This window comes from Drosophila busckii, chromosome 2L (assembly GCF_011750605.1).
Source record: "Drosophila busckii strain San Diego stock center, stock number 13000-0081.31 chromosome 2L, ASM1175060v1, whole genome shotgun sequence".
In the NCBI taxonomy this organism is placed as follows: domain Eukaryota; kingdom Metazoa; phylum Arthropoda; class Insecta; order Diptera; family Drosophilidae; genus Drosophila; species Drosophila busckii.
This window is the reverse complement of record NC_046604.1, coordinates 1,747,418-2,035,775: the sequence shown is the minus strand read 5'-3', so window position 1 is coordinate 2,035,775 and position 288,358 is coordinate 1,747,418. Positions and strand designations below refer to the sequence as shown.

General features: G+C 38.1%; 19 protein-coding genes and 1 non-coding gene across 30 annotated transcripts; 9 read left to right on the top strand and 11 right to left on the bottom strand.

The window, feature by feature from the left end:
• Positions 1–6,351: 6,351 nt before the first annotated feature.
• Positions 6,352–7,979, bottom strand: LOC108601784. Of its 2 annotated transcripts, none has more exons than XM_017989724.2 (2): positions 7,563–7,979; positions 6,352–7,503 (listed from the first exon to the last, which is right to left on the bottom strand). In XM_017989724.2, exons 1-2 carry the CDS (start codon positions 7,876–7,878, stop codon positions 6,449–6,451), a joined length of 1,371 nt encoding a protein of 456 aa, XP_017845213.2. In that variant the 5' UTR covers positions 7,879–7,979; the 3' UTR covers positions 6,352–6,448. The 2 variants fall into 2 exon arrangements, with proteins under 2 accessions (XP_017845213.2, XP_017845204.2); XM_017989715.2 differs by having other exon boundaries at positions 6,353–7,509; positions 7,563–7,978.
• Positions 7,980–64,576: 56,597 nt separating this feature from the next.
• Positions 64,577–65,415, bottom strand: LOC108596127 (RING-box protein 1). Of its 2 annotated transcripts, none has more exons than XM_017981603.2 (2): positions 65,149–65,415; positions 64,577–65,089 (listed from the first exon to the last, which is right to left on the bottom strand). In XM_017981603.2, the coding sequence occupies exons 1-2, from the start codon at positions 65,339–65,341 to the stop codon at positions 64,848–64,850; spliced, it is 435 nt and encodes a 144-aa protein (XP_017837092.2). In that variant the 5' UTR covers positions 65,342–65,415; the 3' UTR covers positions 64,577–64,847. The 2 variants fall into 2 exon arrangements, with proteins under 2 accessions (XP_017837092.2, XP_017837084.1); XM_017981595.2 differs by having other exon boundaries at positions 64,581–65,068; positions 65,149–65,410.
• Positions 65,416–73,603: 8,188 nt separating this feature from the next.
• Positions 73,604–76,471, bottom strand: LOC108607723 (CG31784). Its single transcript, XM_017998744.2, is given in 3 exon segments — positions 73,604–74,090; positions 74,144–74,240; positions 74,584–76,471. Coding segments are annotated over 3 exon segments (2,346 nt in total). The 5' UTR covers positions 76,378–76,471; the 3' UTR covers positions 73,604–73,635.
• Positions 76,472–83,386: 6,915 nt separating this feature from the next.
• LOC108607726 (maker581) lies at positions 83,387–115,109 on the top strand. Of its 3 annotated transcripts, none has more exons than XM_033294887.1 (5): positions 83,387–83,490; positions 105,286–105,421; positions 114,197–114,465; positions 114,516–114,639; positions 114,698–115,109. In XM_033294887.1, the coding sequence occupies exons 2-5, from the start codon at positions 105,409–105,411 to the stop codon at positions 114,799–114,801; spliced, it is 510 nt and encodes a 169-aa protein (XP_033150778.1). In that variant the 5' UTR covers positions 83,387–83,490; positions 105,286–105,408; the 3' UTR covers positions 114,802–115,109. The 3 variants fall into 3 exon arrangements, with proteins under 3 accessions (XP_033150778.1, XP_033150777.1, XP_033150776.1); XM_033294886.1 differs by lacking the exon at positions 83,387–83,490 and adding an exon at positions 101,945–102,123 and having other exon boundaries at positions 114,197–114,459; XM_033294885.1 differs by lacking the exon at positions 83,387–83,490 and adding an exon at positions 101,945–102,123.
• A 4,147-nt stretch (positions 115,110–119,256) lies between these two features.
• On the top strand, positions 119,257–120,829 carry LOC108595294 (cytochrome P450 307a1). The gene is made up of 2 exons (XM_033293867.1): positions 119,257–119,776; positions 119,838–120,829. Exons 1-2 carry the CDS (start codon positions 119,257–119,259, stop codon positions 120,827–120,829), a joined length of 1,512 nt encoding a protein of 503 aa, XP_033149758.1.
• A 7,106-nt stretch (positions 120,830–127,935) lies between these two features.
• Positions 127,936–154,882, top strand: LOC108597744 (trissin receptor). Of its 2 annotated transcripts, XM_033293295.1 has the most exons (9): positions 127,936–128,311; positions 141,856–142,561; positions 145,780–145,924; positions 147,953–148,112; positions 149,857–150,057; positions 150,242–150,601; positions 151,881–152,143; positions 154,480–154,699; positions 154,772–154,882. In XM_033293295.1, the coding sequence occupies exons 2-9, from the start codon at positions 141,877–141,879 to the stop codon at positions 154,820–154,822; spliced, it is 2,085 nt and encodes a 694-aa protein (XP_033149186.1). In that variant the 5' UTR covers positions 127,936–128,311; positions 141,856–141,876; the 3' UTR covers positions 154,823–154,882. The 2 variants fall into 2 exon arrangements, with proteins under 2 accessions (XP_033149186.1, XP_017839949.2); XM_017984460.2 differs by lacking the exons at positions 127,936–128,311; positions 141,856–142,561 and adding an exon at positions 145,402–145,481.
• A 5,020-nt stretch (positions 154,883–159,902) lies between these two features.
• Positions 159,903–180,539, bottom strand: LOC108597049. Its single transcript, XM_017983368.2, has 4 exons — positions 180,002–180,539; positions 161,441–161,623; positions 161,268–161,377; positions 159,903–161,205 (listed from the first exon to the last, which is right to left on the bottom strand). The coding sequence occupies exons 2-4, from the start codon at positions 161,621–161,623 to the stop codon at positions 160,173–160,175; spliced, it is 1,326 nt and encodes a 441-aa protein (XP_017838857.2). The 5' UTR covers positions 180,002–180,539; the 3' UTR covers positions 159,903–160,172.
• Positions 162,114–162,185, bottom strand: Trnac-gca. Its single transcript has one exon. It is a non-coding gene; the product is annotated as a tRNA-Cys (tRNA).
• Positions 180,540–184,904: 4,365 nt separating the features above from the next.
• Positions 184,905–186,884, top strand: LOC108601655. The gene is made up of 3 exons (XM_017989558.2): positions 184,905–184,951; positions 185,005–185,426; positions 185,492–186,884. The coding sequence occupies exons 1-3, from the start codon at positions 184,915–184,917 to the stop codon at positions 186,863–186,865; spliced, it is 1,833 nt and encodes a 610-aa protein (XP_017845047.1). The 5' UTR covers positions 184,905–184,914; the 3' UTR covers positions 186,866–186,884.
• A 723-nt stretch (positions 186,885–187,607) lies between these two features.
• Positions 187,608–188,725, top strand: LOC108597951 (vegetative cell wall protein gp1). The gene is made up of 2 exons (XM_017984601.2): positions 187,608–187,703; positions 187,765–188,725. The coding sequence occupies exons 1-2, from the start codon at positions 187,667–187,669 to the stop codon at positions 188,643–188,645; spliced, it is 918 nt and encodes a 305-aa protein (XP_017840090.2). The 5' UTR covers positions 187,608–187,666; the 3' UTR covers positions 188,646–188,725.
• Positions 188,726–189,827: 1,102 nt separating this feature from the next.
• Positions 189,828–190,297, top strand: LOC108605696 (maker407). The gene is made up of 2 exons (XM_017995491.2): positions 189,828–189,862; positions 189,915–190,297. Exons 1-2 carry the CDS (start codon positions 189,829–189,831, stop codon positions 190,193–190,195), a joined length of 315 nt encoding a protein of 104 aa, XP_017850980.1. The 5' UTR covers position 189,828; the 3' UTR covers positions 190,196–190,297.
• Positions 190,298–190,639: 342 nt separating this feature from the next.
• On the top strand, positions 190,640–191,197 carry LOC108605130 (protein TsetseEP). The gene is made up of 2 exons (XM_017994697.1): positions 190,640–190,697; positions 190,764–191,197. Exons 1-2 carry the CDS (start codon positions 190,664–190,666, stop codon positions 191,096–191,098), a joined length of 369 nt encoding a protein of 122 aa, XP_017850186.1. The 5' UTR covers positions 190,640–190,663; the 3' UTR covers positions 191,099–191,197.
• A 17,922-nt stretch (positions 191,198–209,119) lies between these two features.
• Positions 209,120–209,977, bottom strand: LOC108603544. Its single transcript, XM_017992460.2, has one exon. The coding sequence runs from the start codon at positions 209,971–209,973 to the stop codon at positions 209,146–209,148; it is 828 nt and encodes a 275-aa protein (XP_017847949.1). The 5' UTR covers positions 209,974–209,977; the 3' UTR covers positions 209,120–209,145.
• A 2,960-nt stretch (positions 209,978–212,937) lies between these two features.
• On the top strand, positions 212,938–214,862 carry LOC108597019 (telomerase Cajal body protein 1 homolog). Its single transcript, XM_017983303.2, has 4 exons — positions 212,938–213,005; positions 213,061–213,802; positions 213,865–214,053; positions 214,107–214,862. The coding sequence occupies exons 1-4, from the start codon at positions 212,996–212,998 to the stop codon at positions 214,780–214,782; spliced, it is 1,617 nt and encodes a 538-aa protein (XP_017838792.2). The 5' UTR covers positions 212,938–212,995; the 3' UTR covers positions 214,783–214,862.
• Positions 214,863–216,345: 1,483 nt separating this feature from the next.
• On the bottom strand, positions 216,346–267,321 carry LOC108607872 (stathmin). 6 transcript variants are annotated; one of them, XM_017998969.1, is made up of 7 exons: positions 243,867–244,310; positions 236,642–236,728; positions 217,612–217,781; positions 217,370–217,555; positions 217,165–217,311; positions 216,858–217,013; positions 216,346–216,679 (listed from the first exon to the last, which is right to left on the bottom strand). In XM_017998969.1, exons 1-7 carry the CDS (start codon positions 243,943–243,945, stop codon positions 216,593–216,595), a joined length of 912 nt encoding a protein of 303 aa, XP_017854458.1. In that variant the 5' UTR covers positions 243,946–244,310; the 3' UTR covers positions 216,346–216,592. The 6 variants fall into 6 exon arrangements, with proteins under 6 accessions (XP_017854458.1, XP_017854459.1, XP_017854461.1 ...); XM_017998970.1 differs by lacking the exons at positions 236,642–236,728; positions 243,867–244,310 and adding an exon at positions 267,273–267,321; XM_017998972.1 differs by lacking the exon at positions 216,858–217,013.
• LOC108607874 (E3 ubiquitin-protein ligase KCMF1) lies at positions 220,396–222,440 on the bottom strand. Its single transcript, XM_017998974.2, has 2 exons — positions 222,151–222,440; positions 220,396–222,091 (listed from the first exon to the last, which is right to left on the bottom strand). The coding sequence occupies exon 2, from the start codon at positions 222,087–222,089 to the stop codon at positions 220,851–220,853; it is 1,239 nt and encodes a 412-aa protein (XP_017854463.2). The 5' UTR covers positions 222,090–222,091; positions 222,151–222,440; the 3' UTR covers positions 220,396–220,850.
• Positions 267,322–269,752: 2,431 nt separating the features above from the next.
• LOC108599532 lies at positions 269,753–272,510 on the bottom strand. Its single transcript, XM_017986420.2, has 5 exons — positions 272,201–272,510; positions 271,795–271,956; positions 270,918–271,736; positions 270,194–270,864; positions 269,753–270,141 (listed from the first exon to the last, which is right to left on the bottom strand). The coding sequence occupies exons 3-5, from the start codon at positions 270,923–270,925 to the stop codon at positions 269,846–269,848; spliced, it is 975 nt and encodes a 324-aa protein (XP_017841909.2). The 5' UTR covers positions 270,926–271,736; positions 271,795–271,956; positions 272,201–272,510; the 3' UTR covers positions 269,753–269,845.
• A 5,698-nt stretch (positions 272,511–278,208) lies between these two features.
• Positions 278,209–280,038, top strand: LOC108599002 (prolactin regulatory element-binding protein). The gene is made up of 4 exons (XM_017987101.2): positions 278,209–278,295; positions 278,354–279,292; positions 279,351–279,513; positions 279,573–280,038. Exons 1-4 carry the CDS (start codon positions 278,224–278,226, stop codon positions 279,656–279,658), a joined length of 1,260 nt encoding a protein of 419 aa, XP_017842590.2. The 5' UTR covers positions 278,209–278,223; the 3' UTR covers positions 279,659–280,038.
• Positions 280,039–280,613: 575 nt separating this feature from the next.
• Positions 280,614–285,165, bottom strand: LOC108608067 (Krueppel homolog 1). Its single transcript, XM_017999258.2, is given in 5 exon segments — positions 280,614–281,417; positions 281,483–281,925; positions 281,927–282,763; positions 283,221–283,972; positions 284,905–285,165. Coding segments are annotated over 5 exon segments (2,481 nt in total). The 5' UTR covers positions 285,047–285,165; the 3' UTR covers positions 280,614–281,110.
• Positions 285,166–285,195: 30 nt separating this feature from the next.
• LOC117134843 lies at positions 285,196–285,896 on the bottom strand. Its single transcript, XM_033293966.1, has one exon. It carries the CDS (start codon positions 285,460–285,462, stop codon positions 285,196–285,198), a length of 267 nt encoding a protein of 88 aa, XP_033149857.1. The 5' UTR covers positions 285,463–285,896.
• Between the last annotated feature and the right edge of the window lie 2,462 nt (positions 285,897–288,358).

The window sequence follows — 288,358 nt, the reverse complement described above, 5'->3', positions numbered from 1 at the left end:
AATTAAGTGAACTGACGCTGGCATCGAGAAATGCACATAAATATGCTTGGAAGGTAGGAAAATCTTTTGATTTGTGTGCATAGCATTGCCAAATTGCTTAATCCCAACACGCATATGCCACTTGACCCAATTTTTAATCACTTTACAAGCACACATGCTAATGCACACATACATGTGTGTGTGTGTGTTTGGCATAAATCTGTGCTGTAAAACTTAGCAGCAGGGCAAAAGTTTCAGCTACACACGTTTTAAAAGCCAAGGGCCGAAACTGCTGCTGCTGCTGTTGCTGCTGTTGCTGTTGCTGCAGCCACAAACAAGCTTAAAAAGCTGCAACTGTAACAATGCAGCGACACAAAGGTAAACATTATAGTTTTAATTTGTTAGAGATGTGCACTGGAGAGTTGGCGGCAAGTGTACCCCAGAGCTTAAGCAGCTGCAATTCAATTAACAAATGTACTAAATATTTATTTGCATAGCCAAATAAAAATGCGGTATTTTAGTATTTGTCGCTTTTGGCCATCGCTAGTTGCAGCTGCCTTTGCCTAATGCTAATTTTGTGCTACAAAATTTTGCTAAAAATTCATATCTTGTTGTTATTGTTTATATATATGCTGCTGTTGTTGTTGTTGTTGTTGTTGCTGTTGTGGGCGTTAAAAGTTTAACAATAATAAGCCAATGCCCAAAAGCCACAAACTTTTCGTAAAGCGTTGTGGGTGGGTGGTGCGGGGTGTTTTGCCGTAAGGTTATGTAGCTTGTTGCAAATGCGATTAAATATGGCAAAAGTTGTGCGTACGTTGTACACACGTCGACCATTTCATTTAGATTGCGCAACACAACACAAAAGCCAAGCACAACAAAAATATATTCGAGCTGGTGTCGAGCGGGCCTTGTTCTCTTACTCAGTCCTTTTAACAAGGACAAACACATGTTTCTGTGTGGTCAAAAGCACAGCAAAATTCTGTTAACAATTTTATTATTAAAATGCTGCTGTCACTCGTTGCTCCCTCTCGCTCTCGCTCAGTCTCTTGCTATTTCTATTTCAATTTCTGTCTATCTGTGTGTTTTGGCCACAAAATGCATTAGTGGCTTAGAATTGTGTACAAATGTCGCTTTTTGCATAAATTGCTGCAATTTATAAAGCTTAGAAATATATATACATATGCATATGTATATAAATTAGCTGAGTAATTATCATCTGTATGGAGTCGGTTAACCGAGATGCCTATAGATATTTTAATTTTGTTTAAACAATTTTGGTATGCAACTAAATAGCAGTCAACACTAAAAGCTTGTGTACACTGCGCGAAAAAGTTGAAATTAAATCGATTTTAAATATTAAATATTAAGTTATAAATGAAGCTGATAACTTGTATATATTGAAAGTCAATGTTGTTAGCTTTTTTTTGTTTTATTTTGCTCTTGTCTGTAAACCAAATAAATGTTTCAAGTGTAGCAATATAAATATATGATCTTTTAAATTTATACAATTATTTCAGCCACTTAGTTAGCGATTAAAGCGTCTGCCTGTTATAGAGAATATTTTATTGATATATTTAAAGAATAGATTTAAAAACATGCAATGCTTTAAAATGAAGCTTACAAGTTAATAAATTAAAATGCAATATAAAGGACCTTGCCGAGGATTATCTCATCGCCAATGCAGTTACTTTGAATGAGTCTGTGTGTGTGTGTATGCGTGTGTGTGTACTTTGCACACAATTTGACTCTTAAGCTGCATTGTCCTCGTACTGAGCGCATGACATGTAATTATTGCTTATTAAGCCGCGCACTTCAAAAGCGCCAATCAACAACTGCAACAAAGAGCAGGCAACACAGCGAGATAAAGAGAGAGAGAGAGTGAGGAGAGGGGCAGATAAAGTGCACATACACTTTAGAGCGTGTGGGGGGGGGCTGGGCTGGAGGGTGGTGAAGCTCGATGGATGGCATTTTAAAATGCTACTTAAATGCATTTAAATGTGGCTCTCCATTAAGCATGACAGGGTTATGCAGATATTGCTGCATTGTATGTGTGTGTGTGTGTGTGTGTATGTGTGAGTCATGCATTTATGTATATTTATAATTATGAAACTGAAAATTGCTCAGAGCCACGAAGTTAACATCGTTGGTCAGCCGTGGCGGCATAACAAAAAGTCAAAATGAGTTGCATATAACAATGAATTTTAATTGCAATGCCTGCACAACAACAACAACAATTAAAAACAATAACAAATGCAAAGTGTATGCACTACAAAATGGTGTTGAATATAACGCAAGCGCGTGGGCAAATTATGTTTAATAAATGCAACACAATAGCAGCAACATTTTGTCATTAACTTATGCCACAATAGTTAGCACACGCACACATAATGAGTGCATGTGTGTGTGTGTGTGTGTGTGCAATAAAAAGATCAACGGCTGTCGCGCTGCTGTGACAGTGAAATGCGCATAAAAATTATTTTAATAAATGCAAACATAAATTATGTTAAGCTGTAAGACTCAATTGTTAAATTGCAAGCGAGTATAGCAGCTGAGCGAGCAAGTGAGTGAGTATGAGTGAGTGGGTGTGGCAGTGGGCGTTAAAGTGAGTGTCATGCAGACTTCATAACGTTTGACAGCCTAAAAGCTCGCAGCCACTTGCTGCCATTACGAGCTACACTTTGACTGGACGACAGCCAAGTACAAAACACACACACACACACAGACACATGCGGACACACGCATGTAGCGCACGTATGCACTTAGCACGCACACACAGACACAGCCAGCAAAACATTAAGCGCCAAATGGCTTGATGTTGTGTACGAAAAAAAAAAAAACACAGAAAATGGCAAACATTTCAACATTTATGTTGCTGTTGCTAATTTGAGTCGAAAAATCAGCGCAGCAACTACAGCTGATCCATCAGTTTTGTCGCTTGTCAGTTGTCAGCTCAATGCTTTGCACTCTTACCTGGCTGGCTGCTTGCCAAGCGGCTGACAAACAAAAAAAACAGTGTCCAGTGCAGTCTTTTGGCAAAAGGGTCACTTACAAAACAAGCTCATAATGTGCGCTAATGTGCATAATGTTGGCGTCACGCACACTTGCACACAAGCAACAGCAGCCAAGCAACAGCAGCAAGAAACGACTAAGCCAAAATAGACAAAATTTGTCGAAAATCCTGTGAACAAGCAAACAAAACACGAAACAGGCAATTTAACAAGCCATCAACGTTGATGGCGTCGACAATGATGTTGATGATGGCAGCAGCAGCAGCAGCTACAGCAACTCACAGCCTATTGCTAAACTAGTTAAGATTTCATAAACTCGCACACTTTAAACCTGCGCAATGACTGTGCATATTTATTTTGCTGCATATTGCTATTTATTTATTACACATGGCGTATGCGTAATAAATTTATTTGACAGCTGCCCATCACAAAAGCATTGGCAAGTCTGCAGATCACGTCTGCGTTTACGTTTCGCTGTCTTGCTCTCACGTAGCCAGGGCAGCATGCAAAACTTTGAGCATATACAATATTTATTACGTATACGCAGCAGCTCTCTAAATTGTTAAAGTGAGCTTAATTAGTGTGCGCAAAGTGCTTTGGCAATTGAGCCTCAACATTTTAAGCGAATTATTTTACAAAACCTATGCAACTTAAGCAGCTTATACACACACACATACTTTGCTAGTGTGTGTGTGTGTGCTTAAGCCGCTTTGGCAGTTGGCAGCTCTTTGAGGCGGCCACCTTTTGCCACAAAGTGGCTGCACATAGTTTTACTTGCCTGCCCGCCTGGGCACGCCTTTGTTGTTGTTAATTTTTATAAAAATGTTTGTAGTTGACGCTCAGCCCTGTGCGCCTTTGATTCGTGAAGCGAATCTGGCTTAGTTACGCTAGAGCGCAATGTTAAGTTTAACTTTATGCATAAACTTTAAATAATTTTTAATATTTTGTTGCTGCCGCTGCCGCTGCCGCTGCTGCCACACACAAAAGGCAAGGAAATTGAATAAAATTGCCATGTTATGATTATAAAAAGGAAGCGTGCAAGAGTCAGCAGCCAATGGAATTACAGCAGCAGCAGCAGCAACAAGCGCACAAAGCAAACAGCTCAGCACACACAGCGTGCAAATTGAAAGTTTCTCGTTAGCTCAGCGCTTGTGGCTGCCACACGCTGCTGTCTCTGCCTGCCTCAACTCCAACTAACTGTGCAGCTTTTTACAGTCAACTGATAATGAGCCAGTTGACAGTTACACTTTGACTTTATAACAAAAAAAAAAAAGAAGCGTGCGCACAAAATTAAAATAAATAAATATGCAATGCAAGCCAGTGAAACTCCAAGCTGTATATTTTATGATTAATGTGGCAGATCAACGACAGCAACGCGGCAATATTAAATTTATATTTTAATTTTATTAAACAACAGCCCACACACTTTACACATCAATAACACCAGCGACTACCCCACAAGCAACTTTGTGCTGCTTTTTCCCTTGTGCGCGTTAAAATATTGACATGTGGCTATATATATATAATATATATATATCTGCCAAGCGGTAGGTGTTGCTGAGGGCCTGACTAACGTATCACATGACCATTGCCGTTGATGCCAGCGCAAATAAAGCGTCAAATTGCATCCACGCTACATTTTTTTTTTTTTTTGTATTTTGCATTTTGTTGTTTTTGTTTGCACGCATGTATTTTAAATGGAGAATGCAAACAATCAAATGCCTTTCACTGAAAATGTGTGTGCGTGTGTGTGTGTGTGTGTGATTAAATGACCTTTGGGCTTTATTGTCGGCAAAGCCAACGTCTACCCTGTAGTTGTTGGCAAGCGGTTGCTTCAAGCTGCAGCCAAATTATTGTTAAAATTTCTTTATGTCTGTCTAAGTAAGAAATATTTTTATCACACCCATCGATAGAAAATATTATAATAATTAACGACTTTCTCAAGAAAGCCAAACTAGAAAGAGTAGTATGAAAAATTAAACAGAAACAAATGAAACATATATGTGTAAGCAAACGAATCAAAATGTAAATATGTTAAAATGTAAATATGTAAACATGTAAAGTAGAATGAGTCACGCAAAAAAAAAAAATAACTATAAGCAAAACACCCTCACATCCCTAGCCGAAAGCCCCAGAAGCTAAGGCTGCCTCCCCTGAAGCTTAAGTTTACACTTTAAGCCTACAGTTATATAAATAAATAAAATAAATAAACAAATATTTTTATTTAGAGCATTTTTATTTAGTTATGCTTAACATTAATATAAGATGCCTAACACTCTCTGCGTTACTTTCAGTTAACCACTTAGAGAGTTTTTACTTTGATTTGCCGCATAGCTTGACACTAGGCGATCAGTGATATTATATATAACATAATATCTAAAAGCAATTTATTCTATTCTTATTTATGTACCACTTATTAAATAATTCACTTATTAAATAATTCAAACATTTGCTACGAATTTCAAATGGAGCTGCAGTATCTAAACTTATTTCGTTTTCATCGCACTAGCAATTTATGTAGGATGGGATGACTTTGTGCGTAAGAAACAGCTGTGATCAGTGAGGAAAGAGACAAGGGAAGTGTTCAGTCAGTACAGTCGTAGAAGAGAGCGCCAAGAGGGCAGACGTGAAACAGCCAACAAGCACTAAAGTTACTTTAATCTAATATAATATAATATCACTTAATATCACTTAACATAATCAATATCCGTTAAATAAAGATATACATTTGTAGTACATTAAACCCTACATTTATTTATTTTGTATGGACTGAGCCTAGATTTTTCGATTGCTAATAAAGCCATGCACTTGTCTTCTTGATATTTATATATGAATGTTATGTATTTATTATTCAGTTGCTGAGAATGAGAATCAGACAATTGTAACCAGCTGAATCATCATCATTGAAGTAGTAAATTGCACTTACTATGAATTTAAATTCAATGAAAAATCTATAATCAGACAATTCTTATATCTGTTATTTATATGTCATAATAATAAACTAAAGTTGAATTGATGTAATATAAGCAAATAATGTTTTTTCTTTATAAGCTGCTCTATTAAGCTAAAAGAGATAGAGAAATGGCTGCTCTTTAATAGAAATAAATATATATAAACTAATTACAACGCTTATTATTTGCAACAAATATTTAATGAAGCAATTCTAAAGTATTTTGCAGCACAGCAGACAATTTACAACTCGCATTGGTCGTCAGTAGCTGCAGCAATATATCATTATATATTTTTTTTTTGCTGCTGCAGCCTCAAGCTGTTGCATTAATTGCACATTTAAATTTATGCTGTTAATTGTGGAGGGCTTAAAGAGCAGTCAGCGCAATATATAAAAGTCAACTTGAGCTTAAATTAGTTAATATAATTCATAATAAATTCATAGTGATGAGCAACAAAATCGAAACAATAAACAGAGATGTGAATGCAACAAAATTTTGGTTGGGACGCAGTTAATCAAAGAGAAAGTTGAGCTTAAGCAGCGAATGCTCAATTTGTGGCTTTTGCAGTTGCTGCGGCTGTGGCTCCAACTTGAGCAGCTGCTCAATGCTGTAGCGCTTGATGGACTTGGAGCACTCATAAGCGACGTCGTCGTCCTCGTCGTCGTCGTCGTCTGGCTGGCCATGCGGGCTGGGCGTGGGCAGCAGGCCGCACATGGGAAAGGCGCGCGAAATGTTGCGCGCATGTGTAAGATTGCCACGTCGCCGCTCCGAGCTGGCCAGCGAGGGAGCACGTGGCCAAAAGCGTGGCACAAACAGCTCGCGAGACTTTGCGTTGAGTTGCTGTGCAGGCTGCGGTGGCAAATTCTGACGCAAACTGGAGGCGAGCATAGCACGAGCTGGTTGCTCGCTTGACTCCTCAGCTGCTGCTCTGGGCTGATGTTGCTGCTGCTTCTCGTTTTCTTTATTGGCAGCTGCTTTGCTGGCTTTGGCTTTGCAGCGCTCATCCCATTGCTTAACTGTGGGTATATAACGTTTGGGTGGCGCCGCCGCCGCCTCCGCTGCTGCTGCTGCTGCTGGCTTCAGCACAGGCTCAGTTGCTGCCTCTGTCTCTGACGCTGGCTGCTGCTTCAGCGCACGCTGCAGCGCTACATAGCGATTGCTTATGGGTTGTTGTTGTTGCTGCTGCTGCTTCGCTTCAAGCTCATCGCGCATTTCACGCAGCACGCGCTCGATATGCTCACGTTTAATCAAACGCAAGCGATCGACGCGCACGCGCTCCTCAGGCGTAAAGCGCACTGGGGAGCGCGACAAATGCACCAGCGGCTTTGGCTTTGGCTCCTCCGTCTCGCGGCTGCGTCGCTGCTCTACAAGCTTGAGCGCCTCCAGCGCTATTTTGCGCTCATGCTCGCGTCGCTTTTCCTCCGCCAGCTTCTTCTCAGCAGTAGTTTTGAGCTTGTCCGTTGCTTTGCAGTCTGGCTCTTTGTTTGTATGCGCTGGCGGCTTCTTTTGCTTGCAGGCAACATGCGCTGCCTTCGCCTTGGGCTGCTGCTGCTTCGCAGTTGCGCCTGCAGCTGCATAAACTTAGCTTAAGTCTCGTTTAGCGACTGCTTAGTGTTTTACTTACGCGCTTTGTTTAGTCGCTCGGGACGCAGCGGCTTGGGAAATCCTTTCCAGGGCAGCAGCAGCTTCGGCTGCGTTGCTTTGCATTGATCCAGCGCTTCGAACTGACGCTGCAGCTCATTTAGATTCAACCGCTGCTCAGTCGTCTTCGGCTCACTCTCGCTCTCGCTTAGCGTGGCACGTGGCACAAACTCAAACGCATTTGCATTCAGCTCAGTTGTTGTCTCAGTTGTCGCTCTCTTGTCGTTGCTTTCTAGCTGCTCGGGCATGGGGCTCTTTAGTATCTCGTATAGTGCTGGACTCTTTATCAAGTTGTGCATTTTATATATTTATATATTTTATTACACTTTTTGATGTTGTAGCTTTAAACAAATAGAACGAGTCAGACAGCTGTGAGCTCTGTTGACTGGATGCGTACACACACACACACATAAGCCGACTGAGTTTTCAGCCCTGGCCTGCTTATTAATCATATAATGTGTAATATCTTAGCGACAGACTCATTTGCGACTGCTGCTTTTACTGCCGCCAAAGGCCTACTAGGGAGTCAATAAGTCAATAAGCCTGCTAAATGCTTTAATATTTAAAATAAATACACTCTTAGTTATTCTGCTTAATGCCAATACTTTAAACATTTTTCATTTACAATCAATTTCGTATTTCTAACAATTTTGGTAACATTAAGTCTATAAAATTCAGTCAAATGCCATTTAATTTGGCTCAAATCTTGTATGCAAATTAAATTAGTCACTCGCTTAAATTTAAATCCAAGCTACTACTGCAAGTTGCTCTTTAAATAAATGTAATTATATAATGCGCATTGTTATTATTTAAATGTAAGCACTTACCTAAGCTAAGCTTTAAATTGTTTGCAAGCATTTTTCTTTGCACATTGACATTTATTTGCTGCAATAAACGGTGAACGAAGCGAAACAAAGGCAGCGACTTGGTCAAGTGCATGGGGCATGTAGCAGCAAGACAAGTTAAGGGTAACGGCATTCAATAAAACGTTTTGTATTATTGCACACACACACACACAGGCACATAAGCAGAGAGCAATTCATATACGTAGAGACGTTTATATATAAGTAAGTAGTTGGGCGTTCTCTGAGTCTAGAGCTTGGCAAAAATAAAATGCAAGGCAATGTGCAATGAAATGAAATGAAAGAAGCGCAAGCGAAATATGCAATTTCACCTCAATCACAGTTGTAAAAACAAACAAACAATGGGCCAAGTGCTGTGCTGCACCCAAAGAGCGAGAGAGAGAGAGCAAGAGCAGCAGCTTTGCTGTCGTTCCAAATGGCAGCCACATGCTGTTTGCAGTTCAAAATAATTCTAAAAAAAAGTCTTTGACATTAATTGTGGTTGACTGCGAGAAAATAATTAAATAAATCCTCAGTTTAATGCCATATCAATGTTAAACATTTGTCTGTCAGTTTATAGTGCAATCAAAGCCTCAAATACTGTCACAAATCTAGCGCAGTTTATTGCTCATTAAATTGACTTTAAGCCACTTATGTTTTGGTTATATAGTTATTTGCTTTTGTTGCCATTTTTTTTTTTTTGTTGCTGCTGCGCATTAATCCGCTTGTTCAACTTTCATTACATTTGCGCTTATCTGCATAATTGAAATGAATGTTTAACAATATTTGTAATTTAAAATGTAGCAAAAAAATATATATAGCATACTTTTATGCGAAACCAAATAAATGCGCAGTGACATGAAAAAAAATGCGGGGAAAAAAAAAACAAAAAATGTCATTAATTTTAAATAACCAAATTAAACAATTAATTGGCAAAGACAAGCATGCAGTGGTGTTGAAAAAAAAAAATGCGCGCGTTAATCATTGACAAGCGCTACAAATTTAATTTCGCATTTGAATGCACAATTTAAAATGCATTCATTCATTGGCGGGCGCTATTCAAATACTTTGCGTACTCATAAGTAATTAAAAATTAAATAACTGCGACTATCACTTGAGAGCGCGTGTAAACTGTGTAAATTGCGCTACAGCAAAAGTGAAAATCAAATGCAAATACAAATAAAACCAAAGCCGAAACGAGTTGACAGCGCAGACAAATAAATGAAATTCATTAACATCGCCCTTCTAATAACAACAACAGACAATGACAATGAAAGTGATGCCTGTAATAGCTTTTGTATATGTGTGTGTGTGTGTGTGTGTGTGTGTGCACTTTGCATACAAATTGCCAAATTAATGAGCACAACAGAACCGCAAACAAATGAATGGCAAATAAATTTTTAAATACACAACAAAACGGCAGCGAAAAAGAAATTACAAATTTACAGCGCCGTACGCGTGTACGCTACAAATAATTTATTATATAAATATATAGCATATCTTGGCTGGCGTCTAATTGAAGACTGTGTAAATATTTGGCTTGTGTTAAATGCTTGCTGCATAATTAGCCAACAGCTCAAAAATAATTTAATATTGGCTTAAAGTGTGGACGCAACTTAAAAACTGTTTAAGGCGCTGGCAGTTTTTGCTAATAGAGAAGTCGGTTAGCTGCATTTTGTGGGCTCAGTTGCTCTCGCTCTTTAGCTTTGGTGAATGTATTTTTTGGGGTTTGCAGACCGCAGCAACTGTTTTTCGGGTTTGAGCCACTGACAAGGTTAATCCTGTGCCAAAGGACGCTCACTTCAGTCCAGTCTAGTCCAGTTCAGTTTAGTTCAGCTCAGCTCAGTGTTGGGGGCTGGCAAGTCAATGCAGCTTGCGAGTGGTCGAGTGTGCGCCTCGTTTGTGGGCCATATGCGGCGTATACGTAACCTGACAGCACCTGCTCCTGCTGCTGCTGTTGTTGTTCATGTTGCTGGCAGTGAAACGCAAACAAAGCCAACAAACAGACCAAAAATCTAGTTCACTTAAAATTTCTCATTTCCTTCCGCCACACACACACACACACACACACACACAGACATATGAACAGAAACTCGTTACAGGAAGCCCACAACTTGGCGCAGCATATGAATAAGAGCGTCGAAGCGTGCGACTGCAACGTTCATTTGTGTGTGTGTTTGTGTGTGTGTGTGTGTGGGCCAGTGGGTCTCTCAAAACTTTATATATGTGGCTGGCTGGCTGACTGGCTGGCAAAAAGCTTAAGTTTACAACTTATGGCCCGTTAGATGTTGTCGACGCTCTAAGCTCTCGCTCTGGCCGCTGCCGCTGCCGTTGCCGCTGCCTTGGGAGCAAAACTCTCTCATTGTCGCCGAAAACGCATTTAGGAAGGAAATTAGTACGTAAATGTCATAATTTGCAAAAGGACTTTGCACGAAGGATTATTTAAACATTATACACACTCATAATCACACACTCAAGCGCACACACACAGACAGACACACACACGCAGGCATATTTAACAGACAGACTTAGTTTGGCAGCTCGTAAATGCAAATGAGTGAGTAAGAGCGTCAGCCCCTCGGGGCTGTCTTAGTCGCATTTATTGGCCAGACTCTAACTGCGAGCTTATCAAAATGCAAATTTCAATTTGCCAGCAGCTGCAGTCAAAAAGACAAAGCATCAAGCCTAATAGAAAAGAATGTTAGCCCCACTGACTTTTTTACCTGCCGCAAAAATCATGCAAAGCAAAAAGCAAGACAGCGCCCAAAAAAAAGTAAAAAAGCAACTCACAGCATTGCAAATTGAGGGCCAGGGCCTGCTCCCATGGGCGTAGCGCAGACTTATCTCAAGGGTGCGCACATTCTTGCAAAATTACAAAAGTAAAGAAGCAAGTCAGTGACAAGTTTTCAATTAATATTAACTATATATAGAAGCAATGAGAGCGAGCAAAAAAATAATTATTGTTAAATAAAGCAAATTAAAATAAAATATAGGTAATAAAAAATAACAACAAATAATAACAAATTAATCAAGCAAAAGTCAATTTTTTGAGTAGCACTAACATTTTAATTTTATACTACGACTGAGTGAATATTCGTAACTCTGCAAAATGGCGTCCAATTTTAGAGTTTCATGTTTTTTTAAGCTCATGAGATGCCTCAGAAATAAACTGCATACAAATTTGGTAGTTTTGAATTAATTAATATTTATTTTTCATTATATTTTTGGTTAGAATTCTAAATAATAAATATGCATGATACAATTTTGTTGTTAGCATTAAACAAAAATCGAATGCCTTTTTACCAAGTTATGAATAAAAAGCGTTGCGAATTATATATAAATATAAAATATACTTTTCTTAGGTTGCTGCTAGATCTTTCAACAATTGCTCATGCCATTGCTCTTGCTACCCCCTCTTGACTACGCTCATGCAATGTTCTGCTACACTTCCGCAGTGGCCGCTTTGTTGCCCTCAGCAAATTACTTGTATCCTTTCTGCCTACATTTTTGTTTTTTTTATTTTTGCTCGCTTTATTATATGCATTAAAGGTTTGTCTGTCTGTCTGTTGCCCACAACTTTTTTGATAACGTCAACGGCAACAAACATGGCCGCAAGTCAAGCAAATCAACAAGAAGCTGCAGAAGCAGCAGCAGCAGCCGCAGCTGAACAGCAAATTCTTTGTTATTGGCATACAATTTTCATTTGCTCTAGATATATTTATAACTGTACTTTTGCTTGTTATTGTGTGTGCGTGTGTGTTGTGGGGCAGCAATCCTGCAGTCAAGTCGAGTGAAGCATTCAGCATATGCCAAGCATAAACATAAGCAGGAAATTCATTTTTCATTTGTTTGCTCAAAGTTGTTGCGCTGCTGCTGCTGCTGCTGCTGCTGCTGCCGCTGCTTCAGCTTCAGCTTGAGCCTGACACATGTCCAATGCTCCTCTTTTTTGTTTTTTGTTGTCATTGCTTTTATTTTCTTTACGCCCCACGGCCATTTTAATCTCGGACCCACTGCTGCTTGTCAAATGCTGACAATGCCTGATTGGTCTCTCTCTCTCTCTCTCTCTCTCTCGCTTTCTTGTCACGCTTGTCGTTTCGCTTATGCGCATTGCATATTGCTCTTAATTGAGTGATGGGCATAATCAAATTGAAATCGATACTCACATAAGCCAAAAGCTTCAGTTTAAACAGCTCCTGTTGCTGCTGCTGCAGCTTTGAGTCCTGTCTAACAAGCTGATTAGCATTTGTTACTTTCTTGGCTAGTTTTACAGTCAAGCCGTCAAAGCTGTCACCATAACCAACAAGTCTATCAGTCAAGCATCAAACGTGTGCCTGGAGCTGCTTGTGTGACTGCTTTGCATACAAAACTTTCCAACCTGACACACACACACACATGCACATTTAACACGACGCAGTGAAGTGTGTCTAAGTAAAGAAGTATTTAAAGATTGCTCGGCTGATAACGAAGTGCAAATGCGCTACTGATTGCCGATTGGGGGGGCACAAGCTGAAGCTCAAAGTGCTAATTGAATTTAATTTGTGTAAATTCAGGCTTTGGATTTTTTTTATTAGACTTAAGTTATATTAAAACAGCTTGGAATTAAATTGATTGAGCTACAATTTAATTGAAATTATAAAGCTGAAGCTAAGAAATTTAATTTGGAGATTGCAATTTACTTAGCCTGTTGCTGTATATTGTGGAAAGAAATAAATTCAAAAATGTTTTAGTTTGAATTTAAACATTTTTGAATTAGCATTAATCGATTCTTTAATAATTTACATACTTACATTTTATCGCTGCAATTCCTGCTATTTAAACCGATTTTTGCTAAATTATTATAAGCCTCTATTATTTATTTTAATTGCTTTAGCTACAAATTTGTTTGCAAATTGCCAATTGGTTTAGTTTTTTAATTAACTGCCTAATGCAAAATGCAAATAATATATTTGCTATAAAAATTAACTAGCAATAAATGTTCATTTATTTAATTAAACAATGCCAATGCATAAATTTAGCCAACAGCTTAACAGAGCATACATTGGCTTAGGCAAAGCTTTTAAATATATTTATTTAATTCTTTTTTGCTAACTAGCATAAAGTTGTTGCTGTTGTTGTTGTTGCTGTTGATTGTGCATTTCGCTTTTTGCTTGGCTGCGGTTGAACGCGCTCCATTCACCTTTTTACTTTAACACGAGCGTCGTCGTCGTCGTCGTCGCCGTTGCCTTTGCGCGTTTTCATCATCAACAATTTTGGAACGAAAACTTTGCCAAAAACTTTTACACATGCGAAAGGGTTTCGCATGCGTGTGTGTGCAGGTGTGTGTGTGTGTGAGTTTAGCTCAAGTTTTAGCATACAGCCAAGGCGCAAAAACTTTTACAAAAGACCAGCAGTCAGACAGAAGGCGTTCAACGCTTCGTTGCCGCTGCTGCGTGCCAGGCACACCTAGAGCTGAATATTTACCCCCCACCACCCCCCACACTCTTCGAGTGTGTGTTGCCACAAGTAGACATTGGTTAAAAACTTTTCAACTAACCACACACACACACACACACACATACACACACGCGTGCGTTTAGTTTGAAAAATTATTATAACGCGCCACGTTGGCAACCTTTTCATATGCCAAAAACTTAGACGCTGCCAAGCCAGTAAGACTTGCATAGATAGAAAATTATGCGCGTTTATTCGTAAATTAAGTGCTGGCTGCTGCTTCACGGTCCACAACCAACTCTTGCCTTGCTGCGGTGGCGCCTCGACTCACTCAAAGGGATTTGCGTTCGAGTGCATTTTCGGTTAGCCCAGCTACGCGTCCAATGAATTGTTGCCCGGCATTAGCAGCAGACGCATCAGATCTCGGCATTATAAATGCATAAGGCCTAAGTGCTTGGCTGTCGTTCGTACGTCTACTAACAAAAGTAGAGATTTCCAAACTCATTTCATTCAGACTGCGGCACTTAAAGCTGCAAAGTTTCCATTTTTTTAAATTATAGCAGTATAAATAGCATTCATTTTAGTTTAAAATTAAGTGCTGCATGGAAAATATTTATATATTTATATTTTAGCAAAAGCTTGTTGGAAGCCAAATAATTAAAATACAAATATGTATATTAATAATATAAAAAATGACTAAGCATTCGAACTCAATAAATTGAGTAGGCGACAGCAACTGACGCACTGCTCTTTATATAAATATGATAATAATAAGCAATTAAAATATTCAGCTTCAGCTTTTAACTAAACATTAATGTAGTTAAGTCAGCTTATTATGCTTAAGCTCCAAAAAGTTCTTAGTACAGCTTAAAATATTAAATTAGCTACTTTTATAAATTAGCTGTTACTTCAACTCTTTAGTTCTTACTACTCAACAGTAAACTGTCTGCTTAGCATACTAAATTTACATATATATAGATATATTTTTATATATATATATGCACTTGCCTGACCTAGATCAAACTGAATGCAGCCAGTTGCAAAAAGAGAAGCAATGATGCAGTTAGCGCCACGCTCGTCTCGCTCTCGCACTTCGTTGCCACTGCACATTGTCAGCTCAGCTCAGCGCAGTGTGTGTGTGTGTGTCTGTCTGTGTGTGTGTGTGTGTGTATTGGCAACGCTTTGAAGCGCGCTAAAATTTTGCAGATTTTCAGAACATAACATTTTACGGTTTCACGGTTCATTGCCACATGCAGCAAAAGTGAAAGATACAACATCGTCGTCATCGTTGCTATACCTGCAATAAGTCGCTGTATGTGTGTGTGCGTTTGTGTGTGTGCGATACACTCGTTTGCTCGTTTTTTGGAAAATCGCTTGAAAATCGTTTGATGCGCCCGCCAGCGGCCAGCGCTTGACGCTAACGTCGCAGCTGCTGCGCTGCCTGTGTAGTCAGCTTAACTTTTGGGCTCTGTTCATTTTCCTTTTTTTTTCGTTGCTAAGCTTCAACAAAATATTTTAAGCAGTTTAGCAGTTTGTATGTGGGTTAGCGCGAGTGTTCAGCTCATATATCAGTGGAAATTTGTCGTCTCACACACACACACAAACACACACACAAACATTTTGTTGTACACTTGATACTGGTTGCAAGTTTTATTTAGCGAGTGTGGGGCGTACAGTAGTGAGTGGAGCCTCTGATGTTTGCACATGACATGGAAACCTTTTGATTTTTGCCATAAGCATTTTGCCTGCTGAGCAGTGCTTAATGCTTAATTCGTTTAAAAATGTGTGTGCAACGCTTTGGGGTTTTGTTAACGAGATGTTCTACCCAGCAAAGTGTTAAAGAGCTAACAATTTAATTTGATTTCAATTGCATTTAGTTTACAAGTTGAATATATTAATATTTCAAATTCTTAACTTACATTTTTGTAGCAAACTGCCAACGCCCATGGCTGTCACATTTGTTGCGCATTTTTCCAAGCACACACAATTTATTTTATTTTGTTGCATGCAGCAGCAAAAATTCTGTAATAAATAACAAACGAGCTGCTTTTTAATATAATTTTGTATAATTATTTTCCAGTACAGCTAAATATATGAGCACACTTTTGTTGCTGTTCAAATTCAGTGACAAAATATATTTGCAACAAAATATTTTTCAATTTTTATCAACACAAACTTTAAATTTGTCATAAGCAGCTTAATATCGAATTTAAATTTCTTTTAAATGCTTTTCGAATTGAAAAGCTGAAGTCTCGCTATTTGGCATAAATATTTTTAAATTAAGCTAGAATTTTTTTTATTTTTTATTTGTTTATTGGGCCGCTTAATAAATATGTGCTAATGGATTTTGGATCTGAAGTAAGTACAATATAAAAATTAATTTAATTTAACATCAAAGCGGCAGACAAAAAAGTCAAACAAACTATTTATTAAAATATAATGTTGTAATTTTAAACTGTAATATTTTGTCAAGCTCAATGCTTTTCTAAATATTTAAAGATGCAGTTAAAGTTGAAGTAGCGAAACTTTAATGGCTGTAAGAAGTTTGCTTTAAGTCTGGGCATTCTTGTTTGGCGTTGTCGTAGTCGAAAAAAAAAGACTGAGGAGAACAATAAAGTGGCCACTTGGCAGCCACAAAGCGTCTGGCTTGTCACCCGCTGCTCTTGGTCAAAGCATTTGCCACACGCCAAGTGGCACTTGAAGCAGTTAAGCAGCGATGCCGATGCCGATGCTGTGGCTGCGGCTGTTGCAGCAGCAGCAGCAGCCTGTGTTGCAGCCATAACTGTTGCAAAAGCCTTGCCACATAGTGTGCTTAAGCTGACTGGCTGGTGTGGCAAAGTGGCAAACTGGTAAACGCTGCGCAACAATTTGGCTGGGAATGGGGCACAGACAATTTCAGCGCAATTTAAGTTGTGCCTTTTGTTTAAGCAACACTTCAATTAGTGTTGACAACGCCAAGTGTGTCAACTGCGTCAACTTGGCTCAATTTTTGTTGGCAGCAGCAAGCCAAAGGTGATTAAACTCATTTGAACCAAAAATTGCAGCGTCTCAGCTTCAAGCGCAGTTGTAATAAATTTGCTACACCAAATAGTTTACACACATATGCATGTGTGTGTGTGTGTACACAGGTGCGCTTTATGTGCTGCCTTCAACTTGAAGCGAGCGCTATCATGAAATTGCCTTTGGCTACAGCAGCAAAGCGAACAACAACAACAATGCAAAGAAAATTCTTTTGATTTATTATTTTCAATGTGCTTCGGTTGCTGCGGTAACAGCTTAAGCCTTTTGCTCTACTTTGTCACATATTTATTAACTGATTGATTGCCAAGCCAAACAGAAAAAAAAACTCAATGCTGAGTGTTGAATATAAAAAGTCAGGCAAGCAACTTTGTTGTTAAATAAATATATATAAATTAATATAGAGCATTGACTAGCTGTTGTCGTTGCTTGTTTTGGCGCCACTCAGACCCACACACACACACAAGTTGCTCTAGCCTCTGCCCATTAAACATTTAATGTGGCCAGCCAATAAAAAACTTTTGCGCTTAGTTCGGCTTATGCTTGTGGTTTTGCTCTACTGTTGGCATGTGTGCGCATACAAACAGCACAGACTGTATATGTATGTATGTGTGTATTTATAATTAATTACTGTTCGAAAACTTGGACACATTTAATTATTATTTTATTAGTTTGACCATTAGCTGGGGCGTCTGTATCTAATGCGTGACTCTATCAGTCAGTCTGCCCAGACTATAGATTTTTCACTATGTATATGGCTAATTGCTCAGTTTGCAGCACTTTGGCTTAACACACACACACACACACACAGAGTCAGTTGCTTGTTTGTATTAAGTTGAGTTTAGGGGATTCTCAATTCATTTAGTTGCAACCCAAAGTTTTTTGTCGAAATCGATGCCAAAGACTTGGCTCTAAGTCCTTAAGCCTGGCTACGTCAGCTATCGCAGCAGCAGCAGCAGCAACTGCAACAATTTAAAGAACTTTTGCCACAGACATGAAATTGAGCTCTCTGGCAACAAAAATAACAACAAGAGCTTAGCTAGATATTTGCTTTAAGTTGTATAGCAAGCACAAATATTATTGTTAAACATACAATTTATTGCTTATTGCTTGCCAAAGTTTAAATATATATATATAGATAGATAGATAGAAATTGCTTGGGGTGCAGTGTCTGGCATTCAATTTATTCGCAAAAGTTTTGAATTTTGCTTGCAAAATCGATTAATACAAAGTTGCGCTTTGTGGCGCTTTCAATTTACTTGCCACTTGCAGCTGCCACCACCGCTGCCACCGCCGCAGCTGTGGCTTATGCAAGCGCATTAACAAACAGCCGACGCGCCCGTTGGGATCTGCATTTTTAACAGCATATTTTAATGGCTGATTTTTAACGTCAGGCTCGGCACACTGTGCACTTATTGACAGCTGCGACAGGCATATGACACGACCACCCCCCACACACCCACTGGCTGCTACCTACGCCCATGTGCTTGCTCTCGACTCGCTTGGCAACCGCTTTGATGCATATGTCATGCGATATACGCGACGATACAAAATTTATTTGCATCGCCGCCTGTCAGCTTTTGCCTGCTACTCAGCCCCAGAGCTCGTAATCGAAGCCCCATGCGTGTGTGTTTGTTGGTGTGTGTGCTGCAGGCAGCGGCGACGGCATAAAAAATGTTTAATTTAATTTTTGCCTGGCTAAAAAAATGCGCGGTGGCAACTGCTGTGCAAACATAAAATGCTTAAACCATTTTTATAGCTAAATATTTATGCTCACACACACGTGGGTGTGTGAACAGACGTTCATGTGTGTGTGTGTGTGTGTGCACCGCTGGGACACAAAAGTTAAACCGACTGCGCTGCTAATCGAGCAACGTCAACTTTGATTGAAATTTAACATGAAATAAAAGCCAGTGATTGATAAACGTAGCACCCACGGGAGCTGCCGAGGCAGCGTGCTGAGCGCCAGAGCGACTTTTGCATAGTCAATCAAATTGACAATTAAGCAAATGACAAAAAACTTCATAAATATTATAAACTAGGTTAAGCGTAAATCAGAGCGAGAGCAATAATTAAAAATTAGTCAACAACAGCAGCTGAAGCTAACACATCAGCTAAGATGTATGCTACAGTTTTTTTCTTGTGTTGAGTGCATCAAGTAAATCAAACAAGTTGACAATTAAATAATGACAAAAATCAGCATAAATAGCATAAACTAGGTTAAGCATAAATCAGCACATAAATTTTTAGTAAATTTGCATTTTATGCGAATGTGCTTGGTAATTAAGTGACAAAGAAGTGCCTAAGCAACAACTGTTTTTAATTGCACACACACGGACACACACATTCGCACACTAAGCCACTAAATAAACAAATATGCTGGCAATGGTGCTTTAATTTATACAATAAACACACAAATTACAACAAATAATGTGCCAGAGTGAGAGAGACAAACAATGCTCATTATTGAACTACACATATGGCATACACGCACACACACATGCGTCAACTACGTGACCTTACCGTAGTGTGCGTGTGTGAGTTTTGTTTGCGCTGCGGCCAAATCAATTAAAAATTACGCATACGCACTGTAAATATTTGGCACACAACGCTCAACAAAATATTTGCTAATTTTTCGTAGCATTTTGCAATAATTAAAGCGAACACACACACACACACAGACACGCACATTAGCTGTATAGCATATAAATCAATTGTGTGCTTGCCAACAATGAAAATTGACGCATAAATTTTGCGGCTTCGACCACATTGATGAGCCATAAATTAACAGAGTCATAGTCTATGACTGGGAATCTAAAATTGATTTAATGTTAATTAAAGGGAAATTGCAACGTTTTTCTTTCTGCTGCCAGGCTATGTGACAAGTGTAATGAATCTGTATGCTTGGAAAAACTTTTCTTTCTGGCAGCTAAAGTAAACACAGAGGCAACTGCAGCAAGTTGCAAAAAGTTTGTCTCTCTCTCTCTGCCGTTGCATCAACAAAACACTCTAGGTGCGTGTGTGTTTGTTTGTTTGTCACAACTTTCTAGCAGCTCTTTGTCTGTCTGTCTGTCTGTCTGCATAACTATCTAACTGTCTGTCTGTCTGACTGTCCGTCTGTCTGTCTCGTGTGTCGCTTGGCAAAAGTTTAAGGCAAATATGCAGCGCGCTCGCTGCTTGGGAAAAAGCTTGTGGCATGCAGCAAACATCAGCAGCATTTTTCTAGTTTAGTGACTCACAAGACTAACAACAGCTTCAGAGGCAACGTCTTGCTTTAACTTTATTAAAATATTGCCTATGCAGACTAGCGCATGCTCTAAAGTTTATATAAAAAAAAAAAAAAAAACAATTTTAGTTTCACTCACTTTATTTATAATTTTCTTATTATTTTTTATAATGTGTAAACAAGTTAGTAATTATTTTATTATTTATTTTTATCATATGATTATATTAAAGGCGTTTGAAGTTGCGCCTATACATAGATTTTTAATTTATATTTATCTTATTTATTTGCATTTATTAATATTTATATATTTTGCACGCTGCACGTTGCCTATTGATTTTTATTTATTATATTCTCATGTAGTGTGTGCATTTGTTAGTCTATTTGATTAAATGTCTGCGCTCTCTCAAGAGCTTCAGCTCTAGCTCCCTGATCGCATTAGCTAATCAGCCCCACTTGGCTGCAAACATTGCAAGCTGCCAACTTGAAAATGAACTTGTGCATTTATCTTGACGCCGACGCAGCCAAGTTTGGCTGATTGCAAGCAACCCAAAGAGCGGAGAGACACGCTTGGCAATATTTTCAGTGACATTTATATCTGCACTACCACCCCTAACCCTCATGGCTGGCATTTAAAAATTTATGCAATAAAGTTTGCCTGCATGTGTGTTGGTGTGTGTGTGTGTGTGTGACTTTTTGGAACAGATTGTTCAGCTCGGTAAGCAACGCATACGTAAGCATAAGTTTTATTTTGCTTGAAGGTCAAGTTGACGCCTTGTGCGTTTTCTTTTTAATTACAAAGCAAAGCTTTTATGTGGGAGCGGCCCCATGGCTACTAGTGCTAGCAAATAAATCAGCAAAACACTTGACAGTACGCACTGAAGTTACTAATTTCATTTGCATTTTTAATTTATTTATATTTTGTATGCTGTACGTTTCATTTTTTTTTTTTTGGTTGTGCTGAATTTCACATTTTGTGTGCGCTCGCCCGTCAAGTGAATAAGTAATGAATTTACAACTTCTCAAGAATTTCAAATTAAAAACAATAACACAAATGCGTTGGGCGGCCAACGCGCGAACGCTGCTCGCAGCTTGTGCAAATTAGAAGAAAATAGCAAACATGAAGCAGGTGCGTTTTGCATATTCAGTTTACGCTTTCGTTTTGCAGCAGCAACAGCGCAAATGACTAATTAAAAATTGTAGTGGGCGTGGCAGCTAGTCAGCAACATAAAACAGCAGCAGCAGCAGCAGCAGCTAAAGCAGTGGGCAGCCTTAAAGTTATACTTTAAAATCTCAGCTAAAATGTATGCTACACTTTTTTCTTCTTGTGCGCAATCATAGCAAGTCGCTCTTTCTCTCTTTCTTACACTATCTAGCTCGCTTGCACTCGCTCGCCTGCTGTCATTTGCACCTCTTACATTTGCAAAAATGTCGGCCACAGTCTCATGCATATGCAAATTGCATTTACGCTGCCGCTGCCGTTGCCGTTGCACCTGTCCCCGCTCCTTACATTGAGATCAAGGCACATCGGGGACAGAGTCTGTGCTGCTGCTGCTGCTGCTGCTTGACCAAGGCGTTGCACTCGAGCAGTTTCACTCGCATATTTGTGTGAGTGTGTGTGCGTGCCAAAAGTCACACCGAATGACAAATCAGTTACCAGTTACCAGTTACAGTCTCTGCGATTCTCTCAGTGGAATACACAGCTTGTTTACTGGGAATTCTGATGCAATTGATTAAATTGTTTTGCCTAAACGCAAGCATAAACGCTAATAAGCTTAAGAGTCTTGTCAGACGCTGATTAAAATCAATGACATGTGGCTTATATACTTGAAGCTCAGCAGCAAAGAAATGCAGCGCTAAGGATTCTAAGTAAATAAGTGCATATCATTGAGTAAATTTGAAGTGACTTACTTTAAATAAATCGTAGCTTATAAGCAGTAGCAGCTTAGCTTAGAGTAATAATATTTGAAATAGTTTAGTAAAGAGTTTAGAGTAGAAACTATACATTAAATATAATCTTCTAATATATCGCTTCTCTCTAAAATTCTTAGCTCAAAGTTTACTAGAAGTTGGTTTGGCTTTGAATTCAAATAGTTTTATTTAATTAAAATGAACAACATATATACAGCTTAATTTTACTATTTAATTATAGCTGCATAGTAAGCTATTTGCAACAACAATAACTTATTTATAGCATACATTTGATTTATAATTATTTTGTATTATTTACGCTCTTTTAATTTTTAATTGTTAATTAAGCTCACGTAGATTTTCGCTCGTTTTATTTCAAATCACACAGGCCAATGGTCGCATAACCTTGGACACTCGATTTGTTGTTGTCAAATGTTAAGTGTCAATAATTGCGTATACGCGCCGTATACGCGGCACGCTAACTTTAGTCACTTGAGTGGCTCACTTGACCTTCGCCGAGTATAATTAAAGAGCTTTCTGCCGTTTGACGGGCCTAAAAAAACAAAAACCCTTAAGACTTGTAAAGCAACAACAACAAAATCGGAAACTGCAGAGACTAAAAAAAGCGTAGAAATTAACTTTGTTAAAAAGTACGCACTTTTGTGAGTTTCGCTGTTTTTTTGGATTTGCTGCTTCAATGTCCATTGAGTACAAAAAAAGGCAAAAGCTAAAAAGTTACAAAAAATTTGTACGCAAAATGAAAATTAAACGATGCTTAAAATTACTTTTTTCGTCAAACTCTTTATGCGCTCACCTTGCAAACAAAAAAATAAAAAGAGAAAGCAACAAATTGTTTGCGCTTTGCTTTGCTTTGTTGATTTGTTATTGCAGTTTGAGCAGCTTTTGTTTAAGCTTAAACGACTTTAAGCGCGATTACAGCTGTGTGTGTGTATTTTATTTTATATGATTTAATTGCATTTTTTATGCATACAATTAAATGTGGAGAGAGGGCAGAGCCTTCCATTTTATAGCGTAGAGCAGCGCATTAAAATGTTAATGAAGCCGCATTAACATATGACGCGCATAATAAGGTATTAGCTAAGTTACACACACACACACACACAGACACACATACAGACGTATGAGTGAGCTTAAGCTTAGTCAAACAAGCCAGAACTCAACTGCGGACTCAACTGTAAGCTACCTGAACTGACCGCATGGTCGCTGTAGTCGCTTTTGCCGCATTATCCCCACTGAGACACACACACACACAGACAGTTGTATATGTGTGTTTATAAGCAGTAAGCAGTAAGCAGCTCTGTTGTTTAACAATGACACAAATTAGATGCTGGCTATGTAAACAGTTAGTTACAAACTATAATATTTATTTATATTTGCTTTAGCTCAAGTTATTATTTAATTGCCATAGCCCACAATTGATTTTATTAAGCAATTATATCGCATATAAACATAAATTTTGCATGCATAGAAAATAGTGCAAAGCAAGCCGCGTTGCTAATAATTTGCCATGCTTAAACAATGAGACTTTCCGCATTTGTTAAAGTATTACTTTAAAATCGCAGCTAAAATGTATGCTACACTTTTTTCTTGTTGTGCGCAATCATAGCAAATCGTTTACTCTCTCTCTCTCTCTCTCTTTCTTACACTATCTAGCTCACTGTCACTCGCTCACCTGCTGTCATTTGCACCTATACTATTTATCTATCTATAATATTTATTTAGATTTGCTTTCGCTCATGTTATTATTTAATTGCCATAGCCAACAATTGATTTAATTAAGCAATTATAAAAATAAATTCTACAATGCATAGAAAATAGTGCAAAGCAAGCCGCGTTGCTAATAATTTGCCTTGGCTAAACAATGAGACTTTCCACAGTTGTTGCCACATGCCCCAGCCGCATTCTGCGGCACACATTTCACGCATTTTGATATGCAAACAAATGCACTGCCAGCCAACTTGCACAAAAGGCATAACAATACACACACACACACACAGCATACACACTGCAAAAAAAAAAAGAATTTGCTTTATTTGTGAGCGAGCGTACGAAGCTAAAATAATGCCAAAAATTTGCACGTTAAAAACAAAGAAGCAATTTAACAAAAAGCAAATGGCAAACAGTCCGCACTCAGTGCTGCTGCTGCCAGTGTTGGTAAATGCAAACAGGTGCAGGCATTCATATGAATATAGTCTACATGCATATTTCAGTTGGTTTGTTTATTAAAAAAAAACACACACACACATACACATACAGCAACAAAGGCAGTCTACAAAGTAGCTGGCAAAAAAGACTTCAGAGCTTCCAGTTTGCCTGCATTTTTTTCATAATTTATGCATCTAAGAAATACAAGCATAAATTTATTTTTAGTTGATGGATAAATAAACAAAATGTATAATAAATCAAACAGCAGTGTGTGTGTGTGCTGCCTGCCTGAGCAAGAAAGCTATGAATACAAAATTTACAAATGGAATGCTTATGTTTTAAATTTTAAGTAGCAGCAGCAGCAACTAAAAATATTAGGCACGGACTATAGAAGATAAGATGAGCATACATATGCCTATTTATTCATTTATTTAGTGTAACTGTATATTTTTTATTTATAGAGCAATAGAAATAGAAGTAGATAAATAACTATAAGTAGAATAATGAACTACTCCCACGAATATTGTAAATACATAATAAATAAAAATACATAATGCTAATATTTAAAATACATAATAAATAAAAAAAAGCTTTATAAAATTATATTATTTATGCTTGGTTTTCAGCTGTGTTTTTTTAAGCTCATACCAATATATTTATCAAAGCTTATTATAATTGGCTACAGTAACTTAAAAAAGTAAAATTGTTTATAAACAATGCAAGCTCTGCATTTGACATTTCGTATATTAAATAAGCTGCAATTATTAAAATAATCCCGCATTATTGTTCAACCGTTTTGTAAACGTCATGATTAGTAATTGAAACTTTATTACGATTCTCTATACATAAATAGCTCAATTTATTAGTCGTGCTAATTGAAATTTAACAGCTTTGCTTTAATTAAACAATCTTTGCATTAGCTAGATTACTTTAAATAAATTATTAGCACTATATATTAGATATGCTGTAATCAACGGACTTTAATTAATCTACTTGTACAGCAAAGCAACAAAATAAATTTGTCTAAACTTTTCTAAGCAAATAAAATTTAGTTTACTTTAATTTATATGCAGCTGGCAATAGCAAACATACTTGAACTTTGTCAAGCAGCATTAGTCAAAGTCAAGTGGGTGGGTGGGTCAAATACGTGGCTTATGTCAAAAGCGAGTTGGCAAAGTCAAATTGTGCAACGTGCAGCCAAAAAAAATAATAATAATAAACAACTTTTTGCTGAAAGTGAAAAAAATTGTTGTTGTTTTTTTCTAGCCGAACAACAACAGTCAGTGGCATGCCCCACTATAATACTTTTCCACACAGTTTGATGCACGTAGCCCAGGTGGAGACTGGACACTTGAGTGCTTTTTGATCAGCTGAAGCAGCAGCAGCAGCCCGAGAGCGAGAGCTCACCTGTTGGCCATAAAGCTGTTTAAGCAGCCAGCTCACGTCCCAAGTGTGGGGCGAATGGGCCAATGTCAATCTCATTAGCCGAACGTAGCAGCGTCGAATTCATTAGAAACAAAAAACACAAAACAACAAAAAAAGCAAAGAAATAGCAAACACAGCAGGCAGTCAAATAAAAAAGTCAAAGCGACAGACAGGCGACGGCAGCAACAAATTAAAAGCCATAAAAGGCATCAAATTATGTGCGGCACTTGGGTGTTGCGCTTAAATGGCAGCCAGACTAACCAACCACCCAGAACCACCCACCCCGACGCTAGTCAAGTGAGTCAGTCAGGCCTATTTGTTAACCCCAGCGTGCCGGCAAACAAAGTTTTTCAATTTCTGTCGCATAATAAGCGTAGCACAAAGACATTGGTACCACCCACCCAGCCAGTCAGCCAGCCAGCCAGTCAGCCACCCAACCACCCAGCTGTCTGTTGCTGCTCATCAAGGGACCCACGGGCTCGTCACTAGGGGAAAATGAAATTATGAATGTGCGTTGCCAGCTCCAACCGCACCCCAGAGCCAAGCGCCACATTCACCTGGCACCACTTTTACATTTGCTTATGTACAAACTCATTTCTTTTTTTTTCGCCGCTTGTTTTGGCTGCGAAGGTGTCATAAATGACGCGACTGCTGCGTTGGCGTGTAAGTAAAATAAATGAGGCTCGGCATAATGCCACAGCGACTGTCAAGGCCCAAACAAAAGCCAAACGAATGACACAAGCCGCAAAAGCAGCAGCTACAACCAACAAAAAAAAAATGTTATTAATATATAAATAGCAAGCAAACGAAGTAGCAATACACTAACTTGCAAAACAGCGAAACGTTGTAGTTATTAAAAATTTGTATAAAACTAAAAATGTTAGTTATATTGCTTTCGTATTTTATTTTTTGCTAAACAAAGTGTAACATTTGTTTTTGAGTTTGAGCCGCTGTCATTTTGTTTATGACATTATTTGCATTATTTATTTTGCGCTGGCAAGTAAATTTAATTAAAGAGATTTACTTTTTGGCATGCTCAAGTGCGTGACCTGACAATGTCATAAAAATTTAACAAACACACACACACATACATACAGCCCTTTGAATTCTGCGAAATTTCGCTTACAGTCAAGTCAACTCAGTCAAGCTGTGAAAATATTTCAATGGCTTTCACTTGTCTCTTTTGCCAGCAGAGAGCCATTGACATTGGACTATTTTAACTGACAATTTCAACTAATTTGCTTCACAGACGCCCAATAAATCTCCGTGCGCAAATCAACTGAGCCACGCCCCCTCTATACTCCCTCGCAACTACAATAGCCCGCTTCACTGGCAAAGAAATGTAATTTGATGTAATTGAAACCATTTTCGTGTTAATTAAACTCTTTTCTTTCTGTTTTTTCCCCCAGTTCAACCCTCAGTTTGTGCGTTCTCTACTTAGTTTTCATTCTATTTTTTTTTTTAGTTGTCTGCTTTGGCTGTTGGTGCGGGCTTAAAGCATTTTACACTTGCCATTAACGTTTCGTGCGGCCAAAGTGACAGCCGCAATGAAAACAAAGACGCTGGGCCAAGCGCACAAGTCATCGCTTCACCCAAGTCCAGCACAAGCGTCACTTGAGCGTTTGCGTTGTCCCCACTACCAAGTGCAGTCATTAAATTGGATTTCTTTTTAAGAGAGAGCGAGTCGAGTAAATGAGTATTTTGAATAACAAGCAGCGCATAAAGTTCTTCGTCTTGGGTTCTTCTAAGTTCAGTTTAGATGGACACGCCCAGTCCAGCTGACCAGTTATGTGACTTTCGCAAAATAAATGACACTGAAAATATTTTTATTCCAAGTTTAATTAAAATAAAGTTTCCTCATACTTTTGGCACAAATTCCACAGTCAGACATATAAATCTACAGGGGGGTTGGTGGCAATTGGTGAGTTTGTTGGTGAACTCTACAACGAGAATGTTGTAGAATTTAAACATTTAAATTGCAGTTTATTGGAATCAAAATTAGTTATTATGTTGGTGAACTCAACAATGAAAAGCATGCAGTTCACCAACTATGAACTATAGATAATATTCAAATATTTAAATTTAAATTTATGGTTTTGATAATAAGCAACTAAGCAGCCAATTGGTGATTTTGTTGGTGAACTCAACAATAAAAAGCATGCAGTTCACCAAAGTTTTGTATTGCTCAAATTCAAGCATTTAAAATCCAATTTATATTTATAGAATAAGAAACAAAACAGGTAATGTTGGTAAACTCAACAATGAAAAGCAAGCAGTGATTTCAAGTGCAGTTATTGAGTGAATTCAAGAGCGTATATTGTTGAATTTGTTTAGTAACTAACTCCAATATTGGAGTGCAACTAAAAATAGAATCTTTAAGCATACTTGCAGCATTTAAATGCAGCTGAGCGTTTGTTGTTTTTCCTGCTCGTTGCCATTATTGACACATTAATCAAACAATGGACAAGTGCTTTCAATTTATTTTTGCTGCGACATAGCTGCATTCATTTTTTAAGCGTCGCTTTCACAGAAAACACAAGGCAACAGACAAAACGTAGACAGAGCCAGACAACTGACCACACTCAAAGAAACACACACACACATATAGATAGATTGCAGCTTTGACCTGCGGCAATGCCATTCATGGTCCCCTGATGGCTGCAGAGTCCCAAAACAAGCCGTAGCCAGAGCTCGGAGTTCGCTACTGTTCTGTCTGTGTTTGTCCAGGGCCTCGGCCAAGGACTGTGGGGTGGGGCTAACGGTAGTCGCGCAGTCGCTCATTAGCTTTCATTATAAATATTGACTGCTGGCTGGCTGGCTGAACAAAAGTGTTTGACGACTGACAGAGAGCGAGACCGAGAGAGTGCCGCTGACGCTTGCATATGACAAATTAGGTTGATTGCTTTGGGAGCATCGCTGCTTGGCATATGCAATCGCCAATTGTAATCACACACACACACACAGAGACAGAGACAGCGACTCGCATCAGCAGTTTCAATTAGCCGCTGTCTTAATGCATTTTTCATCTAATTTGATTTGTTCATATTGATAGTTCAACTGCTTGTAAAAGTTGCTAAGCTGCACTTTTGTTTATATTTATTAGTAGCTGCCAGTGGCTTAAATGGCTGCATAGTCATAAATTTGCTTTTGGCTTTGGCTTCTTTGACTGCTCGACCTCATTTCGTAACCAGAAATTGTTTCGCTTTTAGCTTTTTGCTGCGCGCTTTATCGCCACATTCTGTTTACATTCACATTTGCATATGCATTGCACACACTGCACAACAAATTCGAGTTTACTCTTGATGAGCAATTTTATAGAGCAGCCCATATTAAGCTTTAAAAATGTTGTTAAATAGCTTTAATTCAATAAAGTTTTAGATTTTAGGGAAATGCATTAAAATTGAGCTAGACTCTTTTAAGATTTGTATTTAACTTCAACTTTAAGTGACTGCTGGTGAAGTTAAGTTAAGTTGATTTTAAAAAATAAATAAATTGTAGCGAAAGAGTTTGCTTTAAGCATATTTGTTAAGGAATGATAATATGCTAATTAAGCAAAGTTGATCAAGCCACCTTTGCTTAGCTTAGCCTTTTTGTTAGTATCCAGCCACGTGCATTCTCTCACTTTATCGCATTCGCAGCAGCACTGCTTATGCGCTAAGGCAGCGGGAGAGCGCTTCGGATCACGCCACCTTCGCTTAGAGCGCCCACGTGCATTCTCACTTTACCCCATTCTTAGCGGCGCTGCTTATGCGCTAAGGTAGCGTGGAGAGAGCGCTTCGGATCACGCCACTTTTTTAGACCGCCCACGTGCATTCTCACTTTACCCCATTCTCAACAGCGCTCTAAGGCAGCGTTGAGAGAGCGCCATCTTGGTAAGCAGCAGCGACGCACACGACTCAAATTGTTGAGAGAGCGCTTTGGTACAGTAGCTCTCTGTCTCTCTCTCGTATAAGAACACTCTCAAGAAGTTAAAAAGAAAGAACGAAAGGTCGCTTTGACTGCTGTTTGCCTATTGCTCCAATTAATTTTGTATTTGCAGAAATTAATTATTTTACAGCGTGCAGCTGAACTTTGTTAAATCATTTGAGTATAAAAATAGTTAAGATATTAAGCAGCGCTCTTAGTATATGAACTGAATTTAATTCTAGTTTAACAAAAGCAAAATATAAGCTGCGATTAAGCTTAAGCAAAATAAAAATATGTAAAATGAAAATAACGGACTTACCTTGAAAGAGAGAAAGAGCGTAGGCAGTGGCACAACATTAGCTAAAGTGTCGGCGTTGATTTAGCACAAAGCACACACAATAAAAAAAAAGACGAAAAGAAAAAACACTTGAAGAGATCAGCACACATACAAGTGCAAATTTCCGGAACACATACACTTACACACACGCGCATCAACTAGCGGCTTTTTATTTATAACTTGGAATAATTAAGAATATGCTGGCATATTTAAAATTATTAGTTTAAATGTAAATCTTAATCAGCTATTGGCAATTGCGAAGAGAATATAGATAATTTAAAATAAAACATTTGTTAATGTGCGCCATTTTAAATAATTTTTACAGACGCTGGGAAAAATCGGCAGATACCCGATCATCAATATGCAAACAGCTTCAGCTCTGTTTGTCAAATGAACTCACCCACGCAAAGTGCTCGCCTAGCTAAGACCGAAGCCTTAGCGCATAAGCAGCGCTGCTGAGAGTAGGAAAAAGTGAGCGAAGCTTATATGTGTGCGTCGCTGCTTTTAAGGCCGGGGGGGGCGGAAAAGGGGGGGATAAAAGGGCAGGGGCGGGGGGAAAGGGGGGGGGGCTCGCTTTTTTTTTTTTACGGTTAGGCCGATTATTGCTGCTGTTCCGAAGCGCTCTCTCAACGATTTTCACCGATTGCGTCGCTGCCTTAGCGCATGAGAGAGGCAGCTGCGCTGCGCAAGCGTAGAATAATATAAGATAACGGATTCAGCTATTGGATTCCTTATGTTTCTTCTTCCTTTTTGCTGCTTGCTCGCTCTCGCTTTTTTCGTTTTGTATACTGTGTGAGCGAGAGCGAGTACCCGAAACTTCGCTGCATTCGTATGTGCAAAGCTTCGGCCTTAGCTAGGCGAGCACTTAGCGTGGGTGAGGTCAGTTGACTAACAGAGCCCGAACTGTTCGCATATCACTGATCGCTTGACTGTCGAATTTTTTCAGCGTCTGCTGCCTATTATAAATGTTTATTATATTTTAACTGATTTTCATTCATGTCACAATTACACATTTTGATTTGACTTAATGCTAATAAGTATAAATATGCCAATTTTATATTCCAAGCCGTAATCTTTTACATATGTTTTAACCATCAATTGTCGCAATTTGAATATCCGTATATCCAGATCGCCAGCACTTGTAATATTAACTAATTTATAATATCAAATAAAATTAATTCATAATACGCTTAAGATATTTTATAATCTCATATATTCATAATTTTTCCATTAACTCTTAAAGCTTTTGCTTAAGAAATAAAAGCACAATAAATTATAATTTAGTACAACAACTAATTAGTGTGAAGTAGCTGATAATTAAACATTGCTTTATTATCGGCGCCACCACAACAAACGCTCTAAATAGACAAGTGGGTGAAAGTGAGAAAGTGAGAGAGAAATAGATAAATATAGCTCACAGGTTGTGAGTGTGAGGAGTGAGGGGAAGTGACCTACAGTTTAGTTAACGCACCCGTGAGAAATTCCGTTTGGGCCGCTTTGTCTTCTTTGCATTCTCGAGGGCATTTAAATTTTTGAACAACCCATAAATTATGCGCTTTATCAGCGATAAAAAGTAAATACAGTTGTAGCTACAAACGCCTACTAGGCCAGCCCCAGCCCCAGCTCCAGCCCCCAAGTCCGCCTGCTGAGCTGCTACAGCTCCTCAACGCATGGCGAGCTGTCCCATGGCTCGTCGGGCAATATAAAAAAGAGCACAACAACAACAGAGCAAAAGAGAGAGAGCGAGCGACGTGTAAATGAATAATTCAAAGTGTCCTGCAACAGTGTGTGCTGTATGTGTATGTGTGTGTGGGTAATGCGTAAAGCACGCAAAAGCTTACACATACCAATGCCAGACCATACGCATGTTAAACCTCCACCTTATCTCTCTCACTCTTTATATGTGTGTGTAGTTAACGCTTTATCTGAGGGCCAGCGACTGCAACAATGCCTGACAAATATTTAACATTGGCATATTTTTAACACACACAAACACACACACACAGGCAGGCAGGCAAATGTTAAGGCTTTGGTTTTGTGTCTGTGTATGTGTGTGTGTGTGTGTGTGTGTGCCACGCCTCTCTTTGACCATTTTCCAACAGGCTGTGGGCTTATGCATGTTTTATCTTGCCCACGTGGAATTTGCGTGCGTTTAAACGTTTTCGATAAGGTTTCGCTTTTAACCCACAGACATTCAACTCACACACAAACACTTGTTAAAGTGTATATGTATGCGTGTGTGTGTGTAAGTCTGGCATATTTGTGTATGCGTGTTAAGACCTTTGGCTGATAAAAAGCATACCGCTGTAGCTTGAACAATGCACAAGCGACGTTTGAGCTACGCAAATTTAAACAAATTTTACACAAACCAAAAGCAGCGGCTCTAACTAGGCTGAGTGCCACTCTCCCCCAACCCCTTACGTGCTCATAAGTTGTTTAAAGCTATCGAAATTGGCCAGCCAGGCAGCCCCGCCCCCCCTCGTTTCATGTTATTAAACACGGATTAAGTGGCAGACTCCGTGGCTTGCATGTGCATAAATTATAATGCATACCTCTTACTGAAACTGCCACGCCCCCTGCCTCCTTGTTGTTGTTTTTGGAAGGGCCTTGCATATATTTTATAACAGCCACTGCTGCTGCTATTTTTCCTGCATGTTCTCTCGCTTGTTTGGCACAACATTTTATGCTTAATATGCCGGAGCAGTCACATGTGCTGCTGCTGCTGCCACCTCAAGCTGCCACATTGCCTGGCCCTGTTGCCACATGCAATATTTAAATTGCTCTACGCCTTTGGCCTAAGCGTAGCGTATCGTCCATTGACATGGCCAACGGGCTTTATGTGGCCAATTGCTAGCGGCCCTGGCATTGATCAGAATAATGCAAAGCAGCAAGCGCATAAATTTGGCTCAAAATTTTTACAAATATGCATACTAACTAACGAAATAATCGATAAAGTTTGTTAGACTAAGCGCTTTAATTTGCAGACCACAAATAATATTCAGCCAGCAGTTAATATTTGCTTATACTAAAGATCACAGTACTGCCAAATTGTAAGCAAGTTAATTTTCATTAAGTTTATATATGCTAAGTTTAATTTATTATTTATTGGCAACTGCTCAAAGCTTAATAACTTAGAATTTTTAGGCTTGCATTATGCCAATTTTATTTATAGTAATTTTTTTGTTTGCAATCTGCACAAATTATGGCTTAAAAATTAATACAGCAGCTAAATAAATGCACCAAAACATTTTAAAAACAATAAACAGTCACAATTAATTAATATAATGTTTTTGGCAAGGAAAAGAAAATAAATGAAGCAATTATAAAATTATTTTTATTTCGTTGTAAGTATTTACAATATTATTGCTGCTACAAGAAAATGTTCCCAAATTTATTTACAATTTTTGAAGCACAGTAGAAATGAAAAATAAAAGCTGCGCTAAATTTCGATTGTAACAAATTGCATAAAATTAATTCTACAACAATATGCAAAACTTAGACTTGCATTGCATAAAATAATATTATTTAAATCTTTAAATTCAATGTAGCAAAAGTAAAGCGATATCAAATTCGTAGTAATAAATATTTGAATTTATTGTAAATTCATAAATGAAAACAATTTTAAAGGAAATAAATTAACTAGCTAAGCCAATTAATGCATAGCAACTATTTTATTTATATGCATACAAGTTGAACTCAAGTTTATCTCGAGCTTAAGAATAGTGCAAAGCTAATTTCGTAATGCATAAATAAACAATTGAGCCAAATGTGAAAACAATTTGCCATTTTACAATTACGTACTTGAGTTCTCTAGCTGCAACTCCAACACATTTGAAGAGGCAGCTTTCACTCATATGCACACTTAACACATGTAATCTATTGCACACACACACACAGACACACACATACAAGCAAATAGTTGGCATTGCAATTGCATAAATTTGAGCATAGAAAGCGAGAGAGAGAGATCTGCAGCAACGTTGCATGCCACAAACGCTGAAACAACATGCACTTAGTAAACACACACACACACAGCAGCAGCAAAAAATACTCGAGACCAGCCCCCCCCACCCCACGCTGTTGCAGTCTATTGACCAGCAGGCAGCGCTGCCTCTGACCGAGAACAAACTAATGGCGCTTTTGTATTTGGTAGTTGTCGATGCTAAGCAAATAAACAAAATGTTTGTTGATATTTTGTGGCAGCCAATGAAGCAAACAGCTGTACAACATTCCATCCGTTGCTGCCTCAACAACAATAACAGCAACAGCAACAACAACAATATACACTTTTTTCTCTGTAGGAAAATTTGGCCAAATTTGATCAACATTTTACGCTATTCTGACAACGCTAAAAGTTACACTCTGCTGCGCTATCTCTTTCGCACTGTCTATACATCTACAGCAGCAAAACAAAGCTGCTTTCAACTGCCGCATAATTGCAAACAAAAACTGCATATAGACTCTTATGCATGCCAATGCTATCGGCTAGTTGCGCCCCTTGCCACAGAGCTCTATTACAACTGCTGCTGCAGCTACTGCTTGCAACTTTAAAAGCTACAAAACCGACTTTAAGTTGCGCCTAAAAAGTCCAGCTCGATGAGCCCCAGTATGACTTTAAGCTAAGCAAAAAATCTGCAAAAATTATAATGAGTGTAAACTCTGTGGCCTCCCCCTTCTCTACGCCCTACCCAACACCCAATGCTCATCTAACACAGCCATCAACTCTAAGCTAGACTAATGCCTATACGAGTATTAGATTACAAATTTCTATTCCATATAATATGAAACACATTTGACTAGTTACAGCAAAGCATTGGGTGAAGTCTTAATGTGCAAGTTAATTTTATATTGAACATAATTTGTCTTTAAAGTTAGTAGCGACAACTGAAAATTGAATTGATTTCATTTGTTTCTCAGAATAGAAACCATAGATAAACAAATTGAAATCAATTCACAGGAAGAAGGAAGCAAGAAGATTAAGTCGTAGGACGTTCATCCAACTCATGGACACACAACGAAATAAGAAGAAAAAATTCAAGAACTTTAAGTGTGAAAATAATTGCAGACCAAAAATAGAAAATAAAACTTAATAATAAAAAACTTTATATTTGATTGCACATTAAATAAAAAAGATTAGTAAAAAAAAATATACTTAAAAATTAATTAGAAACAAAAAATATAAAAAAAAACTTTGTAATAAATAACTAATAAAAAAAACAATTAGTAAAAGAAATAAAAAACATGGAAAAAATATTCTAAAGTATGATTCTATTTTTAATTATTAAATAATAAGGGTTAGCCTAGTGAATGAAATGAAATAAAAAGCTGTAACAAAATATTTTGAAAACAAACAACTTACTTAACTTGGTGAGTAATTGATAAATAAAAATTAGTAAGCAATTTTTCAATTTGTAATCGTAACTCTTTTTAATTGATAATAATAAATTTTATATAATTTTAATTATTATTAATACTTAGCTCACATTTAAAATATAAGTTTATTAAGCAATGCTAAATGTTCAGGCCTTAGCTGCAAGTTAATTTTGTTTAAAGATCGAATTGCTTATTATATAACTGAGAATTGCTGAGATAAATTTCCAAGCAGGCAATTATTTGTGGCTAATCTAAGATGCTCAGCCTGCTGCTCAAGCTGGTGCAGATCGAATTTAAAGCTGAGCTCAAACAGTTACCGAACATTTGTTCTTGGAACGAGAACTTATTGCTACCTGGCTTGGTTTGCTAACTTTAAGCTGTGTGCAGTGCGTTATGGAGTTTCATCAAATCCAATAGAGAGGTTAGGCAAAGCGGAGCGATTGAGTGGTGGTGGGTGGTGGGTGGAGAGCTGAGCTATTTGGTTTTTCGATACTTTGAGCAATTTTTTTCGTTAACTCGCTGCTGCGCAACAAACAAAGCAACGCTTATGGAACAATGCATGGACAGACAGCCGAGTAGGTGGGGGGTGACCGCACACACACACATACACACACACACACATATAAATAAACAAGCGTGTGCGTGTGTCGTGGGACAGAAGCCCGCACGCACTTTGTCGTCGAGTGAAACGAGAACCAAAACTGTCGAAACTGTCAGAATGTCAAATAAGCGACAGTCGAGAGAGCTGCAAGTCGCAAGCAAAAGCAACAACAACAACAAGAGTTACAACGGTATAGCTATAGCTACTGCTATAGTGTGTAGTGATCGGCAAACAACATGGCTGGCTGGCTGGCTGGCCTGGCTATGGCCTGGCCTAGGCCACCCTAGGCATATTTATTGGAAATCTGAAACAGCTCGAATGTCCCCATGTAAGCTACAGCTATAGCTATGTGTGTGTGTGTGTCCAGCAGCAAAGAATTTGTTACATGAAATTGTTAACGGGCTACAGCTTGTGTTGTTGTTGTTGCTGCGTTTGATGCCTTGCTGATATATGGGCAACCTTTGACATCCTTTAAACGAGCAACATGATGCTCTAGATTATGCTTTCACGGCTGCCATGCTGTAGTCCTTGCTGCTGCTGCTGCTGCTTCGGCGATACGTCAATGTGACAGTTTGATAATTTATTTTCTACAAATTTGTTGTTGCCTTCGGGCATCAGTTAAATAAGTTATCAAGCAGCAGCGCACGTAAATGAATGAAATTATTTTGCAACAAATTAAGGCAAATTTATGCGTCAAGACGACGTCGCAACATAATCCGCAACTTTAGCGAAATCTGAGCGTAAAGCTTTGGCAATGGGATCACAGCTCAAACTAAACTCAAATGTTCAAACGGTTGGCGTTTGGGGTTGGCAGTAAGGAAGTCGCTGCTCTTGTTGTCGGACATCCTGTTGGTTAACATTTTCATTTTTTTGTTGTTGCTGTTGTTGCTGCTGCTGCATCAAATGTCAATAGCGAGTACATTTCATTCAGTTCGGCAGCAAAACCCACAAAAGCAACAAAAAAAAATAAACACCTTACCCACACAACTCCCAGCCCCTTGCTCTTACTTTTTATTTTATTTTTTTCTTACGCCCCCTTTGCCTTGCCACGCCTCGCATTGTTGGCTGTCACATTGTTTGTTTGCGGATTCGTTGCTGCTTTTTTCTTTTGCTTCTGCTTTTTTGCTCCCTCTCAAGCTTTGACAACACATTTAGTCTCGCTGGCATCTTTTATGATAGCAGCGCCCAACATATATAGTGAAGCATTTGAGCGAAATGGGAGATTTCAGCGTTAAATCCGAGCATAAATATTAGATTGTGATGTCTTAGGGAATTAATGTTTTATGTTCAAAATAAAATTTTGCACATAAACTATTTACTAGCAATTTTAGTTTGCAGCTCAATTGCATGTAAATTGTTGGTGAATCTTTTTAATATATTAAAAGTTGCTATTGCAGCTGCTGCAAAAAATGCAAAAATTATACATCATTAAAATTTAAATCAATTTGTTTAAAGTACATTTTAAAAATATAAGCCCCGCGCTTTATAAACTCTTACTGCGGCCAGTTTAATTAACTTATTCGTTTATTTATCATCAAGCTGGTTGTCCAATCAATTCAATGGCTTAGCGCTTTACAACTTAAGCTTGAGCTTGAGCCTGCACTTAAGGCATGAGCCTCGAAATTTGAGCGCATTTCATATTCGTCAATAATTTAACAGACTGCTGCACGTCTTGGCCGCCTTTTTATTTAAGCCCAAATGCTGCTGCTGGTGCTGGCGCTGGCGCTGGCTTCTTTTTTATTTGCACGGAAATGTATAATTTTTGCTCTGGCAAGTCAAATGTAAATACTTTTAGCGTATTTTTGTGGGTTTCATTGGTTCCCATTGCTGTCGTTTTCGAGCTGAGCAGTGAATGTTTGGGGGGGGGGGGGGGGGGCGGAGGCGTGGCACATGCAAATGACACGCCTGATGCTGCGTAAATAATTTTAGCATTTTGCCAAGCGGCCAAAAAATAAAATGCAAAATAAACATTTTATTTCTATGTTGGCGCTGCCGCTTTGCGGAAAAGCAAAAGCACGAAGAAAAATCTACGAATTTGGGTCAAGTGGTTGAGGCTGAGGCAAGCTTACGCAATGGCAACGCCTAGCACACACACACACACACACACGATACATACATATAAAGAGCTTGCAACAAGCAGCAGCAGCAGCAGCATTGGCGTTTAATTATTTATAAAAAGCGAGTCGTGAGTTGCGCGAGTTTGTTGCGAATTGTCGCCAAAAGCCACAAAGCAGTCAAAATGCAGTCACGGGCCAGCTGAGCAGCTTTCATAGCTTCACTTGCAGCACTTTTGAGTGGGCGTGGCAGTGCGCGAGAGAGTCTGCGGTTATCAAATGTCACGTTTTGCTGGCTAAATTGGGCTTAGAGTGCCGCCCGCTTTGCCTCGCAGGCGCTTCAATCCAATTAAACTAACGCAAAAATGAAACCAAAATAAAACGCGCTGACAGTTTATGCCTGCTGTTTGGTTTCTCTATCATTTGATATATATTTTGCATACGCTATGCCAATGATTTCACATAAATAAAACGCCCGTGTGACAGAAATTAAATGAGGGTCTGGCCTGCGCACATAAATATGCAACACTTTTTCGAATTTCTACGAATCTGCTGACAAGTTTGGCTAACAAATTTTTATTGTTGTTGTTGTTGTTGTTGTTGTTGGGCAGGTTAAGCTGCCTCGGATAAGCATTTGGCTTTGTTGGCCAAGTCGCAGACGGCTACGACTTGAAGCTGCCAAAAAGGCTTTAAGCCAAATCAACAAATCTAACTGCGGCTCAATCTAAATAAATAATGTATTTAGCCGTTAAGACGGCATGTCATTTATAATTTATGCCTATATTTTACATAATTTGCAGTTGCCAAACGAGCATTTCACGCGACTAAGGCTTTAGCTTACAGTTCTGGCCATCAATTCATTATACGCACTTATTGTATGCTCAGCAGCAGTGTTGACATTTCCGCTACCAGCAGGCGAGTCCTTATAAAAACGTTGTGTCATGCATATCATGCTGATGGACTCACACACACATACACACATATGCATACATGTGTGCAGACTTATTGAAGCTAAAGCAAAAGGCGATAATGTTAAGCTTCAGCTGCTTGCAACAATTTCAACACATTGCCAGCAATTCACACACACACACACGCATACACAAGCAGTATGAGGAGTGGCTAAGCAATAATAGTCAACCCGTTATGAGCATAGACGTGGCCATTATAGTGTTGTCAGCATATCAAAGTTAAGTCAACGACTGTAGCTAGAAATAGCAAAAGCCAATAGAAAAAAAGCTGCTAAGCCAACTTGCTATGTTTGTAACAATTTCAAAACTGTTGAAAATAACTAAATCATACATAAAATTATGCCAGAAATATACAAAGAAAGTTCAAACTAAATTTGCAGGCTCTTTAATTTAACAATTTTAGTTATTTTACATAAAATTTAGTTTAAAATAGCTAAAACTTTTGAAAAATACTAAAAATAGCAACAGCAAAGTAAAAAATGTTTACTAAATTTGTTGGTTATTTTGACTAAAAATCTTAAAGCTAGCATATAAAATCTGGGTTAATAAAAGCTAAGAACTATAGTAAAAAAATGTACTAGAAATAACCAAAAGCGAACCAGAAAAAAATTCCTATTCATTTAATTTAGTTTGTCTATATTAACAAATTTAAAATTAATACAGAGTACAAATACTTATTTTTTTTACAATTATTATAATTTAATGCTGTAGTACAATAATGTAGCCAGCCTGGAAAACTGAGGCCTTGAGGCTGCTTTTGTTAATTATTTGATATTTTGTTGTTAGTTTAACAAAGTTGTTTATGTTGTTGGGAAATTAGTTAGAGGTAGAGGAGAATAAATATAAAAAAAAAAAATACGTCATATTAGTCTAAGCTTTATACTTTATTATATATAGAAATCATTGTAATACAATCATAGGCAGTAGGTCATTTTGCTGCCGTTTTGGTGAATTTAATTAACTGCTATGATTTAAAAAAAAAAAAACCTTTTTGAATTTAGAGAATTTAGAGCTTGTTGCCATTCAGAATCCTTCTAGCTATAAGTTTGCTGAAATGACAACACTGTTGTCATTATCGTGTGCTAGCATAGTTAGTTATCCTTTTGAATGTCACACACACATAAGAAGCAACAAGCTCAGCAGACATATTAATGAGTGCTGCTTGCCATATACATAGATATTCATTTGAGTGTTATGCTAAGCAGTTTATGCCTGAGTGTGTGTGTGTCTATAGAAATTACAGTGAACAGTCGCCCAAGCTAGCGTCTAATAATGCGTTAAATATATATTATTTATAGCATGTTCATAGGAATTATGCTGCTTAAAAAAAATCTCTTTCTAACACAAACTAAGCTTGAAATTCTGCGAAAAGTCTGCTGGTTAAGGCTTTGCGGCTCACCAACTGGTCACAAGCATTTGTTAGCCACGAATGCCATTCAAAGCGGCGACACGGCGGAGCTTTTGTTTTTTTTTTTTTGCCAGCCAGGATACTGAAAGAGCCACACACAATTAATAAAAGCACATACTGAGCTAAGAGTTGGAGTAGCAGACAGAGCTGAATGAAGAAAAGAAAGAATTAGTTGTTGCGTTGCTTGAAATGTTATTGCGCCTTATGTTGTGCTGGCTCAGCAGCTGACCTTCACCTAGAAGGACATCAAGGACTAGCAGCTACGAAATAAAGTGACACTTGCTATTATTTCGTTGCGACTATTTTTGGAATTGCGCACAAATTGATGAATAAGTTGTTTCTCTCTCTCTCTTGTTGTTTTTATTGCTTTGGACGCTGAACTCTTAATCTTGATCCAGAGTCATTTGACTATTGTCAGCTACATTTGAATGTGCGCTGACTTAATCAAGTGTACTATTGTCCAAGTGTTCGTGTTTTTCTCGCACTAAAGCAAACAAGGCGAAACAACAAGCAATTGTCAGCTGTGCATGTGTGTGTGTGTGTGTGTTTGCTAGCAACTATATTAATAACAATCAACTTGTAGGCAATGCAGATGTGGATTTTGCTCAAACAGAGCAATAACAACAATACCGAATGTCTATTCAAGTGAAAACAACAAGCAACTTGTACTAGCAGCAACACACATTAACACACATACACACACAACTCAATTTAACCAAAACACACACACACAAATACACACAGCGACATATATAGTGTGTGTTTCTGAAATTGTTTCTTTATGTGCTTGCTTGGCCTGCAGACGCAATTTGCAGCTGTTGAATTTGCCTTAACTTTAAGCTTTGTATATGTGAATGGAACGGATCTGTGCCCAGTTTGTAACTATAGCTGCTTCAAATGCAAGATTAGATGCGAATTTAGTAGGCATTGTAAATTGATTTATAACAGCTAGAGTTTAGTTCATTACATTAGTGAGCTACTAGTCGTATGTGTAATTATGAAATTTTTAAATTCGCATTTACTCAGAAAAAAAAAAAGCAACAATTCAATTCAAATCGTTAGCAGACTATGCATAATATGAAAATATTTGCTAAATACTTTTAAATTTTTACTTATTTATTGTATTTGTATGTATATACTCTTAATATGATGTATTTATTTATTTTTAACTGTAACTATGAATTAATTCTATATTACAATAATGTAGCCAGAGCAACTGAGGCCTTCAGCATATTTCTTATATTTCATTTTCTTATGAGATTAACGAATATTATTATATTTTTCCTAGTTGACTTCTACCAGAAGTTGAATCGGGCGGAATTTTCAACTTTTAATATATTTTGTGTATATATTGTAGTAAATGATATATTTTATCATAATTTGAGTATCATACAAGCACTTGTTGAAATTTTCAGCCAAATTCAAAGCGCATTCAAATTAAATTTATCAGTACTTGAGTGATTCGTACTTTTGTACTATACACATTTGTGTCATACTAGTCGTATACGCATTATAGTTAGAGTTTGTGTTTAAAATGCGCTTTTTGCTTTTGATTTTTATACAATATTTGTTTGCTATTTATTGCAAATTAGTCTTAGAGCTGCGCTTTAGTTAAGACCAGTACATTACGTATACGCATTTTAGTTTGAGCTTCTTAAATTGCCAAAAGCGCGTATTATATCAAGTTTTATTTTGAAGTTAGTCCAACAGCTGTGCTGCTGCTACATAATGCTTTAAATTAATGAATTCCACTGCCAGCTGCATGCAGTGTACTTAAGTTTGGTCACATTAGCGTTGCTTTGTGCTTGAGAAGCCAAGACACGACACTTAATCAGTTCAACATTATCAGCATGACTTGCGTGCTGTGCTGCGCGGCTATTGCTGCAAGTGCCGCACTCGACGCTTAGTTAGCATGACTTGCCGCTTTGACTCTCGAGTCGAGTTGAGCAAACATTAATTACACGACATTAAAGAGCGTAGCATATGTGACTTTGAGCTATCGAAAACCAAATGAGTTCAAGCAACCCACAATGTCTAGACAATAGAGAGCGCAGCTGTGTGTCTGTCTGTCAGTTGAGCATGAAATTATAGGCAAAACCGCAAAGGGGCAAAAGCCAACGACAAAGTCATCATTAGCTGATGCGATATTTTGCATGTTGTCGTTTTAGTTTCGTTTCGTTTCGTTTCGTTTTCGTTTCGAGCGCAAATTACCAAAATTGGCAAATTGCATGTATAACAGGTGAAAGTAACTCACACTCCAGGTCGAATTTAATTACAATCAGTGCAGCAACAGTGAGAGAGCGAAGTAGTGCCAATTATTTTTCTTCTGCGCATGTAAATTCTGGAAATTATAGAGCCCACTGCAGCGCGCTTCTTACTTTACATGCAATTAAAACAGCGCAGCTAACAGGCAAATGCGTAATACACTGCAAAGAAAAGAGTAAATTAAATTGATGGCTAAATCAACAAAAAATTAATGAATTTTGCACAAGTACAAATATAAAATTATTTTAAATTAAATATAACCTCTTAACGGTAAAAAAAATAGCGCTTAAATACGATTTAATTTATATAGACCCATAATTTTCGAAATTTTCACAAAATATACGTGAAAATCTTTAAATGCCCATAACTTTTAAACGGAAGAAGATAGAGACTAAATAATATTTAATTTATATGGAGTCCATATTTTTCGAAATTTTCATACAAAATACTTGAAAAACTTTAAATGCTTATAATTTCTTAACGGTGAGATTTTTTGGCACACAACTTACAATACATTCAATTCAATTAAATATTCATTTCTAATGAATTGTGAAGCAATTTAATTGATTTGTCAACTTACATTTCAATAACTGAGAGTTAAATAGTATTTGCTTCGATTTATATAAGGCGGTGAGGGATTGTGTGTGTGTGTGAGGTCCGTCTGGTATAAAAGGCTGTGTGTGAGGTCCGTCTGGTATAAAAGGTTGGAGCGAGCACAGTCTGCGATCAGCCCTCGACGTGTTCAGATTGAACTGAAGTGTCAGTGTTCTTACGGTAATATTATAAGGTAATACTCTCATTCTTTATTTCTCAAATGGGATACTGAGTAATCTTTTAGGCATCTATAACCCTTACAAAACTCACTCTCTCTCTCTGTCTGTGTCTCTCTCTCTCTCTTTGTGTGTCTCTCTCTCTCTCTCTGTCTCTCTGTGTGTCTGTCTCTATCTCTCTGTTGATAGACACAGTGACTCTCCCTCTCTCTCTCTCTCTCCATTTAGACTCTCTCTCTCTCTCTTTTTTGAAGATTATCACAATTTCTCGCTGTTGCTGTCTCTCTAATATAGACAATCTCTCCATTCTTTACAAGCTCTCTTAATACCTTAACTTTTACTGTTCTCTATTATTCCCCTATTTTTTTCTCTCTCTCTCTCTCTCTCTCTATTTACGATTTAATTTTATGATCCATTTTTTTTTTAATTTCTTTCGCCCAAACTAAAGGAAATCTTGACAATTAGATCTAATTAAAAGCAAATAATAAACCCAAATATGCATAAGTTGAAATTTAGAATTAAATCAAATTTGCAGCCAACTGGTTGAGCTTAATTTTTTGAGATTTATTGCAGCATAAAAATCAATTAGTTAAGTCTGAAATTTCCATATAAATTATATGCAGCCGACAATTGTCTGTTAAGCTTTTGACAATAAGTTGACTTGCATTAAGAGTGACCACATAATTTTGTAGCATACTATGCATTCTATCTATTTGCTTGGTATTATGGCATGCAGACATAAGTTATTGTGCAAGGCTTAATTTAAATAATTAATAAATTATAATGCAAGCTAGGCAGGCGAGAGCTAAAAGTTTCTCATTAAACAAATATTTTCACAGCAGTTAAAATTTATGTTGCTCACACACACACACACACACACATACATATATATATATATATATATAACCAAAATATAAAATTTATGCATGAAAACTGCTTGGGCAGCGACAGCTCGTTGGGCGCTTGAGGTCAAAGGGTGGGCGGGGGGTGCTGAGAATGCAAGCATCGCAGTAAGTAGTGCAGTGTAAACAAGCGCAGGCTGAAGTTAGTCAGCAAGGCAGGCAGCAAGCAGCTCAGGCAAGGACATGCCAAAGGACACATAATGCAAACATGTGACTTCCGCATGCGGTGCAAACACTTACAGCACACGCACACACACACACACACACACACATACATAGAGCATTCATAAAGTTTGTGCCAGAGTCTCATAGTTGTTAACAACTCGAGCGTTAGGCAGGCGAGCAAGCTCAGCTGCGTCTGTCCCAAGGTCCTTGATGTCGCTACGACCGCTTGTAGCTTTGGCTTGTTGTACAGCCCGCCCCCCCTTCACTCACCCCTGTGGCGTTCAAGCCACAAAGACATAATGTGAAATAACTTATTGCCCTTAAAATGTCATTTATGTCAACGGTAAGATAAGTTACGCATACGCATCGTACTCCACACACACTCGTGCTGCAGAACCCAACGCACCCTTTTGTTAGCAACAGCGTCAGTTGCCTGCCTGCCTGCCAGACAGGCTTGACAACAATTAAAGTCAACAGGAAATGTGACACATTTAGCTTGCAAAATAATATTTTCAATTATTTAATATAAATGTGAATTTGGAACAAACAACAAATGTGCATGTAATTTAAAACAAACATTGCAAATTCACATTGAAATATCCTGCGGCCATAACAAAAACTAATTAGCTGCTCTCACTCTCGCCGAGTTTTCAACACTTCGCTGTGGGTAGCACACACAACGAAATTAAGTATACGCAGGGTCAAACGGTTGAATAAAAAAGGGTTTGCAGTACATTTATTGCAGGTGCGTTCAGCCTAATTAAAGTGACCCTTGTCAAAACGTACACACACACACTTACCCATTTATTTATTTTATTAATAGCAATTGAGATTTTATTAAAGTTTGATTTACAATAAAGAAAAAAATAACTTTAATTAAATGCCTGCATAAATAATTGCTAGCAAATACATGTCAGTTAACAAAATAATTAAATATTAATTGTGTGGTTTAGTTAGTAATTTATTAGTCGACTGAAATTAGTGCGCACAGTGTGTCCGAATAATCAAATTAAATGTGCAAATATTTTAATATAAATTTTATTACATTTCATTTAGTTTTATTGGCAATTGAAGCTTCAAGTTTCACAGCTTGCAATGTTCAGTACAGTGCAGCAACAATAAAAAAATCAAACCACAATTTGCAGCTAGCTGTTTGCCTTTAGACTGCACTTACTCACACACACACAGCCACACACACACACACATACAATTACGCAAGATTTATCGCTTGTGCACTTGGAATTGATGACCAGGGCCTAATTGTCATCCGATATGACTCTACCGCATGACTCGCATTGTCGTCGCTGAGGAGCTGATGTGGCAGCTAGCTGGGGCAAGCAATGGAGCGACGGCAATGGCAACGGCAGCAACTGCAGCTACCTCTCGCCAGGGGCGGCCACCAACACATTTATACACTTCAACCGGCACGTGCATAGTTTTGCATGCTGCGCATAACTTGCTCACACACACACACAACGAGAGAGTCAGTCGTAATTTTTACCCACACACACACGCATACATTGAAAGCGATTTATGTTTGACTTTCGCATGTGGCTGGCGGTTGTTGTTACGGGTTTTTGTGTGCGTGGTGTTGGGAGGGTGAGATTTAAAATTCCCTCAACGCGTGGGTTCAAGTCTCAACTGAATTCTCGTGGCTGCTGTCGCCTGCTGTTTGCTATTGTTGTGCTTGTTGTTTTTGCAAATGTAAGTTAAGACTTTTAGTCACTAACACACGCTCATTGGCATTCGTATGCGCTTGTTGTTGTTGTTGCTGCTGTTGCTGCTGCATTGGCTGATAAATCGCCAGCAATTTATTATTGATAACACATTGGTACATTGATTGTGTATTAACTGAAACAGTTTGCCAAAGTAAAGTGACATTGATATATGGCATGTACATGAAATATAGCTTGTTACTACCTACTCTCTTTCTCTCTTTCGTTCGCACTTTATATACTAGAGTGTATATAAGTAAACGCAGAGAGAGTGGGCGGCAATCAACAGCAGAAGTTGCTGCAAGATTTGTTTGTTGGTCAGCAGCAAAAAATTATTATGACAGCATATACTTTTAATTAGACATGTGGCATAAATGTATAATTCATTTAAATATAATTGAGTTCGCAAGCAATTTTATTAAATTTATAAATGCAGAGCATAAGCTTCAAAATTATAGTAGCAATAAATATGATGTGGCTACAGCTTTCAAATTAATTTAAAGCAAACGGTTAAGAGTTTGGCTTGTTAGTTTGTACTGATTTATATTGATTAAAATATTTAATTTAATATATTGTGACTTATATTCTTATAACTCTCTTTATGCTTTACAAATTAATGTCAAGCCAAGGAACCAATCTTTGTTTTGTTAGTTGATATTTAATTTCTAACAAGGCTTAAGCTACTATATTTTAGTGTCTGCATTATTTTGCTCGTTACTGTATTTACTGCAGAGCTAAAAAAAATTAAATTTCAAATTTCAAGGCTTAGTGCGCTTTAACAAATTAAATAATGAAGCTCATTTGTTTTTACTGTAAATAGTTTTCATAATCAATAGTGCAAGGCTAACAGTTCATAATTAATGAAATATGCTATGCTATGCAAATATAAAAAAAAACAAATGCTTAAAAAATAGCAGCAGTCAGCAATTGCAGCTAGTAAAATATTTAGCATGAGAAGCGGCAAACAGCAAACACGAGAGTGTAATCAACGCTTAAACACTCGCAACACAACGAGACAAACATGTCAGACGCTACACACGAGGCCAGCCGCAGACAATGACAAAACTGGCAACTGGACGGCCAAGCTGGCTGACTGACTAAAGCTGTCTGGGCTGCTGTTGCTGCTGCTGCTGCTGGGGCAGACAAAAAGCATGAGCAAACATTGCGACACATTACTGTCAAAACTCATGAAAATATTTCACAACAGCGACAAGCGAGCTGACGAGTTGTTGCTGGGACGAGTGGCAACACATAAAACATGCAACTAGCTGCACTAAAGAAACAACAGCAGCAGCAACAGCAGCAGCAGCAAAAAAGCAAAAACAAAAACTGGTCAACAAACACCACAAAAACAAACACACCAACAACAACAACACACAGCTCATTAGAGCGTTGGTTAGGGCAGGGGGTTGCAAGGACTTAGCATGGCGGCTTAGCGGCAACCGGAAATGCAGCAGGATAACATTCATTTGTTTTGCGTTGTTGTTGTTTTCACTTCGCATATGCATCTTCACATATTTCAGTTGCTCTCATTGCTGCAGTTGCTGCTGCTGTTGCTGTTGCTGGCATTTTATGACAGCTACAAAAAGTTGCTGATGATGTAATGTTTATATGTCGCTGACACTGGCAGCCAGCCCGCCGCCAACCCCCCATTGCAACAGACAGTGCTCATAATTGCACCTGCAAGGCTAACAGCTGCAGACAACAGCAGCAGCAGCAGCAGCAGCAAAAAAGGCGCGCAAGAAACAATGACACAACAGAAATATGCCAAGTAGCTGACTTTACGTTGCACTGTCACAATGCGAGTGGGCGGGCAGTGGGCTGGGCGGGGTCAGCATATGATGCATATCGCAAATGTCGTTCGCCGTCAGTTTCCGCTTGTTGCAGCAGCAGCAGCCATTTTGTTTATGCATGAACACGATTGCGAACTGCAACAGCATTGCGGCTGAACGCCAATGTCACGCCCGCCGCCGCCGCCGCCGCCCCGCCCACAACAATGTCAGCTCCAAAAACAAGAATTGCTGATTGTTGTTGCTGGCTGCTGGGTAAACTAATTTCGGTCTGCATTTGGTCTCGACATTGAGTTATGAATTCTGCGGCACGTGACTCATAAGCTGCCACTGAGATAAGCGGCAAGTGTTACCTGCCACAGCATGTGGCAACGCTGACCGCTTCAATGGCAGCTTAGACAAGCTTCAATCAACAAGTAGTCGTTAGCTGTAATTTGCTATTGAGTTTTATTTCAGTGTGATAATTATTATTTTTGTTTATATTTTAAAAGCTTGTGGCACTGCAGTTCCCACGTAACCGCTCCAGTGGGCAGCTTAGACAATTTTCGTCGCAAGCTTCAGATCAACAAGTATCCGTCAGATTAATAAATAAAGCATTTGATTTAAGTTATTACATTTTTTTGCTTTATTTTTATTTAAAGCATTCGGCACTGAATCGCTCAATGGCAGCTTTAGACAGCTTCACACAACAAAGTATCATTAGATTAGTTAAAGTAATATTTTATTCAATGTCTGTTACTTTTATTGTTTCGGTTTTATATTTAGATGCACTGATCGCAGCTTAGACAACTTTGTAGCAGGTGATCAACAAGTAGTCGATAGCTTAGATTAATTTTTTATAGATTTGTTATATTGCCCTTTGTAATGTAAATGTAAGTACATTGCTTTGTTTTCTATTTAAAGCTGCAGCTATTAAAGCTTTTGTATTTGCTGTTGCATTAGTTATGCTAACAAGCCTGCCATGCTTTTGAATAACTAACAAGCCGTTGTAATTATGGCACGAACTCCAACAATGAAAATCGCTGCATATTAATTTTTATTTTTGTATAACTGTCGATTCGGTATTACACACAATTAGGCAATAAAAGCAGCAGCAGCTAGCGAGAGATATCTATGAACACATGTAAAGCGAACAGGAAGCCGCATTGATAAAGGCAATTAACAGCTCGACACGCATATTTCCTTTGCGTATACGTTATATTGTCTGTCTGACTGTCTATTTGTGTGTGTGTGTGTGTGTGTGTGTGCAACAATATTGGACACATAATTAAAAATACAAAGCATAAAGCGTAATACAAAGACTAATGGCTCTGGCTCTAGCTCTGCCACCCCCTAGCCGAACTGACGATTAATTTATTGTTATTGCTTAGGTAAACAAAGCGAAGTCCAAATCGAAACTTAGAGCCCTGAGCCAGCGGCACGTGATTAGCCTGAAAGTTCAATGCCAAAATGCGATGAGCACAACGTTGCGTATACTTGTTATTAGTAAGCCAAATGCGTAGCCATAAATTACCACTCAGCGAGCCAATGCCTGAGCGCATCTTAAGCAAAGGACATGCGGCTTGCCCCAAAATGAAATAAAAACGCGCACGCTTGACAGCTCCGACTCACCAGCAAGCAAGTCGAGTGAGTCAGACAGACAGACAAACAGACAGCAAAGCAAAGCTCTAAGCTTGAGGTGCTGGCCGCACCGACGTCATACGTGCGTGCTGCGGAAATGCTGGCAAATTGACGCTTTGAATTCAACGGCTGACGATCGTGGACGCGCATATTTTATTTGCACTTGCAATCAGGACTAAAGCCCTTTTGCTCAGCCATAAAATTATTATAAGATTGATGAAAGCCACAGCCACACACAGACAGATAAAGCAAACACATATATATGTTGAAAGTAAATGTAAATTAAAGCACAAGCACACAAATTTAAGCCAAGCATCCATAGGGAAACTTGGCGACAGTGACATTGACATAGGACCACAGCAAAATACCTAAAGCAATGCAAAGAAAGTTGCTCAAGTAAAAAGAAAAAGCAGCAGCAACAACAGCAGACAAGACGAGAAAAAAAAAACTACAGTCAGTGCTAAGATTTATGGGCAAATAATTAACGATGTCGACGACTGCCAAGCGGCTGCAAAAAAATACCCATCAAATTAGCTAAGCATAAAGGTAAGCTGAGCTGCAATATAAATATTAGAATATAATTTTTAATTGGCAAAAAGTTTGTTGAACTTTCATGCTATAAATAGCTTAGCACATTTTAAAATTAAACTCAGCTACGAAGTATTAAAATATAAATTTAATTAGCACATAGTTTGTTCGACTGTGCGAATGCTTAATATATATTTATTTATTAAATAATTAACACCATATGCAATAAATACTAATTTAATAATTTAAGAATTGAGTTACAATATATAAATATTCGTTAACAATTTTGCATTGTCAAAAAATTGGTTGTACTGAGCGTATGCGTGTTATTATAATTTTATATTTTACAGCGTATCCTTAGATTTATATTAAACACAATTGCTAAGCTCACACACACACACACGCACACACACAAGTACGCTTGACCGAGAGCTCTCGAGCTCGACTTGCCGTTGAGGTGTTTTAATTAATTAGCTTTTTGTTTTAATGCCATGAACTTTTGTCCTGCGCTTTGTGTCCGGCGCTTTCGATTGCGTTTTTACGACTATGCGCGACTAATTTGTGTAAATTAAATTTATCGACCAGAAAATGCCACACAGCAGCCCCCACAACGCGCCGCGCCACGCCGCGCTTTAGCGTTACGTCGAGCGCTACAATGCTGCTTAAATTAATCATACGCAGTGTGCGCCAAAAAACATTGTATATAATGACTGACATAGCAAGCGGGCAGGCGGGTGAGTTTGCAGGGTTTACACTGCAGTTTACGTGCGAATTTGGGTCAGCGCGTAACACTTCGATTTCAGCTTGGAGTGTTCATACGCGATTTCAATTCTGTTTGTTAAGCATACGCAGTGTGTGTGCCAGCGCGACTTGAGGTAAACCTATACGCTCATTAATGAAGCACTGCAACGCTTTAATGCCCCGCAAAAAAAAAGAACAAAAGGCAGTGCGACTGCCGCTAAAGTTTGACGTTGGCCCAATGCCAAATACCGAAAAGTTACAGCAACACTCATGCACTTTCATTAAGTTTAATTAAATTCTCACTTTGTAAATGTCAATGCACACACACACACAGAGACAGAGGGCTATAGTGAGGGCTATCTGTACGCGAAAAAGAAAAAAAATATATATATGCGACAAACCTGAGCGAATTTATGGCTTTCAGGCAAGCCAAGGCGACAAAAATCTCATTCCCTTGCACAAATAACAGCACAGCACGCCTGTTGTAGTTTTGCTTCATTTGCTGCCTGTTTGGCAGACATTGTTGGCTTTTAATTTGGCCAGCACGCAAGGCCGCTCAGCTAAGCTTAAGTCGCTCAGTCGCTACTACTACTACTAGCTTTGCTTATTATGCAACCTTTTTACTTTTATTTTTATTAATTTTTGCTTATTTTTCACGACACTCTTGCGCGAAACAATGCTAAAGCAGCGCATAAAACAAAAACAACAAAAAAAAAAAGGCAGCAGCAACATTTTGTTTTTTTTCTTCTAAGCAACGCGCCGCAGAAATACTTGAGCTCAAGTCAAAAATTTTTGCCATAAACTTTACCATAAATAATTCAAAAAATGTGCGCGCCGCCAGTCCGCGCGTCTTGTACGTGTCTAACGCCCACACCCCCAGTCGCTCACTCGCTCTCGCTCTTTTTCTTGCGCTCTTTAGGCGTCTCGCTTGCATGTAAGAATATTTTCATGCAAGGATATTAACCCCAATTGCGCTTGGCACTTGTCGGCTGACTGCCAGCAGTTTGCGCCTCTTGTTTGTGTAATTGTTGTTCTTGTTGTTGTTGTTGTTGCTGTTGTTGCTGTTGTATCTGGTTGGCTTTTTAAGTGTTTCTTTAAGCGCCATAATCAGGCGCACCAAGAAGAGCGCAAATATTTTAAGCGACACGCAAATATGCAAATATGCCAAGCGCTGCTGACTCTTATACTATATAGACATATATATATATATATATATATATATATATGTGTATGCTACATGTAGCGCTATGTATTTATAGATACACGTACTATGAGTGTGTGTCGCTGCTACTTAAGCTGCTTAGCGGCTCCAGCTCCAGCTACCGGGCTAAGCCAACAACAAACAGCGGCTGGCGTTAATACTCTATGCTTGCGCCCAATCGATCGAGCGATATAATATGTTTAGTAACAATATAGTTAGGCTGTATGCTAAGCTAGGCGTGGGCTTAGCTTTTGTTATACAGATAGTTCAAAAATGTTGTCCATAAATATTCATAAAAATGCGCTAATGTGAATAACAATGAAAGCCAATTGCTATAAATGTTATTAACGGGCAATAATTGAAGTTTAATTTGGCATTACAATAATTTAAAAATTATTTGAAAATTTTTAAAGCTAAACTGCAAATTTTATTTTTATTTTTAAGTTTAGTTTAAACTTATTTTTGCTTTAAAGAAACTTTGCTTGATATAAATATTATTATAAATATTACTAAGCAACAATAAGAGCTGCTGTATTTTAAGCTTTCTATTTTTTAAATCGATAGGTATTATGTGCAATTTTCACAAAAGCCACTCACATATATTTATTAGGTAGACAAATAAAAGCAAACAACTATAAATGTTGTTTAGTGGAAATAAATATAAAGCAAAAAATTAAAATTAGCTTTGAAATCTGAATATTTATTTAAGCAATATTTAAAACTAAGCTGACCTATTTATTTGTTGAAATTTAATTTAGTTTATTATGTTCTTTACATGTAAGTTATGGATATAAATTAGCTTATAGATATACGAATTTTTAGCAAGTATAAATCAAAAAGTTTCATATCTTTTGCAACTATTTGAGGCAAAGTAAGAAAATATTTAATTTATATATGCCAGTACTTGAATTTACTACTAAACTACTAAAGTTACAATTTTTCTTATCATAATATTTTTGTTGGCTCTTTTCTTTTGTTTTATTGCTGTCACTTTTTATACTGCATTCAATATTCGGGTATGGCTTCTGCATTTATTTATTATCAAATAAAGCAGCTTGTACTTTTCATGCGATTGTTTATTTTTCTATACACACACACACATATAAATAATTTTGTTTTGCGCTCTATGCTGTATTTTTGGCCTATGCATGTTTAAATTTTATGTTTGGCAATGTGTTGGGGTATTTGACATAAATACGCAGTACACAAGCCTACAAATGTATGCATGATGTGTGTGTGTGTGTGTGTTCGGCTTGCTTGTCTTAACAAATGTGTCTGTGTGTGTGTGTGTGCGGCACCATGTGGCATGTGGCAACATGCGACTTGCATATAAATTTTGGCAAGTGCCTGACAGTTTTACGCAGATTTTAGTGCTAGGGAGCCTGCTTGAGCTTTTTACTGCCATTGATTGTGGCAACAACACACACACACAATTACTTTAATTAGATTTCGCATAATTAATGTTAAAACTGTGAACAGAGCAACCTGAGCTATTAATGACTTGCAGCTGTCAACTGTGAACTCAACTATGAACCAATGATCACACATACGCACAGTTGAACGCCCGCTGCTTCATTCATTAATCATCAGCAAGTTGTTTATGCTGGCGCATAATTGTCATAAGTTGTTGAGTGGGACAATGCTAAGTACATACATATAAAAATATATTTCATTTGCTGCTTAATTGTGCATGGACTGAAGTCCAGACAGCAGAGTTAGCTGGCTGTGGATCAAATGATAAATAAAGCTGCCATTTGTGCTAATTAACTTAATTAGACAGCGCACAATCTGAATTAGTTTGTTCACTAAAATAAGTAGCAGGCAAAATGTAAATCCAATAATTGGAAATTTATGTCTATATAGACAGTTAGACTTGTTCATTCATTAGAATAATTATTAAGGAATTAACATAAAAGAAATAAATTATACGAAAGTCAATATTGTTTTTAATAAATGCCAGCATTATTTTTAAATATCTGAGATTTCTGACTGTCATTAATGATTAATTTTTAAAGAATGCTTTACTTTTTTCGCTTCCAATAAAATTTATATTGAGATTACAGGCTTAAGTTGAATTTTGTTTGCTTAATTTGTTGCTAGTCCTTAATGAAGAAAGCTGGAAAAGAAAAAAATTACTCCAAATTTATTAATGATGAAACCCATAAAATTGAATATACAATTATCATTGCTTAGTTTTTTAAATAAAAGTTATAAATATTTCGGCCCCCAGCTCAATTTAAAATCAAATGAAACGAAACGTTGCTGAGCTTACTCCTAATAATTATATTATAAAATTATTTAAAAGTAAATGTACTAGCGCAAAACAACAAATAAACTAAACTAGCTTTTAATATTTTTAAAGAAAATATTTGCTCATTAAATATATAAATAAATATTAATCAATAGCTGAGTGTAATAATTGCATTGACATAGTTAAAATTTAAAGTAAATGTACTTAAAATTTACGCATTTTTATATGTTTTGCTATTGAGCAAAGCAATTACAAAATTCATTGACGAAAACTGTTTGGCTTAAGCCACGTTCCTGGTGCCAACAGCTGTAAATTGGCACTAAAAGGCGACTAGAGCCGACTAAGGCCAAGTCGAAGTCGAAGTGCCTCGAGGCGCGCGCTCTCTGCAGTTTTGGGCTATGGCTGGGCTCTCTGCAAAGCTTTTTAGAGCACAGAGCGCAACGTTTGGCATGTGAAACGTGCACATTCCAAGCGTTCCCAGTTCCAAGCACTGCAGTGGTGCAGCAACAACAAAAACAATTGTGATTTAACAACGTTTACTTTTGTTAGGCAATGCACACCTGCTGTTCCGCTGCAGGTGGCCAAGAGATTTTTATTTCGGCATGGCGCAGAAATATATTCACTTAATGCCTTGGCCATTGCCGTTTTGCTTGATGCGCCACGTACTCAACCAACGTTCAACATTCTGTGCCTCGCTGCTGCTGTTGCTGCTGCTGGTGCTGGTGCTGGTGCTGGTTGCAGGTATGAACCTCTAGCTTTTATATATTTTTTTTGTGTGCCCCGTTAACGCGTGACTTCGAGTGCCCTTAATGCTGTAAATGAATATTTAATGTTAAAAGCACTTGTCGAAAATGCAGCAGCAGCAGCAGCAGCAGTTACAGTAGCTAAAGACAGCGGCAGTGTGAGGCTGAGGGAGAGAGAAGTGTGTGGGGCTGCCACTGACGGAAGTTACTGCAGCCAATGTGCAACTGACGTTGGGCCGCTTCACTTAACGAGCGAGTTGATTTTAAATTGTTTTTGCAATTGGAGCATGCGATTAAAAATAAATAGTTGCTGTTTGCCCAGAGGAGGCTCAACCACGTTACGTTACGTTGCGTTACGTTACGCCAAGGGCCAAGCAAATTAGCGTTAACTTTAACTTTGCCCTCTGTGTGTTTGCCCAGTCTGGTGCTTGAGCCACAACGGCAGCTGGCATAAATAATGCGTATGCCCACTAAGCCTCGCAAGCAACTCGAGCAACTCTTGCCGGTTGTCTTGCAGCTGCTTTGGCTGCCTGCTGTCTGAGACAAATGTTTATAAACCGCTTAATTATTCACTTGGCCCAGTTTTTAGCACACAGCTGCGATGCGATGCGATGCGATGCGTGCGCTTGTTCTCCCTTTTCTTCTTGGCTACACGCAAAACAAATTGACACAGCCTCACACACAGCACAGATTGCTCTGCGGTGTTAAGCTGAGCCCACATAAATCACAGATAAAGCGACAGCAAAAATTTATATTATTAGAGTTTAAACAGGCCAACAAAGAGTGTCATACTTTTTTTTAATAACACGGACTTACAAAGCCTTAAATTTTATTTTTGCAGCATTTGCTTAAAAGGTTCTAACAGCTGTTGGAACGATTTGAATAATCTGAAAAGCGTTCAGCGTAAACTTATAAAACATAATCGGTTTAAGCTAAGCAAATATTTAACTTTAAAAGATTTAAATTGAATACTAAGTTTATTTATTTGTTTTCAGAGTCTCAGATGTGTCTACAAATTACTTAAAGTTAAGCATTAATTTATTTTAATTTAATTAATTTTTGATATAATTAATTTTTAACAAAATGTTGCTCAAGTGTTTGATATACTACGAAATGTTAAACATTTATTTTTAGCATAGACGGCTGCTGTTGCATAATAAATATTTAAGCTTGACATTGATTGGGGTCTGTCTGGGTTGTAAATAATAAAATTAGCTGCAAATAAGAAATTTCAATTGGTTTTGTGTATTGACATATTGCGTATTTTTAAATCATTGCTTTAATCATTATAACGTCTATAATTGTTTAATTTTAATTATAATAGCTACAGAGTGTGGACAAGAAGTGACGCAAGTCAATCCAATCTGCAATAATCAACTAGCTAAATAAAATGCTCAATTCATTAATTAAGTATTTAAGAATTTGTAAACCTTTTAATGCTGAATTGCTTGTAAGGAAATAAAATAAAAGCAGCAAGCGCTAGCAATAGTTTCTAAATAAAATACAGTGAAGCTTTGTTGTAACTTTATCTAAGCGAATTATAAACAATTATAGGCATAAAAAAAATTAAAATTTATTACTTTGAGCTTGCTATTGAATATGAATAAAATAAATAGCAACAAAGATACATTTAAGTCTCAACTTTAGTATTAGCATGTTAAAAGCAGCAAAGCGGAGAAGAATGTTTTTAAATGTTTGCAAACTTTTATCAAATGTAAACACGTTTTTAGACAAAGTCTACGTAGACTTCGCTTGCAGTGCGCATCTTAAGCGTTAGCAGAGGCCCACGTCGTGCACGCTTGGAAGCGCGTGCTCAAATTGACCCTATTTACAATGGAAATGCAATGGCTGCCAAGCACGCGCGCCCAATTGGCAGCATGTCAAGTCAGCTCAAGTTAAATTTATTTGTAACCAGGCAGGCAGACAAACAAATAGACAGTGTGTTGAAAGAGCAAGTATATCGTGTGTGTGTGTGTAAGTCAGTCAGTTATTGTGTGCCAGCAACTAAATATAAACAGCTCTTCAAATGCCAGCGAGTGGGTGTGTGGCCCATTTCGCCTGTCAACGCAATTGCTGTCAGTGCACTTAACGCACACACACACACGCACACATAGACACACACGCATAGCAGAGGCTGTTTGTGATACAGAGACTGGCAACTGGCTGCAATTATGGCGTCTCAATGCGTTTCGTGCATGGATTTGGCAGTTAGCCTGCAAGCCTGCCACTGCATATTTGCAACAGCCAGCAGCAACAGCAGCAGCAGCATCAACAGCAACAAAGACTAAAGAGAGGCGACAGCAGCTAGGCATTTTGCTAGACAAAAGCATTGAATGGCCATGGGGCAGCCATTAGCCTAATAACGCCAGCACAGTCTGCTCACTCTCTCTCCCTCTCGCTCTCGCTCACACCAACAAGTTGCTCTCACGCGCGTCTCGTTGACGTTTTTTGTTTTGTGTTGAGTCTGGCCAACCGCAACCACAACAACAACAACAATAAACACGCTGACAAACCAAGCGACATGATGAACGTCACCTCAGCTTCAGTTTTGAACAATTAACATAAATAATAGCCAAGTGCTTGCCAACATACACTCTCTCTTTCCCTTGCTCTCTCTCGCTCGTTCGCTCGCACTTTGCATTGTTGGCTGTTTTTGTTTGCGTTTAGTATGTGCTAAAGTTTTGTGTTCAGCATTCACTTTTAATTATGGCGCTTGTCATACGCTCTAAATGCAGCGCACAAAGCGCCAAGCAACAAGCATTAAAGACTTCAAAACTATATGCATGTCATGAAAATTAAGCGAATTTGTCAGTTTCACAAAATCAACAGTAGAAATTTGATAGCGCTGAAAAGTATGCTAAAAATTTTTATACTTAAATTAAACAAACTATAAATGCGCATAGTTTTGTTAGAATAGTTTATGTATAATAAGAGCAAATGTGAGTTTACTCTATGACAGCTGCAGCTTAAAAAAATTTTTTAATGAATTATACAAAAAAAAAAGCGAGCAGCAAGTATAATCGACAGTTTAAAGGCAATTGTTCATTCAAACAAGAATAAGATTTCTAAAGAACACTTTGCTTAAATTTAATTTAATGTACATAAGCATTAATTCAATTAATTATAAAAAGCAAACCTACAGATTTGTTTTTAACAAATCGAGTTTTCTAATGTTCAGCAGCTTCAGAAGCTAATTCTGCATTTAGTTTGAATTCTTGGCTTTGTCTGTTGACTATACAATTCTGAGTAATTTACTTAGGCTCACTGTTCAGATTAACTAAATCTTACACCAAAATTAAGTCACTTGAAAATAAAGAAAAATAAACAATGCTATGAATGCGGCTGTCTGTGGTTTAAGCTAAAAATATATAATGTAATATAAATATAAAGCTAAAAAAAATACTTAAATTAATTACTCATTTATTTTTTTTTTTTTTGTTTTTTTAAAACAATTTAAATTAAATTGTTAGGCTGTGATTCTGTGAAAATTATGAATATTTTCAATTATTGTATTTAATTCTATTCGGCTCAGCTTTGGGGTTCGCTTTGTGCTTTTTGATTTGTTCATATTTTTATATATATTAACGAACAAACTTTTGAAGCATTGCAAGTCGCTGCTTTTGAAATGACATTTTCAATATTTGAAAAGAAACGTAAAGTAACAATTGCCTGAGTTACGAATTGTTATTTAATGTCAGCTTTAGTGCACTGAAAGTCAAAATGTGTGTTGCCGCTTTTCGGTTTCGTTGCCGCAACTGCAATAAGCAGCTGCAGCACTTTGTGGCAAGCAGCTGCAATGGCTCAGTACAAGCATTTGGGCTTACGCTACGTATACGCAATCACACTGCACACTGAGGTTTGCCCATAAAACTGCACATTGTTGTCAGTGTTGTTCCGTTGTACGGCTGTAAAATAGCAAACATAGCAATGTTTGGATTTATACGTTTAGCCCGCTTAAGTGTTAGTCAGACATTGGTTTTAGCCTCCAGGCAAAGAGAGAGCGAGAGAGAAACACAAGCTTATAAGCCAAAACACAAAGCTAAGGGCAGGAATCACTTGCAGTCTAGACTGGACACTCAATGGTGACATTCAAATTCGAGACTCGAGACAAACTTCAAGTCAAGTCAAGTCAAGCCAGCTGAGATTTATTTCCAACTGCCCCAACAGCAGCAGCAGAAACTGTGGCATAAATGGGGGTCAAGTAAAGCTTGGGGGCAAGCATTGGTTGCATAGTTTGCTGCTGCTGCTGCTGCTGCTGCTGCTGCTGCTGCTGCTGCTGCCAAAAAAGGAAACTTTTGCACATTTCCTACAGCGCTCTTATTATTTTGCTGCCTGATTTTTATGCTCGAGCATTATCGGGGGCAAGTTTTCTGCCATTTTGGGCACAACTTATGGCGCAAAATGTGAAATGTGAATTGGGCTCGCCAGAGAGTTTGCTGGTGCCAACATCCTACTACACCAAGTAGGAAGTCGCAGAGCGTGCGAAAAGTTTGTGCAACAGCAACAGCAGCAGCAGCAGCAACAGCAGCAACATCGTTTGGGGCAACTTCCTTTCACACAAAATTTGTTTAATTAAAATTTTTGTGAAAATCAGTAAATTGTTTTGTTGTGTCCGTTTCAGTGGCCATGACGCTCTCTTGCTCTCTCTCGCTCTCTGTCTCTCTGTCTCTCTTGCAATGTGGCAACATTGCAGTCGTTTCGAAATTAGTTTGCGCAACAAAATATTGCCACTAACTCTAAAATTGTTTAATAATTGAACAGGCAAAGCTGTCCACAACTCTTGGCGCATTTATCTGCAGCGCCGCACACACATTTCTCGACTCGAAGTAATTTTGAAAATGTGCAATCTCTAAGCGAAATTGTTGTGCCATCAATTATTTACTAATGCACGCATAATAGAGTTAGATATGAGCGACAGTTTGTTTGCCTTTGTTTGCGGCTCAGCAATTCATCAAAAAAAAAGAACAAAAATTCCCACACACACAACGAAACGCACCGAATTATTCAAGTCAATGAACAATTTAATTTATCATTAATATAAAATCCGACAAGCAAGTGTCGCCAACGTCTTCTTGGCGTGCTGCCACATCTCTATACAGCTCGCCCCACTTGAGCTAATCTCATATATCATCCTTGATCTGCCCAGCCAGCGACCGAAGCGATGCGAAGCGAAGCGAGGCGCACCGAACGTTGCAACATTTTTCTAATACAAATATGATTTTACTTTCAAATGGGCCAGCGAGGCAGCGAACGACCGCTCGTCTGTGACTGTGTCTGTCTGTCTGGGGCTCTGCCATAATTCTGCGCAGGAAACTTGCTGGCATCAGCATCGAAGGCAGCAGCCGGCAGTCTGACCATTAATACTCAATTGGCTGTGCTTCCCGTGCGGATTGTGTGTGGTTGGTCTGGCGTGTGGCTTGTGCCGTCGCAGTTGGACGCCAGACCAGCTAAGAAGCAGCTTCTCAGTTAGTTGTGTGTGTGTGTGTGTGTGTTTGTTGCCTTCATTTTTCGACGTCGTCTTGCGCCTGACACTTGAATTGAATCGAAATTGGTTATTAGCAATTCTTACGAGCTGCTGCTGCTGCTGTGGCTGTTGGCATCACTTGAAAGCGAATATGTTGGAAAATAAAATTGGAAAATACGCACACAGACAGACACACATATATATAAATCATATACTGCGTATACGCAATATTTATTTGGCTTGGCTTTAACGCTTTGGCTTTGGCTTTTAAAGCGCTACAAGTTCGGCCAAGCAGCCAAGTTAGTCGATTCGTATCAATGCAAACAATGCCCCAGAAGCAAATGTACAGTCGGACAGATAGACGGACGGACAGACAGACAGACAGACAGACAGACAGCAGCAAGTGCATATCAAAAGTTCTTCGGCGCAAAATGAAATCGTTTTGTGCAACTTCCGTTTCCGTTTTCGACACTGACTACATACGTATACGTAACTTTAGCTATAGCCAGTGCATGTTTACGACTCAGCAGCAGCATCTCGCATTCATACACGATTTTGATTTTGACTTGTTTGCGAAACTCACTCGTACGCAGCTCTGCACATTGCGTGTGTGAGTGCATTCGCTTGGAATATCTAAGTTTTCCAGCCTGGCCCCCCCCACACCTAAAAAAAACTTGCACAAACAAATAAATAGAATAGAACAGACCCTAAAGTGCGGCAAGTATCGTTCGTCTACCTGCTTCTCTAGCTGCTGTTTTGCTGATGTTAGCATAAAGTGCAAAAATTGCAATGCTTTATGCATAAATAAACAAATCAGTGAAATCAAAAACATTCAAAATGACTTGAAAACTCAGCTCACTGCGCATTGTCCTGCGTCCTGCACGCTGCGTTTGTCTGTCTGTCATCTGCAGTTTCATTTTTATTTGTTATGCTTATTTTTGAGGTTCGCATTTTTTGTCGATTCACATGATTTGCTTCCGATGCTTGCAATAGATTTGAGTTGAGCACACATTTATTTGCTTTGCCGCCACTCTAAGCACCACACACACCAAAAATGCAATGCAAACTGCAATGCAAACTGCTCGCATTTTCAGTTTGAATGCGTTTCTTAAATATTTTATGTTTATTCAATGTTTGTTGTCCGCTTAGTTTGCATTTCACCTTTCAAATTCGAAATATGAAAATCATACGTAGCAGTCATTGTTAGCAATATTTAATGAAATTTATTATAATGCAAATTAATCAGACTCTATAAAGCTTAAAGAATTTTCATATGTATTTTTTATTAATTAAATATAAGCCATGCTTGATAAATAGATTTAATATTTAATTTAATTTATGCATAATCAAATGACTTTGCGTATTTTTGCTAATTTAAATAAATCGTTATTAAATTAAATACTTACCAATGCTTGAAAATAAAAACGTTAATTATATTTATGAACTGCATTAGACACTTAGACACTTTAACTTACCTTAAATGTGTGTGCTCAACACTTTGGCGCCTTTATTAGCTTGCATGTCTTAGGGGCTGGCCAGACGTCTGCAATGTTTCAAATTACTGCGATAAAAGTTGAGAACATTAGTGCACGGGCTTGCTGTCTGTTAATTCGAACTTATGTTAATGATTTCACGAGTGTGACTGATGTGTGTGTATGTGTGAAGGTTAAAGCTTGGCCTTCTTCTTATGCATATTCATGGCTGATACACATGCTCGTAATATCCGATGGCCTGAATGAAGTTGCTCAAATCATCATCCAATTAGAGCTCTAAAATTATACTAATTACAACTTTGGAATTAGAAATATGCAAATGTGTTTGTGTGTATGTGTGTGTGTGTGGGCGGCAGCGTGGGTTGAGTTTCGAGTTGTTTCGAGTTGAGTACGGCAAAGTTTTCTGATTAAAAATTATCAAAGTTAAATGTAGCACACACATAGTATAAACTGTAGATGTGTGTGTGTACATAAAAATTGCATATATTTGCTTAAATTATATTGACATCAATGCTACCGCTGCAAGTCGCCTGCAAGGCAACTGATAAGTGCGCTAAGCTTCAAGCTAGCCAAGGCTGCAGCCATAGCCAAAAATATGAGCACATGAAAGGCCGGCAGAGAGTCATGCATAAATTATAACATGTGACAGTCACAAAAAACTGCTCATAATAATTAAAACAAAATACATATACATAAGCATAAGCATATATATAAAATATTTATAATATTTTAAGTGCAGCGTTGTGTGAAGCGTGCAAAAGTCTCAACTTGGTCTCGTTTGCATAACAAATATAAAACGGGCTCGCTGTTCAGTGGCTCTCGCTTTAATATGTGCATTTGGCATATGTGTGTGTGTGTGAGGCAAACATTTTGGGCAAGTTTAGTGTTAAATGCTGCGTATACTTAATATGCCAGTCACGCGTCGCGCAAGTAAATTCAATCAAGCTGCAGTGACAATTGCGCTGGACACGACTTATTTGCGCTAATTGTAATGCAGCTGCCCCGCCCCGCCCACGCCCCCGCTACTGCATTAGAGGTCACCTTCAAGTTTTGTGTAGCATCCCCTTGGGCCATGTCAATGCCATTTACAGTTATCAGTTACACTTCCTATGCTGCCAATTCTCATTCCGTTTTCATTATTTGCAAGACACGCGCACGTTACTTTATCATTTTCCAATTGACAACGCACAGCTGTTGGCAGCTCGCCCCGCTGCCCCCACCGCCAAGTCTCAGGCTCTCTCTCAGCCTGTTCTCGAATTGTCAAATTAAAACGGAAAAATGTTGAATTTGATTAGCGAAGCGTTAAAGAAAAGTACGAGCACACAGACACACACACAGGCACACACACACACAGCAGTGAACGAAAAAACGAAACGAAACAACAAAACGAGTGAAAAGATAATGAGCCGCTGGTTCAGGCCAAGAACGGGCTGCGTTTAAGCAAAAACTTTTTCGAAGAACTAACAGCCGGAGCCAACCAGGGATGCCATGGCAAATAGTTGCTATAAAAACAATGAAAAACTTATGAAAAAAATTAAATCTTTGCAAATTTATTAGGTGTATATTTCAATATTTTTTCTTCAATTAACAATGCTAAAAAAATAAATAGGAATTGAATATTTTATATACAAATTTTAAGTTATAGCAAACCAATTACAGTTTTTTTATAAAAATTATTGTGTGATAAATAAGCTCTAATAATTAATAAATTCATTAATGTACTTATATCTTAATTCATATTTTATTTATTTGTTATGCAGACAAGCTTAAATTTCTATTCATATTTCGTACAACAATTTAACTATTTATTCTACATTAAATAGTCACAATGGCATTCAGTTTTGTAAACTAAATCAAGTATAAAACGCTCATAGTAAATAGCTTTTTAATAGACTCATTGTGCAGCCATTGAATTCAACCCTGGCCAGTTAGTGAGTCAGTCAAGCAAAGCAGCTATCATTGCCAGTTACACGAGAAACTGCAGCTGCTGCTGCCGCTCACTCGCTCCTGCGCTCCCTCTCGCTCTCTTAAGTTAGCACGAATGTCGTTTCAGGCAGCGGCAACTAGCGAAAACAAATACACACACACACACACACAGAGACACCCAAAGCCTTTGAGTGTTGGATAATTTTGTAATTATTTAACTTAATGGAAAACAAACTTAATTTTCGTGCAAAAATTAAAAGCGGCAACTTGGCGCGTGTCAGCCAGAGAGTGAGGGAGAAAGAGTTGAGGGGAGAATGAGACAAGGAGTACAGTTTTAGACAAGTTGAATGGACGGCTGCCAATTTGCTGTGCGCCAAAATTATTTACTGTTTGGTTTGCTAAAGCGACTGACAGCAAACAACAAGTTGATAGAGCGAGAGAGAGCTGAAACCAGATGAACCGAACTTAGCTCGAGAGTAGGTGCTAATGCGATTCGAGCCACAATTAAACAGTAATTTCATTTATTTATGTGCCATTGAGCAGGCAGCAGCAGCAGCAGCAGCTATCTGGGCAGCTAATTGACAGCCGAGAGCAGCAAGCATAAAATCGATGAGCTAATTGTTTAAAAAAGCAACTCTCAACTCGTCTCAAAGTGCAAGCCTTGCCCAGAGAGAACTTATTGCGCAAAAGTTGAAAAGGTTGCGAGCTGCAAAATTGATAATCCCACCCACACAGCCCCACCCCACCCATTCACAAGCGAAACTATATATGAGACTGCGGATAAAGTTTGAGCTGCTGTAGCTACGAGGGCGCGCCTGCTGCGTTATTAAGTGCCTCGAAAACTTGCCAGAGCACACACAAATGATAATTGGGCATTGGAGGCGAAAGCTGCATAATTAACACAAAATAATGATAAAGTTCAAGACGCTGACGCAGCGCAACGATTTCTTATTACTTCGGTACTTGGGCTTGAGCCGCCAGCGAAAAAGCAACAACACCTTGCCACTTGCCACTTGCCACACGCAAAAGTAACTAACGGCCCAGCTTTTGAAACTCCCACTCGCGATTGTCCAGCGGGCAGACGGAGCGCGATTTGAGCCAGCGCGATATGCAATGGAAGTGATAGGCGTGATTGCAAACGCCCCAGGCCACGGTGCAGTCCTCGAACGAGCTCTGATGCGGATCCGCCTGGCACTCAATGCACAAATCCATTATGGAATTGCGGCAAATGGCGCAAGTGTCCACAGCTATGTCTGCATAGCAAACAGACAGGACTTTAATATGCTTGAGCTATAGCCGCAGCAGCAGCAGCAGCAGCTAGACTGAGACTCACCCCAAGCCCACATGGCAACTGCACTCCATTTCTTTACAGTAAACCGCTTCTTGGTGGCACGCTGCGTTTCTCCGCTGCACATGGGCAACTCATCCAGCTCCAAGGCTACTGCACTCTTCAGCGATGGCAGCTGCTCATCTTCAGTTTCTGCTGTGTTGAAGGCAGCAGAGCTTGACTCACTTAGCGGGTCCATTGCAGCAATTTGGTTCAATATAATTATTATTCAAAACATAAACTACTTTAATTGAAGTGTGTATTGTAAATAGTTTTTGAGTAGTGACTGTGAGTTCTAAAGCAGCGACAGCTTGCCAGATAAAAATATATAAATGAAAAACAAATTAAAATTGAGCTATTTCGAAATAAAAAACAAACGCAGCAAATAATTTAAATATTAAAAAAATACATACAAAATGTAAAAAAAATAAATATGAGTAAAATTTGCTATATAAGATTTATTCTAATCTAGTTTTAATGAATCTGCTGCTCCCTTTTATGGAAGATTAGCAATAAGAATTTAAGTCTTAGGTTATACTAATTAAGTACGGAAAATTTATTAATTCTAAGGACTATATTATCGTTGCGCCGTGTTACTGTCGGATCGTTGATATTGATTAGGGCTTAAGCCAGGCGGTTAGGCTTATTTTAAAAACGACATATAATATTATTTAGCTGCATTAAAGTTTAAGTTTATTTTACGCGCTAATTTCTTTAAATAATTATTTAATATTTTATTTGCCATTTGTCTTGCTTGCTTGCAAATCTGTCGTACTAAGCGTTCTCATTACGAGTGCTACATTCGTTGGGCGCTTCCAGTTATTGCTCCATTACGCGACTCTCTCTCTCTCTCAGTGAAGGTCCTGGCAGTGCATTATGCTTATTAGGGCTTGCCATACACTCTTCTATTCCCACGCCTGCTGCAAGTCAAAGCCAACCATGGCATAAACGAACGCATGGCTTGTTGGCCTTCATCACCAGCAGCAGCAGCACCATCAGCAGCTCCAGCTCTGCACCCACTTGCAGTTGCAATTTTTTTTTTGCTCTACGCTCTCTCTTCGCCTTCGCTCGCCAACTGTTTTGCTATGACGCTTGAGTCAACATTAATTTAAATGAGTTGCCACTTAACTTTTAATTAAAAATTCACTTTTTATTTATTTAGTTGGCAGTGGAATGGACGCGCACCCAGCACCCAACCACGCTCCGCTCCTTCCTCCCCCCCGCCATTGCAGCAGCAACAGCGCTATGCACTTATGGCTGCCGCCTGGTCCTGCACTTTGATTTAAAAGCAGCTCCAACTAAAATAAAAATGCTCACAAAAAATAAAACTATAACAAAATAGAAAAAAAAAACGTAAAGCAACAACAACATTCCAAAAATAAAAAGTTGCTTCAGCAGCAGCAGCAGCAGCAGCAACGCGTTCATACAAATTAAAGTTTTGTGTTGTTTTATTCTGCTTGAAATGATGCCAAATGGTTGTATTTAATTTTGTATGCTTTAATTGCCAACTAAATGAATAAACAAGTGCAAATAGTATGTGAGTTCTCGAGCTATGCGAGCCAGCCAACAAACTCGCACAGCATTTTATATTTGAACAAGCGATTAAGCAAAGCGACTATCGCTCGCTCGCTCACTCGCTCGCTCGCTCTCTGTTGAAGTCTTGGGGGCATTCTATCTAAACACCGCATCAGCGATTTGCATAATTAATTTTGCGTATTAATTAAAACGTTGCACTTTATTTTACCGAAACAGTTATTAATGTTATTTTAAATATTACTCGCCAATTAAGGCAAGTTACGACTTTTAATACAAGCAAAAGTGTCGCTTGAGGTGATGGAAACTATTATAAAATTAACATTTAACAGGCAAACAATTGAAATAATAAAAATTAAAGTATGAATATTTAAAAGTAATAATATATACATAGTGCAAACATTTTATATTAAATTTATTCAACAATTGAGCTACAATATTGGTGTAATTAGCAGCAAACAAGTTTTAAATTGATTTAACTAAATAATATATAATTGGAACTTGTTTTAATTTATCAACAACTGAAATACAAGCTTAATTCCAAAAATTGTCTTTTTTAGCAAATTAATAAAATTGATATGCAGCTTAAAGTTTGTGCTCTAACTTTGAATTTAAAATACGCAACACACTTCAAAGCTTAAATCACTTTTACAGCTGCTTAGCTAAACTTTATAATTTGCCTGCTTCGCTGTAGTTCGCTTAGACACAAGCGCGTGCTTAAAGTTAGGCAGAGGGGCACTTAAACTTAAGTTAACTTGTAGCGAAATATTAACTAAATATGTATGAAAGAAATGTATTTGGGCAAAAGAAATGTTTACTTGGCTGCATTTTTGCAACTAGACTACGCTCATGCTTACTTGCTACTGTTATCTATAGATTCATAACTGGAGTTACCTTCATTGAAAATAGTTGCTGGCAGCCCGTAAGCGTTTTCGGCAAACTTTTAAGCAAGTGCAAGTGCTGCTGCCTGGCAATGCAAATTGTGGGCACTTGGACTGCAGCAGCTTTGGCAATTGCAAGTTGGCAAGGCAGCCAAGCAAGCAGCAACTTCGAATTGGCTTCAATTTGTTATAGTAACAGTCAATTGTGGATATATGTGTTAATTTTAGCTGCAAGACATTTTCAATTAATTGCAGTCGATGCTACAGATGCACACACACACACACCAGCTCACACACACGAACACAGAAAGAAAGAAAGCTGAAAAACAAACACTTTTGACATGATTGCGCATTGGGCACGCATATTAAATTGTTTTGTCTGTAGGTTTATTGAACTATTTGGTTTTTGGTTTGTCATGCGTATGCTACGTATAAGCAAAATGCTCAATGGATACGCCCCCCACCCCAGCCCCCAACAGCACAGAATTGCGCTCATGCTGTGCTATTGACTGCACATGGGTCTTGCTGTCTCTTCATTTGATATTGATGTATTTACATCCGTTTGTAATTTCCTACGTGTGCTTGCATATATTTTCTGAAAATTTGCCAATGCTGTAGTCAGTCAACCAGTCACTACACCACACCAGACACACACACAGACACAGCTAGAGACACACCTGGGGGAAATGAAGCATTTAGCTTAGCTCTCAATGCAAGCACACACACATACACATATCCGTGTCTGTATCTTTGACTGCACGTTGTATTGCTTTAATTTCGTCATCATTCGAGCTGTCGCAGCTCAGCTGCATGCAAATTTTCATACACCTGACCTAAAGCAACCCACGTTGGCAACGTAGCTCAGCCAATATTATTGATCAGGCGTCAAAGTTTTGTGTGTATTGAGTGTTGAGCTTGTCGTTGTCATTGCAACTGTTTAAAGATATTAGCATAAGCTGTTGTAAAAAAACTATTTTAAACATAAGTCATAAGCTGCCTCACACTTTATTTAAACTGTTTGTTATTTATGACATCATAAAATTAAATTGGCTATTTGATATTTACTTTGATTTTCCTTTTTTATGAAGAAATACGGCTGTGCTAAATTATGTTTGATTTTATAATTAAAGCTCGGGCCATGTTACAAGCATTGCCCACGCAGCTTCTCCTAATTGACCCTCTGTGCTTTGGCCAAAATGATTTGTTGGCTTTTATTTTGTGTGTGTGTGTGTGTGTGTGCGCCTGTAGGCGAAACATAAGGTTTTATGTAGACATAGTTAGGGGACTTTGGACACTGAGCCTTAAAGCTCGGCGCACTGCCTATAAAATTTAATTGCGAGTCAAACGCAACTAAAAGCAAATAAATTGACACAAGCTCCAGTCAAGACATAAACACACGCATAAGCAGAGCTTCCGTTTGCGCTTGTGCTTTTGCTGCTGCTGCTGCTTTTGCTTTTTCCTTGGCGCCTTATTAATAAAACAAACACAAAGGCGCAAATTATGTATAGAGAAGTTGAGGCAAAAGTATTTTGTATTTTGCCAAGACATTGCCACATAAGCCGCATTTTCAATAACAATGCCGTCAGCAACGCGAATGTGAACGCCAGCGGCAACGGCAACGCGAACCGGCAACTTGTCTAAAGCTTCTTGCTTTCCGCAAGTCTTTGGCTGTGGCAGAACTTTTACCGCGTTGATCACACACACCACCGCCCTCGCTTGAAGTCAGTTTTGCCACTTTGCTTATTTTCTTGCGCATTTTATTTTCATTGAACATTTCATTGACACTTTGACAGCAACATTGACATTTGCGTGACTCGAGTGATTAGAATATGCGCCGCAAAGTGTAGGCAACTTGCCGCTTATTCTAAAGCTACCAAGCGAAACTCAGCGCATAAAATGCTAAGCTTAGTGCTTCAAGCTCTCATTTAATTTTGGCATTGTTTTATTTAACATTCTCCCTCTCTTTCTCTTGCGCTGCTGCAGCTGAAAGACAAAGCGTCGTGTATTTAAAGAATTGTATGCCAGCGCTGAAATGTACGCTACAAAATTTTTAGTAGCACTTGTTTAGCTTCAGTTCCCCATTTCGCCTTCTGCACAAATTTATTTGCAATGAGAGCTTGTCTATGTGAGTGTGTGTGTGTGTTTGTGCAGCTGTTCAGCTCGCTACATGCTCGTTGCCCTGAAATTTATTTGGCTTGTTATGCGACTCAATTGCTTGTCGCCTGGATAATGCAGGCGTATCGCTTACGTTTCTCCTTCAGACAAACACTCACACACAACAAACGAAGCAGCGAGACAAACGAGTTGTGCTTAAAGCGCTTGATGTGACCATTTTCAAAGTTAACTTTCACCCACACACACACACACACACTGAGACAATTTAAAAGATTTAGTATTTTATTGTTTATTAGTTTCAGCTGCTTGCTGCTGCTGCAAGTTTGGCTTAAGCTCTGCTTTTTTTATGGTTGTCCTTGTTGATTATGCTGCTTGGCTAAAGTTTTTGCATTTGTTGCACTTTATGCGCTTACTTCTATATATATATATATATTTTTTTTTTAGTTTTTTTTATTCATTTGCTACAAAGTTTTGTTAAGCCAACTTTTGCACTTTAGCTAAAGCGCAACTCTCGGACGTCTGTCAGAGAGAGAGAGAGAGAGAGAGTTGTACAACAATAACAATAACAGGGCACAGCACAAAAAGCAAGTAAAACCAGGCACAAATAATAAAGCAGATTTACCTTAAATGATTCAATTTGCCATACAACATAGACGGAATTGAATTAGCCATAATTGAATTGAACGCTGTCGCAAGCGATAAACAGCCAACCAGCAAAAGCAAATAGCTCAGTAGCCAACTGTAAATAATTGAATAAAACGCAATAAATTAAATAATATACAGTATTCTTTACACAACAGAAACAAATAAAGCAAAACTAGTGCGGATGGCAGTTCTAAGCGACTGTTCGATGTGCTACAACAATTGAAACAAATTGGGAAAAATTAAAGTAATAATTGTAGCTACTAAATAAATAATAAGCAAGTTGAACTTTTAAAAAATTAAATTAAATATTTCTAAATTTTATTGTGGTCATAATTGATATACAAGTCAAATTTCAATATTATTAATAGTATTATATAATGATTGAACTATGCTAAAATTAAAAAATGTTTTTATTTCTAAGCTATTAAAAAAATATGTATAAATGCTTAAAAAATAAGCAAACTATTGCTTTAATCTTGAAATATTTTAATGGAAGGCATAAAGTGAGAAAATAATTAGATATACAACAAAAGTTTGATTAAATATTTTTTTTATTTACAAGAATAATTATTATACAAGCTAGTATAATAACTAATGATGGTGAGTCCTAGCTTCTAAGACCATCGACTGATTATATACTTTTAATAATTTGTATTAAAATCGTTTAATCGAAGCCTTACTTTGAGCTATGCCCTGCCAAATATAAAAATTCAAAGTGTATGCAATGCTTTATATAATGTTAGCTTGTTGTTTGGCTGCCCGACTGACTGACTGGGTGTCTATTTTGCATTTTTTTGTCGAAGGCCAACGGCATACGGCATGGCTTCATATAATTGAACAAGTGAGCACTTTATTAAAATGTCACTCAACGTGTTTAGTTGAGCAATGTGTGGGCTCGATGACGTGGCCTGTGTAAATTTCATTATCGTTGTGTCAGACATTTTGACAGCTGGGTTTCGCCTACATTTAACAGACTGCATTTTATGGTATGCATTTTTAATAATTTGTTACAACAAAACCAAAAAACAAAAAAAACTAAAAAGCACAAAACATCAGCAATATATGGGTTAACTGCAAAAACTGCAGACACTACACAACGCCACACCACTTGTCTACACTTTACACAAGTCTAAGCACACACACACACACACAGAGAGAGACCAGGCTCGTATATCATTTTGGGGCATAGCCTCAACTGTTGCCGGTTGCTTGGGCTAACAAGAAGCATAACAACAGCAACAGCAAACGCTGGCGGTAGAAAAAAAGTTTTGAAATGAAAAAGCAGTCAGCATATGAAATGAGTTTATTACTCAAAATTGTGTATCACACACACACATGTGAACAGCGTTGAGGAAACTGTGACTCGCTTTAAGTGGCATGCAACGTCGGGCAGCGGCAGCGGCAGCGGTAGCGGCAACGGATGACGTCCTAGTTGCGTTGCCTTGCCTTCGGTTACGTTGCTTGGTTTCGTTGGTTTGCCTTCCGCTTGATGCCGTGAGCGCAGCCAAAAATACTTGCATTTATTTATAAATATTTAAAATATACAAAACACACACCAAGCTTAATCAAATTGTGTGCAATCGTATGTGTGTGTGTGTGGCACATATATTTGCAAAATGGCGGAAACACTTATGCAACGTCATCATGCAAAGGAAATGCGCCAGCATGTCAATGTGTTAATAGAGCGCAACGAGCGCTGCAAACGACGAACGCAACGGATACGAATTTGACTGTCTAAAGCGGAAATTGGCTTAGATAGAGATATTGGCTAAATGCATTTAGCATTGGCGCATGCAGTTTGTCAAGCAGCTCATAAAAGTTGCTTTATATATTTGAGCTGCGCTGCTTTTGAGCTGATGCAAGGCTCAAGTGCAAAATCGAATTTCAAGCTCATAGCTAAAGGCATTTCGTCTAAGCAGGTCTCAGCCTGCAGCTATTAGCAACACTCTGGCTTGGCTCTGTGTTGCTGGCGATAAGCGCTGCCAACATGCGTGCCAAACACACGCCAAATGTTAGTACAAAGTGCAAAAAAGGTAATATGAAAAAAAAGAACCATGTAACTCACACACACACACACGCATACACGTGTGTGTGCTTTGAGCATAGACAGCGGGTTAAGAGAACAGACTGTGCACCTTTGCCATTAACCCGACTGGCTGCCAGCTCGACTTTTTGCCTGCCTGCCTGCCTGCCAGCCAGCCCAGTCAGCTTCTTTGCTATTAGTTTTCACCACTTTAGTGCTGCCTGTTGTTGCTTTTATGCTTTTTTTTTTGCCAGCTGCTTCACTTGTTGTTTTTGTTGTTTAAGTGCAACATGAATTGTGCATACCAAGCAGCCTGGCCTAACGCTCTCTCCCTCATGCTCTCATCTGCATGCAGCTGCCGCTGCGGTAGCTGCCACATTTTCTTGCCACACACACACACACACACACAAACACACATTCTCTATTACCTAGTCTGCGTAGTACTCGCTGTTCTTGTTTTTGTAGCTGTCGTTAGTGCTGGCCACAAACTAATACACTGACACTGTTGTGTGTGTGTGTTAGTCTTGTTTGGGCTGGTACTAAGATATATGGCAGCTGCCAAAAGATGCAAAACATGACTTTTCTATATGCGAGAGCTGGTTGAAAACATGTCCCCCTACTATGTATGTGGTCGCCTTATCTACCTACAAACACATGTGTGTAGCTAAGAGCTCTACTAAATATAGAGAAAATAAAAGATTTTTAGGCAATAGCAAACTGACAATTATATAAAAGCTTTTATATATTTAGTCTAGGGTTAAGCGCTTTATTTAATTAAATTTGCCTTTTTTATATTTGAAATAAAATAAAATAAACCATCTCTAGATTGCTTATCGCATCTTATTTGTTTGTTATAGTAATGTGGGATTTTCTTACTATAATTATTTATTTATTGTTTTTTGAATATAATTTATAATATTAAACTTACTTTGCTGGTTGTGTTAGCTTCAACTCAAAACTTTTTTTCTCGATACTTTTACACGCACTTTACTCTATGCTTCAACTCTTTGACACTTTTGTATGACACTCTATTCTTCAACTGTATCGACTGAACCCTTCTACACTTCCCTTCTCTTTTCCCTACGCGCAATGTCATTCTATCCTACAGTAATACAATTATGATTTTAATTTTAAAAGCTAACCTTTATTACTATTTCCAATACTTAAGCTAAAGCGCTGAAGAATAAGTCTATATATTTCTCTATACTGCAGCTTACATTTTCTATGCTTGCAAGCTAATCAAAATATCAATTTAAAACTCTTCAATTCTATTTATTTAATTAACAACCAACTGCTTTAGCTTACATTCATTACAACAAGCGAAGCCGCTAAATTAACCGACGACATTTGCTGCATATTTTTGAGCGTATTTTTGCTTGGCCGCGTCATAGCTTCTATATGGCGTATACGCCTAGTTAAACGATTAAGCTCCTGCCGCAGTTTGTCCACAGATTTGCGCTTCAGCACCAACGCATCCTCTGTCGCATCGTAGTCCAGCATTAGTTCCGGAAAATGCTTTAGGCTGCCAGAGTTTTTGGCTCTGTAGAAATCGTGCATGAATTTCACATGTTTCAGTTTGCCCTTGTAGATGAGTTCGCGATAGTGACGCTTCCAGCTTTCAAGCAGTTTCAGCTTGTGCTGCATGCGTTTCCAGGTGCGTACGCACATTTGCTCTTTGCACTTCAGATGCGCCAGCGCATGTACTTCAAAATTAATTTTCGCATTCAGGCGATTCAAGTCATTTTTGCGATCTATCAAATATGTGAGCAATGAGTGCGTGTTTTTAAATATTACACATACGCACCATTAATTTTTTCTGCCAGTGCTTGCGTATCACTTTGCTTGGCCATATACTCGCGCATGGTCAGACCATGACCTAGATCCTCAAGCAATTCAGATCTCTAAAATGTTAAATGGTAAACGAATTGGTATAAAAGTTTATGATTGATTTATTCAAAATTGTTGCTGCACAAAATTAAGAAACGCAAAAGCTTTAGTCAATATTAAAAATAGCATAATATGTAAGCTTGAGAATTCTTTAATTTCAGAAAAAGATACCAATTAATATGTATCCACATTAATAGATATTATTATATAATGCTCACTTTAAATAAATTTTGAATTAATTATATTTATTTCTTTATAGGCAGAGCTAAGACTCTGACTCAACTGTATACCAGGGTAAGTGAAAGTTATATATTCGCATTGCAAGAAATAACTGATCTATCAATTTGAAATACTCACCCTATGAATATCGGCCAATCGATGCTGCGTATTGATCAGAATCAAACGCAATGCGGATAGATCACTGCGAAAGCTGTTCATGTGACGCAGCGTATTTTCGACCGTTAGCTTAAGATGCTCGTAGCTATCGTCAAAGAGCAGAGTCTGCCGCACCACTTGCTCAAAGTCAAAGATGCGCTGCTCGTCCACGAGACGCGCCTGTTCGGCCTGTTCACGCAGCTTACTGCTGATCTGCTGGCTATTCCGATTCGTGTGCAGTTGTCGCTTTAGCTTGTGATCAAGGTCAACTGTGCCAGCCAAGAAGCGCTGGTAGGTGAGCCAATCGAATTGCTTGGATTTCTTGATAAACACAAAACGCTTTTTGCGATGCATATAGTCGGTAACAAGCAGCTCGAGACGCTGCTTCTTGAAACTGCTTCATCTTTATACCAATTCAATAAGTTCCGACAGCTTGCTCCAGAGCTTCTCCTTGTCCAGCAGTCGCTTCAACTTGAGATCATGCTGCTCCGACCGCTTCACTGCCCAGTTAATGAGCTCAGCCAGCACATTCTCGCAGACAGTTTCAATCAGGCGCAGCTTGGACTCTGTTAGCGGCACTTCAACAGCTTCCCACGTGCGTGTGCCTTCCTCACGCAGCGACATCAGCGCGTCCTGCGTAAAACTTTCAGCGTCAACAACGATGATGCGCGGCGCAAATAACTCATCGTCGCTTTGTATTAAACCTGTGAGCGAGATAAGCGAATGCTCTGTAGACAAGCTCTCCTTTGTGCTTGCAAGCGCTGCACCTTCCTCCATGTTGTCCATGGTCGGTTCATCGTCAACGTCTGACACAACCTTTTCCGGCTGCGATTTCCAGCTGGCAAAACTTTCAATTGTTGTCACCGAGGTTTGCACTGCGGGCACAAATTTGCCCTGATCATCACCCAGCTCAGTTTCTTCAGCGGATTCCAGCCGCTCGTACTTATCCCACTCCTCTTCGGTTAGGTGCTCTATGTTGGGTAAGTCCATTAAACGCTTAAGCGCAACAAAACGCTGCGACAACGTTTCAACCACAACTTCTACGCTGCTCTCAGAGTCTGAGTGCTGAGCTTCAGTTTGCTCATCCTTCAGCTCATCATAGCCCCAAAAATTATCGGTCAGCACACTCAGATCTGTTACAATGGGTATGAATTTTGGTTTCTCTTTCAATTTGTCGACTATTTGTTTTTTAAGCACATGCACCCCACTTAGTTGGCCTTTAAAGGTCTTGGCCTTTTTCTTTATTGAGTTGCGCGATGTTTTTGACTGCAGACTGGTCTTGGAGTGAGGTTTCGAAGACAGTTGCATGCCAATGCGCGGACTGAAGCTTAAAGTTGGACTTAGCGTTTGGTTTTTGGCTGCGTCTTTAGCTTTCTTAAGCGATGTTTTGGACTTTTTGGCTGAACTGCTGCTCAGCTGAGAGTCTGGACTAACAGCAGTTTTTGATTTCGTTTCGGCTTTTGCTGTTGTCTTCGCCGGCGCTTGGCTCAGCTTCGATACTTTGGTGTCCTTGGACTCTATAGCGGTGACTGAAATTGCTGGTGAATTCAGTTCAGTTATCAGACGTGATTCTGCACTGCTGGAAGCTTCCAGTTCAAGCAAGGCATGTGTGGATTCACTCTCAAACGGCGTTTCAGGCTTTTCATGCTCCCCCGTTGTAGCTTCAATTGTCGGCGCTGCATCTTGCTCAGCAGTTACTTCAATTGTTGGCACTTTCTGCTTGGGCAAGGCTTCTTGCTCTGCTTCAGTTGTTGGCAATTGTTGTTCCTCGCTCATTTTGCAGCGCTATAAAATATAAAGAAACAAACAAACAAGTAAACTTTACAACAATAGAAATAGAATTTGTTTCAAAGCAAACAAACGTAACTTTGAAAAAGAAATGAAACAGTTAACAAATGACAGCCTTTGATAATAATATTCAGTTTAAATTAAATATTAGTTTAACTCAATTCTATTATAATTTATATATAGCACATATTATGTCATATCATTTGTTGAAATCTTGCAGTTGTGACAAATGCGTGCCACATTTTTGGCACAAGCCAAACAGACAAACAAACCCACTTACAAGCGCTATCCCTTGCTGCCTGCCCAGCGACCACAATGGCTTTACTTCCTTTTCTTCCTCTGCTGCTTCGCTCGATGTGGCAAGCGAACTGAGTCGATGTCCCTGCTGGGCTGCCTTGCCTGTTGTTTGTTAATATCATCACTCATGTATGCCGCATACTAAAGAGAATTTATCATGTCTGCTGCTGCTGCTGCAGCTTGGCCAAAAAAAAAGCAGCAAGCAAGCTGAAGGCGGTTTGTAGGGTTTTTGGCCATTGTCGCTCAAGTGTTATGCCAGGCGTTGGCTGCTGCTTCTTATGCTCAAGCTCATGGCTGGCGCCTGTGGCTCTGCAGTTTTTGTTAGCGTCGTCTCACCTGCTGCTGCTGCTGCTGCTGCTGCTGCTGCTGCTGCCGCTGCTGTTGCCGCTGTTGCATATTCGCAAATTCGTTTACGTTCATGTTGCCCCCATCTCTGCTAAGTAGATTTTGGGCTACCTGCATGCAGTCAGCTCGTTTCAGCTGCATGGGGAATTTGCTGCTGCGCAATTTCTACTTCTTCTTTTTATTGCTTCTTTGTGTGCTTTTTTTATTTTGCTGCTGCTGCTGAGCGGATTTTGGCAAATTGCCTAAAACTTTCTTTTATATTTGATGTAATGAATTCCTGACGTGCTGAGCAATGTTTTCACTAATGCAGACTATGCCTGTTTATCGAGCCCGTAGCTCTAATGTCTGCAAAACGAGCGAAAAAAAAGAAATAATAGTAAGCACACATGTTTGCCAAAGCAACAGCCACACATTGCGTATACGTAACAAGTAACAGATAGACTTACGTGTGTGTGTGTGTGTGTGTGTGTGAGTTCCGTTTCCGCAATTAAAATGTTGATTACATGAAGTACGACTGCCGCTTGTTTGTTTGTCGCCGCTGCTGCTGCTGCTGCTGCTGTGGGCGCTACAAAAGGAAAACGGAAATTATGTATATGCGGGCGTTAGCAACAGCAACAACAACAAGAACAACAACAGTTAGAGTAAGTAAAACATAGCTAGAACAATTGGCGCATAAATTTGAACCATTTGCCGAAGCGATAAGCGCATTTGCGCGCTACGCTTTTAATGACATCCTAAACAAGTCCAGCCCTGGCTGCTGCCAGGCATACAGACTATACGCAATTAAATGGGCAATGAGACAAGAGCGATAAATGTAAAGCACAAAGAAGAGCAGCGCTAAAAAAAACAAAAAATCCTTTTGTGATATATATTAAATAAAATATATTCATATTGCGTTCAGTATTTACACAGGACTCGTTTTAGAAGGTCATGGGTCATGGCAGAGCGTAGGCGACAAATATTCGGCGTCGCGTCGCAAGCACCTTAATTAAATCAATCATACGCCCTGTAGTGCCAACAAAGCGCACAACCAACCAACACAGCAACAACAACAACTCGTCCCTCTACACAAAAGTAACGGCAACGCCCTCTCAGACACCTGCAGACGCTCACGCGTTAGCGCTTAGCATAAATGAATATTTATAATTCACTGTCTTGGCAACTTCGGTCTCTCTCTTCGTTTCGCCTCAACTTTCGGTAAAGATCCGCAAAGTGCTTTCGAGAGTGCGCAAAAATTTTTTATGAATATTTATTTGCTTTTGAAATCGAAGTTATGTTTGTTGTTCAACTGACCCCACTGCCGCCGCCCCCCCCTGCACCAGTTTGGGCATCAAAGTTTTCACCTGAACTGAAGGTGCGTAAGACAATTTAATTTATTTGACGCATTAAAGCAAATATATTAACGCTATAAATCAATAAAAATCATGCCGCTGTGCCAGCAACAGCAACAAAAGCACTGCAAACTTTCTTTTTGAATTATTCTATTTTTATTTAAGTGCGCAAAAAGTTGGTTGCTTTTGTTTCCATTTTTTTTTTTTTTTGTCTAGGCAGCATCAAACATCTCTATAATTTATGTGCACATTTACACATTTTGCCCCTTTGCTCAACTGACTGTCTGCCCCACCCACCCACGCTCAGTCTGCCCCCAAACGAACCGCTTCATAGTGTTGTAAGTATGTGTGTAGCATTTTTTATGACAGCTGCTAAAGTTATGACAGTCCAAGTTTTATTTACGCTGCGAGTCTTGTGGGCATTGCACTTAATATTTTTGCACATCTGCTTAAGATTTGGACATATGTATGCGTAAAAGTTTTTAAATTTGAATGTTCTCCTGGCTGTCTTGACAATATAAAAATAAAAATAAACCGTTTTACAGTTGAGTTGAAAATATAAATATAAATATATACAACATGCTAATTTAAAGTTGGGGGCAATCAAAGGAAAAGAATTCATATACATATATTTTTTTTTTAAATATTTTATTGTTCTGTGAATAAAAATAAGCTAGAGAATGAGAAGCTGCTGTAAAACATAAAAATTACAAAGAAATTATTTTATTCGAAATAGAAGAAAGACAAACGATTGTCATAATTAAATTGTAGTTAAATTAAACTCAGCTGCTCTCAATAAATCTTCAATTTTCAAATTGACCTCAAATCAACTTCTATCTGTTTTTAGGTCACACTGATTCTCCCTTTGTGGTTAATGCATATATATTCTCACACTTGTTTATAATTGTTAATATTGCCTTGCTGTGTTTTTCACAATTTGGTATGACATTTATCAACTAGAAATTTCTGTGGCATTTGTGCTAAATTCAAAAAATGTTTCAATCAACTGTTACTTTAATCAATTTCGTTATTGCTGCAAAATTTTCTAATTTAAACTTGCATTCTAAGTTTGCCCAACCGCAAATTGTCTGCAACATTATCCTTGTAGAGTCACACACACACAACACACACACACGCACACACACACAGCTGTTCATTTGTATAGTCTGTGACCCTTTATGGCTTTATGCTCGACTCTGAAGTGCTGCCCACGCTATCAATGGTGCTACTCTCTATGCGCTGGACTTCCACTTGAAGTCACTGGCTAGCAAAAATGAAGTTAAATGCCATTGACCCACAATTGTAGTTGCAAGCATCCTTGCCCAGGATACGGCAGCAGCAGCAGCAGTAGCAATGGTCAGGAGCTTGCTCGGTTTCTTTTCCTATGCATTGTGCCTTTTGCCTAGCTGGCTAACCAATTTGCATATGTATGACTGAGCTAAGGGTGTCCTTTTGCTCCTTTGACTGCAAGCCAAACACCTTTTTGCCGTTGTCGTTGCCCGACGACGACGACGACAATTTAAAATGCAAACAGCGTAAATTTAAGCAAAGTTTCAATTAATCATTGCCATAATAATATTTAATTATTGCAGTTATTTTAAATTGTCATATTGTTGGCCAAACAAAAGTCAGACAGCAGTCGGCAGCAGTCAGCGCTGCATGCAGCCCATAGATAAATTCATACATCATTATATTTAAAGCCCTGCAAATGCAAATAAAAATGCAGGCAGTTGTTATTGTTGTTGGCTTTTGGTTTGGTTTGTTGGTTCATTAAATATGGCGATAAATTTGTGAAGCATTCATTTTTTATTATTATTATTGTTGCTGTTGTTGTTGGCGCGCCCATTGACAATTGAAATAATATTTTACTTGTTGGCAAAGCCACTTAATAGCGCTTAATTGTTCATAAGTAAGCAAGTGCTGTAGCCAAAACTTATTAACGCATAATTAAGTGCAGCTTAATGGCTTGAAAGGGCGTCAAAAAATTAATAAAAACGTAATTGTGCAATAAACAATAATGTAAGTGTTGTAATTACTTAAAAGTTGTTGAAATTGCAAACAAAAATTGCAATAACCAGTATTTTGGTACTTTTGACCAGGGCTGGCAAACGAAATGAATGAGAACTGAAACGTTGCGCGCTAAAGAGCGTAAGAGAGCCGCTGGCTAAAGCTCTCAGCGCTCAGCATGCGCTTTGACTGCTGCTGTTGCCTTTAGTTCCACTCTCGGCCGCCAGGTTGCGTGCCAGGCTGCGCTGCTTTAGAAGTTGAAAATTTTTTTTAGTTATGATTTGCACTGCCAAGCGTATGCACGTCGTTTTTTGTATCGCGCGCGTTCGCGTTCAATGTAAAATTGCTTACAGCACAAACTGAAGCAAAACCCGAAACCAAAAACTCAACGACACACACACCAATAAACCAACACACACACACACACACGCGCATATGTGTGCTATATAAAAAACTGGCGTACAAGTGTCGTGTGCAAGCACTAAAAGTTATTTCGTGTTAAAAGTACAAAAAAAAAATTACAACAAAGTGCAAGAAGTTTCGCTGCTTCGCATAAAAATGTAAAAATATATAATTTAAAAATACACTTTTTTTAAAAATAAATTTGCGTGCCACAAACAATTGTCAAACATTTTTGCTATTCTTGTTGTTGTTGTTGTTATTGCGCGTTGTGCCCGAAAGTTTAGTTAAACACTAACTGCGGTTGCGGTTAATTAAAATGAAAGCTAATAAATGCCTAAACAAAAAGCGCACCATTTATTTATATATATATATATTCTTTTATTTAGTGCCATTTAGGCTTATTATAATTTTAATTATTTTTACTGTTGGCTACGTCAAATGTTTGCCTCCTGTTTTTTATAATTTTTGTTTTCTATTTTTGCACCCTAACCTAATTTAAGCTAATTAAGTTTCCCAGCTCAGGAGCTGCCCCTCGCTTCTTTTTTTGCCGGTCGCGTGCTCTTCATAAATATTTGTGCTGCATATTTTTTGAACGCGCGCGCTTTTTATTTCTATTTTTTTTTTGGAACACAATGACAACGCATAATAATTTTTTGTATTGTGCCTCTTGTTGTTGTAATAATAACGGCAATTGTCTGTGGCCCTTGTCGTTGCTTTAGTTATTGTTGTTCCCCCAGCTACTGTTGTTGTTGTTGCTTTATTATCTCTGCTTAACTTGTTAGCTGTCGTTTTGTTTGTCCATTGTTGTTCGAACAAATTGACAACAACAAAAACACAAAAAATACACACAAAATTGTTTGTGCATGTTTTTTAACTTGATTCTTGTGCTTGTTGTTCTTGTGTTTTTCTTTTTTCGACAAGATTTATATTTACACATTTGTTTATGTCATGCCAGCGCCAATGCTTTTTAATAGTGCGCTTATTGCAATTGATTAACGCCGATATACAATATCGAGCGGCTTAAAAAAATTACAAAATATGATATTAAAATATAATATAAAAAAAACTGTATTTGCCTTTGAACAATTTTCATTCCAACTTAGCTGGAAATATTAATAAAAATAATGCCTTTGACATATAATTGGTTTCATTGGAATTTTGCAGATATGCTCAGCGCTGTTTTATAATCAAAAAAAATGTCATTATGATTAAGATTGGTTAACTGGCACACCAAAAATAAAAATATTTATTTAATTTTCGCTCACAAGAAATGTTAAAGGGAAAAAGCAAAGTCTCATAATTTTTAGAATCTCATGTAGATCAAGTAGATTAAACGTGAATAAATTATTTTATTTAGCTGCATACACTATAAATAAATAGTGAAAATAATAATATGAAATATTAAAGTGTGCAGCTAAAGTTGAAAAAATATAAACACAAGCATACTGAGAATAATATTTTTAAAAATAGTTTTAGAACTTTAAGCAGTCAATAAATAATATTATTTAAATATTAGTTATCAGTTACTTTATGCTCAGACCAACAATTAGAAATAAAAGTAATATAATTTTTGAAAATTCTTGTCGCTCTTTAAGCTAAATACGCTTATTTATAAACAAATTGACAGCAATGTGTCAACTCTGGCTCGAAATTAAGGCAGACAAACAGTTTGCCGCTAATCAGATTCGATGGCCACCAGAGATCGAAGCGCATCGAAGCGTGTGGCATGATTATTATAACATCGAATCGAATCGAATTGAATCGAATCAACTGCGACAACTGCCAGTTGCAGTCTGTGGACTGTAGCAATTGCCAGCCTTGTAAACTATTTGCACAGTTAGCAGTAAATCAAATGGTAACAACAACAGAGCAAAAGCCATAGCGAGTGCGTGGGCTGTGAGGGCTGAGGGGGGTGTAGTAAGCTCGTTGAGGCTTTTGAATTTATGTTGCAAGGCGTCTCAAAAGTGTGCGCTGCGCCAAAGTTGCTGCCGCTGCTGCTGCTGCTGCTGGTGTTGCCCGTAATTAATCTTTGCCCAAAATGCTAGACAATTTATGTCTTTAACTTGGCCTACAAAGTGTGCCATTTAATAGTTTGGCGCGTTTGCTTTTTTGTTGCCTGCCCCGATTAAAAGTGATTAATTGCATGACTATTAAAATAACAACAACAACAGCAGCAATAACGAATGAAAGAACTTAATGTCTAAATTAAATAAGTGAATTCAGCTCTGCACACACAGAAATTAATAAACACATCAGTGCGTGGGGGTCTTGTGGCCAGCAATTTAACGCAAAAAGGGCCTTGAACTGAGCTGCCCACAGCGCATAAATAAACAGCAGAAGAAGAATCAGAAGCAGCGCTGCCACTCGTCCAACGCTAAGTGAAAGTGTTTAACTGTCAGAATGTGTGCGCTGGAGCCTTACGCACACGCACACAGGCACAACAACAACAACACACATACACACAAACAAAAGCAGCAGCAGCAGCTGTTGCTGCTGTCGCCGTCGCACCAGCAACATCATCACCACCACCACCGATACAGCAAGCAGCAGCCCGAGCAGCAGCATTGCCAGCAATTCCAACAGCAACAGGCAGCTAAGCCCATTGGGCAGCCCAACAACAAAAGCACAACAACAACAACAACAACAACATCGAGAACAACAACTGCCACAGCACATCTGCAACTTTGGTATATGCTACATGTGATATTAGTGCTAATCGGTGAGTACATGTGCCGCTCTCTCAACTTTATATTTATAATTATTTTAAACGACTTGTCATTAATATTTTTTGATACAAACGCTACAATTCCCCATGAACATAAAAGCCAAACCACTAACCAAATTACAAGCAAATGTTGTTGCTGCTGCTGCAACGAAAAGTTGCCAAATATTTGCGCAAATTGAGATGAAAATGTTTGCTCATCTATGAAATGGGCACATGTGTGTGTGTGGGTGTAAAGGATTGTGTGCAAATACATAATTAATTCGAATTGCGACTGGGAATAAGTCGCTCACTCTATCTCTCTCTGTCTATGTGTGTGTGTGTGTTAAAAGCGGTGTAACTAACAGTTACATAAATGCCAAAGTAAATTTTCAATTAAGCCGCACAGATTATGTAAGCAAAGCTAAAACTTTGTTAAACTTTAAAGCGATTTGAATTATTTATAAGCTGTAAAAGCGTTAAATGCTATAGGTCTTGCTATAAATGTCAGCATATAAAGGATGAACGTCATAAGCCCACAAGATATGAGTAAAAGTAACCCTTTCGTCTAAAATTAACTTTGAGTAAAACCTTCAAAACATGAAAATAAATTAATACAAGTGTCTACACTTAAATTTCATTGACAAAAAAATTCATCAAAAAAAAGATAAAAAATTAGCTTAGGACAACTGCAACTTAATGTTCACTGTAATTTCTATTTTATTTAAATTCGCTAGCTGGCACATTATCAAATTTTAATTCTGAAGATAAGAATAGACCTTGCGCTCTATCAAATGTTTAAATTTATAGTTAATCTACGACATTTGAACCTTTGAAATATAAATAAAATTCTTGATTAAATTAAATTGCTTAGAATTCATAAAAACTATTTGCAACTTTTGCTTAGTAACTATTTTTGTTTTGTATTTATTTAGAAAAGAATCAGCAATAGTGAGGAGCTTAGCACAGAGCTTAGTATGAGAATTTTATTTTGTTTTTCAAACAAAGTGAATCAAATTTATAAAGTTGAGCATAAGTTCAAAGCTAAAATGAAAGCTTATAAAGAACAACTGCCACTAACTATTGATATTTATTTTATTTAAAGTCGTTAGCTGTGAGCTTAAAACAAAACATTGTAGTTCCTAAAGAAAATCACTTATTTATAAAAAATGCTGTGTTTTAGTTGTGTGTGCAAACCACACTTAGTGTTGAGCCCAAGTGGCTTTCAAACTGTCGATACGTCTGCAATTTGTTGACTGTCAGTGCAGACATTTTCATTAGACAGCCAACCCCCGGATGCTGATGCCTGCCTCAATCGATGTACCACTGAAAATCCTTGAAACGCTCTCGCATATAAAAAACAATCAACAAATTGAAAGCAAAGTTCAAAACACACACACACACGCGAGCTATGTGTGTGCGGTAACTAGTACTTGAGTTATATGCTGGGCAAAGTGAAATAGGAAAAGAACAAAACAAATTACGTTACGCACGCTGCATAGAAATTAATAAATTGCCAAAGTGGCGAAACATGACTCAAGCAGCTGTTGAAGAGGCCACAACAGCAAAGGAGAATGAGAGAGAGAATGACACACACACACACACACAGAGACATTTGTAAGCTTAACTTTTTTGTTGTTATTGTGTCACTGGCGAAGCGCAAAAAAGTTAAGTTGACATTTCCGCACACAGCGCAAAGCGAGGCAAAGCCTCAGGCAAAGCTAAAGTGATGAACGTAGAGAGGGGGGGGGGGCAGAGGAAATTGGCACACGCACATATTAAAGTCATTGGTAGAGAAGTGTACGCTTTCATTATTTTTAAATCATATCAGAGAGTAGCAAAGGCAGCCCACAGTATGAGCACGAACGGAAGCGGATATGAAACCAACTGATGCTCATATACGTGCGTCTCTCTGTGTGTGTATGTGTGTGTGTGTGTTTAGCCTTAATACAACGTCTCATTTGCATACATTAAAATGTCACAATTTACATGCCGCTCTGTCTCTCGCCCTAAGCCAAACGGCAGCCTCGCCCGTCAGTTAACGTTAAGAAGCCAGCGCCTGTTACACATAAACTACATTAGCAATTGCCAGTGAGGCAGAGAAGTCAACAGTGTGTGTGTGTGTGTATGTGTGTGTGTGTTTCTGTGTGCGTGTGCGTGCGGCCATGTTCAAATGGCTTAACGCGCAAATCTTTCAACTAAACATTAATCCTAATGGTTTTCAATTTTTATTTCTCTCTCTCTCTCTCTCGCTGACTCGCTGTCTTTGCGGTGGCAAGTCAACTTAGCGCTTTGGGTGCCACGTTGCCTGCTGCTTTGCATGCAAATACGCTCTTTGATATTGGTACGCAATACGCCTGCAGCCTGATTGGCTTTGACAGCTGCGCCTACCCGCAAAACACGCGCCAGCGTAAGCAGCAGGATTAGGTCCAAGCCAGACTGACTTAAATATGAATTCCTGCTAAATAAAATGTGCCACAGTCTCATTAGGCAGCGTAAATTAATCAGACGTCTGTGCCAAAAACAAAAAAAAAAAAAACAACAACAGCGCGTTATATTAAAATAAGAATGCTAAAGGCCGCTGCCCTTGACTTAGTTCGTTTGAGTCTGAGGCTGCTGCTCAGCTGTGCGCATCGTTGAACTAATTCAAGCTGTCTCCAGCAGCTTAGTTTCAATGTAAAGTTTAAAGCAAGACCTGGGCATGCTCTTTAGAAATTCCTGGAAATTAGAAAATGACTTACAAAGCAATGAAAATTGCTAAAAAAGTTCAATTGTCAATTGCAATAATACAAAAAGTTAATTCGTATAGAAGATTTTCTGCTGCTGCGCTGTAATGTATGCTACAATATTTGTTGTTTGCACACTACAGCGCATTAAATTGCTGCTCCGCAGCTCAAGTGAGCTTTTGCTTAACTAAAAGTGTGTGTGTCTCGCTACAGCAACAACAATGAAAACAAAACAAATGTTTTTTTTTGTTTTGATTACACACACAGAGACAGAGACAGAGGCAGCGACACGCAGTTACAGCTACAAAAGATGACGATAACAGTCTGATTGCGAGATATGTGTGTGTGTGTGTGTGATATGCAAGTGAGTGTGTGTGTGTGTACACTTTGACACACACACAGACAGACAAACAAACAAACAAAAACACATTTGAGCTACTAAGCTATTGTTGAAGTTTATCTTTGCATTTGCGCAAATGATGGCAGCTTGGATTTTGTTATTTCAAGTGTTTGTTAAGGTAGCTTAAATACATATAAATTTCCACAGCTATAATGAACACATCAGCATATTGTTCGGCTGTAAGCTTAGCTGACAAACAAAGCGTGCTGGTAAAAAGAAAAGTAGAGCATAGCAGACAATACTATAATTAGCTGGCAAACGTCTAATTGAAAACATAAATCGAACTTCATAATTAGTTGGTATGCATTTTAACAGCGCGTTGTAAAAACTTTGCTCTGTCATTAGCACAGTAAAAATTCAATGAATTATACGCATGCCATGAAAATGGATATGAGAGCGTTTCCAATAAATTGTGGCATTTCAATTAAAAATGATAGCTCAACAAAGCAAAAAGAAAACGTTGAAGCTTGCCCAAGACAAACATTTAAGGGGCAGCTACGCTCGCAGTCCAAAGGCCATGTTTGGTCAACGCCCAAAAGCATGCTAAGCAAATTGAAACAAAATGAAACAGCCCATATATATACATATATATATATAAGCGCTCCTGTATTTGTATGTTGACTTTTTTCGATTCGTATTGAAATCATTAGAGCGCAGCGCCCACTGAAAAGAAATAAACTGAAATGCTTTACGCCGAGTTGTAGAAATGCTTGGGGCGTTGTGGGCATGGTGTATTAATGTCTGACGAGCAAACAAACGAGCGACTGACGCCTATTAATCATGCAGACTTTACGTACCATTAAGCACGAACATTTCAACAGGCTCAGGCTCAGGCTCAGGGCCAGCGCCGCTGCGTTGCCCAAAAGTAAAGCAATTTCAACATTTTCGTATATCATTGTGGCATGATATGAAAATAATGCATACTGACTAGCAAATATGCTTGAATTTTGAGACATACAAATGTATGTGTGTGTGGGTGTGTGTGTGTGTTGGTTTAAACTCCCCAATTAGAAGCAAACATTTATTGCTGCAACCAAAAAGGTTCAAAGTGTAAGCATTGGCCAAGAGAGCAACAGCACACACTCCACACACACACACACACACACATAGGCAAGTGAGCCACAGTGTACAAACATTGCGAGGCAAACAAAGTTGGTAGCCGCATTTAACCATTTGGCTGCCTAATGGCAAAAATATTGTATTACAACAAATTGTGCAGCAAACCCAAAAGCAAAAAAAAAAGCCAGCTCAAAAATAAAATAAAATAATAAAGAGGGCACACACACACACACCCCAAAGGGTCGCACTAACGATATGGTAAATTTATCAAAAAAAAAAAAAAAACCAACAACATGACACCGCTCAGCAAGTCAACAGCAGCGACGTCAAGAAATAATCAGCAGCGGTAGGCAAATGTTAAGGTTAAAAGGCTTTTCAGGTCAACACAAGTCCGGCGACGAGAACCTTTTTGGTTTTGTAACTTGGGCCCCGCCTGCAAATTGATTTGATATCCGGCTCAGGCTTGGGTTCGGCCTGTTGTGGGCGGTCAACGCTGCCGCTGCCGCAGCCGCTGCCAAATGACGCGCTGTTAAGAAATCTGCACTCAGAGAGATGCTAAATATTTTGGCAAGCAATTGGCAAATGTTTAACGCAATCAACGCAGAGCTAAGCAAATAGTTCGAAACGAGCCAAATCAGCGCTTAGACTAAGCCATGTAATGCCCAAAGACAAGTCAATCGCATTACACACTTGTCAATGTGTGCCTGTGTGTGTGTGTGTGTGTGATTTTGTTATATAATAGAAAGCGCAGAGAGCTGGTAGCTGCTGGCGAGTGCTTGAAATATTTTCACTTTTGTCATTTCCTACAACACATTCCTTAAACTCAAATGCTTGGAAATATGTTGAACATTGAAGTTCAAGCAAAATTGTAGCATACTTGTGAGCGCTACCACTAGAGATGGCAACGTGATTTAAACTGGCCAACTGACAAAAAAGTTCTTGCCAAGTCATTTAAACCTTTATTTTGCACTAATTTGTTTGCATAGTTCAAATATTTGCAAATGTTTTATTTTGTCAACTGAGAGCAGAACTCTTTGAACACAGTTTGTATGCTTTTGAAAGTTTCGTTGCATTTGCTGCCCATCGCTAGCTGCTGGCCCAACACTTTCGCCCTCGAGACGCACTCAAGCGCAATGAGGGAAGCGCTGGCAAATGGCATCTCGACGTTAGTTTTAGGTGCTCGCAGTGAATTTGGCAATAGACGAGCGCAAATAGAGCAGAAAAATTGCGCCTGCCGTTTGCCTGACACGAAGCTGGACACTCAGCCAACCCAGCCCCGGGGTGAAAGTTTTGCTGGAGAAAGTTTTTAACGTTGGGCCCGAAAAGAGAGCGAGCACTGTCGAGTAATTTATTTGGTAAGTGGTAATCAATGGCCGGGCCTGTCCGGTGTGGTGCCAGCTTTGATGGTGATATACGAGTCCAAGCGGATGGGTTAAGCCAACTGCTTGCTCTTGCTCTGGCTCTGGCTGAAAGCTTATCGCGGCCGCAGTACCGAAAAACTCTTAAAGCTCTAAAGTAGCCTCAAAAGCCAAAGGCTGAGAGCAAGCGAGAGACCGCATAGCGGCAGTTTTATGGCCAACAGTTGAAAGGTCACTGCAGATGGGCGATTTGTGTTGAGGATTTATGACAACATGCTCAGCATTAGCATTCCAAACATGCTGTTAACATCAGCATTTGCATATGCATATGACTCACACTCACAGACAGACAGACATACTCTGGTACTCATGTCGAGCATTCTCGCATCATATGTGCGAATATTGCGCCACAGACTGTTGTCTGTGTGTGTGTGTGTGTATGTGTGGCAGCATTCAAAAATCATTGCTAAATGTATCCATAACAATAAAGCAGCATTAGCAGCTGCCCTAACAGAGCAACAAAAGCAACAACAACAATAGCTTAAACAAATTTTTAGCCTCATAATGGCTCATAACATACAAAGTGTTATTTTTACCAATTTCTCGCTTTATTTAGCTTGTTTTTGTTTGGTGAACTGACAAAAACGCAAATTCAGCGCTAAAATTGTGTGGCATACATTATGCAAAAAAAAAAAAACAATGTACAAAAAATAATGCACAATATAGAGAAATTATAATAATAAAATGTGTCAGTATATTGAGTAACTAAAGTTGACTATAGAATGCTCTTTAGCAAATGAGACTTAGACAGTCGGTAATAAAAATAAAAATAAAAATAATGAATAATCAGATTTTAAAATTAAAATATAATGAGAGTGACAGTAACAGACTCAACAAATGTTTACAGGATTGTTTAGATATGGCTTAGTGTTAGTTATTTATAAGTAAGTTAGATAAAAGACAGCGCTTAAGTTTATTGGTTTATTTATTAAATTCAATTTAAGCTAATCTAAATAGTTTGAATTGTTCTGCTTATAATTGCAATTCAAAATAATTATTTTATTTGTAACATATTTTGTAAATATTTAAAGATAGAAGCAGCAAAAAACCATTTGCCAAACTTATTTATCTTGAAACTTAAATTTCTTTACAAGCTTAGTGCATATTTTCTTATAAATATTTATATTTAATTTATTTTCAACATATTGCATATTGCTGGCTTGAGTTGTTTTAATATAAGAATATAAATTTTCATGCTTTTACTTAAGTTTTTGTATTGCATATTTAATTTTAAATATAGCTTAATTTATGCAAACAACTTTTTTGTAATAAGTTTCTTTTATCTGCGATTCTGCCTAGTCGACATTAAATAAATAAATCGTATCGCTTTGAAGTTGAACAGCACTGCTAACAATAAAAGCTGTCAAAGCCACAATATTGTAGCATATATTCTCTTCAAATCTAACTAACATCGGTAGGACAAAATGCTTGACAAACTCAAAGTGCCTGCAATTGCAAGCAGCATATAATTTATGTTGCCACCAAGTGCTGCGCACTTGTGTGCAGTTGGCGTCACCACAGAACTGCCAATGGCCCCAATGAGCGCACAGTGTCAGCTGCTATACAAGCACACACACACAAACACACACACACACATGCAAATTTACATATGTGTGAGTGAGCTATGCAGCTGGCTGCTTTCATTAATGTCGTAGTCGACTGTTTGAGGCCGACTATTTGTCGCGATTTATGCGCTGATTTTGGCAACTGTTATGCAATTTATAATACTGTGTAGTGTGTGTATGGTAATGTGCTGGGTTTTATACGTTTTATTTGGCGTTGCCTGACCAAGTGCCCCGCAGCCCTTTTGGGCGCTAGAGACAGTCGCTTTGAGCATATCATAAAATTTTAATTGAATTTGCGCATTTTATTATGCATATTTAACAGAAAGAGATAGCAAGAGAGTGCAAAAGCGCAAACAAACATTACATACAGTTGTCAATAAGCGCGCGTGCTCTCACTCGCTCATGCTTTATATGAGGGCAGTGCAGCACTCATACGCCGCGTTGACTGCTTGTCAAAGAGACGCAGTGACAACTACTTTTCGGCTTAGTCGGATTCATTCCACACACACACACACACACACAGTAACACAAATATTCATTTTTTATGCGCACTGCAGCCTGACAGCGAACTTTTTCATACAGTCAGACAGACAGTCAGTCGTATCTGTTTGCATATATATTTTTTTATATATTTAAGTATTAATAACGCTTGGCAGCTCTGACGCATGAAAGTAACAAATTTAATGCAATTTTAATATGCGCGCGCAGCTTTATTAAATAATTAATATTGCATGCCTGCCCACGCTGCAGCCGAAAGCTCTTAACAAATGCCATTTGCTTTGCCCTTTGGCCCTTAATTACGCGTATCATTTTACAAGGGCTTAAATTGGTCGAAAGAATGCTTTAAGCCAACAAGCATTGGGTACTAGCGCTAACAGTACGTTTGGGTCTTAAATTTCAGTTAAGCCTTTAAGTAAATTACTGCTAATGGCTTGCAAACAGCCAAAGGACAAGCTCAAGGAGTTGGAGGCAGCAACGCGTGTCGTTGCTCTGGCACTCGAGTAAAGTAATCACAACATTTGATTGATTGAAATCAATTTCCCGTCAAAGGCAAACGCTATGTGTGCGTCTGTGTATGTCTCTGTGTGTGTGTGTGTGTGTGTCTATCTGTTTATGCATATTTACTTAAACTTCGTTTATTTCATGGTTATGTGCGTGGTGGGCGTGTGTAGATATCGCCGATAAACGTTACGACGATACGCTTGAAATGAAAACCAAGCGCAAGCGAATGCCTGAGCTCTCTGTCTGTCTGTCTAACTGTCTGTCTGCCAGTCACAGACATTGCTAGAGCGATAGAGCATTGTACACTTATATTTCGCGAAATTAATTTCCAATGAGTGACTGACTGATGCTCATTGCCATTGAGTATATGTCTCCTATATATGATAATTCTAATGCATTTGCTAGCTATAAAAAAGGCGTTTGCTTAACCCAAATACGTTATGACTTTAAGTTTGGCACAGTCGCTAACTCACAGTTTATATTGTAACAGACAGCCAGCAACAGCAAAACGAGAAAAATACGTGGCACGGATTTTTATAACCAAATCAGGACAAGGCTGTCGTCCTGTCGAGCTTTCGAGCTGGGCTGCTGGGCTGCTAGCTGCTGGCTGCTGCTTTTGTTTTGTTGGCATTGCTTTTTATTGTTTTTTATGATCATTTGTATTCATCAATTTTGTATTGGCTCGCAAGGCGTTTATAAGCCAAAAAAAAAAGAAAAGCAGCAGCAGCAGCAAACGAAAGGATAAATACATATAGATATAGATATTATATTTTTTGCTTTCGCTTTTTGTTTTCTATACACACTTATAACTTGGCAGAAGGCAATGAATTCTGATGTCTTGCCTTTGCCAATTCACCAGCAGCATCTTACGAATTTATGAGCTATAAAAACAGCTGCTCGGCCCAGCTTACTCCAAAGACAAGTCTGTGGCTCTGGCTCTGACTCTGCAAAGTGGCACAATTTTTGATTACTTTTGTTATTGTTTTTATGCCTTTGCTTTGGCATATTTGTTGATTTTATGCTGCTTTATATTTTAATTATGCGCCAAATGCGCTGATAAATGTGAAACAACAAAAAGTACTGCAAAACACCAAAATGTGATTAGATTTTCACATTATTATTTATGACAAAGTTCAGAGCCGTAGACAGTTATTCAGCTATTCAAATGCCAAGTACGCAATAAAAACAAATCCATTTTAAACTGAGTGCTTGAGTTTACTTTAATTTCATCATATTTTGCAGCCAAATTTAAATGAAAATTAAGGCAAGAATGAAGATAAACAAATTATGTAAATAACAAAACTTATATTGGGAATTTTGAAAATAAATATGCGATATTTATAAATTGAGCTAAATATAGAAATATTTTCTAGATTTTGTTGCAAAATTATTTGCTAAATGTTATAGCTTAATATGTTATAAATATTTTCTTCAAACAAAATTAGCTTCAATTAAAGCAAACAGCAAACAGTTTATGTAAATGAAAATATTATTTTGGTATTTTTTAAAATAAATATGCATGATAATTTATTGGCATGCGCAATCAGTCATAACATTTTGCCAACTGTTAAAGCTTAATATCTGTAGCGACCAATTAATTGAGCATTGATTTGAACTCTAACAGCAACTTCAAGTTGCGAGCTGTAACTTTAATCAGCTCGTTAGTCAATTCGACTGTCAATTGCATTAGCATTAACTGCAGCTGCAATGGCAAGAGACCAATCCCCCACCCTAGCCGCTTTGTTAGTGTCTTTGTCAGACACTTGGCTGTGGTGCTGCTGCTGCCTTCAGTTAGCTTCTTATGATAAATTGATTGATATTTGAATTTAATGATAAGTCCAACCGCTGCGTTTGAGCTTCAGCTTCAGCATCGAGCTTGAGTTTGAGTTTGTGTTGAGTTGCCAATTCAATTTTCTTTGCTCCGCCCCCGCTCCGCGCTCCGCTCTTTCATTTTTCAACTTCAGCGACAGCAGACGGCGGCATCCTGTGTCCTGTGAGCTGTGTCCTGTGTCTTGTGAAATATGCAAATATAATTTTTTTCTTTTCTTTGCTATTAACACTTGATGCCTCTGATATAAGCAAAACTTTAGCACTGATAATGACATTTTTATAGTGCGTTGACGAGCTGGGCAGCCATTAGGGCCAGCCCAGGCTGAGTTATGATGCGGCTGGACTCAGTTGCAGCTGCTGCTGCTGCTGCTGGACACAGTTACTAGCAACAATTTGTGGCATTGCCAATCGATTTATATGCCAATTTACATAATCATTAAGATTGCAAACACTGAGAGCGTAAACGGGCAGGGCAAGTGAAAGTAAACACACACACACACACACAGCTATTTTGCATATGTAAACACACACATACAGACACACACGCTGAGCCAGACATATTGGCAATAACTTTTGCTTGTGCAAAAAGGTTCGAATAAAATTTGCTTGAATTTTTATATGAAATTGATTTTCCCAGCGCATTTCCCAGCTACGCCCCCCAAGACAAATACTTACCTTGCTGCCAACAACACTAACGACTACTGCAACAACAGCAACAGACACACACACACACACACACACATACACATACACAACAATAGCAGAGAGAAAGTAAAAGCCTTGGGACTTTTGACTGTGGTGTGATTTTCAGTTGCAGCTCTTTGTCTTTCTCCCTCTCGCACGTTTCTTTGCCTGATTTTGTCTTTTTGTTAAATTTTCATAAATTTGAAATTTTCCTTTTTGGCAACTTTTGCAACTTACATAAATTGTTTAAACTTCTGCTGGTCAGGCTGCCAATCTTTATTCATTTTGGCCTCATTAAAGCGCCTCCGGCAGACTTGGCCTACTGAATTATTTATACCACACACACATACAGCCATAGCGTGTATATAAAATAAACGTATGTATGTGTGCGTAAAACTCGGACATGCACATGAACATGGCCTGGGCATAAAGCTTGCCTCTGGCACACACAGAGTTTGCCTTTTCTTGTTGTACTTTTTATATTTTGGCAAAGGTGTGCCAGCACCTGCTGTTTACCCCCCCCCCCCCACACTCCCCTGCGGCCATGTTCAACACACAAAACTTGAATAGAAGCAAGTGCTGCAAAATTATGCCGGCAGCACTTTTAGCCAAACTACAAAAAAAAAGAACCGAAGCCAAACATGCGTCACACTTGGCTCTCTTTTTTCTTTCTTTGCCCCCGCCCACCCACTCAACTGCTTTATTAAGGCTCACATTTACCTAGTTTCGTCTATATATATATATATGTATATATATGCATGTGTGTAGCAAGTTGGTCATGGTCATTATAAATTCTTTTATAAAGCAGCTTTTGCTGCCTGCATATTCATTTAATAAAGGATTATTTTAAAATGAGCAGCGGGCGCTTGGGCTAAAAAAATTTAAGTATAAGCTAGATAATGGCTTCATTTTAAAATGGAAGTTGCACTACATTTATAAAAAATGAAACTTTAAATAAAAGTTATAAAATGAAGTCTCTTGAATATTAAATAAACACATGAATAAAATTACAATGAATCATCGCTAAATAAAGTTTAAGAATATTTTGTTAGGCAATTAGAGCTGCACACAAAGTCTTAAAAAGTATAATAAAGTATTTCCAAAATTTAATTAATATTTATTTAAAAGAAATTTAGTTCGCTAATCTATCATTAATTTTATCTAATCTATCATTTAATCTATTATTTTGAGTTTCTATATTTGGTGTCTTGTATGTTATTTTTCCAATTAAAACAATATTCACTCTAGATTTTATCTGTTCAGACAGACTTATTATTATTTTACAATTCTACCGAAATTAAAAATTTAGCCAATCTTTTCATCACATTAACATTGCGTACTATAAGTTGTAATTTTAATCGCGACTATTATATAAGACAAGTGGCAGCTTATATAATTACACTGGCCTAGCTACTAAGTGCTGCACTGAGTGCAGGTGCATTTATTTTTAAAATTACTTAAGCTCAAGCTTAAGCACAAGCTTTGAACACAGCCACATTTAAGTTAAGACGCTTTACAGCGGCCAAAATGAGCGCACGGCTAAGACGCACATAAGCCGCGCGCACTCACAGCCAAGTTGAGTTAACAGGGTTAAGAAAGCGTCGGACGATAAGGTAACAAGTCAAAGTCCGTTGCAATGCGTTGACTTGCTTTGAGTCCACAAATTGCATTAAGCCTTTTAACTTTATAAAAATAAAATACACACACACCCACACGCACACTTAAACATTTAACATAGCTGCTGATGCAGCTTAAATATTTGATAAGCTGCTCGTCGCTTGTTGCTTTTCAATTTAGTGGCACTTGAAGCGGCCACAATTGAAATATTATGCTTGATAACTGCTGCGCCCATTTGGCCAAAAGGTAGTCAAGTCAACAAGCTTGGAGATGGCGATAGAGAGAGAGAGAGAGAGAGCGCTGTTTGCGCTTTGCCTTTTGGCCTCTGACTTTGCGCGCTTTGATGTTGTCGCTGCCGTGTCTCAATTGGGTGCTTGGGGGGTGGGGTGGGGGGCGGCTAAGGTCGCGGAAATTGTGCGCCCGCAATCTCTTAAGACCGGCGACAAATATACTTGCGAGCTCGCTCCGTGGCTCGCTGTCTGGGCTTTGAGCATTACCAAGACTTAACAACAATTCCAACTCACACTCACATTCACTGCTTGTGTGTGTGTGTGTGTGTGTGTGCGGGTTAAGCGACGTCGCGCAGGTAGCGCAGGCTCGTAAATAATTAATCTGGCCACAAAGTGCGATTATCAAAGTGTTGGAAAAATGTTAAATAGCTCCCCGGAGGAAAACGACGACGCATTAAAATGTGGCGACAGTTGGTTGGCTTGACAAATGCCACGCCCACACGCCCGCCCACCACTTGCTGGCGGCCATTTTAGTTTGATATTTTTGTCTGCGCCAGCGTCGTCAGTTGATGTTTTTCAATTATGCAAATAAAGGGAGTTAATTTGTTGCCAGTTGCTCGTTGCCGTAGTTAGAGCTATGAAGTTGCTGTTGCCTTTGGCGCAGACACTTGCAACACTCTGAAATTGTTTTTAAGCAGTCGCCCACGCGCTGATAAAAGTTCCAGCACCAAGGGCACAAATGCGCGACAACTATAAAAATTTCAATTACAAGCGAAGGCAACGCGCCAAGTTTCGCCAAATTGACTTCATTTACAAAGGGAGCTGGCACACATGCAAATGATAATAAAGTTAAAAGAAGTAAGTTTTAGAGTTAAATTTATAACAACAATATATAATTGTTTTTGCTGAAAAGAAAGCAAAACAACAAGCTCTAAACTCTTGCAAATTAAATAATTGTAGTCCCGGCAACAGTCTAAGCTTTGCCAAAATAAACACACGCTGAGCTAATTTCACACACACACACACACACACACACATACACATACAAGCAAAAAAGGATTATTGTGAAAAGGCTGGCACGCGCCATTTAATTTTATTTGTCTAAAAATTTCGGGCGTCAATTTCTTGTCAAGTGTGTGTGTTTCGACTTTTCGTTGTTTTGTTTTTGTTTTAACTTTTATGTTATTTGCCATTTCAATTGTCAGCTGATGTGACTAAGGTGGCAAGTAGCTGTTGCTGTTGGGGTATTAGGTCCAAATGGGCATATTACAAGCCAGACACAGTTCATATGATATGCCTTGACTGAAAGGGCTGAAGACTCGAGCTGTGGCTCGAGCTGGGGCTGGGGCAAGCGTTGCACAAATTAAACCCGAATGAAAATTAAACGATGCATGAAATTACTTTGCTTCTTTTTGTATGTTGCCTGCAAAAGTTCACTCTTCAGCTGCTACAACTTTGCTTTGCTTTTTTTTTTGTGTTGCTTTGGCTTTGGTTGCTTGGGAGTTGTTGTCGTTGTCGTTGCGCTGCCTTTGCCTTTTTTAATTTTTAATGTGCAGTCAGTTGCGCTTGTTGTTGTTGCTTCAAGTTGACTGCAAGCAAAGAACTTTGCTTTCCTTGCCTTTTTTTTTTATTGTTGATCCGCCACTCAAGTTAGCAGCAGAAGGACACACACCATTTACGCAAGCTGGGGCAACACAACACACAAACAAAGTCCAGCCTTGCAAAGTCGAATGTCAGTAACTGCAATTAAGGCGCATTTAGCGTAACTAGAGGGCGCAACAGTAGTCGAGTAGGCGTGACTACTGCCACAGCAGCTACTAATGGCAAAGAGTACAGTGAGATTAGCTACGATTTAAGCCGATCAGCAAAATAGCTGCAATCATTGCTTGCTTAGCTTAAAGTTTATAAAATTGAAAGTCAATTGAGCTACAAAGTAGAGAGCACATTTGATAGCTACTTACGCTTAAAGAGTTGAGCTAATTTAGCAATAGGATATGTATAGCATTAAATAAAGATGGTTACAAATTAATTAAATTTATTGTATATTAGCTTAGTAATAATAACTGGGACAGTGTTTAGTGTTGAATTAAGGATTTCTGTAATCTTTATTATATATAAATAGCGCTCTATAATCTTGGGTATTTTATAAATAAAGAGTAGCTTATAGAAATTGTTATAGAATGTATATAATTTGAATTCGCAGTTGTGTTGGAGAGTCGTGAGGCTGAGAGGTGATTCAATAAATTTAAATAAGAATAAAAATTCTCAGAAACACTCTAATTTGACTCAATTGAATTTAATTTGTTTAATTCAATTAAATTTGTCTACATTAATAATTATCAATACTGAAAATGCTTTGACTTGATATTATTCAAAATATATTGGCTTAAATTTAAATGTATAACAATTAAGCTGCTGAGCCATGAAATGAATTTATTAATTATACTTATCGTCTCTTTTATTATTATTTTGAGCATTGCATACATTCTCAAAAACACTTTAAATTAATTCAATTGTGCAAATTTCAATGCAATAAATAATAAATTATATTAAATTTGTCTACATTAATAATTATCAATGATGAAACTGCTTTGACTTTAAATTGATTTTTGTAAAAATAAAGCTGTTGAGTAGGTAAATGAATTTTTTATATATAATTATCGTCTAGACAATCTAATAATTCAAAATAAAATCAAGCCAATGCTATTAAATTTGTTCAACTCAATTAGATTTGTTCAATGCAAATAAATTTGTCTTCATTAATAATTATCAATGCTTTGACTTGATATTATTTCAAAATATATGCATTGACTTAAATTAATATTTATAAAAATAAAGCTGTTGAGTAAATGAATTTATTAAATAGACAATCTAATATTTCAAAGTAAAATCTAGTCAATGCTCTCGCAGTTTGAATCGCTTAGTCAGGCCAAAGTTGATAGTGCAAATGATTTGCATTGCCATTTTGACTGGCACAAATTTTATGCCTATTAGCCACATTCTATAAGCCCAGAGTACAACAACAACAATAAGTACAGGCAATCAAAAGTCAAAGCAAAAGCAAAGGCAAACACATACGGAAATGAATTTATAACGTATGTGGAGCTTTGCTTTTGTGACTGCTATTTGTGCTTATTTTTTATATTTTGATGCCGCTCATAAATTTCGGTGGCAATGTGTGCAAAACCAAATGCACATCAGCCAGACAGACAGACAGACAGACAGACTGAGTTGGAGTTTGCTATATACGAAAAAAAATGAAGTGAATGAACAGGCAGCAAAAAAGGCAACAGACATTTGCTACTGACTGGCAAACAACTAACTCATTTTGTGGTTGCCACCTTTTTCGCTTTAGCTCCTTTATTATTTTGTGCATGTGTGTGTGTCAATTGTGTGGCGTTGAAAGCACTCACAACGTTTGCTTTTTATTCGCATCCTATATATGTTTTCTATATAGTAGCGATTTCGCAAGCGGATTCAGTCTGCTGCTCTCTCTCTCTCTCGCTATGGCTGACGAGTCGATTTGTGTGCACATTGTTCAATATACACACACACACATGCTTACGTTCGTGTGTGTGCCTTGGGCTTGAGCTGGGCGTGTGACAGCTCAATATATTCGCCATTTGTCGCCGTCCCATAGACGAAGCTAAAAGGTATAGTCAAAGTCGCAACCAAATGTTGCAAAACTGTTGAGCGCGAGAGACAACAGCAACAGCAACAGCAACGGGGTCGTTAAAGGTACAAGGCACACACATGTGGGCGCGTTCAAGTCGCAACTTGGTCGCATGTTTGTGCTGCTGCTTTTGTTGTTGTTGTTGTAGAAATGCAGGAAAATCAATTTCGTTCTCCATTTGCAGTTGGCAATTTGCATAATAAGGTCGTTTGGCGCAATTTGCATGTGAATGTGATAAATTCAACGACGGCTGCCGGCAACAACAACAACAACAGTAGCTAGCGTCACACGCGGCGTATACGTTACAGTCAGCGTGGCCCCTTGCTGTGTTTGTCTTGTGTGCCTTTTCAACTCTACCATGCGCTTTTTCACCTTTGACACACACTCACACACACGTTTAAAAAATGAAAAATATAACGGTATATTAAATAAGTAGGTGTGTCCATAGCATGCAGCATTTGCCAGCTGCTCACAGTCGGTTGCTGCTGTTGCTGCTGCTGTTGCTGCTGCAGCTGCAGCTGCAATTGCCGTGCAATCATAAAACGCGAAACTTCAACGCCGTCAAATGTCGTAAAAGCAAATATAGGAATTTCGGTGTGATTTAAACGTTTGAACGCTCGACTTGTTTTTTGCTAGCCATATCTGTTAGCCAGGCCCAGACACTCAGCCCCATGAGCTGCGCTTTGTGTGTGAATTGTAGACTGCAGTGACGTTCACTGTCAACATGCAGCCGTTCATATTTTTCTGCTGCCTTTTTTTTCCACAGTGCTCTGCTTTTCTTTTTTTTGAGTTTGCCCCCTTAGGCCATTTTGCTGGTCAGCCGATTTGTAATAATAGAGCCCCAACAGCAGCAGCAGCAGCTACTGCGCTGCATATGCAGCCATGCAAGCATAATTCATGTGACAGACTGTAACATTTTTAGTTTGTTATCCTGCTCCCTTTTTTTTTTTTTGTTTTAATGCCGAGCGTACAAACGCTTCACTGCACTTTCTATTTTACATGCAAAATATGACGACAGCGTTGTGTGTGTGTGTGTCGCTCTCTATAGTTTTTTGCATCGAGCTTAGCTGTTAAACGTAAATCGTATTTGTTAAAGTCAAAAATCGATGGCAGGCAGCAGCAGCAGCAATAAAGCTGATTAGCTCGTAAGCGCCTCTCGCCATTTGCATTTATTTATTAATTAGAAATGTAATAAACTATTGCACGAGTACTATATTAAATGTTTTAATAGCTGCTGCTGCCAGGCTAATAATAAATCTTTATGCTAGTGAAAATGTGTAAATATTTGAGCAATTGCTGCCGTTTGAGCTGCCAAAGCAAATAAACAAATATGAGCTTGAAATTTATATTTATTGCATGGTTAAATTTTAAATTGGTAAAGCAATTGCTTCATTAGGGCATGCCAATCAATAAACTATGTTTGGTGTGCTGAAAAGTTGCTTAGATTTATGCAAAAGTAATAGTAAAGTTGTATAAAAGTAAGAGAAAAAGCAAACCATAATAATTTATGAAATATTTATTAAGTCGAGTAGAGAGAAAACAGAATAAAATATTACAATCTCCTGTTTGTGTAGAGAATATAATAATCAGGGATTGTAATCCTTAAACATTTAATATGCTTATTATAAAATATGATTTTTTTTTTGTTTTTGTTTTAAATAAAGTATTAAAAAGGTATCCAGTTTTCTGTTAGTTTTATAAAATGTTTCCACTAAATTATTTGTAGTATCAAAAATGAGCTTCATTAATGATAACTAAGCATACAAATTTATTAAAAAATTCTACTGCAAACCAAAAATGTCTACTGTAAATAACTTGGAAATCAAAAATGCGAAACTTGCTCAAATTTTCCCAGCACAGCTGCCAAACTAAAATAACCTAAGCAAGTGTATTCAGAAAACGAAGCGTATGTCTATGTGTGTGTGTGTGTGGGCTGCTAATGTATGCAGCAAACGTGGCCGGCACTAAAAGTTTACGCTTTGCCACAAAAACTAGCACATAAAACTGAACTGTTACCTTAGAGTCGGTGTGAGGATGCGCGATTCGGTTTATGGCCAGACAAATGCAAAAAGGGGCCAAAAGTGTTAGTGCATGGTGGGCTGGTTGAGTGAAAGGGTAGAACATAGAAATGCAGCGGGCAGCTAAAATGAAATTGACTTGATTAAGTTGTTATACATTTCACAATACTTAATTGAAATTTGTAATTATGTTTGGTTTTAGCTACATTACAATTCGTTTTCTGTCTGTATAACAACCCCAAACATGACCTGAAGATACCCAATCACATAATGCGCTTGAAGAGCGCCCTGCTGGGCTGTCGCTATGCTCTGGACGGCGAGTCGCTGTATTCGGTTAAATGGTACAAGGATGGACACGAGATCTACCGTTATGTGCCGCGAGATAAGCCACCAGGACAGGCATTTCCGCTGCCCGGCGTTAATATCGATGTAAGTACAAAATGGCAACAGGTGGCCCAAAAAATTTATTACGAGCTTCCCATTTTTTTTTTGAATTTAATTTAAAAATTTTACGACAATTTTGAGTGTCGCTCGCTTGAGCATAAAATTTAGTGCAACAAGCTTATCATAATGATTATTTTGAAAACATGTAATTGCCAACAAGGTTGTTGTTGTTGTTGCTGTTGCTGTTGCTGTTGTGTTCGCTTTTGTTGTTGCTGCTGATTACGTCGTCGTCGAAATGAAATTGCTGCCACGTAGTTTTGCCATTTAACTTTAATTTAATGTTGATGTAATTTTTTTGTTAGCCATAAAATTGTTTGGCTGTGTGTGTGTGCCGGGTTAGCTAAGGTCACGTTGCGGTCTACTTGAAGTTTTGCTTACATTTTAAGCGCACATTGGCAGCGGCACGTCACTCAATTTCAATTGCGATTGAAAAGGTTACAGACCGCCTCGCCCCGGCCAGCCCTGAATCACTTAAAGCTGTAGCCGAAGCTGGAGCCTCAGTTTAAGGGCTCGCTCTAATAATAATAATTTGCTAAAGCACTTAAGTACGTCTATTTTGTGTTGTATTTTGTTGACAGGACCTGCATCAGCACAAACTGCGGCTCCAAGGCAGGCAAATAAACCAAAGCCAGGGCAATTGATGTGCCGGCTAACGCGGCGTATGAGCTAAGCGAACGCTGCTAGCTCTTTTTTTTATAGCCTGTGCGTGCACGCAGACAGGCACTCGACTGAGCTCGACTCTTTCCACACTCTCTGCACTCTCTTTTCGCTGAAGGCTAAAGAGTTGACTGTGCGTGTGTGTGTTCGCTCCATTGTCCAGCTAAAAGTGTAACGGATATTTATGGTCGTATGCGTGATTGGAACAATGGCAAACGCTGCCAGACAAGGGCCAAGCGGCCGGTTCAACGTTTGCCGTGGGTCAAGCCAATAAAGCAAGAATGTATTATAAACGATAATTGCAGAATTACGAGCATTAAATAGTTCAGATGAACACTAATTGTGCGTGTTTGCCTTTCAGATCGTGTGTGTGTGTGTGTGTGGTCAAAGCTCAGTAACTTACATATGTATGAAAGATTTTCACGTTAGATTGTTATACTTATTTTTATATTTATTTGCTCGCTTACTATGGATGGAAGCAAGAATTTGTTTAGCTGTGTGCAAAATAGTTTTATAAACTTATTTGCAATGAAGTTGCTAAACAAAAAGTTAAGAAAGATTAAAATTCTAAATGTTAAGCTTGTATAGAAGAAATGTTAGTTGATCAATCAGTTAAAATTGTATAAATATTTAATAGGTCAAAGATTTCAATACTTTTTGATAAGCTTGAGCAGAGACTGTTGTGAGTCTGGCTTGGGTTTATTTAATTTATAATATTGATTAATATATTGCAATTGAATTGAGACAGCATAATGTATATAATATCTTTTTTTTTTTTTTTTTTTAAATTTGTACATTTTATTAAAGCAGTAATACTACTATCTAAGTGATAGCTTAACCTAATTATATAATATCTGGCAATGCTATATTCTCTTCAAAGTCAAAGCATCTAAGCTTTCAATATTTACTGAACTATCGCGCTGAGATAAACAATTAATACGTTTGGTTGAAGTTTCCGTATCGATAGCATTAAGTTCAAAGTAGAGAAAACAATTGAAGTAAAAAAGTTGAAGAGCAGAGTTTTGAGTTTTGTTTAGCTGCTTTCAAGTTAAAGTTAAAAATCAGGCAACAGTTACAAAGTGAATATTCCCATGTCAAAAGTGCGGAAATGTATTTCCATTTAAAATTGAATATTTATGCCAAGCCTACATATATTTTATTTTAAAATATTGCATCATTATCGTTGCTGTTTCTGTTGAAAGCTCATCAATTTGATGATTTCAGCTAAATTAGGCGTTGACCTACTTTGGCCATGACTTTCAATTCAAAGAGCAGCGGCGGCGACGGCGGCGCATTACAATAAATTGTGTGAATTGCATTTTGTTGCAGTCATCATAAACAAAATGGCGTGCGCACGTCCCAAACGGATGCAATAAATGCGACCAAAAGCAAAGACCACAAAAAAATAGAAAAAAGGAGACTGCAGATTTGAATTGCGAGCGGATTGTGTGTAGAGGCAGCTCTTGCCGATTTTGACTGTTGAGTATTTTGTGTGTGTGTGTGTGTGTGTGAAGCGGGCGCTGACAAGTTGAGCGTGCATTGGAATTGGCAAGCGGCTGCGTCTTTGTTGGGGAAAGCGGCTTAAGCACTAGAACCATAGAAAGAAAGAAGCAAACAAAAGCCAGTTTGCAGTCATTGTAGCTGGTTAACTGTATGTGTGTGTGTGTGTGTGTGTGATTGTGTGTGTGGGTGCAGTCAAGATTCTGTGCGGACGGACAGACGGACGGACGGACAACGAGCAACAAACCAAAAATAATGTTGAACGTGACTTTTGTGATTGTTAGCAGCAGAGCAAAAGGAATGTGCAAGCGAGAGAGCGAGATAGTGAGTGAGTGTAAAAGAAATAGGGCAAAAGAATTTTCATAAAAATTTGCTCCGACAAGTTTTTTGTAGCCCCCTCGTCAAGTAAAATGGAATGAAATGAAAACTTTGCCAAGCAGTTTCAACTTTTGAGGCAGCTGCACATGTATGTGTTTGTGCGTGCGTGTGTGTGTGTGTGTGTGTGATAATAAAACTGCAACTTAAAGAACTTGACTGCAATTGTTTCTGGCCAAAATGTTGAGTGACTTTTACAACAGCAACTTGTACACAATATACCGCCCCCCACCCCCATCCCTCAGCCCCACCCACTCTTACATGCGTACGTTTTTGTATCTATACACTTGTAAAAAAAAATGTAACAAATTCTTATTTTTGTTGTGATTGTTTCTGCATTTTTTATTGCTTGTTTGGCTTACAGTTGCTGCCACTTTTGCTGCTTGTTTATGACTTGTGCTTTCTTGACCAAATTACATTTCACAATGGCCAGGCAGCACTCTCAGCTTGAAACTAATAATAAATAAACAGTAGCTAGGCATCATCAATCTTTATTTGTTCGTTTGGCAAATCTGTAAAATTGTAAATCTAATTGCGCTGCTCAATGTCGAGTCATCTGCTTTCAATTTATTTGAATTTCTAAATATTTTTTGTTTGCTTTTTTTTCACTTGCAGCTGCGCAACTCCTCGGATACGCAGGTGCTGCTGCGACGCGTTACGCTGCAAAGTACCGGACTCTATCGCTGCGAAGTGTCCGGCGAGGCGCCCGCCTTCAACACCGTCTCCGAGTCAGAGACAATGACCGTTGTGGGTAAGTTGAGAGCTCGAACTCGAACTGAAAACTGAAAACTGAAAACTTGCAGCATTATCTGCTACGCTTTTGAAGTGTCGAGTGTCTGAGGCCGTGCGTGACATTAATGAAAAGCGTAGCAGAGAGCGAAAGAGAGATAAAGAGTGAGAGAGAGAGCACAACTTGTCGTTGAGGTATGCGTATGCGACATGAGAGAAACAACAAAAATTTAATTAAAATGCTAATAGTCCATGGCAGTCAACAATGTTGTGAATGACAGCGTCAAGTGCTCAGCTGGGGGAAGTGGGGCTGTGGTGTGCGTGGGCGTGGCACAAGTAATGCAAAAGATGTGCAACATAATTGTCAAGGCGGCAGAAAAAACAGCAACAGCAACAGCAAAAGCACAACCCAGGCAAATTGCAAAATGCGACAAAAAGCCGAGAATGTCGAGCAATGCAAAGGATTTAAGCCATCACACTGAGCTGCTGCTGCTGCTACTGCAACCTGAGCTGAGGGCCAGAAACGTGGGGAAATAGCAGGGTGCTCATCAAGGCAGCGAGCCACTTTAATTTATTTTAATTTTGCAGCTCGTAAATACCACGAGCGAGAGATTTTAAATTAAATTAATTTTGCATATCAACTCAAAACTATTTTACAGCCAGTAATGAGTTGTTTTTTTTTATTTTTTAAACTGCATAGTAGCAACAAATAGTTCTTGGCAATTTTGTTAACTTTTACTGCACAAATTTTTATAAAAGCTGTGGATTTAAATTCACATAAGTAAACAAAGTTGAACTAAACAAGTTGAACTATTTGCTTATACCAATGTGAGGAAATATTAATAGGAGAACATATTTATGTAATTAATAACACAAATAAAAATGCGCTTAGTTTCAAAGCAAGACATAATTGAATCAAATTGATGCATAATTAAAGCTTAGGATTTATTATCGAGTCTAGTAAAGCAAAATAAATAAATAATAAGTAAAATATTTTCTCTGAATTTAGTGCGCGCTATTATTATTATGAAACGCATTGTATTATCCAATTGCAGCTTAACTAAAACTTCAAATAATTGCTGCACATTAAAATCTAAACTTTTGATCACTTTTAAAAATGTGTAGAACTTCAGCTGCTGCATTCTTTTACTTCGACTACAAAGCCAGCTATGCCTATGCTTGAAGATAATCTAGACTGCTTGCTTTTAATGGAAAGAGCAGAGAGCTGCACACTCAAGCTGCTTGCAGTGGTTAGGCAAATGTCTTAATTGTTTTTAGCTTAGTTCACAGCCACACGTTGCCAAGAGAGAAAGAAAGAGAGAGCACCGAGCTCCCCTGGACGGTAACTTAAATGAAATGCATGGCGATGCCAAGTCCCAGGATGCTGGTAAAACTTTTAACACGCAGGCCTTAAAGCCTTGCTCCAATGCATTTGCTCAGCTTCAACGTATTTTTTTTGCTTTGCTTTTTTTTACGCTTAATACAGCTGCATAATCTAAGCAAACAATTGAAATGGAATTTTTGCAGTCGTTGTCCTTACAACAAAGCCAGTTACATATGTGTGTGTGTGTGCTCATTCGTGTGTGTGGCAAGTGTGTGGGCGTGGCTGCTGCTGCTGCTGCTGGTGCTGAAGTAAAATTATGTTTTCATGTTCATGCGATTTAGTTAAGTGAAAAAATGGGTTAAGACAAAGCGACATCTGGGCAAGAGCCGAGTGAAAAAAAAACTACGTTGAGCTTTTGTCTTGTGTGCACTTTGGAAAACTTGGCATTAGATTTACATACAAATGCGCTTCAGCTACGGCTACACTTCTGCTTGAGGGCATTGTGCCCAGCTTGCCTTTTTGTCATTTGAATTTAGCTCGATCGCTGTCGCAACTCTCAACTCAATCAAGCAACCGCTGCCGCCAGCCACAAGTTAATCACAAATTTATAAAGTCGTAAAAAAAAATCAAACAGTTATCAATATGTGCATGCAGCCAATGGAGAACCTAACCTCAGGGCTTAGTAGAAAGAGAGAGAGACAGAGAGAGAGAGAGCACGACGCTCATCATCTGCAGCCTCTGATATTGAAAGCTACTTTTGCCGCCTGCCTTGGGGCCAAATGTCCATGCACTTAAGCGCCAACCCACGCGCTACCCTTTGTCTCCAGCCCTCGCTCAACCCACAGCTAAGCACATTTCATGCTGATTTGGCAGCCTTTGGCGATTGCTACCGAACTCTCCAACTCCAAACGCATTTCCATGCTACGGAAATGGTTTTGCATATTAAACAATGTGTCGGGGCTGCCAATTGGGCGACAGTTCGCAATGTCCTAAAAGAGAAACAACAAGCAGAAAAAATAAAGACAAAAAAGGCAGCCACTTGGTCCCCAAAGCGTTGTGTGTGTGTATCGGTGGGTGGGTGTAGCAAATCGAACCGTAACAAAAGGGGCAGAGTCTGAGTCGAGAGTCTGCGTCTCATCTTTGGGCATCATCATTATCATCATCATCATTCATGTTCTCGTTCGTCGCTGCTGCTGCTGCTGCTGCCGCTGCCACTGCCGCTGCTGATGTTGCAAGTGAGCCATAAAATATGCTTTAGTGCGTTTACTTCGAGTGGCGCTCGCTTCAATTCCACAGTGGCAGCAACGCAGACGCTACAGTGGTTATAAAAAGCTAATAAGTAAAATATATAAAATTTTAGAAAGCGCAAGCAAAGTTTAATAAAAAATATAATGAGCGCTAGAAGAAAGAATATATAAAAAATATGACAATTTATGTTGGCAATGCATAAATAAATATAAATAAATTTAACGCAAAGTCTAAGTCTAAAATGAAATGCTTAGGAAATTTATTTTTAAATTTAAATAAGCTGTGATTTACTATTCTATTCCTATTTCTATTTATTTATCTCTTCAAAGAATTTTAAATATTAAATTCATTGTCTACAATAATTGCTTATTAATTTTTTTGTTTAAATTCAAATAAGTTGCATTTTTGATTTTTATTTCCTGCTGATTTTCTATTCAATTCCTATTCCTATTTGTTTATCTCTTCAAATAATTTCGCAACTTAGTTGCTGTGTCTAAAATAAAAGACACAGCAAATAGAATGTTTTGCTATCTGAATTGAATTATTATTTTAATACTTCACTTTTTATTCTAATCGTTAAGCAACTGCAATTGTTTGCTTTATCGCTTATCTATTTTCTAAGCGTTCGCCTAACTCTCCAGCGGCTTTACTAGCATTTGTAATATCTTCAAGTTGAATTTATGAGTTCGCTTGCTTAGTTTGCTGGCCAGCCACAGATATTTTTCGTATTTATGCGCATAAAGTGCAAATATACTAAATTCAGCAGCTGTAATTGCAATTTTCTTATATGGTATGTACATAAATGGAGTTTTCTTTGCTGCTGCTTCTTCTTCTTCTTCTTTTTTTCTGCTTTGGCACAGCACTTTGACATTTAATTCCCCATGGTGCAGCTGCGCTGGCAACTCCCGAAAGAGTTGACTCCCCCTTTTTGCTTCAGCTCGAATTGAAAATTTACATTATGCTGGTTGCTGGCTGCGGTCAAAATGTGTCGCGCTTGAGAGAGAGGAGAGCGGGATCTGGGACGTTGTTACAGCTTCTGTTTTACTTGTGTGTGGCTGCCATTACTCATACGCCGCATTGGCCGGCTGAAACGCGCTGTTTCATGTTGTTTTATGGCCACGCTTCGGCAACAAACTTAAAGCGTTGCGCAAACGGAAAATCGCAACAGTTGCCACATCCAGCATCCCCCTCTTCCTCCCCCGCGCTTACCACTTGACCCGTTTGTTATCTTTGCTTTTACATATGGGCTACGATTTTTAATGCACGATATGCGTCGCATTGTCGGCGTTGAGGGCATGTTTGAGTTAAGAAAAACATTACTGCACGCAGCTACAGTTACACACACATAGTCTGTGTGTGTGTGTGTGCGGCGGGGTGCCAGAAATAAAAGTAACGCGCGTTGTTTTATAATTAATGAGCACGCAAGGCGCCTCGACGCTCTGCTTCGAGTTCAGCTCAGCGCTGCATATGTCCTGGCATTTCGCACTCCATGTCCCTGAGCCTGTAAAGAGATACACACACACACATGTGTCTGTGTGTGTGTGTGCGAATTTATGGTTAAGTGCACTTTAAAGGACAAACATACATATAACTCACTTTGCTGAGTCGCTCTGCCGCTCTCGCTCATGCACATAATGTGATCGCTTATCGATTTTACAATATAAAAAGGCAATTGCAAGGCGAGGCCCACTTGGGGCCGCCCGCCTGCTGCTCATTGGCAGAATAAAAGCAACTTAAATGTGATTTTTATGAGCTATGGAGTGGGGGCGAGTGTGGGCCACTTACAGCTCTGATATTTATAGTGGCACGCTAATGAGCCTGTAAATTTAAAAATGTGGCAGCCTTAAGGTCAAGACACAATTCTAAATTGTCAAACAAGCAAAGCGAATGATAAATGGCCAAGCTGCAGCTTAAAATTTATTGCTGCATTCAAAATAACATTTTTGCTTTCAATTGCAATGCACTTAAAAGCTACTTACATGTGCATGTATGTGTGCATGTGGTGTGTGTTATTATTTATTTGCAGCTCATAATTCATGACTGCAAATGTTTATTAAAATTTGAGCAACACTTAACAGCAAGACTTGTATTTTTGAACTAAGACTCAACATGTGCATAATCCATACACTCGAAAGGGAGAGAGAGAGAGAGAGATAGAGGGAGAGAGCTACAGGCTTTGCATATAGATCAAGTGGCTGCTGCTGGGCTCAGGCTCCCCCCCAGCCACCTGACCCAGCTTATCGTCTGCAAAGTGCGCTTACCTGCCAAAAGTATAGCCAAAAAAAAAATATATATATACGACATAGCGTAGCATATTAAAAGGCACCCCCAGCTGTGTTGACTAGAGGCGCAGCATGAAATGCCAACCACCCCACCCCACCCAGCACTTAACTGCTTGGCAGTAGTTGTCGCTGGCATTGGCCGCCTGCAGCTCTCAGCGCTGCTGTCTTAGACGCTTTTTTTTCTTTTACCTTTTCGGCATGATTTTGATGATATTTTCATTCTTCTCTCTCGCTCGTTTTCACATTTTCGTCGCCTTTGACCTGCACAAAAGGTAAGCTAAACGAGCTGCAAAACCAAACTGCTTAGTCATAGCAAAATGCTCGATATAAACTTAAGCCCATGTTACATATTTTTTTTTTCGCTTTGTCGCTCAACTTATTGCAGCCTGGTCACAATGCCTGCTGCCGCTTTATTGCTATTGGTTGCTGGCGTTGGCTGCTGCTGCTGCTGCTGCTGCCGCAGGTCCGAATATTTTGCTCGTAGACGTTGCGTGCAAAGTTTCTTTTTCCGCCAGAATAAATTGCCAACATACACACGTGGGTGTGTGTGTGTGAGTGTGTGTGCGTGTGGGCAGCGGGTTGCCTCGAGATTTATGCGACAAATAAAATTAAAGTGCGACAATCTGGCGTTGGTTTCAAAAAAAACACACACACAGTTCGTATACGTAATATGAAAACAATTATCAGTCTGCGAATTCAGCGCCCCCCACCAAAAGGTGTTGCCAGAAATATAAATGTGTCGCTTTAGTGTGTGCAAGGCAGCGTAAATTGTTTATTAATGCAAATTTATAGTTTGCACATTAGCTGAATAAAATAAATTATAAACTAATCTAAGCTGCAATTCAAAACAAAAAGGGTCTACCCCATATGTTTTTATAGCATAATTTTGTCAAAAGTCAGCCGATTCTTAAATGTTTTTTATTCATGTTGATGCTAAAAATAAAGTTGCATCATTACATTTGCAATCTTATAACTTGGACATTTTTTAAATTTTAACTTTAAATTTTAGCTTTTCTTCTTTGTTCACTTGTTTGTTTATAACTTTATCAAATATTTTTTTAAAGCTTACACTTGTATACTTATTTGAATTGTGTTTTCAATACCAACTTAAAATGGCATAAAGCAGTTAACTGGAATTTTTTTTAACTAAGTTGCAGCATTTTAAAGTTGAATTAAATAATAAGCAAATTTATCGCATTGTGTTTGTTGTCATAATTAAACTATTTTTTTAATTATTCAAACATAAAAGCAAATGTTTATTTAGAATCGTATGAGTTTATAAAGCTATAACAGCCTGAAGTTAAATTTTTTGTAGCTGAGCGAAAAACATTTATACGTCTGTGTATATATTATCTGTAATTTATAACTCACACCCACGGAGAAATTCAACCTGTTGCCGTATGAGTTACAGCTTACCAAATAATATTACTTCATATTTAATTGTTTGTTAATAAGTCGACTGACCCAATTGTATATGAATCTAATAATTTCACAAGCAAGCAGTGCAATACTTTTTAAGCAAAGCTTTCGGAAAATGTAAAATACATAAATATTTGCAAAAAGCAAATGCAAATGCATATAAGATTTAATTTGCTGCCTGCGCTATTTGCAATACAATTCTCATGCATTTAATCTCAAGCATTGCTCTTGCAACTTTTGTTTAACTTTAGGCAAACAAAAATGTAATTTACAAGCCAAGTGTATGCTGCCCGCAGCTCATACTCATATTTTACAAAAACTAACTATTATCCCATATATAACAAGGCGCTCGCTCTTGCTCTTGCTCTTGCTCTCGAGCCAGCTGCAGTAAATTGAAATTTTAACAAAAAAGAAATACAGAGTGCGGAGAGGCAAAGCAAACTAAGCTACACTTTATAAATTACAAATAAGCAACGTATACAGGGCCATTTGAGGAATGGAATCCAACACACGTGGATTTAGGCACAAGCTGGACTCGAGTCGGAGTGGAGGCCACAACAACAGAAGCACACAGACAAGTTCTAAAGAAAATTAATTTTTTAGCAGCATTGTGATGCCATTAGCAGCCCAGCAGTAGACACAGAGCAGCGAAGAGTGAGAGAGAGACAGAGAGTGGGCTGGGCTGGGCTTGGAAGCAGCTGCTCAATGTTATGAAAATGTGAAACAAGAAATTATATTGCTGGGTTTATTGCAACATGTATCGTGTGTGTGTGTGTATTTTTGGTTTTGGCATGGAATATTTATAATGCATACAAACACTCGACAGCATTGCTTGCCCTTAGAGTGGGCGTTAACTGGACGCCAGGGGGCGCCACACTTGACTTGATTCCTTTTTCTTTATATACATTTTTTTTCGCTCACTCTCTTCGCTCTCTCATATATGCCCATAAGCGCTAAGCAATGAGCGCGCCTTGTTTATGTCTCTGTGTGTGTGTGTGTCTGCTTAGCCAAGTGCTGTTGGTCGTAGGCGTTAGTCCTAGCCATTGCCAGATGCCTTAAGAACAACAAACACGCCCAGCCCACCCCACCGCACTCTCCCGCTCTCTCATACGCTAAAATAAACTTTGAATAAGCATTTCGTATGCGTATAAAATGTGCGCTCACTGTTGCCTCACTGTGCCGCGCTGTGTTCTTGTATTTTACTGGCACAAATCTCAACATAAATCTTAAGTACGCCTACAGCAGCCCCCCCAATCTCTTTCATTATGCTCGGCCGAAGCAGCAAAGGCCCGAAAGTAAGCAACGACTGCATACGTATAACAATAAAGCAACAAAAGCAACTGCCATCTGGCAAGCGGCTCCAGCTACAGCTCCCGCTCCAGCTACAGCTCCAAACTCCAACGCCAACTTTGACTGCGACTTGACACCAATGGGAGCCAACATAAAAATGGACACAGCGTGTGCTGCGACTAGTGCTAGAGCAGCAAAATATTCAATTTCCTTGGCTCATTAAAATTAAATAACACACACACGCACACGCATACATATGTAGAGAGAGAGAGAGAAAAACACAAAGCTTTATAGAAAAGCTGGCAAATGAAGTTATACAATGCTCGTGCGTGCTGGCGCTGCTGTTGACCAACAACTATGGCATTAATTTCTATTTTTTGTAGTCAAAAAATACACAAGAGTTTGTTTATCAGTATTAGTTAGCATTGAGTTTACATATTTTAGTTTAATTAGTGTAAACTTTCTTTTTGCATTTGCTGCTCATTTTATTTGTTCGAGCAGCATATTTTGTAATTTAATATTAATTAATTGTTATGAACTACTTTAGCTGACAGCTCTAAGTTGAAAATGGTTATCTCTATCTTGAAATTACTCTTAAGATTTTGCAAAATCCATTTGGTCGACAAGTCTAAAATAAAGAATCTAATAATAAATAACAAATTAAAAAGATTACAAAATTTGCCTTTAGCCTACTATATAAAATACTACTACTACTACTTTTATAAAAATATTTATTTTATATATAAGACTATTTAAATTATTCCTTTTTTAAAAAAGAAAATAATTTCTATAATTTTCTGCAAGCAATTTACATTAATAAATATAAAGTTTTTTTCTTAGATTATTGCTAAGTCTATGGCATTAGTTGCTAGCGATCCATTCTTTAAGTTAATATATTATTTTTGTTTTATGACTAATCGTATAGTAAAGTCACCAAACAATTTCTATAGTTTTTTGCAAGCAATTTAATTGTGCTTGCAATTTTGCGCCTGCGCTCCATAGTACCGAGAATGAAACGTGAACAATGGACTTACAAATGTATGTAATTACCGTTAAAGGCATTTTGATGTCCTTCTCGGTGATCGTTTTTTGTGTGGAGTAAGGACGCTCTGACATGAGTAAATTATGCAAAAGTGTTGCTCGCTACTCATAAACATTAGACTGACCCGCTGACCAGAACAAAACTTGAACGCAAAGTAATTATTTCTGTTTTCTGGTTCTCTGCTAATTACAGTGACACCAAATCATGGCCCGAAAATAACCGGCGGACAGCCGCGCTATCAGATTGGAGACACTGTGCGCGTCAATTGCACCTCCTCGCCGTCCAAGCCCGCCTGCCACCTCAGCTGGCTAATCAACGGCGAGCCCGCACAGAAGCAACACTTGAAGCAGTACGACAAAATTGTGGTCAACCGCGATGGGCTGGAGATGGCGCGACTGGGCCTGGAGTTTCGTGTGCGTGGCTATCACTTCAAGCATGGCGATATGAAGCTCAAAGTAAGTGTAAGTTATATATCGATTAATGTGGCCTAACGCTAAACTTTGCTCTGCAGTGTGTAGCCAAGATCAGCTCGCTCTACTGGCAGAGCAATGAGGAGAGCGTGGAGAGCGATCGACAGCAGCGAGCGCCGGCCTTGGAATCTCGTGAAACAGTCGCCGCCAAGTCCAGCACAATTGGTAAGCAATGCGCTAGTACGAGCGATTATAATTAATAACTGTTTCTTTTTTTATATAGCTGCAGCTGCCTCCAGGCATCCTTCGTATTTGATTTCGCTGCTGCCAGCGCTGCTGCTGCTCTTTGGCTTTGCCGGCTTGGGCGCGGACGGCGCTGTGAGTTAGACGAGACGCATGTGTTTTCGACTCGTTGCATGCAACAGTTTTTGGGGCAAGCACACATATCCTATGCCAAATTTCATAGAAAACAGACACAAGCTGCAAACTTAACTAGTTTCATTCAAAAAACAAATTTCAATTGATGTCGCAGTAAAATACAAAAACTTTCGATATGAACTCTTAAAGTGGCAGCAGCTAAATTTAAATTAAATAAACTACTCAATAACGAGACGTAAGCTAAGTAATTTGTAAATATTAAGTGTTAAATGTAAGTTTGCCGCAACTATGAAATGAAAATATAATTTTCAAATTAGTCAAATTTTAGCATTTAAGCTTGATAAAACCAAAAAAAGAAAATCTAAGGCTCTCTTTTCACTTAAGTCGAATTCACACACACACACACACACTTTAAGCTGTGTGTGTGCGTTGGTAAATATTTTTAGTTATTTCAACAAATGCCCGTATGTAAATAAATACATACTTACATATGTTTGTATGTTTGTCTCTACAGAAACGTTAACGCTTCATTATAAGGTGCAAACAGCTCGAAATGAAAAATCATTGCAGGCAAACAAAAATGTCAGTCTATTGGGAAATAAATTGCAAGGTCAGGCAAGCAACGGGTTGGGTGGGGGGTGTGCCAAGTAATGACTCAGGCGGTGTTCGACTGACCATGAAAATCATCAGCTTTGATCCGCAGCTTTATCCCCACACACCCACCACACACACACACACATATGGCGGCGGCAAGATAAGAATCGTTTGTTTATGCTAATTTAGTAAGCATTGCAGTCACAAGAGTCCGACAAAAGCCAGCAACATATCACACCCACTGAGCAATTTGTAGCGCAAGCGGCACCAAATATGGAAATTGACAAACACGAATGCAACTGCCAACTGCCAACTGCGGACTGCGAACTGTGGCCTGAGGCAAGGGCTCACATGACTCATATAAGGCTTTGCATGCCACAGGCATTCAGACGTGAGAAATGCAATGCAGCCAGCCGAGCCTCATTTGCATACAAAGGCGTTCGATTGTGCCGCACGCAATCTTAGCCTGGCCTGCTTTCTTTTTTTGCGTTTTGGGCAAAGCAACTCGTAACTAAAACTAAGCCAAAAAAATAACAAAAAAAAGAGCAAACATTACAAACTTCTTGTAAATATGCTAAAAATAAATAAGTCAATGACTAGACTGTAAGCAACTTCAAGCAAAACATATTCTCCATTAGTTCTAAGCGAAACTTGTGCGTGTTGTAATAAATTAAACGAAAAAATTGCATTCACTTTGTCTATACGAATAAACAATACATAACTGTATGTGTATGAGCCTTTGTTAATACTTTTGAGTAAAGCATTTTGCATTTAATTCTCTGTTTGGTTAAGTTTTTGTAACATGTTTCAAATTAGTTTGTTAAGTGATAAAAACGAATAAAAAGCAAAAGAAGCAATTCAAATCTCTCAATGCATTTCCGTTTCGTTTAGCTGCCAGCAATGAGAGCGATGAGGCCATTTCCGCTACCGTTGGCGTTTGCCTTGGTCTAGGCCAAGTCCGGCGTATCAAAGTGAAACGCACCCCCGCCTGCGGGCCCCAGAGCATAGAGCAATCAAATTTAATTAAAGGCAACAGGCAGGCAGCAGCAGCAAATGATACATCAAATAAATAAAACAAAGCAAAAGCAAAAGTCAAATGTATTTGCATTCAAAACGCTGCAGGCTGAGTGAAGTGGCTAACTGCTGTATTGCAATGCTAACAGTTTAAATTTAATACGTATTTATTATGCATCAAGTAGTAAAAACTCAGCTCTCGAACAAATTGAGTCCTTGACGTCTACTCTAACTCATCTTAAGCGCAAATAATTCAAGTAAGAAATGCTTAACTGCAGTTTCAATTATCTCATAAGAATTTCAAATTTTATCGCATTCAAAACAATAAAACTCAGCTCAATCTCAAACCATAAAAGCTTTACCCTTAGCAATAAAATGCCATTGGAAATTATTATTGGCTGGATAAGAAGCACAGCCCTTAGCCTCACCGATAAAATAAAACGAATGTCGTTTGCGTTTTCAGCAAATGGTCAACACATACTTCTTGGCATTCTCTGCTGATAAGGCAAAGGCATAACCAAAGCAACAACCTTGGCCTTAACTCACAGGTAACAACAGCTGCGTTCCACTGATGAAATCAGCAAAAGGATATGTGCCACGTTTGTGGCCTATTCACTTTGCTAAGCGCAAAATCTTTGTTCTTAACCCATAAAATTGACGAAGATAAAAACGGACAGCGACCAAGTAGAATGCCTTGATAAAATGCAAATTGTGTAAATAAACATTCGCAGCAACTTTGTCTGGCCCAAGCAAATGTTTTTTTTTTATTCTTTCAGGCGGCGTGTGGTAAAATTCTTAAGTATATTAAACAATATTAGGCTTGGTTTGATTTTGGATATATTTCAAGACTTTGATCTAACAGCCTAAGTAATAGGTTCAGTAAATTGTTTACAGCTTAAATAAAAAATTAGTTTAATCTTTTATTATATTATATTAGGTTATATAAGCGGCAAACAAATGTGAAGAGCAAGAGGTACAGTTTCCTATAGCTTTAATTTAAACAAATCTGTTTTTTGTTTTGGAAGCTTTGGTTTTTTTTTTTGTCATAAATTGCTCAAAACTCATTCGATTCTTAAAACTTTTACTGTGTTCGTATTGATACTTAAAACAAAGTTGCATCTTTACATTTAGAATATTACAAGTTTGAAAATTTGTCGTGATTTTGAAATTGAAGCAAACTCAAAATTTTTAAAACTTTCAAATTTTAATGCAATTTAGTTCAGATGCCACTAACGAGTCTAACAAGGCACGAAACTCTGCAATCGGACGCCATTTCGCTGAATTTCGCTGAAACTTTGCAAAAAAATGTGTTACGTAAACATTTTTATACTCATTTCAATTGTTAATGCCAACATAAAATGGTATAGAACATCCCAATCGCATGTGTTTTAGGTGACTATAGCTATTCAAAGCTGAAATTAAGCAACCGATAACTCTTTAGCAATTGGTATTTTTTCCTATACTTTTCAAAAAAGCCTTTTTTTTATTGAAAGACACAGCAGCATATTTTATTTAGAAATCATGATGACCTAAGCTCAAAAACTCTTTGTGGCGATGATTTTTGGCTGAGATGCTTTCAACAGTTTTAAAAGTGTATTAAAAAATGAGACAACAATCCGTTACATCACGTTTTTTGCTAAAATTGCTTGCTAAACTTCAAATTTTGAATGCAGTTTTTCTTAAATGCATCTCACGAGTCTGACAAGGCATGAAACTCTGCAAACGGAAGCAATTTCGCTAAGATATTATGAACTAACTTGTTCATTACTTCGCCAATAAATTATTAAATCGTAAATTTTTATAATCATTTGAGTTGTGTTTGCCACGCTAACATAAAGTGGTTTAAAGCATCTGAATCGTATTTTTTTGGCTGAGCTATAGCTTCTCAAAGTACGAAATTAAATTAACAACAAACCTTTCTGCATTGATTTTCTTTCAGCGGTTTTATTTTGAATTAGTTTGAATTTTGATATACAAAACCGATAACTTTGGCCTTGTAGAGTTTGCATGTAACTTTGCTAAAAAGGATGCCATAAATTTTGAGCTGTTAACATGCAAAATTGAGCGTAGATGGCGCCACTTAACATTGGATAACTTTTGTTGGCGTGCACGACCAGAACCAGCAGAGCACTGTTTCCGATTCTGAGAGCTAGGATGGCGCCAGCATGCAACGGATAACTTTAAAGTCCTTGTAAACATAAAAAAGATATCAAAGTAGATGGCGTCAGTTAACATTTTGTTAGCGACATCTAATGTGCACAACCAGAACCAGCAGAGCACTGCTTCCGTTTCTTAGACCTTAGATGGCGCCAGCACGGCTCGGATAACTTTAAAATCCTTTTAATAATAAAAAAGATAAGAATAGCTAAGTATTAAAAAGAATTTCTTAAATTTAAAGATATTGATAACTTTTTTATATATACCAGGATTTTATAATAACAATATAATATTTACTTGTTGAACAAAACTCAAAGCAAAAAATATCGGGACTATGAATGAATATTATGTATATTAGCATACAAATTAAACTAATAATAAATTAATTGTAATAATACAACTTAAAAATACATTATTATTTGTAAACAACAAAACAAAAATCATAAAATATGTTTAGGTAGCTTGCCCTTATCTAATGTGGCCTAATCTGCTTGACCTAATGATAATTTGTTACCTACTGTTTTTATTTGAGTACCTGTAGTGCTAATTCTGGGAAAACAGTCCTTTGACGTATGCGGACTAAGGCACGTAACATTTTTGCATATAAAGGCAAGCGAGTAACAGCAGCGTTTAGTTAAACAAAAGTTATGAACGTAAGCGGTCTTTGAGTGAAATCAGAATTGTGTTCAGTCTTGAAAAATGTTACTGCTTATACTTGGTTTAATAAGTGGCATTATAGCAGCATTAATATGCTTTTCATATGTGCTGATAGTTATCAAGTGCAAACAAAAAGCAAATGTTAAAGTGGGAGAAACTATACAGAAATTCAAGCAAGCAGCTGGTCCAAAGCCGTGGCCCATTATTGGCAATCTGCACATCGTGGGACGCTATGCGCATCCGTTTGCAGCTTTTACGGAACTAACAGCGCAGTATGGAGATATTTATGCACTAAGTTTTGGCCATACGCGTTGCCTTGTGGTCAACAATCTGGAGCTAATACGAGAAGTGCTGAACAAGAATGGCAAATACTTTGGCGGACGACCCAACTTTGTGCGCTATGATCGACTGTTCGGTGGAGATCGCAAGAACTCGCTGGCATTATGCGATTGGTCGCAGCTACAGCAGCGGCGCAGAAACTTGGCCAGACGACACTGCTCGCCCAGAGAATCAACTGCGTACTATGTGAAGATGTCAGACATTGGCTGCACTGAAGCTGAGCTGCTAAATATCAAACATATAGCAAGGATTTATACAAACAGCCACATCATATTTTGATTGGTGCTTTTTAACCTGCGCCAATATGTTTAGTCAGTATATGTGCTCGCTGCGCTTTGCATATGACGATGCAGAGTTTGATAAGATAGTCGGTTACTTTGATGAGATATTCTGGGAGATAAACCAGGGCTATGCTTTGGATTTTCTAAGCTGGCTGCAGCCTTTTTATCAGCGACATCTCAGCCAGATTAGTCACTGGTCCAGCACTATACGCAAATTTATACTGCAGCGTGTTATGCAGCAGCGCGAACTCGATATAGACTTGGATGAGCCTGACAAGGACTTTACTGATGCGCTGCTCAAGAGCTTGGTTGAGCATGCCAATGTTTCACGCAATACAATTATATTTATGCTGGAGGATTTCATAGGCGGTCACTCTGCAGTGGGCAATTTGGTAATGCTAGCCTTGGCCTATATAGCCAAGTATCCAGCCATAGCCAGCAGCATACAAGCGGAAATTGATGTGGTTACAAATAAAAGCGAGCGCAGAGTCAACTTGCTGGATATGCCAGAGCTGCCCTATACCATGGCTACTTTATATGAAGTGCTGCGCTATTCCTCATCGCCCATTGTGCCACATGTCGCCACAGAGGATACGCAGATAGCTGGTCATGGTGTTACCACAGGCACCATTATCTTTATCAACAACTATGCGCTTAATACAAGCGCCAAGTATTGGGACGAACCAGATCAATTTCGTCCCGAAAGATTTCTGCAGCAAACAGAGCGCAAACTTAGCGCCGACTCTGATTCAGGCATTGAATTGAGCTCACCCACTTATCAATTACGCAAAAATCTGCCACATTTTTTGCCATTTAGCATTGGCAAACGCACTTGCATTGGCCAAAACCTTGTGCGTGGCTTTGGCTTTGTGCTGTTGGCCAACATACTACAAGACTATCATGTCGGCACTGACGATGCCACAAAGCTGAAAATATATCCGGCGAGCGTCGCTTTGCCAGCCAAATGCTTTTCACTTACATTCAAGCCAAGATAAGCAAAATGTTATAAATATATTCCACTTTATGCTTGAGTATTTAGGCTGCAGCTTTTATTTCAATGGCATGTCAAGACAGTTTGGCAGATGACAGCATCAGCATCAGCATCAACAGGCTCGAGACCGAAGTACATATCACATTCCTTTGCAACGCAATAGTGCTTCAACTAAAATATTTAAAACACATTTCACAAGCTGCAGAGTTGTTTGTTAGCTGACTTTAAAGTGTCAAGCATTCAACCATTCAACATTTTTTTACGCCGCACAATAAAATTTCAACATATTCGTACGGGTTACGTTACATATACGCAACGTTTCCGCTGTGCTGTGTGTTCGACACAGAACAAAAAGGCGGCCAAGCCAAGCTGCCACACAAATATACAAACTAGCAGTTGCCTGGCATTTAAAATGTCGCTAGACGCGTGAAAATTTGCGCCTTCCGTTAGTCATTTGGCCTGAACGCATTTGCATGAATTTCATTTGGCAAATATGCTGAGCGTGCTGAAAATCTGAAAATAAATATATGCATATGCGCAGTTGTCATCAAAAAAAAACCTTTTGGATTTTCGAGTAATGCTGAGTAATATTATATAGCATATATACTTTATTTAGTTTAATGTAATTTCATTTAATAAGCACGCCTAATTTAAGGACTAATTACCTTGCTTAGGCGCTTAAGCTGAACAATGCAATTGAATGCATGAATGAATTCAGAGCTGCTTCTGCTGTTGTTATGTTTAATAAAGTTAGTCAGCTAAGTTTATATTTGTATATATCGTATTTAGCTTAAGCTAGATAGTAATAAATACAAGGGACTGAATTTTTATTCAAAGAACAAAGATGCATAAATCAAAATAATAATCGTTTGATATAAATATGTAACCAAGTAAATAAAAAGTTGACACTAGTGTGCAAAAAATAGTTCAAGAGTTCCATTCAATATAGAAATACTAAATTGTGAAAAGAATAAACATCTAGCTTCAACTGCAGGTGAACAACAATTTTCTTAAGTAGCCTTTCTCACATATGCTCGCTTGCCAACTAATTTGAATACTGTATCTAGCTTGCGCACTTAATTTTGCAGTCACTGTTGATGTCCTGGGGGAGAACAACGCACCAGTGCTGCCAGAATCTCCTAAGCAAAAATAGCTAGATTTGTAAAAAAAAGTTGCTAAAAGTTGCTAAGAATTATTTAAATGTTGCCAGAAAAAATCAATAAATATAGTTTGACTAGTCTGCGAATATTTATAACTGGCTGGATTTAATTGGTGCGTATATTTCAATATCAATAGCAAAGCAAGCAAGAAAAAGTTAGCGAGAGCTATGTGAGCTCAGCTGCTTATCTGCTTTTACACATGCGCACATACAAAAGTCAAAGAGGCCGCCAATGTAATTTAAGGCAGCGCTGCCATCTTAGTTTTATTCTCTCAGCAGTCGAAACGCTCTGAGCGAAGTAAAATATCCATGGAAGCAGCACAGCTGACTTTGGCAAGCAAAACAAAGATAGCAAGAGCTGCATGAAGTCAGCTGCTCATCTGCTTTTACACATGCGCACATGAAAATGTCTAGGAGGCCGCCAATCAGTGCTGCCAGAATCTCCTAAGCAAAAAAAGTAGCTAAAAATTATGTAAAAATTGCCAGAAAAAATGCTAAATCAATAAATGTGACTTAACTTGTGGTGAACTTTTTTTTTTCTCATCAAATTTGATGAGTTAGTATGAGTACATTTAACTATTATTGATAACGATAAAGATAAAAAAAGGTTGTCTAAAGTGAGCAACTGAGTTAATTACAAGTTACGATGTCTATTTAATCGTAATTTGTGTGTAAAAAATGCAAACGATTAAAAATATCTTCTTTTATGAAGAAGATGCTAAAGGAAAATTAAAAACTGTGGCATTTAAAAATAAGCTGTAATTTTTTTTGAAAGTTAACTGAAATAACAACTTATTTGCTAAACTGTCAGCACTGCAACGCACAAACAATGAGTGAGAGACTGAGTGGTGCTGCTTGAAGTTGGCTTAGCCATCATCCATCTTGCGTGTCAGACATTTGATTTTCGCACTCGTCTAGCACTGGGGGAAATCACGCCAAAGGACTGCTCGCATGACACAAGAGAGAAAGAGAGAGTCTCGACATGAAGAGTGTGTGTGTGTGTGTGTGTGTGTGGCAAGAGTGTGAATTATGCTGCAACTTGTGCTAGACTTGTGGCAGCTTAAATATTTAATTGGCAGACTCCGTTTAATAAATACTTGCCCGCAAGTCTTGGCCATCAAACAATGCTGCAGTTTAAGATTTTAATTATTATTTCATGATATGCTCGGTTGACTGCTTGCCGCGTTGTTGCAACTGTTGCGCTTTATTCATTTGTTGTGTTTTTTAATTATATTTTCACTTCTTCTCGACCCCATGGTGCGCCACCTCAGCTACAGATGCTGACAAATTAAAAAATTACGTATTAATAATTATGAGACAAATTTCATGCTGATTGCATGCATTTTTTAAAGCAGGAACGAAAGCAAGAATCGTTTAATATTCAGCGCGTTGTAACAATCAAGCGTTAAGCCTCAAGCAACTCTCTGCCAACATGTTGCGAAAACTTTTGCCATTCTTGTTACAAATCTGCAGCACGCTAAACTAAGCTCGTTTCGTGGCTAGACTTCGACACGCACACACACACACACACACACACACACACACACACACACGCAGACATGTGTGTGTAGATAGAAATTGTCGAGCAACTTTGATGGGTTCGCATAAGCTTCTGCTGCTTGTATTAAGTTCCAAGAAAATGCAAGACTTGCATAAAATTTCAATAAACTTGCACTCAAGCTGAACTTTTGCAAAAGCATTTGAACTTGACTGAATTTTCAAATTGCCAAAGTCACTTAAATTTTCAAAATTTATTGCATTGCCAATTGTCATCAACTTTTGGTCAAGTTGCACGGACTGTAAGATTTATTTTAATTATTAGAGAATCAGCAAAACACAATTTGCCATTAAGCTGTTTGCTCAAGCGTTAAACAAATACCGGGCTTAAGTACTATAATTGCTAAAGCAAGCAGAAATCTTAAAATTTAAAATATAAGTAGTTTAAAGTTAATACAGATCGATCCAGCATAAATGAACAGAATTACTGCAAGTTGTGTGTGGAATTTTTTATAATTTCGCATCTTCTTGAGTTTTGATTTGAATTCAAAGCAATTTATTATTCAAATTCAAAACCCATTACTCACCTGTTCAACATGGTGTTTATTTATAATATTGTCAAATTACACTCAAGACCAAGAAGAATTTGCCTGAATTTCCAAATTTCCACGGTTACTTAAATTCTGAAAACATATTGCATTATCATTGCCATTAACTTTTGGATGCACTGGCCGTAACAGTTATTTTAATTATTAAAGAAGGCAGTCGAGCATTTTGCAGGCGACACGTCTGACGAACGCGCCTTTAAGCTTGCCACGTACTTTGTGGCATGCCTCAGGCACATTTATTACCGCTGTCGTCTGCTTAGACAAATGCTAATGTGAAGTTTCGTAGGCGTTATTTGCTTTTTGTCAACTCCAGCCGCCAGCCATGGCTCATGAGCCGTGTTGCATGCATGCTGTCTGATGTGCATGTTGGGGCTATAAATAGCAACGTCTAGGGCTCTAGAGGCTTCAAGCAGCTGTTTAACCAGCTTAAGGTAAGCAGCCTCTTGGCTCAAGTGTACTTAAAGGCAAGCCTTGATTGTAAATTCGTAACAAATGTTATTTTTACCTAAAATACTGTGTCTGACTTTAGCTTTGACAATTTATATGAATTTAGTGGTTTTCGTAGTCTGCCAGTCAACTTGTCAGTCGCTCAGTCAGTTAGCTTAGCTTTGCTTGCGGCCAAGATGTCGTTGCTAATGGAATACAGTTGGCACTAGCGTGGTCTGACTACGATTTGTCAATTTAGCAGTCGGCGGAGACTTTGGCAGCAACAATATTAGACAAAAAATGAAACAAGTGTAATAACAATAAAAGTTTTATATGAATTAAAACAAACAAAAAAATAAATTAATAATAAGGCAATTAAAAGCAATTGGCCAGTAATAAAATAAATACAGTTGGCTCTGCTCAATAAGCTATTTTATATGTAAAATATATAAAAAAAAAATCATAAAGTCTGCATCATGTTCTAAAGCATAATTAAATGTATATTTAACTTTCTACATTAATTAACTACGCTCGATAGGCGATTAACGACAACGCTGTCATGATCTTAGAGTTAACTTAATCAAAGGTTATTTTATATAGTCAACATTTTATATGATCAGTAGCTCTTTTCATCCTTGGCGCTTTAACAAATCACAGACACGTAAGATAATGCTCGCTAATAAAAATTTTAATATTCCAAGCTGAAGATTCATCAAACGCCGTTTGCTTTGCAGCTGCTAACCGAATTGGCAGCATTTTTACCTGCGGATTAATGCAGAGAATTAAGCTATATGAAAGGCCATAAAATCTGCGCTATAAATCTGTTTATTGCACTTAATGGCAAACGAAGTATATACAGCAGCTATAGCTTAATAAATTAAGTGCCGCAGCTGTGCTATACCTTAGCATAGAATGCAATAAGTTTAGCGTTGCAGTGGATAAACTCGCTGGATGACCTGACGTGTAAACTTGTATATAAAAATAAAAAGATAATTGCCGTTTCACATAATAAAAGAAAATGTCAGTTTGACAATCATTTAACAATCACAAATGCCATAGGACATACTAAAAATAAATATATATTGTAATTTATCGGCCTAAATTGCGAACGTCAGCCAATCATTGTGAAATTTATATAAAAAGCGTTAACTAATTGTAAGATAAACAGAGCTGTCTAGTAAGTTTATATTTTAAATAGCGTAATACATTTTGTAAACATAAAATAAATATAAATTTGGTAAAGTCTAAATTAAATTAAAATGTTTTTGCTTCTGCCTGACCTTGCAGATAATTTGCGTTCGAGCTGATTGACAAAGAAGCCAACTGCAGAAAAGAAAACACATACGTGACATACGACACTGGCTGCTAGATATTTTGGCATAAGAGCTTGCTTAATTAATAGAATATACAGTGCAGAGGCAGCAGCAGCTGAAATGCATAAAAAGTATACGCAGAGTGAAGTGCCCATGACTATGGCAACCATGGGACATGTTTTCAGAAATTATTTTCCAGCCAAGCGATGCATATTACGTATACGTAGTGCACTTGATAGCTGCATGTACTATGATTAGCTGCATGCTGATGCTGATGTTGTTGTAATTATTAGTTAGTTGGCAGTGGCAGGACATTTGTCCTTGTATGCTAATTAAGTTCGCTGTTAATGGCAAACCAATTAACTTATTAATTGAACAGCTGCCGAGCTGTCAAGTTGTTTGCACTTGTTTTCGTTTATTTTTTGCAACATGCTGAGACAGAAATGAAATTTTACATTGCAGTCCAGTCTCAATGCCATCGATGGATTTTTTTTTTTCAATGCTTTGCGCACACAACTTAAATTATTTACCAATAGCTTGGGCAGACTCGTTTTATTGCTTACACAGCTCGTCGTCGCTAAACTTATGACTCTTGAACTTGCTGCAATTGCAATTGCATGGGTTGCAAGCTAAGTTTGTGGCATGCGGACGAGGCAGCGGCACAGCATGTGCTGCAAATAAATTTAATAAACTTTTTATTATATCAGCCGCTAAACCGCCCCAGATTAACAAACTTTAGTTTACGCGACTTAGTTTCGTGGTTCACGCCAAGCGACCGCAATCTTAGCATAGACAATCTCTCAGGCTGTGTGTGGCAACCGCAGTTGCCACCCGCGTGGCATCGAGGCAGACAAGCACATGCTCCGGCATACTTTGTTTCCTAACTTTTATGCAAGCAAATCGTTGGTGCCTATGGCCGTGGTATAACCAGCAGCCGTAACCACTCAGCTCTTGTGCACATACTCTATGGCCTAACACTCGCTTGTTCGCTTGTTCGCTTGTTCGCTCAGCTTTGTGCTCCACACACAATGCCTGTGGCCGATTGGCGACTTTTAGTTTTCCCAGTGTCAAGTTCACGTTGCTCGGCCACTTGACAGAAGGATTTGCCTGCGAACAAGAGCAGTCTGTGCCTTAAGCTCCAAGACAATAAATTTAATGTTCAGCACAAGCAAGAGCTAACACGCCCCTTTCATTTCATTTAATTGCTGTGCATGTTGCTTGGCTAACAGCTTAAGTTACGCCTACATATTTTTAAAGCTTTAAATTATTATTTTATTGGCTAAATTTGTTGAATAGCAAAATTGATTAACAAGTTTTCTTTTGCTAATTAAAAACTTTATACTTTCGCACTTCAAAATTAAAATATATTCTATTTATAAATTTAAAATATGGTCACCCTAATGTATTGCGCCTGCGCTGAGAGCAAAGCCGGCAAAACAAGTTCAAGTTCAATGCAATAACAACAACTAGAGAAACTCACCACATAAACAAATGTTAACAGACTGCGCTAACAGCGACGTTGCAGCGCAGTCGACGCTTCCACATAACAAATTCGGCAATGTGCGGTCAACAGTTCGTATACGTATTAGATTGTTGCGGCAACTCATACGAAGCGGATGCAAAACAAAAAACTAGCGTTCAAAAATAAAAAAAGCGTCTTTATAAAATAATATATGTAAACATTAAAAAAGATCAACAAAATCGTTTGAAAATTATTATGCAAAAATTATTCATTTTAAAATAAAATAAAAGTGCTACAAAAAGTTTTTCATAAAAAGCTGTGAATAAATAAATAGTGAGATTTCTTTAAGCTACAAAATATTTCAATTAAGAAAAAAACTATTTTTAAAATATTCAAAAATTGCTTTAATTGCCAAATTAAAATAGTTTAAAACAATTATAAATAAGCTGTAAACTAAGTGCTCAATTAATTTTATAAATTGTTTAAAACGCTTTAAGTGTCTAAAGCTAAAATTATTTAAATAAATTCTGTGCAGTTGTGAAAACAGACAAATAAATTGTTATTTTAATAAATACCGAAAGTAAATTTAATTTAAATATAATAAACATTTGAGCTTGAAGTCTACAATTCAATTACCGCTAACGCTTCAAAAATCAAAAGACTTGATTGTCGGGACTTTAAAAAGTGAAAGTCGAGAAATTTCCCATGCATAAAGACAACTGAAACAAAAGTCCTGTGTAATTGCGCTATGCATGTTAAATCATGTGAAAAACTAGCCATTTGAAAAGCTTGAGCAAAAAAGAAAAGAAAAGCAACGCAAAATAACCAGACCCAACGACAATGCGAACCGAAGCAGCTAACCTAGTCAAGTAGTGTAGCTGTCGTCAAGAGTCAAGAGGACAGAAACTAAAATAAAACGCACGCAAGTGCGACAACGGACATTTGTCAACGACATCAGCAGCGGTAGCAGCAGCAGCAGTTAGAGCTGCAGTGAGAATTAAACAGACGCTAAGGCTTTTAGGTAAATCATAGACATGAATATTTCAATCAAGAGTTTTGTTAATTCAATTTCGACGCTTGGCACTTTTAATTTGTAATGCGAAACGCAAACGCTGCTGTGAACGTGTGCGCCGATGGGTTTTTGCTGATTATCTCTCGCATTGCTCAAAATGTCATCGAATCACGTGCCTCAGATCCGAGCAGAGGGTTCTGAAAATGAAGGTACAAAAGTTTTGCTTTTTTGCTGATTTGCGTGCGTGTTTGGATTTTAAAAAAGGCCGTTAAGCTGCAAAATAAAAATTAAGCCCAGCCACTTCAAATGCAGGCGCAGATAACTTTGGCTTGATTTGATATCCGCCACCTGCACACAGGTGTAAAATTTATTAAATATTTGATTATCAATTTATGCAGCACACAAACAACAAACTTTGTTAGCTAAAGTTCTCTGTCCTGCATAATCGCCAAAAACTTTGGCTAAGCTGTGTGTGTTTGCTGCTCGACAGCGCATAAGATCTTCATATCAACAGTTGACAAGCAAAAGGATTTCAGTTTGCATAACACGAATTATCATTTTGGTTACAACTTTTGGCCGCTAAACTGCCATATAAATGTTCTGTCTGTGTGTGTGTGTGTATAAGTGCTTTTTCACTTGAACCAAATAAAACCACAAAGCACACACATTTCCGGTAATTTTGCCGCACAAGCTAAGAGCACGGAAGTGGGGGCCCCACTTCGTCTGCAGACAGAGCGACGGAACAGACAGACAGCATTCGATTTGAGCCCGCAGTGTCTATAAAAAGCAAATGAAGCGCAAATGACAAACATTGTCAACATTGACTGAGATTCTCCGAACGCTAACCTGGTAGCGATATTTAATTAAGTTGCCACCTTAAGTGATTGTTTCATTTATTATCTATAAGCTGTGCCACCAAAAAACAAATAAAATTGAATTGCTTATTAAGGCACTTGCGTTAATTGTAAGCAGTGCACATAGCAAAATCAATTTATGAAAATAGTCGATCGAAGTAAGCTGCTTATTTTGCAATAGTTCGAGTGCTTGGCATACCAAATTAGCCCGCATCGAAGGCTACTTGATGAACAAACCGCCTCAGAGCAGCAACTGCAATTGCAATAGCAACATCTGAGGTAGCCTGCATAGCATTTGTGGAATTTTTAATATTGCACTCCGTTGCAATAGGCAACGCCAGCAATAGCCAACAACAAACAGAAAATAAGCAATTTTTGGTAGTCTAGGCAGTAGCTGTTGGCACTGCCCAGATAAATTTACTGTGAAATATTTGTTCGAGTCGAGCCAATAATATTGGAAGCAGGGCAGAGCTCTGTTGCGCTGGGAGCTTAAAGTTCGGCCCGTTGCCATACAAGTCAATATGGCATGCAAGCCATAAAAATGCATTTCCGCTTCCGTTTTTAATACAGCACTTTTGCTTGTGGTCGTAAAAAGGCACGCCCAGCACACCGCCCCCGTAAGTAGACTATAAAAACTACAATAACTAGCTTTAGTTTATGGTTTGGAGCTGTTTTAGCCATAACAACAAGCATTTTCAATTCCAGGCACACACGCCCCCAAGTGATTTGTATTATTTTAAGTATTTTCATATTAAAATCTTCTTCAATCAAACAAAAGCACAAATTCCATACAGTTTGCATTAGCTATTTCACTAGAATTTGCAACAGGGCATGCCAAGCGAGTGCCAAAGCTTTTGTTCTCTCAGTTCTTGTCATTTGACTACAATAAACTGCTACGGCTGCTTGTCTACCAAGAACTATGTCTAAGCTGATAGCTAATCCACAATGACTACGCTTAGGCTTGCAAATGAGCTACAAACTGTATAAAATTTTCATATTATTAAGCCATGTCTGTTGCATATGTGTGGGTCATAAATTTGACGCGTGTCCCCCAAGCTGAGGCTAACTTATGGCTATAATTTGCATACGTTTGCATATACTTATTTGTGTATTTGGCTGCGATAACAGCTGAGTACAATCAAAGCCAAACAGTGTCTGCCTACCTGCTTATTAATCCAATTTAATTTGCCTGCCATTATCGTCGCATTAAATCAGTTCAAGTCTGTTGGCTTTTTGCCGCCATATTTACCCCTTCAACAACTATTTATGGGGCAAGCAGAGACCTCATCAATTTATCATATTTACTATGCATTTCTCTGTGCTTTGTGTGTGCTTTCGCCTTCTCGTTTGTGTACTTAGTAACCCAAATAAACATATTTGTCTACTACTGCTGCTTACTGTTTTGTTTTTTGGCTTAACTGAGCATATTAATGAGCAAGTGTGCGTACATATGTGTGTGTGTTTGTTTTCTTAGCGTGAGCAAGCCCTTCGGACGTTTATTTGTTTAGAGCAATGGCAACATGGCTAATGTTAAACACCGCTGGGCATTTATCATTTGCTTAGGCTGCTTGCATTTTTATCGTATTTCACTTAATTTCATGTAATCATACGCTGCTTAATAAAATGAATCAATAAATACTTACATTGCCCGCTCATTTATGCTGTCTAGACGAAGAATATATCGCTACTATGATTGGCAGTTAACAAACAACACACAGCACACAATTTATATTTAACTATTATTAGCCGCTTCCGCATATTTGTTGAGCCCGCTTACAAATTGATATTTTATTGAGCGCTGGCCTTTGCGTGGCTAATATGGCGTATACGTAATGCAATTCACTCGAACAGCTGTCAATTTGCAAGGAAAATTATTTACGCATATATTATTTAAACAATAATCAACGCTGGCTCCAAGGCTCTGGCTTCGAACTACGACCTGTGACCTTCGACCAGAACTCTTGGTCCTGGCAAATAAGCTGTCAACTACGATATTTTGCCGCAGTGTCTGTGGCTTTTGCGTTTTTGACTCGCACGTCACGCAATTTAATGCAATGCATTCATTAAGCCACTTACACTGCATTCATACTCAGTCATTTGCATAATGCTGTGAACTTTAATATCGCTTTGGCTTTGGCCAATTAGTTGCGCAACATGCCAGCTGATTATGCAAGCCACAGCCACAATGTCTTGAGGCGAACACGTAAAAGCCAAATAAGTAACAAAATAACAAACGCAACTTTATAGTCAGGCAAGGGCAAAAGTCACAGCAGGAAGCCAAAACAGTCGATAATATTTCGCAAGGCAGCAATAAGAGTAAACGCAAGCTTGAGCGTCTCTTTTGTTAATTTATTAATATCTGTATAATCTTTATTGCTTGCCAGTTGTATTAATTTAATTGGCTAAGCATTTCAAAGCTGGCAAACGAAAAGCCAAACTGAAACAACAACAATCAAAGCAAAACTAAAAACATTAAATTGCCGTGCTCTGCTCTTTGATTCGCATGCCATTAATTCCAATAAACTGTCTGTCACTAAATGGACAAGCAATTGCCGGGTATTGTCTATCTGGCAAACAAGAGAGACTTTGACAACTTTGCGAGAATTAAATGGGCGTGTGTGTGGCAGGAATAATTGAATATTCAGCTAACTGAAGCAAGTTTGAAGATTTTTCATTTAGTTAGAATGTAATAGGATCTACAGCAAGCGATTTGAATTTCAGCAGGTGCATGGCATGGCAAATTAAGTGACTTGGAGTAGCTTGAATTTATAGTATATATGACCTTGTTGCTTTGTTAGTTCGTAAAGAAAAGAAAAGCAACTTTGGCTGCTACGATTTTAAGTGGATTTTTATCTGACTGTAGCGACCGCAGCTTTGACTATAAAACTGCCAAAACGAATGCGCACAACAATTCGCTATATATGTTAAAAACAAGTGTGAGCTACACTTAATGCCAGTGCCAGTGCCAGTGCCAGCGCCAAAAGTGGCAACAGACAGCAGAGAACAGGATGCGCATACTCACGAACAGACAAACACACAAGCACACGCAGGACTAATGTAAACTTGAGGCAAAACTTGTATTGTTTGACCCCACGCATTGTTGCAATTAAATTAAAAAGAAAAATAAAGAAAAATAATAGCGCAACATTAAGCGCTGACGCTGCTGGCTAAAGCATTAATCTAAGCTTTTATCTATAATTCTTTTTGTTTATGAGCGCGCGTACTAAATTGAACAATTGAGTGCTTAAGGAATTTATGCAACACTTTGTAGATAATTACAGCATTAAATCAAGTGCTTCAATTATACGCTGGCTTTAAGTCTGGCTGCCCCGAAGGCACGCATTAAATTTGTGCTTGTTCGCAATGTAAGTCCGTCTGTCTGACACGTGCAATTAGCGTGTGTGAGAAGCAGGCAGGCATTTAATTTGATTTACCAAAATGTAAAAACAATTCCCTCAACGTCGGTCCGAGCGCAATCAAAGCGGACGGAGATTTAATTTAAACCTTGTCCTTGTTTCACAGTCTACCGCATTTAAATGACAATTTTAATTAAACTTGCACTTGCATGTCGAGGACTTGTCGAGGACACACCAAGTGCTACACAATAACTTGCCAAAAGTTCACCTGCTGGCGAGACTGCCGAGGCGAAGCGTCGCCAAGAGCTGGCAGCAGAGACAAATGTTTGGCTATAAATTGCGATGCTTTTACGCCAGGACATAAATTTAGGTTAACAAAAAAAGATAACGTGGGAGCATTTCAAGCAAGAGAGAAAAAACAGAGCAACAACAAAGTGGCCATCATAAACCCAGCGTGCAAATCACATTTCTCCTTGTGGCTGAGTGCATAAATTAAATTTAAGGCACGCAAAACAAAATCAATTTTCGCCTGCTCAAGCATTACGCGCAGTTAAACAGCATGTGCCAAAAAGATGCCGCTAAGCAGATACACTTATGCATGCATATGTGTGTGTTTGTCTGTGTCAGTGTGTGTGTGAGTGTGAGTGTGTAGCAGGTGATGGCGGCTACAGGATATGCCGCAAGGCCACATGTGATGCTCAATGCAGAGATAAGAGTGAACATCAAATGACAATATTGTGACAGTGCCGAGCGCCACGTGTCTGGATGGCCTTGGGACTCTTGGCTGGCAGGCTGACTGGCTGGCTGGCTGGCTGGCTGGCTGGTTGGTATAAAAATCAATGGAGCTACCCTTTAATTATTTGCAGCTTAGCTGTCAACTCCAACTCAAAGCGAACGTTGCCAATTGTCAATTTAACGCAACTGAAGCATTTAATACGACCAAAGGGCTTGTGGCTGCGTTTAGTTAATGCAAACTTAACTCTATAAGTGTCAATCGAGCGCAGTGTCTTATCTTGCAGTCACACGTGGCGTATGCTTGACTTGCGAATGTGCGACATTTGCAATTTGATTAGCATCAATTGCGACTAGTACTGCGGCCAACGACTTTGTTATTATTTTATGGCTTTTGTCGCAGACATCTTCATAGGAATTTGCTTGGGCTTTGCGTTGATTAATTCGCTTGGCGCAAACTTTTCTGCCAAGCAGCTGGCATCATCATAATAATTATATTGTAATATGTACATAGCCACAATATTGCCAAGACAATAGTAGAGCACAGCTCGAGAGCTTGATAAATGGCCATCGAGCTGGCTGGAATTCAAGGTCCTGCGGCCAACGCTTGTAGCTAATTAATGAGCCTCATATTTCATTCAATGCCAAACACGCCTCTTAATATGCTAGACAGTAGTTCTCGAATTACATGCGTATTCATTTGGCAACTTTTGGAGTGCGCGGCACAATTACTTCGGCTGAACTCTGTAGCTTTCATGCTCGACAAGCTGCTAACAATTCCATGGCAGCTGCTCGCTCTCACTGCTGCTCACAAAGTTTCGCATTAAAACTTCATGAATTGAATAATAGCAATTGTGGTTTTTAACATAAAAAATATCTATATATATTTAATAGCAATATTTGAGTAAATTGGAAACTCTGCAATAATAACTTTCATGGTTAATTTGCTTACCACACAAAACCAATAACACCCACACACACACACACACATATAGAGCTTGTGGTTACTGCTGCGCGCACTGCACTGCGAGTTGCAATTGCAAAATAAGAATTTATAGTGGAACACATATGCGCTAAATCAGCATTGGCTGCCCGTAAATTGCCAAAAATGTCGAAGTTCGAGCTGCTGTTGCACCTTTATATTTGATAATCTGAGATTTATGCTTTAAGCCAGAGAGCGTTCTTATTTAATTATCGAGTTGCTGTGCCTGAAGGGCAATGTCAAGCAATGAGACCGCAACACACATCAACAGGCCTAGCTTTAGAGCTTGAGCTTGAGCTGGGTCTTAGCTGCAGTTAATCCTTGCTGTTTGCCGACAGTTGCTTTCCTTTTGTTTACGCAAATTAACGCCAAGTGAGCAGCTGTCTTAATGCTTTTGTTTGCTTTTTGTGGTTGTTGTTGTTGTTGTTGTTGTTGCTGTTGCCATTGTCTTGGTCTAGTGTAGTTTTTGCTTGTTGTGGCTTACACATGAATTGCAATTTAATTTGTGTGCGGCTTTAAGGCGTATACTTGATATGCAATTGTGCATAAAATGCATCAAGATTGCTGCTCTAATTTGATTATAAGCATCAAATTTCTGCTATCAGTTGCATAATAAATATTCATTTTACTTCAAAACTTATTTTCACGCTGCTCTTTGCATATTTTAACGCAAAAATTTCCGGCAATCCGCGTCGATTTTTCGCAGCCGCTTCAATTGTGTCGCACGCCTTTCGGTCACAGGAATCTGCACAGCATAAAAAAGTTTCGCAAGTCGCGTTATTCGCCATTTTGAGGCGTCAAAACTTTGCATAATCCCCAGCTGTACAGCCTCAGGGGCAAACACAAAGCGAAAAAAATTTCGCAGCAGCTTTAACAAATTTAATAGAAATTTAATGTAAATTGCAGTCAGCCCAACGTCTTGGGCGTTTCAGCCTTATAAATTGCAATTGCTGCTATAAATATGCAACAAGAATTGTTGGCTTAAGCAATTGCCTTGCACAAATTGCTGGTCTGATGGGCTGGCTGGGCGCATAAACTCGCTAGCAATCGGCCAAACAAAGGCCACAAGGTGGTCAAGGTCACGCGTTAGAGTGCGTTAGTTTGCGTTAGTTGATTGCGACGCAGCGTAGACCGCAGACAAGTGTCTTTTGCTAAATAAAATGTAAAATCAATTTTATTAAAGCTGCGCACATGTGGGACAGTTTGTAGTTTTGGTTGGCAGCCAAAAAGGCGTCAGCGCATAAATCAAAATTATCATGAGGCCACTCAGCGGCCGGCATGTCCGTCCGGCTTTTGGCCATGGCTCACATGTCAAGTTGCATTTCCACTTTTCGCTCTTTTTTTTTTACATGTTAACATATTTCATAGCTTGAATACTCAATTACGAGCTAATGTGCTTGCTTCAGCACAATTTAGGCAAACATGGCAAGCAGCAAAAGTATGTGACAACAACAGCAGCAACAACTTCCGTTGAATTTGTTTGCTGACTGCAACTTGTAATGAGTTTTTTTGGCTGCAGTGGCATGCAACTTGCGCACAAGTTGGTTGGTTGGCTGGCTGGCTGGCATTTAAGTTGCTTGCATGCTGTCGTTGGCCTTTTTGCGTGATACTTGTGCATTAAAATTGAACGAACAATTTGCTGAGCAGCTTTTGGCAATTGGATTTTGGCAGCAGGCAAGACACAAATAACATGAACGATTACTTGGCATGCAATTGGGCCAACAAAATGGCGTTTGCCTAATGCTGAGCATATATAAAAATATATAGATTTATGGGCTAGTGAAATCTAATTCAATCAGCATAGCCATTATGCCAACTTAAATCGTTTCACAGACAGCTGAGCGCAGCGAAATCAACTCAAGTTGCCTTTGCAGCTTGCAGCTGCTGATTTTAATTAAATCACACAACGGCAACGGCTCCGAGCTCTGCCAGCGACACTTGGCTCATTAAAGCGTCAAACAATTTCCGCTTGCGGAAGTTAGAGACTCCGCCGTGGCTGACAAACTATTTAGCGCAGGTGCTTAAAATCCACAACCGCGGACTGCCAACAGCAACAGCAAGAAGTTTATTTAGCTTTGAATGGCACAAAACTTGCTGCAAAGCAGCTTAAAGTAAGCCACAGCGCCACTTTTAATGCCAACTGACAATAGGTAGCATGAAATGCCTCAGCTAATTGCTAATGCTGCAACAAAAACTAAATTGTTTGGTAGTTTAGGCTTGCCATGTGCCACTTTAACTCTCTCTCTCTCTCTATATATATGCAGAGCCTTTGGTGTTATTGAGTGCATTAAGCTTTTTCCGTTTGCCTTTGTATAACAAGTGCATCCATGGTATTGTAGAAAAGCGAAAAACAAAACTAAGAAAATGCCACACCTGGCAGGTGAGCAAACAAAGCTTAAGCAGCAGCATGTCAGATGACTTAGCACGAGTGTAATCCCAATGCCTTGGCAACGCCCAAGCCCAAGCCAAAGCCGAAGCCCAACGCCAGCTGCAATTGTGACTCCTATGCAAAGCACTCAGCTCAGCCAGCAAGGATGCAAAACTATTTAGTGCTGTTTGTTGGACTTAGCGTGACACACACACACACATACACACACACAGACAGACACACGCGCCTGCATGTAACAATGTTAGTTCATGGGACAGTCGTGTGAAGTTGTCAGCTGTGTACGCTAAACATTGATGCGCCAACTGAGTAAAGTGAACACTCGCAATGAATGTGTGCATTTTATTTAGAATATTTATTTACATTTCATTTGATATTATTAATATATTAGAACAGAATGTTAAGCAGCAACTGAATATGTATAACAATCGGTTACGTTTATATTCTTTCTTCTTTAATATTTCAATTACAAATTATATTCTGGATACTATTAAATCAACATTACTATTGGCACAGCTACTTAACAAAATGATTCTCCGAAATGCAAAAGATTTCAACTCAATAAAATGTTTGTAGATTTTCCCATTTACAAGTATAAACTTTGGCAGTTAATTGTAGTCAGCAGTGATGCTAGTTTAGCAATTAAATTGCTATTTTAGCCAGTTTTCAACTTTAGCAACTTTTTAAAAGATAAGCAGCTGAACCTACACAGCTAATGGCTGCGCTGCTTTCATGTTCATTTTAATTCGCTCGGAGCACTTCGACTGCTGAGAGTGTAAAACCAAGATTAAATTACATGGGCGGCCTCCTCATGTGCGCATGTGTAAAAGCAGATAAGCAGCTGAGCTCACTTAGCTCTTGCTATCTTTTTCTTGCTTGCTTCGCTATTGATATTGAAATATACGCACCAATTAAAGCTTGCCAGTTCTATATATTAACTCATTTGACTAGACAACAAAAAAAAACATAGAGTTTTCTAGCAATTTTTACTTAACTTTTAGCAACTTTTTTTCCCCAAATCTAGCTATTTTTGCTTATAAGATTCTGGCAGCACAGGCAGTCAGCAAGCCACAACTTCATTTTGGCAAAGCATAGACTTAACATTAAAATAAAAGAAGAGTTTCAATGTATATTTAATTACATAACGCTGACGATTTGTATGCGCATTTCATTATGAAAATAAAAATTGTATTGTAATTTTAATCTAATACAAAAATCGGCTATAGTTGTAATTGCGAGTGTTCACTGTATGTGCGACACATTGCATGCTTATTGGCATTCAGCGCATACCAGCATAGTTTGCTGAGCATACCAGGACGAAGGACAAGAAATGTTTGAGCAATGGCCAGAGCAAATAGTTAGAATCGATCTAGCATAATTAGCAAAGAGTTGGAAAACATTTCTGCAATGCATTTGCTGCTCAATAAACTCGAGTTGTGTGCTTGTTGCACTTTTCCTTTATCGGCCTCATTAATTATAATTTAAGGCAATCAAGTGCTGGCTTTAATTGCAGTTCTTTGCTGTTTGACCCACAAAATGGCGCCAAGCGAAGCAGCGCGCTCTCTGCTCAGTTGGCGTTGCTTCATTTTGTATTTGAGTGGTGCTTGGCTACTTGGTAGTCCGCTTATCCTTCTTGTGCTCGCCTTTCTTGTGGGGGGGGCGTCGTGAGGCCTCTAATTGAGCTTGACAATGCGCATTTAAACTGAACCGACAGCTATACGCTTTTATGTCTGCTTACAAATATCAGTGGCAAGTACTTGGAGCTAATAATATCAAAAGTTTATGCTTAATTTAAATTTACGAATAAATTTAATTACTTCAAAGCAACCTGCAGCGTTGAGTCTTCATCTTGATAGGATTGCTTTGCCTTCTGACCTTTCCATTGGCCATATCACTAAGCTCAAGCCACTTAGACTTGGCGCTGAAAGTCGTGACCTAGCCACACAGCATTCTATTGTTGCTTAAGCTTATTTCCGCTTTGTCTATTTGCTGTGTGTCTGCTGTGCTTTTTAATTAAGCTTTGCCTTAATAATGAGCATTAATAAAACATTTGTCTCGCAAATGCCACAGCTGTGCCACAAGGATTTTAACTCAGCGCAACGCAACACTTTCCCTTCATTTTATATTCAATCATTTTCTTGTCATAATTTTAATATGCGACACGTTTTAGTTGCTTATTATGCGCGTGCATCAAGTGCAAGGATATGTCCTTATAGCACACACATACATCCTGCCCTGCCCACTCTTCATAGCTTTGATTATTGGCTGGTTTTGCTTTTTGTCGCTGCCGCTGTGTACGTGCTCTAATTAATAGCGACTCGTTTACACACACACACACACGCACACACAAGTAAAAATAACTATCAAGTAATTAAAAGAATGTTGAATCATCATGGGACTTGTACACGCATATATATTTTGCTTTATAATAAGCATAAAATGTCAATTTGCACAGCGCAGCGCAGCAGAGAGGGAACAACTTTTACTGGTGATAACTCAAACAGTCAAGCAACAAATTGTCACATTTATTTTACGACTCAAACCAAATAGGCGCAGCCTAATGTAGAACGTGAACGAGTGCGCTACATTTATATAAATAATAACAGCTTAGCTGCTAGATTTTAGTTGTTCTAATTACAAATGCAAAGCTGTGTGAACAATTAAATACAATTGCAACATTCATGTTTGATTATACTTTGAGTTCATCATAGATTAATTTAGAAGCTTAACACGCACAGACTTCGATGCAAATAAATATTGACAAATGTATTGCTCTTTATATTAAATGTTTTACATATTTATCATATAAACACTTTCTGTGCAAACAATTCAAGCAGGCAAAGGACAAGAGAAATTAAATTTGCCTGCGGCTCAGTGCAAACTATTTCTGCTCGACCATTTTATTAAGTCATGTCAATCAAGTGGATTTCTCTGACTAGTGCTGCTTGTATTGGTGTCGCATACGCAATAATAATGAGTATGCTTTAGAAAATACAAAGCCAAGCAATTAACAATCTTATGAGAAAATACTTACCCTACTTACCATATACTTACCTACGACATTTCATCCACGTTCAGTTTTACCCAATTCAAATTGAACTGTCACATTCAAAATGAATATAGTTCGTTTTAAATTAAACACTAAAACTTCTAAATGAACATTGTTCATTTTAAATTAAACACTTTGCGTTTTATTTGTAAACATTTGCTCTTCTGTTTGATCAGCGGAAAAATGTTGAGGCAAGTTATGCTGCTGTATTAATTTCTGATCAGTCTTAAGCTTTGATAAGCTATATCTGAGCTAAAAAAAAGTCGCACTGAAGAGTTTTTTTGGCTTATTGATTAGGAGATGTAAATAAAATATGCTGTTTAAGTCTTGATCAATAAAAAATTTTTGACAAGTTATTGCAATAAATCATGCCAAGAGCTACTTTTTGCTTAAATTTCAAACTTTCCGAAGGTTAACTCAGCTAAAAAAATCCGATCTTATTGTTCTATCCTTATGTTTGGCGTGGAAAGCACAATTAAAATGATTAAGATTGAATGATTTAAAATTATTTTGGGGGAAGTTCATGGGACAAATAGTAGCTACAAGACAATTTTTTGTGAATATCGCACTTTGATCAGCCGTAATTCAGCGAAATTGCATCCGATTGCGGAGTTTCATGTCATGTTAGGCTCGTGATATGCATAAGAATAAAACTGCATTCAAACTTGGAAGTTTTAAGACTTTCGATATTTTGACAAAAAACGTGATGTAACCCCTTAAAATTTTTGCCAAAAAGCTATATCTCCGCCAAAAGTGTTCGCACAGAAGTGTTTTTAGGCTTAATTTACTCATGAGTACTAATAAAATATTATGTGTTTTGATTTAGGAAAAAATTATTTACACAAGTTATTGGCAATAAACTAAAGCTTGCAGAGTACATTTTGTTTAATTTCGGAACTTGCGAAGCCCATAAATCGGCTAAAAAAATCCGCACAACTCATTTATACCATTTTTATATTGAGTGCACTATTAAAATGAGCGCAAAATGTTTAATATAAAATTGTTTGGCGAAGTTATGCAACAAAACAGTAATAACAAGCAAATTTCTTGTGTGAATTTTCAATTTTTCAGAGGCTGTAATATAGCGAAATGGAATCCGATTTCAGAGTTTTATCGCTACCTTGTTAGACTCGTGAGATATATAGTCACACAAGTTTATAAAAATGGGAACGTTAAATTTTATGTTTGACATCTGAAAATTGCATTAGACTTTGTAATAGAAACATGTTTATGTGAAATTGCTTCTTTTTTTTTAAAGGAAATGTTAATATAAATATTTATATTTTTTACGTTACAAATTTTTTGCAAAGTTATGAACAAAATAGTAAACAAACTCGACAATTTTTTGTGAAATATCAATCTTTAATAAGCTGTAACTCAACGAAATTGCTTCCGATTTCGATTTGCGATTTTCAATATTACTTAATTCAAAAAATGACAAAGACAGAAAGTCAAACATCCGAAATGTAATGATGCAACTTTGTTTTTAACATCAATACATAAGAATCGCACAATCGCTTCATACCTGCGCTTTGTTCAAATTAAAAGAATTCGAATTTGTTATTGATGTTGCTTCAATGCTGTTATTGTTAAAATTTCACAGAAACTATACAAAACCTTTTGTTGCATAAACAAACAAAGATTGTGTTGCACATCAACAGCCAAAGGCGAACTTAGTCGTTACTCTTCGCCTAGTTATGACTTGTATAAATATGTTATTGGACTTTGCAGTGCGCATTTTACACTGGAATTACAACGAAATCAAATATTTGGATGAAATATTTTTTGAGTTAGAACTTTAATATTTTCAATATTTATCTTAGTGCCTTGAATATACAATCCACAAATAGTTGGCATGAAGCCTTTGGCAATGTTGTTTTAATAAGCAAACAGCTGCGCTTTTAATTTGAGCTGTCGCTTATCTATATGCGCAACGCTGCGTATGCGTAATTAAAACATGCAACTTGCTGTTCGAGGCGCGGCAGATAACTATGCGTTGCGCTCAGTAAATATTAATCAGATTTAAGTGCTTGATGGGCTTGGTGGTTGGGCTGGCTTTCATCTAGTGTTTACCATTAGACAGCGAACAGCCAACAGCGAACAGCAAGTGGCAAGCACTAGAGATATTACATAGCTAACTAGATTTTCTTTTGGCATTTTTGCTCATTTTCTCTTTCATTTGCGTTTATTACAGCTGCAACACATTATTAGCATTATGTTGAGCGCTCGCACGCTCTGGTCGTCCTGGCAGCGCCAGCGCTACTCTAGGCAACAGGAAGCGGAAGCCGAAGCAGCGCCGAGCAGCCGAGAACATAAACAAGTGCGCCAAAGTTCCAGGACAAACATATCAGCAGCTTATGAAGATGATGATGATAATAATAATGAGCCACATAATCAAAACAGCAGCAGCAACATAGCCACACGGTCTGCAGCTACAAATTATGGCATTTCCGGCTTACAACAACAACAACAACAACAGCAGCAGCAGCAGCAGCAACTAGCAGAGCCCACCCCAAAGTCTGTGCTAATACCCAGCAGTGGCATTCGCGCATTTCCGTGGCTTTTCATGCTTCTGCTTTCAGTGCAGATCCTATTAATGGACTGCTCTTTGGCATCGGCCGCAAACGATAGCAGCAGCCTGATAGCAGCAGCAGCAGCAACAACAGCAACCAATATGAACGCCAGCACAAATTTAACGCTGCTCGTTGAGGAGACAACAATCAACTCGTTAGCGCCCACTTTGACCACAGCGCTGGCTGAGCTGACTAAGCAATCAACCGGACTGGAGCCGCTGGATGAGGAGGATGCGGATAATACCAGTGAATATATATTTGATCGCACCGATGTGCGCATTATATTTATAACGCTCTACACCATTGTCTTCTGCTGTTGCTTTTTTGGTAAGTGAGAACACAAAAGTTTTTAAGGCTCAGCGTCAATCAAATTCACAGTCAATTAATTTTAATGCTGTCAAACGCCGCTGCGCGTTAGGCTTAACTTAATCAAGCTTTAAATTAAATCCCAACTAATTTAAAGCATTTTAATGCATATTAATCAAGTTTGACCCTAAGTGCTTTGTCGGCCTACAGCAAAATAAATCTCACATTAGACGCTTAGACTCTTTTCGTTTTTTGTTAGTTGCTGCTAATTTTTGTTTTGTTTTATTTGTTTATTTGTTTGTTGGTTTGTTTTCTTGCTTTGCGGCTGGCTTTTTTGTATGCTCGCTTGTTGTCTCTGTTAACTGCTGACTTGCCAATTAATCAAAGCTCTGTGCCTGGCTATAAAAAATTGCCAACAGCAACAGAGCGCACAAAAGGCTCTGTCGGGTGCTATTGTGGTCAGTGCGCTCGACCAGCCATTTGGGGTTTGGCTGCTTGCTGGTCCTTTGTAAGGACAAGTTGTTAACGTTTGCTGCTTTCTGTGGGACACTTCAGCCAAAGCTCTCAGTATTGGCTTTATAGAAAAGTTGTTTGCGTAGGCGTTTGATTAATCGTTAAGCGCAGCTTATTATGATAATATACATAATCGTTCACGCATATAATGATAAGTTGCCAAAACTTTTCCCAACTGCTCTTAAAGCTTTCAGACAAATGAAATTTAATGTGGCAAAACTAGTTGTGCTATGGCAAACTTTTCGCATTTGTTTGCTTTAGAGCTTTGCCCACATTACCCGCAATGCTCAGTTGAGTTTTTGTTTTATTTAAATTGCAGGCTTAGCAATTTCAAGCGAGCTTATGCTAAAAGCGAGTGCAGTGCAATGAAATTAAGCGTTTTGTTTGCTGCAGCGACGAATGCTGCACCCCCCTGGGTGCAGCAATTAGTGGCAACAGTAACAGTAACAGTAACATTGTCGCCCCATGCAACAGCAAAAGGACAATAAAGCGCCTGTCATAGCCTGCACCACAACCGCTGGCCGCAACAACAAACTAGACAAGCCCGAGCTACAAAAAAGTCTGCAAAACAAAAAGCAAACAACAAAGTGTTTATTAGACATACAGCAGTTTTTCTTTCTTTTTTTTTTGGCTTACAGTTGGCAGCAGCAATGTGCCAATGTCATAATTGATTCTGGCATTTGTCATTTTAATTGCAATCTGGGAGCTAAGCGAAGGAGCTTGAATGCGTCTGTTATTAAGTACCATCGATAAGCGAAATTTCGCAGCTCTAATTGCTGCAATTTGTTTGCGGGTCGTATACGTAATGTGTGTGCAGCAGCTGCGCGATCAAGGCCAACAACTGCATAACGTGCAGCTTATTACAAATTCAGAGAAAAAGCTCATTACAAGTTTGAGTTATATACACGCATAAGAAATAATGACTTACTTATATATATTAATTTCACAATTGGATAATGTAAAGAAAAGACGCACAATGCAATGAAATTTTAATTAATTTTTGCCACGCGTCGCTTGTTTCTTAGAAAGTCAATGCAATTATTTTTAATAGCAATAATTTTAAAGCTTCATTAAGTCCAATCAGATTTTCAAGCTACGCAGAAACTCGTTTTGCTTATCAGCACTATATTTTCTATATTATATTTTGTTAATTTTATAGTAATAGCTTTATATATATATTTGCCAAATCGAATTAGGCTGCTTTGCTATAATAGTTGCATTATATGAATATTATTAGCACACCTACGCACAGACTGTGAAACTCATTTGATTATATTATAAGCTGTTTAATGTAATAGCTTGTGCCGCCATAATCATAACCATTAATGCAAGAGACCGCAGCTTGTGGCCAGGTGGTGCCACGAGCCAAGATGTTGGCTGTTGCCACATCAACCAGACAGAGTTAACACAGCCGAGCCCAGAGGGCTGGAGCGCGCTTTAAGGCAATTCAATGGATTGAAATAACAATTTTCATAAATGCTGCATTAAAAATGCATTGAAATATTTTGGGCAAACCGATTACGGTTTCAAATTACATAATGGCATACAACAGCAACAACGATTGCATACAAATTGTAAATGATTTAATTTATTGCTTTAGTTTAGCATACATTTTTCATATGCTATGCGGTTGGGCGTGTCGCATATAAATTATAATACCTGTTAGTTCAAATAGCTTAGGCACACATTGTGTGTTTAGTGTTCGGTGCTATGCATGGGACAACAATTGCAGACAACATGCTTATTTTTTTGGAAATTCTCGTGTACAAATTTATTATTTTCCGTTTGCCACTTACATGGCCAAAAACAAGCAACGAAAAGCGAAACTTTTTTAATTACTTCAAAGCGCACAACAACAAAATATTTCAAGGGTGCACAGAAAAAAAAAAGAAATAAATTTCTATATAGTATATATGCTGTGCAGTTGCCAAAGCAAGTGCTGAGGCAGGAGTAGGGTGCGTCACTTTTATGTAAGTAATAAAGAATGCCCTTGCTCTTGCCATTCATTGATCTACTTACATACAACATGTGTTGTAAAACTTTTTGTTTGCGCGTCTTTCATTTCAAGTTGATATGTTGTCAGACTCGGCGAAAATGTTAAGTTCTGAGCATATTTTGATGTGTGTCAAATTTACGAGAAAATATTTAATATCAGCAGCTGCAGCATAAAAAGCATAGATAAAATCCAAACTACTAAAAATTATTGGCTTAAGTTCTTAAACAAGTAGCCTTTGGAGCCTGTCGCTTTGTCTAGTTGCTGTCACTTAATTTTAGCTAAACAGTTGAGAGTTTGCATTTAATTAAGCCCAGTCAAGCTTACCAAATGAGACAGCATCATATTTAGAATGCTAGAACATAACCCCTAATTAAAACAAACTTTGGAACGCAACATTAAACCAAAATGTCAAGGGAATGTGCCGCAAAATGTGTTTGTCATCCAAAACGTACACTGACTGCAAAAAGTTGCTGCTGCTACACCCCGTGCCAGCAACTGTCGAGGCAAAAGTTTCTAGCCTACAAATGCAGCTACAACTCAAGCTGCCGCCCCCCTTGCCACCGTTGCGGTTGCACTGTTGGCTTGTCACCTGCCAAAATATTTTGTTAACATTTTTAATATCTCCCCAGTGGCCTAGAACTATAGTTGCATTTAGAGCTTTTGTTTTTGTCATTTGTTTGAAATTATTTTATCTGCATTTCGTTCACTCTCTTTCTCTGTCTCCTTGCAGGCAATTTGCTGGTGATATTGGTGGTTACACTCTCCAGACGCCTGCGCTCCATCACGAACTTTTTTCTGGCCAACTTGGCCTTTGCCGACTTCTGCGTGGGTCTCTTTTGTGTCATGCAAAATCTTTCCATATATCTGATAGACAGGTAAGTCTTAAACTAGTCCTAGAATATTTTAAAGTGTCTGTGGATTCGCTGATTATTATGCAGGGCAACGTTGAAACTGAAACTTAGCTGTCAGTTAACGTCCAGTGTCATGCAAGAGTGAATTCAACTTGCAACAGCAACAGCGACAACTAAAACACCTTTGCTACGTGCCACGTGCCTCTGTTGCAAAAGCAAATACAAGCGTGATATGCTCAGTGGTATAATTTGAAAGTGAGCAAACTCTCAACTCAATATTATGCGCTGTATATGAACTTTAAGTTTTTATTTCGCAATTGAATCTTTAACATTCTGCACACACACACACACACATACATATGTATGCTAAGGCTGCAGTTGCTGGCATGTCACGTATACAGGCCAGTTGCCTGTTGCTATTTTTTTAATATGCCGCAACATGGCGTATGCGCAACATTTACCTGCTTCGTGCTCTCTTGCTGCCCATTTGTTATGCACACTTTGTGTTCTATACATTATAGATAACCGCCACGTCAGTGCAGACAAACAATTTGCTAGTGGTTTTTATTAGATTTTCCCTTTTTTTTTTTTTTGCAGCGTAATTGAATTTGCAGCCTTTAATTGTTCAACAGTTAACGGCTGCTCGCTGAACAATCGAGCACGCTCTGCTTTTATTTGCTACCTAATTAAATTAATGAATGAATTTGACAAGCATATTGGAAGCAGCAATTGCAAACATTAGTTTGGCATTCATTAACTAAAATTGTCTAACAAAATATTTAGCTTTGTGCAGAAATATTTGCATTGCATATTTGTATTTTCCCAATACTTTTGTGTACAGCAATTGCAACATTCTTAAACAGTTTCATATATATATAGCAGATAATGCTAAAATGCACTTTGTAACTGAAAATGTAATAAAATCAAATATTTCCCGCTTAGCCAGAGACACTCAATAGCAAACAAAATTTTGCACTTTCTGACCATAAAAATCTAATTTAAGTGCATTAAATATAGCAAATGTTTACGAGCCTAAAATAAAGCTTATTGTGCATTTATATATGTGTGTTTAAGTACGCAATTTGTTTATATATTTTTGCATTTGCGTGTGCGACGCGCCATTGCACAAATAATAATAAATTCAGTACAATTAATAATTGGCCGAAATTGTTCAAGTGTTGCCAATTTTCGTTTATGCAAGTGCAAATATGTTTATCCAAATTTAATATTTACATGTGTAACATGAACTTGCCCTTAAATGTAAAATAAACACATTTGCATATTATTTATGCAAACTGCATATTTTAATACAAACCAAAATAATGCTGAGAACTCGACTTGCTGGCAGTCAATTAACATAATAAAAGTCTAATATGTAAGTTGGGTGGGTGGGTTCATAATCTCATCTATTTATGCAGAGCAGCTAATATGTGGGCAAAGTTTGTACATAAAAAAGGAAAAAATAATGTGCGCATAAAAAGAAAACTATGGAAATTACTTAAAGTAACAGCCACATGTTGCTTTAAGCAAAAACGCTGCTTGGAATTGCACTTAATCTAATTTGATAATCCTCAAATATTTCGAAGGCTCTGAGCGCTAAGTAATCTGCGCTCAAGTAGCCAAAATATTTTTTATGTCTGGCACCTGCTGCAAAAATAGCAGAAGAAAAAAAAATACAATAACGTTAAGCAATAATTTTTTATGCGTAGCAGGACAAAAAAATGTATAAAAGCAAGACTGAAAATCACACTTGTTGTCACAACAACAACAAAAAGAGAGAGCGAGACAGCGAGCGAGCCACAAAATAGAATTACGTGCTAATCCCCAGGCACAATGATCCTTTGGCTCCAAGTGCCATGCCATAAATATAATGCAATAATAAAAGAGAGGCAGGCAGGCAGTCAGGCAGCCAGCACGAAGGTACTAATGACACCTTTAATGTCGCATTAGTTTGCGGTGGGCGTGGCACATAACATTTTATGCCGCTCAACAACAATCTCTATTGCTAGAAAATGTTAATAACTTTGCACCTTTGCCATTATCTACTTGCAGCTGGGTCTTTGGCGAGTTTCTATGCCGCATGTATCAATTTGTGCACTCACTCAGCTATACGGCATCAATTTTTATACTTGTCGTCATCTGCATGGAACGCTATTTCGCCATTGTGCATCCAATAACATGCAAACAAATTTTAACTGCGGCACGTCTAAGGGTAAGTACAAAGGCACTAAGTGATTAATAAACACTTAGGCCAGCCATTAAATATCATAATGATAATCAACTAAAAGTTGCTCTTGTCAAAATTCAACAAATTGCTTGTAAATTTTATGCGTCCTAGTCACGTTAGCTTAAGAATAGAAAACAAATCGATTTTGTTGCTTAGAGCTTATGACAATTGCTGGCCTAGATCTAGATCATTACAATGCTCTTAATGGCTTCCAAAGTGGAGTAGACGGCACTTAAATTTTTATATTGAGAAATACTGTAGTATGCATAAGTATTGAACATAAATTCAATGTCCACCACAATTACCAAGCGACCAATCGCTTCTAACAATTATTTAGTCAGCTATTGTCATTGTCTCTGTCAAATGTGCTGTACCCAAGCCATCATGCATTAAGTTTTAAGTAAGTTAAGTATACATTCCATCAATTTGCCAATTCACAGCCTGCAGTAAACATTTCAAATGTTTGCTTAAAAGTGCCAGCTGAATATACAAAATAAAAAAGCAATTTCTCTATTTATTTTATGAAAAACTCAGCGTTCAAGTCGCCGAAGCCATGCTTATGCTCAAGCCAGCTACGATTGAAGTTAATGCTGCCATCCAAGCGGCGCAGAATCACAGTCCAGCTCGAGACGGCAGCTATTGACATGCTGACAATTATTATGCCTGGCATCGGCAGTGATCTTGGCTATTTCCACATTCTTGGCGCTGTTAGATTCTATAACTTGGCTGACTTTGGCATTCAAGAGGTCAATTCTTTGCTTCTGCTTAGCAATGGTTGCTTTATTAGCAACTATTTGCAGCTCATGGGCAGACAAGAGAGTCTTCAGCTTCTTTAATGCAGCTAGAGCTGCTGTTAGTTCAGTAGCGTCCATTCTGTTATTGCTTAGAATTTCATCAGTCGCATCGCTGGCTATTTGCGACTCAGTTACGCTCTTTAAATGCTGGTTGATTAAAAGAAGCAATATACACATCAATGCAAAATTAAGCATTTTCTTAATTCACTTTAAATACGTCTAAGCCCTTTGTAGATCAAAATCAAACTGACTGCAGTGGCAGTTTGCAAATGCAAAGAAAGCTACAAGCTGAGCTTAAGCATAAATATTTTGTACTCTCAACTGCTGAGTATCGATATCGTACGATTGGCGAGACATATACTACTAGTATCAATATTTATTTTCAAATTTTCCGTTCAGCATATTGATATTCAAGCCCAGTCCGTTATCAGCGAAAATACTTGAGCGATTGCAACGAGCAATTTAATGATGCTTAGCCAGCAATTGTTTATAATAACAAAGAAATGTTATGGCAAATTTGCTAGTTGCCAGTTATATGTATGTATATTCATTCTAATAGCTTTGATACCCATTCTGACCGCAATTTGCACGCTAATGAAACTTATTAAATGGCAGGCAAAAAGTTAATGTGAGCCCTTGCCAAAGGCTTAATAGTCTGCTGGGCGAAAGAGAAACTTTTTTTACACAGACCCTGGACGACTATATCAAGGTTTAAATATGAGTATGGGTTTGGCTGTGTGGCTATAATTGGAGCATAATGGCAAAAGTTTTTGTCTATTGGCCGAGTCGAGTCGAGTCGAAACAATTTACAAACTAAATATGCATTTGTTAATGCTGATGAAGCCAATTAAAGAATGCCAAGCCATTCAAGGCCTGCCAATTAGGCTAAAATGCTTTGCGTGTTTAAACTTAAACATAACGTATATACTTTGCAGATGGTTATTGTCACCGTTTGGATAACATCGGCTGTCTACTCAACGCCCAAGTTCGTCTTCAGCAAGACCATCAAGAATGTCCACACCGAGGATGGGCAGGAGGAGGAGATCTGTGTGCTCGATCGCGAAATGTTCAACTCCAAGGTGCTGGACTTGATTAACTTTGTGCTGCTCTATGTGATGCCATTGCTGGTCATGACTGTGAGTAGTTCTATTTCTATTTCTGTGTCTGTGTCTGTGCACAATTGTAATGCGATAGCTGCAACGTGCAACGTGCCACGCGGCACGCTCGTGTTGTTGCGTTGCAGTTTTGTATAAAATAATGACTAAGCTTATTATGGCTATTATGATACTATTTATAAACATTTTTGCAATTGATGTGTAGGTGCTCTATAGCAAGATAGCCATTGCGCTCTGGCGTAGCTCGCGTGGCCTTACACCCCACCTCACACAGCAGCAACACCAGCAGCAGCATCAAAAGCAGCAGCAGCAGCAGCAGTCGCAGGAAAATATCATGAGCCTGCATAACAGCATGTACCATCACCATCATCATGTACACCAGCACGCGCATCCGCATCATCTCCATCAGCAGCAGCAGCAGCAGCAACATCAGCTGGCTGCCACAACAACAGCGGGCGGCGTAGCAGCAGCAACACTTGCTTCCGCCAGCAGCAGCGCCACGTCCTTGTCACGTAAACATAGCAGCAAATATGAGAAGCGCGGCGTCAGCATCACCGAGAGCCAGGTAAGTGACCAGAACCAGTTGCTTACCCCAAGGGTGCAGCAGAAGCAACAAAAACAGCAACAACAACAACAGCAACAACTGCTTGTGTCTTTGCGTTGGGGGCATTACCTGTGCTTGCTTGTCTAAAGCAAACTAATTTTAATGTGCTCGTGCATAAATATTTAGCGCACTTGTGGGACAGCTTGGCGCCGGTGGCAATTAATTGTGCACGAGCAGCTTTGGCAAGAGGCAGCAACTATTGCAAGAAATATAATAAAATAGAGTAGAGCTTGCTTGAATGCCAGCTCTGATGAAATTGATAGAGCAAACAATTGAAATCACTTTGATTGTAGTGCGAACACAATATAAAAAAGATAAAGTATATATAGCAAATGAGTTTGTCTTATACACAACTTGCTCTAAAATAAAAGTGTGCAACATTGGAAAACATTAAAATTGTATTCGACTCTTCAAACTGAGATCTGATTGAATATGTCTGCAACTCTCTCAATTCCAAATCCAATTCCAATTCACTTCAGTCGCTAGCCAATATATAACAATAATTTTTATAAAAATATAAACTTTTTTAGTCTGTTGAACTCGCTATATATATTTCATATACAACAGTTGTGCCAAACTTGTGCAAACTTTTCAATTTGCCCAAGTTTGGTCGCTACTTATGGCTGGCAATTTGTCCAGGCAGCATTAGCTGCAGGTGTCAATGCGGATTAAATGTATTGACAGCTGCCAGCCAACTTGCAACTGCTGCAGTGGAAAACTTAACTACTTATTGCAAGTTGGGCGGTGCGAGAAATTGCACAGCCAACTGACCAGTTGGCAGGCAGCTGTCCGGCCAGAATGGCGTATGCGCAATAAAATATATATTTCAAACAGCCACTTACTTAACCTCAATTGAACCGCCAGAGCATGTCTATGATTTCATACACACAACAAACAAGCCGCCACATTGAATCATCAATCAAGCGTAATATTTATTTTTTGGTTGCTGCTAGCAATGAAAAATGGCAGTAATGACAATAATAACAAATAGCAACAAGCTGTACACAACTATTTTTTTGAGTTTCAATGTTTTTTCTCTCCCTCTCTCTCTCTCTCTCTCTCTCTCTGTTCTTTGCCGTGTGTAGTCTGTGTAAAAATATTTTTGTCCATCATATTTACACTCAATGCTAATAATTTGCGCACCAAACTAAATTTTATGCTCAAGTCTGCATCGCTTTTCTATGCCCCAGCTGAAGCGCTGACTAAATGAAACTTTTGTTGTAATCCATTACTCATGCAGGTCTCGCTGGAGGCGGATCGTCCCATTGTGAGCGCTTGTCGCAAAACGAGCTTCTACCATCACTCCCACACACATAACCAGCGGCAAGGCAATGGAGGCGGCACCACCGTAGGCGTTGCCGTTGGCGGTGCCACACACATGTCGCACTCATCCAGCAACGTGCTGCGCGCCCGCCGCGGCGTCGTCCGCATGTTGATAATATTTGTGCTGACATTTGCGCTATGCAATCTGCCCTATCATGCACGCAAAATGTGGCAATACTGGTAAGTTAAATAGCAATCAGACCCGAAAATCCACACCCAAGCCACCACCCACCCACAGCATCATTATTTTTGCTTCTCGTTCTTTTTTGTCCAACATTATGCAAACAACAAACAGACATTTGCATAGACCTGAGGCCAGCTGTCGCCAGGCCTGCCAAACAATTAAGTTGTCAATTGAAGTGGCCCAAATGGCAGCAGCAGCAGCCTGATTTCCTTTTCTGCTCTAGGCCTTATACTTAACGTATATACTGCCAAATTATTATGCAGACTGCGTCCTTGGGGTTTTGTTTAGGTTAAACGAAACGAGTAAACATTACAGAAATCAAATTATAAAACATATAAAGCAAATACATTTCCGTTGATTTAGTTGATGACTAGGAATTAAATATAATTAAGAATACAACACGTTTAGCCATGCTTCATTTTAGATCAATAAATAAACATTATAATTATATTAAAGCAGCAGAAATGATAAACATAACCAGATATCTTACGAATTTCAACAGAATGTAAAGTAAATTAAATTACTTGGCATAGTTTATAGCATTGAATATTATTTGCTTGTATTTTTATTTGTTATTTTTATAAGCTATAAATATTATAGTAAACATAAATATTTCACTTGCAAAAAATCAAGTTGTTAGCTAACAAATCAAGCAATAAATTCGCAAATTTCCTTTTCAGCTAGCAACGTTTTATTTGCTAATTCGCTAGCCTTTAGCCATAGTTTGACTTTATGCATATTATTTGGTTGACATCTGACATTTATTGCTTGAATGACAACTGTCGTGTAAAAACAAATCGAATAACGAGACCTATAGGTATTGAAAATCGTTTAGTGTCAAGAGCTGACCCACAGCAAAGATACGCAAAAAATATTTATAGATTTGTGTATTGCTGCCAAGATGAGAGGACACATCTTTTTTTATTTAACGCCAGGCTTTTGACTGCGCATTATACGGAAGTGTTACGAACATGTGAGTGAGAGCTCGATAATTGCCTGAAAATTGTGACAGTGTCAGAGAAGATCGAAACAGACAACAGTCGCAATAGGAACCAATTTAATGCCATTGTCCTTGGCCATTGGCAGAGAGAAATATAAATCGAAATGGAAAGTAAACAAAACAAAATACGCGCCAGCGCCTATGACAGCTCAAGTTCAGCATAAATCTCAATTATTTCGAGCTGCTGTAGTATTTCTTTATTTGCTGCAGTTAGCAAATAAATTTGAGTTATATGCGCCACAAATTTTCTGAAATATTTATGCATGTTCTAGATTTATTTCGCTAAATGCCAAAATGCATTTTGCAGCAGCAGTCAAGCAAGTCTGTGAGTAAAATCATTTATTTTTGTAATAAAGTCTGTCGAGCATGCTAAAAAATTATTAGCAATAAATGTAAAGCTGGCAAACTACTTAAATATTACAAATTCGAAGAATTTGTAGCGCTTGGCTAAACGAGCAAACTTAAATGTCATATTTTTCTCAATCTCAATGTCTGTCTATCTGTCAGCAACAAAACGAGCGGCACGTGCTCATTATGTGCTAATAACGCAGCTGGTCGCTGACCATAGGCTAGCCCTAATTTACGCTTATTTATAGAGAAATAGAGAAATTGCCAACTGGCTAGCGTGGGATTTGTTTGCTTGGCTGTCTATGCATCAATTTGGAAGACGCCTTCAAGTTGCCAAGTCAATTTGCTGGGCGAACACTTTAAAAATAAAAGTTTAGAGTAGGGCAATCAGCCCGACCCCGCTGGGCCGTTGTTTACGGCGTGTGGCACACACACACACACACACAAATCCGTTGCAAGTGCAACGCGAACTGTAAACAGGCAAACAACGCAAAACATTTTCGACAGCTTTTTGCACAAAAGTTTTCGCTTGTCCAGTTGGTAAGCGAAAAGTTTGTACTCGCTGCTGTGGCTTAGAAGACTAAGACATACTCTCTATATAAATTTCACACTATGCTTTGCATGCTGTGTACAAGTCAAAGTTCTGTTGCCTACTTCAGGGCGGCGCCAAAACTTTCCACTTGCTTGTCAACTCAAGTTGCTGGCGCGCAAAACTTCATAACTTAGTGCAGGTAGCAAAAATACGAACTGACCGAAACTTAAGCTCAAGTGGTTTAGGTAATTGCAGCGCTGACTGACTGACTGACTCTCTGACTGACGACTGGTGGTCAGTGGCAGCGAAAAGTCAAAGTAAACTAATACAGCTGCTTTAATTTAAGTAAATATAATTTGCATACAAAATAAATATTTATGCTTCACTACTCAACATGTGCATGTGTGTGTGTGTGTTAAATAAATGTAAATAAATGTTTATGTATTTTGCAGGTCACGTTCGTATCGCGGTGATTCCAATTTTAATGCGCTGCTAACGCCGCTCACCTTTCTGGTCACGTACTTCAATTCGGGCGTTAATCCGCTGCTCTATGCGTTTCTCAGTCGCAATTTTCGCAAGGGCATGAAGGAGCTGCTGCTGTGCTCCTGGAAGAAGGGCAAGGGCAAATCATCTTCCAATTCATCGATGCATCACAAGCGCAAGGCGCTGCAGGTAAATGCAGCTCACCTTTCAAGTATCTTGAGCTTGCTTAGACACACTCTGTCTTTCTCTCTCACTCTCTAGACCCACTCGCTGCCAACGGATACAACACATATTGGCAACGAGCAGCTATGATGGCCATACTGCTGGAAGTCCGCCTTCAAGCTCTTCGGCCGTCGCACCTAGTGAGGCAAACATGCGATGCAAGCCGCTACAACTAAACCATGCGCCGTCGATTTCTATCAATCTATAGTACCAATCTAGCGTATATATTGTGATTCCAAGAGCCAGTTGCTTGCTAGCATGACAATTAATAGAAACTCAACCATACATTAAATAGTTTTAATATGTCAATGTATTACTAACTAAGGCTTTTTTTAATAGTAAGGCGATTCATTAAAGGCTACATTAAAATATATATACATATACTAAAGCGCTAAGCTACATATCAAAGTTATCAACGATTTTATAACATTTTATTGTACATTTCAAATGAAATAAATGAGAATTATTTGCAATAAATCAACAGCAATCTTTTTTAATTAACTTGGCAACAACTACTTTGAACTTTTTGGTAACACAATTTATTTAAATTAATTAACTGCTCAATTAAATTTTATGCTGCACTCAATTTTATTGGCAACTCATATGCCCCACCAATAAAATCTACGCAGGAATTAAAACGAAAAAAATAAAAATAAATAAAAAAAAGGGCAAGATCAAAGTGAGTGGGCCAATGTGAATGGCGCGTAGCTTGGCTTTGATTCCAGCATTTTATTGAAAAGTCAATCAATAGCGATTGCGGCGACTTGGCCAACAAGCAGCAAAGCCGTTGCGGGCGCAAAAAAGGGTCCCACCGGCTAAAGGACCTCGAAGCTGGGCGGACAGAGGATTAACAATCATTCAGCAGCGCTCAGCGTGCGGGTGTTGGAAAGCACTCAAAGCATTGCATTTCACACGCCGAGTGTAAACACAAAACTGGGCACACCAATTGGCATCATTCGATTTGAGTTTCAATTCGCTGCAATGCTTTGCGTTGCGTTGCGTTGCGATACGATTTTGAGTGACTGTGCGCAGTCAGCAAACGTCGCAATGCGTTTGCAATTTCTACAACAAATATAGTAATCTAGTAATATAATCGATTGTATATAAAAAGCTTAAAGCGCGCTTAGTTTCATGACAACAAAAATTAAATTTGTTGTCTAATTTTTTGTGCTGAGCGCAGCAGTGCGCAATTTTCTTTGTCGTGCTGCTAACAACATTTGTCATCGCCCAACTGCAAACTGAGAGCTGAAAGCTAAGGACTGCAGCAATAAATACACAAGAGCTAAAAAGGCACAAAGCGAGCGCAAGCAAACTCAATTACCAAACGCTGTGGCCGCAAATTAAAAATCAAAAATGTGCTCAGCAAAAAAGAAAGCCAAGCACCAAGCCCCAAGCCCCAAGCCAGCCAGCACTTGAAACTCTAGTTTGTTGTGGCCTTTGTTATGCAAAAAGACTGACCATAAATTGTGTCAAGTGTGCGCGCTGCTCGAGAGAGCCCAAGAGTGCGGACACAGTTGAGCAGGCGATTGCTCATAATTAAAGGCAACTTGAGCGGCTGCGGATTGACATAAATCACAGTTAACAGGCAGCGAATGGCGCTCAAGATAACGACGCATGATTTATGCAATTGTCATATGAGTTACTGAGCCAGGGGGTGGCTGTGGTACGCCCACGCCCAGCGTTCAATAACTTAATAAAAACATTTGCAGACAAGTGCCAAGCATCAATCATACGCACTGTATACAGCAAACAGTCGGGCCGCCCACTCTGGGTGCTGTACTCAAACTGCGCAGCCACAAAAAAAAAGCCCAAAAAATGCATGAAAATGTTGAAAATTAAAAAATTCAAGTACCAGGCGCACAGCCTACGACAGCAGCTCGACACAATGTCAAAGGAAAATACAAACAGCAAGACTGATGAAAATGGTTACTACACATGAGTGGGCGTACATACAGACATACATACGCACGCATATGTCTTTGTGTGCGTGTATGTGCGTGTAGTTAAGTGTGCTCAACAGACAAACTCGAGCTGAAAAAGAGAAAAGTTTTGTTGTGCATGCAAGTCAAGTGCAACTTAAATGGCAATAAAACAAAAATTCAGTTCGAGCATTGAGGCTTGGCATACAGCAAAAGTAGCAGGCATCAACCAGCTACATTTACATACAAACACACACACAGACACACGCACACACACACATATGCAAATCAAACTCTTTTATGTATGTGCGTACGAATTTTCGGCAGCAAGTCCTCACCCCTAATGAAGCCCAAAGTGGGTTAAAGTGGGAGTTCAAACAGAATCCTTTTATGTACCAGATGTAGATAACTGTGGACAATTCTATTCTCTGCTTAAAGCTTTTATGTTTACCAGCAAACAAATGAAAATTATTAACAACATTTTTAAGCCGCATTTAATTCATTTAGAGTCTAATTATACAAACGAAATTAGATTGAGAGCACACGTGTCAGACCCTACGACTAAGTTTAACTTTACACAAATAGCTAAACAACTAGATTAAAATTTATATAAGCACTTAGTGAAAATTAAATTTATGCAATACTTAGTTTTAGTCAGTAAAATGTTAATTCAAATAATAACATCATTTTGTTAATTGAAGCGCTTCAAGCAAATCCATGCTATTAATTAAAATTGTAAGCATAAATATGTTGATTGCAACAATTTGCATTTAAGCATTTGAACTGCTATTGAGTTGGGAATTAAGCCTTATTGCAAAGAGTTAATTCATTGTATGCGCACAAGCTTAATTTATCACATATGCTAAGCCAGTGGAATATTAATTTCTCCAACGTTTGCCCAAGGTATTAAATATCGTTCAAGTGCATAAAGGCAGTCAATTGCAACAATGGCTGGCAAGTGGGCGGGCGTTCATTCACCGCTAAGCCGATTAGTTGCGTAAAAACAAAGCAAAAATCCAATATGCTGGACAAGAAACAGCAGCTAAAAAATCACGCTGAATAAATTTACCTAACGGCTTATGGCAATTAGTTGAGCGAGTTACAAAACTTTACTAGCTGCGCTGTGTGTGTATTTGGGAGCTGTGTTTACCTTTGGCAGCAGCTAAAACCCTTGTTAAGTGCCATGCAAACTTATCACATTTTAAATTAGTCAACAAGCAGCAGCAGCTGCTTGCTGCTAGACGCGCTTGACTGATGATCCGCAACTTAATCTTTATGCCCAGCTCAACTATCCACACCATTAGTATCCGCAACGTGCTAAAGTTAAGTGCGCGCTGGTCTCGTAAAACTTGCACTTTGGACAAGTGCAGACAGCGCAAAAGTCACTTGCGTGCTCTCTATGGCTTCGCTTGCAATTAATTTTTATGTTTTTACAACAGAAAGTTGTTTGCAAACTGAGCAAGCTGCTTGCAGCTCTAACGACTTGATGTACAATGTTTCAACTTAATTATTTTAAATTACTTATGAGTAAAATAAAAGCGTGCTGTACAGCTTGCCAAATGCTTTATGGGCTCAACATAAATTAAAAAAATAAAGAGCTAAGCTTTGAATGATTTATAGGCATTTAATGAACATTAAAATTATGACGCTGCAATGAAAATAATTTATAGCTTTGTTTATTAATGTAGTTTGCTTTAATAAAAGCATTTTATTGTATAATAAAAAATAAATAACAAATAAAAACTCTTTCTCGCTCTTGCTTTGCAGCTATGCACAAAAATGCATTGCATACTTTTATATGCACATTGCACAACTACTGCTGCTGCTGGTTGTTGTCCCCACTAGGTTGGTTCTTGGCACGACTGCTTGACCACCATATAAAATAATTAAATTTAAATTGATCAGCAGCAGCAATTTTTAAAGAAAAGAAAAAAATAAAAATAGCAGGCAAACAGAAGCTCACAGTTAGCTGCTATAGTTTTATGCCAGAACTATGCTGGCAACTGTAAAGTTAGGCACCTCAAGCCCTATGACTGAAAAGTTTGCCTACGCTACCAAACCCAAACTACAGCACATTGAATTTTTAAATTTTCAAAGTTTGCAACATTTTTTTGCTCGAAATCAAGTAATGGGCACACAGCAATCGGCAGCTGTGAGTGCTGACTGCAAATTTTGTGTGATTTTATGGTAGGCAGTTAGGTTTTAACAATGCAGAGAGAGAGAGAGAGAGAGAGAGAGAGACAGAGAGCCAAGACCTGGTGCAATATGCATATCGTATAAAAGAGTATGAGTGCCAACTGACAACCAAACGACTCGTAGTTATCTTTAATGCAACACTCTCGCTCGTTGCACTGCAGAGCTGGCACATGGCCAGGCTGTTAGCAGAAATATGGCAAAAATTTTAAATACGACTTAAAAAGTGCTTAAGTTATTATGCTGAGGCTGGCTAGCTAAGCGTAGGGACGACCGAACCGGACTCTGGCACAGGCTGTTTAGCATTTCCGTTTCCGTTGCACACAGCTGGCTGTGCCATTTCCTACTCCAACCAGCCAGTCATACTTATGCGCAGCACTTTGGCCAAACCATTTTGCAGTGCGAGTCGTGCATTTGCGATGAGCTCGCAGTTGGCTGCAATGTAATTTGTAGACGAATTGAAATTTTAAAGTTTGGCCCACAAAACCTCAGAGTCCCCCCAGTCCAGCTGGCAACTAAGTTATTGTCTAAGGCCAGCAGCAAATTGGATTCCATTGGCAATTTGTTTATTTTTAATTCAACCCAAGCGCACGCTCTTAATAAATTAGTGCGTCCAGACTAAAAAGGTTCGCTCAGGCGTAGCTTGCGCATAAAAAAAAGCAAAATAATAGATTAAAAATGAAGTGGCCCAAAAGGTTGTTAAATCTTGCTAATGTGTATAATTTAAGTGGCTGCGAGAAAAAAAAAAGTAAAAATTTAAGAGCTGGCGGGCTTAAGTCTTGAGCGTTAAAATGGCAGCCAAATTACGTATACGCGGCGGTGTACGTCATGCAGCTTAAGCCGCTTGGCTGGCGTTCAATAATGTGCGGATTTAATCCACAAATTGGCCAGCCTCGGCCCAGGCCACATTAATTGCAGCCTATTTATGCAACTGATTGGCTTTATATATATATATATATAAAATGCAGCGCGGCAAAAGCTGAAATAAGTTTTTAAAAATAAAATTGCATAAAGAACAGCTGCTTGTTTGGCTTTTACAGGCGTGTGTAAGTGTGTGTGTGTATTTTAATTATAAAAAAGTATTATTTGGTTGTATTAATTAATGGTTAGCTGCCATACAAGATATGCTACGACTTAGCTTGGCTCTAGTCAGACAAACTAAAGCTGCAAGTTATAGACTCTTGTGTAACTTAACTAAATTTAAACTAATTCATTAACTTAGCCTACAAATGCATCTTTGGTCCAAACGGTAACGTTTTTGGGGGATTTTGTTGTTTGTAACTTTCTACATTATGTACAAGTGGGTCGCTTGACTGGCGCCGCGCCCACTACAAATAAACAAAGTGTCCCAGCCCTTGAGCTGGATTATTGTTCACCGCCTCTGCTGTCAGATTAGCCGCCGACGCATTTCCGTTCACATCCAGCGCAGTGTCCACCTCCGCCACAGGCAGCAGTCGACTGTAGATGCCCGAGGGCGCATAGCGCGCATGCATGTGAATGTCCAGCAGCTTCTTGTCCTTGCCCAGCGAGCTAAACGAGTGCGTAGCCGTGCGTATTTCGCGTATATTGTAGACTGGACTGTAGGCGCGTGTGGGGGGTGAAGCTGAAGTGGCAGACGCTGTGCTGGCTCTGGCGGCAGCTGGCGGCGCGCTGCTGCGTTGAAAGAAATCGCGACGCAGCGTGCACTCTGTGGAGTTGTCCGATGAGCCAGAGCTGCTGGCGCATTCATCATCTTCAGCATCTTCGCTGCTGCTGCTGCAGCTGCGCAAATCTTCGGGCAGCGACAGCTCCGACTCGAGCGATAGCTCCAGCAAGCTTGCCGCGTCTGCATCCTCCACAGCAGCGCTGCTCACACTAGTCGTCGACTGATTAATCGCCTCATTCAAATTGGCCAGCAGCTGACGACGTCGCGCATAGTTGGGCGTGCGCCGCACCAGGAAGTGACAGTTCTCGCCACGACGCAGTCGCTCCGCCTGCGCACGCAGCGGAAAATCATCGGCGTGCAGCTTGCGCTGGCATTCCTGGCCCGGACACACTTCGTACAGCGAGAAGTGCTCCACGGGCTCCAGCGAGTTGTAGCAGCCCAGCAGCAGCTGCAGCAGCTCATCGCAGTTGGTCTCCTCGCTGATGACCAGCGACTTGTACTGCGACGTTGGCTGCAGCGCTGAAGTGTGCACGCGTATGAGGCCGCCCGGCTTCAGCTGCAGGCAGAAGCGTGACTCGCCCTTGGGATGACAGGCCTGCAATATAGCCGGACGTGTGTCCTCATCCAGCACGAGTATGGTCTTCACGCCGGCGCGTCTTTGTGCCACCTCCATGGAGAGATAGAAAAGCCGCGGATCGCGATGACGCATCTTCAAGCTGTAAGCGAGCGTACAGAGTTAGCTACAATTTGAAGTGAGCGATTTGATTGAGCGACTTACCGTCTTAGCAGCTGTGCTATGACCTCCTTGCTAGTCGTGTCCCATTGTATGCCCAGCGTCTTGTATTCAATGTCAATCTTCAGGCAGTTTGTGTACACTTTGATGGTGGTCTGAGCAAAAAGTGTTTGATTGTTAGTTCAGCTCTCAGTTGCTTCGCTCAGTTGCTGACTTACCTGTGGCAGCTGCTCATTCAGACTGGAGTAGCTGGAGGCGCGTGAGGTGGTGCGCAGCATATCTGTGGGTGGCTCTGGACTGCCGCACATGGAGCTGGCGCAAGAGCTGGCATTGCTCGCTGAGCGCAGCGATAAAGAGTCCGAGCGATTGCGCAACGGCGAAATTTGTACGTGTTTTAGCATCTGAAACAAATAAATATTTTATTAGAATTGCTACAAAATACTTTAGCATATATATAATATATATAATTCTCTGTTTTGTATACTAAAATTTAATTTAGAAATGTGTAGGCATAAGCTACAAACTATTTGTATTTATTGTGCATTTAATTAATATTTTTATTGCATATAAAATAATAATTGTCAAACGTTTCTCTGCATAAAATAAAGCAATACATTTTTATTTTAATGTTTATTTTTACTTTCAAGCAATAAATTTAGAGCTTAGCACAATTATTGCATTGTATATAAAATACAATAAAATTAAAATTAAATATTAAAATTCTCTAATAAAAATAGAAAGAAGCAATAATTTGAATTCACTCATTTCATATAATTTCATATATTCATTTATTATATAATTTTTTGCTTCAAATATATTTTATTTTGTATGTACTTAAATTTTCTTTTTCACTGCTACACAATTGACGCCAATATAAAAAAGTTTTTATCAAGGGGACACTCGGGATTGAACCGGGGACCTCTCGATCTGCAGTCGAATGCTCTACCACTGAGCTATATCCCCAGTTGTCAAATCGAGAACAAAAATATTGTAAGTCAAGCCAAGCACAGTTTGTGTTGCTAGTTTAATGTTTAAGCTAAATAACTGTGGTAATCGCTAAAGCTGCCACTCAACTTGCAATTTTCCGATAAGCGAACGCCTAATCTGTTCAGCCTTGAGCCACGTCAAGCTGCTGGCAGCAGCTCATCCTCTTGCTCATCATCATCTCTGCAGTTTGTCAGTAATGTGAGCACTTGAGTGCAGCGCTGACCCGCCTGCAAATTGCCCCCCCGCTGCCCCAACCCGTTCGCTGTGCATTGCGTTGCGGTTGAGTTGTGAGCTCGGCGCGTTCTAATTAATCGTGTGAAAGTCGTGCAATCATTTTGAGCTCTCTGCTGCTGCTGCTGCTGGTGCTTGGACATTTTAATTAATATTGCCGCTGGGCTATGCTTGTTGGCTTATTAATGTAAATAATTGAGCGTCAAATATATTTTTCGCCAGCAATTATCAGACGCCCACACACAGAGAGCAAAAGCAAAGCAAAGGGCGCTGCCCGGATGTGAAGTTTGCTGAAGTTGCAGCGTCTGCTTGAGAATTGGGGGGCGGGGGGACACAACGACTTCCGCTTACAATAAGGCACGCCTCAAGCTAGTCGAGCGTATTCAATCAGCTGCCACACATAAAAAAAGAACTGCCAGAGCATAGAAATTTCGCTGTTGACATAGGTGAGCTCAACCCTCGAGCACATTCATCTCCATTTCGTTTTCATGGCTCATTGTCGCGCTTCCAGCTTCAGCTACAGCTTCAAGCTCTTGCCGCCAGCCGCCAGCCGCCAGCCGTGCCCTTTTATTAATTTCAGTACATCAGGCAGGCAAGTCACCCGCACAGACAGAGCGCTCAGTGCGCTCTCAGCTGAGTGGCACTAGAGTGCGCGTTGTGCCCCACAACGTTGCATGCTTCACTACACGGCAGCATTTGTCAAGCAACAGCTCAACCCTCAATCGATTGTCAGCGCTTGGGGGCCCGACTGTGTGGGTTAATCAGTGCCCACATTTTTTGCCGGATGTTGCAACTTCATACAGTTTTAGCAGCACTGCCAGCACTACCGACGAGCGCTGCTGAAAAATGCAAATCAAATAAATGTGAACTGTGTGAAGCAAAATCAACAAAATGTTGTTAACAACGTAAATTGAATTAGAGCAAAACGCATAAAATTTTAAGAGACGCACATGAAAATAAAGAACGCAGCAAAGTTTTGTGCGTAAAATTTTAGTACAAGCCAAGCCAAGAGCAATTATAGATAATCAACTGCAGATAGAACGAACTGTGCAGTATATTGTCTGTAGAAAAACCAGATTTCTGCCTGTGTTTTGAAACACGCATTGAACTCTGATTATGGGCAGGCTTTAGGTTAGTTAGTTAGTCTGCAGCAGATAGTGCGAGCAACTTTTCCAATTATAATGCAAACAGTGCAGAGCTGAGACTTGCTTTATGTTTTGGCAGCAAGCAACAAATTCCAGGCGCTGGGCAATAGCAATAAGAGCAACAAGAATGTTTTAATTTCAAGTTGTCGCCAAGTTACCTTTGAGCTGCTTCAACCCTCGAAACAAAGCCAGTTTATTTATTTGTCGCCTGGTCTAACAGGAAAACAAACACTAGCGAGTCGGCCCACACACACACACACACACACGCAAAGGCCAAAGCCAATGTCAACGTATTATTGATTGAATTAACTGCTGCTGCTGCTGCTGCTGCTGCTGTAAAAACAAAAAGCACAAAGCGTTGCGAACAGCGCAACAGAGCAGAAAGAACAAAAAGGTTGCAAACATGTAAACTCACTCTAAGCTTGGCTTACGCGGCGGCTGATTAATCAGCCTATGCGCATATGTGTTACACTGCTTTGCGCTAATGATGCGTCGACAAGGACAAGACATCAATGCGCGTCCTTCGAAGCAACAAATGAAAAAAAAAATCTGAGCCGAGCGTTGCGCCTTTATAATTTTTATGTTTGCTGCCAAAGCCAAAAGCAAAGTCGCCTTAGCGCTCATTAAACAAGTAACCCTTGCATATTTTATAAGTAAGCCGCAGAGCTTAAAATAATTTTCTACGTTGCTTCTGACCCGGCTAAAAATAGCTGTGCATAAAAAATGCCAAACCGCCAGCATAAATTAAGCGTAAAGCTTAAACATCAAAAATCACTCAAGTAAGCATACAAAGTAAATGCTAAAGATATTAACAGCTATATATATATATATATACATATATATATTTTTTGTTAATGCATCGCTGCACATTGGGGCAAAAGTTGTTTGTTTTTAGAACACTGCGCACACAGTGCTCGTAAACTTAATAAACAGTTAAATTAATTGGCATTTGCGCTCAATAAATTTCACAGCTAACAAACAAAAAAAAAACAAAAATTGTATAAAAATAAATTCAGCTTAACTTTGTGCGCTTTGTGACTTTTTGACGCGCATTTCCTGTGCGCACACAGTTACAGTTAATAGCAACAGAATTTGTTTAAATATTTGCGCACTCAGTTTTTTTCATAGTTCAGCGGAAGTGGCAGCAGCTGCTGCCTGCAGCTTACAGTTCAATGCAGATTTTTACTTTTTAATTAGTTAAAAGAATTTAAAAATTAATTTCATTAAAGCCCATCATAAATTGAGACACACGCAACTCTTTTTTCATATATATAAAGCGCATAAACTAGCAAGCTAAAGCTTAAAAAAGCCACAGAAAAAAAAGAGCAGTAGCAATTATTTATTAAATAAAAAGCGCATGTGCATTTTATAAAATAGAATTAATATTTAAACTAAATGATTGACCTCATGGTGTTCACGTGAACATTTGTTGATACTTCGTCAGACTTGTTGTGTGTGTGTGTGTGTGTGTGTAGCTTTATGGCAGCTAAGCCGCTTTTGGCGTAACAAACGACGTTGGTCAATGGCAAAAATGCAATGTGGAGTGCAATTAAAAAGAAACAAAAAGTGTTGCATAGCCAAAGGGCGCCAAAGCCGCATAAGCTGCTAGCGTTTGCCATAGCAATAACAATAAGCACAACTTTTCCAACAAATTTGAATGTAAATTTCACAGCATTAACCTTCTATTTTTTTTTTTTTTTTGCTAGTGCAAATCCCTGGGGTTTAAGCTTGGGCAGCTTAAGTGGTTGGCGCTGCTTTTTAATTGTTTGGGCAAAGTAACAAGCAGTTTTGCTTTAAAAATTAAGCAGCCAAGCTAAGCATACAACGCACTAGGCTTTTGTTTGAGCCAGACTGCTCATTAAAATTTGCAGTGCAGTAAATGCAAAAGAAATGGCAGGCAGCGAGGCCAAGCGGCCGAGAGAGCTGTAAATTTAATTTAAGCAACGCTCAATTGTTGCATTTAAATTGTTTCTAATTTTAAAAGCCACTAGTTTGTATTTATTATTTCTATTTTAAGCGCTTTGTTTTAGCCAAAATGCGCAACACGCATACGCAGCGTGTGCCACACACGTTCAAAATTGTGTAAGCGTAAAGTGCCAGATAAAAATGCCGTGGCCTGCGAACAAAACAAGCACAAGCATGTTAAGGGGCTGCGTGGGAGGGGCAGGGGCGAACGAAAAATTGCATAAGTGGCGCCACATGCGGCAGCGCATATCAAAAACAAAAAAAAACACCAACTGGGATTTGCTGTGGGTGCGAGACACATGGCAGCACGCCTGTCAATCAGCGTTGCCAGACTGCCGCACTAAAGTGCAGTTGCAGTTACATTTTGTGTGTTTTTGTGGCGTTAATAACGTTGAGCATATAAAATGTGGCGTGGCCTGGGTGGGCGTGACTTGGGGCGTGCCAGCGCACATGTCATTTAATGGCAGCACAAATAAATTGCAATTATTTAGAGCATGCTTTTAGGCGTGCGCCCAACACACAGACACACAGTCCCCTCCCCCTCACACTCTCTGGGGACGTCTGTCAAATTCAAATTTTGTGGTCAGCAAATGGCGCTGGCTTTCGCTTCTGTGTGTGTGTGTGTGTGTGTGTGTGTGTGTGTGTTTATGCATTTTGTCACCTAATCATTTGCATATGCTGCGGCTTTGCATTTCTATTTGCTTTGTATGATTTTCACGCACAGAGCAACCGGGAGAAGAAAATTTGTTCACGCTGTGTCTGCGTAATTAAGTTTAGTCCCAAAAACAATTTACAGCAGCGCATGAGAGTTGCGTAAATGCATTTAAATTCCAAAATAATGCACAAATAAATTGTGCAAAATACGCTCGAGTAGACTCCGGGGGAATCAAAATTAAAAGCAAATTACTTTTAAAATATGTAAAATGCATTTCAAAAACAAAATGAGCATAAATTTAAAAATTTCATACAGTTAAAAACGCTGCCTATTGAAAATGCAAATGACTGACAAATTCAGTAGAGCATAAGAAATTATTTAAAATAATTAATTTGTGCACTTAGTTTTTAGTCACAGACTGCTATGAAAACTATTAAAAATTTGAATAATTTTAAATTCAGCAAAGCATAAAAAATTATGCATATAACAAATTATTGCGCGCTGGGAATTCATTGAATGCTGAAAATAATATTTTAAAAAATTTGAAAGCTAACAAATATTTTAAATAAATTGCAATTGAATGAAATGCATGATTTCAAATAAAATATTAAGGCTACAAGTTGAAATGAGTTTTATAAACAAAATTGATGCAGTCTTAGTTTTAGGTCAACTATTCAAGCTTGCTATTCATTTAAATCAAAGCCTCAGATATGCAATTCATAATTTTTACAATAAAGGTTTAGTTTCAAATAAAATATTATTGCTGCCAATGCCAATGCCAGTTGAAAGGCAATCAAAGCTTTCAGTAAAAGAATTGCATGTAATAAATGAGTCAAGCTTGGCAGCAGCAGCAGCAGCAAATTTTGCATCATCATAAGCTTGCTGTTACTGCTGGCCACGCCCACAAGCTGGCGAACGCCCCTCCTGGCGTGTTGGCTGACAGCTTCTATAAATTGCATATTTTAAAAGTGTCGTAAATATTCGCGTAGGTGCGAGCGCCAACTACGAAATTGAATCGAATGCAGCATACAAACGCCCACAAGAGCCACGCCCACTCACACTACGTGTGCGTGTATGTGTGTGCGTGTGTGAGTGTGTGTGTTGGGGGTCACGTGCACTTCAATTTGCCACTGCATACTTGGGAGCGCGCAAAAGTTTCGCTCATAAATTGCAAGTCAAGTTTTTTCGGGTGGGGCGCACACACATGTTGCCAAGTCTAAGTCTAAGTTCCAAGTTTATATTTATGTTGGGATTGCGCGCATTTGTTAATAGAAGCCGGAAAACGCGCGTGTGTACAACAATTAGAGGCGTTGGCTTGAGGCCTGCGGCAGCGACATTGAAATTGAGTGCATCCTTTTGTTGTTTGGCAGGAAGTCACTTCCCCAATCATTAAGCGATCAGAGCTAGCTAGAGTAACATTTCTATATAGCGAGAGCTGGCGACGGAAGCTTGTGGCAACTTGCAACTTGTTGCAAGCTAAACACGTTTGCTTGCATAAATTCTTTCGTTATGATTTATGCACTGAGTGCGCGCTGAGGCTGAAACTAGTTTGAGGCCATCCGGTAGCTTGATAAAAGATAAATATATATAAAAACGGCATTAAGCATTCAAATTGCTGCTGCTAACGTCATGGGGCGTGGTCTGCCACATTTTTGTCATGCCTCGCACGCATTTTGCCACAATCAGTGTCAGCAAGCAAATTGCAGCTGCTTAAGCCGCTCAAACGGTTTGCTGAGTAGGCAAAGTGATTTTAGCTCATCCGCCCCTCGAAACGTGTGTGTGTGAGAAATTGATGTGTGCCCAAATCTGTTAATAATGCCAAATCAGAAGCTAAGCACACACTGAGAGAAATTGCGGCAACTATTAAGCTCGAAGTTTACTTGAGCTGCTATATTTGATTTTTATTCAACTGATAATAATATAAAATCATAAACTAAACATAGCACCGCATACACTTAGCGCATGCAAAGCGCGTCAAATGTAAATATTTGGCTTGAATTGCACTTGAGCTGTTTAAATTAATTATTTTATTTTATTTGATTTTTGTTAATCGAAACAGCTCAGCATACACTTAGAGAAATACCTACAGTGCCAAATAGTTATAGATTTAATTGCAGTAATTATTTAGCTTGAAGTTTAATTTAACAACTTTCTTTTAAATATTATATTTTTTATTGAGTTTTGTTCAACTGATAATAATGTTCAATCATGAACGAAGCATACACTTAGCGAAATTACTGCATTTAAGTTTGTTACAGCTTCAATTGAAATATTTCTAAGCCTAAAGTGTGATGCGCTTTGCTTAGACAGCTTTCAATTTATTTATTGTTTTTTATACATTTTTATTTGTTGCAGTGTATGCAAGTTCCAGCCCTTGGCATAAACTTTTAGTATGTCATGCTTGTAGCTTTAAGAAGTTTTCTTTTTTTTTTAATAAGTTTGTGCTGCTCGTTAGTGTTGTTGCCACACCTTGAAGACTGCCGCCCCCTAAAGCAGCAGCAGCAGCAGCTCAATTACATTTGTGTCTTCTAGTTGAGTTGAGTTGGGTGCGTAACTATTTGCTACTACATTAGTTCCAGGGTGTGTCTAGCATAGGCAATGGGCTAAAGGGAAAATCAATTACCAGACCAGGGCTGGCATTGGCAGTTCAATTTAATAGCCCTCAATTGCATATTAAAGTTGCTTTATATTTTATGGCCTTTTATTGCCTTGCAACACACAGAAAATTCGCGTTAGCAAAACATTTTTTTAAAAATGCTGCACTGTGAAAAAAACTCTAGCTCATCAGTTCCTGTCCTGTACATGGCGTGCCAAAACTCAATCAAAATTGTCAGCATGCATCAATGCAACAAAGCACCGAAAGAATCACGACCTGTGGCTATGGCGGAAGCTGGAGCTGGAGCTGGGCAAAGCTAGTCTGCGTCCACTGCTCGAGTCTCGTCAAGGCCGTGCTATTAATTTTATTTTTTTAAAGCATTCCACGCTCACTGCCGCTGTCTCTGCCTCTGCCTGTTGCCAAGCGAGCGAATGAAGCGCTCAGATTACCTTATAAATAGTTAGTTGGGTTGTTAAAGTCGCGCTGACGACTTGCGGATGCGTTGATGAGACAATCTCATGCCACATTCAAGTTTACCTGCAACAAAAGAGTGTGAAAGAGAGAGAGAGCGCATGAGTGTGTGTGTGTGAGTGAGCGAGCAGTTGACTAATTGTTAGCGATGATATCACGAGCAATAGAATCGCCTAGCAAACACTTAAAAAACATAAAAGGGATAATTACGTTTAAAATGCCAAGTATATTGCTAAGAAAATTTAGCGGTAAATACGAGCAAGCATTCAGAGATAAATCTAACATAAGAAAGATAAAACAAAGGAAATGTTCTACCAAATTTTTAAAACTATAAACAGAAACAAAAAGGAAATAAATTGAAATAGTTAAACATCGAATGACAAGCAAATGTGCTACAAAATCTATAAGCCCATAAATAAAAGTACAAAATAAATAATAATATTACACATAGGTCGAATAACAATAAACGAGTAGAGCAAATATTTTACAACTTTTATAAGATTATAAATAAAATGAAAATGTTGAAATAAAAGTAGACATAATCAAACAAAAAGAAAATGTATAACAATATTCATAGAACTTTTAATAAAATGGACAAAAAATAAATAAAAGTATACATAGCTCTAATTATAATCAAACAAAAAGAAAATATTTGTTTAATTGATAAGACATTAAATAATATTTACAAAAAGTAAAAAATATCATAAATAAATCTAATTAAATTCAAAGCAAATTTACAGCTAACAAAAAATATATTTTATTCTATTTATACTAATCAAATTGATGGATTTTTGTTCTCAGAAACTTATTGCAATATTTATTGGATGTGAAAAATGATTGACATGTGTTCTCAGTATTTCTCTCTTTGTAGCCAACTATTTAACTACTTCCCAAACAAATCGATTATGCTTAACTTGTTTACATATCAGCAGCAGCAGCAGCAGCAGCAGCTTGGGCTGCTCATTTTGCATCTTTTCCCAAACCGCCTGTTAATTGAAAGTGCAACTGTCTTAGTTTCCCAGGCTAGCGACAGCCACGCGACAGCTGCCAGCTAAAGGAAAAACCATATGGGAAAATGTGCCAAAAACAAAAAACTATGAAGCAAAGCAGTAGAAATATGAAATACGCGCACTCAAAGCATCGAAAACAATCTGGATACGCACACAAGCGCAAAACGCAGAAGTTCTCAGCTCCGGCATGTTGCACTTGACGATGATGCAGCGCTGCCGGTGGCTGTGGCAGTGGCTGTGGCAGTGGCAGTGGCAGCTGACTTGCAGTCCTGGGCTCTCATATCTCTATAGATAGCGCAGGCAACTGTGGGAATTTCGCTATGAGAAATGCGAGTAGCGCAACCAAAGGCAGCTGCTTCACATGCTGCTGTGTCTGATCAAAGATGCATTTGCTACCTGCAACCAGCAACAACAACAACAACAACAACAACCACCACCAACAGCAAAGCAAAGCGTAGGAAATATGCGTGGCCAACATGTGGAAATGTGCGCAGGAAAATGTAAATGGAAATGGGAAATATAAGTTGATGATCCAAAAGTCAATGTCGAACGCATTTTTGGAGCAGATTTAATGCGTTTATTGTTTCCGGAGCGGAGCGGATGTTGGAGCAGCCGCTCAGTTCAAAGTGCAAGCTGGCATCACCGCAACGCTACAAGATCGCTAAAATTAATAACAAACAATAGCATAACTGCAACCATGCTGCAACCAATTCCAGATGAATATTGCTTGGTTATTATTATCTTCCCAGGTAGAGCAACAAGCTCTTTTGTCCAGCTCTAAAGAGATTGATGCTGTGATAAGCGTAGCGAGTGGGAATTGAAATGAATGGAAATTAGATTTGGAAATGCTAATGGAAATGGAAAATTCACTGCTTGTTGACAACTTGAGCTGTTGACAACAAAAGCCGCACGCATTAAAATAGCTTAAAGAACTAGTTTACTAGGCTAAGTAACTGGTTGAAAGAATTTCCTTTGCTTTGATAACATTTATAAATTCCATGCTTTGTTAAATAATTCTCACACAATTGACTTGCCAGACTCATGCTGACTTCAAAATGCTTAATTTTTAATGATTTTTATACAATTAAATTTGACTCAGGTGTGTATTTCCTGCTAACAATATTTATTGTTTATTGTGTGTGCGCATCCGTTTGTGACAAACTGTTTGCCATTATATTTATAAGAGAATTGTATGCGCGATAATTTGTCAACTCGAAATATTTGTAGGCATGAGTGGGCAGTATTTGTTATAAACATTATAGCCACACACACACGCATTTTTATGTAACCAACAGTGGCAGGAAGTTCATTTTTATGCCTAGAAATAAACAAAAAAAATTTGTTGCCATATGCTCATAAATCAGCGGTAAATTTTAATGAATAGTTCTTGGGCCAGTTCGGCGTAATTACTGCTGCGGCTGCTGGCTGCGAATTAAACTAAACTAGTTTGCTGTTTACGCTGGTCAAGCGCAAAAAAAAAACTTATTTGTTGTAGTCAAAGTTTTGTTTTTTTTTTTTTGGCTAGCTAAGCGACTAAAGTACAAATGAAATTACACAATGCTCGTAAAATGTTGAGTTGAGTTGCTGTTGCTGCTGCTTTTGTTGTTATGCTAATGGGCAAGTTTGCTTTGGTTCTGGGACTTGGAGTCTGCGACAGCAATTTTACTGCTGCCTGCCTGCCTTTGAAATATTATTTTCTTTTCTTTTCTTTATTTATTTTTTGGTTACTCTTTTGTGCGCCGCATTCGCTTTTTTTTTATTCGCTACAGCGACTTTTGTTTGTCTTGGCTGTAGCTTATCTCAAGAGCTTAACAGTTACTTAAGCAAATGCCTCAATATTTGCTCAGCAACAAGTAACAACAGTTAGCAACATTGTATAAATTCTCAATGCAATGCAATGTTGCTCAACATGCGCGAAGGCTGCGCTGCTGCTGCTGAGCTGAGTGTGCAATAAGAATGCATGAAGAGCGCAAGCAGCAACAACAAGAACAACTGCATTTAGCTATTTGTCACGCTCTGATGTATGTCGCACGCGTCGAAGCTGACGTCGCCGTTGACGTCGCTTAGTCATTTGTGCGCGCGGCGCTGCTCTGATCTGTCGTCGGTCTTTGACTTTGGCCATTGCCTTGCGCTTTTTTCCGCGTTTGTCAACAAAGTTTCTATGCAGTTGTTGCTGACCGCAGCTAATTGTTGCCAATGATGTTGCTGATGATGTTGCTCAGGTGCGTTGACTGCGCGACGTCGTGTAATTTTTGTTGCTATTACGCTTTCAACGTGTTGTTGACAGCAGAAAAAATTAAAAATACTTGCAACTGGTATTTATAGTGTTGTTGCTTGCTGCTGCTTCAGTGTTTTCTTCCTGTATTGGAAAATACCGAGGAAAAACTAATTAAAAATGTGTGCACACTGCACAGTGTCCAAAAATCAAAAGCGGCGGCTGCTGCTGGCCAACCATGCACTCAATTAAACTCAATTGCTGTCAATTAATTAATCAATTATTATTATTATTTTTATTTTTTACACATATAATTTTTTTCACTCAATGTTTAATTTAATTCGAGAGCAATTTCACGTTGTTTATTGTGGGTGGTGGCAAAGCGACAAGGCGGCGGCACTTGACAGATTTGTGTGTGTGATGTGTGTGGCATGCAACAATGTGTGTGTGTGTGTGCTTCAAGTGCTTCTTAATGCGCTCTGGTGTTGTAATGAGCTATACGGAAAAACTGGTAATGCTCTTGAGAATCGTTGGACCAGTTCAGAGCATATTAAATTATAATTATTTTTGGTTCAAAAGTTCAAACATGCACATAAATTAAATATAAACGTCTCTCGTCTATTTTCCATTAAAATAAAAGGAAATTTCTGCTGCTACAAAGGAAATTGCTATTACCTTAAAAATAAAATGCAGAGTATTCGCCTCTCGCTCTCACTCTATGTTTGTCTATAAGAGTTCTTGTAGCTTCTTGAAATTAATTGAAATATTGCAACGCTTTTGAGGCTGCGGCACAGAATTTAACATTTAAAGTCGCAGCGCTGAAATTTATAACCAAACGCATAAATTTATTGAAAGCCTGACATATTTTATGGCAAACAAAAGTTTTTACCGCCTCATAAATTAAATATACTATATGCTTAACAAAAATAAAGGCCAGCGAGCCACAGTGAGCGCGAAAAATCTAAAAATCACATAAAGCTTTCAGCTTGCGACGGAAATTATAAATTCAGCGCAACTTGTTTTTTTTTCACTGATTTTTTTTTTTTTTTCACTCCACAAATTACAAAAGCCAAACAACATTTTCATTTCACCGTCAATTTCCATGTAAAAAGTACTAGAACAGCTGGTATTGTGTTACACTTGTCAATAAATGATTGCAAAACAAACAGAAAGCGCAAAAAACCAAAAGCAAAAAAAAAAGTTACTTTGCATTTGCAATTGAAATTAAGCAAGCATTTAAGTTTAAATTGCAATTGTTTAAATGCAATTCCCAGCAGACAAGGTCGTTTAAACTAATTACACATTTGCTTAGATAAATCAGAAAAACTAAAATTTAATCTCATGCCTACAAAGTAAGATTAAATATGAGAACGCGTCTGGCTGAGCTAAAAGCATTTCAAAAACAAAAACATTCATAATTCTTTAACAGCATATGCAGTTGAGTGGAACAAAAACACACGCACACACACACACACATGCAACATAAGTAAGTGCTTAAAAAACAAAAGGCCAATTCCACGAAGCAAACTCTTAATGAAGTTATGCCCCAACGAAGGGAAAGACTCTGCAACTTGAACTGCAACTGTTGTCAGTTTGTCTGCAGACAAAACAACGGAATCTGCATCTTATGAGTGGGGAGTGAGAGGGACAGAGATTAGAGAGAGAGAGAGGCAGTGCTATATAAAATATAAATATATCTTATGATAGGGCGAACTGTCAGGCACTTAAGCAACTCGCTATATAAAACTGTCGATTAAGTTGTTTTCATTTATAGACACACAAGATTAACAAAAATTATAATAAATGCACGCACACAAAAAGAAATAAAAATTAATTGCCAACATTAATAAACAAAATATATGTAAAATATTTATGCATCATTTAGTTTCATATAGACCTAAAATGTAAATTTGTTTATTAATTTGAACAGCATTTAAAAAATATGTAAAATATTTAAGCTAATAATTTTTGATGTAGCTAAATAAAATGTGAATTTTAGCTTAAATATATGTTTAAAATTTGTGCAGCATATAGCTTTATATTAATAATTTGTATGTGCCTAAAATGTAAATTTATTTATAAAACGAATTTTTCGAGTGTTAGAAAAATATTACACAACCAAAAACAAGTAATAAAAAATGATTGCTGTATAAAAAAAATTTAACTAAGAGTATTTTAACATTTTAATATTAATGTGTCTAGTTTATATATATTTTTTATGATATTCTTTCAGTGTATATCTGACAGATTCATTAATGGAGTCAGCAGTGTGTTTGCTCAAGGCGCTATTGATATGCTGCCAAGGCAGCACTATTTATATAAATATATATGTTTATATATATGCAGCGCTGATATAAAAAACAGCGACGACTGCTAGCCCTTTTATTAAAAATTACAATCCCAATCCTAAGCTAACAAACACATTGCAAAGATAAATGAAAAACAAAACTTTCAAGCTCATCATCAGAAAAGATAAAAACAAAAAAAATAGCAGCCATAAGGGTCAAATTTCGTAGCAACAGCAAAAAATGTAAAGCAAATATTTGTGCACATAAAAAAAAGTAATGCATGTAACATAAAAAAAAATGATTTTGTTATAAAAACAGTGAAAACTCTCACAGTACTTGGGCTACGCACAATTAGTTTGCCTGGGAGAGCTGCAGTAGCCCAAACTGGAGCTGGAGCTGGAGCTGAAGCTGAAGCTAAATGCTTCCTGTGTCGCCCTTCCCCAACTCTGCTCAGCACAAGCTTTGCCATTGTTTTGTAATACGTTATGTATAGAGGTGTATGCCAAGCAAGACTTGTCAACTTGTCACTCGACTCTCTGCAGTGGCAAAAGCGGCAGTAACTGCTTTTAAGTTGGTTAATTTGTCAAAAGGCAAAGCGAACGAGCCAGAGTGAGTTATAAAAAGGAAGCAGCAAAGGCAGCAGCAGTTAAAACGAAGTTGGAATACTCTAACAAATTAGTTAACGATGAAATGTATTATTAAGTGCAGCTTATAAATACTTTGTAAAATAATATAAATAATTTATATATTGCTGCTGCACTAAATAAAATCAAATAAATTGTTGCTCTTTAATTGCTGTAAATACAAAATTCTAAGCATTATATTTTATTCATAAAAAATATTGATTGAAGGCCTCAGTGGTCTACATTATTGTAATATAAAATTAATTTTACAATTAAAAATAAATAAATAAACAAATGTTTTCTTTATTTAAAAATTAAAATTTATTATTAAATTGATAGCTTGGAGCAACTTTTATCTTAAAATAATAAGAATATATTTTTAAGCATAATAAATATTGCTTAGATATATTACTTTATTATTTATACTGTATTATAAGTCAAAAGCTTGCAATATTTTCAACAAAGCAGAAAGTTTACTATTTAATAATTACATTATGATCTCAATTATATATTTCTCATAAAAAACAAACTACTCAGTTGACTTTTTTGTCAATGGAACAGCATTGAACAGTTCTAGTCAATGTTTTTAGCTGCCTTTGCTATTGCTTTCCATACAAGTTCAAGTTGGCAATGTACAAAAGCTTAAATCTCTTACAAGAAATGCGAATGCATTATGTCTGAACGCTCTGTCCTTTTTGTTGACTGCTCCTTTTTTAGCTGTTGTCAGTTGCAAGTGTAGTGCTGGCAGAACTGATGTACGTGAAATTAATCGTGCTCAAATAGAGCGCCAAGTGGGCAACAGTTTAGCTGCATTTTTTTGGACTCTTCTTTTTTTTGTAGGCAAATTGGGGCGTTTAAACTGTAGCGCTTCCGGCCTAAGCTGAGGCTCAAGCTGGGGAGTGTGTGTTAAGGCTTTGCCAACTGCACACACGCATATCGATTACGTGCGAAAGAGAGCGCGCACAAGTGAGTGAAAGAGACAGACAGCAACTGGCAGTACTTGCAGTTAATGAATCTTCGCTCTGAGCCACACAAAAGCGAAACAAGCAACTGAAGAAAAAAACTAAATGCAAGTCAATCAAGTCCGTCAGCTGGCATTCCCACAGTGCATTAAAGTCAAGGCAAATGCGCATTCCTGTTGCCAGGATTGAGTTCTTCTTCTTCTTCTTTTTTGTTTTTTGCGTTTCCCAAACCGCCAGCGGTTGCATTTTGCGGTTTTAGGCTTACCCCATTGCCTGAACTTTTGCTGCTGCTGCTGCTGCTGCTTGTCTCTGCTTTGACATTAAGCGTGAGAATTTGTCGCTCAGTGGGCGTTGTTGAGCTTTGGGGCACGTGTTGCACGCATCGGAGGCATAAAAAATGTAGAAAGTAAATCTTGCTAAGCAAAACTCTGAGCCGAGTTACGATTTGTGGCCTAAACGAAAGTTTTACGAGCCTTTAAAGTGCGCAGGCATGAAAACTTTATAACGACTGATGACTTGACCCTAATGGGGCCTTAACTCACTATCTAGTACATAAAGAATGACAAAAAGCAAATGCGAGTAGTAGCCAGAGATGAAAGTTACAGTTGCAGTTGATTAAACATATAAAAAGAGAGCAGCTGACCATAAAAAAAACACAGAGAAAAACAAAAGTATGCCCCAGAGAGAAAAGTGGGAACAAAAGTAATTTTAACGAGTTCTCCCCAAGTTCGTTTTTTATGCAATCGATAGAACTTGAAGCTTGTAAAAAGACACGTAGTTAATGTTACTAATCAGTTGGCTAAGAACTAAGAGACAACACGTAGCCAAAAAGAAAAAAACCAGTAAAAGAATTTAGAGTGATAATAATAACTTTGCTTAATAAATTGCCAAAAAGCAAATAAATTCAATTTAAGTTAATTATTAACCAAAATAAATTCAATTTCCTCAAAAGCATGCAATGAAATGCGTAAAATTCAATTTAAATTTATTATATTCCACTAATGACACTAATAATTTAACTATCATAGCTAAAAGTCTAATGCTCAATAATTTGTTTACAATAAAAATTGTTCGCACCTAGATAATTCCCATGAATTTTGCTTTTGTTAATTAATTGTTAACAAAACGGCAGCAACTGTTGTTGAACCTTAGCGCCAATGACTTAGCCAGAAAAAATTGCTGACGCGTTGCTAATGCAGAAAAATAAATAAAAATTCCCCAATATGTGCATAAAATTAAATTTTGCTGCCTTTTAAAGCGCTGACTAAGTTTGAATTTAGCTGTAATTTAGCACACTTAGCATGAAGCCAGCAGCAGCAGCAACAACAACAAATTGTTAAATATAAATAAAAATAAGAACAACAAACGCCGCAGCTTTTGACATTGCAAACTGATTGAATTACAAATCACATGAGTTGCCAAGTCGATTCGAAATTTTATGGTCAATTTACAAACAGCGTTATGCAAATGAAATGACAATTGTCTTGTCTAAATTTTTATTGTTATTTTGTTGTGTGTGCGGGTGTGTCAATAATTTAAACAAAAGAAATAGACAATGGCCAGGTAGACAGCTCGAGTTAATGGGCGTCTATGGTCAACACTTCCTGTTAACGTTTAAATGCCGACAACAGAGCAAGTTGCTAGCTATGCTTATATAGTTATTAATCAATGATCTGATCAGACTGCGCTGCTTTTCTTTAAAATAGTGAAACTGCAGTACGTGCTTGCCATTGCCAAATATCAAATCAAGCGCATATCCTTATATCACGTTCGTTAACGCGGCTCAGAGCTGCTTACCTGGGCACTAGGGCACTAAAGGGCGCTAAGCCATAGCAAACCGCACTTGACAGTAGCTGCTGCTACCTGCCGCAGGATACGCTCACGTATGCCTAAGGACTCAACCCCCACCCGTTGCGTTGCATTGTTCGCTTGCATTTCCTCATTTTTAATTAGTCAATGGAGCGCAGCCGAGTCTTGTACAAATTGTTTAACAGCTAAGCTGCTTGCAACGTGCGTAGCATGCAACATATTGTTGCCCATGTGAATTTCAAGTGAAAATCCAAGCGACAGGAAATTAATTCAATATCAATTGTCGTCGCTGCTGCTGCTGCTGAGGCAAACGAACTTGGCTAAAACGCAAAGTGAAAAGCATCAGCAGCTTGTGGTTTGGTCTTTAGTAAAAATCTCATAATCTTTGGCAAAACTGAAAGCCGCCAGGCCCACAGACCAAAGTGAATTTTCCAAGGTAACCAGCTTATTATCATTATCGTCTGCTTAAAATCTCTCTGCTCTCTCTCTCTCTCTCACTCTCAGTCTGTCTCCCTTTATTTCTATAGCTACTCTACGCTGCAGGCAAGTTTAATTTAAACACTTGACTGCTTCTCAACTTCTGATAAATTGGCATAAAAAGTAAAAGTTCTGTTTGCAACTTTTTATGCAAGTTCTATGCTAAAATTTATGTTGCCATCAAATTGTTATAAACTCATTGAGCTGTATATTTGTATTTTTAAGCGTGTGAAAGACTTTAGCTTATAGTAGTATTTTTGATTTTTGCTGTTTGTAGCTTGATTAAAAAATTTATGTAAAATTGTTGTTTCATCATAATGAAGTAAGCTCGTTTCATTCATAAACATTTCAACCAAATCTCTGACTAATTATGTGAATAGCGACGATTAGCATAAAAATGTTTATGCATTTATTTTTGTAAAATAGCTGAGAAGGTCTCGATTTTTGGGGCTGCCTCTGCTGCTGTCGCTGTGTGGCCCCTAAAGCCAATGAGCGATTTGCATAAGCGAAAAATTACGCTAGTGTCTACTTCTTCATTAAATAAGAAGATGCAGAACCCGCCACAATGACAAGTCGGCAAACAAAAATTTGCATTATAATCGCGTGAAGCTAATCTGGCTGCTACTGTTATCATGGCTAAGAGCTGAGAGAGTGTGAGAGAAACGGAAATGAGTTGGCTCACCCAGGTGACCGTTAAGTGCAGAGAAGTTCAATCAACTCTACATAAGAGATAAAAAAATTCTATGCTTAGAAAATTATTTATGAGCTAAGCTTACAAAAAAAATTAGAAATATTTTAGCGCACAGATTTTAATTTTTAATTTCAATTAAAAATGTTTAACTTTCGTCCAAGACCAATAAAAACTTCTATGCTCATAAATAAGATAAATTAAACAGCATACAGATTTAGTTTTTTTTAAATGCCAAGTTCTAACTGGGAAGTGAAAATTCTTAATTGTCTTATGGACATTATGTGAATATAAAAATTATTTCAGCTTGGTATGCAACTTTTAATTTATTGATTTTAATTACTGATTTGTTAAACTTGCATTTAATCTTGAATCTGGCAAGTGAAAATTCTAAACTTTCGCCAAAAACGCAATCAATTGAAAAATGAAAACCAGACCAGAAAACAAGTCTGTCTAGATAGCATCGCATCTTCTCGAAGACTTTCTAGCGGAAGCTCAGTCAGAATTATCGAAATAAATCAATTTCGTTGGCCAACTGCAAACTGGGTTAAGCACACTTAGCCAAAGCAGCAGCTGAGCTGCTGAGCTGAGTTGGTAGCTAAGCTAATGATGATCTGCTTGGGAACTTAATTCTTAGACGCCAATTATTTTACATACCTTTGTAAAGTTTTTCCGTCGACGTATCCAAATGCGTATAATCCCAATAAAAAATTTATAGGCTGACTTTGATGGATTGCAGTTGAGAGCAGGGGCAGAGGCACAAACACTCAAATAGACAAGGCCGTTTTAGTTGTTTTTTTAGCTTTATGTTTTTCTTCTATTCGTTTTGTTTTGTTTTCTTGGTTTGCATTAGCTTTATCGTCTGCACTTCACTTAACAAAACACAAAACGCATTTTTATGCGTAGCCAAAGGCGCGTACGTGCCGCATTATGCGATACTTCGATTCCGACGCATCTGTTGCAACAGCAGGAAACAGGTGCAGCGGCAGCGGCAGCGATTTGTAATGCCGACAGCTTAGTTTAGTTTTAGTTTTAGTTTTAGACACTGGCACTTAATTTGCTGTCAATTTAGTTTGCTTTGCTTTGGTTGACAAGTTAAGCTTTTTATTTGCATATGCACTTGCAGCTGATAAGCCAAAAAAACAGTTATGTAGATATAGCATGTGCTGCGAGCGAGCGTAACAACGACCGCACTCGACTGTGTTTAAAATAAGACTAAAAAATTCCAACGTCGAGGGCTAACCTGTCAGCCAAGCAGCAGAGCGAGCGAGCGAACGAGCGCTAGCTTATGTTGCTGAGAGAGCGGATCGAGCTGACAGCAGCAACAAACACAGCCGGCTATGCAAGTGAGTGAGAATTGCGCGCTCTCGCAACTCCACTTGAGTTGCTTATGCTCTTGCGCTGCCAGCGTGGGTGCTCAGCAGCAGTTTGCTCTCTGACCAGCGTAGGAGTGCAGCAGAGGTACGTGCATGTGTGTGTGGGTTGTTTTCAAGTGTCTGTGTGTGTCTCTGTGGGCGCTGTTCCACAGCTAGGCGAACTAGTTCCAAGCGTTTGAAGTAGGCAGTGGAGCGGCGCTGGAAAAACTGGTTTCCAATTAGAATTGAGTGCTTGTGGGCTTTTCATAAAGGTTGAGAGCAGCATGGGTTTGGGTACGACAATGCGAAGAAGCAACGTGCGTGACCAGAGACATTGAGCGCCGGATGGGCTTGAATACGCTAGCGTGTGTGTGCATGTATGTATGTGTAGCAACATTTACAGTCGGCTGCGCTTAGCAACATGTTGCTGTAACTAAAAATGTTGCTAGCTTTGCCAGGTAGTACATACAAAAAGTGATCTTACTTAGAATCTATGCGCACGTTGCTAGCCATTTATGGCTTAAAGACTCTTATGGCTATAAACTTGTAGCTGCTATTAAAGTTATGCATGACCATAAAGCACAAAAGGTTTGAACTTTGTAACTGCCGCAACAACAACTAAAAAAACAAAAGAAAAAACTGACAACAGCAAAAAGAAAGTCAAATGGCAAATGTAATTTTTGGAGTCGTCTGCTGACCATCATCATATATTTTGACATGATTTATTTAAACGCAGTGCTAAAATATAATTACGACAAAAGTCAAAAGTCAAGCAAATTATTAATGAAAGTGAAAAATGGCGCTTACATAAACGCAATCAACAACTAAATGTTTGAAGCTAACTAATTGTTATGTTGCGAATTTCAATCGATGCCATAAATTGATAAATTGATGCAATGACAGCGGAAATAGTTTGTGTGCTCATATTAATTAGCTATGTTAATTAGCTGTTGTCAATTAAGATGTCAAGTGAAGAACTCTTTAATTAAAAACAGCCTTGCCAAGCTTGAAATTCTGTTTTGAATTTCAATGGTAAGCTGGTAACTTTGTTTGCATGACATTCCCAAGCTAAACAGTTAAATATTTGTTTGCAACAAAGTTAAATATGTATATCATATCATAGCACGCTTTTCACATGGCCGTGTGAAAAGCAAACACAATAAGAATTTGTACAAAGCTGAAGCGATCATTGCACCTGAGTCGGCAGCTTAGGCGTTGGAGCTATGTTTGGAATGAGCCGGCTCTAGGCTATGCCCCATGCATGCTCCAGTTACAAGCAAACTTACACACATACACACACACACACACACTTGCAGCAGCACTTTGAGGCCGGCTGCAAGTTAATAGCCGTTGGTCAGCAGCTGCAGCCAAAACAGACGTGCCTCAAATGTAAACAAAAGCCAGAAGCCGTTGCAATTGCAGATGCCGCATTACACTTGTTACAGCTGCTCAGCGGACGAGCGAGCGAGCGGATGGTGCAGCTTTTGCCAAGTGGCCAAGCCACTTCCTCAGCGCCCGGCCCCCCGACCAGCCCCAATGCACTTGAATATTTTTTTGCGTGCCGCGCAGCGCATTTCCTATAAATTCAAGTACTTCTGCTCGTAGCTGTAAATCAAAAAGTAGAAAAAGCGAAACAAAAACAGAGCAGAGCAGAGAGAGAATGCAATTGGATGCTATCCATCAAGTTTTCCACTTTTTTTTCTTACAGAGATACACACAATTGTATCTTAAGGCGTCTTGCGTAATTCATTTGACTGGCGAGGCTAAGTGCTGCCTTGTTAGAGCTACTTATGGCCACAAAGAATGAATTGACTTGAATTTATGGCCATTCTAATCGATGTGCTTGCCACTTGGGGGCACCAACGCTCAAGTGAGAAATTATAATTTAGCATTTAGAAAGAATGTTGCATAATAAAGGAAATTGTATAGATTGTATCATTTAGCTAAACTAAACGACAACAATTTAGTTGCAACTGTAAGTTCAAAAGTCTGACTGGCTGGCAGCTGATTGCTCCAACGCCCAGGACGTTGCTAAGCGTATCATAAACATGAACTTCCGATTGCGGCAGACTGCTCAGCTCAAGTGGCAAGTGCCACGAGCGGACTCAAAAGCCATTAAGCCGCAGCAGTGCCAAAAAAAATGTAAAAAAAAATATTGGTAACAAGTATAAATAAACTTGAGCAGCTGAGCCCCACAAACAGCAGCTGTGAAGCTTGAACTGAAAACAGGTGTCCTCGACAGCAACAGGCTCGTTCTCTTAGTCTTGGGCACATCCGTCGTCATCAACATGAGTTAAGCCTGTTAGGCAGGTCAAGCGTAAAGCTTTGAAAGAGTAGCCAACCTGGATGAGCTCACTGCGTTATGACCTTCATATACAACTCGCCTCTGTTCTTCTTCTGTCTGTGGCACAACACAATAGAATTAGTTGGAATCCAAGCAATAATTCGCATGTCATTTTTGATATTAATAAGATTGCATTCTTTCAACGCTAGCGATTCCCAGAGCTGAACGATTAAAGCTGACCTTAAGCTAAGAGTGTGTAAATTAATTCGAGATACGTTAGCATGCAAATGTTTGCTTTAAATTTAAAATTATTAACAGCTCATAAGCGCAAGACTCAACTCATTCCCATGAATATTTAGGGTCAGCTGTAAACTGTTTTAAATTCAATTAATTCATTGGCTTTTATGTGCGAATTTAGTTTAAACAAAACGATCGCTGAGCGATCTTTGCAGATTTAGCACAGCTTTGAATAAAGACAAAAGTCTCATAAACAATAAATGACAGCCAATTTTATTTATAATAGCAGCTATTATTCACTGAAGGTTATATATAACAGAATAAAACTTAATTAAAGCGTCTTAAATTTCAATATTCCAAGACTAGCAAATATTTTTAATTTTTCTGCTTTTGTTTGAAGTGTCTGCTGCGCTACTTAAAACCATCAAACGCATTCTTTGAAATTAAATTTTGTTTCAGCGAAAAGCTGCTTGTTAAATTTAGCTATGCATGCATATATTCATTTTGCAGCTTCTTTTGTGCTCAAATTTAATCTGTCTGCGCTCGCATAATTAAGATGATATATTAAAGTCGAGTGATTTATTGTGCGCAAACGTTTGGGATGACGGCCACGCGTGCTGGCCAAGAACAGCGCTGAGCTGAACTCTTGGCCAATAGCAAATTGTTGCACAAGTTTCACTTTCATTTAATGCAACAGACTTCACACCATGGCGCATTAACTTTCAATTTTCAATTACATTTGAAGCACACACACGCGACATCAGAAATTGTATCTTATGGATTGCAGCTAATAAATCAACATTAAATGCCAATTTGACTGCGGTGTGTGGCTAATGGCGCAGCAAACATAAAGAAATAGGCTTTTGACACAGGTAAGCGAGGCAGCACATGTGTCGAAATACTTGTAATGTAAGCTTGAAATATTGTTGGGAAAATCAAAATGAAACTCAACTGAATTTCTGTTTGTAATAGCAGCAGCAGCAGCTTCTATTATAGACACTTAGTAAGTGTTGCAAAGCACTGGCTCGACTCACTTTTCATTTAATTACATTTTAAATAGAAAACGACCATAATTTGAATATAAACTGAGTGGCTTGTAATTATGTTAATATGCATTTGATTTTCAATTGTAAGCCAATCTTGTAATTTGATTACAACACATGCAGTTACATGGAATGGAGTTTAACTGTCTTGAAATCGAATCTATGGCATCGATTGCAGATGCATTTCTTTATAGCCACCTGCTGCTTGGCAGCAATATTATTTACTAAATAACTAGTTGTCTTTGAAGTCGAACTTTATATGCAGCAGGCGTTATTTTTGAATTCTAGGCGCATCGTACACACAAATCAAAGCCACATTAGTGCCACATTAATGGCTAAATTATGCTTGGATGGCCATAAAATCAAGCAATGAACCGTTCGTTCGGGAGAGAACCTGTTGGGAAAATTCGTTTGTTAGCTTTCGAAATTCAAGCAGCAATACTTCCGTTTAGCTTTTGATTCTGCCTAAACTATGTGGTACATATATAGAATTATTTTAATATTATTAGACACATGACTCTTATATTTAAGCACTTGATGTGGAACTCTATTAGAGCCAAGCTAACCGCATTAGTCTTAGTTTGTATAAATATTCTACAATTGAATTGAAGCGCTTCGTTTGCACTTAGTGCAATGTTATATCCAAACAGTATGAGAGCTCTAAGCAGAATTAAGTTTTTAGCGCTTGGTAAGTTGCACAAATTGCATTTTGGACATAACTTAACATTTAATTTCCACAAGTCATTGGCTTGCTGCTAATGCCGGACTATATTGCTTCTCAAAATGATGTTATGCCACTTGATAAAAAGAATGAAAATAATAATTTTGAGCAACAACAACAAGACCTGCCACCTCCTACACCCCAATCTGACAACTTGGATATAGATCTCAGATCTGGACCTAACGATATAGATCTCAGGTCTGGACCTAACGATATAGATCTCAGATCTAGATCACCCCAATCGGACAATTCACAGCGAATCAATTACAAGCTTACACAATATCAAAGTCAAACTCAAACTGTTCCTGGCAGTTTATTCATGCCCGAAGTTTTGGATCATAATATCAACAACAAGGGTCAACATGATCAGCATGATCTACGGGAACATATAATAAATCATAATGGATTTTTGGGTCAGGCAACAACTGACGAAAAGTTAAAGGCAAGTCTAAAATATTTTAACATACATAACGGTAATAATCCTATCAGAAAGCTAATAATTTACAGTTGCTAGACATGTTGATGCTCAACAATGCTCAACATCCATCATTGAATGGAAATGCGAATTTGGCTAAAATATTATTACAAAGCGGTGTTGATCGTTCCGATCGATTGGGTGTAAATAAAGAGGCTGAACTACAATTGTTGGATAATATTTTGAATTCCATGAAACCTGCAGATGGTAGTCAAAACATGGTTGCGGATGTTCTTAAAAAAGACATACACACTATCATCGAAATAATGCATAGCTCTGAAAAACCAAAAAATGGAATGGACGAGATTCTGGATATTCTCAACCAGAAAAAACAACCCAGTCTAACACCAAAAAATGAAGTGGACGAAATTCTGGACATTCTGAAACAGAAAAAACAACCCAGCCTAACACCAAAAAATGAAGTGGACGAAATTCTGGACATTCTGAAACAGAAAAAACAACCCAGTCTAACACCAAAAAATGAAGTGGAAGAAATTCTGGAGATACTGAAACAGAAAAAACAGCCCAGTCTACGCGACTTGCTAGCACCAGCTAAACCCAAAAATGAATTACACGATATACTGCAAGGATTACTAGAAGCGAAAAAGCAAAAAAATGATAACAATGATGAGCTGAGCGATGATACACGCGACATGCTGGATAATTTGCTTAATGATGGTAAGCCTACACTCCCCTCAAGACCAAAACGTGAGCCTGAACTGGATACTGATCTACGCGATGTCTTGGAGCGCTTACTTAATACTAAGCTTGGCCCGAGCCCCCAGTTAGGATCTATTGCTTTACTCAATAAGCCAAATATAGCGCAGCCACTGATTCTGCCGCCACCAGGTCTGCATGATTTGTTGGAAAAAATAAACCAGCCCAATAAAATAAAAGACGAGTTATATAAGGTAATGGACGGATTAGGCTTCGATATCAAGCCGAGATATGATTTTCAAAGCATTTTGGATCTAATCAATGACCCAAAGAAATCAAAGTTGGAACTAGGCGTTACATTAAAGGAAATAGTTTTCACTATACGAGACAAAAATACACTGCGCGAATTATTGTCAAGAATTATGCAAACTCACAAGCCAAAAGAGGACGTGGTTGAAATTTTGAAGGACCTACTTAACCCAAAAGCGATTGTCATACAGAAAAATGAAACATGCAGTATCTGTGAACTATTTAAAAACTCGAAATTGCTTTTAGTTGTACAACCACCAGCAGTTGCTCCAACTCCAACTCCTGCACCAATTCCCCCAACTACAGCTCCGAAAAAACTGGACCCGCCAACAGCAACTACAACACTTGAAGTAAATCCTACGACAGCAAGCGTAACAACACCAGAACTTATTTCGACTACTTCAGCAGCGAAAGTAACCCATTGTATTGATTGTCCTTAACATTGTAAATGTTCAACGAATTAACATATATGTTTAATAAAATATGATAAAATTTCGTAACTAACAAAAATGTCGTTTTATTTTTTACCTGAGACTAATTTAATTAGTAACAAACATCTGCTGTGAGCAAAGCCAGCTGCATTTGCTTTCTTCGAAATCAAAGTTTTGAAATCGAATCTAGTTATAGACAGCTAAAGATCGTCCACTCAGCTTCAATATGTTGATAATAAACTGCTTGGTGTTCTTGCTTTGCTGTAAGCATGTTCATCTTTAATTAAGCTACTACTAACTAAACCCAATTATTTATAGGTGCTTGCCTGGCTAATGCTGCAGCTTTTTATAATATACAAACAAATCAGCGGAACAATGCAACTGGAGACTATCATACAATTCTGAATATTCTGGGCGATAACTTTGGCACAATTTGCATAAGATGCTTGCAACAAATTCAAATTTTTTTAAAAAGTATCTTTTAAATAAAATAATACTTTCTTCAAGTCAATAAAAATAAACATGCATACCTTTAACCTTTCGACTTTACCCTAAACAAATCGCTTAGTAACCTAACGCTCATGTTATAATAGTTCAAGCGTATTTAACAATATTATTGAGACTTATGCAAGAAGCCGAAACAAATGCAATTTCTTTGTTTTAGATTACTTCCTTAATATTATGTAAGCCATCTTAATAGGCATGCCCTATAGCCGTGACAACTTATCCAGCTTGGGACATAGACTGCCGAGTAGACAAGTCAAGCTAAAGATTTAGCTTAGGGTAGTTCTGAGCAAACACTCAAACAGAATGGTCAACCTGTCGACTTGCCTCCTCTTGGTTTGCAGTAAGTACAAGCAAAGAGCTGTAAGACCCTTTCTAAACTCTAATTGTTATTCTCATAACAGGCTTGGCTGTATTACCGCATGCGATCTATGGTGACGATCAGCAATACCGTAGAGATAATGATGAAACCAATGGCAATACCACACTTAATATACGGGGCAGCAACTTGGGTTCCATTTGCTTAGATTGCCAAACCCAGTTCCAATTACGATTTGAAAATGGAGGACTAGCAGCTTATGTTTACGGAAATCGGCTAGGCGGACTCACCAAGCCTGTCATCATACCTCTTCCACTTAATAGACCTATTGCTATTCCTCATCCACTTTTTATTCCACGCGCTATTCCTAATCCTAGTCGTATTCTTCTTCCACGACCTCGTCCATACCCTTTCCGACTTGCACCTAATCCTTATCCCACCCCTAACCCTGCAGTTAGAACCCCATTGCCCCGTAAGCTGAAAATTGAGGACAGTACCCTAAGGTACGATCAAATCTTTTTAGCTTCTGATGCGCCAGCTTCTGATGCGCCAGCTTCTGATGAACCAGCTTCCGATGCACCAGCTTCCGATGCACCAGCCTCCGATGCACCAGCTTCTTCCGATGCACCAGCTTCCGATGCACCAGCTTCCGATGCACCAGCTTCTGATGCACCAGCATCTGATGCCCCAGCCTCTGATGCCCCAGCCTCTGATGCACCAGCCTCTGATGCACCAGCTTCAGATGCTCCGAATTTATTTTGGTCTGATGCAACTGAGGCCCCCTTCGCCGATTTATTTAAATCTGGAGCCCCGAAGCAGCCACTGGCAGATGCCTATGCAAACTACCAAAGAATACCATTATATAGGCCACCAATTATTAGACCACCATACTATATTCCCCAAGTAGCATACCACGTGCCAGTTTCTATCAATCGTCCGAGACTATCACCATTGGATTTATGGTAATTAAGTGTTGTGCAAGTACACAAGCAATGCTAACATGCTAAATTATGTGCTAATCATAATAAATACAATCAAGAGCAGTACCCCCTATCGTTTAAATCTTTATTCTTGCACCGCAACCAAAAGAGTTGCAATAAAATATTTATGACAAATCGATTTTAATTACATAGAAGTTCCATTACAAAATGACAGAACAAATTGCATATAAAGTACATGCTGAGCAGCTACTGAGCATTTGTTGCACTTCAACGGTCTGAATATGAAGCTAACGTCTTGGTTCCTGGGTAGCTTGGGTAAGAGCACATTGCAAAATTTATTAATAATCAAAGCTAAGCTAAAACATTTTATACAGTTGCGTTGCTTTATCAATGCTCCAATGATGCAACTAAAACATTTGCTACTCCACTAGAGGGGAACGAGCCCTGGGCCACTGCGGTAACGCATCGAAAGCCCTTTAGAATATCAGACGATATATGAAATGTGACGAGCAGCAAGTGAAATAAAAATGTAAAAAAATACATTCATGTGTTACTTTAGTTGTTGTTGTCAGCATAATTTTTATTATATCAAATTGCTGACTACTGTAATTTTATTCGTCGCACTCACTCAGCCTTGAGTTTTATCCTTTATGTCCAAACTGCTTTTTATTGCACTTGCAGCACTGCAGAACAATCAACGTTAATTTAATTTAATTTGAATATTTTCGCTTCATGGCTGGCACTATATTTATGGCCCGATAGTGCGACAGTTTGTCATTCTAACTGTGTATTTTGAACTTCTTTCGGCCTGCTTTATTGCAAGTGGTAAGCTATTTTAACTAAACAACTGCAGTACTAAATAATTATTGCGCATTTCTTTTCCAAGTTGCAATGCTGCAGTGCGTCTATAGCAATGCATTGCCAGGAATGTATTGGGGTCAACCTGCACCCATTGATTTAGTAGAGGCAGCACCATAAGCTCAAGCAAAAAGCTTTCATAAATAATGTACAAGTATATGTAAAAAATTTTTGGGCTATTGATAAAGCAATGAGTACGAAATGTTGAAATAAATTGTTAGTTGCTCTTATCTCAATGTGCTGCTGCCTTTTTATAGCTTTTGCTTAAATGCTAATTGATTATTGCCACAACGTACGCATAGTTCTATAAATGTAACTGCAAGTGCTGCTCATAGTTCAGTCTGTGGAACATGAAATTTCTTCAAATATTGCTAATTGCTATTGGTAAAGTTTAAAAGTATATTTTTAGCTTTAGACATCATTTCCATATCCATAGTTGCAACACTTGCGCTGCTGCTGCAAAGCGTCAAAGCTATGCCGATCCCTGAACTTGAAGCAAAACCACTGTTGCTAGTCAAACTGGATGCAGAGCCACCAATGGATGCACGAGATGAGGCTACAGCCATAACACTGAAAGCGGAGCTGCCGTCAGATCTTCAGGCAGAAAATATAAATCCAGAGCTAGATGCTCCACTCATACCAGTTGCTGGCCGAGAAGCATTTGGAAATCTTGATGACTTGGTGCCTGATGCTCCAGTGGATCCAATGTCAACATAAAGTAGCAACACTATTGAAAAATAAATGCACACACACACACACACAGACTAAGGCATAGACTTATGTAATGATTATAATTTGTATGCAAAGGCAGTCAATAAAATGTCAAAAATAAATTAAATTGTTTTAAATAAATTGTGTAAAGAATAAAAGGGCAAATCATTTGAGTGCAACTTTTTAGGCGCAGTTAAAAAAGATTTTGTATAATTTTCAGTTAATAAACTGCATGAAAATCTATGGCAAAAGCTTTTGCCAATTTGTTTATCTACAAAACTGCAAGCAACACTTAATTTGCATAAATAATTTTTAATACTGTACTCTACATTAAATTATTCTCAGTCCAATCATTGACTGTACATAATTGGCAATTTGCATAAATGTTAATTGATTATTGCCATAGTTAATTATTGCCCATTGGCTCCCTATAAAAGCAGCTGCAATTATTGCCCAGACGTTAGTTGAAGTAACATGAAATTTCTTGCTGCATTCATCATTGCAACTGGTAGGCCACAATCCTTACAAAAATTACTCTAAATAAACTAAAAAAAAGTCTCTATTATTATTTTAGTTTCAACCTTTGCGTTGTTGCACATTGCCAATGCCCATCCCGTGGCAGAGCCGGAGCCAAACCCGAACCCGAACCCAAGCCCCAATGCGGAGCCAGCTCCTGTAGCATCTGCTGAGCCAATAGCTGAGCCCTCTCCAAAAGCTGAGGCCGCTCCAATAGCTGAGCCCGCTCCAATTGCTGAGCCCGCTCCAATAGCAGAGCCCGCTCCTTTGGCCTTGGCAGAACCAAACGCAGAGCCCGCTCCTGTTGCATTAGCTGAGCCCGCTCCTTCAGCAGATCCTGTAGCTCCTTGGCCTATAGGACCAAACCCAAGTGCTGATCCGCAATCAGCATGAGCCCGCAACTCTGCTCTGAGAGTTGGATTCATATGCGTGTGTGTATGTGTAGTTCATAGACCAGATGGCAAGCGCAGTTAATAAATTGCTTAAAAAAAATGCCGTTTGTTTATTTTATTTTGTTATTTTATGCTTTTGCTATTGCCTTGAGTTTTATCCTTTAGCTGCAGAACAATCAACGTTTATTTAATTTAATTTAAATATTTATTTTTTATAGCTGCCAGCACCAACAAATGAAATAAAAATGAGATAAAATTCACTGATGTCTTATTTTTGGTTGAAAGCTTTGTTAGCAAATGAAAACAAATAACACTTTATGCAGATTTTTAAACTAAATAAGTGCTGACTTATGTCATTTAATGCAAATTATGCAACACTATAGATAGCCATAATTAAATTTGATTTCAGATATGACTGCTTAGAACTTCTGCTACAAAATTGTTGCTTAATAATTTTGCTACTAGCTGCGTCTACTTCCTTTTTACAATTTTCTGGGGCATGTCAGTCTCATGACATTCACACCGACTGTCTGGCTGTCTGACCGACCGACCGGATTTATATAAAAAAGAGAAGAAAAAAAACAACAACAGCAACGCTCTGCATAGAAACTGCTGAAGTAAAAAATCACTTACAAAGAGGAAGCGACAGCTACAACAAGTTTTATCAATGAACTTGGCTTGATGACAAAAACAACGCTGCCAATATAACCACAAGACAATGCCAAAGAGCTAGGGAAAGAGCGTGTTGTGTGAGATGGGGGATGGAGGGGTATAGACCACATAAAACCACATAAAATTCATTGATCAGTGTGCGTGCTTTGTAGCTGGTTAGCCGTATCTGTAACTGGGTCTGTGCTCAGTCTGGGTCTTAAGTCTGAGCTCATCCGTTCGCAGGCTGAGGGCAGAGCCATCGTTAGCAGCAGCATATAAAATACAATTTAGCTGCGTCGCCAGGCTTATCGTTAAACGAGCTGTATGGGCTGCCATCAATGGCAATGGCAAAGGCAATGGCAACAATGCTGAGATATCAATTTACATGTTAACACATCGTGGCTATGGCTGACAAATTGGCAAAGCCTAATGCCTCAATTTCAATATGAAAATTCAAGCGAGTTGACTGACTGAGATAAACACTATGGGAAATAAATATAAACATTTTGTGCTGCGCTTTGGCTATGAATCAAAACAGTTTATGCTTTTTACTTTAACATGCAGCAGACAAAGTCGCATGTGTTTAATTTATTACTAAACCGTAAGTCCTATGATAGGCCAAGGTGCAACATCCGACTGGGTTACATTGGCAGTCAATACAAGCAGCAGCATGGCCGTGGCAACTATAAAGCATGGAATTTATTAAAAAGAATTTAAATGCCAGTTTAAAATATACACACAAGTAAGCCGCCTCATTGTTGCTCCAAACTAATTTTATTTAATTCTTAAGGCTTTTTTGCCATTTTACTGCGCTCGTGTATGGGAAATTGAATCGATTTGTTGCACCACAAAAGCCTCAAAGCTGCGGTGCCACCAATTAGTGCTGCAAATAATTACGCTACAAATGACCGCATGTATGTACTAAATTAAATCAAAGTAAATATAGTATATACTATATTGGTGAAACTAAAAAATAAATAACATCAAAGGCGGCACAATTAAAACAAATGCAAAACTCCACTTAATTAAATTACACTCGATAAAAAACAACAAACAATAATTATTATTGTTGCCACATTTAATGACAGCCAATCAACTTTGATGGCGACAAATGTGCCCCCAAAAAGAAAAAAAAAACAGAAGAACATTAAAATATGCCAACAGCCAGTGCATTAATTTATAATTATTTCAGCTGTTAAGCAAAGGGTTAAAGCAAAACAATTGCTGCCTGAATTTGATGCTCTCGCTGTTGTAAACATTTTAATTATAAATTCATAATTAAGAACGAAAGTTATTTTAGCCATTTTAGACTTTAATGTACGAAAGTCGCAGTGAAAAATATTAAATGCTAAATTTCAAAATTACAGAACTTTACTTTAGCAGTCTGTTTGATAGAATTAATTTTTATAAAATTATATAAATTTAGAACTCAAGTCTTCTTCGTTGTAATGTTACTCTGTTGATTTTTTGTTCTACTACCAATATGCGGGTAGCGCCTAATTTTCCCTAATTAGTGCTAATCAAACTGATTGTCAAGCTCTTCAACCATATTCTTTTTTTTTTAAGCATAATTTCACTTTCGTTGCAATTGATTGAAAGCAAATAGGGGCGTTTGCGGATAAAAAAAACCGCAAAAATAGCTACGGCAAAGTTTATATTGCAAAACGTAATGGAGTGAAATTAGTAAAACGTGAATAGCGCCAGAAAAGCAATCAGAAACCACAAGAGACAGTCAGTCTGTCAGACAGACAGGCGTGGGAGCTGTCTATGCGACAATTGAGTGAAACAAAAGAAAGAAATCAATTTCAAGCACGATAAAAACTGAAGAAGGATGCGGCTGGAACGCTTGTCTTATCGACATTTTACGCTTGCGTGACCTGCGATTTGGCCAAAAGCTTTAACAATTAAACATGCTCAAGTTTGTTCGTGGCTGGCAAACAAGACGGCGCATCAAAGCCAAGTAATTAACTAACTGATTAGCCCTTAGTGGCTGGTAATAACTATGAGAGCAAGCTGTTAACTTAATTAATTGATTAGCTAAATGTATTTCACAGTGCATTGCATATTAATTATAAATTATAAATAAATATACAATTCATTAGAAAGGCCAGCTAATGTGCTTAACGAATTAAAATGTTTTCAAGCCGCAACGGATTGTGTAACTGGGAAATGGAAAATGCCGCATTAAACCAAAACTGATTTTATATTTATGTAGGGTGCGACTCAGAGAATTAACATACAACGCATAACAAGACAAGCTATGGCAATTAAGATATACAAAGGAAAAACTAATTCATTTGTTAGGCCTGAAGTTATGTAAGCTAAGAATTAAATTGAAAAGCTAAATTAATTCAAAAGTGTATAGCGTAGTTGAGTGCTTTAAATTGTTAATTCTCGACTATTGAAGCAAATGCTAACAAGTTTGTTAGTCGTAGTCGAGTAATGTCAGCGACAAACTTTAATTTATTATTTAAACATAGACAAGCAACGCAAACAATGAATTGCAGCAAAGTGTATAGCGCAGTCGAGTACACGCAGCTATAAACTTTAAATTGTTAACATACCTATGGCTAACCAGAGCGCAATAAAAATCTGCCCATAATCAGCTTAAATTTAATTAAAAGCTATTTAATAAACTTTGGCTTCTTAATTCCATTAAACTTTTTTATTCTCCTATAATTGCTGCAATGCAAATGAAACTGCATGACAAATTCACTCGTACACAAACATTCTGGTGGAATAAAAATGTAATACGTAACAAGAGCTTAAGCTACTGCGTGCGCTTTGATCTTGAGCGTTTTGGTCGGCGCGGGCAGTTTAATACGCAATTTCTTCAACTCTGACATTGGAATTTCTGGTGAGCGCGTTAAGGAGCGAAATCCACCACATGATGTGCATAAGCTCAGCGCCCGCAAGACATGACCACAATTTAACTTGATACAAATATGAGCCAGCAAACCAACGAAAAATTATACAGCTATAAGTAAAAGCCTAGCTGCTGTCGAGGTGTGTGTACAGATATGTGGTAAAGGAACAAATAAATTAATTTCGACAAAGGCTACACTTGCGCTAACAAGTTGACTAGTCTACGGCGACAGTCTAAACCATGCCGTAACTCTGACCTCATGACGTTCAACGCCGAGCGAGGCTAGTACTATCTATCATCACTCTCCTACAGCTAAGTTGACCTGGAATGCACACGCCCATCTATACGACAACAAGGTGAGCCTTTCTACATAACCTCTAATCGCACAGTAACAACCAATAAGTTGTAGCCACACGCGCTGGCCGACATACTCGTTATTCTCGCTCTCTCTCTCTCTGTTCTCTCGTTCTCTCTCTCTGTCGTGCTCTCTCGGCTCGGCACTTGCAAGGCCTGTATTTCAAGCGTGGACACACACCTTCGCTTCGCGGTACACTCTTCGATTCCAGCTCTTGCGTTGGTCAGTACTGTCTAACTTGCTTTGTTATCGTAATCGGGCAAACCGATACTGAGAATAAAAGCTGACTCAGTATCTGTACGCCGCAGACAGAAACGGTTCAACAACGGTAAAATGCCCAGCCGCGTCGACGTCACCTATTGACCAACTCTACAGGCAACAATTAGTACAATAAGAATAAGAAAGGTATCAGCCGCCAGATCTCACTGTGGCGCTCTTGACAGTCGAGATTTCGATACGAATGGGAATTTTGGGCAAAGTTGCTACACTCATGCCGACAAGGGGCCAAAGTATTTTTGAATACAGCTTCTCTTTCTGCTGTGCACGGCTCATTGATGGCAAATTCATTTCAATTTTATTGTTGATTTGAAAATGTTTGAACTCAAACTGCGCAAACTGCAAGTGACAGCAGCTGCCCTGAGGCCGAAGTCGCAGCTAATAATAACAAAAACTCAAACAGCTTACAAAAGATACTTAAGCTGGGGTCATGCATGGCTAGATAGACAGATATATAGCTAGATGGATTGTTTGTTTGCTCTTGTTTACAACAAATTGTTGCCGCTGGTTAATTGGCTTGACTTTGAATTGTTTGTCTTGAACTTTTGTGGAGCAAATATTTTGTTGAAAAGTAATAAATATATGTACAACAAGTGCAGCCCAAGTTTAATTGTTGACAAACAACAACAAATTTGTTCTGTAGCTATTTTTACGAATTTGTCATTTGTGGAAACAAAAGCAATTGAAAAAGCAACAAACTGTTAAAATGCATATTCAATTTCAATTAAATTATTAGCTAAAAATACATTTAGCAGTGCAGTGAACCAAATTATCTGCCATTATGCAAATAAATGCTTAAATCTAACAAATATTTAACAAAACAATAATAACAAATCTATGTTTGCTTAGCTGCCTGCGCCTGGCGGAAATGCGTGTTGCTTTATCAAAAAGGCAAACTGCTCTCTATTGATAACACTGACAATTATCACGATCCAATTACAAATAGCCTGATGAATGAATGGAAGACACAATGGGGCCTCATTTTGCGCTTGTTTGCATTCAAGAGCGATAAGCTTCAACTTCCTGCGTGAGACCCCAGAGCATACGCAGCTGAGGCAGCTTTGAAGTTAAACACGTGTATAAACAAGTGCGAATTAATTTGCATGAGTTTGTCGAAATTGCAATAACAAACGGCTGTATATTGATATTAGAGAATTTATTTAAAAACATTGCCGCTTGTCACTTTTAATTTTTGAATGACAAATATGCCTACAGTTGTGCCTTTCTGTATTTCTGCAGCTGTCAGCTAAAAAAAAAAGACAAATTGTCGCTGGCATGAGTATTGAAGCATAGGAGTGTGAAGGCATCTGTGTGATACACTTGGATTTTTTGTTAAAGTGGCGTAGGGTAGCGCAAAGTTGTGCCAAATGTAGCAGCGACCAAATAATATATAATTGTTATATTTGAGCAGCAGCAGCAACAGCAGCGAAGTCAATAGAGCCTTGTTCATCTGTTCGCGTGTCTGTATGAGCAACAAGAACTCAGAAACTATAAGAGCTTGGAGTATAAAATTTGGTATGTAGCTACTTCCATGCTCTCTTAAAAATTCTATTACTCTATTTTTTTATTTTGCCGCAGCACTGCAGCAAATACAATTTTTACATGAGCTGCGCTAGTCAAAGTGTATCAACAACTTAGCTGCGTTCAATTTAATGCACACTTGTTGTTGTTTTTTTTTTCAGTGGCACATGACCAAGTCATAATAAAAAGAACTGCTGATAATGCTCGCAAAGTTGTTTTTGTTGGCTTTGCGTGCGTTTGAGTCCTGAGCCTGATGATATGTGCTTTATGCTCTAACTGAAAAGTCTGGCGATGTTGTTGTCAGACATATTTGAGCTGCGGTTTAGCTTAAAAATTGCCTGGCTTTTGTTTTATTTGCGCGTTGTTGGTCGTAATGAATTGGCGTGTGCTGTAAATATAAATTTCAAACAGAATTTTTTGTATTTTTGTATAATTCCATGTTTGATTACGTGACAAATTTGCGGAATGTGTCGCAGCCAAATTATGCGTCTGGCAACATATATGAGAGCCCGAAAAAAAATAAACTGTCAACGGTTGTTTTTTATTTTGTCTGATGAACTCGCCGAGTGAAAGGTTTTTAGCCACAGAGCAAAGCACACACAGGAGCAGAGACGAAGGACATCTTATTATGCTTAAGCTTAAGCACTGAAGCTGAACTCTATGAACTTAGCAAGGCATTAGCATAGGGGCAGCTAGCATAAACTCAAAGGCGTATCAGAGACCATACATCGCTATTATGTTTGAACGCCCTGGCAATAAAAACTTTGCTGCCTTAGATAGAGAAAAAATGTCGAGCAAACAGAGTGCACAACATAAATTAAATACCAGCTACGAAAATAAGAAGAAAAAATCCGAAAGTATTCATAAATCTGTCCGGAATACTTTCAAGCCGCGCCGCTTTGTCGCTTGTGTCTGTTCCCATTTGCAGCAAGCCATGAAATGCGACACTTTTGGGCCTAAACGATTTCCAGTTAACGCTGTCTGTGAAACAAATTAGAGCAGCAGCAGCTCAGGTAGATAGCGCGAACAGGTAGATGGCGCCTCGTTTGTGAATTGCATATTTTAGAAAGTGCTTGTTTATGATTTACGAAAGGGTTCGCGATTAGAAAGTTCTTAGAGTTCTCGAAAATGTGCAGAACAATTGAGAACAAAACAAATGCCAGCAATTGTTCAATACGTTGAAGAAAAGTAAATAAGAAAATATTATGAGTATTATGCAAATTAAGGCAATAAATCAATAAAAGTTATAGACAAATTTAAATGCCACAAATGCTGCTGCTCATAAATAAATGAACTCACTGCTTTAAGATTCTTTTCTCGCTGCCTAATGCTTAAGGCCAAAACAGTTAAAAGTTTCGTTTGCCAACAAATCCTTCGGTGCACTAATTTAAGCTAAGGTCAATAGCAGGGAATTTATCATAACAAATAGAAGAGCGCCTATACCTACAGCTTCTGCTGAATTTAACAAGCAATTGAGTTTATATTGTCTGCTCTTTAACCTTTTCAATATACCGAATACCGAATTTAATGAGATTCTGTAGAATAAGCTCATTAGTTTTATAGCTTAGCTAAATTAAATTTTGGCATAATTTGAACACAATAATGTGGGCGCTATAATCAGAATTTGAAATTTGAATTGCCAATTCTATATAATGGCCAAAGCTGTAATTATTTCGCTGTATTACCTTTTTTGAAAATATTTTAAGCAAGTTAGTTCAGCAAATTAAGTCTAGCGGTTATATTTGTTATGTAAACAGTTTTAAGTAGACAAATTTGTTCTGCTGCATAAAAAATTTATATTTTGCGCAAGACTCTAACTAATGATGATCATGTAGCAAGCCAAATCCCGTTGCTGTTCCCACATATTGTTTCGTTGTTGATTATATTATTATGTTGCATTTGGCGACGCTGTTGTTTTTTTTATGTTCACAGCAGCCCCACACTCTCTTCCCCTCTGACTAGCTCAACACGCAACTTGTAACTCTCATCGCAACGCATCGCATCGCATGTGTTATGATGATTTTCAACGTTTCGCTGTGCGGGCGCTGCTGCTTTCATTTGCGTTTGGGAAAATGACCCACTTCCGGATTAGCTAGACAACAACTTTTACTGTCACTACACTCGCTGCTGTTTTCTACTAACTTTTGGCTGTGTGTGTGTGTGTGTGGATTATGCGGCAACATGCTGTAGCAGAATAAAAAATCTAAGAACAAAGTAGCTGCAGCTTCTATATTTTTTTTTTTTTGGTGTGGCTTGTTGTGTGCCTAATGATGTTGTCGCTTGGCTTGGCTGATAATATTACATCCGCTGTGTGCATAATTGTTGCATGTTTGTTGCATTTAATTGTAATTTATTTGCCATGCTGCTGCAACAAAGAACGGAAGCTAAAATATTTTCCGGTGGAAGCGCGCAAGAGAAAAAGGGCACATAGCCAAGTTAAAAAGAACTTTGATTGATTATAGCGCACACACACCCATTTTATGTGTATGTAGGCCTTGGACTTTAAGTAGCGCACTTAACCGCATGCCAAGCAACATTAAGCGACATTATTTTGTTGCTCGCATTATTGGCGGCGGCTTGTATTGAAAGGCAAATACCAAAGGCCAATCGAATTGCTCACAATCAATCATCAAAGGCGCAAAAGTCAAGCAAATTATCACAAGAAGCGAGAGTAAGCGAAAAATGCGTAAGTACGTTGCAAAGGAAGCTGCACTTCCTCCAAACTCATTCACCTGAGCGCCAATGAGACAGTCATTAGCCAGTTGTCCAGTTTGCACTGCCCAATCCATCTCAACCTGCTGGTCAAGCGGGTGTGTTGGGCTGCGGTCGCTGTTTTCACACTCTCTGCCTCGCATAATTGAGTGGCCCCAGCCCCCCAACTCTTAATGCACTCAATGCTCAGTCCAGTGGCAGCACCAGCAGCAGCAGCAGCATCAGTGGCAACTAATTGAGTTTGCCACATCGTGTGTTAGCGTCTGCTTGGAAGCTCTTGTGCGTTCAAATCAAAGCGGAAATTGTTTATTAAACAAATCCTATCCAATGATAGTTTAGGCTGCATATTTCAGTTGAATTTTGGTCTCTGGCTCTTTGGTGTGGATAATGTTGTTTTAATTGACTGCTGGCATTTTCTGGCGGTATGCCACTAATAACAATGCGTTCTCCTAATAAGCCCCGATTGGATTACATAATTAATGCTGCTGCTCAGCTGTAGATAGAACAACAATAAAATTCCAGTTCAGTTCAGAAATGTGGTTTGCCTAAAGTTAAGAAATGCTTGCCATGCCCGAAATGTTTTATAAAAATCAATTAAGCATTATTTATTAGTTGAATAATTTGTATAAATCAGCCTTGGCATGCCAAGTATTTTTATTTATATTTTAGCATGTTAGCAGGCACCTAACTTGTATTTTAAATAACTCCATAATTATTTTTATTTTGTGCACATTTTTGTTGAATTTTGTCATGATGAGAAATATAAATAATTTAACATTAAGTTTTATATTTAAAAATCTAGCAAGTTTATTCAGCAAAGTAAATGGTTTTACTACAGTAAAAATTCAATATAATGATAAGCAAGTATAGTGTATAAATCAGAAAAAATCGATTTTGAAAAGTATATAGTAAAATATCAAAACTACTTATAATAATAATTTAACTTTAAGTTTTATATTTAAAAATTTAGCAACTTTATACAGCGAAATAATGTGTTTGCATATAAAATTGTTGTCTGCTTATTTCCAAATCCATATACAGAAAAATTCTATATAAGGAACTTACATACAAGCAAGAATATTCTATAAGCAATGAGATTTTATCAATCAGCAAAAATTTTGAATATTCTATAAGCATTGAGATCTTATTTACGCAGCCAATCAGCAAAAATAAATATCAAAACTATTTTATTAGAATAGTATAGTAAATAATAAAGCTGATAATTTAAATTAAAATTATTTTTTAAATTTAATTTTTTTATGTAAGCAACTTTTTCTATAATGCTTATATAGAATGTTGCCTGCATTTGATTGTGTATTATTTTCTTGCATTATATTTAACTAACCTCTGACATTTGAACAACATTTCGTAGTCTGTCGCCTTTTTATTGCCAAATTAATGTTAATCAAAATTGGAAATCTCATTAGGCAGTCGACATTAGTGATTAAATCTACAAACACGAAATGCACAAAACCAAACAAAAATTCACACAATAAATAAAATATGTGAGAACTGCGAAAGTGACAGACATTGTGTTGCAGCAATGGATTTCTAAAAGAAAAACCCAGAAAAACTGAAAACAAAAGCTGCACATGAAAAGTGAAACTTTAGCACATGTGAGTTTTCCAAGCACAACAGTCACTTAAAAAAAATTAAGGCAAACGCATAAAAATGTCGCCCACATTTCCATGCGATCAACAAAATAAAATTTATTTAAATATGTAAATTAAGTTGAGCGCCTGCGCACGCGCCAAAGAGAATGTGGGCGGGTCGCAGAGGTCGCGTTGCAGTGGGCGTGTGTCGGACTGACCACAGCCAAGAGCAAGACAAGATTAAAGAGTCGAGAGTGTGGGTGCCCCACCATAGAGTGTGGGCTAATTGATAAACCAAAAATGTCAGAGAATGTTCGAGGCGGGTTACACTCAAATTGCTGCTACCAGACAATTGCCTGTTATAGCCCAAACATGGTCAAGTTGGCTGTAATCAATGCATTGAGCCATGTAATCGCTCGAACTGTTTTGGGCATATTGAATTTGGCCATAGAAGGCGCGCAGAGCTTTTGGCAATTGGCTTGTTTATGCCTTTTTTAAGTTTCAATTTAGCACAGATGCGGGCCCGCAAGACTAATGATAATTATGATTATGATTGCCTTTTTGCTTTCTTCTGGGCTCACTTTCTAACTCAGACACCCACAATGATTGCATCATTACATCAACTTGAGCGGAACTTCCGCAGCTAGCGAAAGCTATCAACAGCTCATTACAGTCTGTGGCAGCAATCAACACTCGCTGGTAATTTTCAAGACACATAAATCGCTAAATAAATTTCGTTTGTTTTTTGTGCTTTGCTACAAGAAAATCATAATCAAGCGTAACGCTGCTTGTGAAAAATTGTTCAGCGTCATTCACATATAATAAAAATAAATATATGCATGCTGCCACATGTGGCAAACTCCGGCAGGCAATAGAAAGCAAGGCAACAGGCAACAAGTAGCAACAGCTGCTGCCACGAGTCCTATTGAGTTACAAGCTCGTAATGTGAGAAAAGTAACATATAATAAATAAAAGTGCAGCGTTGACACAATTGTCTGGCTCTGGCTCTGGCTCTGGCTCTGTATGCTGAAGTGGCAAGACAATTGTTCAAAGTTGCTCAAGTTGCTCAAGATGCGACAATTGTATGCCAAAATAAATCAAGGCAATTGCAGAGACACAAGCTACAATAGATATGTATATGGATGCTAATGCCAGTCAGTCAGTGGCTTGAGCAATTTTTCAAATATATTCAAGCTCACTTGTTTTTATTGCCAGCAAGCTCAATTATGATAATGTATTTAAATTTAAAGCAAAGCATTTTACATTGAACATGACAAACAAATATGTTTTAAACAATAAATAATAGCTATATCATGGCAGTCAAAACACCTTTCACTCTACATATTTTATAGTTTATTAGTGTAATAAATAAAGCAAAAGTATGGCAAATATACTATTATGAATACAAATTTCATGCAATATGCTGAAACTCAGCGAAAGTTGTATTTTAATTAATTGAAGACTTGTCATTTGCTAGCTAGTTCAGCAGTTTGATTGTATGCAAACATATTGAAATTATTAATTATTATTATTCTGACAGCTCGTGCTTTGCTTGTTTAGTCGCCAACAGTGCAAACAAAACTGAAACTGAAACTGACAGTGGGCACATCTTGTTGGGCCTGGGGTGCCAGCCTCACACACACACACACATTGATATCAGTGCAAGAATTGAAGCTGAGAACGCAAGCCAATCAGAGAGTAAGAGCGACAATCAATGCTTGTCTGCTTTCGTTTGCATGCGCTGCTACGACGAAAGCTGAGAGCGCAAGCACCTCAAAGAGAGTGAAAGAGTGCCTTATCAACTTGAAATCAGCGAGCGCAGCGCTGCTTGCGTTCTTCGTTTGTATGCACCTCCATCGTTCTAGTGCTGCTGCGACTGAAGCGCGCAAGCAATTCAGAGAGTGAGAGCGCGAAGCAATGCATGTCTTATCAGTTTGAAATCAACGAGAGCAGCGCTGCATTGGTTTTTTTATATGAGCTCGATCGTTCTCAGCCGCTGCGACTGAGCGAGAGCGATGCTGCACATCGTACGATGCTGCAGGTAGAAGCGAAGCAAAGACTAAACAATAACTACAGTTTTTATATTATTAAAGGTGCATGCCAACGTAAATGTTATAATTTTATTCATTAAAAAAAATGCTCTTACTTAAAGAATAACTTAAATGTTGATACATATGTATATAAAATAGTTTGATAAACTATTTTAGAGCTGCTGAATTTAATGAATATTTGTAAATAATTTGAAGCTTGGAATTGATTAAATAATTGTAGGCAAATTTAATTAAAGCTATTACTATTATCTAAGCCTAAGAAACACAAATGCCAACAAACAGCAATTTAAATGCTTGTATTATTTAATTAATTGTGCGCAGTTTCAAAGTTTGTTTTTATTTATTTAAACGCTGCGTGGGTTTTTAATGCTAAAGTTGCTTGCTTATGTTCTCACACTAACTTTCCGCTTAAAACAATATAAGCTGACATTTGGACTCTTGGCTTAGACACGCCCACTCGCCCAGTCGCAGTCTAAACATAATCGTGATAACTTTAAGTTCATTATAGTTCAGACACTTAACATTGATGTAGGTCGTCGTCTATGAGACTTTGCGCCATTTATGGTTGCAAACTTAGAAGTAAACATATGGCCAAGTGGGAAATAAGGCTAAGACGCTTGTTTATTTTTATGAGCTTAGAGTATAAATATATGTGTATATGGCTATTAATAACGACGCCCGCATGGATGACATAAGCTGCTGTTCTCTATCGAAATCGGATGCAAGCAAAGTCAAGTTCAGCGGCAGTTTTGGCGGCTAATTAATTTAAAGCCGAAGCGGCAGCAGGTTGTGGCGCGTGTCAAGTTTGCACCTACACAAGATGCAAGTTGATTGGATTTATAGTTGCTGTTGCATTTATTACGTGGGCTTGGCCCCAAAAACAAACTTAGGCGTTGGTTGTAAACTCAATTTATTCATTTAAAAAAAAAAAAACAAGAGCCATTCACAAAAATGTTGTCAATGGCTTTTGTGTAATTCATAACAAGCTCGAAAGGTGTTTATGGCTTAAGCTTAGTATAAGCTTAGCATATGCTTAAGTAACTCAAAAGATTCTTTAACATTTGCATACAAATTCAAATTTTTATGTGCTTTTAATTCTGTGAGAATTTCAACACAAAAATTCTTGCTAAAAGCTTTATGTATAGCTAAAATTAATGGGATTAGCTGACATCTCCATATGCCAAAAAAAAAAAAAACAAAAAAAAAACGCGTTAACAATTAATTCATATTAAGCTTAATGATTGTTCAGAAAAAAAAAACTTTCAGTTTTAGCCAATACAACAACGCATATTCAATCTCTGAGCGCTTCAAGGCATTTTGCTCTGATTCGAAATTCCATGCGCCCCATAACTTGCCATAAATCATTACAAAAGAAAGAAACTGAAATACTGACTGATTGACCCGAAACAAGACAAACAAAAACAACAACAATAGCAACAAAAATGTCACCAGTGCCTTGTATAAACTTTTGTAATAGCTAAAGCATGATAGATCCACTGCCACTGAAGTTGCTGAGCTGTAGTGGGGGTTGGGCGGGGGGTTTTGCTATGGTTTTTGAACCAACAAACCATAAAACGCACTTAACCCACTGTCCAAAGCAGCAGCAGCAACAACAATGACTGGTCTCACTAGCTGACCAAACAAATTGAACAACGCCTCCCCCCCACCCTCGCTTGGCAACCCTTTGCTTCGGTGCTCGCTTTGTGCTCAATTGAAAACTCAGCAAGTTTTCAAATTTATTCGGTGGGGGCCTACTGTGTTGACTTGAGTTCAATGCTGCTGTAGGCTAAGTGAGGAGGAGAGAGGAGTGAGCAGTGTGTTGTTGTTGTTGCCATGGGAGCAGCAACATGCGCACCAAAACCAACTGCGCCGGCCGGCAATTGTTTTGTCAGATCGAAAAGCGCTGATTAAAGCGACTCGTTTGGAATTGGCGGCGCAATATGCGACGCTGACTCCTCTGGACTCTTGTTAATTCTACTACGAAGTAATCGCATTGCTTTCGATGAAGTTGTTCTTGTTGTTGTAGTTGTTATTCTTCTTGTTCATATGTTGTTATTGTAGCTGCTGACGTAGTTTATTACACTATAAACTGATTTCACTGTAGCTAAATGCTGAACAAATTAAAGCCAAGCCATTTGCTATATAACAAATTTTAAAGCATTAATTGTTTGCTAAATTACTGTATACATAATTGAAATGAGGCTTTACTTTGTTATTAAACAAACAATTATATATACACTTTGATATAAGATTAGAACGTATTTGCACAGTTCACACTTTTCAAATTTAAATTTTAGCGACAAAATAGTAAAAACCCGGTTGGTATTTTGTACTTATCACAGCTTTAAGTTTGTAAAAATATATTTAGTCGCAAACTTTTAACCAATTCTGTATTCAAATAAATCCAAATTTTCTTCAGGTTAAAACTAAGTTGCTATTTTTTAATTAGCAAAACTTAAATGATAAGCAAACTTCAAATTAAATAATTTTCAAAAATGCTGAAGTGAAGATTATCAGTCTGAAATAACTCATGTTTGCAATATTTAATTATGGCGACTAAAAGTTACTACTTAATACTTATAAAAATAATTTTAAATGATTTGGGTTTTGATATTCTGTATTTATATTTAGCTAAGTTCTATATGGCTCTAACTTAATAAAAAGCATTTGTAGCTCAATCAAATTGATATATGTCTATATATGCTTTGGAGTTAGTGTATACACTGCTCGATTTGTTGCCATTGAGACTCGTAGGCCTTTGTTTGTAGCTTGGTCTATTTGGGTTAAGCGCTTGAGCAAACGCCAAGTCATGCAAGCAACAGGGTGCGGATGCAGGGGAGGGAGGGAAGCAGAACTGAAGGCGAGCATTTATTTGGTTGTCATGACGATCAAAACGCACTGCAGCGTTTGAAGCCACAGATACAGATACAGATACAGCTACAACTTGATGGTTCAAACCAAACTGAACATTAAGTGAACTGCTTGAAATAAATTTAAGGAATTTTAATGGCAGCGCATATCAAACAAAGAGCATTAAAGCTTAGGTATTGTTAACAGAGAAATATGATTACAGTAATTGAACTCGGGACTCAATTAGAAGACAAATATATAGTTTAAAACGCAGTTGCGATGTATTTGCATTTAAAAGTGAAGACAAAGTTCTCAAGAAACTGACTTTGTTGCCATGTTCAACATATGGCTGCAACTTGTGCTTTAACTTGGCTTTGCTTACTTTGCTGCTGTTGAGCAACGGAAATTATTATTAATTGCTTGGTATGCGGCTTCGTTCTTGCCCCACGACTTGGATACTTGCCACTTGGCTCTAGGCTGAAGCTTTGGCTTTGGCAGCTAATGGCTTCCGTTCGTCAGTCAGTCAGGTCGGCCAGTCGGCCTGTGTTATGTTTTTCTAAACATATTTGATGACGTCAAGGCGTATTCATGGCCAAAATGAATGTTCTTGGCCTACAAGACAAAGTGAGTGTTTGTGAGTGGGTGTGCGTATGTGTGAGCCGCTGCAGTTCGTTGGCCTTGGGTTGGCGACTTTGCCACCCAAACAACGCGCCAGACAGCGTGGGTAACAATTACTTTAACTACAAAAAAACTGCATAGCTGAAAGAGTTGCAAGCTGGGAGTTGCAGTTGCGGCGTTGGCCAAGCGTGTCCAACTTTAATGGCAGACGCGCTGGCCATGTGGCCAATGTTGCAACTGACTCGACTGGGGCGGAAGCAAAGTTGAAAGTGGAGCTGCCTCTGGAGACGTTGCCTGCACTCAAGTCAAGGTGCGGCAGCAGCAGCAGTTGAAAGCTGCCAGCTGTTGGAGCAGCAGTTGCAGGCACTTGGGGATTCGGCGCTCCCTGCCTCTCTCCCTCTCTCTCTAGTTGGGGTGCGGGTGTGTGGCAAGAGTTGAACGACTGACATTTGCTTAATTGAGTTCGCCGTGGCGGAACGCAAGCGTTGCCAGTCAAACGTGCAACAAGCAAACAAAAGAACTGATTTGCTCAACAAACAATTGTCTACCTCTCACTCTCTCTGTCTCTTTGTGGCATGCAACAACAGCAGCGTATCAATAACTAGCTGTGTCCCCAAGCGCTGAAAGCGTAATGTGCAGCAAATTGTTGCATGTTACCGCTAATGTTAGTTATTAGAATTCTGAGAATTATTTTTTCATGAACAAAAGCTCAAAACAAATTAGTTAAAGCGGCATAACTAAATAATATTAATTTGAAAAATTCTTAGAATTCTTTTTATGCACAACAGACAAAAAATAAGTCAATTAATAAAACATAGCTACAGCAGAATTTAATATTAAATATGCTTATTGTAAGTATTCAAAATAAGTAAAAACAAAATGTAGTATTAAATATTTAGAATGCATTTAATAATTTAAAAGAGTTCAAAATATTATGTATGTATATAATTATTTATCATTAATATTTAGCTCTTTAATTTGTTTTGCAATGTGAAATATATTTGCATTAATGGCAATAAATAAATATAATAAATAACTATATTAAATAATTATAACTATTTATTATAATATAAATATTTATTTAATTTATATTAAGTTTTGATTTCTATAATATTTATTTAAACTTTGCCTTTAATGCAAATATATATCACATTTGAAATATTTAAAAGCAGCTGCTGCTACAAGCTAACTCGTTGTTAAGTCTACAAGTATCTTGGAGATACATTTCAGCTCCCGACGTTTATCAATTTGTTTGTTGTCTTGCTATTTTTCAGCATGTTTGTTTATTTACTTTGACACGTTCAGTGCTGTCTGCTATTGTTATTGTTGTTATCGCTGTTGTTGTTGTTGTTGCTGTTTGCTAGTCACTGCGTTGGCGCAGAATAATAAATAATTTTTTGTATATTTCCGTAACGCGACGTCGGTCGCATCGTTTGCCCTTTTTTTTCTATTTATTTACTTCAGTTCATTTTTGGAAATTGATGTTGGGTTTTTATTTATAGCACTTGGGCGGCTACTGGGCTGTCGTTGATCTGTTTTGTAAATTGTTTATGGCAACTGTTGACTCGATTAGACGCTGGCGTTGACAGCTTCACAGTTGATGAACTCTTTTGAAGCAGCAGCAGCAGCAGCCGCCTTCGAAGACGACGTCCAGCATGTGTGGCAGCAACACGAGTTGCTGTTGCTATTGCTGTTGTTGTTGCCACGCTGCGTATGCTGTAAACTGTCTGCTCTAATGATTTTGACCCTGAACGAATTTGAAGTGGTTTCGGGTGATTCTACTTCAAAAATGTAAACACACAAGTCCAAGTTGCCGCTGTGCGTCGACAGCTATTTTTATAATTGCAACGAATGAGTTACAAATCTGTGTGGCATGGCGGGGAAATAAAACACTGCAGACAAAGTTAAGACAAATGCGAGTTGGAAATTAAAAAAAAAGAAAGAAAAGCAAGGAGATACGCTATTACTGCAGTTTATTTGTTAAGATTGGCTGGTGTTAAATTGATTTGGTGCTGGCTACCGAAACAACAAGCGGTCCCCCCATTAGAAGACTTTATGTCAAAATTAATTAAATGGCAGCACACTTTTCTTTACGTTTTCAATTTTCCATTTTTATGGCTTTTGCAGCTAAAAAAAAAACTTCAGAGGTAAAAACGAAATTATTATAAAATGAAGAAGTATAATAAAATAAATTGAAACGGCTCTAGCTGCGCTCAAATTTAAGCAATTTCATTTTGAATAAATTCTGATTATAATAATGAAGATTATGTTTGCTATTATAGTAAAGACAGCGACAAATTTGAGATTGTCTAAGTGCAGTTAGTTGAGTTGATAAGCTGTTAAAGTTACCTGTGCGTATTAAATAACATTTAAATAAATTTAAACTCAACTTTGCTGTACGTTGAATACGTTCAAATGTTAAAAAAAGAGAAGTAATAAAATAATTGAATATTTTGGCTTTAAGTTGACTGCAAAAATTATAAATATTTTTCAAATAAATAAAGAGCGAATTGCTTAGCAAACTGAACACAATCTCATTTTCTCAGCTGTTTCCTTTCAAGCGCTCAGTATATCAACCTCACTGCCCATATCAGCATTACCCCAACCCAAAGCATTGGACACAAGATTAAGCAGCGCCTGCAAGGGCACGCCGGCCTTCTCCAGCTCAGTGCGCACCACACGATACTCGGCCAGAGCACGGACATTACTCAAGAGACGCCGGAACTCGGGGCCACGCAAGCGACGCACTGCATCCGCCAAGTCTCTATCCGCCGCAAGCTGACGGCGATACATATCACGCAGCTGGCCACGTGGCAAAGCATCACGCAAGTCCAGCAGCAAGCCACGCACACCAGGACGACGCTGCGGCAATTTACTGCTGGCTGGCTCAGTCGCTTGTGTGTTAATGAAGCTGCGCACAAATTCCAAGAAGTAACTATGATTAAGCCGCAGAGCGCGACAGATGTAATCACGTAGTACACCCTGCTCCTTGGTGCTGCGCAGTGACTGCACACGCTCCTTGAACTGATCGCTGCGCACAAGACGCAGCAGCGCTGCCACTTCGGCATCATCGCGAGCATTGGCTAGAATATTACGCATACGCTCAATGGGCAGCTGAGCGCGTGCATTGCGTATGAGACGAGTGAGACCACGCTCCGAGTTTGTGGGGCAAGTGTTGCCATCGCGAGGCAAGTCAAACACAGCTGCTGCTGCCTCAGTCACGTCAGGAGCAGGCTCCGTCACTTGCTCCTGCTCAGTTAGAAATTGATAGGTCACATCCTCTTCCAACTCTTTGCTGCTGGCAGCCACCAGCAGCAAACAGCAGCAGCTCAGATAAATAAGCAGTTGATACATCTTGCAATCGATTGAATGCATTGGCTTCATCCAAGCAGCCCACACTGCTTTTATAACCAAACCGAAACCCAAACCCAAACCCAACCCAGCCCAAAGCCAAGCCAAGTGCTAAATTAACTTTTTCGGTTTTATTTGCGCAACATTTTTGCAAGCAAATGCCAAAAATAAATCTGCAGAGTGTAATAACCTCCGAACGTTCTTCAACTCTTTGCAGGAATTTTACATTTCCTTTGGCTGGTCGTAATAATTTTGAATTTCCATGTTACTTAAGCTTATTATTTACGACTGCAATGGCTTATTATATTTATTGTTTTGTTTGTATGGCATGTTACGTGCCGCACTTTATATTGCTATAAAAGCTAATCATCATACAACATCAGGCAGCGGGCAGCACAGCAGCAACAGCAGCAGCAATAACAACAACAATTACTTAGATTGTTTTTATATGATAACGTTCAGTTGGATTTGGAGCTTCCGACAGCTTCCAGAAGTTGTTCTCTCTTTATGCAAATGTCTTGAAACTTTTCTTTATAGATCCCAAAGGATTTAAGTTAAGAAATATGGCAATTTTAAAGGGACAGAGCAGCCTCTTAGGGGAAAATTTATAAAAAAAAAATAATGTTAATTGTTCTTAAGCAGTTGAAGAATAAATCATTAGCGCTAAAGACTGTTGGGTGTGCCAATAAATTTCATTAAAAAATGTGAAAAATATGTAAATAAAATAAAATATTTATGTTAAAAATAAAAATAATCATTTAATCAACACTTAGTGTTGAATACTAAGCTTAATTTCATTAAAATATTTTTTTAATAATTTTATTTTAGCGTTGACTGCTCGTAGTCAAATTTAAATAAGTAAATAAATAAATACCAACTTTCAACAACTTGAAATTAAATTATTTTAAAGAGTATTCCACTTATTTAAGCCTGCTAAGTACTTAATACTTTAACTACCTCACTCATTCCAAAACTATCAATTTAACAAGCGCGACAACAATCTAAATTTGTCTCTAGACAATAAAATACAATTTTATGCTAAATTATGCAGCAAAATTTGCAAAACATCCCATTGACTAACAACGAAATGTGAATGTTTGCCCCACACCCGCCAAGCTCTTGCCACTTAACCCGCCGCATGAATATTCAGGCCAAAAATAAAATCCTTAAGAAATGCCCAAGCTCAAAGCTTTGCCAATAGCTCTCTCTCTCTACTCACGACTCATTGTCAGGCAGGCCTGAAAAAGGATGCACAACACACAAAAATATAAATACAAAAAGGAAAATAGCAAAAAAATGTCCAAGGGAAAAAGAAAATCTTGCCGAGCTGTGCTAAAAAAAAAAAAACAGCAAGTCGCAAAGTTTGCCAAGCATAAGAAATTCCATCTAATGAGTCCCACATGAATAGCGCACAAATGACTTTTTGGTCTGCCGCCTTCAAATGCGAGTTCAAGTACAAGCGTATATATATTCTTGAGCTGACAATATGCGAGATCAACAATGGCGCTGCTAAAGATTAAAAAAGTGCTTTATGACAGGCCCAAGCCAAAAATAATCCTTGACGTGGTTGCGCTCTTTAATTTACGACCTGCCAACCAAAACTTCATTAGAATATTACTTGGGCCCCACCAAAACCAACCAACCACTGTCTGTCCCGTCTCGGTGGATGGGACTTTTCCAGGTGAGCGGCCAAGCCCAGCGCACAAAAGCCTTTTGGCCAGGCTCTGACCTGAGAGTGCAGCATAAATACATTTCTATTTTTCCAACCCGCAAATGCCAACCACATAAACAAGTATTAAAACTTAAGGCCAAGCGTACAGTCACCGAAATTCAAAAGGCGAAGTCAAGCGACACGCCCAAAGGACAAACTAGTTTTCGCACCCTTCCCCCCAGGCAATGCTCCCTCGACGCCAGACGAGGGCACGCCCTGCACGCCCTTAATTGATTCCCCCAAAAATAATAATAATAAACAATATTGTAATGCGATCTAAATTTTTGTTTTCTCAAGCCTTGTAGGCAAGTGTGTTGAGCCCCATTGGGCAGGGCAGTGTCAATGCTCCAGCGCATTGCATTCAATTTAAATTAGTATACACTTGGCTAAGCTAAACGTGAGCAGCATATATAAACTCTCAGTCAATAAGCAAATCAAACTGCATCATTAGCACACAGTCAGTTGCCAAAAGTCTTGTTTAAATTTGAAATTAAGAGTTTGCTGCGAATTTAAATGTTTCGTCTGTGTGATTCATAAGCACTTAGCTCTGTTCTCATTCTGTTACCTGTCATTTTAATTTCAGTTAATCCGCACTCATTTGCTTGTAAAGCTCTTAATTATGCAAATAACGCGCAGCAGAAACTTTTGACTAATTATCATGCAAAAATGGCTGCAAAGTTGTTGAGTTGTTACACAAAATTTGTACATTTGGTTTAACATATTTATAAGCATACAAAACAAAACAAAGCTGTCTGCAGTTATGGCTACAAATATAGCACAGTTAGTCGCTCACTTTAACTTGGGGATGAGTGAGCAAAAGTTTTTGCATTAAAGTTCAATAAACGTAAATGACAAGTCAAAAATGTTTGTCAACACAATTTGCGACGCATGAGTGGCTTCAAAGTTCTAAACTCAAGTTCAGAATAAGTACTAGCTTAATCTTATATGTTAATAATTTGTTATGTTTAGCTAACTTTCCTTTGGCTGCTAATTTAAATTATTTCGCCAACTTTTCAGACGCTGTTTAACACTTACAACAGTTTCTCAACACTAATAACCGTTTCGACACAACGGTTAAATTTATTTAGTGTTTTCAGTGTTATTTTTGTTTGCTTATTATTTGGCCACACTCTAACCCGCCATTTTAAATTATACAGTATTTACTTACCGTTCATGTGCTGTATGCGCAAATATCATTAATTTAACTATAAAATCGAAAGTAATGACTTTAAAAATCTCAAAATATTAGCTTAAATGTAAATTATAAGAAAATCAAACTTACAGTATTTTGTAGAGCGCAAAGCATTTTGCATTTACTTAAAGTTGGGCACACTTTTCGCAGCTATGGAAGAATGTAAGTTGAATATTAATAAACATTGAAACTTATAACTAATTATAAGCTATTTTAGCTGTAAACATAAGCGAGCTAGAGCAGACCTCGCTATTTAACCAGAATGTGAGCTTCAATAGCATGGAACTGACCTTGCCGGCAGATTCGCCAAGCGGCAAATTAAGCGTATCGCCAATGCCAGAAATAAGTTTCGCGCTCAGCGAGGAAGAACGCCTGAAGTTAAAAAGAGTGGATCAAAATACTAGTCAACGCAGTGTGCTTAAGGATATATCTATAAATGTTAATAAAAAGCAAAAGGAAATAAATTTAAGCAAAAGCGCCATGGATGTAAGCATAGACGTAGATGAGGAGGAGGTGGAAGAGGAGGAGCAGAGCAGCGCAATGGAAGATAGCACACATGTTATAGACATAGAGGATACAGTGCATGAGCAGACATGTGAGCAGAGCAGTCTAGTGGAGCAGCTGGAACAAAGCGACTCAAGTACAGTTATACCAAGCTTGACTTACTTTGATCGCCAGGTAATTGAGCTGGGACGCCGTTGCTGGCCATCGAGCATGGAGGCACAGCATTATACAAAAGGCTGCTACTGGTCGCCAGATGGCACTTGTTTGTTGCTGCCAGTGCATCAGGATGGCATGCATGTCATGGAGCTGCCGCTGGATCTATACCAAGCCAGTGGTGTGCCTGAATCACGCGCTGTGTCGACGCTGCAGTCAGCAGTGCACATTCCCGAAGGTGGCACCGTCTACGATTGCGTTTGGTATCCAGGCATGAACAGCCAAGCGCCAGAGACATGTTTGTAAGTAGCTACAGACACAGAGCGAGGATTCGGAGTACTAGTTTGTTTTAATTTATTTGCAGCTGGTTGGCCAGCAGACAGCATGAACCCATACACATGTGGGATGCCTTTAATGGCAGCCTGCGCGGCAGTTTTGCAGGCTATGATGAAGTGGATGAAGTAGCAGCAGCTATATCGCTTGCTTTCTCAAACGATGGCCAACAGATTTTTGCTGGCTACAAGCGCTGCATAAAGATTTTTGATACCAACAGGTAAGCTGCCAATGCAATTTTAGCGCTGCTTTTACAAATTACTTTTACTTTAGGCCTGGCCGCAATTACGTTGAGTACGGTGTCAAATTTTCAATAAGCTGCATAGCACAAACCTGGGAGCATCCACAGACGTTGACCTGCGGTAACTGGCGCGGCTATATACAACACTTTGATTTGCGCATTTCACCCAAACAGGGACCGCTCTTTACGCTGGGCGGGCATACCGCAGGCATCACACAACTGCGCTATGCAAATGATACTAGCTCCAGTGGCTGGCAACTGTTCAGTGGTGCACGCAAGTGTCCCAAGCTGCTACAGTGGGATATGCGCAACTATAAGCAGCCACTGCATGAATTTCAACGCACTGTGGACACCAATCAACGCATACAATTCGATTTGCAGCAGAACTGGCTGGCCAGTGGTGATACCAACGGCTTCTTAAATGTTTGGAATCTACAGCAGCTAAACTCGCAGTGTAAGCCAAAACAATATGCGCTGCATGATGACTGCTGCAATGGTGTAAGCTTTCATCCTAATCTGCCCATATTGGCCACCAGCTCTGGGCAGTATCACTTTCTATCCGGCGATACTGCGCCCAATGCCACGCTTAACGGCACGCAAGAGATTGAGACGGAGGAGAAGGAGCAACTGCCGCAGCAGCAACATTCAGATCCGCCAACTAAGATTTTCTATGAGAATGCTGTACTTTTACTTTGGTGTGGCAGCTAAGCTGACTCGCCTCCAGTTATTCCATTTGTATATTATGTCTTGAAGAGAATAAAAATGAATTTTGTTTTACCAATTATAAATATTTCATTTATTTTAATTACGCATTTTTATGATACATTCATTATTAGTATTTTTGCTTATCGTCATTCAATTTTATTTATTATTATAAACTTAGGTTTTAAGTTCTGCGTGAACCTAGAAAAACAATTAAGAGTAGCTGCATTTTTTTATTTTTTAATATTTTGCTTTTTTAAGTGAGAACATTTACTTTAGAGTATATTGATTTTGGATTTACACACATTGCGCATACAAAAAGGTTTCCATATTATATGTTCGTTGGTTATTGGTTATATACTCATACATATAGATTTGTGTATATATATAATGTTGTTATATAGTAAATTGAGTAAATATCGAAGCGTTTGTATCAATTGTATTGATGTGTTTGCGTTTGTTTGTTTGAGGAGTTTTGTTTAAAGGTATGTCTGGGGTCTGTGCGTGTGTTTGTTTGTTTGTTTAGTTTTCAATTGTTTATGTATGTTTATATAGTAGCGTTAGTTAAATTACAGTAATACACATTTATAACGGTATATGTGAATTTAAATTTAAGCTAAATTTGTTGCAAATAAAACTGGAAAAAAGTTTACGCAGCTGCTGCAAAAATTTGCCTAAAAAAATTCATTCATTCCCCCACATTGTTCCAATACCAATAAATTTCGTTTAGTCCGTATTATTATAGCGGCCAAAAATCTGCGCCAGCGTCTTGCTCTAAATATAACTTGACGTTAGACAAAATATGCACTTTATTTTAATTTATTTATATATATTTTTTTTTAGCTTTTTTTTTGTTTTAATATATATCCTTTTTTGTTGGTAGTTTGTATATTAATGCCTAAAGTGTGTGTTGCATATTTGTTTTGTTGGTTGTGTAAATGAAACAAAAATGTTGTGTTTTGTTTTACTTTGTATGGATTTTTTATTTAGTTTTATAAGCTTTTTTTGTAGTTTTTTTTTTTGTGTGTTTTTTGTGTTTGACATTTATTTGTATATATAGAAAATGCAAACTTATATAAAAATGTTAATGTTAGTTGTCAAACTTTATGTTAATAAATCAAAATTAATGTTAAATCATAAATATGTATATTAAAAATAATGTTTTATTTGTTTTTTTTTTTAAGCAAAGCATATGGAAACGACAGGCATACACAATTTAAAAAAATACAATTCATATGGCATTTAGTTTTGATTGAAAACTGCGCTGCAAATTAATCGAAATACATCTTTATTAATTTGATATTTTTATGAGCTAGTAGCATTATGCATTATTATGGATACCATAAATTTATATCAAAAAACAAAAATTAAAACACAAGAGTGACAGAAACTTTCACATAAACAATTTGCAAAACAAAAATTAAAGTAAACCAATTAATTGTTTGTATAAAATCTGACTTGATCGCATATATATAAATGTATTCTTCATTAATTTGCAGTAAGCAATTTCTTAGTGTTTTTTGTAAGAGTTTGAGTTTAAATGTATTAGTGTTGTTCTTGTTGTTTATATTTGTTGTAGTTGTTGATTTTATTTTTCTGCCTGCTGTTCTATAGCCGCTGCCTTTGTTGCTCAGCAAATGTTTTTTGTTGTTTTTCTTTTCGTATAATACTTGAAATTTTTGAAGCAAATCGTTTTGTTGGTTGCTTAAATATATTTGCTTAAATATGTGTTGTATTTGTTGCTGTTGTATTTGTAGTTGTTGTTGTATTGTAAGCTTTTCTTTTTATCAGAGTTTAGAGATCACGCTCTACGTGCTTAACCCGATGAGGCAATGGCATTCTGCTGTCCATCCATATCCTGGCTCTGCGCCTTGTTCTGACGCACGACCTCAGCACGACGCTCCTGCAATTAAAACATATAATTATAAACAAAAGCCAAGTTTCAATGGTTCTGCTACAAATGAACAGCAGGCAATGGCAAAATGCAACAATTTGGCAAAAGAGTTAAATGAACTAAAAACCAGCAGTTTGCTTCTTTTTTTTTTGTTTTGTTTTGTTGTTGGTTGGTGAGTAAAACGTACAAGTTTCTGAACTTTCTCAATTTTCTTGAGCAATTCCTTTTCGCGGTTCTGCTCGGCGGTGAACAATTTGTTTTCAATAATGCGCGCTTTCTCCTCGAGCTTTTGATTTTCCAATTGATTGACCTGCGATTTGATTTCAGCAATTTTGATTGTGTTCTAAATGAGAAAAACAAACATATGAACAAATCAACAAACTATATACAATATGTAGTTTTGAATGAAGAAGACAGACATAAGCTATAAATGATTGGTTAGCAACGCAACGCAACTAAAGCTAAGGCTACAAAGAGTTGTTAGTTGGACTTACGTGCTCCTTGAGACGATCCAACATCTTCTTAATGTTCTCATCACGCAAGGCCTGAGCGGTCTTCAATTTCTCCTCAATGGCCTTTTGCTCATTGGCCTTCTGCTGCTCCAAAGTCTCGCGCGTTTTCTCAATCTCCTGAGCATGAATCTAATAGAGCAAGCAAAGAGTTAGAAAAAATAAAATTAATGAATTGCAAGGTAGCAACCTTTAGCTTCTCCTTCATATCGCTGATAATCGCCTCACGCTTCTCCACATGAGTCTCCATTTTGCTCTCCAGCTGCTCCTTGGTCTGAGTGATGAACTCATTTGTAATCTCATCCTTTTTGCGTGTAGCCTCCTCAACCTTGGCCAGCTTAATCGAAATCTCAGCCATCTTTCTGGCCTCCAAAGACTGCAAATGCAAATTAACAAAACATGCCCACTAAACTTAACGCATTCTGTACTCACCACACGTCGCTCCTCGGCTGCCTTGAGCTTCTGCTCAATTTCCTCAGCGCTCACATTCTTGCCCGGAGTGACGGGGCGCTTGGGCACTGCCACATTGGGTGCCGGCTCGGCCAGTATGACCTCATAGCTCAAACCGCCGCGCGACTTCTCCTGGCAGCGAATCTCAGTGGCTGCAAAGCAAACCAGATATGGTGCACCCCGGTTAGTAATTCGATATATATACGTGTATGGTATGCAATTTATGTGTGGTGTGGGGGGGTGTGTTGCAAATAGTTTGGGGTAATTTCACCCCTAAGCAGATGACGTCACTTTACACTTTATCAACAGCACAGCAGCCACCAGCAGAGCAACATCGTCGCCGCCAGCACAAGCAGCAGCACCAGCAGCAGCTTGCTGCATACTTTGATTGCAATCGATAATACATTTTTTGCAATACATTAACTCTTGGCCCGCCTGCGGTTTTGCACATTTTCTTTATTTTTTAAGTTCAACTTTGATTAATGGGCAGGCGCCGTTGCATTCAACGCGCATTTTCACACTTTTCATATGCCATGCATCATATTAAGTATACGCGCAAAAATGCACAAGGACATGGCAACAGAAAATAAACGACAACAGCAGCAGCAAAAGTAATCCCTTAACAATTGCAATATAAAAATTCACCAAAAAGTTCATTTTATAAGTGCAAATGAAATATTTATGCGAAATAATAAAGCAAACAATTTTTAATCACAAGAGAGATCACAAAGCAAGAATTCAAATAAATGAAGCGAAGAAAAGCATAAAATATTTAAAATTTATTATAACAAAAGATGAAAATGATTTGAAAGAAAATGTTCGAAGCAACTAATAAAGTTTACTATAAAATGCACAACAATTTAATTGAAGAAGATATCAATAAAAAAATAATTGTAAGAAAATGGAAAAGCATAAAAATATATTATTAAAGTTATTAATTGTAGAATATACGACAATCAATTTTTAAATGTTTCAGACATTCTCAACTTTTGCATCGTATATATATTTTCAGACTTGAATTTTCTTCAATATATGTACGTCTGTTTAATAAATGAAAGATAAAGCCAAAAATGTTGTCATTGATTTTGAAATAAAAAGATTAAGACAACTGATATGTATAGGAGCATTATATTTTGCCTTCAAACTAACCCCACAAATAAATAATCTCCATAAATTCTCACCCTGGTGTACCACACACACAAATATATCAATGTATGTATCTGTAGCAAGCAATCTGAGAAACCCCACAACAAAAAGTCACCCACATAAGAATTGCAAATGTAAGCGAAACATAACAAGCTGAACAGAAGTACAAGAGTGTGGGACGGGGGCAGGAGCGGGCGGAGGGCCAATCACAAACTGGACAGCTGACTACAGCTCGAGCCTAAACAGAGAAAACTGAAGCTCAAATGAAGTGGAAAATTTGTTGTGACAACAACAAACGACGCGAAAAAGTCAAAGGAAATGCTGATGATATTTGTTGACACATAATTTGCCTTGCTTAGAAGTCAATCACAATCAAAATCAGAACGAAATAACTTTAAGGGGGGCGGTGTTGTTGCCACCTTTACTTTGGAGCAGCTGCTGCTGCTGCTGCTGAAGCGATTTGCATGATGGGCGAACCCTTTTAAGTTGGCAAGCAATTTGCTAAAGTGGCAAAGGAGCGAAGCGAAGCGCTTAGCACGTTCTGCCGCTCCATTAAGCTTACTTACATTTCTCATGCCAAGCCAGCGCCATTTGCTTGAGTATGGCCAACAGAGCGGGCGCATCCGCATGGCTCTGATGCTGGACCACAATATGCAGCTGCAGCGTCTCGGCGGTGAAGCCACGCTCCAGGCAAAAGGCGCACTTGTAGCTCTGAGGCGCCTCGCCGCACACATCGAGCTGCTCGCCCGAGAAGTACAGCTCGAAATACAATTGATTGAATATGACTTTCATGGGATGATAGTACTTGTGCCCTGGCGTGTGGTCGTTTGGCGTTGGCGTTGGCTTCATGCTGCTCTCCGCATCATAACAATTGCCACAATAGGTCACAGCGGCGCCACAGACAACGCACTCGTAACGGCCGACCCAGTTCGCCCTCAGCGGCACAGCCCCAGACACTTGCTATGCATCGGCTTAAGGACTTGAGCGTTGATATCAAAGACAAATGACTCTTGGAAAATAACTTTTCAAACTAATATATTTTATAGACTTTTCTTTCTGATACGCTCTATAGACTGAACACAGAATATGAACAATGAAATTCGAAACGAGAGCTGACGTTACTTTCAAACAGCGCTGCCAACTTGATTCAAAAAAAAAAAAGTTGCAAGCTCAAGTTGAAAATGGTACAAAGGGAAATTTTACTTCTCAATAAGAAAGAGAGAGAGTGAGAAGAGAATTCGCTTGCTCATTAGCCAACACTATCGAAACTTTATGCTTTATTTATATCTATTAGAAAAGCAAAGCAAAGCCTTTGGAAATTGTATTTCTATTCAAGATTGAGAGCTGAGCTTACATGTGAGACAGCGCTGCCAACTTGATGCAAAAAAATGATTGAGAGTAGAATAGCCTTGTGTCATAAGCAGTCGCAGACTTCACTTTTTCCACATTTACACTCCAGCTTTTTTCCTTTCTCCGAGTTAGCCTTTTTCCATGATCAAAAGTTGGCAGTCATAAGAGAGAAGAGCACACTTTGCTTTGAACATAACCTCTAAAATGCTAATCTCAAAGCAAGATGAGAGCGAACACACTAGAGCACGCTTTGCTTTAAGCTCAATGCAATTATGTTACGTTACTCAACACTGATCGAGCATAGTTTATTATGTTTAAACAATTCGCTTAATAACCATAAATGTGATCAATTTCGCTGATCAGCATGGCAATTGTCGAATCTGATGTTTCACTTTCCGAAGCATCTTCATACTCTTCCTCTTCCTCCAGCTCCTCGCCAGCCGATTCACCCAGTTCTATTTCCTGCTGCTCAGCTGGCTGCTCTGTTGAGGGCTTAACAATGCTGCGTTCTTCACTCTTAACGCTGGCGGCACTGCCATCATCTGTATCGCCATCAGCATCGAATTTCAGGTTCACCATGGGTTCGTTTGAGCACTGCAAGAGACAATCGGGTAGAGCTGGGGCCAAGCTGCCGCCGGAGCGCTTTTTGGCAGCAAACTCGCTAAGCCAATTGTTGTAGTTGTCCAGGCCTCTATAGAAGCGATCCATTAGATCTGAGGCGGGCTTTATAGCAGCAACAGCAGCAGCAAGCCGGCAGCAGTTGGCGGCTCTGCAGCAAGTTGCGCTTTGGCAGCTGCTAGGCTGAGCTTTGGCTTAGGCTGTAGCTGCAGTTTGTTTGGCTGCAGCTTAATTTGCAGCAGCTGCGCATCTGAGAGCATGGAGCAGAGTAAAGCTTCAATGAAGCAGCGACGTGAGTTCGCTGCCTGCGGCTTAGTCAATTGTGCTGCTGGTTGCTGCTGCTGCTGCTGTCGAAATTGCAGGCATAGAAATCTGTGCAGTGGCTCAGCTGATTGCTCAGCTGGCAACGCTGCCGTCTGTTGCTGCTGCTGCTGCTGCGGCATGCCACAAGCTACATCAGCATAGTTGTAGTTGTTAAACAGCTGATTGTTGGCATGCAGCTGCTGATGCGCTGCATAGTAGTTGGCCCAAGCTTCCTCAGCATTGCGACAACGCACTGCCAAGTTTTGACTTTGTGGCATGGAGACGCTGGATCTGGGCAGACGAATGCTTAACTTTTGAGGGCGCAACGATGTGCCAAGTGGACGTACCACAGCTGTTTGCTGCTGCTGCTGCTGCAGCAGACTCGTGTGGATATTCATGCGATCCTGATAGCTCAAATGCTGTGCGCCATTGGCTGTCCACTCGGTGAGCACATTGAGTGCACGCTGCTCCAGCAGCGCCTCTCGCCGCAGTCGCGTTTGCTGCAGTGCATCGCGAAAGTTGACGCTCGTATCCAGCAGCGAGGAGGAGGAGGAGGAGCCTTGCAGCTGCCGCAATTGCCACTGACGCTGCAGCGAAATATCGCCCAGCGCTGGAGTTGCGCCATTGACGGCGCGCATAGCCGAGCCATAGGCCTCATAGCGCGCATAGAGTATGCGAAAGTAATCATTGAAATCCGCATGCGTGCGATGCTCGTGATTGAGATGCTTGTACAGCTGTATGCTGGTCAAGCCGCAGATCTCGCAGAGCGCGCACTTGAAGCTCTGCGGCGCATTGGCCTCCACATAATCCTCGCCAGCAAAGTACAGCTCGTACTCCTTGCGCGTATAGTGCACATCTAAGGGATGAAAATACTTGTGCTGCCGCATTTGTGGCAAGGGCTCGCCCGCATCGTAGCAGCGGCCACACAGCTGATACTCCAGGCACACCCAGCAGCTGTAGCGACGTCCCACAAAGTTGCCCCGCTTGCACTTGCAGCAAACGTAGCCATTGTGCCGATCCACCAGATGATTGGCAGCAGCCATTGCTATAGTTTAGTTACAAAATTAAGACCACAACCTATGGCAGGTTTTTTAATTTACTCACTTTTTAATTAATAATTAATAAACAGCTGCTGCTTGTGGCTTTTGTTTTCTTTCAATTCGCAAGCTCAGCTGACGAGCACAATGCACTTCTCACTTTTTTCTTGCTCCACGTTTTGCAGGCGCTGCCAACTCGCAAAATAATTACAACTTTTTGTTTATTGTTCGTGCTTTTTGTTATTTATATTTTTCAGTTGAGATTTATTTATTTTACTTGCTCGCTAGTTATTGTTTTACACAGCTCGCTCCACTTTATTTGTTGCTGCTTGATTGGCAATTGTTCAAACCCAAACTCATAGTTTGCTTTGATTAATAAAATACACAAAGCTTGCTTTGAATAACAAAATGTTGAGCCTGCTAAATTTGTTATAAACTTTTTATTTTAGAAAAAACAGAGTTCAGCGTTTGCTTTGGCACAGTGGTGAGCAAACATAAGCTGCTCGATTATTATTTCGATTATTTTCAATGCATCGATAAATGCTTCCAAACTCGTTTTATTCAGGAAAGAATTGAAAAGTCAAATATGCATTGCTAAACAAAATATGAGAACAGAATTCAAATTTAAGCCAGCTGTAGTTCAACTCAACTCTTGCTTCCAGCCCTGCAGCTGAAGCTAGCGATCGTTAATAGAGATGGGAGCACAACTTTTCGGAAGCCTAAGCAAACAGTCAGACACGTTCAAAAAGTAACGATTTTAATTATAATCGATTAATTAAGTTAAAAGTAAAAATAAAAGTTATGAGTAAATAATAATAATAAAGCATTCAAAACTAATTCAGTCTGAAATTGAGGCTAAATTTAAGCCAAATATCGTTCACTTAACCAGCTCTTCTTCCCAATTAAGATTCTAATTTTAAAATGGTCATAACTTTAGATAAACAGTGTTGCTAAATGTTTTTGTAAACAGTTGTTTGCAGTATTCATTGCACTCTATGCCCATAAGCAACAATTTAAAAGTTGCTGACGCTAAAAATTCTGCAACTATTTAGGGCAGCATGTGAACAGCTGTGGGAAGCTGGGGTGTGTGTGTGTGTGTGTGCGTGTGTTGTGTCTGTGTGTTTAGTCATTAATTATCGATAAGATATGGGCTAAGTTTGCTGTAAAATGCAGCTAACATAAAAAGTTGACCTCAATTAAAATAAATGAAAAAATTGTTGGCCCTTTGCTAAGTTTGCAGTTTGTTTTCTATCTGAGTGTTGAAAACAGCGCTGTTGACATATTAAGCTTTTAATTAGAAAATAAAATAGGTTTATACACTCACGTTAAATGTTGCTTTGGAATTTGCTATAAATTGCAAAATGATTTTAATTGAAGTAAGCTGACAAAGTGTTGATGACATGATTTACATTAATTACAAAACCCACACACACACACATTGAAGCCTTTTGGGCATCATGTTGACCCAAAGCCTCGCCCTAAAATCTGCTTATGACAGCTGAAGCGATTTGTCAGTTGTGTGTGGGCTCAGCTGAAAGCTGATTTGAGTCCTCTTGCCTGGCCTTGCAAAAAGCCAAAGGGCAAATCACCAAATACACGCCCACACACACACATACATACAAATAAAGTCATGCCCAGAGATACTCAATTACATACACCTAAATGGACCACAAACAAAAAAAAAACAAAGAAATAAAATTAAAGAGTGCTGCGAGCCAAAGGATTTAATGGCTTTGTTAATAACAGAGGTTTGAATTGACCAATTAGACACATGAATGATCTGAAATGGACACGCATACATGTGTAACAATTGAATAAAATATTACGTTTTAAATTTGTGCTCTAGCACTATCGATACAATCGATAACTTATATGACTTCTTATACTCTGATTTAAGTACGCTTTAATTATTTACAATTTATTTTATTGTATAATTCGTTTAAGCTTTCACTCTCAATAGCAATAGTTGTTATCGATACTATCGATATACGCCGCAACATGTAACTGCTCATTTAATTGAAGTTTTAAATATGCTATACGCTTTTAATTAATTACAATTCTTTTATAAATTCGCTTAAGATTCCCTAAAGCTCTCATTCTTATTTGATTTATTATGAATAGTTCTGAGCGATACCATCGATATACACAACCAAGCTGCGTCGTATACTTGCACACAATTAAAGCTTTATACAATTGTTGCAACTGAATAAAGCGTTAATTTTTAAACACTGTATTGTTTTTTATAGCCTTACTCAACAACAACTGTGTTTATCGATACTATCGATATGCATAGCAGCTTGTAGCTCGCAATTTAAGTTTTAAATAAACTTAACGCGTTCAATTACAATTCTACAGCAAAATGCGCTTAAGCATCTCATTTATTTCATTAAAAACTCTACTCAGTTTTGCTTTTAGTGCTAATAGTTGCACTCAGCTGATGAGTTTTAGCGTATCTTGCAAACATTTGCCCGAAAATGTAACAATTTCAGCAAAAACTTTTATTACCAACACCAACAATAAAGCAGCAGAAGAAGCAGCAGCAGCCAGAGCGCCTTTGCTCGTAATAGCTTTATCTCAATAATTATTACCACTCAGCAGAAGCTGCGGCACACAAAAAACAATGAATATGTACATGTATGCGTGTGTGTGTGTGTGTGTGTGTGTGAAGGCCATGAAATATCCATAAGTTTTTTGCTGTGCTATGCATAAAAGCATTTTAATTTGCATTTAATTAAATTATATGTTGACTCGCATGGCCTGAGAGCCAGCCAGACACACAGACACATGTAACTTCTTGGCAGCAGAGCAGCAGACGTAGAGAGTAGGGTGTGTCATGCATGTCAATTAACAAATAATTGGCGAGACATTTTTTGTCGCCAAAATTCAATTACAGAAATTCCTTTTCAAGTTTGCAGACTCCACTGACAGTTGAGTTTGGAGCGTTAATTGCAGCAAAGGGCGTAACTTTTTGTCTATTGTTACTTACAGCTTGAATTGATGGCCACCATTTTTATAAATTTTTTATTTTTGACAACTCGCGTAGCTGTTGACGCGCAGAAATTCGCTAACCAACTGAACTGAGTGAGTGACTGACTGATGTTGCCCAAAGCGACAAACAGAGCAAATGCGACAAAAAGGCAAAAAGCATAGAAAGCCGTTTAGGCTAACATACATGCAATGTATGTTTGTAGTTTTAATTTTTGTCGTGCTGCATAGTTTTTGGCAAGCGGCTGCAAAAAGGGGCAAGTCGTGTCTGTGTGCCTCTAATTTGCTTTGGACTGACCGAGCAGCTGATGAGTCAGTTCAGTTCAGCAAAACTTTGGCGCATAAATTTTATAAACTAAAAACTTGCATATAGCGATAAAAGAAGTTACTCTACAGACTTTCCAAAAATTCTGAAATTTGCTCTGCCACGCCCCTTGGATTAATGCCATTGTAAGCCTTGCAGCTTTTGCCTGTCTGGGCCGCATAACCTTTTTGCACACAGTACGTGACTTGCAGCCACTTGTCATTGATTGGCTTGCCACAAGCAAAGCGAGGCGGCGGCAAAAACTACATCACACATACGACATGTTGCACGTGGGAAATGGCCACAAACCCGAACTGGCAGTAAACAGCAGCTAAAAGCTGCAAAGCTGCTGGCAAAGAAAAAATGCTGCTGCTTTTAATGGATTTGCCGCTTTCGCTGAGCGACTTTTTTTTCTGTGTTGAGTCGTAAACTCTGCTGCTGTCGATGATTCATTGAGTGCAAATGCGCGTTTGTTTTTTCAGCTTACGCGTGTGGCAGACAAATTGACAATCAATTGGGCTTGAGTAACTTACCTGTAAAGAAACAGAGAGAGAAGACAATTAGTTATGAAAATATTTTGATATGCAAAATGTTACTTAATGCTTAATGCTGTTTGCCAGCTGCTGCACTTAAGCTAATAAAACATATTTATATTTTTGCAGCTGCAACATTTGCTGCAGTTTTGAAGTGCGAAAGTAACGGCAAACTTTTAAGCACAATGCAGGCAAAGATAACAAAATAACCAAGACAGCGCGCAAAAGTAGGCAACAAAAAATAGGAACAACTCTCAAAAGAAACCAAAATGTGGCACTTGGGACTTGTTCAAACTAAAGTTACAGACAGTTTGGATAAAAAGTTCGCTCACACTTGCGCTCTATGCAAAAAAAAAAACGAGACTGCAAAATGTAAAATTGCAATATTGTTGCAACTAACTTGAATTAAGTTTAACTATTTGTTAGCATATTAAATATAGCATTACATATTTTTAATAAATACTGCTGATCATAAGAGTAGCTGCTATGAGCAGGAAACTAACGTGACAGTAAGCAATAAATGTAAATTAATTTACTAAATAATAATAATAATTAACTAACCTGGCCTAGCATTTAGATTAGTTTGTTATAACAGCATAATTAAATATTCAAACATAAAATACTAAACTTAGTTATTAACTGCTGTTGCTTGTTGACTATTAAATTTAATAACAATGCCTGCAGCTTAATTTCTACTAATGTCATTTGCTGGCCAATTACGTAAGCAAATGTTGAGCTGCACGTGCTGCACAGAAATTGTTCCACTGTATCGGGTCTCGTATCTGCTGTTGGCATGTCCAACTGTGCGCAACGTCGTCGCCAAATGAAGCCTGGCGCCTTGGGCCAGACAGGCAGGCAAAGTGGACCCAGTGCCTCCTGCTCTTGCATACGAATTTACTATATATATATAGCATGATATGGTGTGCTAAGTAGCCGACAAGCTATCGCATTACAGCAACTGCAAATGACGCAGTGTCGTGACGTGTTTATTTTATTTTCGCGATACGGCAAAAGCAGCGCAACTTGCTCGGCTTGGTAAATGACCCGACCCAAGCAGAGAACTCAAGTCTGTAGTTTATCACCTTGGAAATGCAACTAACCTGCCGACCAACTATATATCGAGCTGTTTTTATAGCAAAGGCTACTGCACTATTGATTTTGTTGTTGATTGATTTTGTTGTTGCTGTAATTGTAAAGCAGTTTACATTTGGTGTTATTTTTACTGCTGCTAAGCGTCTAAGGAAAGTTCCGCAAGAGGTCAACCCGGTTGTTAGCACAAGTCAATAAACTTTTAGCTTGGGAAACACAACAAGCGGCGCTGCCTGTGGTTGCAGACATTTAGTGCACACTGTACTATGCAGGAATTTATAATTTTAGCAGCCATGGCAAATAAGCAAGATATGCAAAAATAATATGATAATAATAATAGCATAGTTCTCACTATACTAGGCACAGTTTTGAAGCAATTTATATTGCATATATGAGTTATAAGTTTACAAAACGTAGAAGAATAATTCTATTCTATTCTAATGCTGCGCGGTTTTTTGAATTGTCTTAGATCAAAACATATGTAGATCAGATCATAACTTTTTAAATTTTGTTTTAATAATTAATAATGGAAATTTATTTAAGCACAAACTGCAGATTATAAATTTTAAGAATAAAACAGGCGACATAGAAAAATTTACATTTTTTATAAAAGTGTGCAGAATTTTTTCTTTATTCGAATTTTGTATTGCTTAACATTCTGCGCAGATTAAAAAATTTAATTGAAATTTCTCACACTATATTCTATATTCAATTATAAGTTCTATGCCATAATAATTTTGCATATCAAATCATCAAATTTGAATGAAATATTACAATAGTTTTCATTATCTTACAGTTCAGTAATCTAACGCCGCTTCTTCTTTTATTATTTGCAGCTTCTGCTTTTAATTTTGCTTTGCATATTCGCTGCTTAAGCTTTCTTAAGCTTTTGCTTTCACATATTTTTATTTATCAATGCTTCACCGCCGGCGTCACATACAAAAATAATTACGTTTCTATTCTTTGTGCCACAGCAAGCGGCAAGCAAAGCCAAAGCAGAGCTGCGACGCTTCGTTCATTAAGCGCCAGTAAGTTTCAAGTGTGCTTTGGTTGCTGCTGCTGCTTCGCTTTGTTTTCGGATTTCGTTTTATGCAACACATGTGCGCAGTCAGCAATTATTTGGTGGCAGCTTCCAAAAGGGCGGGCGCGGCTGACACGCCCACAGCTTATGCTCGCGTGTGTTTGTGTGTGTATTGCATTTAAATGAAGCCAAAGCTAATAAAGTCACTTTAAATACTCTATATAAATTGAAAAGCTTTAACAGCTTGCTGTAACTAATGTACACTATTTTTTGCAGTGTATTTAATATAAGCAGACGCGGCCAGCATACGGGCCATACAAATGGCAAACGTTGAATTTTATTTTTCCCCTCACTCTTTTCTCTTTTTAGTATATGCGGGCTTTTTGTGTTGTTAACTGTAGCAAATAATAATAAACTTCCTTTTTGCACTTGACGCAGCTCTCGTCATTGCTTTTGTTATTGTTTTTTTTTTTTTGTTGCATGTGCGCTGTTTACTGTTGTTTGTTTGCTTTGCTCGCCTTTGTTCTTCAACTTTTTGGCTGCCCCTTTGCATAGCTAATTAGCTTCCGTGATTTGTTATGCATTCTTACTCAATGCCCAGCCCAGTTCACTTGCCTATCTTCTATATATTTTTTTGAATATATTCGCATACCTGAGAACGCTCTTTAAAGTTTAAATCGTTGGTTTGTTATGCCTGCTTGCATTTCTTTAGTAATACTATTTTTTAAATTTAAAAACATTGGCATAGAATTTGTGGAAAGTGCTTAAGCTGCTGCCATTAAAAATGCTTTGAAGTGGAAAAATGTTTCTTAGCTTAGACGCTTAACACTTAAAGACAGCAAAAGAAGCAAAGACTTAAATTCCAAATAATTAATTATAATTAGTATTTACTGCTGCTGCCGCAGAATTTCAAATCAACTTAAAAGCGACTCTACGACTTTGAACTGATTTTAGAGTTATGCTAAACATTTTAAAATATTTTTTAAAGTTATAATTACATCAAATATTTAACATATTTCGCTCCGCTTGCTTAGCTACTTTAATATTTTATTTTAGCTTTTAAATAAATTGCAGAAATTTCAAAATTCATGCTTGCTACTCACTTTAAAATTGGAATATAATAAATCCAATCTCCACATTACTTTCTATATATAAAATGAACTTGCTAACATTTTGAAAATATATATTTAACTGAATTAAATCTTTTAAGCTTTGCCTTGTATTCAACTAAACTACGCATTTTATTTTTAGAGACTCTTTTGCATTTGGTAACTCACAAAGCTTTTACTACTTGGCTATGAACAATTACCATTTTTGCACTTGACTGCGCTTAAAAGTAATTTACTCTCAACTCTATTCTATTTAAGTTAACAAGCCAGCAGCTACTACAAATTCACTTTAATCTGCTGCTGCTGTTGCTGCTGGCGCATAAGTAATTTCTATTTTATGCCAAGAGTCGTCTTGACAGTTAATCAGACGTCCAGTCGAGTTGAGTCGAGTCGAGTCTCGTCTGGGTCCAGGCACAGAGTTTTACACTTAACATATTCCCGCATGTTAGTTTAAAATTATGCTCGCCAGCAGACACAATGAGGTGGTGGAGTGGAGTGGGGTGTGGGGAGGTGTGAAATGTTGTGTCGTTGAAATGTCAGTGACATTTTTAATGCTTGCAGCTGCAACAGCAACAGCAACACTCTGTTTGTGGCTCTAGCTTGCCACTGTCTGTGGCATTAATGCGCATCCGCCTGCGCCGCTGCGACGTCATTCAAAATGCGCTGCTACAATGAAATTTTGTTGCTCTGCCGCTTCTCATTGCATTTAAGTTTTTGTTATACATCCAACCAGCACGGAGCCAGCCAGCCAGCCCCTCAGAGTTATTGTTGTTGTGTTGTTGTTATATACAACATGTCCTGCGCTGAGTATGATGTTTATCAGGCTGCAAAAAGCAATTGTTGCCACATGAAAGCATGATGCAAAAGAAATTCGCTATTGACATGCGGCAAATTCTACAGAGTGCCGAATTTGATAAAACCCTGCATTCCTAAAGGGGCAACAATACGATTCCAGATAACTTTCAATAGCTCACAGTAAATTGATAAATAAAAATAATTCATTTAAACTCGTATTAGAGTCCTTGATGTAAAACATATGTAATAATAAAACGTAAAAACACAATAATCTAATTACAAATCATTCGATCAAGTGATCTTTAGCTTTAGTTAAGCTAATATAGCAGAAAGCCAATATGAATTAAATTTAATTTAATTAGTTGTATTTATATATAAGTAAATGCAAGCTAATTTAGTACGCTGAATTAATCTTGCTGAATAATTATGCATTAATCAATTTATCAATTGATAGCAGATTAACTTTAACTGCTTCTTTACGCATCTATGAACATCTATGAATTGTGCGCATTTAAAACAAGCTAAATAACTGTTGTGCATGCACAGACAAGAAGCAGAAGTAGTCAATGGAAAAATTCGGCAGTCTGCGATCACGTGATAAGCGATAGGGCAGCAGGGCAGAGCACCTGAAAAAAAGTCTCCACTCCACTGGAGCTCTTATTGACAACTGAACTCAACCACGCTAAGCTGTCGCCTCGCTAAGGCCGAAGCTTGCACTCACGACTGCAACGAAGCTAATCGTGTGCGTCGCTGTCTTAGCGCGAGAGCAGCGCAGCTAAGCAACAGACGAAGCGCAGCTATGTATACGGCAACGCTCTCTCAACGAAGCTCCAGCGCGTGCGTCGCTGTCTTAGCGCGAAAGCAGCGCAGCTGAGCTACAGACGAAGCGCAGCTATGTATACGGCAACGCTCTCTCAACGAAGCTGCCTTAGCGCGAGAGCAGCGCTGCTGAGCGTGGGAGCCAGTGAGAGAGCACTTCAGTCTTAACTCCGGGCCTGAGTCTCAGGCAGACACTAAGACAAATCTAAGGGCGCTTTGTCTAAACAGCAAAGGTGGCGTGATCTACTTTAATAATTTTAAGCGGACCAACAGGCAATTTTTTCTGCTTGTTGCATTATTTTACTTTTATTGCAAACAATTGGCTATTAAGTTGTGATTATTATTACTGATCAACTATATATAATCATAAGTTTTAATCAATTAATAATGATTACTATAACAAATAATTTAAAACTTATGCGGCATTATTAACTAACAAATAACTTGGCACAACAAATCGCACTCTACTAGCTTAAATTATACTAGATAATTTTGTAGATAATGCTAACAATTATTAAACATTATTTAACAGCAATGCATAGGCAAATTTTTTGCAGTGTATATAACTTTTGCGTGTTACTGCGACAAACTAAGCTGCCAAAATATAAATGACAAGCCAACAATAGCCCTTTGCTGCTTTTGCATTTGTCCAGCTTTTATGGACGTTCAAATTAGTGCGTCACTATTGACAAGCCACCCCACAACCCCTACTCACTCACTCTTTCGTTCTCTGTCGCTGGCTTGAGGCAAATTTAGCAAGCATATCGTGTTTTGTGTCCACTTCGAACTAAGATTGTTTTATGGCCACAGGCTGTTTAGTTTATTAGCCGCCAACATGCAGGTACTAGTGTTAGTAGAACAGCCACCCCCAGCAGCGCACACACACACACACGCACACACTCTCGCTTGGGTTTGCGGCTAATTAAAACTACAGCGCTATGCTTAGCAACTGCGACAATGTGGCGCCTGCGTCTAAAGTCGCTTTTTGGCCCAAACTGACATTTGAGCTGCGACGAGCTAACGAGCTGCTGACAAGCTTTAATTAATGATGTGTAGGACTTTGATTACAAACGAAATGTGTGAAGAATTTGTCGCAAATGCTGAACGCTTGATTAATTGATGAATTGAAGCTCACTTTAACTAAAAATCAATGCAATAAATATTGCCTGGAATTTTAAGCTTTTGTTATAAAAAATAACTAAATTCTCCAGAGCTTTGCATAATTTAGTAAACACAACATGTGTGTGCGATTAAATTTTGAGTACTTGCAACAATTTTGTTAAGCTGCAGCACAAAAAAATAACAAGCATGCAATATTTTTTGTATTTTATGGCATAACAATAACATAATTCGCTTTAAAAGCAAAGCGCACACACACACAGACATTAATATTTTATCAAAGCACAACAGGGAGCTCAACAACAAAAGAGAGCGAGACTTTGCCACACTTCCAAATGCGGCAAGTGTGAAAATTATGCGTTCAATGAAAATATTTACACCCAGAGCAGAGCGGACGGAGCATTGAAATTCACAAGCCATGGGGCAGCCATGTGGCATGTGTGGCAAGCATGGCAAGCGGCTATTGGCCAGGCTAACAGCATGTGCTCTCGTCCAGAGTGTAAGCTTCTTTTAATCCTAGCGATGCTGCAGTATGCAAAGCAGCTGCAGACCACAATGAAACTTTTGTGGCTTGGCAAAGATTTTATTTCGAGCTGTGGGGCACTTGAATGCGCAATCAGAGGAGCGAAAGAGATAGGGACATATGCATGCGTTTTATGAGTGAGCTCTGTATAATAAAAATGGTCAGGGGCTCATAAATAAAATGTTAGCATACAATTGAGCGCTGCATGCAGCAAAGTCAGATAACCAAGCAACCAAACTACGCTCTACGCATTTTGCAGCCACATTTTATTTTAAGCCTTTTTTAGGTCAAACTGTTCCCACAAATTTATTATCAGCTGCAAAAGTTTGGCCGCTCTATTCACTGCTCGCTATCATTTGTTTAATGAACTTTGGTTTTTAATTTCATTTGTTGCATTTTATTAATACTTTTATCTTGTTAACGCAACAATGAACAGCAGAAATTTATGCAGCACTTAAATTATAATTAAATCAAAATATTATACAATTTGCGCATTTGTTTTTCAAGCAAGTCTAATTACTTTTAAACAAGCGCACATGATTTAAGCCTTTGGGGGCTTGCATTATTATAATTATTATATTTATAGCTTGCCTACAATTTGCGCAAAACATACAAAACATACAGTTTGTGCAAAATATTTGCCTACCGCCTTGTTTAACTTGCGCCAACATATTTGCTATGCAAATGATGACAGCCCAAAAAGCATTTATGATTAAACTGCTGCTGCATATGTCTGTGCGTCTGTGTGTGTGTGTGTGTGTGGGCGTTATCCCGATGTTATGCCAGCTCAAACACGAAAACTAAACAAGCCACCATTGCCCGCTGTCCATTATGTCTGTGTGTTTGTGTGTGTGTGTGTGTGTGTGTGTGTGTGTGTGAACATGGGAAGCATTTTAGCCAACAACTTGCTACATTTGTTTGGTTTTGAACTCAACTGCACAAATTTTCATAGCCGCCAGCTCTTGGCTCTGCTGCTCTGCCTACCGCAACTTGTTCATGCATAATTGGAGTTCTGTGTTGGCCAAAGTCTCTCACATGATACCTCAAAATTTGTATCAAACAATTATGGCCAGTTATTAAGCTATTGCTGTTAGCTATTGGAAATCGTTAAGTGCATAGCTTCGTAGCATATTTAAGATTTATTATTAATTAATCTGTTAGCTGCTTCAGCAACTTCTATTCAAAATCTTTTAATAACTGCAATAAATTGTGAAATTTATTTTACTTATATATAAAATATAAAAATATTTACTTTTTTTCATCCTTTTACGACTTTTTAGTAAGCAAATTCTATTCGAAATCTTTCAATAGTTATGAAATTTATTTTAATTATTTATTAACCTAATGCACTGATTAATTTTAATTTTTTTCGTTAAAAATCTTTTAATAAATATATATAGATATATAAAAAAAACCGTTTTTATTAGATTTAATATTAAACAATTTAAAAAAATATATTTTATAGTTAATATTTTCGTTTCGTTATAAATTTTGTTTTGCATTATTTTTTTATTTTCGTTAGCTCAACTTTTAATTAAGTTTTTGATTGATGTTAAACGAATTAAACTATAAGATTCTATCCATCCCCCAACTTTAAGCTCTGAAATTTTCTTGCAAGCACAGATTTTCTTTTCTTATCTGCTTTTGCCTTTGCGCTAAGCCAATTTGTTGACTCCTTGCTGCCATTTGTCTCTGTCTCAGCACAGACTGCAGTCAACTCTAGCCCTAACCCAACTTGCAACCTTTTGTTGCAACCACTAACATTGCCACAGCGATTTGTCATAATAAACCATATTTCACAATTTTTCGACCAGCGTAACTTTTTGCTATGCCAACAGTTTGTGGCAGTGTCAACTGTAGTTGATTTAGTTGCGCTGCCCTTTCCTTTTTTATCACTCACACACTTGTTTTTATTTATATTTGTTTGCTCTAACACTTTGGCAGCGTATCCGTTCATTTAATTGACTTGCTTCCGTTTTTAATTGCATTTCGTTGAAAGAGCGCGTAAGCACTTTAATTAAAGCAAATAAACAAAGTAATTAAAAATGCGCATACGCGTAATTGAAATGACAATTGTATACTTTTGATTATAAAAAAAACAATTTTCCCTTTGCATGAAAAATTATAATATGTGCGCGCATTCTGTTTATTAATTTTTAATTGCATTTTGAGTGCGTTGCTGTTTGACATTTTACACGCTTATTGCATTTAATGTATTTGCAATTTATTTTCTTTGCTTTGCTTCGCTGATTTAACTGCCGCACTAATTATGATGGCGTTTTGGCTCTAACTTAATTAACTTTTAATTAGCGTACCGATTCGTTTGAATATTTTATGTTAATTCAGCTGCTGCTGCTGCTGCTGCGCCATAAACATTTCAAATTAATTTCAATCTACAAAAATTAATTGTTTTACAATTTATGCCAAACGCAACAAAAAAGGGCAACAGCCAACTGATGGGAAAAAGCGCAGCTTAGTCGCTTGTGTTAATTAGCAGCAGGCTTTTCATTTAATATTTAATGCAATCATCGTTTGCAATGAATTTACTCCGGCCGTCGGTTATTTTGCTTTTACATAAAATGTCGACAATTTTATGTAAAGGGCTTATGACCTGAATTAATGCCATGGCAAACTATAAAACAGTGAACGATCGCTAGCAACTACCACGAAATTAAAGTTTGCAATTGAAAGCTAATTGTACTAAAATTATAATAATAATAAATTTTAAAATATTAAATGATTTTCTTAATAAACAACAAACAAAAAGAGTTCTAATAAATAAAGTTTTAAATTATGGGAAGTTTAAGTTATTACTCAAAAATGTTTAAAAAATTGTATTTTATATAATAAATGATTTTCTAAATAAACAACAAACTAAAAGAGTGCGAAATTAGCTAAATAAAGTTTTAAATTCTAGCAACAAAACTAAAATGCTTAGCAAATTGTATTTTATATACACAAACTTAAAGAAAATGTATTAAATTTCGTCTTAATTTAAGACTTGCACTTAATTTATTAAAAAAGTTCTGCCTGCCACAAACATAAATATTTATAATAATCCTTTGCTTAATTACATTATGCATGCAACTTTCGCAGCAGTTTCAAAGAAACTAGTTAAGATAACTTCATTTTCATTTTCATTTTCATTTGCAACCCCTAAGCAAAAATTGCTATTCAAGTTTTGCTCTAGCACTTTAATGACTTTCGTCTTGACAGCTGCAAAATACTATTAGCACTAAGCTTAACGGTAGCTGGGCAGGCGCTGCTTAGTTCATTAATTTGCCACTCGCTGTGTGCAGCAGCAAGTAAAAAACAAAACAAAAATGTCGCAAATAAATAAATAAAATCTTGAACACAACGCGCTAAAATTGGCAGATTGCCATAAGAATATGAAAGTGAATCAGTTAAATTGCTGCAGCGTAACAAATTTAATAATTTCAATAGGCGCAAGTGTTGTTATTGAGTCTAATTAAAAGCCGCGTGCTTTAATTAAATATTTATAAAGCTAGAGCACACATATTGTCGCTTTAGTTGCAGCTCTTAATTACATTTAACCGCAAAAACAAATAAATAGATGCAGCGGCTAAAAACTTTGGTCAGCTGCAAAATTAACTCAGTGCCCAGGACGAGTATTTAAAATGGTCGCTAACCAACAACAATAACAAATTAATATAATGCGCGCCATGCGGCGTATACGCACACAACACAATACGTATACCCCAGCGTTACTTTTTGGGGAGGATTAAGCAGGTAGCAGGCAGCTTGGCAACACAATCTACTCATTCGCCATGGCGCCGGCCAGACGATTTTGACATTTTATTACCACACGCAGACACAAAAGCTAACAAAAGCAACAACAGCAGCAACGAAAGCCCCTAACATTGTCCTGTAGGTTTACTTAGGCGTCAGCATTTGCGTCTGTGTTGCGGGTTGGGCGAATGACTCACTTGGCCAGTCGGCGGCGTCGGCGTCTACCTGACACGGCTTAGTGGCTGTTGTCGTTGTTGTTACTCTTGTTGCTGTTGTGGCAACTTGGCTTCCACATTGGGGAATTGCCGCACATGTTCTGGTGCTTGCTTTCAACTTAAACTTCACGTACTGCCGCATTGGCAGTTTCAGTTAGAGTTAGCCTTGCAATTAAGCAATAAATATAGCACGTTCGTCATAGCTTTATAAATAGCATTGTCTGTTCAATGAATTGCTGCTGATTGTGACTGCCGCTTTTGTTGTTAAAAATAGTAAATAATTGTTATATACTTACTTATAAATTTGACTTTCTTGTTGAGTCGCGGCTGCTTTGAACGTATTTTATTATTTTTCTTAATTGGTGCCGACCTTCTCGACACCACTGCGTATGACAAGTTAAAAAATAGATAAAAAGAATTTATATGTTAGCTACAAAGATTTTAGCTGCATTAGTTGACAACACACTGGTAATAATTCAATATGTGGCAATAACACTTAAAATTTGACTGCATAAAATTGTTGTAATAAAAATTTATATATTTGCTAAATCAGCGAGCTGTTCACTTAAATTTCAATTGTCAATTTCAACTGTCAAAAAGTAATTTTAGCGCTTGCATCATTTAAATATATTTATTTAGCAGCTCGACCTTCACACTACGATTAGCAATCAAGCAAATTGATTATAGCTCATTCTCTTTTAAGTCAAGGCCTCAAACAAACTTAATTTAAGTGAAAATAAGTTTAAGCGAAGCTCTTTTGCTTGGTTTGCTGCTACTTATTTTCCAATTTCCTTCGACCACGCCCAGTTGCGCACACTAATTATAAAATTATGCTTAATCTAGCATTCAACGAAAAACTTTCAAACCCAAAAAGGTCACAAGCAATATTTCATTCGAACGCTGCAAAGTATGCTATAATCAAAGTAATTTCGTTTATCAGCCAACTCGCCTGCTATCTCCCTCTCTCTCTTAACTAAATGAGCCCAACGCAGACATTGACACTTGCCAAAGTTTTGTAGTTGCTGCTGCTGCTTCCTTCTGTGGTCAGTCGATGTGAAAAGTTTTTGTTTTTCTTTTTGCTCGTCATAAAAATAAATGTTAGCCCGGCTTAAATGTTTGGACTATGCACAACTGTCATTAGTTATTGAATTAATGCGCACAGGCTGCTTTTGTGGCTTTAATTAGCGTTCAACTCACTTCTATCTTCAACTCCTTGCTTGCCATAAACTTTTATGCTGTTGCTGCCAAATATTTGCATAAAATATTTGCCTGTTCCATTTGTCGTTTCGCTGTTACCAAATACTAAACGTGTTTCAATAAAAATTCAATGTTATTGTCAATACACTTGAAGAGCGCTCGAGCGCTTGAGTGTGACAAAAATAAACAAAACGCACACACACAAAGGATATTTTTGACATTGGCTTGAAGCTTGAAAGCAGCGACAGGTGCCATAGGGCAGAGGCAACAACAAAGAGCCACAGCTGACGAGCTGAAGTTTTCCTTGACGCGCGCTCTTGTCCCACTCCAAAGCATTTTTTATACAGTTTTATGCATATTTAAAGTAGCCTGTTGTTTCTTTTTTATGTCAAAAATATGTTGCATATTTTAAAGTGAAATTAAACAATGTAAAATAAAAATAAAAACAGCATAAAAGATTTTATGCAAAAAGCACAAGTCTATAAAGCTGCATAATTTAATTTTTTTTGCTAAATGCAATACTTGAATATAAGCAATTTTTTTAAATAACTGTATTTGCTAGCAGTCAATGTCAGGGACGCGCATCCAAGCTGAAACAGCAATCCCAGTCACATGACCATCATGGCGGCTACGTGTTTCTATTTCTTGTCTGTGTGTGCTAAATGCAATTTGCTTCAAATTCTGGCTCTCTGTCTCTGTTGCTCTGCGTTACTTGAAGGCAACCACTAGCAATTTTCGCCTTAGAAAACATTCTTATACATGCAAGCGGTTTATTTTTTGTTGCTTTTGCCATTTCATGCTTTGGCTTTGAACTGCAGGCGCAAATTGCATTTACACTTGGTATACCCTGTAGTTGAAGCTTAGAGCGTAAGTTGGGTTTGATTTACTTGCAGTTTGAGCTTTATAAATAAAATGCTATGAAGCGCTTGTGCTATTCATTCACTTTTTATAGGGTATATCTCTAAGTTTGCTGACTTGTTACTTAGACTGGCAAAACACATTTGCTTTTAAATAATGCATGAACTGAATGCCACTTGCGTATTTTAGTAAAACTCATGTTGAAATCAAATAGTTTGACACTAATATTGATTCAGAGTTAGCTACTACGCTTGAGTAAGGGCAGAGTTAGCTTTGAGTTTCGAATGAGTGAAGAATTATACTTTAAGCTTGTTTGCTATATAAATTGCGAGTTAACAGCTTAGCCTAAAATCTCTTAATGCAATTGAAAAGTGTATTAAAATTTATGTTCAACTAACTGCATGGAATGTAAGCTGTAAGTTGCCGAAATATGCAACTTCATTAATTTGCTGACACAAGAAAAAAAAAATAAATATGAAAATTAAGTAATGTTATGAATGCGTCTGTTACGTGAGCAGTGTTAAAAAAGAAGAAAGGAGCCTACTGTATAATATGGAAAAATGTCTGCGATACGTGACAGACTTCAAGCAAATAGTTGGGCGTGCAGCAGCTGTGAGAAAAAGTTGCAGGCGCGCCAAGAAAAAAAGCTGAACTGAGAAAATTTGATTAGCTTGAGCTGAGTTATAGCCAAGTTGAATGTGTTTGCGACGCCAGAAAATGTGTGGCCAAAATAATCAAGCGTACAAAAAAATGTTGACTAAAAGCTAAAGCCAACAATTTAATAAAAGCATGGCTATGGTTTATGTTAAAAGAACACTTTCGAGCTTTTAAAACTGAGCACATATTTTTTTTAATTTTGACACAGACTCTTTTTTCCAAAGTCTGGCATGTGTGAGTTTTAAAACGAGAAAATTACACGTTAGGGAAAAGCACACACGCCCACATTTTCTCTCTCTCTCTCTCTCTTGCTCGTTTGTCAAGCGCTCAGACATTATTTATGACTTTGACAGGCAGGCAGGCGAAAAAAAAGTAAAGCCAACAAATGGTCGAGCCTCTCTATAGTGTGTGGCAAGGTGCTGAAAAACGTCGAGTGCGTAAAATGTTTGGACTGCAGTTCATCCATACGCAGAAGTTTGTCAAACTTGACAGCACATCAAAAGCCGCAACAAAGGATAATGGAAACACATTTTTGTTGCTGCTGTTGGTTGTTGTTTGAAACTGTAGCTTACGCCAAACTGACAGTTTTATTTATTGTGGCAGCTCTTGGGCTTACGCTAATGAAAATCTATGGGCATTGACTGCTGTACAAATCTACCTATTGATATATATTTGCTGTAAAATCAGTTTTAATGAGCTTGAGCCAGAGATAGGCAGCCTAGACGTATAGGATATCCGTTTTACTTAGCTCGACATGCGACTTTTAATGAGGCAAAATATGCCAAGGACAACGACAAGCTCTAATGGCTGGCAAATTATATTTAACATTCTTTCTTTCTATTTTTTTTCGCTACAACAAGCATTGCAGTCACGCTATAAGCTATACGATATGTTGATGGATGGTTTCTACATATTATAAAAAGCGTATATACGCTAATAAATAATACTCATGTAATACTCAAATGTAATTGAGCAGAACAATCGATATATCTCATGTCTGTCTGTTTATAAATGCAGAATTTCTACTGTAATTACTGTGTGCGAGTCTGAACGGACGTCTGTTCCAAAAGGAGTAAATAGAAGAAAACAAAATTTTATATTCTATGCTTTACAATTCGCTGTCTTTTCATCGCTTTATTTAATCTTACTTACTTATAATATAAGCATGGATTAGAGTATCATCGACAGCTTACCACTGATATTCGATGAATAAGAGAAGAGCGATTTCCATAAAATTTGTCTTACCAGACGTTCATCACTTTAATGGATTAATAGGAATTCGGTGGTTAGTTTTCTTCCGAACTAGAATTCATCTTTATTTCAAAATCGAACTAACTTCCCACTTATCCGTTATCCTATTTGTCTTTAGCTGCCCAAATTGTAACTCAACGTATCTTTCCTAATTTATATTTGTATATGTTTTCCTAATTTTTTTTGCATGCACCGCACATATTCATGCCACAGCAGCTGCTGGTTGGCCAAAGGACATGCTGTGTGTAATGAACCACACGCATATATAATTGTAGCTGAAGCATTTCTAACTCATCAAAGCCATTTGTCGACACATGTTAAGCTCAATGGGTGGTCCGGGCGGTTCTAGCTTATCCATCAAAACCAAAAGGCATGCTCTGGCGCTACGATGCGGCAGCCGCAAGCTGTCAAGCACATTTGTAGCATGCAGGCACGTATCCAACAGATACATCATATTAAATGCACACTAATGTCAGGTTTGAGTTCATATATATGTAGTTTGCAATTCATCTTAATTGATTTATGCCTGTAGCGCAGGCAAATGCTGACAAACTATGTGCTACGCATTATAATGTTTTAAGTGCTATTCTATTGCGTAATTTAATTAATTACGTTTCAAACTAATGTAAAATTGAAGCTGCTCAAATTTAACAGCATAGATTTTCAACATTCGTAGCTTTGCCCAGTGCAGCACACAATTTCCCCAATTGCAGCAGCATTTGGAATTGCAATTTCGCAACGAAGGAAATGTAATTTGCCTAGCCCAAAAAGCAAAGCGCCCCAAGGGGCACAAAGCGAGAGTAAGAGGCGCAAAAGCGAGTGAGAGATTGTTAAGGGTAAAGGAAAACCGAGCAGCAGCAATATGTTGGGCATGAGCTCCCCAACGACACTCACAATTAGAGGCGCCAAATTAAAAATCAGCATGTACGTATATTTGCCAAAACGTAACCTTGGCCAAAGGCACGCCGAACTCACATCAGTTGAGCACAGAAGATGTTTGCTCATGACGTTGTTTGTGCCATAAATTAGACACATTTGACATGTGTCAAATGTTAATTGAGCTGTTGGGCTGCCCCGCCTTCTATTTGGCTTAAATTTTAAAGTTCACAGCGCAAAATGAAAGCTTCAAATTTCAGAACAAACAAATATTTGTTAATATTCTCTACGAAAATCTCTTCCATTTTAGTTTCTTCTCAATTTCAATTCAATTCGTGGAATAATTTAGCGCGAAATGAAAATATCTCGAAGTTCTGTGGACCGGCGGAATTCGCTTATGACTTCTGTGTAACTTCTGATTAGCACTGTTCATCCAAAGCATGAACTGCAATCTGCAATCTTTTACACCCGCAAGCAATTGAAATGCAGCACAGAATTTTCTTGGAATTGAAATTCATCTAGAGTGCATAAAGCTTAGTATTAAATGATACAAGTACATTACTCAATAAAAAGCGATGATTTGGCTTAGAGTGTATAAAGAGACTTTAAGCCAAATCATCGCTTTCTATTGAGTCATGTGCTTTAGCTATAGTTGAATCATTTAATTCCAAGCTTTATCACTTAGCTTTGACACGTTCTACACCAAGTAAAGGAATGCTGCAGTCCTAAAAAAAAATAGGAATAGCTTCGCTGCGGCACATGTCTCCATTGCTAATTGAGTCATCTACTTTTTATGTTACCCACCTGCTAAACCTAATTAGCAACAGTTAAAAGACAAGATTTATAGCTCAAAGGCAAGGCGCTGGGGAATTGCAAACATACCAGCGTGAAAAAAGCAAGAAAAATTACCTTCATCAATTGAAGAATTACAAACGCGTGGCGGTGCTAGAGAGGGGAGCAACAGTATAAAACTCTTGAGTTGAAATAGCGCATGCAATTTTGTTGTTCTTGCGTTTTAGCTTACTTATTGTAAGGTACGTATGTGTGTGTGTGTGTGTGTGTGTGTGTGTCTGTCTTTGTCAATAAATCAATAAACGCCTGCCGCTGTCAACCGCGTCATTGTTTGAGTGTGTGTGTGTGTGTGCTCGCTGGCCCGTGTGCATATTGCGCAATCATAGTGAGGTATGCATGTATGTGTGCATATGTTTGTATTATGCGCTTGGTTGTGCCGATTATTGCGTTTTAATAGCCCAATACAATAAATAAATACAAATAAAATAAAATAAACGCAAAGCTGCACACACAAAGTAAAGAGAGAATGAGACCGAGAGAGCGAGAGCGGCCGCTTAATAGAGACATTCTTATGCATTACAATGAAATTGTTGTCGGCTTGGCTTTCTTTAAGGCTTATTGTGTGTGTGTGTGTGTGGCTCTGGGCCTGGGTTAAATGAAATTCCATGCCTTTTTGCGTTCGCATGTGGATGACTCATCGTTGCCGCCTGACTGGCGCCAGGCAATGTCAGGCCGTTGGCCATAAAAAGTGCCAGAGCAAGCAGCAACAGCAACAGCAACAACAACAAACAGTCATACACTAAATTGTTATTGCCTACTTCGTGGCGTTTAGTTTTCGACTGTAGCTAAAATCAACGTCATATTTGTTTGTCTCTTGCTCGTGCCGTTTTTATAGTTTTCCATTCTCCAAACATTGATTTTCCCCACAACTCGAAGTTGCTTCATTTCGCAGCCCCAGCATGTGTCTTAGCGTGTGTGTGTGTGTGCGTTACATAATTGTCTTGGGGGGCCTGTTGATGATTTAATGGTCCTCAAACTGTGGCCTTGACTGCCGGTGCCGGCAACACTACGCCGAGATTTTGATTGATGGCATACAGACTATGCTTTGTAATTTGATTTGATTCGATTCGAGCATTGTAAGTTAATAGCAGCTAAACGCTTGGGCAAGATCAAGCAGCTAGACAGCCCTCAACTATTTAATTGGCAGCTGGCTACGTCACAAGCTACAGCAATTAACTAATTTTACACTTTGAGCAATCGATTGATGTTGGAGCAGAGCTCGATAAGCTAAAAAATTCATTATGTATTGTATACAAAACTGTTCATTACATAATTAAAAGCTATAAAAACATTGTATAAGCTTTCGAATAAAAACGATTCAATGCTTGAAAATTCATCTGAATTTCCTAATAATGTAATTCGAATTCAATTTACACCCAAAGCGCTTACCACAAAGCAATTGAATTATATTCTGCAATCAAGCCTTAATTTATGATTCCAGCGCATTTGGTTTTCACATAAATCGCATATTAATGTTAAGCAATTGACAATTGTTTGCACATTAAAGCGTTGGGGGAATACTGAGCTGAGCGCGTGTGTGTGGCATAACTTGCGGTTATTTTTGCACTTGCGACTCTATTCAATTGAAATTCTGTTAACTTTGTAGCAACACTCAAAAAGTTCAGTGCAACAAATTGAACCTAATTGGCGCAAGCGGAAACCGAACAATGCGGGTTAGGTCAGTGCTAAGCACAAAGGCGGTCAAGAGCAACTTTTGGTGCATAACTTTGGCCTCTAAAAACTCGCAATTTCAGTTGCCTTCAGTATCAAATTATTACCAGTTGTTGTCATTGCTTTAACAAGTGTGTGTGTGTGTGTTAGTAAGCTTACCAGAGGGCAGAATGCCAGGTGCTCGGCAGGTGTGGCAGAAGCACTGCATCACCGAATCGCGTACTAATCCAATCAGCATGGCGTAAGCTTAAGTTCACAGTATTAATTACTTAAGTGTAGTTAGTTTATATGCTTGGGATATGTGCAAGTCGCTGTTTTGAAACACAATTTAATTAACTTTTGATTTAGATTTTGATAAAATTGTCTAGTTGATTGCTTGGCGTTCGCCGCTTAAAAGTATGCTACGTTTTACTAATTGTTTACAACATTGAAGCAAGCGGCTTTGGCTCGAGCTCTGTGTTTGTTTGTTATGGTTTGTTTGTTATTGCAAAAAGGCGACGGGCAAAACACACACACGTTGGTTGGAACAACAAACTGCGACGACGATAAAAACGTAACGAGCGCAACGAACGACGAAGACAAACTAAATTATGTCGATGTTAATTTTTCAACAGCAGGCAAACGACTGAGACTGCGACTGTGTGTGACTGTGACTGCGACGCCGGCAGCGACGCCGCGCTTAGCGCTTGGGCAAGGACAATGCATATAGGCAAAAGGACAAACCACTTTGGGGAGCTGCCTAAGCAAGAGCAGCGTTATTCACAGCACCCCCAAGTCAAGTACCCAAGAGAATGAGAGAGAGACAGAGCACGAGAGCGTAAAAGTGAGAGAGTGAGAGCGTGCGCAAGTCTCAGGCCAAAGCCAAAGCGGGGGAGGTTCATCAGCGATTGTTTTCGATTACAAAACGAGGGTTGAGCAAAAGCTTTAACTACAGTAGAACTTTATATATAAAGTAAAATCCATTGCATTAACTAACTGCTGCATAAAATGTAATTATTTTGCACTTAAAATATTTTTATTGTTTAACTATTTCGAATTTGTTGCGTAGCCTTTACGCAATTTCGAAATTCAAACTACGCATGCGCATGCAGAAATTTTCTTTAATTCTTTTGGATAGCAAAGGGTTTGAGACTCCACAAACTGCAGAGCATGGGACTGCAATATTATAAAGCCGGCAGATTTCGTAATACGAAATACAGAGCAAGCCAAAGGTGAACAGAGTTTATATAAATTTATGTCGAATTGTATAAAAAAATATTATAAAAAATATGTTGTATATAAATTTATAAAATAGCAAATAAATAAATTACTTAAAATAGTAACGCACATTTAAAAAAATCATTTTAACATTAACATAAATTTTTTCTATAAAACCTTATTTCTTATATAAGTTAGTTAATCTATTAAGTTCAGCCCAAAAACTGCATTTCGAATATAGCCCACATATTTCGAGTTTAACAAAAAAATTTAAAGCTGGCAATGCTGTTCGTACGCTTAAGAGAGCGCACAAAAGTTTTAACCAGCTGACCACCCTCTCATTGGAGCCTACGCTCGCCGCTCTGCTGCTGCTGCTGAGTTCGAAGCTTGCTGCTGTGCTGCTGTGCTGCTGCTGAGTTCGAAGCAGAAAAACAAAAGATTGCATTTTCGAATATCGAAAAATATTAACTGCAATTAAATTAGACGGCAACAGAGCCGGGCCGGGCTGAGCGAACAGCGACAGAACAATAAATAAAACGGCGATGACTCAAAAAGCCAAAAGCCGAGAGAGCGAAATATCCTTGACTTGGCGCTGTAGTGTGAAGCTGGCGACACGCGACTCCCCCGGAACACAAAAGTCGCAGTCGACTGGGATATAGAGCGGCAATTTAAATAGCAGAACGGCGCCAGTGAAAACTAACCACATGAATGTTGGCAGTTGGCCGCACTGGGCGCCGATGAATCACAAGTGGTGGAGTCCAAGTCACAAACAGCAAAGCCGAGTAGTTGGAGCAGTTACAGGCCTGAGGCTGAGCAGGATCTGCAGGCCATATTGGGGGCTCTCTTACACTCGCCTACATGAAACGACAATGTCCGCTGTCGTTGTCAGAGGCGATTTCCATGTCGGTCTTGGGGGGCGGAGCGGAGTATCAGACAGCAGCTTGTCGAAGGCATTCAAGCACAATAGTTCAACAATATTAGTTGTTGATTGTTTGTAGGGGGGGCAGGCTGTGGGGAAGTTCGCTTTGCATTTGAATTGCTTTTGAAATCATTTGCCGGCAAACAACGTGAGTGCCACCATCCGGTTTAACATTGATGTGTATGTGTCATGCCATAAATGCAAGAGAGGGGGCGTGGCTGGCTCACATAATGCTCATCTATGCACACATCCTATGTATATATATATATATATATATATATTATGTATGTTATAATGGCATCAAGGTGTGAACATTTGTGTGCTAAACGGTTTATCACACACAATTGTGTGCTAAGTGGACAGAAGTATTTTAATGGATGCTTTTAGCAAGGGAGTAAGCAGTTATTGCTCAGATTTGCATAACTCAAAAACTTATAAATATAGTTGGTACCTACGCTTAAAATATGAGTGAGGTGGGAAGGATGTATTCGTTATTTATTGGCTTACCTGCAAGTAAAAGAGGAATAGACAATTAAAATAGAGTAAATATTTCAATATAATGAATAAATATAATTTTTTAAAAATAATGCAAATTAAAATATACAAAATATTTTTAAAATAATTATGCAAAATTTAAAATAAATGTAATTTAATAAGAAAGCTATAGATTATTACTTTTAAATATAATTTTTAAAAATAAAGCAAGTTAAAATATACAAACTATTTTTAATAATAAAAATGTTAAATTAACTGAAATTTAAAAAATTATAAAACTATGCAAGGGCTAAGTAAAACTAGCATAAAATATTTGCTAAAATATATTGTTAAAAAATTTATTTAATTACTCAACACACATTTATATAATAAATTCAATATTTACACAATATTTTTTCTATTGTATTATAATTTTGTATTTAAATAGAAGAAATTCCATACTGAATCATTTGTTTATTATATTTTTTACTAACATAATGCCTTAGCATATGCTTGAATATTTAATTAGAAAACAATAAGCAATTTTAATGCAAATTATTACAGATTTTTAAATATTTTTTCTAATAATTTTCTAAGCAATCTGCTGCACAAGTTCTGCCTTTTAAGCTACTTAGGCGAATGCAACGTTTAATTATTGGCAACGCATTTGTGCCATCGAACTCTGCGCACTAATACTAGAGCGATTAAATCATTTAATTACAGCGTAGCTCCAACTTGACGCTTAAGCGTCGAGTCGCTGGCTAAGTGCTTAATTGAAATGCTTTTCTTTTGTATTGTTAATTGCCAACGCTTGCCGTGTAGTGCAATTTAATTAAGCGGCCAAGCGCACTAGCATGATAACGAGAATGACTAAACGTATCTTGTTGGTGAAGCCAACTAGCCAGAGGCAAACAAACCGCAAATCATGTTCTCATATCTGTGAGGCAAGTGGCTAAAACGCCCCGACTGCGTCTTTCTCGATGCATAATTATGCATAACAAGCTCTTACTCTCTCTCTCTCTCTCTCTGTCTCTCTCTTAATACACAGCCTGGCCAGCAAATTAACAGCTTAGCTTAAATGAAAATCATAATATTATCTTTGGTACTACATGGCGTATGAAATGCAATGTTTGTGGTTTTTACACTTTCTCTCTGCTTTTTATGCAGTGTATTTTTTCTCTGCGCTGATTGGCAGCACGTGATGACTACTAACCGGCAAACGCTAGTTAAAAATAAAACTATGTATATTGTAACTTGCATAATGTGTGCTTATATAACAGCGAGAGTGGCTTGAACCGTTCTGAAAATGTGCACATAAATTTAAAACCCCTAAGACCAACACTAAATCGTAAACGAGCTGCTCTTAGCATATCAAATTGTTATTTTATAGGCAAGAATTACATTTTAAGAACAATATTAATAAATAACTAGTTTAACCCCTTTTCTACTTTGGTTTGAGAAAATTCAGGCTAAGCTCTTTAATGATTTATATGGCAAATATGTTAAAGTTTAATACATTCATATACTAAATATTGCAAATAAATAATATTCATCTAACTTGGTCTGTGTTTAAATGTATATTAATATTAAAAAGATAATAAACACACTTGCCATAAATATTTATTGCATATTTCTTGCTTTTTTCGTTTTCTTCTTAACTTTGCTAACTTTAGCTGCTACCCTCGTAACTTTTATTTATTTATATGAGTACACATGCACTTGTGTTAGTTGCTTCGACTGCCGGCTGATTTCGTCATCACTTGAGGCCATGAGTCACAGCCAGAGCTTCAACCGGCTAGAGAGAAACCCCACGCAGCTGGAAAAACAAAGCCAAAGAGCGACTCTGAACTGAGAGCAGAGAAGGGTGTCACTAAAAAAAAATAACTCGTAACGCAACTGACGCCATCGGCGGCGGCGTCGTCGTCGTCGCTTGTTTTGCAAAAATAAAAGACCAAAGTCCCCTCAAAATGCAGCGCACCAAGGATTAACCACCCAAACTTGTTGTTTGCTCGCCATTTTTACTTTTATTTTATTTTTTTTATTTTTTTTGGTATTTTGGGCTGCCAAGCCATGCAAAATTAACAGCTGAGCTGAAGTTGAAGTTCGATTGCATGTCTTGTGCACATTTCGACGGCAGCGAACCGACGACGCTATCCACAAACCAATTTAAGTTGTTGGTTTTAGCTGCTGCTATTGTTGTTATCGTTGTTGTTGTTATTGAGTTTACAGTTGTTCCAGCCAATACGAGCTATTCTCACCTACTCTGCTTGCCTGCAACGTTTATTTGCTCTTTGCCTTGCGTGTTCTTGGCTCGGAAACTCGTGCGTGTTTTTTTTTTTTTTTTGCCCTGCTCATTTTCCTTGCTGCTTGTTGTCGTCGCCTTTTGTTTATTTCAAAATTGAATTTTTGCCATTTAATTTTTTTTTTCTTTTTCGACTCTTACGCTCTCTTTGGTTGCGCCATTTCATTTTCTATCGATTTAAAGTTGTGAAGCTTTTAATACTCTTGTAAGTTTGTAAAAAGTTTGCAAAGTTGTGTGGCTACAAAGCAGAGAATATTTTGAAATTATAGACTAACATATTTTGAAATCTTGTATATTAAATTGGCTTGTTTTTTATGCGAAATTCAAATGAATTTAAGTTCATGTTGTATATTTTTTAACAAACGCTGCTTTGAATTAAATTTGTGAATTATAGAAAAACAATTTGGAAGTATAGCATATTTTTTAAATAAAATTATAATTGCGCAAATAGAAAATAGTGTAAAGAAATATTTATATAATTAAAGTCAGGCTAGCTTAAATCAAATTTTGTTTGCTAAGTGGCTTTTATATTTTTTAATTAAAAAAAGGCAGCAACAAAATAATTTTTCTGTATAGAAGCACTTGAATCAAATTAGCCTTGAAGAAATATAATTCTTAGTAATATATTTCTAGGGCATACAACTATTTTGTATATAAAAATAATGCTATTGTCATTTCCTTCATTTTCACTTGACTGCTGGTTGTTTTTCCTTTGGCGTCCTAATGGACTTTTGCACCAACGGCAACAGCAGCAGCTTTGCTTAAATTCTTGATGTTTGTTCGTTGCTCTCTAGAGGAAATGTACTTTAGTTTAGATGGCCGGACAAGTTTTGACAAGCACACAAGCTGCTGCTGCTGCTGTAAATTTTGCGTAATGAAAATTGCATTTTCTGCCGTCTGGAAATTGTTGCCAAACGCTCAAACAGCTTAGGCTTATGTGTGTGTGTGTCTGAGTGTGTGTGTGTGTCCTTCAATGCAAGGCACTGGCTGGAAGCAAATCGAATCGAATTTTTGCAGCCCCAGACATTGGCAATGTCCTTCGAGCAGCGTAACAGGCACGTACTGAAAGCTTTACATGTATTTGTAGATTACGATCGGCATTGTCTGCTGCTGCAAGTGACGTCAATGAACCTGCAGCAATTTATTGATTTGCAATGATTAAACGCTTAGCACACTTAAGAGCTTGAAGCTCCACATTTATTTTGCGCAGACGAAAACTTTAACAATTTGTCATTTTGTAGCTTGGGCGTGCAATGGGGCAGCATTGGCCTTAGCAACGCAACACTGAGCAGCCCAACTAGGTAGCCCAAGCCCAAGTCAAGTGCATGCGAGTCAAGTCGCCCCGACTGTAACTGAAAACCGTTTGCACTGCTCGCTTTTTTGGACTGCAGCCACGTCACGTTTGTTAGCCAGGCTAAATGGCAGTTGGGAGGGGTTGGAGGGGTTGGAGGGGTTGGAGGGCGACGCGACCACAAGCACAAGCAGCGACGTTAGTGTGCGGTTATTGCCAAAGCGCAAGACAACACCAGCTGCGGTTGAAAAAAAAAAAGGATCAAAAAGTATAAAATGTCTTGACAGTAGCCGAACGGAAGTTGCACAAGCAACAAACTTGCAACAGCGCCAAGCTGCACATATTAGTTGTATGTCGTTTCTGGTAATAGAGTAATCCAATATTGGGTGTGGCCGCGTCGTCCTCGTCCCTCGTCGTCGTCGTATCGTTGCTATTGATTTTTATTTTCTTGTAAACTGCTGCGCCCAGGACTCGCGCGCGCTTCATTAGACAGCGTAGCACTTAAAGCCTCAACAATAGCACACGCTCCTTTCTTTTCACACTGCCAGACGCGCGTCCTCTTGCCTTCTGGTGATATTGAGTGTATATATAACAGGCTGGCAGGCATAATGTCATGTCGATATTCAACATTGCTGTCAATCCTTTTGCCAATGTGTGGGGCGTTGTGCGACTCGAAGTCAAAGGCCAGGCAGCCAAGGAATGTCTGGCAAAGTAAACTACTTGAGTTGTCGTTGCAAATGATGAACTCGAAGAGTTCGGCAAGGCATTCCACACAACGCTAAGATGCTGTCGATTGTCACTAAGACGAGGGCTGGGCATTTTTCAAGAAATTAAGAAGGCATCAAATGCAATGGGCTTAGAGTAAAATTTATTATGGAGTTACGTATAAGATGAGAAGGGTAAGCTCAAGTACTTGTTGTACTCAAATTAGTTTTTGGTAATCAATTTAGTTTTGCTCTTTGCATAGTAACGAATTTACATATCGACGCATTTCCGCGAAAGTATCGTATGTCGCTTTTTATTGAAATTGCGATTTTTATATTATTATGTTCAAAATCCTATCTCTTATAATCTGGATAAATATTAGAATAATATTCTCTATAGGTATAAAGATACAATGATTTACTTCCTTGATTTTGTTCAAGGCTACACCAGAAATAAATCAATAAAATGATGTAATGTATTTTAATTTAAGTAAACTATTTGTATAGCAAGATCGGTTTGAGCTGGGGCTGTCACTGAAGCTTCAATTAGACATCAAGTGATTGGGATGTGTTTAGAAATATTTGAATTATGGAGGAAGTTATGAAAATAAGACAAGAGATATATAAGTTGCTCAAACTTTCATTCTCTAACTACGTTCGTTTCTCAGAGTATAAAAGCTTAGACTGATGCAGCTAGTTAAATGACTTGAATGTTTTCAGTTGTTTGCTTTAGCTGCTTGGGAGTTGCACTTCAAGCAAAGCAAACAAATAGTTTCATTTACTGTTCCAGCCCTGAAACCGCACACACTCAGCCCCAACAACCAACAAAAGCAAATATTTATTGCTATGTATGCCTTACTTCTTTTTTTTAAATTTTACTTTATTTTGTTTGCTGTCGCAGAAATTTGAAACGCTTCCACTTTTTTTTTTGCTTTTTTGTCTCGCCCCCATTCAGACACGTTTTAGCCAAGTTGTCAGCTTAGGCTTGATGCCTTACATGAATCGATTGCTGCACTGTTCGTATGAGGACTTAGCTTTATAGTAAAGATTATTAATATTTTGCTTTGAGCGGCGCAAAAGCAATTTTGTGCTTTTAAAGTTGCAGGATTTGTGGGATTTTGTTGGGCTTTTATTTTTGCATCATTTTGGGGTCACGAGTAAATAGTTTTTTGTATGTGGGTCAAGCAGGCATGGCCACTTTTCAATTTATGCGCTTATTTGTCAGCAATCTTGCTACAGCTGCTGGCTCAGCGCCAAGGGTTGAAGAACTGAAGAAAAAAAAACGATTTCGCCTTCACACACAAGCGCATTTATCAATTTAGACAATGACAGCTTTGAATGCAGGCCACGCCCACTCAGCGATTTTATATTTTTGCCACATAACGCGCAACGCAACAAGAGCAATTTATATAAAGTAGAAAAAAAGCAGCAAAATGTTCTGCTTAAAAGCAACTCAACATTTAGCAAAACACTTTGCAACTGTTTAAAATGGTTAAAACTTTTGTTGTTCTTGTTGATTTTGTGTAGAAATTGTTTTTGGTAACTTATTGTAGCTCAAATTGCGTCAATTCATCAAAATGTTGCCCCTTTAGTCGATTACGATTACGTTACGATTACGGGGGAAGATTTCCACATGTTGTTGCCCTTTTTTTTTAATATCCTTAAAACGTTTTATGACTGTCAAAAGCAACATTTGCAGTCAGACACTTGAAATTCAAACGTTTCTTGTTATATCTCTTTTAATGCGCATAAAGGGAGTTAGCATAAGGGTTACACATGGGTCAGAGGTCACTTCGATGGAGCAAAATGTTTGGCTTTAAATTGTGCAGCAACAAAACTGTTGCCTGCTTTAAGGCGCTGCCATTTTGCGGTCGCTTTTATTCAATTTGCTAGGCCACTGCGTCAGAATGAATTTTATTTTTTTTATGCCAACGCGTTCGCTCGTTGCATTTCCCTTAGATTTTTAGTGCCTATTTCTCCCATATAAGTTAGGCCGTAAAAACGACGCAGCCGACGCTGCAAAATTGTTGTGGAAATTGTTTAAAGTCATTCTCGCATGTGCCAAAGGTAAAACGCAAAAAGAAAAAATAATAATAAATATTTTAACGCGCACAACACTTGCCCCCAACGCGTGAGTGTGTGTGTGTGTGTGTGTAGATGTGTGTGTTTACGACTAGAGGAAGCAAAAATAAAAAAAAAAAATGTCAGTTTATGTCACTGGGGAAATTTACGGTCTTCCCATCAACGTTGCACACACAGCAGGCAGCTTGCAACACCAACACACACACACACACCTGAAATGTTGGCAGCTGGCTGCAGTCAGAATGTTATATGAATACACCACAAAGCTGATGTATAGCTGCATATGATTGCAAATGAATAACCCAAACTAAAGGCAAATAAATATGCAAATTTTTGCAAAATGACTTTTCATAAAAAATTGTTCAATTGATAGAAAAGCAAAGCAAGCAATAACTAAACTAAACTATATGTCCATCATACTTTAACTAAATTAATTTCTCATAAAAAAAGACAAAATAGAGAGAATAAATTACATATAAATTTTAAAATAAATATACACTCATCTGTATAAAATGCTGATAATATAGCTTATTTATTATAAATGCTTATGTATTTTAATCCAATCATACGCAAAAAATAAAAATTTAATTTTTAATTTTTTATATTTAACTTCAAAACAAAAACTTAGGCAGTGGCCTTTTAGTTCGACTTGAATTCTAAAAAAGTTAATTTATTTCAATAAATAAGCTCTTAATTATATAGATAATGACTGACATATAAGTTAGGCTGTACATTATTTTGCACAACTTATTAGCGTTCCTAATGGGCTAATTAGCCCATAAAATTAATTGTTTTTACTTGAGTTTAATATAACATAAGCTTAAATTTTATATTCGCTCATTTTGTTAAAATTAAAGACGCTGCTTGAAGTAATTTTATAAGTCTGAAATTCTGTCTCTCCCTCTCTGTCTCTCAAGCTTCTATAGAATTCTGCTCTAGCTCCAACCCAACTGCTTAGTGCTAAACTTTAAATGTTATTTGCAGCTGCCTTTTTCTGCTGCTTTTATTAAATTACAACGCTTGGCAGCCTAAGTATAAAATGAAATTGTAAGCACAATGTGAAGTGTCTCAACCACAAGTAAACACCTCGACTGACTGACTGACAGTCGAGCTGACCCTGCGGCAACGACGAGTAGCAAATTTTGCTGCAATAAGAAGCTTTAGACAATTAATTGAATTTATTGCGTATTTCGTTGCGTGTTAGGGGCAATTGGGGTGGTTGCTGCTGGTTGCTGCTGGTTGCTAGCGAGGAAGCCCCAAAAGCAATATTAAAGCAAACTATGTGGGAGCTGCGCACACCTGTAAATAGAAGCTAAACTAGTTGCGTAGTGCGAGCTTGGCTTGGGGGTTGTAAGTCTAGACACGCAAAATGTTAAAGGTAAGCAAAGCTTTATGCGCTTTAATTTTACTGCTACGAAAGATACGACTATGAAATAAATGCGAAAAAATGCATAATTTATTTATCAATGCAGCTTAAGCTGATAAGGGAGCCCCTCACAGACTTACGTGACGTGAGGCATTACGTGCAATGCGTATACGTAACGTGTGTTGTGGCACACACATCATTATTAATGCATTTGCCACACGTAAAGCGTTTGTTTGTTACGAAGGGTGGAAACCCCCCAAGCACCGCTTTTGAACTCTTGAACTTGAGCATTTGTTGCTGTTGCCTTAATTTTATTTATTTGGCAACAGTTCGGCACCTCAACTTTAACTTGTAATAGTTTTTGCTTGTTTTTAATTTACATAAAGCGCCTGCAAGCTCGTTAAATGTCAATGCAGCTTAAGTCGCATATTCAGTGCTCCTGGCTGACAATATTGTTAGCAGCCCAGGTCCAGCTTCAGTCTAGACGTTGTCTGCCAAGCCGCGCTATAAAAATGCACATAAAGGTGTTGCCAGCCACTGGCAGTTTGATTTTATACGCATTTTTTATAGCCCGCCCACACACACACATGTCAAAGTCGCTTTTTTTTATGGCACAATTAGACAATTTATGGCAAACGTAACTAAACACTACTGTATAAACATTTAAAGCTGTGGCAATATTTTATAAAATTACACACACACACACACATTTTATATAAAGCTATTAGCAACAACAAATGACATTTTTATGCTGCATTAAAATAGCCACAACAAATTGCTTCCCATGAGGGGCATACACTGGCTTCCAAAAAACTGCAACAACAACAATAATTCTTGTACTTGAGCCCACATGTGTAAACGCCCTCAATAGTTTGCTTATATGCATATAAGTATATATGGTGTATATATAATTATCATGGGCATGCAATGGGAGCTCTGGGACTACTAAGTGAACCAAAGTGAACCAATGCAACCTCAAGCGAACAACTTCAGCCATATGGCTCTTTACTCTTTTTTTTTGCAACACAAGTAGCAAGCGTAGTTACTGTTGCATAACTACAGTTAAATACTCTACTAAAATATTAAACGTATCAGTGCTATATATATTTAAATTAGTTCGCTGCTCACAAAACTATTGAGTTGTTGCCAAGTTCATCATCAGGCAGTTAGAAATATAATTATATTCTATTATATTGAACAATGTTTCTCATTTTTATACGATTACCTAAGTTCCTGATTAACTGCAGCCACTTTCTTTTTAACTAAACTTTCTAGGCCAATATTCAAAAAATTATGTTTCATACTTGGATGTTACAGAATTTCAAATCGCAGCGCAAGACAATTCAAAGTTAATCTAGTTAATTATAGTAAAAATAGCTGTATATTTGATTTAACAAATTTAGCACTAAAAACTCGAACTATTTCCTTAAATGCAGCTTATAAGTTACAATGTAAAATGAATTTAAGAAATGCTTAAGTAACTTTTATGCATTTCTAATATAAAACGAACTTTAAATTCAGAATTTTAATAGAATAGTTTGCTAAATATAAAACTAAGTATTCAGTCTTAACTTTTATGCATGTAAGCTGAATTTAAAATTCAGAATCTTATAGTAGAATTCTAAATTCCGAATTTTAATAGAATAGATTTCTAAATATAATATATTTAATATAAGCTAAGCATTCAGTATTAGCTATTATGCATATGTAAATTTAATTTAAGAATTTAAAATTCAGATATTTATAATAATAGTTATCTTTAGGCTTCTTAGCTGTGCTAGGACTTACTTAAAACAGAGTATCAAATGCAGCTACTGTGGCAGTCATTGGGGGGGAGGGGTGACAATTTAAAAGAATTGATTTTTATTACAGAGCCCAGCCACTAATGACGCTGTTGTTGCGGCTTTTCAAGTGGGAGTGTGTGCTTGTGTGTTTTTTGTGGGCGTAAAGGACAGCTAGCAATTTATCAATATATATATATAGCTATATATATAGACAGAAGGGCGGCTAAAGTGCATGTGTGGCTGTTAAACAGATATGTGCAATATTGCATGTGTTAAGGCAGACAGGCACGCATATTTCATACACGACTGCCCCAGCAACAGCAGCAACAGCAGCAGCAGCAGCAACTCTCCCCTTTTATTTTTATACTAAGCCCGCGACTCTGTTCGTTGCTGCTGCTTGCGTGCAAACGACCCCGCTGGGCATGGAACTTTGCCTGGTTGAGTCCAAGCGACAACGACATATGTTTGCTGTCGCCAATGCAGCGTAAAATTTGCTCACTTTTTGTTGTTGGGTTTTGCAACTAGAACATGTGTTTTTTGTATTTGACCCCCAAAGGGGCTACGATTTTAAGCATTTTACAATTGAGCACATTGTCGTGAATTTATGTTGAATATTATGCTAGAATTTATGTGCGACTTGGCGCACAGCTTCACATAAATTGCAACTTCAGCAACAATTGTAAATTTATATATGCAAATTTATTTAATTTAATACATGCGCATATGCTGCATGCGGTTATAACTGAATTTGAATGCAGCAGCAACCAACAAATATTGTCAACAATTGAATTGCGTTAATAACTTTTGATGCAGCGTACGTGATTTTTTTATCATCCTGAGGGACTAACAAACGCTTTTTGCTTTTATTTGTTGTGCATCAACATTTGCATGCAATATTAATTTTTGGCCATTGTCTGGCTCTCAATTGAAACACTCCACAACAGTCTAGCTGACAATCAATTTTAATAAACTTTAAGCATTTCAAGTGCAACTGTAAATTACGTAGTCTGACACTTGCACGTTTTTAAATTTGTGACCCCATTAAGGGTGCGTATTAAGCAAAAAAGTTGTACCCAGCCACGCCCCCAGCCTCAACCCCAACCAAACAGCAGCAGCCGAAACATTTCTGCTCAACACATTTTTACTCACTTCAAAAGAAATCAGGCAAAGGGCAAGTGAAGAAGAGTGCCGCAGGCAAATTTTTATACTCTTACCAGGAGTTTATTTAAATATATGAAAAGCTTAAGTTTAATGCATTTAATACATTAACAAATTAACATTTGCAACTGAAATTTAATTGTTATTTTATAAATTTTCATTTTAATTGCGCATGAATTTCAATGAATTATTACCAGATTTATATTAATTTGTTTTCAATATTACACCACAGGTTTATATTAATTTTATTTTTACTCTACAATCTACGATTGGTGTGAATTGTTGATTTTGTTGGTGAATTCTGCGTTGGTGAATTCATTATTATATATAGATTATAGCTTAAGAAATGGAAAAATAAAAACCATTGCTTTTAAAATTTAAGCATTTGATTTGCCGCTTGTGATTTAAAAAAAAGAATTTGTTGGTGAATTTATTGGTGATTGGTGTGAATTGATTGCTGCTTACGAAATTTCGAGACAATTTTAACCAATGTTTTTTATAACAGATAACCAATGGGGTAAGCGATGCTGTTGACCAATAAGCAGTGATAATAAGATTCCAATTCACCAACAAATTCAACAACATTTACACCAACAAGTCGAATTTCACTTTTTTTGTATTCAATTGTAATAAAGCGCATTAGAACTTCGGCGTGTCCGGTGTTAATTTATATTCTACGCTTGTCATGCTGCTGTTTGCTGTAGCCCATGCTCATTTGCATCACTTAAACAACAATTATATAGCCTCAAGGGGGGACGCAGCTAGATAGAGCGCTATATCTTTTGCGAGAAACAATAAGCGAAACATTAAAGTGACAGACGACTGCGCTGCGCTCAATGCCAGACATGGCCATATGAATAAGTAATATAATTGTTTTTTGTTTTTGTATTAAAAATAAAAAGTAAAAAATTCCATTACAGCAAGCAGGCAAAAATCAGAAATTTTGCCTGCAGCGCTATTTTTTTAAGAGACGCGCCTTTTTTTGTGGAATCTGTTGTTGTTGTTTGTTGGGCTACAAAAGAAAAACAACGCAATACACTTGGACTTGCCGCATAAATATGATTGGCAACAACTTAAAGCAGACAAGGAGCAGACGAACATGAAACGCGGCCTGCGGGAATGCGCGTTGCTTCTGCATTGTTGCCGCATTTCATAAGGCGCAACACACCAGCCCTCCCCACCCATTCACTTCCGGTTCAATAAACTTTGCAAAAAGTATATAGTTTGTTGCTCATTTTTTGTCGTTGTTGTTGTTGTTTTGTTGTCTCGCTCTTACCTTAGTACGCATTCAAACATATATAATGATAACGATTTTGCTACGCTGCAGTTGCTGCTATATATAAGTTATGTGTGTGTGTGTGTGTGTGTGTGTGTGTGTGACTGACGTTTATTAACTGAGTTTTGGCTTGCCTCTGTGTGTGTCTGTGTGTGTTGCAAAGTTGCACAGCAGCGTTTTAGGCGCGAGCGCGGGCGTGTGTTGCAGCCATTCGTTGCGTATTTGTGTGGCTGCTACAATTGCAACAATTTGATGTGGCATAGTGCACACACATTTGCTTGCTCTAATGCCAGAGCTTTGCCTGAAGTTGCGCCACAGCCAAATGCCTGTTGATTGCGGCAAATACAAGAGGGGCAGACACAATTGCAACATACATTATATAAATTTAGAAATTTACTTTATATGTTATAATAGAAAATAAGTAATCGCTTCAGTTTATGCCTGAACCATTAGTGATTTTGTTGGTGAATTTGAATTAGTAAAGAAATTATTATACAAAATTTAATATATACTAAATATTTGTTTGCCACTCGCCTATGCAATTAATAATAGAATAATAATAGTAATAGAACTTAACAAATTATTTTACTTATATTGCAAGTAGGTATTATTCAATCACTATTATTACTATTATTACGATTATTACTATTATTACGATTATTACTATTATTACTATTATTACTATTATTACTATTATTACTCTTATTACTATTATTACTATTGCTACTATTATTAATCAATAATTTAATTCTTTAATATTTTTATTTTAGCTTAAGAACTAAAAGTAACAAAGTGGCTGCATGACTAACTAGCAATTTTATTTTTTTGTTTTTAATCGTTTGATTATTTATTAAAATATTTTTAATTGCTTTCGATTACGCTTACAAATAATTCAAAACTAATGTGGCCTTATGTTAGACACAACTAAACGCTTTTAACTGCTTCTTAATCAACTGTAATTGTTGCTCATTTACTGCTTATGCACTAATAGACGAATAGAACGACAACAATTACTCAAACTAGTTGTTAAAATGATGGCGCACTGACAAAATGAAGTGCAGAGTTTATGCCACACACAAGACACTTCATTTATTAAATGATTCTGTCATAAAAGCTAAACAAGCCAACAATCAAGTGGGAGCAACCAGCTTGGGTAGCTTGGCTGCTGCCAAAGGATAACCGAACGTATGGCAAACCAAAGGCTGTCAAAGTATAAGCTGGCAGCAAAGCAAATGCAGCCATCAAGCGAATTAATCAAATTTTGTGCCAAAGCCAACACAAGAGTTATGCCATCCTCCTACAGTTTGATTGTCAATTAAAAACGTTGAAATGCCAGACACCAAAACCAATGAATGGCTTTGCAGACGGCTTGCCTGTTGGCTAGGATAGCAATAGACTCCAACCCAAAAGGGCGGCTGTGGGTGGGCACAACTGAGTCAACAACAAAAGCTTGCGCCGCTGCTCTTGGGTGTTGGAACCAATTGTTGCATTTGATCCCCTGAAAGGGTTGCAATTGAATTGTTGGCAATTTGTTTGCCCACAAGAGAATTGAAACAGCCTCTCGCACTTTACTTTACTTTACTTTTTGGACTGCGTGTCCTCGGCTGTGCGCATAATTGTCGAATCAATGGCAGCCAGCACAGCCTTAGAAACAAAAGGAAATATCCTTTCAGTCTCTATCCTTTCGGCTTTACAAATAATAAAATATTGTCTGCGTGCAAACGGAAGTTTGCAAATGGCTACAATAGATTTGAGAGCTCAAAGCCATTTAGATTCTTATTTAGCTGGGCGCTTAGAAATTAGCAAAACCACAAAATAGCGTCTAAATAGATATAAAATGGAAACCAATTTATAAGACACTTGGAAGCTCATAAATATTTTTTGTAATTATTTTGCATTGTACTTAAATTAAATGTGTAACAGAAATTGTAGCCTGAAGTGTTTAAGCCAATTGGAAATATTTAATTGGGGCGACTTAGTGTTGGGCATTTAAATATAAAAATAAATAAATAATAGTTTTTTTTAAGTATAACAACAGTATCATAAAATTAATTCTGCGTTGACCTGAGATTAATTTGAAAATGAATATTGATTATTTTAATATTTTAAAATCCATATAATGATTTCTGCGTTGACTTGAGATTAATTTGAAAATGAATATTGATTATTTTAATATTTTTTATAATGCACAGAAAACATTTAGTTTTACTTTTTTACAAATAATAATAATCGATGATAAAAAATATTAGAAATAAAATTAATATTACTTCCAAAATTCTATGCATCAATTAGAGTCTTTATCAACAAATGCTACACAATATTTATAGCAGTACAAAAATGTAAAAATTTATTTGCAAGCTTTGAGCTTTTGATTTACTTAGTGGCAGTATTTCAACAAACAGTTGTAACTTTAATCACTTACACTACTGCTATAAAAAACAACGATTTAATACCTAATGTATACTTGTTTAACACGCCTCAGTTGCCACAGCTAAGCGGAGTGCCGCCTCTGTGGCCCCAACAAGCTGCATGCCACCTGAGAATTGTTGTACGTGGCGCCAAAAACAAAACCAAAGGTGTACAAGAGCGATTTGCGCAATTCACACAATTTGACCTGACACGCCAAACAGTCACAAAAATGAAAGAAAATAAGCAAAAATTATGCAATACAAATACGAGGAAAAGTACAACAAACGATTCAGCGCTACAGCCATTTGTGACTCTGGAGAGAATGAGAATGAGAGACTGAATGAATGATAATGATAATGATGATGATGATGACGATGATGTTAACATTTTGGGCCCAGAACGCAGTCGCGTTCACATTTTGCGGTGACATTTGCGCGTTATGGTTTTGTAATTACCTGTAGCAATCTGGGGGTGGGTGGTTGGGTGTTTGGTCAGCTTTACGACATTTGGCCAAACAAATTTATGAGCGTTTGATTGCTGTTGACCAAGCGCGTTTTTGGCATTTGGCTGTACCCTGACTAAGGCAAGCAGACGCTTTTTTGAAATGTTCGTATTTTGGTTTTATGGTTTTTGAATTTAGGGTCCTTAAATGCCATTAATTGAGCATTAGCGTAAAAAGGCGTGAGGCATGTGTAAAATTCAAGGTTAAAGCTACGCAAAAAATTAAAAATAATGCACATTGCCTAAAGCTTTATACATTAATGTGCTATACATTTGGAATAGCAATAGAAATTTAAATGCCACTAATTGTTCATTAGAAATGTTGAGCAATGAAAATTATTTTTAATTATTATTTGCCTGCATATAATTCAGTCATTAAGCTAAAGCATTAAGTTTATTAATACTAACTTCTAATTTGCTTATTAACAGAACTAATAACTAATAGTATTGATTTATATGCTTTATATTTAATTATTTTAGTTACTTTGCTTAGTTTGTTTTGCTTATGTAACATGTATTTTGATTAAAGTGCAAAAAATCAATAGTTTGACACTCTTGCTTATTTATCTACAACTTAAGCTACTTGTGCTTTATTTTTCTTGATTGTCTAATTTTCTCATTTGACCTGCATAAAAATAAAAGTAAGCAAGTCTTTCCACATACGCTAAATTGGTCTTTTTTTGCAAATCTTGGCACGTAGCGTTTATCTGGTATTAATAATGAACATCATTATAATTTCGCACATAATGCGACAACAACAGTTACAACATTGTATAAACAACAGTAACGGTAATCTGTGGGTGTGTGCTTGCCAAGTGTCTAATATAAAGAAATACCCCATATAAATACACACACATATACATATATATCTACTTTAAGTCGCATAAAACTCTTGGGAGTTGACTTTAATGGAACTTTTGCCCCCGCAAGTCAAACACACACACACACACACACACACACATTTGTTTTTATATACATATGTTAAGAGAGAGCATTGGAAGATGGTAGAGGGGGGAGGCTGCTCAAGAAGCGCATAATAATCTGGAAATCTGTTGATTGTATTTGTGCGTATGAGACTGGGGAGTTGAATCAAAGTTAGCACCTCATACCAATAACAAAAAGAGTGACACCAACACCAGTTGCTGTTATCAACTTGGCCAAGTACAGTCAGAGCTCAATATGAAAGCCACTTAAGGCAAGTGTTTAAGCAATAGTTGAAACTAACAGTTTATAAGGATAAAGAAGTTACAATTGAAGTATAATTTTAACTTAATATATAGAAATTTATTTAAAAATTAATACTTTAGAGTTATTATAGTTAAAAATTATCTATGCATTTGAAATTGAGCAATAAAAATAATTACTTTTTTAATTTTGTATTTGGTATTATTATAAAAATATAAAAATATTCTAAACACATTTTTAGCGCTTCAATAAATAAATTTTTCAAATTTCAAATGTACTTGTAAGTTAATAGCCGTAGTTATAGATGTGTAAAAACTTTTGAGTAGCGTATAATAAAATTTCTAAACCGCTTGCTTAATTACTTTAAGCTTAAGTCATTTTCTTGCTTTCTTTACTGTAATATAATTAAGTAGAAACTATAGCAACGCATTGGCTGCTCTCCCACGAGCTTTACACACACACGCAACAAATGAAGCTGAAATACTTGTACGCATACACGCTAGTGACGCTGACGGTGACCTAACCTCAAAAAGTCACTTGCTGCCCGGAACAGAAAGACAGACAGCGAAGCACTGCAAAGACATAATTAGAAATTGCAAAACTGCAAACAAAACTTCCTCCGCATAGTGCTGTCCCACACTTCCGTCCACGCCACGCCCCCTCGCAGTAGCTGCTGCTCATGACCTGCTAGTTGAGGATGCGTTAGGCATTGCAAATGAGTTTTATACCAGGCACATCCTTCGTGCTTCGTCCTGTCTACTGTTGCCATCTCATTCTGACAGCAGCAACATGTTGGCGGACGCCGCGACGACGACGACGACACACAAGGAGACGTTGACATTTTGTGCGTAGCTCTTCTCTCGCTTTTGGCCTGTCATGACCGGAATAGATAATTATTTTCACAACTATGACGATGGTTTTGTATATGCGTAGACTAGATCTAGCTTTAAAGTTCTGGGCTTTTGCTTGCTAAATGCGCTTAAGTAGTTCAGAACTTGACCAAAAGTCAAAAGCTGTGGGCACAGACTTTGTTTACTTTTGGTTGCGAACATAAATATTTTTAAAGCGTATCCAGGCAGTTGGGCAAATTGTTTGTTACATCTGTTTGTAATCCAAGCCTTTGCCAAAAGTAATTCAATTTATGTTAGAATTGTAGAAATAAGTGCACAGTCTAGCATTAGTTTGTTTTATAGCTTGAGTGCACTTTAAACGAAGCTACTTAAAGCTTCAATCCATAGCTCAAACTGAACTTTTTATAGCTTTTTTATAGAGTGCCAGCACTATCTTTGGCTTAAGCTAGTAAAACACTATGGCTGCCATAAACAGCCAAGTTTTGTGGGTTAACAGCAGGATAGCACTATATCAAAAACTAAGTAAATGCAGCTGCTGCAATGCATTTAAATTGAATACAAACTGTTAGTATTTTTAGCACAATAAGATTTAAAAATGTATAAGCTTTTATTATTTATAAAATAAGCTAACAAATGCAATTAAAAAAAATGATTGTTGCTTGAAACTTAACTATTAATAATAATAATATCTAAGCAAAGCAACTGAAGCACAGTTATGTATAAGCAATAGCAATGAGAGAAAAAATTAATAAGCTGTATATATCAATATCAGAGCATTTTAAATAAGCTAAACAATTATTCAAAGTTGCAATTGAACAGCCGACGATGTCACTCAGTCGGCAGTCAGCAATCAACTGATCAGCGCTGATTTTATCAGCAGAACTCACCCACACGAAGCTGTCACCTCGCCTAAGGCCGAAGCTTGCACGACTGCAACGAAGCTTATCGCGAGCGTCGCTGCCTTAGCGCGAGAGCAGCGCTGCCTGAGCGTGGGAAAATTTAGAATGCACGTCAGTCTTAGCTCAGACAGCAACCGAAGAAGATCGTGCGGGTGCATTGACTAATTTCACTTTGACTTTGACTTGACTTTGTGATTTGACGAAATTTAAGCTGGCAAGCAATATTTTGCTTGTTAAATTTCAATTATATTATGTTTATATAATAATCGTAATGATACTGCACAGATAAAATAATTTCAGCTACTAAACATTACAATTGCAAATAGTAGAACAATAATTGAGGATAATCAGCAAGTCTGAAAATGTTGTTTTATTTTCAATTATTTAAATTGAATTAAAAAACTAATAAATTCTTATAGTAAAAAATAAATAGTCATATACAATATGAAAAGTGCATTAAGTTAAAAACAAAAAGTTAAGTTGTTTGAATGTAAGCTAATTAAACAAATTTTGTATACAATTAAAAGCTGGATTATTATATAAAAGTTGGTCATTGCAAGTGTCAGGCTCTACTGCCTTTTATTTTATTTTTTGCCTAACACACACACACACACATACATATAAATAAAAAGCTGTCAGCAACATAACTAGCACAAAAGTTCTGCTGTGACTGATGTTGTAGCCCATTTGGCAAGGTTCTATGCAAAAATAAAATAAAAACAAATAGACAAACGCGGCATGTATTTTATTTTAATAAGCGCCCAATCAAGCTACAAACCAAAAAAAAAAGTAAATAAAAAACAAAGTAAACAAGAGAAAATATTGCTGCAGTTGCTGCCAAAAAATTTGATTTTCTTTTCACGACTCTGTTGCGGTCCCCAATGTAATTTACACGTGATTATCGCGTATATTTTGGAAATGGGACAACTTTGTTTCGACGACTGCTTTCAATATTCCGCACTGTTTGCTATATGTATTAAATATATTAGCATAGACGAGAAGCGAGGTAGACAAATAATAAATTCAAGCTGAGTACGTGACTCGCGTAAAAGACATTGCCTGCTTACCGGCGCTTCAGCGCATACATATTTAATGAGTCCTGTAGGATGCAGACTACAAATATATTGTGAGAATATCTTGTTGTGTAGCAAAATCAATAGCTGCTTAAATTCTGTCGAAATTTAATTTCACAGCAATAAAATTTAAAAGCAACAAAAATGTTTATTTATGCTATAGTCGTTGGGCTTACCTTTTTATACCTTTATTATCTTGCTTTTCGCCATGTCATTTCGGTTTAGCTTCCTTTTAATTTATTCAAGTATGAAACACTTTGTGTGCAATGACCTGAATTTAGATACATCAACTTTACATTAAGCACTTTTTGCTAAATGAAAAATTCGAATGCCAATGCCAGACATACTATATATATAGTTTACAATTGCTCAATGAGCCCAAGAGTCTTTATTTGTGTTCAGCAAACTTTCAGCTTCAGACTCAGCAAACGACAATAAATTTTCAAAACAAATTTTAGTTTTTGTTGTGGATTTTGCATAGAAATCTTGCAGCAGACATAGAAAACTTAATCCCAAAGCAATCAATTTTTACGCTTGTTTAATTTGTGCCCAGGCTTGGCAAATCAATGGCAATAGTTTAATTAAATGGCAGGGTGAATAATACTTTGTCTGGCGGCTTAGTTGGTAATTTGACCCGGTAGCGGAACTGTCAGCGGGATTTTTGGATTTGCATGCCATTAGCCCAACTAGCTAACAAGCATGTTGAAGTGCATTTAATAGCAACAAAGTGCAACAACCGCTGCTCCCGATCTCTACACAATAATAACAAATGCCAAACAATTTGCCAACTCATGAATTTGCCCAAGGAGAGAGCAGCGAGCTAAAGTGAATGTGCTGAAAGGGTCGTTGCTTCAGCGTCGTCGTGGCTTCCATAAAAGCAACGCGAAACGGAAGTGGTGACGGCTCTATTACCAGAGAGAGAGCAAGGGCGTCACTAATTTACAGTAGTGTTCAAAAATTCAAAATTTGTTTATAAACGTAGCAGTTTAGGTAAGTCAATCAATTTAATAAAGCAGCTGGCAAATTGAAGCTGCAAATTTCATATAGGAAAAAAGTATAAAAGATATACAGTTTATATATAGATATATGTATAGTTTAGCCTTTTTGTTATTCATGCTTACATTTTTAATGAATTTAAAGTGAATTTCATATACTTAGCTGTGCGCATATTATCGGAAAAATTAAACTTACTTCAGTACTATTATATTTTTATAAGAAACATTTACATGTAGCTTTCTAAATAGTGCCTTAAGCTTAAAACTAAGATTTGAAGACATTTCTTTCTTCTTAATTCAAAACGATCGTTAGCCAAGGCAATGCATCTATACAATTGTTAAATCCATACAACATGAGCGTCAATGGCTGCAAATCTCTGCATTTATTTCCTTTTTTTTTTTTACAAATATATATCTCAATGCAACTTCCGTGCGACAAAAGAGCGTTCGAAACTTCACCTAAGCACTTTATGTCATTTTCAATATAAAAATTGTCACAATGCTGCAACCTGGCAAAGGGGGTGGTGGCTGGGGTTGGTGTTGGTGTTGCAGCAACTTTACGCAACGAACAGCGTTGCCATTGTCTGCTCGTATATTTTGTAGACTATGCAGCGCATTGCTGGATGCGCATTCAATGTATTTAGGCTACAATGGGCCGTAATCTATGCCACTCGACTTGCAGTGGCGCCACAGTTTTGCATTCGCATTCGCATCTAGCAGATACTTTTACTCTGTGCAGCAACAACAACAACAAAAGCAGCTTTATGCTTATGCCCGAAAGTGCACAGCGCATGAATTTCATTTTATTTGCCTTTGCATTTTTATGATTGCTATGCAAATGCGCCGCAGCTCGCAAAACTATAAAAACAAAAACAACAACAACAGCAATAATAATAATACATGTTAACAACAACTCCAATCTGAAACGCAACGAGGCGCAGCGTCTTTTGTTTGGTGGGCGTTAACCACACTGAGTGCATATAAAAGAGCTGCACAATAAACGAAATATTAAATATTAAAACCACAAGCAATTGTTGTCACAGCATGAGTAATTAAAATTAAAGTAATTGCAATAAAAATAAAATGGATTAACACTTACCTTCAACATCAACAGTATTGTTCACCATTTTGTATTATTTAGCGTCGAAGATTTATATAAAAGTTAGAGCAATTACGGCTAAAATGTAATAAAATAAATGATAAATTAAAAAAAGTCTACCTTACGCTACAAATAACTAAAAAATGCCATGCTATGCTTAAATTCATGCTGTGTCAAATAACTTTTGCACCACTGTTTGCAAAAGTACGCAATGCACACGATAGAAACAGGAACAACTGGCGAACATCAGCAAACAAAGAGCAATGCCAATAAGAAGAGTGACAAGCAACAACAACAACTCGCTCATTACAGCAAACTCCACTTCAAGCAGAACCTGAAGCAGCAAAAGGCAACAAAGCGTGGGCAAAGGAAAAGCAGAGGCTGCTTTTTTTTTTTGTTACTGTCAGGGAAACGACAAAAACAACGAGAACAACAACAACTGCTGAAGTCGTTGGCGTCTGCGTTCTGCAGCTGCTTTGTGTTGCTGTTTTTATTTACTGCAATTGCGCAGCAGCGAAAAAGGGACTGCAAAAGAGTGCAATGCAAACTGGACAACACTTTTTTTCACTCGTTTTAAACTTCGTTCGCTTACCAGTATTTTTAGCTGCAAGTATCCACAGAACTTTTTACAAATGTTTATTTTGTTCACACTACGTGCAATTTATTATTAATAATTTAACGTTAACGGTTTACGAGTTAGGCACTTTGTATTTTATTGTTTTAAGCTTTTTCCGCAAGTAATATGCGTACCGACACGATCAACGTTGAAAAAACGAATGAGCAGAAAAGGCGCCGTTAAGGCTGCTTTGTAATGCTGATCGCACAGTGGGCTGCAATGCGACAAACACTTTCACAAACAATGTAGTAGTAACAATTGTGTTTAATTGTATTTAATTATATTAATTATGCAGCATTAAGGTTTAAGCTACTTAGCATAACTTGATTTTTATAAATAGTTAAAACAATGATAAATATATTGCATGTGCAAGCGCAAATGTTTCTCATATTCACTATTATTGGTCACTGTGCGCAGTCGCAGCTGTGCATTGTATTTGTTTTCTTTTTAAAGGAGCTGCTACAGGCATACATATATATTTTGTATATGCCTTTACTTATACTTACTCTTATACTTACTAATAGCAAAAAGTGCGAGAGAGATAACAGCTGTTGTTCTACTTGCTGTTGATCAATTCAAACGGTTAAAATTCAAATGACAATTTCAAACTTCAACGGCGGTTTGCCAAAACCAGTTGCCTTGAGTGCGAAAGAGAACACAAGCTTAGAAGGTGATGAGCATAATTTTCGGCAGGTCGACAAGCTTCCCATAGCTCAATTAGTGCGCTTTTTTTTTTGTTTGCTTGTTTATTTATTTGCTTGTTGCTATTGTTATTGCATGAAATCATCACTTAGATTTATGGCATACATACATATACGTTTAATACAATAAAAAGAGATTTCTAGCGTTATCAGCAAAAGGCCATGAATCAGGAAAAGTAAACTGCATATTGCTTGCAGATAACCGTTACGTCAGTGTAATAGCCTGACCTAAGTATAGTAAAGCCCAAGTGCACTGAACTCTAGTTACCCACAACTTAATGAGCTGAGACCTACTTAAAAGATAAAGAAAGCAAATTCGAACAAAGCAAAATTTCCACCTACACGTTAGATAGCATTAGTGTTTCGAATAGAGCGCGTGGGGTTATAAGAGTTTAAATACATTTATTTATGACAAATTCAATTTTAAAAATGCTGCACAAATACATCTTAAAAAGTGAAATTTGATCAAATTGAAGTGAAAAACTTGTTCAAGAAAATTATAAACGCACCTCCAGCCGCCAATGCAGGGAACTATTTAAACAGGTTTAAAGTGCGTAGACAGATTTAATGCCGCCGGTGCAGTGGCACCAAACAAATTGCGCGACACTTTTCATTTTCACCTAAGCTGCATCTCAATACATATAGAAGAAAAACATGACTGCGATTTGCATGTGCGTGTTTTCCTTTATTAATTATAGCTTATGGCGACGAAAAAGAAATTCAAAGCCAAGTTTTAATCTCAGTTTTATTGCAGGCTGCATCCCGCGACTCCACTGCAGGCGCCGGCCGTCTTACCTTTTGCGGTTAAACAAAAGCAGAAAGCAAAATCAAAGACAAGGCAGTTGACTCACAAAGACGACGACGACAGCAACAACAAAGAATGGGAAATGTCTGATTGAATAAATAGGGGGTGAGAGGATTGTGTGTTGATAATAAAAAGCCATAATTGACATCAGCAGAGCAGCGACCGAAGCTGCGCTGCCTTATTTGGCAGTTGCTCAAGGAGAACTCAAGCTGGAATACTTGTTCCGGGAGGCTTCGAGCAAGAGCAAGCACTTCAAGTATCTTTCTTACTATAAGCCAGACTTGATACCAGTTTGAAAACCTTTTTTTTTATATACATAAGAGTTATTTTTATTTAAGTAACCACATAGGATCCCAAATTTAATTTAGTTTTATTATTAAGTGGCGCATGCTGGAGTGTATTATAGGTACTTACAACTAACTTACGCTTGATTATAAATAATTAGTTTAGCCTACTTGCTATTAGCTCTCATAAGCACCAATTTTTCAAATGGATAATCGCAGAGATCCTGCTCCTTTGAATATCTTATTATATGCATAAATGATAATAGTCTTTCCACAGGCGCTGACGAACTTAATGGCGTATTATACTTTAAGCCTAAATCATGCAGCAGCGTATATTTCTGCAGCACCTCAAAACCAGTGCCAGCATCCTGCAGATAATTCTGTAGCTGTGCTTCAACATCCTCTGCCAGCTTTGTCGCAGGCGCTATGGGCGAGGGCTGTGAGGCGTCCAGATCACTTGTTTCTATAAATGAAAAATTAGTTTCCATGTCATTTCATGTTATGTCATAACTCACCAATATCATCAAAGTCATAGAAATCATCCTTTTTTTGAGAAGCTGCAGCCAAATTGTAGCAATGCTCAGCTGCCTTAGCATGTCGCATAGCTTCAGATATAATCAGCTTGTGTACATCCTCAGCTCGGCGTTGATGTACTGAAACTCTGGCTAAAGCATTGAACCAACGCATTTTGACGCTGGGACAAAGCACAGAGGCGATGATAGCATTGTGTGCATCGTCCGCTAATGTTAAATATTTAGCAAAGCGTGCTTTCAACTTCAGCTGTAGTGCAGTTAAAATATTTCTTAAATCAATAACTTCGCCTGCATCGGAAATTCTTTTGAGCTTAATGCACAGCGAGGTCAGGGCGGGTATAAGACAGCCATAGTACAAATTGCTTTCCATTTGTAGAAAATCTATGGTTGAAGCTATGGGCGTCATAACCAAACGATATTCCTCCAAATACTGTATATCATTGGGTGAAAAACAAGAGTTATGCAAGGATAATTTGCTACACAGCTCGGAAAGCTTTTCCTTATGCAGTAAAATGCAGCAAATTGCATCATAAATCGAGTTCCATCTGCTGAGCGTAGGAGTTATCAAAGCTTCACCCAAAACATTAGTAATAATGTCATTTGACTTGGGACAACTAAACTTTTGCCAAAGCGCGCTGCACTTTTTCAAATATCTGCAAGTTGAACAAGTTAGCATTTATTTATATGATAAGTAAGCATATCCTACCGTGACATGTCTTTGTTTTAATGATGGATCCTCATCGAGCAACTGCATATAATCAATGGAAGCCACTAAACTTAGCGTGTGACTAGCACACTGTATTGGATTGGGCAGCAGATTGTTTGGTAATGTTACAGCTTCACTTTCAAGCTCAGACAGACTATGCTGCATTTTAATACCAAAGCTCTTAATTAATTTAGCATAATTGGCACAGTTGTCTGTGGCATTGGCTACAATTTTTAAATTATTTAGCTCATACTCTGTGTTAATGCGACTTATCATTGCCGAAATATGCTCAGTGGTCAACTCCTTTGGTAATAACTTGCAGGCCAATGCAGCAGATTTGCTTTTGTAGTTTTTATCCAACCAGTGACATGTGTAGCCAAAGTAGCTACGCTCTCGAGTTGACCACAGATCCGCAGTAGTGCATATATATTTTTGATTGGCAATCAACATTTTAATGTTCTTCTGCATTTTGTTGAAGTGATCGTCCAATAGCATTTCCAATTTATCACGACTCATAACCGTCAAATGTGTGCCCTCAAACATGCTGCGAAAACTGGGCTTCTCCACTGTATCCAATGGCAATGCCGCATCAATTACATAGCTTACAACGCGATTATCGAATGAATCTGTATCTGGTGTCTCGGGTACTTCAGCATTTCCAGTTTGTTTGGCATTTACAAACTCTGCATGTATCTCAAAGTGCTTCAGTCGCAGATGTTTTATGAAATTTGATGTTACTTTTGTAAATCCCTTAATACGTGCATGGCAAGCATTACAGGTGGCACTCACAGCTCCCGGTTTTACATTGTAATCTGCTACCTAATTAAAATATAAAAGTCTTAATCAATGCCTGCAGTTTTCTAAATTAATTTCTTACATGTTCAATATTGCCAAAATATCGAAATATTTCTGGTAATTTGGACTCGCCGGATGCATGTCTTTTCCGTTTTGGTGCATACATTTTTCCACGTGTATAACTAGTATTGAATTCTCGTCTTGCAACAGCAACTTCCAAGGGTAAATCATACCCTACCATGTCCTAAGAAAAAATCAAAAATATATAATCACAAAAATAAAATGCATTATCATTGAAAAAGCAAGTAATGTCACTGCCTTTCATTCTCTTTGGAAAAAACACGTATACTAAAGGTAATTACAATTCATTAGCATTACAAATGTAATAATAATGAAAATTAATTAACGGTAATTAACTGAAACACGTTTGAGTGTGTATGTACTCATGTTTGTCCATACGTGTTTTTCTTATAGAAATCTTTAATTACCTCCGTTTCTTCATAGGATCTCTGCTGCCTTGCTGCCATCCAGTGGTCTGCCGCAGCTCCTCTCTGCCAAATAACTCTCACGTCCTGCTCATGCTCCATGTTAATTGCTTGCATTTGATTACTTTGTTGCCGTTGCCAATTTAAGTGCTCTGCGTAAAACTGTGTTGTACACTCCTCCGCTTCCGTTTTAACGCAGGTCCCATCCGTTGCGTTTCCTATACTCAGCATTCTTGCAGACAGTAAGTTATAATTGGTAATTCAGTAAGTAAGCTAAATTACTCAAGAGAAAAACTTGTAAACAATTATTTTCGACATGAGAATGCCAACTCGCTTTAATGTTTGTGACAAATTGCTGTTGGAAGTGAATGCCAATTCTTTGAAGAGGAAGCGTGCCGCGCATTTTTAAAGCAACAGCTGTTAATTTTACAAGTACAAATCACATATTTTTGAAAAAACTATTTTACTTTTTATTTAAATTTGATTTATATAAAACAGATTAAGTGTTCGTAGCAATTGATAATTAATGAACTTATATATATTATTATTTTTATTTACAGGTTTCTTATATCAGCTAAAATGTGTTCATTATAGTTTGTGATATTTGTTTTCAGAAACGTAATTTTATTAGCTAAGTCAGGAGTTTTGCAGCGTTCTTCATTTAAAAGATTTTCTGCCACCAAAAACGCCTTTTCGGAGGCGGCGGTACTTGCCGGAACTGCTAAAATCTTGCAGCTAACATTGTACAAGTGTGGAAACTGCTCTTTATTACTACTCCACCATTGCAAAACATTAAACTCCTCACTATAGCTTATATTCATATTCAAATAAGCTTGCATTTCAATTTCTATTTTATGATGTATGTTGTAATCTTCGCTTGGCTGCATGTAGTCTGCAAATATTGAATCTGTTTGTGTATTAGGTGAAGGTATTGTATCTGTCATTTCCGTTGGATTCTTACAGGATGATTCTTCCATCATTTCTTTACACTCTTTGATTGTTTGATCTTTTTGATCTTTCGAGAATTGTGATAGTTTGTTAGTAGGTGGGAATAAAAAAAGGGCAATTCTATGAAATGCACTTAAGTTATTTTGAATTTCAACTTCCAAAGATTCCGTAATTGCAAGTTTAGTATTTTTCACAATTTCAATTTCATTTATATTAGCCATAGTCTTCTTTTTTAAATTGTTCATGTATGGTATAGTCAAGTGCAATGTTGGATAGTTATTTCCTTCTAGTTTTTTTTCACATTCCTCAAAAGGAGCAAGAAGTTCTGTAATTCCCTTTAAATGACTTAAGGCTATGTCTTGAGTTCTATAAACTTGGTTGGAACGTTCTAGCACGGTTAAAATTTGATCCCAGTTCAATTCAATTGATTTGAAAAGGTAGAAAATGGTGTTCCAACGATTTGGACAATAGCTCTTCAAAGTGGTCTCCAGGTATGAGTTGTTAGCTGATTTTTTTAAATATCGAACTAATTTGCTGCAGCTCTCCACAAGATCCAGCAAATCGGGAACCTCAATTAACACTTTGGCGATAACCTTGTTAATTAAATGCTTAACGCAATAAATAGTGTTAAGTCCTCTTTCTGTAGTATTTATCTTGATTTTCCGGCTAGTGACAATAATGGGGCTGTCCTTATTAAGATCACATTTAAACTCACCCAAAGTTTTTTCAATTGTGTTATAAATACAGTCACCTATTAGATTGTTTCATTAATATTGATATGTTAATTAATCACATAAGATATTTACCAGAATCTATTGATTTAATGGCTAGAAGACGATTTATTATAGTTCCTTCCTTGATATACTGTATTGTAAGTGATAGATATAATGTATTGTCATGAGTCAAAATGTCTGAGGTTATTCCGTAGCCAAACTTCTTGTGCGCCAATATTTCTTCTTGTATTTCATGAAAATGAGATTCGTACAGGTTTCTGATGTTTCTGGATATGATATCGGGGTGTGGCAGGAGTGTGTCTACGTTCACATTCTCCCCGTAGTTAGCACCAACCGATATGAAAAAATGTGCCAAATTTTTTAATCCAGCGTCGTCAATAATACTGAAGACATGTCCGTTTTTCATGGTCCATTCAGTCATTATTCGAGTGCATTTTTTTTTAGTTTCTATATCAACGTCTATTTCGGGACATCTAATTCCCCTAGCTCTTAGGACACATTTGTGCCTTGAAAGATTCGATGAGCTCCCTCGCACAAATCTAAGAATTTTAAAGCACGTTTTACAGCTAACTGCATCTGTCACCTCTACTGAATTTTCGTCAAGAATTTTCGCAAGCGTACTCCACATCAGGCTTTTTTTTCTCTCGACATCTATTAATTTAAACTCTCCTCTTAATAGTTTGGCCTTAATTGTTGCCACTCTGATTTTCCAAGCAGCGGCATCAAATGGTGATTCCTGCATAATATTTTAAATTAATCAAATGCATGTGTATCGCACATTATTGACTTTCATAATAGCGGACTGCGCGTATTTATGCAGGCCGCTAGTATTTATCATTTAAATGCGTCGTACTTTAAATAAATCTTTTATTACCTCTGCTTCTTCATAGGATGGTCTCTTTCTTTTTGGTATCCCATCTCCTTTCTCCCAAACAACTTTCACATCCTGGTCATGATCCATATTATATGTTTGCACTAGATTATTTTGTTGCTGTTCCCAATTTAAGGGATCTACTTCTAAGTCTGAACAATCCTCCGCTTCCGTTTTTAAGCAAGACTCATCTGATGCGTTTTCTATACTCAGCATTCTTGCAGACAGTAACTTATAATTGCTAATTTAGTAAAGTAATTACTACGTAAATTCCTTGACAGAAAAACTTGTAAACAATTATTTTTGATATAAGAATGCCAACCCGCAGTAATGTTTTTTATAAATTGCTGTTGGCAGTGAATGCCAATTGTTTGAAGAGGAAGAGTGCCGCGCATTTTAAACTCAACAGCTGTCAATTTTACAAGTACAAATCATTTTGCTTTTTTAAAACAAGTTAATTTTTTATTTAAATGTAATTTAAATTTATTTTAATAATAATATAAAACAGATAAGGTGTTCGTGGAAATTAATAATAATGAACTTAGATCTATATTAATTATATTTACAGCTTACTAATATCAGCTACATTTTGTTCATTGTAGTTTGTGATATTTGTGTCCAGAAACGTAATTTTATTAATTAAGTCAGCTGTTTTGCAGCGTTCTTCATTTAAAAGATTTTTAGCCACCGAAAACGCCTTTTCGGAGGCAGCAGTAGTTGCCGGAACAGCTAAAATCTTGCAGCTCACGTTGTACAAGTGTGGAAACTGCTCTTTATTACTACTCCACCATTGCAAAACATCAAATTCCTCAGTATAGCTTATATTGATATTCATATAAGCTTGCATTTCAATTTCTATTTTATGATGTATGTTGTAATTTTCGCTTGGTTCTATGTAGTCTGCAAATATTGAATCTATTTGTGTATTAGGTGAAGGTATTGAATCTGTCTTATCTGACTCAGCCATCATTTCTTTACACTCTTTGATTGTTTGATCTTTTTGATCTTTCGAGAATTGTAACAGTTTGTTAGTAGGTGGGAATAAAAAAAGTGCAATTCTATGAAATTTTTTTAAGCTATTTTGAATTTCCACTTCCAAGAATGTCATGATTGCAAGCTTAGTATGTTTGACAATTTCAATATCATTTTTCTTAGCCATAGACTTCTTTTTTAAATTGTTAATGTATGGTATAGTCAAGTGCAATGTTGGACAATTATTTCCTTCTAGTTTTTTTTCAAATTCCTCAAAGGGAGCAAGAAGTTCTGTCATACCCTTTAAATTGCTTAGGGCTATGTCTTGAGTTCTATAAACTTGGTTTGAATTTTTTAGCACATTTAAAATTTGATCCCAGTTCATTTCAATAGATTTGAAAAGGTAGAAAATTGTATTCCAACGATTTGACGAATAACTCTTCAAAGTGGTTTCCAGGAATGAGTTCATAGTTGATTTTTTTAAATATTGAACTAATTTTCTACAGCTCTTCACAAGATCCAGCAAATCGGGAACCTTAATTAAGACTTTGGCGATAACCTTGTTAATCAAATGCTTAACGCAATAAATGCTGTTAAGTCTTCTTTCTGTAGTATTTATCTTGAATTTTCGGTTAGTGACAATAATTGGGTTATCCTTTATAAGATCACATTTAAACTCGCCCAAAGTTTTTTCAATTGTGTTAAAAATGCAGTCACCTATTAGATTGTTTCATTAATATTGATATGTTAATTAAGCACATAATATATTTACCCGTACTCGAATCTATTGATTTAACGGCTAGAAGACGATTTATTATAGCTCCTTCCTTTATATATTGTATTGTAAGTGATAGGTATGATGTCTTGTCATCAGTCCAAATGTTTGAGGTTATTCCGTAGCCAAATTTCTTGTGCGCCAATATTTCTTCTTGTATTTCATCAAAATGACTATCGTAGAGGTTTCTGATGTTTCTGGATATGGTATCGGGCTGTGGTAGTAATGTGTCTACATTCGCATTCTCCCCGAAGTTAGCACCAACCGATATGAAAAATTCAGCTAAGTCTTTTAATCCAGCGTCGTCAATAATACTGAAGAAATTTCCGTTTTTCACGGAACTTTCGGTCATTATTCGAGTGCACTTCTTTTTTATTTGCGGATCAACGCTTAATCCGGGACGTCTTGCCTCCTTAGGCTTATCAGCCTCTTTCAACATTATGACACATTTGTGCCTGGAAATATTCGATGAGCTCACTCGATCATACTTAAGAACCTTATAGCACTTTTTACAGCCAACTACGTCTGTTATCTCTACCCCATTACCGTCAAGTATTTTTGCGATCGTAATCCACACCCGGCTTTTTCTGTTTTCCATATTTAAAAATGTACATTCTCCACTTAAAAGTTTTTCTTTAATTGTTGTCACTTTGGCTTTCCAAGTAGAGACATCAAGTGATGATTCCTGCATAACACTTCAAATGAATTAAATGTATGTATATTATCGCACATTGACTTTAATATAGCGGACTGCGCGAATTTATACAGGCCGGTAGTATTTAAGATATGTACGCCTCTTTGCTTTTAGTTAACTCATATTACCTCTGCTTCTTCATAGGACGACCTCTTTCTTTTTGCTTTCTCATCACCTCTCTCCCTAACAACATTCATATCCTGGTCATGATCCATTTGACGCTTACTACGCTCAGTAAATGCATAAATATGCAGAATGCAACTTATGTTTATAAATTCAGCAAGTTAAGTAAATTGTTTTAGAGAATATCCTATCAACATTTGTTGTTAAATGCGATGTGCGATATGACATGCCAACTCGGTTGAAGAGTAATCATAATGATTTAATTTTACAGTGAACAGTTATTGTTTGAAGAAGAAGAGAAGCGTGTGTTTCAAAATGGCTGTATATTGTAATTTTAGTGTAGGACAACAGAAAACGAATTATGATACACTTTTTCATAGTTGCTTAAATTAAGTTTTAACCATTCATTTAGTTTTAGTTTACTTATTATATTTATTTTGAACTGTTAGAGCAGTCCTGCCAACTCCTTGCATATAACGGAGATAAACAGCTGTTTGATGCTGTCACAAGAAGACTTGCGACAGCCCTACTATATCGTTTAGCTGTGAGTGACAAAAACAGTTGCGTTGCTGTGTGAATGACCAAATCGGGTCAAGTGTACGTGGATTTTTGATGACTTTCACGACACCGACTAAACAATTTGAAAAACAGTTATATTATTAGTGTTAATAATAAAACAATGCACAGAAGTAACTAGCGCATCAACAACAACAGCAGCATTGCAGAAAAAAATTCAAGTCGTTAGCAACGTTAGCAACCAGAGACGTGGGGCCGTCTGATTCAGAATTGAGCTGATAAAGGCCAACCACAACAAATTAGAGTGCAACATTTGGTTATAATTATGCTGTGTGACTAGAGTTTGAAATGATTGACTTTGGACATTTGGTGTTCCCATTGTATGCAGTGGATATGCTAACAAGTCGACATATATTGGTGGCGGGTGGCGGTGGCTCAAGCAAGACAGGCGTAGCTAATGGCTTTGTAAGTGGGTCGCAGCTTACGCTCAATACGTAAGTTTTTAACGATTTTTTTGTTGCAGGAAATCTATGAACTGTATCACAATGGCAGTCACTTTTGTGCGGAGGAGGTGCTGCGCCATGAGACGGGCGCCAATGTGGTCATGAACTTTGCTGTACGCAATGGCGGCCGACGTGCCTATCTATGCGCTGGTCAGGAGGCGCACTGTCAGATGTACTTCGTGCAGCCCCGCATTGAATGCGAGGATGAAGCGTTAGCGGAGGGCAAGAAGCCCGCGCCTGTGGAGCGGCCGCATGAAAACGGTGTGAGACAACGCGGCGCAGGTGCTGCACACTCTGGCGTAGAATCGTTACCCAATGGACACAATAATGCGCCCACAGCGGCGGATGTCCTAAAGCAGTTTCGGCGTCTACAGTTTGACATACAAGCAGCGGATGTGGTGCAAACTGATTTCCTAAAAAATGCAGAGCCACTGCAGCGTGTGGTGCGCATTAGCGGCAATGGACGCCTCATGGCCACTGGCGGTACTGATGGCCAGCTACGTGTCTGGAGTTTTCCTCAGCTTACAATGAGTGCGCAGTTGCCCGCGCATAGCAAGGAAATCGACGATTTAGACTTTAGCCCCGACTGCAAATATATTGTAAGCATTGCCAAGGATGCTCAGGGATTGGTTTGGAATCTGGAAACAGGCAAACTGCAACATAAGCTGCAGTGGCAAACACCTGAGGGCGCCAAGTACTTGTTCAAGCGCTGTCGCTACGGCACTGTGGAGGCACACAAGGATAACTATCGCTTGTTTACAATTGCAAATCCCCTAGGCAAAGTGGGTAAGCAGCGTGGCTATCTGCAGCAATGGGATTGCGGCACTGGACAGCTGCGCGCTTCTGTAGCCGTAGACGAGAGCCTGTCCTCGCTTGCAGTGCGAGATGATGGACGCTTTGTGGCGGTGGGCACCATGTTCTCCGGCAGCGTATCCATGTACATAGCATACAGTTTGCAGGTGAGTCTCTAACTGCATAGACATGTGCTCAGATAATAACAATCTTTATTTGCTTTAGCGTGTGCTGCATGTTCCTCATGCTCACTCGATGTTCGTGACCGGATTGCAATTTCTGCCTATAACGAATGAGGAGGGCCCGCCCATTAGCAGCGACACTGAAGCCGCTGTGCTCTCCATATCCGTAGACAATAAAGTTTGTATACACAGCCTGGCGCAAAGACGTAAGTAATTAAGTGCAATCATTTATTTTATTTCACTACAAGTTATTTTGCCTTTTTAGGTACAATGCCAGCCTGGTTGGCCATCGCCTTTATGGTCGCCATGATTTTCATTGTGTTTGTGTTGTGCTCATACATTGGCATCTGAGACAAAACAATTTGCGTTTATTAGTTCATAAAAAACAGTGTGTTTAGTTTTGTAACCGCGACCTCCACTAATTAATTTAAGTGTATAGTTGTGCCCGGCTGCCTTATCTCTAATTCTATTTTGCAATATTCTTTGTTGTATATTATAACTTACCCTCTTTACGTTTCTTCTCAAATTTAATTGTTAACACTACATAGTTGTAATTTCCTTTATAATAGCATTGATAAAAACAATAATTAAATTCAGGTGAATGAGCTGCAACGACCTTAGTTTTATTTTAAGCGCGGCGCCATTTTCTATTAAGCTGCTGTTAGCCTAACAGGCCGCTAACATAGGCTTTAAGCATTCACACGAACGCGCAGAGTGCGCGCGTTGTTTAAAAATTTCCCCAAACGCCATTAAATTAGAATTCCAGTTGTGCATTTTATTTTTGACGCAATTGTTTTTATTATTTGCATTTGCGCTTAGTTTAAATATTTCATGCTACAATTTATAACTATATTTAATATATTATTACTTAGCGTTTACAAAAAATTATTTATGGCGCATCTGAACATGCGTTTGACATTAGTTACTCATTCCTTTGTTGTTATTCTCATATTTGTTGTTTTTGTTTTTGATAAATTTAAACTTAATTACGCTTGCTTGCTCTTTGCTTATCAGTTCATTATTCTCCGTATTGTAAGTATAATAAAATAGTTGTGTATTTTTATTTTGTTTTGTTGACCATTTCAAGTGTACTTTAGCTGATGTTGTGTTTTTTAAATGATTTTTTAGTTTTGCATGATCTTTTTTATGTTTTCTTTTGTATAAAATATAAAATGCATATCAAATTGTTTTTAAAGGATTACTTAGATGTAATGATTTCAGGGACGCGCGTTTTATAATTAATTCATTGCATTTATAAATATGTATGTATGTATTGTATTACAATTAAATGTAAATAAATTGTATGTATGTATTTGCTGCCAATATGGCCTTAATTAGCATAAATTAATTTTGTTTTAAGAGGTATGCAAGTAATATAATTATTCATAATATTATTGTTTATGGTTTTTTTTGAGGGCGTGCTGCGCCTTAATGTTTACATTTGTGTGATGCAATTTCGCTTAATGCCAAACGAAACAGGAAATTAAAGATAAGAAGAAGCACACAATTGACAAGAATTAAACAAATGAAACAAACAACAAAATTGATGATGCTCAAGCAAACATAGTTAACTATATAAACATAATAGTACATTAGTTAATTTAAATAAACAAATTTCTCGCATTCTTTTATAATACTTTTGGCATTTCTTGCTGCTAAATTAAAGAGACAAACTGAAGTTTGTATCTGTGTGTGTGTATGTATGTATGTGTGTGTGTGTGTTTAGCTCAAAGTAAAACTAATTTCAGTTAGAATTTGTTAAACAGTCTTTATGCTGATTGGTTGCTTAGAGCGCCACGCCCACTACGATGCCTTGGCGAACTGTATAACCGAACTCATGCGCATCACCTTGTTGCCCCCATCCCCCCCAGCAGCAGTTGCTGCAGCCGCAGCTGTGGCCTGTGCCTCGCCAGCGCTATTGATTGGATTGGATTCAGCTTCATTCATATAATGCTTGCGCTTGCGCAGCGGCAAAGTCATAACATTGCGATCGGCCATCATTAAGGAATCACTTTCCGGCGAGCTGCTGCGCTCCGGCGACTCGGTGCTGGAACGCAGACCAATGGCCGCCTCCACACGACGCACTATATCCGGATTGGGCAGGGCAGATCTAAAGCAGAAATCAAGAGTTAGTTGAGCTACAATGCGGCGACTCAAAGTGTCTGGAATACTTACTCATACTTGGGCACTGGCGCATAGCCTTTGTGTAGTCCGTGACGCGCCAGATCGCCGCGCTTGAAATGCTCAATAAGCACATTGGCTTCATGCGTATCATCATAGTTGGCCGCCAGATCGCTGACATGCAGCGTAGGCTGTGCTGTGGGCGTGGGCGTGGCAGCATGTCCACGTCGCAGCTGCATCATTTGCAGCGCAGCCGTTTGCACATCATCATCCTCAACAACGATGTCATGATCGCGTCTGGCCAAACTGGCGGCCTCAAGCAGCGCTGGATTGATGGAGTTCGAGGAGCTGCTGCTGGGCTGCTGTGGCTGCAGTTCCAGCAAGCTGGCATGCTGAGCTGGATAGTAAAGCGCTGGCGTCGGCGCCTGCTGCATGCTCAGATCTGTGGGCAGCTCCTCATCGATGTAGGAAGGCGCAGCTGGCGCGCTAGACACGCACGCTGTCACGACTAAGTGCATCCGGTTCTTGCAGCGCCTGCGGCGGCGTCATATATTGCGGTGACGATGCTGCCATGCTGCTGGCTTGGGAATACGTAGAGCTCACCGAGCTGGGCGACAACGGAGCAGCAACGACTGTCGCCTTGGCGCTGCGTGCTTGACGCGGTTTCTTCACCGCTGGCGGCGAACTGGGCGGCGAATTGTTGCTGTTGTCCGAATTGCTGGCAATGCTGGAGCTGGAGCCATTGGCGGCTGCAACGGCAGCGGCCGCTGCTGCTTCGACCTCATCGTCGGGCAGCTCATTGGCATGGCCCTTGATGTGCGCCTCCATTTCCTTCTTGTTCTTAAATGTTTCATCGCAAATGGTGCACTTGTAGCACTTTGCCCCATAATGTTGCACGCGATGCAGCTTCAGCACGTGATTGTAGCCAAAGTCACGCAGGCAGATGTCACAGTGGTAGGGCTTCTCGCCCGTGTGGGTGCGCGAGTGCACTTTGAGCTGCTTGGAGCAGGTGAATCCCTTGCCGCAGCCCGGCTCCGGGCACTTGTACGGCTTCTCGCCGGTGTGCGTGCGCATATGGATGACCAGCTGGCCGGACTGTATGAAAGTCTTCTCGCAGACGGAGCACTTGTGCGGACGCTCACCCGTGTGGATGCGCATGTGGCGATGCAGTTTGCCGGAGTGCTCGAAGGCTCGGCCGCATACGTCGCATTTATACGGACGCTCCTTGGTGTGGATGCGTCGATGCACCTGCAGGTTCTCCTTCACGCTGAACAGCTTGTGGCAGAACTCGCACTCGAACGGACGCTCGCCAGTGTGGGTGCGATAGTGACGAATCTATAAATAAAAAGTTTAATTAGTTATAACTTTAAACATTTTTTAATGATTCATTAGTTAATAAACCAAATTCTTTGAATTTATTTTTAACTACAACAGTTCTTGCTTATTGAATTTTAATATTTATGTGCAAGCAAAATAATAAATTATAATTTATATTTTATAATTTTTAATTATCACCTGTTCATCTGTTTCTTGTTATTTATTTTTTGATTGACTTTAATTTGTTTTCAAAATTGTTTCTGACTAAATTTTAACATAACTTTATGTTTTTCTTTTTTATACACTTTGACATTTTTTTAAATATATAATCTTATTAATTTTAAAATTTAATTCAAGCATTTATTTTTAATTTTCTTATGTTTTCTTTGTTTAAATTTATATTTTTAATTTATTTATTTTTTAGTTATATTTTCATTTTGCCTAATTATTTATTTATTTATTTTTGGTTACTCACCAGTCTCGCTGGCACCGCAAATGTCTTCTGGCACACATTGCACTGATAGGGATCGGCGCCGGCTGCGACATTGGGCAGCGGCTTGATCGTCGGACTCTTTGGTATGCCCACCGGCAGACCCGCCTCGTTCAGCTCAATGGGCTGTGAGCTGGCGCTGGAGCTAGCGACGGCCATGACGGCACCACTACCACTGCTGCTGCCCTTGAGGCCCATGGCCAGCTCCGCATTCTTGGCATGCGACTTGGTGTGGGACGTGTGGGCGGATTTGCTGCCAAAGGTCATGCCGCACTGCTCGCACTTGAATTGAGGTTTGTTGGGCTTGCGAGCGGGCGCAGCTGATGCAGGCATCGCCTTGGCTGTGGAGGCGGAGGCGGGCGTGGCAGCTGCATATGACAGTGGCAGCTCTGTTTTGATACGTTGCTGTGTTGCTGTCGTTGCTGCTGCTGTTGTTGTTGTAATACTATCATGTTGTTGTTGTTGTTGCAAATTTAATTGATAATTGGCAAGTTGTTGCTGCTGCTGCTGTTGATGTTGTTGTTGCTGCTGTTGCTGTTGCAGCTGCAATTGTCGCTGCTGTGGCGTCTGCAGCAGCTCGTATTGCTCATGCTGACCGCTAGGTGGTGCCACATTGAGGCCAACACTGCTTGTTGCTGTGAGTGGCGTCTGTAGACAGAACTGCGTCTGACTTGGTTGCTCCGTCTTTATGAGCAGCTGATTAGCGGAATAATATACCATGTTGGTTGTGGATGAATCTATAAAACAAATAAATAATAAAAATAAAATATAAGTTACAAAACTTGGTAAGAATTTGAATGCTTTTAGATAATTTTAAAATCAATAAAACAGAGCTACTTTCTTTAATTTACAAACATTAATTTCTTAAATAAAAATGTTATAAATTAAACTCTTGAATTGCTATCAAGAATTTTGAAGATTATATTCATATTATTGCGATATATATTCTATGTATTTTAATACTGATTTAGTAAAATGTGTTTCCTATTTGATTTAATTGTTCGCTTATTTTCATTTCTTCAATTCGGTAATTTTTACAATACAAAAGAAATAAAACTTTTTCCTAATGAGAGAATATTATTGCGTATTTACATATTTCTTGTTTTACCTTAACTTAGGATCTTTTATCTTTTTTTCAGATGAAAATTATATACAACGCAGAAGACATAAAATTGAACCCAGTCCACCGAGTGGTTGTAAGAAAAACCTGTAAGGGTTCGGGGAGCTCTACTGGCTGCGCTAAAAATGAAAATGGAAATGGAAAAAAACCACCCTACGCAGCTCATACTACGCAATTTTTGTTATTGCCGGCGCAAGTTTTTCCAAAAAGAACGCAATAAGCTTGGTAAGGAAAAGCTACAGAGAGTGGGGGGAGGGAGAGAGAGAGAGACGTCAACTACGCAATAGATTGAATGGTAAGTTCTAGAGTCGTAGCACCCCGCTGAGTGTTATGAAATTTCCCCAAGTTAGGGAAATTATTTGCAATCTAAGCTCTAATAACCGGCATTTCCCAAATGCTCACAACTCTCTGTTGTTTGTTTATTATGCTGCGCCTCCCCACTCGCCCTGCCTCCTCCCACGCTTATTAGCAAAAAGTGCGTATACCCAAAACAAAATGGCGTACTCTTTATACGCCCACACTATACAACTTTTTTTCTCGTTTCATTACCTTTATCATTTGTTTTCTTTTGTGCTGCTTTTGTTTTATTTTTAGATATATCCAGCAGTTCCGTGCCCGATTTGTTGAGCACATCCTTAATCCAATTTTGCTTGGATGTCCAAGTCTTTTTCTCAGTATGGCGTTCAGTCATGTTTAATTTTTGATTTTATGTTTGCAGTCCATATAAATTAGTCTTGAGAGTTGTTCTTAAGTTGAGATCTTTGTAAACTACACTTTTTGTTTTTAATGTTTGTAAATCAGTCCAAAGCAGTCTTGAATTTTTGTCGATTAGTTCATTATTTAAACAATTATGTTCATTTTGCGCGTTATCTTCTGCTTGATGACAGTTTTCTTTATAATTTTTATAATCTTTTTTAAGTCTTTGCACTGCTGCATGGGCGAGCGTTGTACAATTTGATAGTTATAGTTATAACGATAGGGATTATTATAACGTTGCTGATGCTGTTGTTGTTGCTGATGCGTTGAGCTGATCTGAGCGCTCTGGGATTTATTCATGCGCATTTTTCTAAACGATCTCAAGATATCGTTCATATAGAAATCTGTCATCTTTAAGCTCCATTAACACAAACAATTTCACGCACAAAACAACACGCACACACACACACTCACTAAAAAGGGGGCGTTGGGGGGGTGTGGTCAGCTCACATTGCCGCGCTAGAAGTTACACGTTCACGGGTGCACCGCAGACTGGTGGGTGAGTTGCCGAAAAATCAGCTTTGAACCCAAAGAACCCAAACCACCACCAAAAAAATAAAATTTCCCTCAAAAGCGGCCCATTGATCTGAGAATTTCCCACAAAAAAGTGCGCGACGCACATTCTCAATTGGAAAAGCAAGTTTTTCCAAGCGTTAGAGGGAAATATTTGAGTGCTTTTGTTTTTGAGTTGTTCATATTTGAGTTGATTCTGACAATGAGTCATGATTTGAAATCTTATCGGAGTTTGCAACATTTTTTGATTTGCTACTTAGTCATGCTGAGTTTTAAACACTAATCTACATAAAGCTACGACATATATGTGTATATATATATATATACATATAATTTATATATGCGATAAGATTTCAGCAACCTAACGCAATATATTCAACGTTCTGTATTTCAAAATTTATAAAAATATATAAGTAAATGTCATAAGCTTTAAAAGATAAATTACCTATAGCTAGACAAACTATTTATATTTTTACCTTGCTACAACAAATGTGTTTGTTGTTGTTTCATTTTTTTTTTTGGGAGCTACGCAAGTTCAAAAAACTTTTTCAAGTTGTTTGTGCCTCACACAATTCGTTAAACTAGCGCAAAAGTTCATTAACATTCGACACAAAAACTATTTTTGTTGTCTCGTGGTATAAACGAAATAAAATACGAGCAAGCGATCAACGCAAGTTCCCGCTCTCTCCCCCTCTCTCTCTCTCTCTCTCTAGTCGTAAGGTAAGCAAACAGACAACACAACACCAAAATATTGTTGAACAAAAAAGCAACCAAAATATATGAAGAAAACAACAACAAACATATTTTATTTGTCTATTATATGAGGTTAAAAGCATGAGACAAGAGCACAATGAGCTACAGTACGGTCAATGATCGTGTGTCGACCCCGAGTCAACCCCCCCTAGCCCCCCTCTGTTAAATTGATAAAGCTGTCGTATCATGCCATGCACCGTTATTTTGTTGGGATAGCTCAGAAATAGAGCGCAACGCGTTTTTATTGTTAATAAACTGGTATTTGAGCAGTTAAGTTAAAATAAGAAAATAATGAATGTCAGTTTTGTTGGCTAGATCAGTGCAAGCGGACTTTCTTATATTTATAGCCAAGTTAATAACGTTCAAATATGTAGCTTTAAGATATATGCTTACATTTAAATAAACTTTAATAGACACGCGTCAATAGCCACAATGCGGCAATTAGTGTACAGCTCAAAAACCTCAAAGTACAAATGTATCTAAGCATCGCATAGATACACACACACACACACACACACACACACACACATAGATACATTTATGTAGCACAGCGTAAGATATTCGTGAATTTTTAGTTAGGGTCAATGAACATTTAACTAGAAGCAAACTGTAAGCTCTGCCTCGCATTCTCTTGCTCTCTCTTTCTCTTTCTCTTTCTCTGCATTTTGTTTATGTATATTTAGTGTTTTATTTGTCTCGGCATATCCAATTACAATGCGCTAATTTCTGAGGGTTTGGCTTTAACAATTCCTAGTTAACTTTCAAATTTTTTATAGTGTTGGCTTGCGATAAGATAGAGCCAAGAGTCAACTCATTCTGTTTTTTGTTTTTGAAGAAATTCATTGAGGGAAAAACACAACACACAACAGAAACTTTTGATTTTCAGGGCCGTGTACTGCTGACTGATAACAGATCGATAAGAGTAACGCGTGCAATAGTTAGAGGCAAACAAATTTAAGAATTTAAAGTGCAAATAAAAACAAAATTGATTGTTCATTATTTCGAAAGTCGCACAGATTTTTGCATAAGCTGTTCTATTTATCTGCCATGGCAATCCGGCGTATAAGCAAGCTATAGCTATATACATATGTATGTGTGTGTGTGTGTGTGTGTGGTATGCTTGTAGACATACTTACTTATTAGCGGTTGGCCTAGGTCAAAACGACGTAGCGACGAGACGAGACGAGCGAGTCAAATGAATTACTGCGGCGCTGCTGCTGCTGCGTTCTAATCGGCAGCGGCAGCGACAGCGACAGCGGCAGAGTGAGGGGTTGCTTTCGTGTAATTCTGATAAGTAGCATTTGTTGACGCGCGCGTGTGTGCTAATGAGAATAATAACTATAATGTGCTTTGTCGTATATTCTATAGCAGCATGACTTGCTGTTATTTTGTATTGTTTTTATAGCAATTATTACATTAGTTTGCGAAATATACATATTCAGTTTTGCATGTCAAGGCATGAAATGAAGGCAATATATCTAGCACTCACCTACCCACCCACTCAAGGCGAAATTCACTTTCACAATTGCGCATGCAAGCTAGAGAGCTTCCCTTTCGTTTTGTTTCCCCTCCCCCAACGCCCATGCAAAACGCCCACAATTGCGCTGTTGCCAGCGCTGCGAGTTGCGCTGTGCTGTTCTGTCGAAAACACATGCAGCGCCTCCTTACATGTGTTCGGTTGCCAGCGACAGAGCCAAATGCGCTGTCGAAAACTCATGCAGCGCCTCCACGTGTAGTTCAAGTTCAAGACGAAACGAAACGAGCAAGGCACAAAAGCAGCGAGGGAGAGAGCACGACCGAACGAGCGCAAACGAAGTGAGTGTGAGAGCTTTGCTGCGCTGCTTTTGCTGACGTTGCGTCGCTGCTAGCTGCAACAGCGCGCAGTGATATATTTTATGACTGCATGCGCTGCAGTGTATGTGCATGTGTGTGTGTGTGTGTGTGCATGTTGCAAATTTATATTGCATACTTTTTTTTCTGC

Bases quoted from the DNA above. Each gene is read 5' to 3' on its own strand.
- LOC108601784 (XM_017989715.2), bottom strand. From the start codon at position 7,878: ATGCACAACTTGATAAAGAGTCCAGCACTATACGAGATACTAAAGAGC. The intron at 7,510-7,562 runs GTAAGTAAAACA...AAGTTTATGCAG, and splicing joins CGAGCGACTAAACAAAGCGC to CTGCAGGCGCAACTGCGAAG.
- LOC108596127 (XM_017981603.2), bottom strand. From the start codon at position 65,341: ATGGACCCGCTAAGTGAGTCAAGCTCTGCTGCCTTCAACACAGCAGAA. The intron at 65,090-65,148 runs GTGAGTCTCAGT...AGCATATTAAAG, and splicing joins AGTTGCCATGTGGGCTTGGG to TCCTGTCTGTTTGCTATGCA.
- LOC108607726 (XM_033294885.1), top strand. From the start codon at position 101,965: ATGCGCTTGAAGAGCGCCCTGCTGGGCTGTCGCTATGCTCTGGACGGC. The intron at 105,422-114,196 runs GTAAGTTGAGAG...TGCTAATTACAG, and splicing joins AGAGACAATGACCGTTGTGG to TGACACCAAATCATGGCCCG. The intron at 114,466-114,515 runs GTAAGTTATATA...TTTGCTCTGCAG, and splicing joins ATATGAAGCTCAAAGTAAGT to TGTGTAGCCAAGATCAGCTC.
- LOC108595294 (XM_033293867.1), top strand. From the start codon at position 119,257: ATGTTACTGCTTATACTTGGTTTAATAAGTGGCATTATAGCAGCATTA. The intron at 119,777-119,837 runs TGCTAAATATCA...ATTTTGATTGGT, and splicing joins TGGCTGCACTGAAGCTGAGC to GCTTTTTAACCTGCGCCAAT.
- LOC108597744 (XM_033293295.1), top strand. From the start codon at position 141,877: ATGTTGAGCGCTCGCACGCTCTGGTCGTCCTGGCAGCGCCAGCGCTAC. The intron at 145,925-147,952 runs GTAAGTCTTAAA...ATCTACTTGCAG, and splicing joins TCCATATATCTGATAGACAG to CTGGGTCTTTGGCGAGTTTC. The intron at 150,058-150,241 runs GTGAGTAGTTCT...ATTGATGTGTAG, and splicing joins TGCCATTGCTGGTCATGACT to GTGCTCTATAGCAAGATAGC.
- LOC108597049 (XM_017983368.2), bottom strand. From the start codon at position 161,623: ATGCTAAAACACGTACAAATTTCGCCGTTGCGCAATCGCTCGGACTCT. The intron at 161,378-161,440 runs GTAAGTCAGCAA...CTTTTTGCTCAG, and splicing joins TGAATGAGCAGCTGCCACAG to ACCACCATCAAAGTGTACAC. The intron at 161,206-161,267 runs GTAAGTCGCTCA...GCTCGCTTACAG, and splicing joins ATAGCACAGCTGCTAAGACG to CTTGAAGATGCGTCATCGCG.
- LOC108601655 (XM_017989558.2), top strand. From the start codon at position 184,915: ATGAGAGCTCTAAGCAGAATTAAGTTTTTAGCGCTTG. The intron at 184,952-185,004 runs GTAAGTTGCACA...AATTTCCACAAG, and splicing joins AATTAAGTTTTTAGCGCTTG to TCATTGGCTTGCTGCTAATG. The intron at 185,427-185,491 runs GCAAGTCTAAAA...AATAATTTACAG, and splicing joins CAACTGACGAAAAGTTAAAG to TTGCTAGACATGTTGATGCT.
- LOC108597951 (XM_017984601.2), top strand. From the start codon at position 187,667: ATGGTCAACCTGTCGACTTGCCTCCTCTTGGTTTGCA. The intron at 187,704-187,764 runs GTAAGTACAAGC...TTCTCATAACAG, and splicing joins TTGCCTCCTCTTGGTTTGCA to GCTTGGCTGTATTACCGCAT.
- LOC108605696 (XM_017995491.2), top strand. From the start codon at position 189,829: ATGAAATTTCTTCAAATATTGCTAATTGCTATTG. The intron at 189,863-189,914 runs GTAAAGTTTAAA...CCATATCCATAG, and splicing joins AATATTGCTAATTGCTATTG to TTGCAACACTTGCGCTGCTG.
- LOC108605130 (XM_017994697.1), top strand. From the start codon at position 190,664: ATGAAATTTCTTGCTGCATTCATCATTGCAACTG. The intron at 190,698-190,763 runs GTAGGCCACAAT...TTATTATTTTAG, and splicing joins TGCATTCATCATTGCAACTG to TTTCAACCTTTGCGTTGTTG.
- LOC108603544 (XM_017992460.2), bottom strand. From the start codon at position 209,973: ATGAAGCCAATGCATTCAATCGATTGCAAGATGTATCAACTGCTTATT.
- LOC108597019 (XM_017983303.2), top strand. The intron at 213,803-213,864 runs GTAAGTAGCTAC...ATTTATTTGCAG, and splicing joins CAAGCGCCAGAGACATGTTT to CTGGTTGGCCAGCAGACAGC. The intron at 214,054-214,106 runs GTAAGCTGCCAA...CTTTTACTTTAG, and splicing joins AAGATTTTTGATACCAACAG to GCCTGGCCGCAATTACGTTG.
- LOC108607872 (XM_017998967.2), bottom strand. From the start codon at position 219,624: ATGAAGCCAACGCCAACGCCAAACGACCACACGCCAGGGCACAAGTAC. The intron at 217,782-219,341 runs GTAAGTAAGCTT...TTTGCTTTGCAG, and splicing joins GCTGGCTTGGCATGAGAAAT to CCACTGAGATTCGCTGCCAG. The intron at 217,014-217,164 runs GTAAGTCCAACT...TTTCTCATTTAG, and splicing joins TGGATCGTCTCAAGGAGCAC to AACACAATCAAAATTGCTGA.
- LOC108607874 (XM_017998974.2), bottom strand. From the start codon at position 222,089: ATGGCTGCTGCCAATCATCTGGTGGATCGGCACAATGGCTACGTTTGC.
- LOC108599532 (XM_017986420.2), bottom strand. The intron at 270,142-270,193 runs GTGAGTTATGAC...TTTCATTTATAG, and splicing joins CTATGACTTTGATGATATTG to AAACAAGTGATCTGGACGCC.
- LOC108599002 (XM_017987101.2), top strand. From the start codon at position 278,224: ATGCTAACAAGTCGACATATATTGGTGGCGGGTGGCGGTGGCTCAAGC. The intron at 278,296-278,353 runs GTAAGTGGGTCG...TTTTTGTTGCAG, and splicing joins CAGGCGTAGCTAATGGCTTT to GAAATCTATGAACTGTATCA. The intron at 279,514-279,572 runs GTAAGTAATTAA...TTGCCTTTTTAG, and splicing joins ACACAGCCTGGCGCAAAGAC to GTACAATGCCAGCCTGGTTG.
- LOC117134843 (XM_033293966.1), bottom strand. From the start codon at position 285,462: ATGACAGATTTCTATATGAACGATATCTTGAGATCGTTTAGAAAAATG.